Here is a 271,606-nt window from a genome sequence, read left to right on the forward strand (position 1 = left end):
GGAACAGCTCTGCCGCGAAAATTCGATCCCAGGGAAGCACTTATTTATGTATGCGCTTTCTGCAAGAAATGCCAACAAATTAAACGCTCCAATTTCAATGCGCGTGGAAATGCAATAAAAAGAAAGAGGCTCCATTGCCTGTCCCTCGTTTCTTTTTTAATCCGCAGCGAATCTGTTGGTTGGCTCAGACTCGACGCTCTGGTCAGCTCCGGGAGACCCGGGACAGTGAACAACGGCCGTGCATTGACTTTAATGCCACTTCAGCTGGCAGCTGCCTGACAACGTCGAGATACAGACAAGTAGCACGACACGACGACGGCCGTGACGTTGCAAATACCAAGACTTGGGGCTTGGCTTCGCCCTCGCTCTCGTTCCCCATAGCAAGCACAAAAAGAAAAAAAAAAAAAACAACCAGCACTTGACAACCAGTCACCAATAGCAGGGCCCAGGAAAGTACAATAGCCCGACTACATGGCTTTCGCCTATGATGTGGGCCGACTAGCCAGTCACCCGACTGGCAAGCGTATGGTTAAGTAAGCAACACTCGCTGTGCACTAATTGTGGCCAGCATGTTAAAATGAAATGGATTTCCATTCAACAATTGGCTTACGACAAACATACAGCTATGGAATGCGGGAAAATGTAGATACTGACCGACTGCTAACCAGCTGGACAAGCTCTACACTCACAGAATTACTAATATACTAGCTATTTATTAATATCAAGTTAAAGGAGTTGGATATCGCTACAGCGACAACCCATGTAGGAGATTTTACATTGGAACCACTAAGTCGAAACTAAAAACACGGATATCACAACACAAGTCAGACTACAAACTAAGGCATCAAACATTGACACAAAAAACTGCTCTAACAACCCACTGCATAGAGACTGGACACACCCCCAACTTTGAAGAAACGAAAGTACTTCAACAAGAACGACACTACAGTAAGCGATTCACTCTCGAAACGCTACACATTATCAACACACCTAACAAATACAGAATTAACTACAAAGCAGACACCGAAAATTGCGCGCATATTTACAGACACCTGTTAGTTAGTAACTCCAAGTCAAACAGAGCAGACTTGCTTAAATAAGTAATTATATAAAAATTTTTGTGTTATAGTTTTAATATGTTAATTATGTTATATGTTTTGTAGTTGCCCTGAAGACGGTTACCGTGGCGTAACCGAAATATATCGGAAAAAGAAAAGAAAATTAAATAAATTGGTTTTTCTTACTCTGACCTCGAGCCGGCCAAACAATAAAAATACATATTACTCACTGTACAAAAGCAATGCTGTTTTTTTATTAAGAAGCTCATAATTGAAACTATTTTTCGTTCCATGATGAACGAATGCGAATAACCTCAATTCTTTGAATAAAATGAACTAAAATTTAAAAAATATCAATTCTGCGTATTTTTTAAAAACTCCTGAAGTTTTTGGAAATCACCTCGTAAATTATTCTCATCGTGAGAAGCTGTAGCTTAAATTATAATTCATTGCTCACAACAGTAAGACGTTTTGCTGACAATTTTGAATTAGTACATAATTCCATTCCAACCTATTAATTTTTCAGAATATGCTTTTACTAGAATTTATGTGATGTGTACCATAATTTTACACGTCATATTATAGTTTTTAATAAAAAAATTCTAGCCGAACAATTTAAAAAAGTGCCGATGAAACACAGGAGGAGTAAAAGGAATACTTTAGGCAACGTCTTTTAAGTTGCTTAGAGATGTGGCATCATCCAGTATTTGTAATACTATTGAGATGTACCTGCTAGATACTATCTGCAAACTAGATATCTAGATTCATCTAAATTCAAGGAAGCTCCAGCTTCTTTTCTAAATTATCTTCTGATGGGAGAAAATTTAAGATTCTTGAGGGTAAGTTTAAAGCAATCATTGGAATAAGCTGGTCATTTTTGTTTTGTTTTGTCAGTGTATGCTCAACTCTGGGTTGCTTGGTAAACAAAAGCGCAGCAAAGTGCACGCTGCGCTCTGACCAAATGAGCTAGGCTTTTCAACTTATGATGGATTATGGCTATAGCAGTGGCTCGTAGTGGGGCTTGTTATATGTAGTTGTTGTTGGAGCTGTAGTTGTGGTTTTGTTGTAGTTGTGGTTGTGTTGTTATGGCAGTCCTGAGTGCTAGCCATAAGACCATTCTTAATAGTGTGCTTGCCATGAACTGAAAGGCCATAGTCATAATGGCAGCAATGACAAGAGAGCGGACGCAAAGGGGATAGGGAGGAAGGATGGAACCGCCGCAGCAGCACACGCATTAACTCATTGAAGCCTTTTGGGCCAATGGCCCGAACGCTTAAGGGTAAAACATGTTTATATACATACGAGTAAGTACTTACAAACAAGTATAGTACATGGTCCAACATATGTTACCGACATCAATGGGCCAACTGCACGAATGTGTGGTTTATTTTTTCGGCAGCTCAAGTTGCGGCTCAGCGATAACAGGCAACAAGTGACTGGCGGCTGGCAATTTCCTTGCACACGCCCACCCACATGCAACAATTCATAGGTATATATATATGTATGTAGTATGTATAAATTGAAGTATGTTTGTGTGCTTTTGTGTGCGGCAAAGTGGAAAGCAGAGGCCAAACAAGTCAAATGTGAGTGCAGAAATTGAAAAATGGTGTGGGAAATGTTGACATGAAACATGAAAAAACTAAACTAAACGAAAAAGAAAATTATGTAGATTACGTTATTGTACATGAGAGATTCTTGTTGAGCACAAACACATGTACACATGTACTCACAAACATACATACACATACAAACATACGAGTACGACGCGCAACAATGTGCAATGAAATCGAACAATTGACAAGTGGAATGAAAACGAAAGAGGGAGAAGGAGTAGTCCAAAACGACAACTTCGTTGACGCGAACTCCACGGGAATACGACAGGAATATGTACATACATAAAAAAATGGCATGTAAACATATAAAAAATCGGGACAAATGGACAACAGGACAACTGGATAACAGGGCAGCTGAATGTACGAACGAAGGATTGAAGCGAGCGCCCTTACAAGTGGTAGCAGCTTCAATTGTGGACATGCCACAGCTCACAAGGATGCTTACATGTAAAATCACTGAAAAATTCCGCAAAATCAGAACGGTAGAGATGGCGATGGAGGAGCGAAGTGAACGAACGAGCCAGCGAACGAATGAACAGGGAAAACACAATTTAGCAGAAACAAACAAACAAACAAAATGCAGCAGCAATGGCATCAGCAGCGACTGCTACAATGATGGTTGTTTTTATTGAGCAGACATTAAGAAAAAATAACAAAGTCAACAACAACAATAACAACAGCAACTAGAGAGCATAATAGCAACAGCATTGGCGTTAGCGGCAAGGATACTAGGACAACAAAAGAAACCAACAAATCCATGCAAATCGGATTTTGTGATTTGGCTGTTGCCTCGACTCCTTGCTAGTTGTTTGTGCGCTTGCTTTGTATGTTTGTTACGTATGTATACTTGTATATATATATATGTACATATACTTGTAGTACTATGTGTGTGAGTTGGCGACAGAGAGAGTTTTGATCTTTTTATGTTTCTGTGCATTTACTTTAGTTTTCAGAGTGGCCCAACCCAGGCCCTAGCCAGATCCACTCCTAAGCGACTTTGTGTGCCATTTGCTTTGGCACTCAGCATTGGCAACAATTGCAGTTGTTAAGCATCGGCCATGTTCGCTCTCCAAGGCATCAGGTTTAGCTTTAGTTTCAGCATCAGCTTCAACCTCAGCTCGTTAGCGCACACAGCCTGGAAGCCTGAAAGCCTCAATTCGACGCTCAGGCAGTCTCGGGGGTCGCATTAGCTGCTGCACATCAATATGTACGATATGGGCCTTGTCGGTGTGGGCCAGCTAGCTATGTTGTTAGGCGTATTTATAAATGTTATTACGTATACGTACCGTTTACGTCGTGTTGGCTCTAATTTGAAAGGCAAACAGCAGCAGCAAATAGCAGGAAAAAGAAAAAGGAGGAATCAAGAGGCTACTTCAAGGCAATATCTGCTGAAATAGAAATAGCAAAGGCAACGACAACTGCAACAACATCGAAGTTATGAATAATTGACAAGGCTAGGACAACAAATGGTTATCGACAAATGTCACCACACCGATTGGGTGTGTATGAGGGTTTTTATGTGTATATATATATGTGTGTGTGTGTGTGTGTGTGACAGATGACAGGCAGCCTGTCGAAATAAAACGGCAAATGAGAAAATTTAACAAGGCGATGCACCGTGCTCGAGACAATGACAACGCCTCTGCTGACAGTCTGCAGAAAGATGAGCAGGAAAATGCGTAAACCAAGTTGGCATAATTAATCTGGACATATACATACGAGTACGAGCATCTAGAAAATAAAAAGGTAGTGGAACTTGCTTTGATTTAGATGCCTAAATGTGATGGAGAAATTAAGTTGTCTGAAGTAAACAACAAGTGAGTTCAGATAACTTTAAAGTTAGAATTCATGCAGAGTTTTTAATTAGCATGGTGATCATATTTTTCTGAGAAGGGTATTACAATTCCATTTTCCATTTCCCCTAACTTTTATGTGCAGATCAGCCGCTGTATTTAGAGCAAGAGCGCTGCCAAATTAAATGTTAATTAGAATAACATTATGTTATGTTACAGCGATTTTGGATGCGAATGTCAAATAACATAACAATTTATGTTGCAAATTTAAGGCAAATATTTATGCGATTGATAATTTTCCTTGGTGGGTAAGGACTACCATAAGACACAAAATAAATCTCCTCATAACCGCTCATTTGGGTAGTTCAGAAAGGTTGAATAATTCAATAATTGAAATGTGGATTTTTTAAAATAAGCAACAATACATCGAGCCAGCGCTGATTTGTGTTTGATTTAGAAGGCTAAGAGTACAGCTTTCAACTTATGTGTGTAGTTCTATTTGCGAAATACAGTTGATTGGAAATGACGTAGATTAAATTTAGTAGGCTCAGTTAAGAGCACAGCTTTTAACTTGCGTCTGTAGCTCTAATTGCGAGTTACCGTTGATTGGAAATGACGTGGATGGGAGTCTCAACAGTACTGTCCGTCATCAACAGTGTGATAAAATCGACAAAGTTGAACATTTTAATTTGTCTGCCCGTGTGTGCGTCGTACATTGATGCAGTTATAAAAGCAGTAGAGGGAGGGAGCGTAGAGAGGGATATACAATGAGTAGTCAGTAGTCAAATGGTCCACAAAAGGGGTGCCGTTGGGCGTGAAGCAGTCGTATAAAAAGTCAGTTTGAAAAAGATTAAACAAGATTTGGTTTTAAAATGAAATCAATTTTTGCTCTTTATGATGCCAACGGCAGGCACGTCAAAAGGCAACAGTTCAGCGACAGCAGCAGCAGCAGCAACAACAACAACAACGACGACGACAACAGCAACAGCAACAACAGATGTTATCGATGACGTGTGGAACTGTGTCTACTGCTGCTGCTGGAAAGCGACAGTAATGTTAACGGGCACATAAGCACGTACAAGTACATACACACGCATACACATGTACATATTTTTGCATAGCTGCCTACGCTCCGCTCCTCCTCCCACTCTTAATTTCTACACTGCTGTGTAGATTAAGTGCGGGTGTCGGAAAGTTTTTAAGCTTTGCCGTTGGCTTTTAACTTTTAGCGGCCGTCAACGTTGTGGCCTGTGCCTCTGCCCCTGCCTATTTTCAGGCAGTTGTCGCTTGTTGCGCACCTCTGACTACATGCATTATAAATTAAAAATGTTGTCAAGATGTTGACACACACATACACATGCATACGTACATCGACATGCCACGCCATTTTAAATGGCCGCATCGTTGGCGCACTGTGGCAACCTATTAAGGATTTTTTTTGCTTCATTGTTTTCTTTGCTTTCAAGCTGAGCTAAGTGTGCATAGGTTTGCTGGCACTTGAGTGGCACTTGTTAAGCGCACGCACAAACATACATACTATACATACACTTGCTAGCCAGCCGAACACAAAAGACGGAGCCCAGCGGCTTGTGCAACAAACACTAAACTAGTTACCGTGGTGGTTCCTTAATAAACCGGAACTGCTTAATAATGAGTGCAACGAAAATGATGCTCAACTTAACTAATGTTTAGGACCATATATACGCAGAATTTCAGTCTTATTAAGTCCCGTTATAGTGAATTACTTTAATCTGTACATCATTTTTAAATGTGTGTTTTAAACCAAATCCATTTCTAAATCATATTGTTTTTGTATTACGTGTGTACGTTTGAATCATGCTGGTCATATATGCTGATCATAGATACATATGCAACCGTTTTTCTTGCACTTTTCAGTGAAGGTTATTTTTTAATATTTTTTATATACATATATTGATAAATATACATATTTAAGCAAGTAATCGGCTTTCAACTTTGGCTATAACAAACAATTAACTATTACAAAGAAGCCAAACTTAAAAAGTGTACAAAAGAAAAATGCTATCAATTAAAAATCGAATCTTAATAAGTTAGCTGGCTACCTTCTCTTGAAAGGTTTTTCACATTGGCGTGCTCTGGAAAGTTAAGTAAAAATCTTTTCACATCTACACACTTATTGAAACAGCATTCACATTATTATTATTATTTTGTTGTTTTGTGAGATATATTTATGCCTTTAATCAACATTTTCATCCAAATTAATACTTATTGTATAATAAAGCAGCTGCGGAGACAATTTAAGTAATATTTCTAATATTGGTTGATGGACTCGAATAAGATTGTCTTCTTCCGACTTTTTAGAAAGTTATGGTACAATAATACTTTTTCTAGAAATTCCTTATTTCAATGGCTTTGTAATATTTTAAGATGATTTAATGATTAGAATTTATTTGAAACAGCCGAAATATAGGCAAAATATTGGACAATTAGATAACGGAGTTAATATTGAAGTCTTGATCTAGTTCAAAAGGCAAACCTTAAGCTATTCATGAGCTGCAGAGCAGCTGGGTTCATAAGTTATGATGACTACAAGCTAGACGCTTTTATTTCCACCCACTGTGGGCTTAATCGCTCGAAGTCGCGTCTGTTCCAGCACAGGCTGTTGTTGTTTTACTTTTCTTGCTTCTGTTATTGTGCTTGTAAAATGGATTTAGCTGCCTAGTATTTTTATAGGACGTGATTACAGGCCGTTGCGCACTTTGTTTGCCTGGTCTTTATGATTTGGCGCCTAAAAGTATGCAAATGCTTAGCGGCTTAGTCGACGTGCCAACTGGAGGCAAATTAAGCTTTTGATTGCTGAAGCTGCCGGTGACGCCTGCTTAAAATTTAAGTTAATTTTTGTTGGCGCAGCAGAAGAAGGAAAGCAACAGCAAACCCAACAGCGCAGAGTTGAGTTGAGCTTATTTTAAAAAGCGACGCAGCTTTAATTACAGCCTGCTTTTGTCTTGCCGAGAGTCGAGAGTGCGACAAGCTGCCGTTTGCTCGACTGCACTGCACTGCACTGCGCTGCATACGTGACCCACTTCCGGCTGCACAGAAGGGGAGCATTTCCGCTGTAGAATCGCAAAAGGAAAGAGGACGCTGATTATGACGATGGCAGTTGCGGCGTAAATAGGCTTAGGCAGCGGCAAGTGTGAAAGCGATGCCGGGCGGCGTTGAGTGAGTTGTCATGACATTTGTTGCGGTGCGCCTTCATTATGCTGCCCGCATGTACGTACAAGTGTGTGTGTGTGTGTGTGTGCGTGTGCGTGTGTGTGTGTGTGATCGTATGTGGCGTCTGAAAAGTTGGCCCTTTTTGGGGCAGCTTCAATCTTGGCTTATTTTTAGCATAATAAATTTTATACATAAATATTTATGCGTCGACCGTGTGTGCAGGTGAAAACGTGTATGTGTGTGTGTGTGTTTGTGTGTGTGTTGTGTGACTCTGTGATATGGCAGCCTGTGCTGTGTTGTTGTCGTGCCTTTGTTGTTGGCAGCACGGTTTCGGCATGCACACGTACTGCATGCGATAAATACAAGCCGTCGAGTGCTGCAGCTGTTGTTGTTGTTGTAGTTGTTCCTGTGGCTGTGACGTCGACAGAGACGGTGTTGCCATAATGCATTAGAGGCAGCAAAGGACTTTATGCAAACATGTCCCACACACACACTCACACACACACAAACTTTATACACATTCAGAGATGTGTGTGTGTGTGTGTGTGTGTGTGTGTGTCTGCATTGGGACAACAAGTAGCTTACGACGAGCACCACAAAAAAGGAAACGAACAACAACAACTACGAGTACTCGTACTCAGGCAGCGTTGCCCAAAACAATGCCAGGAAATGAGGTGCAGCTAACACATGTGCATGCATGTTCGCATGTGTGTGTGTGTGTGTGTGCACACTGACACGCATATGGTACATGACTTGTGTTGTTTTTCATGTGTGCCCGTACAACTCACAATTTTCACTTTCATTCACATTGCCAGGATGGATTTTCTTTTTTCTTTCTCTACCTGGGCTTTTGCTTTGTGCCTATTTGTGCTCCACTTTTATACCATTTGCACTTTTGCAATTGCCTGCCACAGGAGCCGTTTGGGAAATTCCTGCAGGCTCATAAGTAGCCATTGCGAAAATCGATTCAATTAAACTAAGCTTTAGTGCCACATTTTGTTAATGGATTGCATTGCAGCAGTTTTAAATTCAGCAGCAAAGTAAGCCGAATAAGCGGCCAGCATAAGCTGGAATAAGAAAAGTGTGTATTTTCTTCTGATGTCGATGACAACTTTGCCTTTGTCGGCATATTTTCCTCAAACTGATAATGAATCGAGTTTTGAACAGGCTCCGTTTTCTCCCCTCCTACTACACTCATATAATTCATATTGCTGTTTTATTAGCAATAATATGTTATTCGACTTATCAACCTCGATTATTACATTTTATACATATATATGTATACTAGCAGGTATTGCCCGTCTTAATCCGGCTCAATATAATGATTCCAATTGTATTTATTTTTGTGTGCATAACCTACCCATACGTTTTCACCTTATAGGTAAGTTACCAGTAGGAAGGCATTTAAGGTTCTTGACAAAAAATGGTTCAGTAGTCCGTTACATTTTTGTTCTTGCCAAACTATTTCGTTAAACGAACATGACCACTATAACTAATATTTTTTAAAGCTCGTTTTCCCCCCTTTGGAGCTAACAAAATCCCTTCCTAGTGCGCATCTACACCATGATAGGATACTTGAGCCCAAATTTCAATTTCCTAGCTTTTACCGTTTGGGCTGTGGGGTGTTGATTGTGTTTCAATTTTTCCACGGAAAAGCCCCCCTTTTTCATGCCCCAGGAAAAATGGTGAAAAACCAAGTATGCAGTTTTTCTTGTATTCTTTATGAGAGTACACAAACTAAGTTTGAAGTTAATTGGATGAAAATTGTAGATTTTTCATACAAACGTTGGAGCCCGTTTCCCCCCTTTGGCGTTCGAATTTTCCAAAACCGCTTCTTAGTGCTCACCTACACCACTGAAGACAACATGTGGCCAATTTTCAGCCTCCTAGCTCTTACCGTTTGGGCTGTGCGTTGATTGCACATAGCTTTTCGTTTACCGAATTTTCCACCGGAAAATCATTATTATTCAGACCGCAGGAAAAATATTGAAAATCCAAGTATACAGTTTTTTTTGTGAGAGTATACAAACTAAGTTTGAAGTTAATCGGATCAAAATTGTAGATTTTTTATACAAACGTTGGAGCTCGTTTTCCCCCCTTTGGAGCTCGAATTTTCCGAAACCCCTTCTTAGTGCTCACTTTCACTATAAGAGGGATCTTGTGTCCAAATTTCAACTTCCTAGCTCTTACCGTTTGGGCTGTGCGTTGATTGCCAATCAGTCAGTCAGTCAGTCAATCAGTCAGTCAGTCAGTCAGTCAGTCAGGACAAACTGTTTTATATATATAGAGATTGCTGGATTTTATTTAAATAAAGGCAACGTTCATGCAATGCTCAGACTGTTGTTGCTTCGTTTCATGAGAAATATGTTTATTCAAATAGAATTTTGTTAAGCATTCCCATGTCCTGAAATAGATTCTCACAATTCTCATCGATAACATGAAAGTTGCGTTGTTATAGCGACACGAAGAAACTTAGCCATATGCTTGACGTTATCCATAGAAAGTGGAAGGCAGCCTATCCGCTTGCTCCCCGAAATGTAGCTAATGAAGAGCACAACATATTATTTGGGCTTTAATAACAAGCTACGGCTTGCCTTTTCCTTCCTTTTCCTCTCCTGCCATTCTGAAATTGTGTGATATTTAGGTTTTAGGTCGCATGCATCCTTAAAAGCCTTAACTATTTTATTAGACATGAGTGGATTAAAATTTGTTACCTACTTCAAAACTTTTCAATTTGCTCCTAAAATTTAGTTCTTGACAACACTCACCTTTTGTGTGCGTTATGCAAATCAGGCCGATTCACACCTCTGAACACACCTTATACCTTATCTGTTGGCAGCCAAAATACGAGTTGTATTTTTTTCCATCTGCAGAAAAGTTTTGCTTATAACATTTGTGCCTGCCGTTGTCAACCAATTGTACGAACGTGTATATAGGTTGTAGCCATATTTAAATACCCGTTATGCCGGCTTGTCAAATTTCCATTTAAAGTTTTCGTTGAGTTGCATGCACAACTGGCCCCAATTCCAGCGCCTTTCCTCCGTTGCCTAAAGATAGACGTAAGCAAACTTTTTCATTTTCATCTCGTGAGGGGTGCTCTTCACGCACACACACACATACACACACTCATAGCGTGTAAATACATGTACATATACTATATACAAGTATAAACGAGTACGAATATGTTTCTGTGGTGCTGTCAGCTCGTTTAAATGTCTACGCAGCCTGTATTTTATGGAAGCGAAAGGACGGCGCAAAGAGACAGCCGTGCTGAATAAATAAAATAAGGCGAGTTTACATTTACGCAACTCTTTTGCATCTCTTTGACGCAACGCGTTTGCCGTGCTCCGCTGCTCGACAACTGGCCGTAGGCATAGCGATAGGTCCCGCCATCTTATTACATCAACACATACGGGCCCGTACATGTTTGAATGTTTGCGTTCACGCAGACTGCAGGCAGCAGTCTTGTACCAGACGTTGTTGTGTCTGGCACGTCAGCTACTTGTGTAAATTTTCGATTTCCGATCCCAGCTTAACATGCAGTTCTGCATTTAATTGAAAGGCATGGGCGTAGCCAGGATTTAATCTAGGGGGGGAGGCAAAATCTTTTGACCGTATTTTTTATTGTCAAATTGTTTCCAGTAGCGCAAAAGACATTAAAAATAGGGAACAACTAAATTCAAAATAATATGATAAAATAATGTGTATTTTTTCTTAAAGGTAATAGGAACGATGAACTGAGATACAAATTGGAGAACTTCAAGTTCTACATTTTACTATAATATTTACTTATTATATTTAACTAAAAATTTAAAATAGTAATCGCCTTTTATCAGTCGCAAACCGGTCTAACACGTTTTGATTAAATGTATCCTGATTTTGGAATACCCATTTCCGGTGTACGCTTAACAGACATAAGCCTGGTGGTTAAAAAAATGTTTAAAATGTAATAAAGAAATAATACAAAATGTATTACATACCGTTCAATCGAGCGTTCATAGCGTTCATAGTTGAGCGTAGCCCTGTCTTTACTCTTATTCAAGTACTGAAATATCTTTCTATTGTTGCTGTCGTACAAGGCAGGGACATAGGAATACTCAGAGCGGTTTTAATACTAGGAAAAAACAGTTCAGTTTCTTGTCACACTCCGCAAAGCTCTAGTTCTTTCCACAACTTGTACCATAGCTCGGCCTCTTGGTCAAACTCAACCAAATTATAAAACAGTCTGCTTTCAAATTAAACTCTTCAACATTAAGCTTAATCATATTTTCAGGATGGAGCAAAGGTAATGAGAACGCAGGATTTTTTTCATCACAGATTATATTTTTTAAAGCTGTGCAAAGCGAGTCAACATATTTTCTATTTTTTTTATCAGCATTTTTGCGATGTTCCAAAACAAGATCTGTTATAGTTTTTATATGTTCCGCACACTGCAATAAGTCCAAACTTTTGGCTTGTAACACATTTGCAACCGGCGCCATCAGAGATGAATATTCAGCTATAATCACCAAGCATATTATAACAATCGGCTTCATTGCAGCGGAATGGAGCTGGAATGCAGACTTTTGAGTTACAGAGTTACCTTCTATAGAAAGTTTTCCAAGCCGTTTACGAAACTTATAAAGTTTTCTTTAAAAAGAGCATAGTTTCTTCTTATGCGTGATTCTCGGAAAAAATGTATTATATCTTTAATTGTAGATACAGTGTTGCGTATCTCTGGTATTGCGCTTAAATCATTAATAACTAAAATGAGCCTATGACTGGCGCAATGAAAATAAAAAGCTTTTTTATAAGTTACTTTTAAAAGCGTTTGTACACCTACAATTTTACCTGCCATAGTGGAACATCCATCATAGCCCTAACAAACAAATTTTAACTGTTCCAGTCCTTCTTTTTTTATAAATTCATCAATTACTGATGCTATTGCTTTCGCATCCATCGCATGCAGCTCATAAAACCCGACAAATTCTTCGCGTATAGCTACTTCATTTATATCAAAGAACCGAATCCCAATGGATAGTTGTATCGGTTGTTATCTTACGTTTTTTATTTTTATCACTTCCCGTGTCTATTAAACAAAGTTATGCCAATTAATACCTTTATATATATACCATATACGTATATATATGATATGCTTACCGCTAAAAAGTTTTCCGATGTCCATGACTTGCAATTCTTCAACTTCTTCACAACAACAGCTGATAAAATTTAAGTTTTATTTCGTGATTTTTATAAACACAACACATTTAATTGTTATTTATTTAATGATTGTTTTACAGCTGCAGAAATTAATTTTTAACCAAGCACTTGTGTGTTCTCAATCTAGAATAGCTTAAACCAAACTGCCCGCTTTGCTCCCCCTCGCTACGGCCATGTTGAAAGGGATTGAGAATAAGTCTGAAATCGTTCACAAATGCAGCAGAATAACTTCAGAATTAATACATTTATGATAATTTGTATTTAAGCAAACTTTTATCGCATTTTCAGACCATTCACTAAAATGTGTATACGCGGAGGAAGATCGCCTGCACAATGTACAAGGGTAGAGATCACCAACTCACTTAATTTCTCCTGCAACTCTGGAGAAAGAAATGCGGACTCTTAACAGGCCTCTTTACAGGTCATTGCTTACTAGCTGCCCATGCTATGCTGAATATTAAAACAGACAACAGATGCAGGAAACGCTCTTCCAACTGATCTCCCTCATCCGGCAATACTGAGGACCAACTAGGTCTATGTGGGACTGCCAACGGTGGCCCACCAGCACAATCAAATCTAATCTATAACTGATAATGCCAGATCACTATATCATATAGCTGTCATAGATACGATTTGATTGAAAAATATTTTTTTTATCGAAAACTTATTTATTTCTTGTTTTACATTTTTCTTACCTGATATCTTTGCAACACTGTCGCGAATGGGATCCGTGGATGATCAAATGTCAAATAAGTTAACAACACTTTCAAATTGCGGAAAAAAGTAGGTCCTTTTTTACTGCACATGGAGGAACAAGGGCGTCGGCATGGAGGGGGCGTTGACCCCCCTACAACAATTTTTGCCATATAACGTCGACAACACGTTCATTATTATGACGCAATGCATGCAGCGTTTGTCACACGAAGAAGATGGCAAACGCATAATGCAAAACTAACCACGCATAGTTAGTCTTCAATAAACTTCTCACTGGTACATACGTGTTGCGTTCATTATTATTTGGCCGGGTTTCCGTGACGAACCCCTCTCTCATTTCAATAGAGGAATATAGTAATGTTTTGTTGTAAGAGGTAGTGAAGAGTAGGGAAGCCTACCTCGTTGTTATGTCTTAATTGAAGCTATTTTCAAAACGACAGTTTGTCGATATTAAATAAAATTCCAATTTGAGGAATGTTTTGCAACTCAGTAAAGGTTTTCTTACGTCCATGAACAGATGGACAGTATTTGAATTAAACAACTGACAATGAAAATCTGATATTGTATGTGTATTAAAAGCCATTCTACCTACAAATCTGAACCCGTGGATTCTTATTAGAAGAGAAGAACTATTCACATTTTTATGTTGTCTTGTCGCTGAGAAAGCTGCTGACTAAACCGGTCAAAAATTATATTCATGGGCCACAGCAGAGAAATAAATGCCAAGTTCCTTTTTTTTTGTAGACAAATTGTTATTGACATCGATCTTTCTTTATATTCGCCACCTTTGCAAGTAAGTCCGATTGTGTTAAAAATTACATTTATATTTTAATATATATTTATATATATATATACTTTATTTATAGTTTTCGAAAAATTTTACAAAATAATCAAATATACATACACATACGTTTCTAGTCACATATACATTCAATACATAAAATGTTCATTAGAGATTTTTTTTTGTTTTTTTTCGGCTTAGCTGCTGTTTTAAACTAAATTGGGAATTGTACACAAATTGTATATAAGTTTTTGAGTTTTTTTCGGTTGTTAATATTAACTAAACACATAACTAAATGTTTAATTACACATGTATATCTGCATTTCTACAATATGTTTATATATTGTATTTATATAGTAGATGCTAATTTCGCTAAATTATCGTTAATGGAGCGGGCCCAGCAAGCCCTAACAAGAGGAATCGAAATGATTTTTTGTTGTTGTATTTAAATGTTAAAAGCATAACATTGCTGTCGCTTGTTGTTGATGGTGCTTTTGTTGCTGTTGGCCTTTTGTGCCAATGTCATGTATGTATAATAATTTTTGTAGCAATACACACTTATTACATACAAGTACATATTTATGTTTCACTAATTTAATTTAATTTAATTAAACTCACCCTTTGCTCTGCTGCCCGCCCACCATCCTCTGGCAATAATTACACATATAATCGTAATTATATTCAAATTGTGTTTCTCAATTGGTTGTTTTGTTTTGTTGTTGTCTCTTTTTCATTTCAAACCCCTTTTTAATTAGATCCTCTAAAAGCTATATGCATGTATGTATGTACTTATATTGTGTATTTATTTTGAAATCATTTTGAAAATTGTTCATATATTTTATTCCCATACAGTTATGCTTGCCATGCGAATTTTTCATTTTTTTTTTTCAATTAATTTATTTGAGATTTAATGCGCTTGGATTTGCGCTTAAATTGTTTGTTTGTTTGTTTTAGCTAGTGTTTGTTTATTTAAATGTATTTAAGTTTCGCTTGGCTTCATCAGTTAGCTAAAAACAATAGTACAGGGTGCCTCAAACTGATTTAGATGCGGCTGCTTGCCAAAACGCATTTGTAGAAAACTGTGCTTATGTCTTTAGCGACCCATTAACCGATCTTATTATAGGTAGGCTTAAAAATCTTGAAGTGCAATGTATTTACAAAGGAAACAATCGTGGCCACACCCTGACTAATCATACATTAAAATTAAGTGCCATGTACCATCGTTCGTTCCACCCATTCAGTTGCCGATTGTTTTCAATGCAGGCTGTTGAAAACTGACTAATGGATTCGCACGCCCCTTTCACTTATTTACACTTGCTCCTTAGTTGTAATTCAAAATGCGTATGGAAGTTATTAAATGTGTGTGTCTGTGTGTGAGTGTGTGTTAATTTACATATGCAAATCAAAGCTGGCCGCAATAATTGTATATTCATTTCGCTTTATTTCTATGCTGTTAATTATGCTACTTATAATTCGTACATACAGACACATACATACACGTACATATATGTATATTTATATGTATATGTAAAAAATCGCATAAGCTAGAAAAATGTGGCTTGCTTTAAGCTTCCAAATACTTGTTGTTCTGTTTTTCTTGTTGTTGTTGTTGTTGCCTCTTTTTGAAAATGACACAAATTGGTTTTTGTTTCTGTTCTATGTATGCTTATTTTTCGGTTTGTTTCTGTTTTTGTTTTTGCTCTTAAGTATTGGACTAAAATATTTTGAATAAAACTGTTTGATGTTTCGTTTTCGTTTTTGTTTTAAATGTAAATTATATTAGCTACTGGCATAATACTACAATTAACATATGCACTCGGACATACACGTACACTGAAGCATTTTCCATTATTTATTTATTTAATTATTTATCGATTACTTGGCTAGGTTTCCATTTTCTTTCATTCCTCAAATCTTTTATACTCGTAGTTCGCAAATGTTTTTCTTTGGTGCATTTTATCCTAAAAGTACGAGTACTCGTATGCAGTAAAATCTATTTACACTTGAGTTTGAGTGCTGAAATGTATGTTTGTTCGTACGTACGTATGTATGTTTGTATGTATGTATGTATATAAATGGGTCCTAGTTGAACAATTTAATTTGCTCGTACATTGATTGTTACATAAATGGTTCCGTTTTCTTTATCATTTCTGGGCTCGATAATGTTGGCGTTTAATGTTTGTGGGGGGAATTGGTGGTGGATTTGAATTGGTTTTGGTGTTTTAGAAATTTGAGAATGAAGTTAAATGTATTATTTAATAAGAAAGTCGCTATTTCGTTTTCCTTTTATAATTTACACACACAGTTTACTGTCTTAAGCTAAGTTTACGACTAGAGTTGTCCTTGCTGCGCTCCTCGACGGCATACTTACTTGTTTGAAAAACAAAAGTCTAATAAAAACACGATGCGCTTTTAATGCTATTGGCGGTGATATTCGTAACTTACAGCCGGCAAGTGAGCTTAAATCTTAGGACTTAAGTCATGGTTAGGCTAAGTGCGAGCGTAACGGTACTTAATGCTATGAGGCTCAGTTGCTGCTTGTTCTTGGCGCCCCCGCCATAAAAGGTGACGCTCAAATCACGCATCTCGTTATCTGGGCGGAGAAATATAGAGAAAGAGAGACGAAGAAAGATTAAGATTCGTTTTGATGCAATTCTTTTCTCATAGACCACAAATAGTACGCAATGTTGATAAATTTGAATAAATATGGTATGTGTAGATGCGTTGTGGGTCGTTAGACATATAGTATGTATAGAGTATACGTATTGATGGCATATGGTATATCAATATTCATTTAGCTGGAGCGTCAAACCAGCCATAAAACAAATTGCTTGGTCATGCAAGTTGAACAGATTGAAATCCAGCTGCCGGCTATTAAAACACATACAGATAGAGCCACACAAAGCACACATATAGTACACAATATAAATATAGTGTATGTGTGTCTGTTTGGAGAGGCAGACCGAACGAGCTGCATTCGAATGCAGTGCAGCGGCTAAGCAGACTACGCGTGTTGTCCTTTTAAAACGGTGTTGCTGTTTTTATTGATCGAACAGCAACAGCAACAGCAATAGCAACAGAAACGAAATAAAAATAAATTCGCAAAATGCTATGCAAAACTGTTGGTAAACTCACACACGCACACGCACACACACACACACACACACACACACACACACACATGTGTTGAGACAACACACAACATATCGCAGCAAATTCACATTTATTTTTATTTCTTTTGCGCAAATTGTGAGCTAAGCACAAATATCGAGTTTTATGTAGGTACGAGTACAATGCACGAGTATAAAAAGTAGATGACATGCAAAATGGGAAAGAGAAATAAACATGCAGAGCAGAGAGAAGTGAAGAAGAAAGCTACGGTCAGACAGGCAAATTCTTTGCAACCTTATTCATTTCGTTTACAAAGCAACCATAAACTTTAGCTACAGAAAATATTTGCATATTTGTAGAATTGTAAATATATGCATGCAATTATTCGGCTGTCTGATCTTAGCTTAAGAGAGCAGTAGAGAAAGAGCGGTAGAGAAAGAATAAAAGAGATAAAGAGAGAGAGAGAGAGAGAGAGGGAGAAGCACAAAACTAACCTGACAAACCATGATTTAAATATGTTGACAGATCGACATGTCCATCTGCAATTAACATAGGAGCATTTGTTGGAAATTTTGTTGAAAATATTGTGTGAAAATTTGGGAAAGATAGTTATGCAATAGTTTCTAGGGATATATGTGTATAGTATTTATTCTAGTGGTGCCGGTGACGGTGCCTGTGCTGAGATGTACTGAAAATTTAAAACGCTGCGTGTTGTTTCAAGCTTAAGCCTCGATAGTTGACATTTAAATCAAATTCGTTCGCGTAAATAAATCATTAACGCTTAAACTGCAATGCGCAATCAGAGCAATTTACTTTGGCCGCTTCAATGAATGCTCCCCGCATGCTCACGGTCCAGGGGGCCAGTCAACCGGATGGGAGATCGGTCAAGGCAGGTCAGGCGGCAGGCGGCAGGCAGCATGCAGCTCATTTCATTTAAGCCGCCAATTAAAATGGCAAACGTGCGACATCTGTCAATAATGACAAATGTGCATTTCGCCGTTTCACATTGAATGCGTCATGGCAGGCATCATGGCGAGCATCATGGCGAGCATCAACGTGGAAGGCCGGCCGTCTGTCTGTCTACCCAAGTAAGCCGAGCGTAAGCAAAAGAAATGACAAAGTTGTGTGCGGCCTGCCTGATGAGGGGTGAGTGGTCTGCTCAAATATAGTTAAATGGCCAGGCAGGTGCGCGCTCGATCTTGCAGATAGTCAAGGCAACGTCGTGGGTCTATTTTTCCTTTTTTTTTTTTTTTAATGAAACGCCAAGGTGTCTGACGCTTCAATGGCCATCAAGCTATCCTACTGTCCATCTGCCAATCTGTTCGTGTGCCTGTCCGCCTGCCTGCCTGCCAGTGTGTTTATTGCAAAACTCTTACATACAACATGGCAGCTGTCGATGAAACGTCACTGGCTGCTGTTGCTCTCCAACGTATACATTTTTTATGCCGCCCTGCGCCATCAAACTCACAACCACACAGCCAAACAAACACACTCATTGTGTGTCTAGCGCAAGTTCGACATTATCTAATACACACAAATCTCATGCACGAGCTTGCTGTTGCTGCTCCGCGCTCCAAGCAGCAGAAGTGGAACCTGAAGTGGAAGCCGAAGTAGCAGCAACATCCGCTTCTGCTCGCCTGCAGCGGCAGCTACAGTGGAAACTATTTAAAGAAGAGCGTGACAAAGAATGCGTTTTAAAAGCAAGATAGCTTTTACCAATGTGGGAGTTTTATCTCAATATGTACATATATGTAAATCAAACATCTACTCGATTTTTACAAGAAAGGATAGTTTGGCCTGTAATATTAATTAGAGAATATAATTTTCTTTTGCATTTAATAAGTCAAATTTTACTAGAAATATATCGGAAAGTGGCAACTATATTTGAGAAATCTAAAACTTGTCGGAATAACACTTTTTTGGGCCATCCTCAGTTCTCTTGCTAATGATTGAACATCATTATTTAAACTGATTTAATGTACTTAGATCTGAAAGATATTTTCTCTTTATCCTGTGAGTTAAATGAGGGAACCAAATAAAATAAAAACTAGTATACCCTTTTATCCTTTGGGTACAGGGTATAATGATATAATAAGAGCAACAAAAATGTTGATATTTTTTGTGGGCTGCGGAGTGGGCTTTAGATTAGTCTCAACATGACAGATTGACATTTAAAATGTTGAAAAATTAGCTGATTATTATCAGATTCCAATTGGAGTTACCCTCATTGGTAAATAGTAGAGATAAATATGTATGTAACTCAAATGATAATTTATGTAGCTATCAGTCGCATTTAATCGAACACTTTTCTAAAATTAAAAACAATGTTATAATCGCATCAGAAATATAAAACAAACGCGTTTTTGGTATTATTTAATTAATTTGTGGGCTGATGTGTACACACTAATTGAATGCGTCTTAAGCAGCTGATGCTCAAACATGAATTTACTGTGAATGGCAACATTGTACAACAGAAAAACTGTCAGAGGAGTATGAGGTTTTAGACATTGCAATAGGTTAGCTTGAGTTGGCCTCCATATGTATCTTACATACGCTGACTTTACTTTTATTATTTTCATTGCTTATCAACAATGCTACCATAAAACTATGAAATGAAATGAAACGGAAATAGTTTTAATCATGGAATTGTAATAACTTTCAATTTGAAATCATTGCTATATGTGAATCGCTCTAGTCAGGTGCCACTGCATTGGGAAAGAAAAACGGTCGCCGTGTGCTCGACTACATTTTGGACAGCAGCATCAGGCAATGACATCTTAGTTTGCCGCCACCCGCTGGCACTTGCCGTTCTCATTTTACTTTGCCGCACATGTTCAAGTCATCGCTGACACTTTTAATAGACATGAATGTGAGCGGTCGTCGGACATGTTGCAAGTTGCGTGGGCAGCGGCAGTGGCAGCAGGCAGGGGGCAGGAGGGTGTGGCAACCGCATGTGTGACAGCTTATCTATTGAGGCATCTGTGTTGCTGTTACCAAACATGACAGGTTTAAATTAAAAATTCCGTTACTCAACACTCGATCAACTGCATCTTTCAATTTATTTAAGAGGCCATGTCTAAAGTCGCCGTAGAAAAATGAGCGTCCAAGCATTACCATATAAATTCTCCAACTGTCAACATAAAATAAAAGCAAATTGCCAGTTGCGGCGCCACCGAATGTCCAAACAAAAACACGCTCACGCACACCCGCCTAATGGCAACAACATCGCGACAATGTCAACGATTTTGTAATGAAAATAGACATGCATATAGACAGGCGCATGGATATGGACATGGACATGGACGGGACATGGCGCGACTATGCAGCGGCTAATGTTGCCAATGGTCGTCACCACCACCGCGGTCGCTAACGCATCGGTTGTCGTTGTGTCTTTTATTGCTTGCGGTTTGTGGCACAAAACCAAAACGTCACTTCTGATTTCTCGTTTGCGCCGCTAAATAAGCAAACGGTTGTAGCCGGCAGAGCTGGCACTAAAAACGAGTGTGTGTGTGTGTGTTTGTGTGTGGATAGTGGGTGAGTGGGTGGTTGCAGTGCACGTAGCTTTCAGCACCTGCCTCGCGTTGATGCTAGACAGGCAGCAAAACACGCTTTCACATAATAGCATTGCGGTGCCGTGCGACAAATGCGAATGCGCAAGTAACCAAAGCAAACAATCAAATATACCTGTATACCTACATATAGCCATGCACATACTACATATGTACATACATATACACCGACGATCAACTGAATGTGTGCAACAAATCCTGTTGAGGGGAGAAGCCAATACGTATTTTCTTTTCAAATAGCAGTGGATTTATTCATCTTCGAAATGACCATCGCTAGCTCTCAAAAATATGCAACGATTTTTATTCACTAGTTCGACAAAGCGCCTTTTCTGTATATATTCAGGAAATCTGTGGATTTCAGTCATTTGATTCGGTTTGTCGAAGACCGAAATATAAATCGATGTGATGTCAAGAAATACACAGTCTTACAGAATTTTAAAAATTCAAGGCCCAAAAATTAAACCTATATTACAATAAGTTTTTTTTTGGAATTATCGTATTTGTTGGTCATTCTCTAAAAAGCATATTCCCCAAATGAAGTGTTAATTAGTTTTTGAGATCAGAGATGAGTTATGGAGAATGAACCCTCCTGAAAATACCCTCCTCATGTGCCTGGAAATCGGTGCTAAGCCGTTGAACTTATATTTCGAATATTATATGACCTTGGCGTGTAATGTTTCTACCTTCTTTTAGAAGGAAGCAAGAAATATAATATTTTTATTCTAAAGCACAATGAAGGGTATATAACTTCGACGCAAGCGAAGATATTTTCTTAACGCGTTAAAATTCATTTTATCTTCTTTCTGCATGTATAGTGAGCACTGTTTAGGGAATTGGTCAGAATTGGTATACTATATATACCTATATAAGGAGATTAGTAGCTTTGCCTGTGTGTGTGTGTGTGTGTGTGTGTATGTGTGTATGTGTGTGCGTCTGCCTAGTTGCATCAGCGCAATCCGATTTTTAGCGCAAATTGTTCAAGCATTTTTGTTCTCTTTTATCTTTTCTCCAGTTTGTTATTCCTGGTCGTTACTGCCATTTGCATTCACGGCTTTGGCTTCAACTTTAGCTCCAAACGAGTTGCGACGCGCGGAAAATTTGCGCTTTGCTGCCGGCAAAAGTAGCAACAGCGACAGCAGCAAAAACCAACAACAACAATATTAACAACAAGCACGTCAGAGTCCTGACAGGGAGTAGTTATGTGTTTGTGTGTGTGTGTGTATGTTCACCCTTCGGATGTCCGCATGGATCGACTAACGCGATGGCGGCGGCTCAGCGCGTATTTGAAGTTTTTCGCTACGTTTGGGTAACAAATTTTCAACGGGTCGGCCGTGCGGCGCACGTATCACTCAACTGTCGAAAAATGGACAACGCAACTTCTGGCGTTGTTGTTGTTGTTGTTTCTATTGTGCTGCCACTGAATGTTGAACGCTGCATGCGGCGTAGATTTTTCTATAGTAAATACGGATTTCGCATACATTGTTGCGTATTGTAGGCTCGCTGTTGCCCTTGTTGCATGTGTGCGTGCGTGTGTGTGTGTGTGTGTGTGTGTGCGAATGTTGTTTGTGCATCCTAAACAAACATAAATTTGTTAGCTTGAGGTCGTGGTTTTGGACGCGTTCGGTTAAAGCGGCTTAAAGGGCGCGGTCGTGCTGTAAGCTGACAAATGAAATAATAAAAAAATATATACTAGTAGTAGCTATCCATGTAGGTTTTTGAATGTTTTTTCGAGTAGTTCCAGTTGCCAGTTGTGAGGAGAGGGAGGACAAAGCAGCAGCCAGTCGTCGCTGTGTCAATTGTGGTTCACCCTGGCCCGCACTTTGTACATAAACATAATATTCACGTTGCGAATTCATGTTACAAGTCTGGAGAGTGCGCACCGTGCTATTTTTGCGATTGCTTATTATGCCACAGCCACTAGAAAACTTGAGGAGGTCGGTTCCCATATACTTGTGTATAGTATTGCTGCAACTTTCTTCTTTCCACCACTTCTGCTTCTTCTGCTTCGCTTTTTCTGTGTGCTGGCAAACTTTGCAACTTACATGCACGAGATGGAGCAAAAAAAAAAAAAAAAATTTACAAAAAAATGGAAGATAGGCAACAACAAAGAAAAGCGTCGAGAACGACAACGTAGACGACGACTGCAGTTAGCAGTGGTGGTGGTGGGGCTGGGCCGGGGCAGGGCCTTTGCCAAAGTATTCCCAGCGGCTACACAAAAGCATCAAACGCATGGAGCAGGACACGGAAGGAGCGGGCAATGTGTTGGCCATGCGTGGGGCAAGAGGACACGAGCATGAGTAAATTGAAAGTTTGTTCCAGGCAGACGCTGAATGCTGGCGGCAGTTTCACCAGCGTCGGCAGCGGCGTCGACGTCAGCGTCAACTGCAGTGGCTCTAAGGGGCATTGCAGCAAAGGGTCCACTTTGTCATCGTTTGAATGCGTCGCGTTCATGTTGTTGTTGTTGCTGTTGTTGTGGTCCTCAGTTGGCACTTTCAGCAAGTTTTACGCAAGTTTCAACGAGTCTTTCATTTTCCTGATATTTCTTCGCCATCTCTAGCTGCTTATGGAATTCGTTTGGTTTCTTTTTCCCTCAACTTCTTATTTCTTATTATTTTTTGTTTGTCCTCCTGCTTACGTTTTCTTGGCCACACACTCGTCGCTTCATTTTATGTTGTAATTTTATTTAACTTCTTTTTTTTGCTTTATGTCAAGTATATTTTCGCGTGCACAAAATGCATTATTTTTTATGTCCACGAGTATACTACTTATATATCCGTATGTGTGTACAAGTATGTGTGTTGTCAGAACGTGCGCCTGCCGTCAGCTACGGACATATGTACTACTTGTATATGTATGTATGTATGTATGTATGTAGGACGTGAATAGTAGTTGCATACCTTAGTTGACTCTCTTCCCTGAATGTCCGCTACGCACCAAAATGGCAACGACAATGACAACGATGGCAATAACAACAACAGTAACGACAGTAGCGAGCAGGGAGCGACAAATATACGATATTAAAAAAGTCGTAAAAATAAAATGCACTTAAAGGGCGTGTTGAACGCTAACTACGATGCACGTGGTCTCAACAAATCGAAGCTGAGATGCCCTCAGTGGCGACTCAAACTTTCATTACCGCAATGATTTTCTGTGCCTTGCTTGGCGGTCTTATCACAGGATTGGCCAAATCTTGTAGTGAGTGAGAGGAGAAGTTGGAATCTGATTTGACATGATGTGTAAAACGTTTAGCAGAAAAAATAATTATACTGTTAATTAAGAAGTAAAAAAGGCGAAAATTGTCTCATTCTATTGAGAGTATAAGACACTTACTTATTCTTAATGTCAGCAAGTAGGAGAAGCCCTGATGTTGACCAATTAAAATGAAAAGTTATAGTTCAACATACGAAAAAGAAAATAGTTCACTATAGTGGTGTAAAGTCCGTTGTAATCTAATTGAAAAATAGCAGTCGTCGCTGTATGTGTTTGTAGAAAATAATTGAATAATGAAAACTGTCAAATTTATCATAAAATGTAATAGTTGTCCCTACCTAGGACAGATCTTAAATAAAGATTAAAGAGAAATTGAATAATAATAGAAATATCATAATTATATCAGAGAACATATTATAGTCGCATGGAAGTTATGGAAACCAATTCGCACTTTCTTTTTGTATTAAAACTCATATTAGCTAAAATTTTAATTTCTTTCCCAGGCTAAGAACTTTAATATGAACTTTTTGGCTATAATTTTCGATATGCCCGTCTGATGTAGCGCAAGAGCCGCCATTTATATTCGCACTGCCCATGCATATGTCTGACTGTCTGCCTCTTTGCCTGGCGTTCTCTGCAACCGTCTGCCGGCCAAGGAGTGGTGGCATCTGTGGCCATAACTGCGTCTTTACTGCCGCCGCTGTTGCTTCAGCTGCCACTGCTACTGCTACTGCCACTGGTACTGACTGCCCGCAGCTAGTGTTTCAAGTGCATATGTGAACTGTTGTTTGTTTTTGTCTGCGACGACACTCAATTGGCATTTTCTTTTATTGTCGTGGCCTCTATGTATAAGTATGTACTTGTACATACATACATATGTATATGCACTATATAAGTACAATCTATCCAGATTCCTACTTGCTTGCAATGCACGTTTCGCAGGTAAATGAACTGGTAATATGTGTGAGTGTGTCTCGGTCCGTTTTTCTGCGACACAGTCGTCCTCGCTTTCGGTTTGGTCGAGTGTGCTCCTTGTTGTCCTTTATGGTTACGGTTATTGTGCGACTGCTACTATTCGTACTAGTAGTTGTGACTAGCACAGTTGTTGCTGTTACTGCATCATCCTCGTCTTCCATGTCGACGTCGCGTCGTTGTAGTTATGACACTCTAGGTTCATTAGTTGCCGCTTGGCAGAAAGTGTGCTGTATGCCCCGCGTTGCATACCTGGCCACTAATTGCGTAAATTGTTTACGTTTCGGAAATATAATGAAGTAATTTTCATTAGCACAAAGCACGCAACTCAGTTGGTAGCTGCAACCACTATACAAAGTACAGTAATAACTAAACATAATTGAAATGATTAAAATGTTCAGCTTCTATATATTTTAATAAACTTTTAAGAAATGATTCTTTCAAACTATTGAGCCTATATCGCTGATGGAAGCATTTCTTATAGCAATTGTTAGATCTTACAATCAAGAGCGGTCGAATTTAAAACGGTAAAATATCTAATTTGTGATTGTTGTATGTTTATTTTGATTTAAGAGTATGTAGACCGATTACATATAATGGAATACGGAAGGTAAGGTATGGCAAGCTGTAACCTTTTCTTAGTGGCCTTTTGAAACTAATGAGCCTATGTATATCTCTGATCAAAACATTTCTTTTAACAATTGTCAGTTCTGACAATTAAGGTCAATCATAAGATAGGAAAATTGAAAATATAAATTTGTTTCCAGTTACACGATTCTTTTGATTTATGCAGATAAATTAAGGTGGAATATGGAAGTTTTTTAATGGCCAAGCTGGAAACTTTTCTTAAAGATCTGTTGGAACTATTGAGCCCATGTATTCAAACAATTGTTAGCTCAATTAAGAAAGACCTAATTTTTGGCTCATAAAATGGAAAAAGGAACAATACAAATGCTGTACGTTTCTTTTGATGGTGGAATATGGATGTTTTTATTTTATTTTATTCTACTTGTCTTAATCGAAGTGAAAATAAGGGATAGGGTGTTTATTCTCTCTCTTGCCTTAATTATATTTAAAAATAATTGTCAGTTAATAGTAAGTCTAACTGAAAGATACAGCAAAATGTATATTAATAATGAGCCAAAAAAATTCATCAAGGAATGATAATGAACTCTTGTAGTTTTGCCAGTGACAGCAATTCTAAGATCTAGTTTGTGAAACTATCGTCGCGTTAATTGTCAAAAGAAACATGCTGTAGTTGATTCAATCAGAGCAGTTTATCAATTTAGACAGATTTGACTGTACAACGAGCGCGTCTGCTATGCCTTTCAATGGCGCACATAATGAAGTGGCATGTACACCTGTGCTCCTCAGCAGGCATCGTTTTTGAAGTCGAAACCGGCGCACCAGTGCCTGTGCCTGTGCCTGTCAAAAGCAACGCGTCTTGCATAAAAGTGACATCGATACATTTCGCTATTCTAGGCCAGAGATGCTGCCATTGCCATCGCCACTGACACTGCTCTTTCTTCTGCTGCTGCTGCTGCTCCTTGAAGCTGATGGGGCCTCATTCTTTGAGCGCGTGTGTGGCGTGCACGTTTTGCTTTATTAAATTTTGCTGCAATGCTTTGTCCTGTCTCTCGGTATGTGCTTCTCTTATATACACGCCATATAAGTGTGCATGTACTCTGGGTCTGTGTGCGCGTGTTTATTGCGCATTTCTTACTGCCAGCACTGTTTGCCATTGTTGTGTTGTTCTTGTTGTTGTTGTTATTGTTGCTGTGTATTTATGCGTTTGTTTGCCAGTCGACGGCATTGGCACTGGCACTGGCACCGGCACCGACACCGGCTGCATCGGCTGCAAACGCTCCAACAGACATTGCACATTGAACTGTGGACTATTTGCATTTGCATGCATTTCGCATGGCAGTCAAAAGATGGCGCTGCCGCGCGATTTCCGCTCGCACAGTGCGGCGTGAGCAACAGGGTCGGAGGGGGCGATACCGCACCAGCAAATATGCGTCATTTGCATGGAAAATCGCTTTTCCGCGCGCAACATTTTATGTTGCAGACGCTGGCGACGCTGGTTGCCATCGTTGTTTTTGTTGTTGTTGTTGCTGCTGCTGCCGTTGCCGTTCCCGCTGCCATTGCGGCAGTCGTTTTGTATGCAATGCAACAATAGTTTTGCATATAAATGGTTTTCGTTTGCGCATTTAAATCTACCTACCTAGCCAACTGCATGCAGTCTTGCCCCGACACTACACATTTCCACATTTCCCCATTCCTCCACTTCCCCACTTCCTCCACTTCCCATTCAGTGCACAATCGACGCCTGGCATCTTTGTTTATTTGCGACGGAATGCGTTCTTAAGAAATGAAAGTCGTAGTCGTCGTTCTTGCGGTTGTCCTTGCGGGGCGTGTTGCATTTCACTGTACATCCAATTAGCGCAATGCGTGAGATGTGTGCATTAGTGTGTTGCAGTGTGCATGTGTGTGTGTGCGTGCGTGTATATTTATTTGATTTTCACGCTCATTATATGCGTGTAGCAAAGTCAAGAAAACGCCCCTTAAATGAACATGGGTACTGTGCCAACTCATAATTGATTGCACTTCCCTTTCGGGCAGGTGCTAGGTGTTTCAGTGTGTAAGGAATCAATAGAGAATAAAGGAGTTGAAGCGAATTCAATAGCATTTAAAAACATCAACTACTACGTTTTAATCGACAAACAAAGCTGTCGATGTAAGAAAAAATCCATACATTAGAAAATGTATATAAATTATAAAAATATCTAATAACGAATCCGACTAGGTGGGAGAATTTTATTTGCCAAACGGCCAGCTATGCCGCCATTCACAGCGGAGAGTAGTCAATAGCAATAAAAAAATAAAGAATTAAAATTAGAAGAATATAATAAATTAAAATACCTAAATAATAAAAGATAAAATATAATTAAAAGCAAAAGCGGAGGAAAAGCGAGTCTGGCAACCTATGCCTCAACTGGAAATACTTTTTGGTGGGACAACAGCATTAGAAGACCGAATATTCGTATAGAAATTTAATTAACAGATGTCAAAAGAAAAGCACAAGCTGATGTATAAGAAAATATGTTTTACATTACGAGCCTAACACAAAATAGCGTGCGTTTGTGTTTGTCAAAATAATTGCGCCAACTGTAGACTGTAGAACGCAATTAGTGAAAATCTGCATGGCAGCCTCCGACAAATCAAAGTAATCAGTGTGAGTATTTTATGTGAGTGTGCGTGTGGGTGTGGGTGTGGACATGGGTGTGTTTGTGCGTCTGCATTTGTCACAGCTTTGAGTTTGTCAACTAACAGTCGAAACTACAAGTAACAGACAGCTTTTGTGCAGCATTGCATATAACTTTGGCTTTGTGTGCGAGTGCTTGTATGAAACTGCAGGATAACTGTCATGCATATCGTTTTCCTTGCACATTCGAGTGTTTGTGTGTGTCTGTGTGTGCTTTTGTAAATTTATTGTTGCAATTTTCGCAACGCCAAATAAACGCACGCAGTTGCGATTGCGCATCGCTGGTTACGTAATATTTTAATGCATTTAAATTGTGACATTTTCAGCAGATTTTTCTTCGGGCAGCGTGTAACGCGATTTTTATGCATTCTCTGTCGCTCCGTACGAGTATAGCAGCTGCATTGTGATTTTTGTGGATTATCAGCAAAAGCCGCGCTTAATACCAAATTATTATGCATGCAAGCGGCAGCTGAAAAAAAGTGTAGCATAGCCTCCAGGCGCAAATGTGACTGTTTCCCTGTGTGTACGCATGTGTGTGTGTGTGTGTGTGTGTGCGTGTTTGTGTGATCTTTGAATGAGTGTGTGTATGTGTGTATTGTATTTTTACAAACGCTTTAACATTTCGTGCGTCTCACTGCCTTTTGGCGCGACAAATAATGGCCGTTAAAAGCTTACGCCATATCACATCGCATCACACTCACACATACATACATACTTGCATGCTTGCATACACGCACATGCAGGACACGCTGGTCACATGTCTGGCTTAAAATGTAAAAGCATATTTATGGCATTCGTATACGCACCATTCGATGATGTTGAGAAGACAAAACTGTTGGTCAAATCGCTCCAGCCATAACGATTTCTGTAAATTAAAGGCAAAGTTTAGATTCAGGTTTAGGTGCATGTTGAGGTTATTATTCGATTCATTTAACATTTAACGTGCAGCAGCACAAGGCTCAAAACTAAATTAGCCGATATTAATATGCAAATGCTGGCTAATGAGCTCCGGAGGTGAAAGGCACAGCTGGTGAGCTGCGCCGCAGTTGTATGGTATATGGTATTATCAATAATAATGGCCAAAATGGCCAAGTTGGCTGTTCGGATCACACATACTCGTGCACAATTAAATTTCCCCGCTGCCTTAAAATTAGCATTTCCTAATCAACGCACAGTGGTAAAGAGCCGAATCGAATTTTATCTTAGTTAGTTTTCTGTGTGGACCAAGGACTGCGTTTAGAATCAAAAAAATAAACAATAAAAAAATAACAAAGTAGGGAATTATAAAACATGTTTAATTGCTTTGGAAACTTTAAGTTTAGTTGTGGATTTTTTCTGCTTTCATGCTTGTATTCCATATCTACTTTATGGAGTCTGGCTTTTAATGGAAAAGTGAAAAATAATTTGTGTTTGCAACTTTTTGCAAAATTTCAAATTTTTCCATCTAACAAATAATTACTTTCTATTGGTTTGTTGTTTATAAAACTGAAATAAATCGCTCTAATTTCAACAATTCTTTTGATTGCAGTTGCTAAGCTACGGCCGGAATTATAATGTTTAAGTTATTGTATGCGGTTCCATTTTGTTGTTCTCAAGCAAGCAGACCCTAATCCATACATTAAATTGGATTCTCCTGTAAACTGATTAACAGAGTATGTTTCACAAGTTAATCTGAAATAATACTCTATTATTACATTTAGACGCCTTTAGCTTAACATTTCCAGTCGTGTTATGCAAATTAAAATGACGCGGTTCTTTTTATTCTACTGATGTGGCAAAGAATTACTAAAGATAAAAAAGATTTTGGCACTGCACACTCACCTGGATTGCACGGTGGCCTCGTAATGCTGATCTGGATCCAGACCCCGTATCATGTAGCTCATGCCTTGTGTGTAGTGATGTGAGACTGGCATGGCTGGGAGCACAACGTCTCGCCAATCGTTGCGACCCCAGTGCATGATGTTTCCATACCCGCCATAGTTGACCAAACCGCCGCCGACGCCGTTACTGCCAATGCGATGATTGTGCAAGCCACTGCCGTACATTTGCAGAGATGAGGTCGATGAGGAGGAGGATGAGGACGACAAAGACGACGATTGCGAGTCAATGGCATTGTCAACGACCTCATGTCCTTGCGGCAGCTTGCGGAAGGACAACTTATACTCCTCGATGGGTGAATGCGAGTCCACTGCCCACGATATGTTGTATCTACGCAACAGATTCGGATGAATAGAATGATAGGGGAGGAGACAGAGAGAAAGAGGAGTGCAAGTTAGATGCTTGTTTGCGGTAAACTTTTCGCTTGCGCAACAGTTGGCGTGCGGATTTATTTTAAGACAGACAAATCAATATGTAATTGTTAAATTTTATACAGTATACCACTGTTGCTGGGGGACTGCAGCTGATGTTAGCACGCGAGCAGCGTTGGGACAATGCCAACGACAGCAACAACAAGAACAACAACAACAACAGCAACAGAAACAACATAATCAATGAGGATGTTCGCGCGTACAATGCTGAGGTTAAGATACTGCGTATGAACTCAATGCCTTTATAGAGTTGTTGTTGTTGTTGTTGTTTGAGCTGGAGCTCCTGCTCCTGCTGCTGTTGCTGCTGTTGCACGTTGCTGTCCTTAATATAATGCAAGATTTTGCTTTTGTTATTGGCTTTTTGTTGTGCTTGCTGCTTGCGCACAATGCGTCCATTCAACTGAAAAGCCAATGCAGGGGAAGCTTCAGCTTAAGTGTAAATAAAGCTATATTCTCGGGATATCATGTGTGTGTGTGTGTGCCTGAGTATGCTTGTGTTGATTGTTGGAAAGTGCATTTTCGGCCATTGGCCTCCCTTAGTTGCTGCTTTAAAGTCAACAGCCTTTAAGACTTCGGTTAATGGCATCTCTTTTGGAATTCAAGCTCATTAACATCAAAGCAGATAGCACGAGGAACTTATTTATAGCAGCATTTGGCAAACTATTCCGTTGGGGTGGGTTGTCATCAGGGTGAGGGGGTCGGACCTGACATTCAAGTAAACAACTAATTACAAGGCGTTACTCATACGCCACCGTGCCCACTGCTGGGAATGGGCTGACGCCGAAGTGCCTCCTTCTCTACTTTTTGTTGACTGTACAACTTCATTGCTTTGCGATAAACTCGGCACACAATTTGAATGCTAATCAGTGCTAGCGATGGCCTAAAGAGCGCTGCCTTTGTTGGTGCCTTTGCCTTTGCCTTTACCATAAACAAGCCAACTAATAAGAATGTTTAAGCACTGTTATTGTTATATTTGTATGTACATATTCCTTAATGGCTACTGCTGCGGATTCACAGTACAAATTCGTAGGCAGCAACATAGTGAAGAGGCAAGAATTTTAAGCCGAGTGTTTTAAAGCATTAACTATAGTTATAGTTGTTACAAAAACTATTTCTCTATTAAATTAGCGAAATTTTGATTCAAGTTACTTTGCGTTAAGTTTTCATGGAGTCTACTTTAGTCTTCTTGGAAGTCCTGGCCAGCATTATCTGCCGTCGCCAGTTGGCAACACCAAGGCTGCTTAAGTCCTGCATGGCAAAAGTATATTTTAAACGTAAATGCACTGAAGTCCGTTAGGTATTCTAGGAAATTCTTCACTTTACTGACTGATTTTCCCATTCTGATAAAACTAGTGTTCTGGAAGCAAAATGCGTTCTAAGAAACATATGCGTCGACATGTGTACGCTCGTATGTATTAGGCGCAGTAAGTTTAGCATTAGATATTATTACACAATAGATAGAAATTTTATTATTGGGTTAGACCTGTCAGGTATATCAATATAGTTCGTTAACAAAGCTTGCAATCATTGAGAATGTTTTGCTAGATAGATATAGTATTATATAATATTCATCTCTTACATAGCTTTCAGTAAAAATATCCATACTAATTCGCCCCCATCATTCTTTCTCAGTTCTCTTAAGACTTAGTTAGTTGTAAATTAAACATTTTTTAGTGCTTTTTTCTTTAACCAACTTTAAATATGGCATTGCTAAGGAAAGTTATTTGTTGTATGCGATTTATGGAACATTAACAATTCTTAAAAAGGACAGATTTATCGATTTATCTATTAATTAATCTAGCAGTCACAAAATAATCTTTCAGTTTTTAACCTAGCTTTGAGAAGTCAAGCTTCGTGAACATTGTTATAATAATAACAAAATATAAAAATCTTTAGGCTTGTTCGTCTCGACGTAAGAATTCCTACTGTACTTGCTTATATTTTGTTTGTTTTCTGAGTGTGTATATGTGTTTGTATGATTATTGCGGCCATGCGTACTAATAACTTCGACTTTGAGCTGCGACTTGCGGCCCAGTTACCCACTAAAAACATAAAATACCAATCAAAAAACTTTTCGCATACAGCATAAAAGTAAAGTAAGCTATAAAAATGATTATTGACAATTGAAGAGCAGAGCGTACAGTGTTTGGATTGTGGAGAGAAAATGGCTAACGTCTGGCGCCAGTCGCTTGGCGCTTAATTGCCGGCAGCGGTTTCCGCTCGCACAAATGAAATCGGCGAGCCAAGGCTCCAAGCGACACGCTCGTGATGAAACAAATGGCCAAAAGTTGACAACGTCGTCAGTGTCGGTGTAATTCTAGTAGTGGTTGTTATTGTAGTGGATGTTACTATTGTTGTTGTTGTTGATGATGGGTCTGCTTGTTTCGCTTGGTTAGTTAGTTTTACAGTTGTTAGTTAGACGGGGCGTATGCGCGATGTGGCGTGCCGTTTTAACTCTCCCTCTGAACAAATTATAATGGCTCTTTGTGAGGAATATTTGCTCGACACTGCTTTTGACTTTTCCCATTTTCAATTTTGCACATTTTACAAATGGCAGAAATTTTATTTCATTTTCATGTTCTGCGCACACGCTCGGTTATTGGATTTAATTCAAGTAGAATTATTGAAAGGTGCCAATGCCACTCACTTCCAATTTGCCAAGGCAAAAATGAGTGTAAAGCTATCTCTATATTGAATGCGTCTGTGGGTGTGTTCTATGTCATGTGTGTGCGTGTGTGTGTGTGGTGTGTAAGTGTGTAAGAGTTTGGGTTTGACAAACGTTGATATGTGCGCTTGTTTGTCATTCGGAGTGCGCTTGTGTGTGCGTGCGTCTGATGACAGCTAATCCAATTAAAAGTTTTATTTGTTACATATACGCAGCGCTATGCGGCCTCAGAGAGTGTTCCACTGAATGACTGACTGACTGACTGACTGGTCCCTCAGACTGTGTGTCATTCAATGAAATTAATCTAATAAAGCTGGCTCAAATATACGAACAAATGTACAATATGTTTAGTGTGTACATTTGTAGAGTTGTAAATTCTACTTATATTTCTATTTATACTTTGCTTGATTTTAAAGCAATATCCAGCTGCAATAGCCTCTACAAAGTTTATAGAACTGAGCTGAAAGCTTATAAAAAGCAGCCCTAATTAAGCCCAGATACTTGGCCAAGTCAAGCACACGGCCAATTGTCTCGAGCATGATCGCTGGCCAGCTCAACTTCTGCACGTACACGACAGCAACAACAATAAGAAGAACAACTGCCACTCGATACCCCGCTAACCATCCCACTTACCTGTCCTTGTATTGACTGATTGGCGGTGAATTAAAAACGGCAACATTCGGTTTTCCGCTCAGCTGCAAAGTTTTCCGTGACTTGCCAAGTTGATTCTCGGCCACGCAGGAATAGTTGCCAAAGTCTTGTGGATGCACTTTGCGTATAATCAGCGTGTGTCGTGAGCCGCGATTCTCCATGATGTGGCGCTCGGTGGTATCCAATTGCATGGTGTCTTTGAACCAAATTACCTGTAAATAATTGAAAACTTGGTCAATTCAAGTCGGCAAAAGTACGATCCAACTAACTCTAACAAGTCTGTCAGTGGAGAGTCGAGATGGGAGCTTGATTGTTGGTAACACGGCCAAAGTGAAGACGATTTGTGGTCAGGCGCTTCTGCGCCCCACTTACAACATGTAGCTGTCACTTTCTTGGCAATTAGCCGTAATTTCTGTTCAAATTGAAAACGACGTTCGGAACGAAGGCGCTCTACTCGTATGTGCGTGCGCATTGATTTTAGTTGTCATGTTAACAATAATTGCAGCAATTGAAACGAAAATAGCCTTACACTGGGCGGTATAAGTATTTAGACACTTCCTCTTGCATTTTAAATGCATAAACTATTTTTGTTCTTGATAAGTTCGCGTATATGTATGTACTTGTAGATGTAATTAAAGTAAGAGTTTTATAAAAATATGGTTAATTATGTTTCTAAAATTATAAAATAAAAAGTACCTTCCCAAAGTTAAAGCAATTACTTGTATACATACATATCATGGAAATAGCTCCGTTTCATTAATTCTTAGCCTTAAACTCTTAACTACTATAATGCAATCATTTTATAAACTGTATCTGCAAGGAAAAGGAGTGGCTCCAACTAATCTCTAAAAAATAAAAATAAATATCTGTTCTATTCGTACGGGGCTTTCACATTAATTTTAACACACATTTATTGTTTTTGAGATTTGATTTTGTCAACATACTTGCTCAGTCAGTCTATCGGTAACTTTTCTATATTTAAGTATGTATGTATATAATTTTTCCTCCCATTTTTGTCTCTAGTTCATAACTGGCAAATACTACAATAGCATATTTGGAATGTCAAGTGAGTAAATAGAAGCAACAACTACAACTACAACTAAATAAAACGGGCAACAACAGGCACACGGTTGACTGCCTAACTATGTGCGACGCTGACAGGCGGCTGTGCGTGTTTTGGAAATGAATCGGAGCGTTAGTCACACGCAGACAGCTTTGAAAATGTGCCAACGCTGCAGTCTCCGGGATTCTCATGTGCCCTCTCTGCCACTGCTGCTCATATGGCCGTCGACATTTTGACATTGCGAGAGAGGCAAGCAGAAAACAGAGAGAAAGGGATAGAGAGACAGGCAAACAGACAGGCAGAGTAACGGGAATGAACGCACGAATTAGCAGCCCCGCTCAAATCTACACCAGCAGGTGCACAACGCATGACGCACATACAAATATCTAAGCGAGAACGACAGCAGCAGCAGCACCAGCAACAACAACAACAACAGCAACAATAACAATAGAGGAATAATAACGAATCCAACAACTAACATCAGCAGCAACTACAGACCAAACACATGCAGAAAAAATATTAAAACAAATAAATGAAAAAATTATTCCTCGTTTCGGGAGTGGTCCCGAACATACACATACACTATATATGTTTTCGTATATATATATATATATACAGTCGAACCTCGATAGCTTCCGTTATTTCTTCCCAAACTAAAAAATAATTTCAACTAAAGAGAAATAAACGAGATCCGCTGATCAAGCAACTGAGGTTCCTTAAATACCTGAGTTAGTCAGCAACCCATATGGAGGCAAGAGAATCCTTACTTTTCTATCAAAATGTAGAGTATTCGCTTTATTAAGACAATGCCTTTTAAAGAATTGAATGAGATGTGTCAAATATTTATCAATGGAATGGGACATCGAAATGCAGGCAAGCGTTTTTTCTTGGCTTTTAATTCTATTTAGAAACTTGAAAATTAAAATGAATGCTTAATCAATATTCGAGCGAAGTCTTTAAGCCCTTAACTAAATAAACTATTGATAACTTGAATGATTAGAAATAAAATGGGAGTTTTTGTGATGAATTGGAAACGTGGCCCGTGGCTCCGCTTTTTTTTTTAAAGAAATACCTAAAATAATCAAAAATGTATGAATATTACTAAACCATTTATAAAAACTGCATACGATTATTAATACCAATTCATATTGAGTTTTCTTAGCATCATAATAATAATTTTTGAATAAGTTAAAAGAACTGTATTATAAAGTACGTTTCGAAGAGATTTAAAAAGAAATTACTTTAATCGAATTATGTTCTAACTGCATATGAAAAACTAAAAAAGGTATGTTTTAAGCAAAATTGGAACACAATGGGGCAATCTAGTTTTCATTATATCGTTTTATCTAATTGTTCAAATTCCTAAAAATCTTTCAGCTACGTAAAAAAAATTCAGACATTTCATCATTTAATTAATTAATTTGTACAATTCTAATATAAAACACTTGCTAACATATTTATTGACCTCCAGTGACTTAAGCTTACATCGGACTTATGTCTATGCTTTAGTGTCTAACATAGAGTATATCAATGATGGGAATTGAATAACCTGATTCAAAAATTTGTTTATTTATAGAATTTATTAATTTAAGTACCAAACATTAGTAGTGGGAGAGCGGGAGAGTGAATGTAGGAATTACAAACGTGTTCTTACGCAGACATAGAAGAAGCGGAATTCGGTTATTCAAGCACTTGAACTTTTCGAGATCTACATGTATATCGAATATATCTGACTAAATGCACTTGTCAGTTCCTTCTGATCAAGAATTTGGGGTTTGTCACTCCCCATTCTGTGTGTTGCATAAAAACATTTACAGTCAAGCCAGTTTTATAGTCTTTTACTTATTAGAGAATGAATGGATATTTGAAGAGTGTGTCTGACCTAAAACTGCCTTTAAATGCAAGCAACTAACATTTTAAGTCTTACAATCTTCCACTATTCCATTTAATTTTGGAGAATATGATGATTCCAGTTAACCTAATAAGACTGTACTAAACAAGTATATACAAGTAGGACAGAGACAGAATCATATTCTGGGTGTCCTGTGCTGCCCGTTTTTAGTTGTGCTTTGTTTTTATTTATTTTCTTGTTGCTATTTTGCGCAGAAAGCTTACACATTGCCCATGTTTCATATCTGACGCATGTCAGACTGTCCTGGCCACCCCTTCGACCTAACTGTTTTCTATAGCCGGCGCTCGTTTGCGACGCGTTACGCCTCTTTATTGGGCTGCATGCGAGATTAGGTAAGACTGCCGCTTTGGCACATATTCCATTAAAATGGCTGTCAGCGATGCATATGTGTTGTCATATTTGGCTCGGTCAACAGACATATATACGGGTATATTTAGTATGTACTATATAGTAGTGTGAGCAATGCCAGAGCAGCCATAAATGTTTGTTATTATTTTTCCAAATTGTTGATGTTTGCGTTTTTCATGCTTGCCGTGGAGTTTGTTTTTTCTGCTGTTCCTGTTGTGTTGATTCTTCGGTCCCAGTTCATCAACGTCATTATCAACAGTGGCAACAAAAACTACAAAAACAAGCCCAACAAAAATAATAGAGTAGCCATCATCTGCTCTTTGGCGCCGCTTGGTCGTGCGTAACGAGGCGTAAGTGTTGACGCGGCATAAAAATACGTCCGAAAATTATTTTATTTCATTTCATTTTTTTGCGCTCTTGTTTTCCCCACATTTCCATTTCGCACCCTTGATTATTTTGTTTTTGCACCACATTGCTGCTAACCATATTAATTCCTTGGCAGTGAATTATTGTTAAAATGATGCCATTGATTGCCGCCGCACCGGCAACAACATCAATTGATTGCGTACACTTCCTTAATCTGCCTTCTGCACACGCCTCCTTGCAGTTCATCAAGGCGCGATACGCGCACAAATGTTGCGCCAATCAATCTTTTGCACTTGCGCGTAATTTTCAAATGATTTTGTTGTTGTCGAATTCTGAACAACCAGACAAAGTCTTCAGACAACTTCAGCTACAACAATAACAATGCAAACAATATGTAGAAGAAAGGCAAAAATTAGCATTGATGAGCAACGAGTAAGGCAAAAAAAAAAAACCAATCAACACTAATCAGGCAGGAAGAAAAGAAATGAATTTTCCTCGTGCACATCCTTCTCCAGCTCGTCCTCGTCCTATTCGTAGCTAACTTCGAGTTCCAAAGCGGAAATTGTTTGCGGAAAAGTGTTGTTAGGTATATGTATGTACATATACAAGTATGTGTGTGTGTGTGTGTGTTAGTGGCGCAGCTGCGTGTCATGCTAAAGAGGTGCCTGCCAAAACAAATAATTGCGAATACCATGTGGGAATTACGCATACGCCACGTAGGCACGCACAAACACAACATCACACACAAGCTCCCAGCTGCGTGTCGATGTGTGTGTATATTTATACAAGTGTGTGCGTGCGTGCCTATGTCTGCGTGTGTGCAGCTTGGTGTCGCCACTAATGACCAGCGTTTGACTTAAGTTGCTTTCGTCAGCTCTTCCCTGGCGCTTTAATGACCCCCAGGCACTTCCATGGTAGAGTGCGGCTGGTATGGAAAATGCAAATAGAAAATTGCGTAATAAATAACTTTTTGTAATTAATTACGTCAACAGTTTACAATTCAACGGCAATCAGCGAATCGGACACCTAGCTAGCCAGTCAATATTCAATAGGCAGTCAATAGCCGCATAATTGAAACAATAATCACGACACAGCTCTTCAGCTCTGAGAACGCAGACAAGAGTACACAACAGCAATAGCAACAGAAACAACAACAACAACAACAGCTACGAGTACAACAACACCAATATGACGACAGTCGAGCGAGCTCTAATTAAAAATCAAACAAGCGCAGAGGGTGAAGCAGTCGCTTCATTTAGTTTCAAGAGCACCACTTCGAGTGCGCTCCTTCAACTTCATCATCATCATCATCGTCATCATGATCATTATGTATTCCCTCATTATCATTATCTTCACTGTGTACAATCATCATTAAGCGTTAATTTCATTATCAGCTACACAATTATGCACGACATTTGTGGGCCGCATTCGTTGGCTAAGCAATCGCTGACATATGAAAACGTTTGCTTGTCAAGCTGTCAGGCAGTTAATGGCACCGTAACATTGTATTTGGATTGATTTTGTTGATTTGTTGGAAAATTTCAAATATGCACAGGTGGGTTTTTTGGAAAGAAAAGCATTACATTTTAAATTACTTCATTCTTTGATCCAAGCAATCTCGTTTCGTGTAAAACGTCAATCTGTTTTGCATTCCGATTGAATTTATTTTATTTAAGATCTGCCCTAGGTTGAACTAGGTTGAATTGCTAAATTTTCTGATAACTTAAAAATTTAAATCAAGATTCTGTTATAATGATTGTGGGACATCTGCTAGCTCGTTGAGCTATAGTATAGGCGTGGCATTTCATCAAAATAAAAATTGATAGAGATACTGTTTTTAATTTTATCTACACATTGAAATGTCTACTGTGGTGGGGTTTGCACCACAAGTAAAACACGTCCGCTCTGTTTGCCAATCTGTTTAATACTGTCCTTTGGTATTCCAATCACTCGATATCATATAACATTCGATCATTCGATATCACACATGCTTACATGCCTATACTCATACTTATACTACTACACTACATATTTTTGTTGTTTTCTTTTCATGTTGTCCAAACACATCATGAAAACTAACTGAAACACTACTTGAGCGAACATTCGTAACTTTGTAGCCAACAACTTCAAGTTGGCTGTAAACTTTATAGACGAATTGTCTAAATTTAAAACGTAACGTGGCTCTCATGGGCACAAGTATATATACTTTTTAGGTGTGCGAGCTAGTTACACCCAAAATCATTAAATCATACCACACATAATTGGTTCGTCTATGTACGAAGCATATCTAAATCATGGTGTTCGTTTTGTGGTTCGCTGTAGATTTAACGGACAGTCAAGCGAGATAAGCATAACTTAGTTAACAGTCGGGAGTACCATCAACTTATTATATTCGTAAAATGCTAAACATATAGAATTTGATTGTAAGCAGCAACCACAACAATTGGTTAGGTTGGAACCATTGATGGCCATCTAAATAAACGAGAAGCTGCGGCTAGATTGAGATCTCAGTCTTGCATTAAGTGTTCGAGGTTTTGGCAGTTAGGTTTGGCGGCTAAATATGCGACCACCAATTGGTATTGAGAATAGAAACATATGGCCAAGCTAACTTTTAATTAGTAGCAAAGGAAACAATTTTTAAAACCTCAATCGATTTCAAAATCAAATCAAGTTGCATAATGTGTACGCACAAATATATTCCAAATCCCTATAATGATGTCAAAGATTTCAGAAGTTATAACAGCTAGACTCGCCACCTCACGCTAATCGAGAATTCCTATAGCTGTGCAGTCTGGTAGGGCAGCAAATCTAAAGGAAGTTAGTGCAGCAGCTTTTGCTATATTGCACATAACAGCAAATGCTTAGCATTCCATTCATGGCATTATGGAATTAGCCTTGTGTCATAGATAGCCGTTTAGTGCCGCAAAAGCAAATGGGCCATCTTTTACTCGATTAACGGGCCGCCGATAAAACAGTTGGTAAAAGCCAACTAGTCTGAGTAAATAGGGCCAACAGCGCGTTGAAAATCGCAGTCATGCCAATGGTGGCAATGTTTTGTGAAAACGCGAAGATGATTACCAATTTGAAATTAATTTACAAACTAATTAAAAGCAAAAGCGACAACAGTAGTAGCCTCCTCCGTACGCTTCACTGAGTGATGACAACGCATGCCGTCATCAAAATTGTCAGCGACAGCATCGTCGCCATCCTGAACCTGCCTTGTTGACGTCACTTGTTGTTGGCGGCCATGCAACGCCCATTAATGTTGTTAGTTGTTGATGGCTCTGTCAAATGCTGCTGCATGTTTAATGCGCCTGACATCGATGACGCTGACGACAGCACTGGCTGACAGTGTACCGTACGCTGCCCATGATGCTGCTGATAATATCGATAATGATGTTGTTATTACAAACGCCCCCCACCCAACACCTTTCCCCCACAGATACCATTGATGCTAATGACAATTGCTCTAATGACTATGTCGCTGCCTGCAGCTGATGGTCGGAGTGTTACGCGTAGAGGTGGATGGGGGGCCTTGTGGCTTGTTTATGGTATTCATTATGCAAGAAATCAACAATATCAATGGATTATGAATATGCCAGACTTGTGCCGCAATGCGTAATTAATATGTAAATATGCATATAAGCTCGCAAGAGCTTTCAACGCACACTAAATTATTAATATGTTGCTTTGCTGAAGAGTTTGCGGTTTTCTACAACCTTCCAACAACGTAGCAAGAAACTATTCTCGCTCCCATGCTCTCAACAAACTGGAGGTGTGCGCGTGCATTAAAAATTTGTCTCACTTAATCGCGAATGGTAAGTACAATTGCGTGATTCCGTACATAAATCTTCGCCTGTTTAAAAAGTTGATGAAACAAAATTTAATTTATCAACTCCTGATGCTCCTGACACTGCCAACAATACATACATATGTCATATCTGTAAAATATATCTTTGCATTGCACTTTCTGGAATAACTTAATAGCACAAAAGAACGGAGATTGAGTTCATAAATACTATCATTTTATTTGCGACCCATTTTAGAGTTAAATTTTGAGTTCTACAATATGATTTCAAAATCCAGTTCCAGCGCTTAACATTCTTTCTCCTATACTTAATTCTACTTCATTAATAGATTGAGTGTCAAATATTCTATGGTTCTTAAATGTCATATAAAAAGAGAGTCTTATACCTTGAAGACAGTTTTGATATTTGAAAATCAGCATCACTCGATAAGCAATGTTTTTTTTTTGCAAAAATAACAAGCTCAAAAAAATCATAAATTTTCCATAAAGAATCTCTTCTTTCTATATCTGGAAGCCTTTCGTAACTTGCATATTTGATTCTTAACATCATTTTATATCCTTTGTGCGGCTCTGGAAAATGTACACTGCGTAGAAAGCCGTGGAAAGTGTTAACAAAATACAGTATATGCGTCATTTAAAAATAATAATTTCTTTTACCATTCATAAATTTAAATAGCAGCATAACCGATTTAACCAAAAATTTGCTAATCATTTTTTTCATTAGATTTTTTTTGGGAAAAAAATCACAATTTTTTTATTTGTTTTAATCTTTAATACAAATCTACGCAGTTAGTGAATTCACAGACAGCAAAAAGCGATAATAACAATAAGCGGATGAGAAAGCACCTAAAAATCAATTCACACTATTTCAGGTAAGTCTCAAAATTGTATGGAATTGAGAGCACAGCTGATAATAAATTGATTAATATTTGGAACATATTATCGCCATTTAGCAGGTTTGTTTATAATTGTCTGTCAATTCTATCTTCTCTAAAATGACTCCAATTAGATTATATACTCTAAAAGCTTGGTTTTTATCCATAGCTTCTTTTCAGAAAAACCATATTGAAAATATTTGCTTGGAGGTTAAAGCCTTAAATTTCCTGGATTAGACCAATTATTATTTCGTGACAATTTTTCTGTCACGTGCACATATTTGCACTGAGCTTTTGTCATCAGAAGTGTAATTAAAAATGTGCGAGCAAACAATTGAGCTGCCACAAAATGAATGTCAAAGGCAATACAATGAAATACCGCAGCCGTTGTCACACACATACACACACACACACACACACATACAAATATAACCACACACTAACCGAGCCAACTACACAATACACACACAGTACATGAACGAACCATACACTCAACTATTCTAACAAAACGCTCATCAATGCATTTGTGTTTAAATGTGAGTGCCAAGATCCTTGATACGACATGGTTGCTGTCGCCCTGCCTCTGCGCCAACATTTGTTGCATAGTTTTGATTCAGATACATGCTAAAAGCATGCCACAATTTCGGGACTTGTAAATGGACTAACTGAATGTGACCCTTTGCTGGCTAATCTCTCATCTATTAAATTACAAGTATTGTACATGTGTAGTTAATATGTATTTTATTTGGTATATTAATATGCATAATTTTTTCAATTAAATGGAAATAAGAATAAATAATCAGCATGACGGGACGCATAATACTAGCTATAAATGTATAGAAGACTATCCATGCTATCGAACAGTCTCTATCTACATTATTATGTACATAAGTCTTAAAAATAGAACCTTTTTACAAGCACATTGGATCAGAGCACTATAACAAATACATAATTATCACAGAGAAAATATACTGCACATATACTTAGATATAATATAGTTTATATTTGTTAGTTTTTCAATAATATTTAAGAATGTTAAAAACGTTGCTCTATATTGCTTTATGCGGATTTTTTGATTGAGATAAAAGAATATTTCTCCTCCAAATTTGAAAAGGGAATACATTTTTTTTGTGAATAAATAAATAAATAGTGAAAGTCAAGGAAGAAAGCAATGAATATATACTCGTATGTACATGTATAAATGTATGTATATGAACTCAAACCTAAAAGTAATATATTGGCCTAAGAACTACCAAGCTAGAACTAGATAGATAGATAACAGGGCTTGTGCAAATGCTTCTAACAAGTGGAAGTCAGCATTTTTAAAGTAAATATATTTTGGCACATGGCGGCATGGTATTTCATCCGTCTGTCTGAATGAACGCCTGGTTTTTGGAAATGATGACAAAACTTAATACGTATACGCTTCTAATCCCAAGGCCAAATGATTTTATTTTATAAAATGTAGAAGTTGTCAAGCCTTTAAGTTAATTTTTTTACTTTATAAACTATTATACGCTTTCGCACAACAACACACTATTCGCTAATAGCGATAAGTGATAAGCATGGTGCATTGGAAAAAAACCAACTTCACATTCCTCGAACTAATGAGAATCTACAAGTAAAAACCAAGTTTATTTCAGCTCCTATAGTTCCGTGCGGCTATACAGGCGGAGGGGCAGTTGAATAGACAGACAGACTAACTTGGTTTGTAGCGATATTAATTGGCTTGTTGGTGGCCAAGATTTTTGGGCACCTAATTGTTTTTGATAAATGAAATATGAAAAATTTAAAAAGTTTATAAGGTTGACAAACCAAACAATAACAATTCATAAAATTCATAAATTTTTTGTGAAATGTGCTCTTGGAGCAATTAAAAAATCTTGGAGTAAGCACGAGCCGCAAAATTTCACACCTATTATATTTTTGGAAGCTAATTAAACTGACCTTTGTGGCGCAGAACAGCGCCAGCGAATAAATTCTTTAATTAACATTTAAACGGGCACAAAAACTTGGCGCGCCAGTAACAAAAAAAATGCCAACAACAAACAAAATATGCAAACAAGAAAACTGAAGAAAAAAACCTGCTGGAAATTAAAAGCAATTTAACAAGTGCGAGCCCAAAGGGCAATGGCAGGAGAGGAGGCATCGCAATTCTCTGCTACAATTCAAAATTTTATTCAAGCTTCAGTCGGTCGATGAGGACGAGGGCGAGAATGGTGGTGGGCCCGTACCCTAACTACGAGGCTTGTTAGGGAGCCTAGTGGATAACGACAGGCGTCTGGCAAGCGTTAAATTGTATACATTTAACTAAAGCCATAAAAAAAGCATGCGATGCATAAAATGACGAACTGCAGCAAAAGCAGCAGGAGATGGTGACGGTGACGGTGATGGAGATGGAAATGGAGATGAAGGAGCAGAGAGTGGGACAACAAATGTAAAAATTGCATGCGGAAATGCCATTTTCAAAGACTACAAAGCCGCCCCTGCCCGCTCCCTTGCTCACTCATTGCCCCAACACACACAATGCAAAGTAGTGGAGGGCACTATAATGAAATGTGTCGGACAGAACAAATAAAAAAGTGACGGCCAGTCTGCCAAAAACGCTGGCAGGCAAATAAATAGTTACGTTCACATTTCGTGGGAAAGCCGAGTAGTGCTTTCAACTCTTTTGCTCCGAAAGCAAAGCAAAGCGCCGCGAAATGAAATAGAATGAATGCGAGTGTGAGTGCGAGTTCCAGCGAGAAATGTGAAAAATTAAATAGCATAAAAACTTAATGTGCTGCCGAAATTCGTGGAACTCTGCTGGCTGACTGGCTAGTAGGGAGGTTGCTTGCCACGGTCGTATAATTTTAAGCATTGACATTTGCGGTTGCAAGTCATTATTTGCCGCCAGTAGCAGTACGAGTAGTAGACGCAATAAGTGTGTCTGTTCGTGTTTGTGCGAACTACCCTTTTTTCCTGAACATTCCTCTGCTCTCTTTTTTTTTTTGGCAGAGCTCTGCTTCTCACTTCCGCTTTGGCAACTTCCGCAATTTTACTTTGAATTATAGCCAAGCGTATTAATTTAAATGTCGACAAAGCCGCATAGAAAAATAAATACCGAAAAAATATGGCTTAAAAGAGAATTGTTAAAAAATACCGAATGCATTGTGCAGCGATGATGTCTTTGCTGGCCCAACTACTTCACCCCCTTAATGCCCCTCCCCCTCCCCCACCCAATGCTGCTCTTTATTTTGTTCTGTGTTGTGTTTGATTAAAATTATGCTTTGCGCCTTTAGTTTTCACAGTCGCACTTCTCGCACTACTCATACTCTTCACTCCTTTGTGCGAAAGCCGCCGCCGCACACACTTCAATGTGCCTTTGTGGATTTTTAATTAATGCCCGGATCGTTGCTGTTTCAAGACTTAAGGCCGCATAGCTTATGCCTCTAGCCATATGGACAGCAAACCAAAAAAAAAAGAAAAACGAAACAAGAACAGAAATGAGAAAAAATATAATAAAAATGTTTGCTTGTATTATTGCAATGTGTTTTTTGTATTGGTCGCAAAATCTATTGCCCCATGCGGTTGCCTGTGAATATATTTGTGAGTGCCTGTGTGTGTGTGTGTGTGTGTAGAATATTTCCAAATGAGCAAGCTCAGTAATGAAAATTTATGTACAAAATTTAATTAAAACATACCTCAGGCTGCGTTTCGCCATGCACGATACAAACCAGCATGGCCTCGTGCCCTTCACCCGAGAAGACAACGGGACGCTCCACGGAGATTTCCGGCGGATCTGTATGTGAAAGTGTGTGGGCGTGTATATGCGGAGTAAAAATGTAAAGAAATTAGTTAATAACATGACAGGGTCATGGACGAGAAAGTAGTATTGATGGCGGGGGGTTCTGGGATATAAAAATCAATGTTCTCATAGCCTGCAGGGCTTGTGGGTGGGAAATGAGCCACATAATTACACACCCACACACAAAGCACTTTTAAAGCAACTTTTATCGAAATTACATATAAATTTTAAATAAATGTCAGAATTTCTGATGGCGCATAAAGCACTTCAATAATTGAGCACCAACTTCAGGCATCGGTTGCTAACAATAAATGTCAGTAAATGAAATAAAAGTTGCGCTCTATGATGTGCATGTGCGCGTGGATGTGGATGTGGATGGCGAGGGTGATGGTATGTTGACGGTATGGGCGATATGCCTGCCACGATGTTACAAGAATGTGGCACACACACATACTCGCACACACACACACACACACTCTGACAGTCGATTGCATGCGCCAGCGAACGCGTTAAAAGTCAATACAACATTGAAAGCGAAATGTGGCTGCAGGATTGGACAACCGAAATCAGTTTTGACGTGAAATTGAAATGTCTGACTCGAGCAGCTCCAAAAGTAGTTGATCCAAAATTAATTTGTTTGATACTCGAATTTTGCCGGACAGTGTGACATATCGCCCATACAGGTACATAAAAATGCATACTTATTTTTTCGTCATACAAAATCACATGAATTTATCAAAAAAATAATTTGAAATGTTGTACAATTTGAATTTGCAAATGTGTATGTGTTTTGAATTGTGATTTATTTAAATAAAGCTGACACGAATTTGATTATTGTTTTTTGATTACTTTTGGTGTATACTGTTTTTTAATCGAATATTCATTTCTTTTGGGTGCGTCATACAAGTATGCCAAGCATACATGTTCTGCGTCATTTGAAAACTGTTGTGCCTGCTAGTGATTAGCTTAATGTACTTCGCAACTGTAGAATGATTTATGTCTTAATCAATTAGTAATAGATTTATGAAAATGTTTTACTAAATTTGCAATTGGTTTGTGATTTTTAAAGAACTTTGTGTTTGAAAAATCTGGTTTTTTTTCATTAACTCATAAGTAATTCACCATGAATCAGAGACCATGGGACAATGTTTATTTTGCAATCTATGGGTAGGAATAATGTACGACCCAATTATGAAAACAAAACTAATTTTAGCACACATTATTGCCAATATTGTTTACTGTATGAGTGTTTGAATGCGTGTGTAGGGGTGTGTGTGCGTGTGTGTGAAGAAGTGTTGGGGCTGATACGAGTAGACCGTAGAAGTATACTTACATAGAACGTGCAGGACAACCTGACTGGACGCCGGCTGACCGACGCCATTGTTGGCCGTGCATATGTAGACGCCGCCCTTATGGCGATCAACATTCTCAATTGATAGGACGTGTGAGTGTAGCTTCTCCTCGCCTGTAAGCAGCAAAAGATTGGGGCATGAAAAATGCAAGTTAATAAAAGAAAATAGTGGTTGGCAACCACGGCGCTAAGCGGGCGGGCGGACGGGTGAGCAGACGTCGAAGTGACAGAGCCAATTACGGGTTCTCAACACAGGGTCGCGCGTGGCTTCGATTGCTTCGACTTTGACTTTAGCCTGGGCTGAGGCACACCTACACACTCACACACGCATTTATATATTTGTACTTATAGATGGTCTATGTACGAGTATATATGTGTGTGTGTGGTGTGCTGTTGCCTCACTGCGCATTATATTTAATAATAAAGGAGCGTAAAACGACAAGGGCGCACAAGCGAAAGCAGCAGCAGCAGCAAAAATAATTTCCTTGACTTTTTATTTTTATGGAAATTGCTTAAAGTTTCTTTATATATTCATTTGCTTTTGTGCTTTTTTGCCTTTCAGTTGGTGGGTGGGCGATTGTTTGTGTGTCTGTATGTTTGTATGGTTGTGTCCTGGCTCTTCTTTGTTCTTCTGACTGCTGCTACAGTTCGTGCTGGGATCGCTGCTTGTTTTTCTTTATACTTTTAATTTGCTTCGACCATGGCATGGCCCTTTCGCTTGCTCGCACTTTCGTTTTGCTGGGCAGTGGTCGCTGGTCACTGGTCGCCGGCCGCTGGTCGCCTATTTATGCAAAATCTTACCATTGGGCAAAATATTATTTTTGCGGCTCCAAGTCACATTTGGCGTTGGATTACCAGAGGCCGAGCACTCAATGCGCACTGATGAACCTTTTTTGACTTGCAAATGTCCGCCGGTGCTAATGTGATGAATCCTTGGTGGCACTGGAAAGGGCACATGGCCAAATAAACAGAAAACACATTAGAAAATAGACAACAGCAGCAACAACAATAACAACGTTACAAACATAAGACTACAGCAACACCACCAACTGGAACTGGGCAACAAGACGGCAATCATGACAACAACAAGAACAGTAACAGCAATAACAACAACAACAACAACAACGGTATGTCAAAAATGGCAGCTTTGGTCGACGAGGTAGAGGTCGTGGTCGTTCTGGCGGTCGAGTGTCCGGGCCCTCCACGCCATGTTTAAATAAATGCAAAATTGAGGAACCGGCTCCTTGCCATCACAAGTCAGAGACGGCAACGGATGTGGGGACGAGGACGGCGAGGACGACACCAAACAATTTGAATAAATATGCGCACGAATGCAAATTGAATAAGAGAAAATGGCGTTTACGCGTCTCTTGCGCTATGAGTGTGTCGGTGGTGTGCGTGTGTGTGTGTGTGTGTGTGTTTGCCTTGTTTGCCATGTGCGAGCGGCGTGGCTGCGGCGTCCTGTGTGGTGGGCTATTTGTTGCCTGGTGGCGCGTAGTTTGATTTAATTCCGGCAGCCTCTCACTCGATGTGGGGCTGTGCGGCCTGCTATTTATTTATATTTGCGGCAGCATTATTTTACAGCTGTTAAAAATTATATCTGTGTGCGTGTGCTGGCAAAATCAAGGACAACGCAATGCCTTCATTCTATTTTATTAGCATTTCTTATGCATTATTATATTTTTTTCTGTCATTCCTCGAATCGTAGCTCTTGTTGTTGTTGTTGCTGTTGCTATTTTTGGGGCATAGTAAAATGGCAGTTGTTATTGTGATTGTTGCTGGACGTTAGGCTTAGGCAGGGGCTCGTTCTTGGGTTGTGGCCTGGGATTTGGACTTTGCCTTGGCTTTACTTCTGTGGGTTGTTTTGTTTGTTTGCTTGTCTTTTTTCCCTGCTTTTGTTTTATTTTTGGGCTTTCGGCGATTTCTTGATTTTGTCAAGTCACTCTCGGGAGCGCAGTCGGGGACAAATAAAAAAAAGACGGTAACACAACGCAACGCAACGCAATGTACTTAAATTAAGTGGCCAATCATACAAAAAGAAAACGTGAAACGTCAGAAGCGATTCTGTGCGGTCGAAAGGAATTTAAGTTGTGCAGTTAAAGTAGACAAGAAGGACCAACAAAATATGTGAGCAAGTTGGACCTGTGGAACAAGTAATGATTTCTCAGAGACTCCTGTACAAGAGGGCTAATTTAGAGCTTGCGGGTAGTTGATTTATTGTTTGTTAATGGAAACGAGGGAATGACGTCTGCATATTACAATTTTATTAGTTGGACAATCAATTTGTTAATAAATAAACTTCATTATTAATAAGTTAAATCATTATAATAACTAATAATTATATTAGTTAGTAAATATAAATAGTTTTTCATACGAGTGTGCTTTTCTTAGGAAAACAAGGAAAATGTTGGTAGCTTGTGTCGAACTATTATGCTATTTCTCCGCCTATAAGAAGAGCATTGAGTCCAATTTAGGCTACAAAGCACAACAAGAACAAATTTATTACAATTAAGTGATTAAAGATTATTCAAAGAAAGTGGAAAGTCAAATGACTGAACATTTTTCAAAGGTACCGCAACGCCTCCATTAAATCGTATGTGCTTTTGTTAAATTTCCAACGTTGCGTATGAGCAATATGCTTATAAATCAACCTCACAATATAAAGGAATTCGGATGAATCTGGCTTGCCAATTGTAAATTGGAAAAATAAAAACATTCTCATTCGTCTGGGCATTTAGATATACCCGACGATCTTCATCTGGATTAGACTGCCACCCCCAAGTACGAGTATGCAACAAAAACTCGCATCCAATTACAATTTGGAAGTGCATATCGTAAAGCCGCATTTGTGTTGCCAAATAACAATATTATTGATGCAATTTTTTGTTCAAAACATATCAGATTTCCATCCACAATACACTTGTGTGCATGTCCATATTCTATGCTCTCTGGCCAAAACAAATACGCAAGGGCAACAAGGATAAGCAGCGGTGGCAGAAGATTCCTTTGCCACTGATGGATATTTGCATTTGAAAGAAAATTACAATTGATCACTGAGGGCGCACAAATAACGGTACACAGCGTAGGACGGACGAACATAGAGGGGACAAAGAGACATAAATACAATAAGCGCGCTGAAATACACATACCCGTATATATATACAAGTAGATATGTGTAAGTACAAATACGTACATGGAAATGTCTGTGTTGGCAGCCACGAAATATGCATTAGACTATAATAAATCATGTGGCCCACAGGCAAAAGTAGAGCACACACACACGCATGGAAGCAATACATACACAAATACACACATACGTATGCAGTACACGCGATGAAAGCGAAAAGCCAGTCGGCAACGAACTTGCAATAAAGTTGTATGCAGATACTGAAGGCAGTCCGCAGACGAGAAGGATAGTCAGTCAGGCGTTTGAAGTACTGCCGAAATATTTTCAATAATTTCACGCTTTGGTGCGAGCTTATGCCATCCATTGATGTCGCAGCATATTGAATACAATAAATATCATGGCTATAAAGGCATTTGCTGTAAAGAATTTTTTAATACACTGCGACCACGACGACAACGTTGGCGATGATGATGACAACGCCAACGACGACGACAACGACGACGACTGGCAGTGGAAATTGATTTTGACTTGATGGCTTATGCGGATTGTCTGTGCTTGCGTATTTACGGATGTCTATGTATGTGTGTGTGTGTACGTGTGTGTATCGGCTTATGTGTGTGGTACATGGATCTCGGCATGTAATGTCATGCAGATGACGACTAATGCTCTGGTCATGTCAGCTGTTCGAGGGTGGTGGGCAGGATGTGCCACCAATAGAGTTCTGCTTGCGGCGAGCCAACAAAAATTTTAATAAGAAGCGATTTCGCAGCCGACTTGCCAGCAATAGAGGCTACATAAGTAGCAGTAGCAGTAGTTGTAGTAGCAGCAGTGGCAATAGCAGTAGAAGTTGCTGATTGCCAGCAGGCATCTGTGGCATTGACTGTGCTGCTGCTGTGGTTATGTGGCCGGTGCTGGACAGCGATTGTTACATATTGATTATTCGGCTTCTTTGGCTATATAGCCGATGCGCAAACTTGTAGTTTGGTTGAGATTTTGGTTTGTGGCATTAAAAGTTGCCACACATCACAAACATACATGCGCACATGCCAGAGACGCATTGATATAATGCGGATAGCTGCCACAAAGCCTAAACTTTAAATGCAATATTGTTTGGCAAAACTTTTGCAAGTTGCTGCATTGGCGCATTAAGTCCGCAGATACAAATTGAAATGAAAGAGTAAACGAGAGTTGTTAGATGGCTTTTTTGTTAAAATATTTACCACTTTTTTTGTTGTTAAGTAATTGACTATCAAATTTCAAATTAAATTTGGTATACATTTGCAAAAAATTGTTTTTTCCTTATTACAGTGTTAAATTGCTTTTAATGATAATACATATTCATTTCAAATATGTTTCATATAACAAATATTTATTTATAAACTGTACATATGCCTACAACTGTAAATGAAAAGGATAAAAATTATTATTATTAAATTATTAATTATTATGTTTGTTCAAGTATTAGCCAGAAATCCTTCAATATTGTGCACAACTTCAAAGTTCATTTTCTAAGTATTTTCTGAGAACTTTAATGGACCTAGCTTACTGCTATGAAAGCAATAAGTTATTAAAAATCAATCAACTGCTAAAGTTTGAATTGAATTTGAACTGTTATTGCCAACAAGACAAGAGGTATGCCATCTTTTTAGTTTCACATTATTACTTTTTTCCCAAGAAACATCTTAAAAAATTCTTCGACTTCATCTACTCAGCTTACGATTGCGTAAATCCGTTTAAATGGTACTTAACTGCTTTGAAAGCAATGTAAGCTGCCTTTTAAGTAGATAAAATTGGCTGACAATTAACGAACTTCCCTCGTGCTTGTGTAGACCAAAAGTTTTGTTTTAAAACTCAAACTAAAGTCAAGTGCTTTGGCATTTGCTTGCATTTAATTGTCTGCTCGCTTGCATGCCTGCAATTTATTTCAAAGTGTGCATTTATAGGTGCATGTGTGCGATTTGGTAATTTGTCTCAAGTAACCCAAGAAAGTTACTGGCCTGGTCTGCTGGAGCCTGGCTTGGTCTGACGCTCCATGAGCAGCATTTGTTTATTATACCACATATGCCATATTATTATGCCGCACTGCCTATAGTTTATTTTCCCTTCACCCTTCCCCGTCTCCTTTGCCTACGTTCATGTGCAGCATCTTTTGTTATTGTTCAAATGTTGTTGTGTCTCCATTGTTATTGTTGTTGCTGGCAATACAGTGCCAACTATTGTAATGCTATAGCCCATAATTAAATGCTTCCTCAGTCCAGTCTCGATGTGTGTACATACAAGTATATACGAGTATGCTCTCTGCTTTGGCGTATTCCGGACATAAATCACAACGCATGGGGCTTCGTTTTCTAAACATGCTATACCACAATAATTATGGTTCCCAGCTCAATAATTTCGTATTTGGCCTTTGTTATTGATACTTTAAGCTGCAGCACCTTGTGCTTTCTTACTGACGAGCAACAATATGGGTGGATGATCGTGTTAAAGGCATTTAATACCCACGAGTATCGGAGTAGTTCTCAATACGGCAGCACAAGTCCTGAGCTTTGTAATTAAACTGTTAATTGTGTGGCTTTTGGGTGGTAGCTGAAGCATCTTCACACGGCAGAAGGTAATTTGATAGCCTGTCACTTGGATGCTGGCTTGTGGTTGCTGCGGGCGCACAACGACAAGAGCAAGGTATTTTGCCACACCAATGCTTGATTACCATGAGTGTCTGTCTTTCGGCGTCTAAAAGCCCCCACAATTTAAATTTAAAGTCACGTGTCTGCCAACAGTTTTGGTTTTGCATACGTGCATAGTATTTTCCCAATGCCCGCGTAAAAAGTGCATTTAAAATCAATAAAATTAAAAAATAGTCAATTGTGCAAATGGCCGCAATGCCGCGGCCACTGAACCAACCACATAGCTTAATGCTTTGCGGTCAGATTTCGGTTGCAATCGTCGGCCTAATGGATGCAGGCAATGAATGCAGGGCAGCTGCTGACCATCAAAAGGGGCTTTTACTAACACACCACGCCCTCACTCACCAACACTCTCACATATGTATTTTTGGAATAAATTCAATGGCCATTGGCAGTCATTCGGCCGTTAAATTAATACATAGAAACGCTTTTAAAGTTCTTCGAAAAAAAAAACGACCCCTAATTGACAATTTCAAGTCTTGCATATTGCAGCAGGCCTTGACACACTTAACCATCAGAGCAAGTTTGCCAATAAGGAAAGCGAGGTGTGCAGTGTGCTTCTGAGCTTGGGAGTACCAGTCGTGGTCAACCATCATTAAAATAAACTAAACAGTAGCCTTCAATATTGTGTTGCTCCCTGACATTAAGTGCAGTACAAAATGTAAACGAAAGGAAAAACAGATATGGAATTTTTCCAAATCAAATAAATATAGTATAACTACGTTTTCTCCTGCCCGTTTTAGTTGTTTTCTACCTTTCCATTCCTTTCTTTAATTAAGTTAGTTTAAGTTAACGTCTTTCCAATTAACAAACACTCGAGAGCCTATAAAAATCTATGACAAGCAATATCATTTTATAACTTTAGCTGTTTTTCCCTTTTTTATTTCTTTTTTTCCAAATTATTTTTTTTGAAGAACTTAACAGAAGAATCATAAATTTAAAGGTCTGCTTATAAACAACCAATTCTTTGTGTGAATGCAACAATTTACAAAACACTAAGTATTAAATAAATAAAAATACAAGCTGTTGGCCATTAAATGATTTTTACTGTACCAGAAGCTTGGGCCAAAAAGAATGCCACGAAAAACGTTTATGTCAAGGACGGTGCAGCAAAAGATGGCTGCTTGTTTCTTTTGGTTGTTTGCTCTTTACTTTTTTGATTATTGTAATTATATTACAACAACACACAGCAAACAACAACACACAGCAAACAACAACACCACAATATTAATGTACAACATTAAAAGATTTGTCAACGGCCAAAGTTTTGCACATTGTTTAGCTGCAGGCACATGGCTACATTTTTTGGCCATCAACATCAGTAGGAATAGAGGGCGACTTGGTTTGGCCATGAACATGGACATGGACATGGACATCGGCTAATGTCTTTGCAAGTGCTGGGCGAACGACAAGTGCAAAACTTTCGGACACAGGCGCACATTATTTTTTCATCTTTAGTGAGCCAAACTGAAAGTAATTTACGCTCGTAAAAGCAGCCCGAGCAAAAATGCCAGAACAAAACTTTATGAAATTTATATACACATGCGTCGGTAGATACGATGAGGACAACAAGAACAACAATGACGATGAGGACACCATTGGGGCGTGGAATGGCAGTCGACGCTCCTCGGGTGTCTGCTGTCGAGCCTATAAAAACTTCAGCAGCGCATTATTTTCGCTCGTTCCTCCTTTGACAACAACTCCAACTGGCCCCGGATACAAAAAAAAAAGAGCGAACCAGAGAAATTTACGTGCGCTGCTGAAGTTCAATAAACGAAATATTTTCTGGCCATGATCATTATTTGGCAAACGGAGCGCATAATAAACACATAAAATAAACAAAACTTTTCAATAATCGACTTTTTTCTCGGTTTTTGTTCGCTCTCCATGTTTGTCTCTTATTTGGCAGCCCTGTCTGCCATTTTATGTTTGTTGTTTGCGGTGTTGAAGCAGCTGAACAGCGAGGACCAAGTTTCAATGACAAATGAAAAAAGTTGTTTGCTCCCGAAAATGTTCTTGTCCCTAAAATAAATACGAATTTTTTACTGGCTTAAGCATGTATATACTTGTATGTGTATGCACAAAATAATATAAGAAATTATGGATAGGAAAACCCCTGTAATAATAATTACAATAAGGAATGGAAGGAACTGTAAGAATACATAATATACTCTCAAAACAAAAACAAAAATGGTGGACAAATCAGAAAGTGTTTCCAGCTAGCCGTTGGCCGAAATGAGCTTTTAATAAAAGTTGTTGTAACAAATAATTAATTAGTCATGAAGAACCACAAACTAAAAGCTTTTCTTTTAAATGCATAGTTTTTTATGATAATTTGTAGAGAACTCTGTTATTTATAGAAATTGCGTCTTTAGACTTTAAATTTAGTTTCATTCAGACTCTTAGCACATGTTTAGACTTCAGTAAATCATAAATACTACAGTATTTTCCTACCTCTATAGAAGTTACATATCACTTAAGCACATCTTTTAGAATGACTAATATTACATTATTGATTATGTTAATCGAAAATTACATTTAATTTGATAGTGATATTTAAAAAAAAAATCTAACATTTTTCTTGGTTATTTGTTTATTCAAGAGTATTCTATGTACCAGCTCTATAATATGAACTTATTTTTTCTAAATGCGAAATTTGGTAATTATAGAGATTACTGGGCATGCTTTCTTACCTTGTAGGTTCAAAACTTTAACTTTAGTGTTTAGCATTTTTCTTTTGAGATCTAATTCGTATGAATAGACATAGCCCATTTACAATTTGCAAATTTTATAAAATAATGTAACCATGATTACTCTGCCAATTCAAGCAGTCTGCGCGTGCATTAAAGCCCAACTTCGATATATTTTTCAATTATTCCTCACGAGTATTTCACGCACAGGCGCAGGATGTAGACACATATAGACACAGACGCCGATAAGCGTAGCGCACTTTAGAGATTTTGGGAATTGTATCGCAATTTGCATGCGGCGCACACAAAAGTTGTGAAAAACGAAATATATATATATATATATATATCTAGCAGGGAAACAAGTATAGAAATGCGAAAGAAAAGTGTTACGGCAATGCAGGCGTTGACGCAATGGATTTTGTGAATGGGTTCGAGTTTGACAGGGCAGTGGGGTTTGTCAGTCACTTTGTCTATCAGTGAGTCAGTTAGGCAGTTAGTCAGACAGTCAGTCAGTCAGTTGTATATGCAAATAAAAGGCAACATTGTAATTGGGGAAATATATGTAAATTATTCATCATTGCTGATTAGAAGCCAAAGACGCACGCCGACCGCATGCAAAGCACAGTAAAGCAAAGCGGAGGCAATGGAAATGGGAAAAACAAAAGAAAACCAAACATGTACAAATGGAACAGAGATAGGGATAGAGGCAAAGGCAAAGGCACAAACAAAGCACATGGCGCAACGCTTGTTAGGCAGTCGGAAGTAGTTGAAGGAACTGAAGGCACCGGCAATTTGCATAGCACGCTTTTAGGCGCTGCGCTGTTGTAGTAAAAATTTTCTTTTTGGCAAATGGGAGATTAGTTTTGATTTTTACACTGCTCTGTACAAAGGAGAGAGAGAAAGAAAAATCCAAAAATTTTCCTTTATCTTCTGTTGGCTATTGAATCTATGCGATAACCATAAAAACCCACGAAATTGCAGCGCTTTCAGTTAGTTTGCATATTTGAGTGGCTGGGCGCATAAAGCTGTAAGGATATGTTAATTCCGCATAGCGAACACAAGAACAACAATACTAGAGGCACGCTCGTGCCTTTAGGTAGCAAATTGATGAAGCCACCACAACAACAACAAGAACAGCAGCAACAACAATGGGCGCAAGTGATTTGTGTGGCGCATAAATTTTTGCGGCAGCCCGTAAAAATCTACGACAGGCAGCCGCCCATTGTCAGCGCATGGCTTCATCAACCATGCCAACAACAGCAGCAAGAGCATCAGTAACGACAACAGTCGATATGTGTAGCATAACTGCTGGCATTTTACCCAACTTTTGCATAACAATGCGCTGCCAAAATGTGCTTTTCCTTTTAAACACCAAAATTTACGAAGCCCCAAGTGACGCTGACTTTGATATACACTACAAAAGGTATGGATGAGGTATTTTGAATGAATTCCAAATGTGATGCTGAAGTATTACAGGAAACAAATAATTTTATTTAAACTTTTATTTAATTATTTACATAAAATTCAAATATAACTAATAAGAAATATAAATAAATAATTTAAAACTAAATACTCCATTGGTTGAATTATCTTTATACAATAAAAATGATAACGGAATGAATTCCAAGTGTAATGCTGAAGTATTACTGGAAACAAAAATTTGGCACCATCATTTTGATTAAAGCATTTTATACCGGAGTGGAGAAGGAGAGGGCGGTGTTATGAAAAATGAACTTGACTTGCAGACTGACGAGAAAGCAAACAGCTCTCAGTCTACACATCCAGCAAAGTAAGAATAAATCAATTATATAGAATATGCTGCTAGATCGACTTGATTTGTGTTTTCTGAGTATTGCTAAGCCTCTTGTTGGATGTTACAAAAAACTTCATACTGGAATGATACCCTACCAGTTTTATTGGGGGTGGCAGACTTTTAAAGGTTGAAAAAATGTTTCCCCCACTTAACGACTTACCCAAAATTTCCACAGTGTGTGTGATTTCGCGTGGCTCCATTGTGGCAATTTGGCAAATATAATCGCCGGCATCCTGCGGCACAGCATCACGTATTTGCAGATTAAAACCGTTGACCAGACGCACGCGCGGATCTGGAGTTACTTTGACAGAGCCGGCAGTTAATATGGCAATTCCACGTTTCCAGGCGACGACATAAGGATCTGCAGAGATAAATAGAGAATATGACTAATGGTTTGAGCTCAAAGTTGCGCGTCTAATTGGTAAGCCGTGGCGAGTGCTTCAAAAAAGATTTCATTTGAAATGAAGCGCAACACACACATACACACAACCAGCAATCCAAAACATGCACAGATACATACACACAGATCAAATAATACATAAATTGAAAAGTCAGAATTCAAATGACTCAATTACAAGGCAATTCAAAAGATCTGAAAGAAAGCTGGAATTCAATTTCGCATTGACTTGCAAGGAGCAAGCCTCCAAGCAGACAGGACAGACGAACAAACGGTGGGAATGGCGGTGGGCAGGCATGTAGACAAGCACTCAGTAACACCCACTTGATATCCGCTAATGTGCGGCATTTGCAATCATACGCCATAGACACGCCAAAGGCAACCGTGCACAATTCAACACCCGTACCATCCAACACTCTCAGCATTCAGAATAACTCGAAGTCCCCAGCTCCCGGTTCCCGCTTTGGACTTCTCTGATGGCAAAGGCAGTCGCAACGTGGGCTTTCAACAGTTTGCAGCAGGGCGCCAGGAAGCTAAAAGCCAGACTGGGAAACCCGTAGTGGTGAGAGACTGCCAGACAGAAGCAGCAGCAGCAGCAGCAGTATCCCTCAATGGGAGCATTCATCGAACTCATTAATTGTGATTCCTTTTTCAATTTTCAATTTATGTCGCGGCTGCGGCTGCTCCCGCCAAAGATGTAAATTTCTGCCCTCCTACATATTCGTATGCGGCAAAAAGCATCCTAGCATATGCGAGTTTTTTTTAGCTCTGCGCTCGCATTCAAGCATATCGGATTTGCTACTAATGATGTATGACTTCCGCTTGTCAGCGCCAAAACGCAGGCAACCAGCATGGCTCATTAAAAATTAAACAATTTTTGGCCCACGCATATAGGGTTTTATTTTTAAACGGCTACGCCGCCTCATTAATATCTGTCCCAATTGGCAAATGATGTAAGAATCGCAACGGGTGTTAAGGGGCCTGAGGTAGCGCAGCAATTGATTTCGCCACGCGCGCACACATACTAACAACGTCAGATTTTGGCACGAACATCAAAAGACCGTTTCCAAAACACACATTGTATAGGGTGCTAAAAATAGTGATCGGCATACCAAATTGTACAGTGAATAAATAGGCAACATTTTTGCATCAGTTTTTTCCAAGTAAATAAGTGCTCTTTAAAATCCGAATAATTTACCGAAACTGTTTCGTTTATTACGAGGATCTGAGCTTGTAAAACAAAAAGTGCTTATTTTCAAATTAAATAGACAACAAATTTTATGAATTTTTTCTATATGAGTACTATTCTTTGAAAACCGATAAATTGACCAAACACTCCGGTGTATTACGAGGACTTCTTTAAAATTTTTTTTTTTTTTTTTAATTAAAAAGGCAACATTTTTACATCAGTTTTTTTTATCTTACAAAAATAATTTATAAATATTGTTCATTGCTTGATAAGTTTCTTGAGTTCAACTAAGCTATGCATTTCAAGTTAATAATTACAGATTTTGAAGTTAGCTTTTTGATGATTTTGATTTAAACTTAGCACTAACAGAATCTAATCGAAACGTCCCTAGTAGTAGAGGAATGCATTTCAGAAGAAAGAATACAATTTTGCGCTGCATTTGGCTAAGGAGAATATGAATACCAAGTTGGATTATCTCAACTCATATACAAGTACCTTTCGATCCAAGAGCGCTTGTGCAGACAGAAAGGTTAAATTCTCATCTCACCACACTGATCAAGAATATATGAACATAGTTGAGGTTCTTTATTGGCACTTCTACCCTTCCTTTTCGGGGTATATAAAAAATAGTCTTTCTGGTCGAAACTCTGGTTTAAAATTAATAATAATAAATCAATAATACCAATTTGACTATATTTTAAGATTCCCAAGCAAGTTACTTTATAAAAATTACACAAAATTACAATGATATGTAAGAATGTCTGTGCGGAGTTGTGTTTCAAAGTCGAGATTACTTCGGCAAAAAATTGAACCCAAGGTATTGTTGTAAGTTGTAAGTGTAAGATTATTATGCAGCTTTGTTTTTGCAAACAGCTTGAGCTCACAAAAATATGGTCACCCTATACACACGTACGAGTATATGTGAACTAACAGCTACAGATGGCTTGCAAAACATGGCGAACTAGCTTGCAGGAGGGCGCCTCCGCCATCACCACCGCCGCCATTGGTATCGCCAAACGCCGTAGTCTTCGCCTGCTGCAGCGCCAGTAATAAAATGCTTATGAAGTCATTTACATGCGCATTCAAAAAGCGTATTTATTTGCAATGAGTTCAACAACATCAACAAGCCAGCCAGCCAGCTAGTCAGGCAGTCAGGCAGTGAGGCAACGGAGGAAGGCAAGGCAAGGCAAGGTAAGGCCTGGGCGGTGGCATAGGCGGAGACAGGCGGACGGCATCGAAGGCAACCAGCAACCAGCAACCAGCAGGCGGCACAGCACACGCACACATAGTGCACGAAAACAAATAAATAAACGAGCACCACCTGCTGTCGTTAGCGTGCACTGCAAACATGAAGTTGGCGCTGCCGTTGCAGCCATGCAAGCCGCCCCCAAAGCCCCCAAAAGCCCACAAAGAGCGGAAAGTATAATTCTTGGTCTGGCAGTGTGGGTCGGATGGCAATGGGTTTTGCTGCTGCTGTTCCCATTGGTGGTGTACGTGGTTGAGTTGTGAGCTTAACACTCATGAGTTTTACTTTTTTGCATGCAGCAGTCAGTCAGACACGGCAGACAACGGCAAACTGCGTTTTGGCTCAGCTCCTGAAATTAGGCAGGCCAGTAATATGTAAAGTCTTGCATCAGTGTGGGTGAGCCCTGAGTGTCAATGTGTGTGAGTGTGTGTGGTAGCTAGGGGGATTGGTGTGTTTAGGGGCTTAGTAGCTGCATGGTGTGCATAAAAGTCGTTTTCTATTAGCCGCTTGATTGAGTTATGAACGATGGGCTGGCCTGCCTTGTATAGCCACAAATGTATGTTTTATGGCTTTAACTACACGTAAGTATGCCATTTAAATTTATTGTGCAGTTTTTAAAATGCATTTACATATAATGTAATCTGTTGCTTCTAAAGAAACCATGTTGAAGTTTTACCAAAAATTTATGAATGAAGTAAAAGCCAAACAAGTAATTATAGTGCGCTTGGAAAATAAAATGGCATAACTTGGCGTTTGTAGAAATTGGTGAATGGTTGTACATATATATGTTTTTGCAGAGTTATTTTGTTTTGAAGAACACCTAAGACACCTTCATGGTTCTCTTCGCGTACTAAGAGGCTTTAACACTATTGCTCTTCAAGCGTTATTCTACACCATAACAATTTTGTGTTTTAAATTTTATTCGACGGAAATAGTTTTGAAAGTTTTAATTCATTATAACGCGGGTATACTCACTGGAAAGTGTAAGATATACTCATATTTTATATTGATGTGGAAGTTTGCAACATTATGAAGCCAAATTGGCAACCACGATGGCAGACTATTTGTGTTTATTTTTTAAATCCTTTTAAACAACTCTCAGTCTCAGTGTAATTTAAAATAACTTGTTTCTTTTGTAATTTTATTTTAGACTGATAATATAATTTATTTTTAAAGGTTCTATTATTTTATAAAATTCCCAAATTCGTTTGTATGTACATGAATATATTAAATGTTAAAGATGAAATCATTTTTGGCGAAGTGAAAAACAATTCGCTAGAGAGTAGCGGCAGTTGGGCGAGGTGAGGAAAATTTTTCAACAAACAGACCGATGACCTACAAATAACTTAATTAGTTATCAAATTTCTGAGCACAGCTTACTCTTAGGAGAGCAGCGTCCACAGGAGAATAGAAGGACAGTGAACCTACTTCATTTTAAACAGGTTTACACCATTGGCATTACAGTATTATTTGGAGCATGGCTAACTAAGCTAAGTAGAGACATTCAGCAAATAAATTGCAAAAACTTATTACTTAAAATATACATAAAATATGTGCTGTGCTTTTAAGCTACATGCATTATTTAATACGAATCTTTAAAAAAAATCTCTCTATATTGCCGCAACAAATGAAAGCCACAAATGTTTGTGCGTACAATAAAAAAATATTTACTGAAACTTGATAAATATTTTGCTTAAAATATTAGCAATAGCTGGCAGTTAGATTCTACTTTGTTTGTCGTTGGTTGCTCTTGGCAGTTGCCTGTCTAAACCAACCTGTCAGGCTAAAATATAATATTGCAAATTTTCTAAATGTGTACATGTCGTATCTGCAAAAAGGGTCAACAAAGGCAAATAAATAACAAATTGGCTATCATTTCAATGTATACATAATTGGTTATTAGACTACAAAGCGCTATTGTATTGAGCGGAGCAGGATTGGTGGGAGGATAATAATACGCGACAAAGTTTTGTGGATGAATGAACAACGTCGATAGCTCGACTGCTTTATTTATATATAAATTCTTATCCTAGTTCTTATGCTATCGCCTACATACTATCATCGATTCCTTATCTTCTACCATGTGTGCGTACTTTATCAGGTAGCTCATGTTAGCCAGCCGCAGCATGCTCATCCAGCGCGGTGGCGAGCCTGAGCTAATGATTTGTGTACTTACACATCCTTATCTATTAAGCTGGCGCCTGCCAGCTACGAAAATGTTGGTGTTATGTTCGGCATCTAAGGCCGAACTCATTATTATCTGTATAAGAGAGCATGTCTGTTTATCGAGGTTTTATCTATAACAATATGATAATGTACCATTCGTGGTCTAGACAGAGCAAATCTAGCTTATCAATTAATTTACATTTACTTAGGATCTCGTTAGAATTGAACAGCTATTGTGATACATAGTATTTAGAAGAAGAATAATAAGAAATAGGAAATACAATAGCTAAATGGACTACCGTCTGCCCACATTCCTAGCTTAAAATAATAACAATAGGAAAACGATCTGCTGCTCCTGCTGCTGACAGACTGGGGCTATTTTCCTTGGCAGAGCATTGTAATTATCAAAAATGTGGAAATGTAAGCTGAGACATACATTCAATTTTACCACAAGTTTCCATGAACTACCAGTCCTTGTACTCGTCTTTGAAAAAAAAAAAAAACCACAAGCTGATGCATGTTAAGTCTAGCCCGATATGCGTAGCCGGTTTGCCGGTTGTTGCGTTCATCCTGTGCAGTTTTTCAGCAAAAGGCAGGAAATTAATAACGACGCAGGTACAAGCTAAGCCTGTCCAGACACGTTCTCATGTCTGCAGCCGCTGCATTTCGGCCAATATTAGTTGTATCTTCTGTTCGCCTGCGTCTTCGCTATCATCCTTTTCTACTTCCACTTCTGCATCTTCATCTTGTCTGTTCAGCTGCCATCACAAAGCTATTAGGCTTACAGGCAAAGTGTTGGACGGCACTTGAACAACAAATAATGCACTGGCACGTATAAATTAAACAGCTCCGAATACGTGTATTTGTAGGTATTTGTGTGTGTGTTCGTGAGTACTGCAACTAAATAAATTGTTAACTAAAATAACAACAAACTAACGAAAACAAGCAGAACACGAAACGCCTCAATTTCCGGTATAAGCATTCTAAAACAAAATGGAGAGGCGCACACATACCATACAAGTATAGACCCACACACTTGCAGGCACTTGCTATAACAATACATGCAAACAATTGCGCCGTTAAGCGAGCATGCCAGTCCCTGCCAGGAGGGTAGGGGTAGACTAGGATTGGGTCTGTCCAGCATGAAGCTCGCGTTAAGGCGGAAACACAGTAAAAGCATTTCGCTTTTTGTCGGCAAGTGCACATAAACATCAACACACGGAAAACAGAACAGAGCACAACAGTATAGGAGAGACCAGCCTGGAGAAGGAATGAGCCTCTGGACAAATGGCCGACCGCACATTGTATGTGCGTGTGCCTGCGCTTTGTTTAAAAGCTAAAACTAACTTTCAGTATTCCCCACACACGGACGACTATTTAAATGTACATACTATATAACTAAGTATGGAGCGAACATCTATTGCAATCTATTGTGCTGGCTCTTGTTTACATTAGGCATACAGTGCGTATGCGCAATCAGCCAATGTGTCGGACATTTCTATAGAATTAAAGTGAAACCTCCCCTAAACAAAATGTAATCGAAGGAATTAATTTTCTTTTAAATGTACTGTAAAAATTGTAAAGAAGCACTATCTCGTCGGTTGAAAAATTTTAAATGAAATTCCTGGTAAGCTACTAGGGCCAGACATAATCGCGTTTAAAGGCGAATGATTAAACTTCATGTTGAATTGTTAATCAAATTGTTGAACTTTTTGTGTTAGCAGAACTAGTGAAGGCCTAATCAGTTTCAATCGGTCAATTAAGACGTGTTTTCATAATCGGTGGTATTAATTTAAAAAAAAGGTTTCAAAAATTAAAGTCCATTGTCTTGTTTTTAGGAATATCTTAGTTTTTTCAAAAAACTTTTTTATTTTGACAAAAAGGCTCTACGTCTAAATTTGTCGTAATTCAATACATCATACTTTTGAAATCATAAACGAAATTAGAGGTTAATAAGTGTGACTGAAAGTGTGGCTAATGCTTGGCAAGATTTGCATGTGGAAGAAGTGTATAAAGTGTACGAATATAACCCAGGATGGGGATTCAAAATAAATACCTATACGACTCACCTATTTACTTTCACGTCCTAAAAAAACACATCTATCAGTTAGAACACTCCATGTTCAGCTTCAAAAATACCTCAAATATCCAAAAATTTTAATATCACATTTAAATTATATATTTTTAAAAAGAAAAGAGTTCTAAGAAAAAAAAAGTAATATGATTCTCTTTTATTTTTTAGGTACTATACATATGTAAATCTATATGTTTGCCAATTGAATTGCAAATTCATTTTAAAGAGCCAACACTGTATAATATATAGTATGTGTGGTTCTGTGGAAAGCCTTTCAGCTGCCTGCTGGACTACAATGTACACAGCCGACCAAGCGAGAGGCAGAGCTGCGGACCAAGCGACCAAGAAAACGAGAGACCCGGAGACCGACAGACCCACCGACATGTTGTTTGTCTGAGCGCAATTTATTGCATGTCGGAAAGGCCAATATTATAAGATGATGACCCCCGAAGATAAACGATGTTGCGGCTTAGCCGCCGCATGTTCACACACACACACACACACACACATATACACACGCACGCACACATATGTACAATCGTGGGCTGGCTCGTATTGTGTGCAACTTCTTGCAGAAGTTTTGCAAGTGTGTACCTAAAAAGCGAAATTAGAACTGTAAATGGCGTTAATATTGAAACTTTGTTGCCAGCCTAGCGGGTTAGCTCTCCTCAAACGTTGCCTCTCCACTCCTGTCGACTCGAGCCCATCTGTTTGCACAACTTCAACTTTTGCGGCACGGTTTCATTTCCGCTTTTCCAGCAATAGTTTTAAGCGTCGTGCGCTCCATCAAAGCGTAATGAGCGTTTGTGTAGCCACAGTGACGGGGTTTTTGTGTTTTTCAAATTTTATTGCATACAAGTTGCGAGTTATTGCTGTTGTTGTTATTTTTTATTGTTGTTGCTGTTGCTGCTGGCAACCGCAGTGGAAAATCAGCAAAGCATATAAAATGTTTGAGAGTCGGACAATTTAAGCTTAAGCGCTTGATGCTTGGCATTTGGTTTCAAAAATTCAAGAGCCAATTAATTAAATCGATTTGGGCCAACTCGAGTGCTTAAATATGGAAATGTTTGCAAAAAGAAACAAGCTTAAAACAAATATACTAAACAAACATAATGCCACACAAAGCTCCAGCAAAACAACAACAACAACAAAATAATAAAAATAAAAAAGGAAATGCACAATCAGTGTGTAAATAAAATGCACGATGAATAACTGCTTTATTATACACTCTAGTATGTATTTGTAAAGCATTTGGCACTTGATGGCACTTGACAATTTTGTGAAAATATGTGGCATAAATTATTTAATAATATTTATGTGGCACAAGAAAAACACACATCCAACTACACATAAGTAATGAATGTAATGAATTAAATCGCACGACGGAAGACGAGGCGGGAGGGACCGCTAGACATTTGCCTAGGCAAATGAAAAGTAAGTGTAGCATACGCTCCGACGCTTTTTTGTTTATTTTGCATCTTGGAAACTCAGTTGGATTTATTCAATTTCTTAGATTAAAAATACACACCTACTCGCACATAAATACTTACATATACTCGTACTATATAGTATGTATAAGTGCGTATATATGTATGTATGTATTTTTCTTATGAACATATATCATAACCTCAGGCGCAAATGACGGCAGAGGACCAAGGATTGACAGGCGGTAGAAATGAGGGGAAAGGGCAAGCGACCGTAGTGGGGACATGGGGACAGACGACGCATGTCTGCGACTGGCATTGATATGTAAGGATACCTACTTACTTATACACATATAAATTCAAATAAAATGATAATGACGAAATGTCTCAATGTTTGCTTAGACTCCGCATGCGTGCGTGTGCGTGTGTGTGTGTGAGTGTGTGTATGCATGTGTGCGGGTTTTCTTTGCTGCCACTTGCTAAGACATAAAATTACTTTTTAAAACTGTGAAGCGCCGCAATTGCTGCCACACACACACACACACACACACAAATAAACACACACAGGGTGATACGCACAAACCCTTATAAGCATTTGCAAGGAATTTTCATATGGTATGCAAATATGCACGCATACTCACGCAAACGCACTCATCCTTTTTACTCATTTTCAAGTGATTTTCTTTCAATTTTATGAGCTTTCGTCATAAAATGAAATGAAAATGCGCATAAATTTCTGAAGTGCCAAACCATAGCCATCATCATAATCAACATCCATATTATGCTCACACGTGCGTCCCAGTTTTGCTTTTGTTTTAAGTATTGCTTTTAAAAATTCTATCAATTATTTTTTTACACTTTATGGTTAGGTCCATAAAAATAACGTTCAGCACTTATTTGAGTTGCACCTGCTTTAGCATTCAATGCCTTCAGTTCTGGGACCATAAAAAGTGTATCCATAAAAGAACATACATGCTCTCCCTCACATACACACACCACCTAATCACAGTGCTTCGTGGCACATAAAGCAAGCGTTATTAAAAACACAGAGTCACAAAAATGAAGCAAATGCCTTTTAATTATTGCATTAAATGTTGTGGCAGCAAAAAAAAAAAATCGCGCATATAATGAAATTGTCGCATGCGCTCACTTTATTAAGCCTGAGCTGGAGAACGGCCTCAGCCAAACCCTCCCCCTCCACACCCCATCATCAAAAGCAAAACAAAATGGCTGCCTTACGAATTTATTTGCCTTCGCCTTCATGCCAAGGTTCGTCCACGCTTAATACATTTCTGCATTCATTCTTTTTTCTATCCTGCCTCTTTGCCTTTTTATTATTATCCAAAAGCCCGCAGCTATAATTTTGTTGCAAAAATGTTTCCATGTATCGTCTTCAGCTCTTCCCCCTCTCTTGACCACATGCTTCTCAGCTGCTGTCTACAACGTTGTCTGCGTCTTCGGTTGGGCAATGAAGTGCATGAGAAACGCAAATGAAATTATTTGTTCTGCTTTGCTTGTAGTGATGGCCCATGACCATCGCCAGACACTTACACCCACACACTCTGCTCTAGACATAAAGTATACTCTAACTGTTTGGGCTTGAGTTTTTACGAGTATAGAGCATTCTATGTATGTATGTATGAGTTTCGACCACTGGTCTGCCTTATCTCCGTCTGCCCTTGCTTTCGTCTTCGTCCGATGCTGCTTACGCTAAATCCTTGTTATATACAAATAATCTTGCACACACGACCGCATTTAAATTGAAAAACGTACATGGCACTACTCAAATGCGACGTCCGCCATGTCGACGAGTAGAAGATGAAACCAAAAAAAAAAAAAAAAAAAAACACAGCAAAAATAGAAGAAACCAAAACAAAAACGCCATAACCACTACACATATCTTGGACCTAGTCGCTTGCTGGTGTTGGGGGCGCTTGTTTCAGAGTAGTTTCGTTTCATTTCATTTCAGATTCTTCTTTTTTGCCATCTTCTTGTGGCTTATATAAGCTCTTCGACATCGGTATTGTGCTGAAATGTGGCTGGAACTTTATGCACACATAAATATATAAGCACATTTATGTAGAGTCGTGCATATTTGTGGTCAAGCGTGGGAAGAACGCAGTCACACACTTCGTGTAGGGTTAATTATATGTAAGGGGAGCGCCAGGCAACTTTTGTATGCCAGCACAAGTTGCTTTATTCGCAAAACTAAAATCTGGCTGCGTGGAATTAAATGTTCTCTCTACCCAAAGTATCAGAAACTGAGTTTTTATTTCGGTAGTTTGTATCTTGGCTTATATTTTTTTTATTAACTTGTCAATATTCTCAACATCTATCTATAAAAAAGCTTTTTCAGTTAATTCGTTTAATTTTAATGCGTGTGTCTGCGATGATTATTTTTAAATTTATTCAAATAGGTTAGTCCTCGTTGACAATCATGCTAAAGGAATGACAAATAATGAGACTTATTTATTTTCGTTTCAAGATGCAGTTTTGAAAACAACAGCTCGTAATATATAGTTTACTAACCAACTATATTTAAATGTAAGGCAGGTATAGTATGTAGATTAGAGTTACGAAAACACGCCCCTTTAGTGTTTCTTTTCTTATTTTTTGAGTTTCTAGCCACTTGTTCTAGTTTTTAAATGTTACAAATTATCAAAATAAATTATAGGTCGACAAATAATATTTCATATATTTACAAGTAGTTCTTCTTACTGCTTCTTCTTCTGATTGTTTACTCACCGGTATTGGCCACTTCACAAGGCAGCACTATTGTTTCTCCTGCTATGAATTTGAAAGTCTCCGAGCGCGATATAAACATGGGCTCGCTCTTGCTCATCAGTCCTTGGGCCGAAGCTGTGGCAAAAAGAAGAGAATATGCATGAGAATGTAAAGGCCAATAATATATTACGGCAAGTGGCAGGCATGTGAAATATCAAGCAAATTGCTCAAACTATTATTACGACAAGCGCACGCACACACATCACATTTGGGGTTTATGTCCAGACATAAAACGCAGCGACAACAACTGTCAAGGCATAACGGACTTGAGAGAGAGACAGACAGACACGCAGACAGACCGACAAGCAGGCAGACGGAGAGGCATCATCAAAATCCAAAACATCATCAGGCAATGCCTGGGTGCACACGTAGTATGTGTGCGGCTAATTGGTTTAGTGCATTTAAGAAAATTTGTCAAATGTCACAAAGTTCATAAAGTTCATTTTATTATGCACAACTAATGAAAGTTGTCAAATTTACTTTGGCATCGACACACACACGTACGCACACGAATAATTTAGTTGCAATTGCTGTTGATTTCCTAATCAATTTTAAATGTCTATACGAGTATATATAAATATTTAGTTATGTGCTGGCATGTTCATTCGCTTCGGCATTTGCCATCACTCTCTGACACTCCTCGGCAAGTAAAGTGTTAAAATGCACTAAAATATTAAAGCATACTTTTCGGCTGACGCTTGGTTCGGCTCTTGAGGTTTGATTTAATTCAATTGCACATTTATATGCGCACATGTGTTTGTTTATGGGAGCGAGAATGTGTGCGTCTGTGTCTGTGTGAATGCGAGCTTGTGCTGAATCACATGGCATGCATAATTTAATGAGTCTCAGCGGCAACATCAAAAGACACAAGCTATGCCACGACCCTCGCCCCGCACGCATATAACGAGAGCAGAATTTGAATATTTATTTAGTTTTGTAATTGGAAAATAATAATTACATAACAACTAGTAAATTGCTATATGCCATGACTATGAATAACACACCCCTCATTTGTACTGCCAGTCCACAAGATGCCAAACGGAAATGAGCATATCCGATTACAGCCTGCTTGGCCATGTAATCGATTATTTTTAGTGCGTGTGAGTGTGAATGTGTTTTTGCTCGTGTGCGTGTGCGTGTTCGTGTTAGTGTTAGTGTCGCTCCTCGTCATTTTGTGTGACACTGCAAAACGAGGATACATCGGTCACACTTCCGCACGCAAAAGCAACAACAACAACAACATCCACTCCAGAAGTAAAGGCAACAAAAAATGGCGTATAAATAAAATGCCTGGCCTACTGCTCTTGGCTGGCTTGGCTCGCCAACAGCAAAAAGCGATGGCAAACAATTTAATGCGTTTAAGCGAATGTGTCAACAGGCCAAGCCGCCTTTAGCTTTATACGTTACACTCTCTGTTGCTATTGCTGTTGTTGTTGTTGCCATTTTTTGTTCGCCCAGCTACAGACTGCGGCTTGGCATGGTGGCTTGTTGGCAGGGTGGCAGAGGGAGGCGGTCAAGGACTTTTGACACCATGACAAGACTGTGGTCCTGACGAGCAGCTCTGGAATTGAATTGATTCGATTACGCTGCGGGCACAATAATGAAGTGTCAAATGTTGTATTTATCTGCTACGAAAACATTCGAGAGCAAAGAGGGCAGCAACAACAGCGGGCACAAAATAAAGTAGGAAGTAGGTAAGCAAAAGTCGCACTTGCCTCCGTCTTTCGCACAGACTCAAAGCTCCACAGCCTCAATTCAATGCCATGTTTCCGGCATTTTATTTGATTTTGCTTTCGTTGTCGGAGTCTTGCAAAGAAGTTTCATTCTCCTACGTTCTTGATACATATACGCTTATATATATATACCTTTTTTTGTTGCTGCCGTCTCGCCTATTTGTGTTTTGTTTTGTGCTCTGACTGGGCTGCGTGTAAATATAATTTCTTTTGTATCTTTTGCGCCTCACTGCGGCTGTTGCCTGCGCTTCTCGACTTCAGGCTCAACCGTTGTCTCCCCGTTGTCGTTGTTTGTGACAATATTTTCACAAGGATAAAGGCGTTGGCAGCACGTGCCTGTGCTAGCTGCCGCTGCTGTCAATCGAATCCTTGATGCGGATAATAACGAAATAATGTCAGTTGAGTAAAGTTATTTCTTATGGCGTTTTTGCTTTTGAAGTTAGCCTCCAGAAGGGGTTTCCCATGAAGGGACCAAAGCCATATCTTGACACTCTCGAGTGCTAATAAAGTAAATGACTTTTTGTCACTTGGGTACTGATGCGCATTTAAGTGAAGGCACGCAGTATACACCAGTCATTAGAGAACACATTCGTATTTGTGTCGAGCAGAATAACTGCTGCTGTCTTGAATGTATTACAGGAATTCTTTTTGGCACAAGAAAGCTATAATGATGCATCAGCTTAATTGGCTGGCACCGCATGCGCAGTGCATTCATAAAACTTTCTATCCGAGAATCTAACAACCAGTAGAGAATCTGCAAAGAAGCTACAGTGAGACAAACGAGATCTCTCCAGCAACGCCGACTGGATACAAGAGTGTGGAAATAGTCCCGAGGAATACGTACAAGTCAGAACATTACTAAAAACCTACATTTCCGATAGAAGGGGAAGCGAAGTCTGTGGATTCCTTATCTAGACGTATGCCTGTGGTTCAGAGTCGACAGTCCTCGGGGATTCCGTTCTGCGGGAGTAACCTAATATGCGGTTTGCTAACGCAGGCATCTCCTGTCAGTGTGTGTACGCGCTCTGGTCACTAGGGTATTTGGACAGAGGCCACAGTTGAAATAATTAGTCAGGTTTGAAAATATTACAATTTGTAACATTAACAAGAAACGTAGCATATTTTTGCTTTACGCAGCTTTCACTCGAGGCTGACAATCTACATCGAAAAACACAGAGTCGAACTACGTACGAACTAGTACGTGTCTTACAACAAAACCTGCCTAATTGGAGCAGCCAACCATGTGCTATTTGTTTGATTTGCCGCGCCCAGCATTTCTTATAAGCAAACACATTTAGTAGAAGTAGGCAGTAGTGCAGACTGTGGACTCTGTCCCAAGAGCAAGTGGGTTTGTTTTTCTATGTGCTCTCAATTCAATTTCAATTTTCAGTTTTGGTGCACTCGGTTATTTTGTTTTTGCGGTTTGATATTCAAAGTTTTTCCATTAAAGTTATTCGTGTAGAATAAGAAAAGTTTTCCCCACTCACTTGCACAAACACACACACACAATACAAAACATACACACACACTCATGAACTCACGCCCATTTACACGTATTTGTAAATATTCAATTTGAGTAGAAAATTATCAAATACATTTCTGTTTCTTTTCCACAATTTGCCAGCGCCAAGCAGTTGGCCAGCACTTGTTACGTTTGCTAAATTACTGACCTTCACAGAAATGAGAATGGGAATATGGCCCCAGTGGTGCACAAAAATGTGGGCCACCGAAATTGCAAAAAAAAAAAAAAAAAATTGCAAGCACGCAAAGCACCAAATATGTAAAAATTGCTTTAGTGTTTGTAATTTTGTGAGCTGCACAACTGCACAAAAAACGAGCTAAGAAGTTATTTTCGTCTGCGCCAAAGCTATATACCCTTTATTGTGCCATAAAACAATTTCTTCATAGTTATGGGCCGCAAATTACATACGTGTACTCGTATATGTAAGCCGTACTGTTTCCATACAATTCATTTGGTATTAGAAGAACGTTGTGCCTTTTTTTAAATTTGGTCAGGCCTAAGACAACAATATCTGCATTAAACGTCGTTGTATGCAAGAAGTGGTCTTACAAAATGTTTTCTAAATCAGACCATTTCTATGACACCTACATGATGGTGATCTGGCAGTGTTTGCCTCAAGATTTGTCCATAAAAGAGGAGCTTCGGTGCAAAGTTGCAACAGGCAGCCATTGCAGCAAATATAACGTGAAGCTCACGTGAAGTTCTTCATCTTCTTGAGTGTTACCCACGTTCATTTCAAAAACAATATACTATTACATCTTTTTGTGAAGGGTATAAAAAAGTGAACACAGGTTGCAAGCTTCAAAGCTGCATACCTGCAAACAAATGCACAAAAATGTCGAAAAAGAACGAGCCAGACCAACAACAGCAACTTTAGTCATCAGCGGCAGCTTGCTGAGCATTTGCTTGCTCCTTTCATGGGAATATGGGCACAGAGGCCCCTGCCTCTGAGCTGTGGTGAATTTTGCCATCATTCTGCACAAAAATGGTTCTTCTGGTGGTCCACAGATTCTGGTTTCACTTTATTCATTAGTCACTACATATGATTAATTTTAATATTATACGAGTAAAGGGTAAAACTAAATTAAATTAAAACAAATGGAGAAACCTAGACACAGGTAGTGTATCTTTTCTTTGAAGAAAACTATAGTTTTACGAAGAAAATCAGCTAAGCAAAATATTTTGGTTTGCATTATCAGTTCGTGTTGAAAAATCGTTGGCGATCAACGACATATCATCAAATACCGTAGATTTTACTCTCTTAAAAAATATGTAGAAAACATTAAGAATGTATTTTCACTTTATGCTGTTTCTTTCAATTTTAATTCAAATATCGAAAGTAGAAATATAAGAGCCATCGATTGAACTTGACATCATTTTAGGTGAATTATATTTGAAGAAACATACACAGATGCCAGAAAAATGGTTTGAAGATGTAATGTAGTTTTTATGAAGGAATGAAAGAAGTCAACCAGCTTAAGATACCAGATCTACACGTATATACTTATCCATTTACGCCTGAAGAGAGTAACATAGAGCGTAAGTATTTAGTCAACATAAAACAAATCTGCTGACATTAATATTTTCACTCTAATTCTAAAGATCTTTTCTAAACAAGCTCAAAAATAACCACGTATAGTAGTCTAAAATTGCTCAGAAATTATTTAAAAGCTTCATCACGTTTCTGCTGTTTAAACTAAATTGTTGATCTAAAGTGAAGACAGGAGTGGTTTCAAGTTTTAGCAACGGTCGAGATGTGTTCTTAGATCATCAAAGATTTTCCCGAATCAAGTAATGTGCAAAACATTGATTTATTATATTTCGCCAAATGTGCAATGATCTGAATAGACTTCAGAATGATTTTTGGTCACTTTTAGCATTCCCCTCTGTAATAAAATAATACAACTTTGGAAAATATATATAATGTCAAAGCTATATAAATGATATTTTTGGGTTTTTTATCTGTAAAAACAAAGTAACTACCCACAGTACCAGGCATTGGAGTGCATAAAATTGCCAGCCGGCCATCCAGGCACCGCAGAGCAGTCGAAAAAATTTCATTAAATGCCGTGTTGAGTTGGAAAACTAACTAAAAGCACAGCAAACTTTAATCCACGCACATTTGCGAAGCACAACTATGGGTCAGCGGTGAAAGATTTAAAGAAAAGTGTGCGAAATTGCCAGGAGAGCGAATGCACAACTGCATTTCATGGTGCTGGGAAAACAAACACGTAATTTCCTTTGAGCGGCTACTTATGCTTTCAACCTACATTCGTTATCCTCCTCCTATTTTGTGACTTTCTGGCTAGTCAGACTGCACTTTGGAATAAAGTTCATGCAAACATCATTTTTTCTGCATGAATCTTGCTGAACGCATACTATATTGCCTTTCCCCAAAATTGTGCAAGGACTTGAAAAAAGGCGAGAAGTGCTTTAAGGCTGTGCAGTTGTAAATGGCGCATAAAAGTGGCAGCAGATTCCAAAGCTACCGCGCCAAACGACAGGAAAATGAGCCACAAAGTGCAGTGCGCTGAAATCAAGGATTACTCCGACAAATATAGATATGCGGGCTGCGCACACCTTACACACAGGCACATACATACTTGTATGTATATTCACATACATATGTTCATGAGCTACGAAACTGCTTTTCCGGCGTGGTGGCAGCCATTGCCTAAAAATTTAACGAAAACCAAAGTTTGTTGCAACTTTACGTGCATCGACCACCGGCGCGCAAGCTCAGGCATGTCGGGAGCCACCCGAACAGCCACCCGCCGACACATGAGGCGCCCGGCTCCGGCCACATGTTAAAACAATCTTAAAAGTTGGCGGGCAACACAATGTGATTGCAAGTGAAATATTCATGAAGTGCACTTTTGACATGCAACTTGAAAGTGGCACGTGAAGAGCCCCTAAAGCTAGAGCATGAACAGTGCGGCGTAGACAAGAAAGACAAGCCATTTATTGTTGTTGCCCTGCTGCTTACTTTGGAGTTGCCAGACCGAACCACTAATTTCACAACAGAACAACAACATCAACTGCCAATGCTTACAGTTAAGCTACCTGCAATAAAATTAATAATTTTCGGTTAAAATCGTATTGGAGTAAATGTTTTTCGCTAAGAACTTTTCTTTGATTTGGTTGATCAGTCCATTCGTCTGTCCGCCTGCTTGTCTGTCAGTTCGGGTGAATGAATTTCGAAATCGGCTGAGCACAAAACTTCTCTTCTTTAAGTCACAATACGAATTTATTTAATTTCTACTTTTTTGCCCCCCTTCTCTCTAAACAGAATTGCGGCAATACTTTCGATGCTACATAAATTTAACTTTGCATATCTTCATTTTAAACTTGAGCTAAAGAACCAATGTCCTTTAAACATTAGAGCATTTCGCATTTTGAAAATTTTCTCAAAGAAAGAAAAGAGTGGACTAAGTGGACTCAAATCCCCAAAATCGCTTTCATATTGGAACATGTCGGTTTGCTGCATAATATCATAAATAAATCAAATTAAATATTGAATATCGTAAATAGTACGTTTATAACGGTAAATGGCTCTTTAATGTTCCGCATATATTTGTAATTTAAGTTGCAGTTCTATCGAGCTCAGCATAAATGAAACACTATAGGAACGTACATGTATTATATTTCCAAACTTGAAACTATAAGAACTTGTGGGAATGTTGTAAATTATATTGCGGACTTGCACAATTACAAATGCAGATGGCAAGTGGTTTGTTTGCTGCGGATTCTAATTAATATGCCAGTGGCAACACGAGCTCTGCCGTCTGGATAGTTCGTTGCACATCTGAAAATTGTACTTTAAGAGCTGTATCAGGTTAAATTTGCGGTATTAAACGCCATTTGCATTCCACAGGGAAAACCGAAACGAGGCCATTATGATGCTTTTTTCGATACAAGCAATTGTAATAGCATATTTTGGTTTCACATGAAATCCTGCGTTGTGGTTTGCACAAACATTAAAAAAACAATAGTATTATTGCTTTAAGGGCAATGAGCGATACTTTCAATTCGATTACGAATTTTTATTTCTGATCTTCGAACGCTGGTGAAGATATGTCAAGGGTAATGCTTGCGAAAACTAATGATGGTGGATTCTTGTCAATTGTTTATGCAGATCTTGAGTTCTTTAGACAGACCGCAGAGGCGCAGATTTTTTTCGGAGTCGTTAAGATTTCGGCGGGTGTCACTGTAGGTGCCGTTAAACTTTTGAACTGATATGTACAGTAATTTTTGTTTGCTTCTTAAATGTATTTGGTAACTACACGATGGTCTCGGTTGGGATCTGGGTATTCTAGATTTTGCCCTTCCTGAGATCCTTAGCACCGTAGAGGAAAACGAACGCTTTTCCCCACTTTGTAAGAGAGATATCTCAGTAGTCGTTAATGCTGATTGAAGCGAACGTTCAATTATCACTCAAATCGAACCTGAACATGTCAGTCATTTCATTATGTATTCCTTATTTCCGGAACATTCGTTTTCAAACTCATAAACCTTTCGTTTCGACTGAATTCTAAATTTTTAGTAATAAAATTCTAAAAATATTTTTGCTCGAAAATTAACAAAAAAAAGTGAGTAAAGCAGTATTATACTTAAGTAATCGAGCTCCATTTATCATATCCTATTCTCTTGCACCTTCACGGTATAAATTATTACTGAAGTTCGCAATGTGTTCTCCGTGCGGACCTTGCAGCCCTTGTGATCCTTGTTGTGCGCCCTTCGAGGTAAGTGATATTGACATTCAAATAAATTTCGTCAATACAAACATAGAACCCGTTTAAAAACTCTAATGCATCTCAATTTGAACTCTCCTTAGTGCTCTCCAAAATGTTACAATGCTGCTCAGTTGGAGGCGCTGCCGCAGTGCGCACCACGTATACCGCCCCCCTTTCCAAAATGCATAACCGTGCAACAGCCGCCACGTATTATTTGCAAAAAACGTGTGGTTTTTACCGAGAAAATTGTGCCTGAGCCCATGGTTGTAAACCGTTGTCGCCAGATCACAATTCCCAAAGTGGTCGACACAACGCGTGTGATCAAGGTGCCGAAATTAATCTGGATTTCGCAGATGGTGCGGGAACCGCGTGTGATCTACTATCCCTCAATGATACCAGATCCTTATGTAGTCTGCTACCCAAAGCGCATCTGCGAACCGCGTGAAGTGTGCCAATCGATACTTTGCCAACCCAAACCACAGACAATAGATATACCTCCGCCCCGGGAGTATTGTTGCTATCCAAACGGACCCATAAACTATAAACCAAGTGCAGCTTGCCCGCCATGCCCAATCGGACCCTGTGCACCAGGCGGTGGATGTTGCCCGTTGCCTTGCTTCTCGACAAATCAATATCCATTGTGTGAACAACGTTGCGGACCATGTGGTCCTGGACCCTGTGGACCCTGTGGACCGTGTGGACCCTGTGGACCGTGTGGACCCTGTGGACCGTGTAGCCCCGGTGGACCGTGTGGACCCTGTGGACCGTGTGGACCCTGTGGACCGTGTGGGCCCTGTGGACCGTGTGGACCGTGTGGACCCTGCGGACCGTGTGGGCCCTGTTAAAGAGAGAATCTGGACTTCCAGCTTAAAATTAAAAAAGCGAGCTTGTTGCCCTCCTTGGTTTTGTAAAGGTAAGGCTCTTCTTTCAAATGATTATTTCATTTCCATATAAGTATTTACAGGGTCGCGTGTTGAGAAAATTGTAATCACTCATTATTGGGGGCTATACTTTCAACTGAAAAACAAAATGGTAAGTTATTGCTGTTGTTGCTGCTTTGACTCAACTCTGTACTGCACACATACACGAACACATAGTGAAGCAGTGTACGTTTTTTTTTAATTATAAAATTGTTAACAGATGATTTCAATGTCGAGACCGATGTATCTTTCATTTATGCGTTAAGCATTCATTTTTATTTATTTTTAATCGAACATAATTTAAACTTCAGTGATTTTCTGCAATTAAGCAGACCACAGTGGAGTACAAATTCTGGCAACTAGACAAGCAACACTATTCCAAGCTTACCTCTGATCACCTAACTCTGCAGCCACTTATGACTCTGCTTCCGGTATCAAGGTACAGAACGGACGGCTATTGCCATATGGTGCAGAAAGCAATATTCCGGCGGGAATTATAGGAAACCCTGTGTCTGACATTGGAAAATTCGCACGAAGACACACAAAGATGCGCACGCGATCTTTTTGATGAAAGTTCATGTAGCTGTCATCAGCGCTGTTCCCGCTCAGGACTCTGAATTGACGATAATGGATATCGATAGAATATAAATATATCTGCACAAGCAGAAGCAAAATAACCGTCTATTTTCAAGTGCTTTCCCTGATATAAACAAGAATATCGAATCCAAGAACGTGGCGGATCCTGGGGCAGATCCCCAAGAGCTGAGTTCTGAAGTGCTGCAAAAGGGAGGTTCGATAGTGAGGACGCCAAAGTCACATCCGATCGACCTTGCAGTCAGATTATATATATAAATAATACTAAATAGAATAAGACTCTAGCTCCCAGTTTGTTATAATTGTGATATAGTATAAATTTAATATAAGTTGTTCTAAATAATAACATTATATAATTCAATAAAAACCACAACAAAGGAATGCTGAGGCGAGTGAGGCAAAAACAAAAATCAAAAGGTTTTTTTTTATATTCTAAACCTGAAAGGCACAAGAGTAGGAAGTGAACAAGAAAGGAATGCTAAAGTCGAGCAGGCTGAACTTTTAAATACCCTATACCACCCCACCAAAAAAAAAAAAAAAATTATTAAAATAATTTAATTATTTAATTAAATTAAATATAAAATTTTCCATACACGCATACATACATTTACATCAGGATCGTGTCTATGCGTATTTGTGTATTTGTACATATGTATGTATATGTGCGGGCTCAGGGGAATCTGTATACCAAGTTTGGTTATTCTAGCTCTTATACTTTCGGAGATCATTGCGTTCATACAGACAGACAGACAGACAGACGGACAGACGGCCATGGCTATATCGACTCGGCTTGTCATGCTGATCAAGAATATATATACTTTGTGGTGTCTACCAAGCCTCCTTCTGTGTGTTCCATGTGCACTGGCACAAAACTAATATACCCTTGTACCCTTTGGGTCCATAAAACCATGTCCGTCTATTGCTTTTATAATAAGAGTCTCAGTTTTGAAGTCATTGATAAGTTTTATGTAATATTGCGGATTCTTTGATTATAAAAAACATATGTGTATTAAAATTTTGGTTTATGAGCGACTCGTATGTACTTGGTTTTTAGCTTAAGATCTAACTTTATATATTTAGGTAGGTTTTCTATATTTGAAACGATTAAAATATTTAGAGAGTGAGCATTTGTATATTTTTATATAATTGAAAGTATGTTATTAACTTTAATTACAAATAAACGCTATATTTATTACAATTTTGGTTTAAGAGCAAAAAGTACAATTTCACCGCAGCGCTGTGGGGCTAACGTAGTATATACTTGTTTTTATTTTAGCTTAGATGTAAGGGCGTGTTCTACGAAAATCAATGGAATGTAGGGTTGCTTTTTGTGGGATGGCTTGCTGTAAATAAATTTTAAAGTTTTTCACATGTACATGAGCACACTTGACTGGAATTTGGCTTTTTGCTAAATGGGTCTGCAGTTGTTGTGAGGTAGATGCGTGATTTTTGGGTAGCCAGGTAACAGATTACGCATATGCCATGATAAAGTGGCAATGGGCAGGATGTGGATGTGAATGGGAGGAAGAAGAAAATAGGAGGGGAGGGGAGGGGGGCGGCAGCTCACTTACATGCATACGGCTGGCTCACTTACAAAGACAAACAAACGAGCGGGAAACAGACTAAACGAGGGATAGCCGGAACACAAATGCAATGTGTCACCTTTATGGCGACAGGAAAATGAAATCACGTTGCCCCTCACGTGACAAATGTAATGATATATGTATGTTTGTTTGTGTGTGTGTGAGTCTCTCTGTCTATGTTGGGCACGTTCGTGACGGAGGATGACGACTTGGCCTATTGTTGCTGGTGTTGTTGCTGTTGCTGACGACAACGAACGACACCGACTGCGACACGTAGCAAAATGCGCATTAAATTGTGAAAAATGGAATTTGGGCAAATCAAAAGCGTATTACAAACCCAAATAAGTAAGACGCAATGGCGCAAAGTTTTTGTCGGCCAGAAACGTGCAACACGAAAGACCAGAAGTAGCAATAACAGTGGCAGTCGCAGTAGAAGTAGAAGTAGAAGTAGAAGCAGAAGCAACAGCAAACAAATCAATGTCAGGCGCAATGTTATGCCCAGGTCGAGATCTTAGCACAAGGCCTGACAATACACAAAGAGGCGCGTTACTGCTGACATTTTGGCCACGTGATCGACTTACACATTTGGCTCCGATTCGGGCAACTCCCATATGGCAGCTGGCACACGCTCACAAACGCATGTCGCCAATGTCAACGCACATGAATATCTCAGAGCATATTTATTGACTTGTCGCCGCCGGTGGTAGCGACATTGCCAACCTCTTGGACCGACCTCATAAGCTGTCACGACAACTTTCGCCTCATCATCAGCTGCTGGAGCAACAGCGGATGGCGCCACGGCATTTGGCTGCCTACTCGTGCACTACAACCATATGCGAGGTTTGATTCGAAATCAGTTCTAAGAATTATGTTCAGTAACTCATTGCCTAGATTTGAGACAGCAGCAGATAGTGGTGTAGTGGGTGTTCGATATATATTATCGATCTTTATTCATTTGAGCATTTGTTTGTGTATTTCATTTTCTGAGTCCGAGTCGTAATCTAATAAATAAATAACTTTTAACTATATTTAAAAAGACAGAGACTTACATGGTGTACTTTATTTTTTAGGTAAATATATAACTTGACCTTCTTTACTATCAGTTTTTATATACTGGAATATATATAAAAATAAATGTGTACAAAGGACTATAGTAAGAATACCACACCAGAGAATTATAATTGATTATAATATGGAACTTACATTTGAATTGTAGTACCAAACTCTTTTTGAAGTGAATTTAATTTTAAATATTGATTTTATTCACAACAATTGCTTAAAAATCTTTGTTTTGCCTATGATTTGAAAAGACCACCTTGAAACATGGTAACAGGTCTGAAAATTTGAAGCTTTTTGGTTGAAACCTCGCGCCTTGAATTAGCTGCTTGGCGTACCTTTAGGCGCGGCAGCAGGCGGCAAAAGTTACGTGGTGACATTGCCACCGACTAACCCGACGAAGCGCTACCGCACGTCCCTCACACCTACAACATTTTTCACACTCAATTGCTTTGGAACCTTTTCACGGGATCACGCGCGCACTGCTCCTGGCAGGCTCTCGACTGGTTCCCAGCTACTTAGCTTATGTGTTGCATGCAACACGGCGGCCGGGGTGGCGACGATGGCAACGATGATTGCTCGTGTGAGCGCCCTTTTGTGTGCGACTGCGGCACAAAACAAACAGGCAGGACACAAACATTGTCGCCAGCTTCGAGTGCTTTTTAGTTTCCTCTCCCTTTTCCGTTGACGGCTCCTTTTGCCACCGTCAGTCTTTTCGAAGTCACTTTCTTCATTTTTATTCTTTCTTTTTGTATATAAATTGTGTTTTTTGATTGTTGTTGCCGTTTTTGGTGACATTTTTATTCACTCGTTATATTCGCATGCACACACATCTATACATATACATATATATGTATGTGTTCGATTGTGAGTGTTGCTGGGCGGCGTCTGCATATCAGATTAGCGCATATATCATACGTAATGGTTTTCAAATGACGGCAATGATTTCAATTTCATGATAAAAACTGCGGAAATTCATGAGTGGGAGGAGAAAAAGGGAGCGAGGCGGCTGTGAGGGCGTAATGTTTGTAAAAGCGAAAGTCAAATTATGTTCCATTTGGCTGGGCAACGAAACGTTTGAGTGAGACAACGACAATGTAGGATAACAATGGCTTTAAGATATTATGTGAACGAATTTCATTAAAGAAACTTTAAGATTTTTATTTGTAGAGCCAGAGCCTTCACTGAAAGTGTAAGGATTGCAATTAGAAATAAGAATGATAGAACATATGATATTATTTCTAATAACGATGTCCCCTTCTCTGTCCACTCACAGTCTGTTTCAATCAATGCTTCACATAAAGTTTTTTTCTCTTTTTTTGGGTTACAATCGTTTACATCGATGCTTGGTTTTGTCAAGACGCACAATGTCCGATTACTATTTGACATTATACGGATGTCATAGAATCGATATGAATGGGGAACAGTTTCGTGAGAAAAACCATTCCGTATAAGAACTATTACCAAATTGCATATTGTATGAATTGTTGTCATACCTGATTATATTGCATCGCTCGCGTGCCATGAAAAGTGACAATGGCTGACGAAAAATAAATAAAGAAAAACTATTCCAAATAAAAGACTGCATAGTACGAATATAGTAAGGTATATACATACTTCACAGTGATTGATATATGAATAGCTTCGACCCAGTCTTAGATAACTTCTTAGCTTGTTAATTCCACATTTTGGAGTACGATAAAGAAGAGTCGTGTGTTAAGTAAACTTATAAATTTTGGCAGACATTTGAAAGCAAACTTAATGTTTCTTTTGGTTAAGTCATGCACAAATTTAAGGGAATACTCGTATGCCGGCCACGGTCTCGCCCGCTGTTTGACAGAGCTGCCTACTTAGTTAGTGTATTACAAACAGATTCGTTTTTTATATTTTTTTTCGGCCACTGTGCGTATGAGTAATCTGCGTACTCTTTTATTTGTCAGGGCTTTACTTCACTATATATATTTACGTATTTATTTTCCTATATCGTAGTCGTAGCCGTGGAAACTCGCAAGTCAGCAGTGCGGCAAAAAAAGAAAGGCAGAGCAGTGCTTGCTTTTGGCTAGTGATTGACGATAATTGACTGTCGCCAGCATGCGACATCAATCATGGTGTCCAGCATGACGAGCAGCGGCACTGGCAACAACAAAAGCAGCAACAGCATGAGAGAAACATGTAAATTGCACACGATAAAAACGAAATTGAAATCGGTAAACAAAATGATAAAAATCTTGATTATTTATGCGGCAGCAAACAGGGACTGTGGGAGATGGTGGATAACTTTATCCTGGCATGGGGTGCTGGCCCGCAAAATGCTGCAAATTCATGCTATTTGTTTGCGTTTAGTGCGAAATGGAATGAAGTTGAATATGAAATGACATTCAGACAAGGACGTTTGTCAGCAAAGCAGCTCCAGAAATTGAAGTTTGTGTGTTATTTGGATGTACGTATTTATTTTTCTGCATTCCACCAGAAAGGAGTCTAGAAACTTCTGCAATATAACGAATTCATATAAAATATTATAATATTGCTGAAGCAGTGAATATTCTTCTCTATTGCTCTCATATTCTTCTATTTACATATATCCGATTTGTATTATTAGCATGAATTATTGATTTCCGTTTCAAAATAAAATTGAACTCAAAAACTAGGTTACAATAATATCAATGTTTTCTTTTAAAGAATTATTGTCTTTGTTTTATTTTGTTATATTTTCTATTTGAATCCAGTTGGGAAATTAAACCACACTAATATTATTTAGAAAGTTTTAATATTTCAAAGATACCGTGTACATGAATTTGTCTCTCATTTATCTGAACATTTCTTACTCACACATGTACACCACTCCTCCATTGTTGTTATTAAATACTTCTGCGTGTCAAATTGAATTTTTCTTATTTACACGTCGCAGCACCAAATGGAATTTATACAATTCCTGCAATATAATGCCATAAAGAGAGCAACAGCAACCGAAGCTCTGAGACCGTCAGACTCGAGGTTGACTCTGCCAGCCAAATCCACTTTAACTTTTATTTAATACACAAATGTGCTCCGAATGTTCGTACGTATGTATGCAGAGAGAAAGCGACGGCGAAATGCCACAAAAATTCGCACGTACAACAAGCTAAATGGAAAGAGGGAAAAACAAAAATATGAAGACTTTTTTATACAAACTAATTTTCAACGTCGCTGAGCCGTTGAGGCAATTGCACAACTTCAGTTTCGCTTGCTCCCATCTCTGTCCCCCCTTTCTTTCCCACTCTTTTCTCTTCCTAGCTCTCGCTGACTGCCATTGCATTGTTTGAGTCATAGCTCGGGGGCTTGGAGCATAAGCGCATTCAACGTTGTGCTGCAAAATAAATTGTGCAAAAAAATTGCACAACAAAAGCAAACCACGCATATAGAAACAGAATAAAAAAGGAAAGTTTGCCGCCGGACATGTAGCGAGAAGTCGCTATAAAAGAGGGGCGGTGGGGCCACGCCCATCGCTTGAAAAATGCGTGTATGTAAATTTTGCCACAGTCAAGTTTAAAAAATTGTTATGTTGTGTTTTTACAAACGTGCCAAAAGGGTAACTATAGAAATGTTGCATACTTTGTGGGGCTATTATAAAAAGCAGACGATTGAAAAATTGTGTGGCTGCGAGCGTGTATTTGCGTGTTGGTGTGTTTGTGTGTTTGTGTGCTTGTGTGTGTGGCTGAGCAGCTTAGCAAGCAATGCAGAACAAATGAGCGCTATATCACATGCAAATGCAATGACAGAGGGAGAGAGAGTTGTTTTGTGATGGGATGGGGAACTGTAAAGCCAAATGCCCGACGCACGGCTTTATGTCAACTTAATTAGAGGGCTTTTGTGCAAGGCAGCAGCAGGTAAATACGATTTGCGTTCACCTGTGTCCATGCAGATAGTGGTACATGCATGTGGCGGCAGTGTGTAAGTTTAATGTGCGTCGCTCACTCAAGCGCTCGCTTGCTGCGGCTGTTGGTTGCATTATTCTTTGCCGCAGTTGCTGTTTTCGCTTTTGCTGTTCCGTTGGTTTCGTTTATTTGGCCATCAACGGAATGAAGTAAACTACATGTGCACATTGTGGTAAATAGAATGCATAAAGTGTGAAAAAACAGCAACAACCCAAACAGCAACAATTGCATTTGCCAGCAGCGAGCAGCAACACAAACAAATCGGATTACGCCAGCGGAATTACGGACGAAATGTGTTACGTGTTGCATGGCACTGCAATTTTGCATAGTAACGTACAACAAATACACAATCGCACACACACACACACACACCCACACACATACAAAGGTATGTATGTTTAGATGTGAAGCAGGGTTGGCAACTGGCTGAGAAGCAGCACACTATAATTTTCATTAAAACTTTTAAGCTTATTAAAAAATCATAAAGAAAAAAATTTACTGTTTTGTAAATAAGGACAAAGCAAAATTTTGTTTAAGCCTGATTTTTTGTAGAATACAAAAAATATAGAAGCAAAAGAATAAAACGACGACTTATGACCAAAAAAACGGAGAAGGGTACATAGTTTCGACACAGCCGAAGATAATTTTCATTTAATTTATGTTTTTGTTGAGATCGATGTAAGACTCTAAGTCCAAAACCTTTTCATTTCAGTAACCTAAATAATTATCTATACGGATTAGCTTAACCCTAAATATTCATACTTATTTTCCAGCCCTGCAACAAAACGCATAACTCTTGAAACACCCGCAATGTTAGCGGTAGTGGTAGAATCCTGTCCAGACTCACGGTGTGCTCTCATCATTGTTATCTCTCGCCTGTGAATATACCTGTGGTGCGGTAAGGGAGTGTCAATTACGTGTTTTCTTGTGTAAATATGCATTAAACGTATTTGCACGTCGATCTCAATCGTTAGCCGGCCAGATTGTGCCCACAAAATAACAACAACAACAATATATGTGAGAGGCAAGCCATTTAGCACGCAGCTCAATTTTCTAAAAGTTATTTAATATAATGCCAATGTCAAGTTGCACTCCCACCACACACACACACACAAACACACACACACACACACACACACACATACATACACACAAAAAGGATGCGGATGATGGCTGTTTTCTTTTGTCTGCGACATGCGGGTACCAGACAGCAAGACAGATACGTACAAAAATAGAGGAGAAACTATGCGAAAAACCTCCATTTGTATGGCATGTCTGCGCTAAGCTCGCTTGTCTCTGTATGTTTGTGAACAATTTTAAAGCATAAGCATACAGACACCTCATGATGAAGGACGAGAGCAAAAGTTTAGCTTTTAATACTCACTTTTTTCAGTTGGCTTTTTTTGTGATGGGACAGCATTTAAATGCTTGTGCATAGCGTTAACAAAACTGCCAGGACACCCAAAACGAAAATTTATGAAAAATGTGCTGGACAGACAGAGAGGCTGCGCGGGGAGGGGGAAGCAGAATGTGCGTCAAGATTTTAAGTGCCCACATAACTCAGTCGCATCATGGCATTAAGCCGAAATTAACCTTGTAATGTGCACGCTCACATGCTTACTGCATTTCTGTATGTGTGCGTGCGTGTGCGTGGGTGGCTAAGTGTGTGACTAAAGAATGAAAAATCATAAAATTTGCATGTGGGAAAGAAAGCGCAAAAAGAGAGCCCCACTAGCTACGACAAACTTGTGGCGTGACTTGACGCTTCAAATTAATTACGTAGCGTTGTCGTAATAGTTGGCAAACTACATAGTTTTACGGCATACTCGTACTGAGCGCAAAGCGAAAACAAATACAACACACATACATATATAAATAGGCTCCCAGCCAGACACAAATATGCACGCTGCTGCTGCGATGAAATGTGATGAGTTGAGAAGAGAAGAGCTGAGAGTCAAAGGCAGATGAACACACAACCAAGCAAACAAACAGCATGGGTGTTAAGTTTTAAGTGTTGCCGAGACAACAAACAGAAATTTCAGACACTTTGTATACGCACATATGTATATAATTATGCAAATACATATGCACTGTTCGATGGAACTATTCCCAATTCGGGTAATTATTAGAGCAGCAATACAACCTGTTTTTATTTTAAGTTTAAGGTGATTGTAAGCACATTGTGATTATAATGAAAACCCAAAGATATATAATAATGTAATATATTAATAAATGTATGAAGATTAAATATTTGCGAATTAAACATTGTTGAGCATATTTTTACAACAAGTAATATATTTTCTCAAAATACGGTTTGTTGCGATTTGATTAAATATGTAGCTCATTCATTTTCATTAAATAATACATGAAAACCATTTTATTATAAAATTAAAATATATTTAAAACAAGTATTTTGTACTCTAGCATGCTCCAATGGACCACAAATTCAAAAATATTTGTATTCTAATATCATAAAAATTTTAGGCTATATTAATAGCAGAAATATAAAGTAAGATATTGTCACAACAAGTGGGACAATAAATAATTATGAATTATAGAAAATTGTTTACTTATTTCAATTTAATTGTTCCATTGAAATCATTCCTGGGTCATATCTTTGGTATAGCAGCGATGTGTACGCGTATGAAGTAATGATCCGACATACAAGTATAATCTAAGTAACATAAACATTTTTAAGGCGTTTTAAGGCTGTAGAAGGGTTATTGATTAAAACAGGCAGGCGATATCGCTAATTGTTCTTTTCACTTTTTACTCTGTCAGTGTTTCATTCGTAAATAAATAAAATTGTAAAATCGAAAATGCGTGAATAACCTTTGCACGATCTTTGCAAAAGGGCATCTACGTATGGAGCCATAGAAACGGAACAAGAATGGGAGTTGCGACTTTGGCAAATACACGAAAGGGCATCCACATCGGACCCAAGAAACACCAAAACGGTGTACATACAACGAAAGGTGGACCACAGTGGGTACACAATCAAGGACATAATCGAAGCCATAAAAAGCTAAGAACATATTGGGAAAGATTAAAAAGCACTACAATTCAGTGGCGCAGCAACGCAAACGATAGTATATTTAAAAAATGTAAAAAGTTAACTAAAACAGAACAGAAAGACGTTCTTCTTATATCGTAAATTATGAATATGTTTCCAATCATAATATTGGATTATTTCTCGAGTATATACGTGAGTGCTACGGCACATATCCGCTTGTCTAATGATAAGTGCCAGCGCGTTTACGTCAAGTGGGTCTTTATACATAGTTCTAGGCATGCAAAATAATTGCTTGCTGTTAAATTTACTGTTACCACAGCAGCAGTAGCGACAACAACAGTCAACGGCACTTGACTTTGTTTCTGTGGTTCAATGTCTGTCCTCCAGTCTGTCTGTCTATCAAGTCTGTCGCTGTTGCTGATGAGGTCGCTGCTTGCTTGTCGGCTTGTCAATGCTTGCCTTTGACGCTAATACCTCGAACATCGAGACATAAACATTCACCATGTAGAAGCGGTTGCCAAGCCACATACACACACACACACGCACATACTACTCATACACATGAACCATTCTTACACCTGTGCTTCTCTCTGCCTCATTATGGGGCGCCATGGCAGGGCGCCAAGTAGTTGTTAGACTCATGCTGCTGCTGTTGTTGCCACTGACACGTCGATGTCAAAGCTCAATAATACACACACAAACATACACATACTTGTACATATGTACGCAGTATATGACATGTAATTTTATTCATTTCATTTACGTTCGTGTATATTTGGCAGTCGCTACAGCAAACCTAGTGTTCAGCATCTACTCCATTTCACCCGCAGGACGCGCGTAATTTAGTAAGCGGCTTATGATGCACAATTAAACGGTTGCCGTACGCATGCCTATGCTCTAGGTTATGGCCATAAAGTTCTATCAATCATTTGCTTGGAACCAATGGCGCATTAAAGTTGGAAGACCTCGCAGTAGGCCTCCGTCATACCAACACGTATACGCCGCGTGTGCCGCACATTAACATAAAGGCGAGAGCAACAACAACAGCAATGAAAGCAGCAGCCTGAGTCATAAACAACTTGCAACAGCCGCTGTTTACATATTTAATTTAGCGCAGCTCAGCTCGACTCATCTCACCTCGCCAGGCCGAACCCTAATTCCAGCCCGTTCCACAGCTCCTTGCCACATTTGACTTTACATGCGTGTCGCATCAGATGCCAACCCAAAAAAAAAAAACGAAGAATAAAAAAAGGAAAGAAAAAGGGTCAACATTGTCAGGGCCAACGCCTTGGCACTGATTTCTTTCTATTAAAATTTTAGCTCACGACATGCTTATGCGTGCAGAGCAGCCATCGCTCCTTACGCACCCCGTATACACAAACTGATAAAAATGTCAACACACAATTGATTCTCGCACTTTCCCAGCAACCATTTCTAAGTGGGTGCGTAGACTGTATCCGTGTCTGTGTGTGTGTGTGTGTGTGTGTGTGTGTGTGTGTGTGTGTGTGTGTGTGTGTGTGTGTGTGTGTGTGTGTGTGTGTGTGTGTGTATGGGTGTAGAGGGGCTACTTCATAGTAGACATCACGTTTGTTGTTTGATTTTATTGAGCCGCATTGCTTCTTCCTTTTTCATGCTTATGGGCCTAGCAGTTTTTATTCCTTTACGCTTTGCATTTCACTTTCGCTTTCTCGTATTTTTTCCACTTCCTGCTCTTGTGGCCTATTGGGCATTGTTTAGACCCGATCCAGGCAATTGTTTACAGTGCTTGGGTTTCACAGCCTCCTCCATACTCCTTCTTTCGAGCAGAGACATAGTCGTACACACATTTGTGCACTTTGCTACATGCTTTGCATAAAATCACGTCGTCATCAAGTTGACATTATGTCCTGGGATTAAAGTATCGGAATGACACTTTGAATTTATAGCTCAAGTCGCAAAGTGTGATTTTTATTGATACTCAATGCTATTGGCATTCGACTCTGATCTCGACTGGCAGCCTTTGTCTGTTCCCGCATCGTTCCGTTGGTCATTTTCAGCTACTTTTTAATACTTTCTATCAATTCGAAAATTAAGCATTGCCTCTGCTAGTTTCATTTCTCTTCTTTGGTTCAACAACAAAGTTGAGCCCCATAATAAGTATGCAAATACAACATTATAAGCAAACGTTGCCTGCAACTTTCATTATCTCTACTGCAACAGCAATGGCAACTGGAACAGCAGCTGCAGTTGAGGCAACAATCAGACCAGCAAGCTCGACAGCTGCCCAGCAGCACACTTAAAACTTTATTTACATAATCCTTGAAATAAATATAAAATATTTTGCATTTAATTATCGCAGCATAACTGACAGCGGGCGCCTTTCTAACGCTTCCCACAAATGCTCGAGCTACAAAAGCAAAATAAGCTACAGTGGAAGCTGCCTAAGACAAATAACCCCTAGCCAGCATATAACTGAAACAAACAGTCAACATAAATTATCAATGGTATACAACAAAAACACTCTGCTCTTGATCTGATAATCTAAACAGATCTTAAAGAAATATTGAACTTATGAAAAGTGCCTTTTTTGTGCAATAATAAAGTAATAAGTCCCATCGCTTTTAAAAAAATGTGATCATTTCGAAAATGCGCAAAATTGATTCACATTAGGCGATAAGAAAAATAATAGAGAACGCTACAGTCGAGCAAGCCCGACAGTGTAATACCCTGTACCCAGGTTAGCTTCCGTCACTGAGTTATATGCGCCCATAGCAGCAGCAAAAAGAGGAAGAAGAGCGAACTTGTTGCTGCAGCTTGGAGGGGGGGGGGGGGGGGGGGGGGGGGGGGGGTTGTTGTACTGGAGAGAATTTGTTTCAGTAATAACTTTTCTTAGAATTTACCGAATTTAAACAACAGTAGATAATTTTATATTAATTATGTGTGTAGTTTATGTGTGTAGTTTATGTAGCATTTGAAATGTGGACAGTATTGACGAAATTCTGTGGCAGGGGAAGGGGGGAGAAATTAAAAAAAATAAATAAACTCCTTTCTCGGACCTAGAAGAATCTGGATACCAACTTTGGTTATTCTAGCTTTTATAGTTTCTGAGATCCTTGCGTTCATCCAGACGGACGGACAGACGGACAGACGGACAGACGGACAGACAGACGGATCTAGATCGATTTCTCTCGTCATGCTGATTCAGAATATATATACTTTGTGGGGTCGGAGATGCGTCCTTCTGCATGTTACATACTTTGCACACACCTAATATACCCTTTTTACCCTACGGGTACAGGATATAAAAACTGAACAAACCTTTTAAATAATATTCACTGGAAGGGAGAGATGTAGTAAACATTTCTCCTAGACACTAACATTGAAAGGCACCCACAAAAGGAGTTGGATGGAAATAGTGCCGATCCTTTTGTAACTCTTTGTGATGGCTACTGTGATGGAAATGCGCTTAAAAATTTTAAATTCATAGAAAAGTAAAAGTTTATCCATGGCATGGATCGCACTCTGACTTCGACTCTGACTGAACTGAAACAAAGGTGCACTGACGATTACGAGCTCTGCCTTTTTTGTGGCTTATTTAACAACTGTAGTAGTAGTTATAGAAGAAGAAGAAGCAACAGAAACAACAACACGCTACGTGCGCTTGCGGCAGTTGGGGGATAACTATCACCTACAACGCCTCCACCATGCTTAATTGCAACGTAATACGTGCGTAAGTTTGTGACCATGTATGTGAGCGTGCGCGTGTGTGCGTGTGTGTGTGTGTGCATGGAGGTGTGTCTATATGGTACGTGTGTTGGTGTACATTTCTGCACGTCAATTAAGTTTCAACTCTGAGATACTCTTCTATTAACGTGTTGTATGCGCGCTGCCCTCTGCCTCTAAATGTTGTTGTTGCTGTTGCTAGTCTTCTTTTTGCTGTTATTGTTGCTGTTGGCCTTGCTTTTGCTGATGCTGTTGTTGTTGTGTTGTTGCTGTTTTTGCCTGGCTGTCGCAAGTTTTTAAAGCAGATTCTCATTACGCGATTGTAAAAGTTTTAATGTTGTTCTTTTGTAAGTTGCTGCTGCAGACGCTCACGCCGATGCTGGCCTTGTTCATTTTAGTTGTTGCTTTTGTTGTTGTTGCTGTTGTTGTTGCCGTTGTTGTTGCTGTTGTTGTTGCTGTTGTTGTTGCTGTTGATGTTGTTGCTGGCGAACAGTGCTCAGGCGGCCTTCGTATTCCTGCTGATTTATGTGATAATTTCAGCCGCATATGAGAACTTATATGCGTTTGCAACGGATGTGCGCAGGATATGAGCAACTTTTACTGTAACAATTGTTTATTTTTGCGAGCGTCTTCTGGCCGTCAACGTTGCTGAAACTTTTTGTTTTCTTCCTTTTTTTTATGCTTTCGCTACATGGCAGGAAGTAATCAAGTTGATGGCTGTTGAAATTTATAGTGTATTTTGTCGCTCTGTCTGCTGCCGCCACTGCTGCTACTATACTCTGTCTTGGTAATGAACTACATGATTTTGGCATTAAAGTAGCGCGCTTGCAACAAAAGTCGAACAGCTACAAAGGCAACAATTGATAAACAAATTCACGACAAGGACGTGCACGAGCAGGATGGCAGGCAGGCAGGTACTTGTATGTAGGCAACATGGCCTGCGGGCAGAGACAAAGCGCATGGGGGCGTGACTGCCAGTCAAATCGCATATACCGCATATGTGTGGGCGCCCACTCGAAGTATATATACACACACACACATGCATACCTGTACACTGTCATATAAATGTGTGTGTATGTGTGTGTGTGTTGGTGAGTTGCTTGCTTGTGTGTGCGCTGGCGTGTAACCGACAGCTTAACACGGCCCTAATACCGTTAAACTCAACTGTCGCTTACGCTTTTAACCTGAGGTTAAATTTTCAATTTGCCTTTACGCTCATGCATATGTATGTATGTATGAATGTATGCATGTATGTGTGTGTGTGTGTAGGTATATATATGTATATATGTATGCCAGCATGCAGGCAAGCGAACGAACAGACGACACTTTTATCTAGAACGTCTGCTATGTACTTGTATGTACGAGTATATGACCGTATTATCTATGTCTATGTATGTGCATGTATGTATGTACTCGTGTGTGAGTCGTAATGCCTACAGCTTTTTGTCGAGCTCGCAAGCCTGTGCCGGCACACAATTAAGTTGCTTTTTGTTTCATGTTTAGCAACGACATTTTAAAGCGCCATAGAGCACAAAAAATACAAAAACAAAAAATATATATGTATGTATAGAAATAGGATCGTAACAAAAAGCACGCAGGCACGTACTGAGAGCCTTGAACGAACGGCCACACTGCACTTGACTTTGTCCAGGCACAAGCGGAAATTAAATTAATTGTATTGAATTTTATTAGATTTTCGTCACAGACAGCACAGCACAGCACATGGGCAGCAGCAGCAAATTTCAAGCACTTCGAGCATTCTCACTTGCCCTCAAAAAGGCGCTCAACAAATTCTTGCAAATATCACAATTTTTGTCCAACGAAATTCATTCCAATTCCTCGGTTACCTATATTGTGTGTTTGTGTGTGTCTGTGTAAGAGTATACTTATAATTCAATTTATTTGTCGTTGTCCTAGTCAACAAATTGTTGAAGTAGCATATTTTATGTATTAATTTTGTAACGTCCTGCAACTTAAGCAATTAATTAAATCTCACTGAGCGGCAAACAACAATTATACCCGAAAGCAATAAAAATAAATGAAACGAAATTAAATTACTCAGCAACTACTGAGCAAAGCAATTTAAATAATAGTAACCAGGAATAAGAAAATATTTGTTGAGTCTTTGTGTTTGTAGGTCATAAAAGTATACACTAGGGCGCATAAGTATTGGCATTTGCTGTAAAGCCAAACACTGAAATAGAAGTGCATGGACCAATAGAGAGCTGCATGCCCGAGTTGTTCTTCTTTTCCACAGAATGTTGTCTACAAGACAATATCCGTCTACAGGAACGCTCATATTTCAATCCGTTTCTGTTAAGAGAATTCCCTATGTACATTTTTATTTTTGTTCAAGGAATTCCCTGTGTACAGTATCATGGCTTGCAGTTAGGAAGTGATTTATCAAGTACGACTTTTCATTAGAAAAATAACAATTGATCACGTATTTCAATCGTATTGAAGTAAATATAATTTAAGTTAAAAAACTAAACAGACTTAACTCTGTTATCTGCCAAATAAACCACAAAAATTCTTCTTTTAGGGAAGTTTCCTGGTTTCTTTTTTCGTACTATTCTGTTATACTACCAATATTTAATTTTAAAAATTTCTCAAGGAGCTTATAGCCCAAATTAATAGAATTTTGTACTTATCTCAAGATAAGAATAAGTAAATAATATTTTAATTTAAATATTAAAATACCTTCTGAATTCCTGGAATTTTCTTAACTGTTCACAAAATAAATCTGTCATTCCCTAAGCAATATTTTGCGTAGCTATATTGAAGCTTTTGAAAGGGTTTTAAAAAAAAAGTGTCTTCCCAGCAAAAGAACCTATTTGTTCACTTTGTGCAGGTTTTTTTTGGCGAGCATGTTTCTTCTCTTCGTATTATATATTTTATAGAGAAATGTAGAATTTATTTCGCTTAAATTGAAACTGTTAAGATAAGACCTGATTTTGAAACACTCACAGTTTAACACACACGCCAGAAAGGTTGATCTATCGATCAATCGGTGCCAACAATTGAAGGTCCAAATTTTACAAAAGACACTCTCAACACAAAAATAATATGCTTAATGCCTTCAGAATCGCCACGTAATATTTTATAAGCAACACAATGTGTCAACACCATAAAAATTGATTTAAAAGTGTAAAACTGATACCTGACGGTGATATAAACATTTTTATCGCTTCGCCCCAATAAAACGGGGACGAGTACTGCAATATTTCATCTAATTATACCCCGAAACGCCACTAAGCCATTACTCGCATGTATGCTGGAATGTCTGCTCGCTTGATTTACGAGTGTATGTTTGTATGCACCTTGAAATACACTGACGTCACTTGTTCGACTTGCTTTTGGCAGTTTTCTTGGGGCATATACGAGTGGGTAGAAAAGACAGTCAGTGCGAGTGGATGGCTAAGCGAGTGGGAAAAGGGACATTCGACTTGCTTGCCACTCTCCAGCTCGCTCGCCTAATGCTGCAAATGACACGAAGTCACGTGTTACACTTTGCGACATTGGCGCTTGTTAGCTGTAGGTAATGGCTAAAACGAATTCTATGTATGTCGTGGCCAACACCATATGCCCGCCTACCCGCCTACCCGCAACATCGCCAACCTCACTCCAACCTCACCCCAGTGGCCCCACACTCCAGTGGCCGCACTCGCCACTCTAAAACGGCATTCAATTCCAAAATTTAATAAAACTGAATACAACATATGTAGTATGGGAGGAAATACTCGCAACTGCTGACTGTGACGACACATTTACAACGACCGACCAATACGAAAGTCACTAAATCTCTAAAAGGAAAACCAATTACGGCTATTACCACATGTGGCAATTACAAGTGGAGCAGTTACCGCACTTTCCGCCCCCGATCAAGCAGCACGGTGAAACAGCAAAGTCTCATTAGTTACGCGGCAGCCCACAAAACAGCGCGGCACATGTTGCGAAATGGACGTGCAACGGGGCCTGCAGAATGTGAAACAAGAAGCGAGAATCGACAGACTGCATACGTCACTTATGAAGCTGCCAATGGTGCTAAGAACGGCGGCAAAGATTGCCGTAGCGCGTCATTAGGGCATCAAATTGTTGTTGTTGCCACTGCCACTTCCGTTGCCATTGTTGCATTCCAACTAAGAGATTCAATTATGTTAAGATGAAATATAAATACATGCATTCAAGTAAATACAAATAGCTTTTACCTGTATATAAAGAACACAATTGGCAATATATTAGGAACTTACTTAGATCCTAAACCGTATTTAGTCTTCCATTTAAACAAACCAAAAATGCCCTTAAAGGCCACAGAAAACAAATATTTCATTTTGAATTTAACATAAAAAGTCCAACAGACCAATAGTCTCAGCGTTTTATTTAAAACTCAATCATAAAACCAATAGTGTCTAAATTGTAAGCATATATAAGTACGCCAGTACAAGAATAATAATATAGAAAAGCTAATCGGGATCATTGAATTTACTTGTCATAATGAAATTTCTCCGGTACTATTCGGTAAATTATTCGAAAGTATGCCTAATCGACAGCAGAGCGTTTTGAAGGCAAGGGGCGGCCACACCCACTATTAAACAAAATAATAATTTTTATATTTAATAAAATCTAAAATAGAATGAAAGACAAATTATAATTAAAATTTGAAAAACCGTTGTTTCCCCATAAAAATGCTTTTTACGATCATATTTTATCATACCAAAATATAGTTTTGGTAGAATATATAGTACTGACTCATATTATTATAATATTAATGTGAATATTTGCAGAACTGAAAAACGTCTTAAGTCACTTTAATAATATTGTTATATTAAGATTTGAGTGCATTTTTTTAATCATATTATTATATTTTTTGCACTGCAAAATAAAATTGGGATTTTTCATGAGCGCGAGTGTATATATTTGTATATTTAGTTTAAAACACTGTTATGCATTGAAATACATGTATTGTTGCTATTCTTTTGCTTGACCCGTTTACTCGCATCTTAAATGTTAACGTTTCTCTCATATTTGTATTGTAAGCCTTTGAATTGTGTTAACATACTAAAATGGCATTAAAAATGTGTAATTTTGAATTCTAAAGTTTTCAATTGAGAATATTTTTCAATCAATTTTTCATGCATGTGGCATAATGCTTAACTCAATTTGTATGCTTGTGTATGTATATGGTTATATACGAGTATAGTACGCTCATATGAATATGTATGTGCAGCATTTAAATGCAATACAAATATTAAATGTGATATATTTTTATTGACCTTTCATGAATACTATACATTTGATATGCGACAAAGCAAAATCATTTTTCCGAATTCGATCAAAAATTTGTTGATTCTCTCGTAGCCAGAATATTTTTTAAAAAATACCCACAAACAGGCATATGTATTCGTACTATATGCATATATTACGATAACAGCTGGCAGTTCTTTTTGTCCGTTTGTGTCACAGAATGTTTTCTCTGGGTATTTTTTTTTTAGAATTTCATTTAACGAATTGTTTGCTTTCTGCCATAAATACGCGGTGGTAAAAAGTTTAGTTGCACACATAAAACTCAACGCGCGCAATACAAATTGAATTTCATGCATGTGTACGCGACATCAGATCTATATAGTATACTATACTATATACGATATGAATGTATGTGAGTGGCGAAAAGCAATAACAAGAGCAAGAACAGCATGTGATTTTCATGATGTTTCCTGTTTTGAGCTCACAAAAAAAATGATAAATTATGAATATGTACACACATGTACATACATACATACGAACAACGGGGGGAGGCTTCTTTGGTGCGCCTGGTCGACTGCCTGGTCGCCAAGGGCCACATAATGTCTCATTAGCATATTGCGTGGCAAGCGTCTATTGAAAATATCGATAAAGTTCGTTAAAAAGATTGAAATGTGCGATTCGAGCCGATTTATACAATGTGGCGAAAAGAGCCAACAGCAACAAAAACAACTCAGGGAGGCAATCGAGAAACAGGGGTTGCTGTTGTTGTTGCTTAGGGGCGTCTGTTGTTGTCTGGGCGCTGTTTTGACACTTGTCACCCATTAAGTTAACAGCAGCAGCACCAAGCACAGGCACTCATGTTTATACTATGTGTGTGTGTGTGTTTGCGTGCTTGAAAGGGAACAGCACTGGCTGGATGGCTGATTGAAGCTACAACAACAAGTCGCAGCAGCTGCCAGTTAGGTTGGCTGTTGACTGCTGCCGCCTGACTTGACTCGACTTTGCCGGGCTTTAAATTTCAGTCCAAGCCGTTTGACATGCCAGCCACTCGCTTGGCTCGTTTTTATGCTTTTTAAGTCACTTTAAGATTTACGTAGCCAACTAACAGGCAACGACAACGACAGTAGCAGCCACAGTAACAGCAACAGGCACAACATTGGACCAATGGCACATGTAATGCACGTCTTCCCTTACCGCGCGTTCGTTCACTGTCATCATCAAACTTGTTGCTTTTTTCGTTATTACTTGTTGTTCCAGTATTGCTCTAGGTACAACAAATCGAAATTTGTTATCCTTTCAAGATTTAGCTTAACAAGAAAATTGTTCATTTTCGTTAGCAATCTAAGCAATGCGCTCATGAAATATTGACATCTTTAATGCCCTAATTATAAGTAAGCAAATACTTATTAAGAATGCACATCGGCGCTCTCTTAATCTTAATCTACCATAGAGGAAAAGTTATAGCCAGAAGCAGTTCTAGAGAATTCCCATCCCCTGTTACGGGATGGAAAATGGGAGGAGCTGGCCTTGGTCTTGGAAATATGCAGCACATTTTTAGTTACAGCAAATATATAGAAACTATCTAACTAATCTTTTGATAACCAAGTAGAGATGAACCAATTAAACGGCATAGGCTGTCGCAGGCCTCAATTGTCGAGTCCTGTTTTTTATTACTGACCTCTCCCTAAAGATGATTTATCTTTATCAAACAGTTTAGCCGTTTGATTTGATCGAAAACAACTGAAAAGCACCAATTGGAACAAGAGACATTTTTGCCAGAGCATAAAATATTCTTCAGACTGTAGATAGTATTTTGATTCTTTCCTCCTCTCTTCTTGTCTTTTCTTTTTCATTTTTGTTACCCATTTGCCTTGCTCGGCCCCGGATTACGTTTTTATCCTTTGCTGCAGCAACACTTTCGCAGCCAATTTTATTATACGCGCGTTTCGTTTCGTTTCACTCGTTCATTTGGCTTTTACACGAACCATGTTGTTGTTATTGTTGTAGTTGCTGTTACTGTGTTCTTTTGCATTTTTATGCCGCATATAAATAAATCTGTTAGTTGTGCATGTTTACGACTTTTTAAGCCGTTGCCCGCGCGCTTGGTTTTTTTCCTTTTCCCTTCTCTGTCCTGTAAAGAGCGTGTAGTCGACTTTCAGGCGCTGCCGCTGGCACTGTCAACTTGTTCATAAGCGTCACTTTTATACACACTTCGCTGTGTAAACAGCGTAAAATTTTGTTAAAAAGTTTCGCCGAATGCAAAAGGGCTCGACACATGTACACACAAAAAAAAAAAACAAAAAAAAAATGGGTTCGACAAAAATGAAAAAAACTATTGCCTTGAGCTTATTTTATGCTAATTTGAGAGGCTTGAACTATTGAAATATTGATGTATCAAGCTACCAATGCTGTGTGAGGCATGATGTGCGAATAACAGAGGCAGTATCTGCAATTGTTATAACAACAACAACAAGATATAGAGCAGGTCACTTCAACGGCCTCGTCCGTGTATTTTATGCCCTGCACTTGAGTGCGTAATTTTATGAGCCCTTTTCACTTTTATTAGCAGCGCAGACAATAAACTGTTTATGTTTATTATTTGCTGATGACCTACGTGCAACAAAGCATGCCAGCATCAGCTCCCATTTGGCCCAGGGTCTTGGCCAAAGCGATTCAGTAGTTCTCAGGACGAAAACGTGTAGTATAAGCGTCACAACAAGCATGAATCACTTACGGTCATTTGGCAGAGAGATGCAAAGAAAATGAGTGAGAATGGGAGCGAGGCGAGCAACAAAAAGAAACGCAAAATTTATAAAGCAAAGTAGGGAACGTTTTAGTAGTAAAGCAGCAAAAAGCGCCCGTGGGTAGACTGCGTAAATTACAAATTAGCAATCACACTAAAACCGGAGTAATAAATCCACAAAGCACCCACACACACACACACGCACACCCACATACAATCCTGAACAGGAACAGAAACAGCAGCAACAACAAAACAGGCAGTGAAAGGAAGAAAACTTTTCATATTCAAAGCGTCAACTCATTAAACTGCCGGCGAAACTACGCAACTCAGCTCAACTCAAATCAAATGAAGCACGAAAAACAAATCAAAGTTTCGACACACCAATACATCAGCACTTCAATATATATATACACACACACACTGGCACATAGACGTGGCCAAATCGGAAGCGGATGCGTGTGCTGTGAGCAATTTGAAAACGGAAATCAAAAATTGACCTTAAGCCATGATGATGGCAAGCAGCAAGTTGAGGCAAGCATGAAGCAGAGCGAAGCGAATGGAACGACCAAATGTCTGGGGCCATTAAATCGACACCTAGAATACGGGCGTCATAACGAAGCAGCTGCAGCAGCAACAGTACAGTAGCAGCATAGGCCAGAGGGTGAGGGCATTTGGGGGCAACAACAGCAGGCGGCCAACCGAACTGCCTCAGATCAAGACCAAAATCGAGTTCGTGCCCCACTGCAAATGAAGTATAAAAGTAGCAAAATAATAAAAATTTATTGAGAAATAAAAAACAATTTAATTTATTAGTATTTAGTGTAAAAGGAAATAATCGATGTTATAAATTTTTTATGCCAACAGCAGAAGCTAAAGCAGCCGCAGCTCCAGAAAAGGCAAACGCAACAGCCCAGGGAGCAACGATTTTTGTTTTATATGCCAAGTGGCTGCTTGAATGGTTCTTTGGTTCTTCGTGTGAGTGTGTGTGTGTATGTGTGTGTGTGTATGTGTGTGTGTGTATGAGTGTGTGTGGCTTTGTGAGGGGGTGTGGGTGCTTGTAGCAGTTAAAAGACGCATAGAAAACAAATGAATTGGAATACGTTCTTGTGTGGCAAGTGGCTAAACCGTGAAGCAATAGCATCGCAAATAAAAACGGAAATATTGGCGGATATACTTCTACATGCATACATATACGAGTAAGTATGTATGTATGTTAGTATACTACACGAGTGTATGTGTACTCGTTCTTCCCTATGGCCATTGCCACGTACATGTGTATGCTACTATTTGCCGATGTATTGGTATGCTGGCGAGTTGGTGTGCTTGAGTGCTTGCCAAGCACGTGTCTATTTGTGTGAGTTAGTGCTTTTAGAAAACCGTTCTTATCAAGTGTGTACGCATCTTACTTATGAGTTTGGGGCAGCCAAGAATTTGTAGTCGAGCTAACGCCGACCAAATTTAATTTATTGTTTTCTTATATTTAATGATGCTCAAGAGCATCATTTGTGCAAGGAAACAAGCAACTAATATGCGCACAAATCGAGCGCAGTAACCAAATGGTTCTGGCAATCCTTCGAAAATGATCTGCCATCAAAAGATTATTATTTTTTTATACTAAACGCAAAGATGCAGCACATGAGAATCTGTAGTGAATCAAAGACATTAACAACAGCGGTAGCAAGGCAGATAATGTAAAAACAAGTAAAAGTCGGGTGTCTGGACTTTGAAATACTCTGTACATATGTTTACAATAATTATAGAAAATAAAAAAAATTAAGAAAATTAAAAAAACAATTTTTGATCGATTTTACCTCTTTTGGTATTCGAACTCACGTAAAGGGTTTATAATTGCACATTTACATAGCAATTGCGTCTGTGTGAGTGTATGTATGCCTATGCGCATCTATTCGTGTCTGTGTAAGCATGTTAGCAGTCAACCAAAGCACCAGGATCAACAACAGCCGCGGGCAGCGCTTGGGCAGTGCTTGAGCAGCGCTGCAGCAGCAAATATATTTATGGCTATAACTTCTTGTTAAATCGGTCTGTCATAGTGAAACTTGGCATACGGACACATAATAACAAACTGGGGGTATTTGCAAATTTTAGTTGGAAATTCCAAGAATTATGGGAGTTACGATTTGCGGAGGATTAGCGTACACACATAAGGCATCTTTGTGCAAAATTTGGTGTCTCTATCTCTTATAGTCTCTGAGATCCAGATGTTCATACGGACGGACAGACGGACATACAGACAGGACTAGATCGACTCGTCTTGTCACGCTGATCAAGAATATATATACTTTGTGGGGTCTGCCACGCCTCCTTCTGCCTGTTACATTTTTCAGCTCCCGCAAACCTAACATACTCTTGTACATTTCATGTACAGAGTATAATAAAAGGGAATTTTAAGTAATAGCTGCAGTTTTATTATACCCTGTACCCGTAGGGTAGAAAGGGTATATTAGGTTTGTGCAAAGTATGTAACATACAGAGGGAAGCATCTCCGACCCCATAAAGTATATATATTCTTGATTAGCATGACGAGAGAAATCGATCTAGACATGTCCGTCCGTCTGTCCGTCCGTCCGTCTGTCCGTCTGTCCGTCCGTCTGGATGAACACGAGGATCTCAGAAACTAGAAAAGCTAGAATAACCAAAGTTGGCATCCAGATTCTCCTAGGTCCGAGTAAGGACGAGTTTATTTTATTTTTTGGAATTTTCCCCCCCTTCCCCCGCTACAGAATTTCGTCAATAGCGTCCACATTTCAAAAGCTACCTAAACCAAACTTTGCACACATCATTTATTATTTATTATTAATTATCTACTGTTGTTTACAATTTTATTCAATTCGGTCAATTCTAAGAAAAGTTATTAGCGAAACAAATTCTCGTCAGTACAACCCCCCTAAACTGCAGCAACAAGTTCGCTCTTCTTCTTCCTCTTTTTGCTGCTGCTTTGGGCGCATATAACTCAGTGACGGAAGTTTACCTGGGTACAGGGTATTACACTGTCGGGCTTGCTCGACTGTAGCGTTCTCTCTTGTTTTTAAACTAGCGTACTCAGCTTGCGTTTCCTCGCCTTTAAAAATATTAGTTGAGGGCGCCTTTCGTTCTCAACACAAATTTTATTAATCGGTTTTGCATGCAATTTTGTATTTTATATACAAGTATACTTGATTGTTTTTATGACCTAATATATTGCCTTTATTAAACTTTTTTGTCCATTTGTCATCGCTCTCCCAACTCTATGTCGATAACAATAAGACAGAAGATGGAACGCTTTGACAGTTTCTAAATATTCGAAAAGATCGAGATCGAGATGATTAATGAACAAATGCGTGGCTTTAAATGGATACGTTCAATTTATTAAATTAAACTATACAACAGCGAACCTGCAGTGTTTCCTTCAACATGTTCCGCATGCTGCTGCCTTTGCCGGGTGTTGCTATCCGATAGCTGACCCTTTAAAAAAGACGATAGGTCGGAGACAGTGCAGTCTATAGCTTAATCGGTGCATAGCTTTTCGAATGCCTCATGACGGACAAACGAACACAAAATTTGGGTCTATTTAATTATATGGGAAAAGATTTATAACAATTTAAGAGAAAGGTAACAAAGACACAAATTATCCACAAATTTAAATCCGATTTTTGTTATGTGAATAAATGTCAGCATTATTACATATAACAATTTTTATTTCCTATCCAGTTTATCCATTCGTCACGGAACTTCTCAGGTGTAGCCACGGGATAATTTTGAATATTGCCACAATGTTGGATCAGAAATGATTGAGTGGCTTAGTCTACATAAATAATTTCATTTTTTGCAGATAAGTGATATCATAGTTGCTTTCATTGTAGTTGAAGGCTAAAAGACTGCCTAACAAGTTTCAAACAACACGAAACAATATATTGGTATTGAATTCTAAGTCTTATACTGTCTAAGAGTGTTGCGATCACAAAGAGGGACAGACAGATGGACAAAGAAACATGGATATATCGATTCCTCTCATCATACTGATACACAACCTTCTAAGCCCCTATCTGTGGGTCACATACAAGCTTATATGCCCTTTTTGCCCTTCGGGTATAGGGTATAAAAATACATATCACACTGTGAATGCCAAACAGAATGTTCACACGTTATCAGTTCAGCTCTGGCTGTTGAGTCAATTGTTCAATTGTTGTTTGCTCGGTGATTGAATAGATATTTGGTATTCACAATCATAGTTATCGCTGTCGCATCCAAGCAGACCAGAATCGTGCATCTCAGGCATAAGTTGCTTGGCCTTCTCTGTTTCTGTCATTGTCTCTGCCGGAAATGCGCATAAAAACTGTAAAACAGGCGACATCATGCAGCGTTTGCTGCAACGTCTTGCAACTAGTTTGCACTTTATTTTATATTTATATTTCGTTTCAACGGCGCTCAAACACTTTGCATACGCACCGGGGAGGGAAGGGGGTTGAGACTGAGAAAAGGATGCACAAGCACACGCCCCATAAAGTGCTCAATGTTAAGGCAGTGAAGTGTTGGCTTTAAAAATGCTGCACCAGCTACAAGCTGCGCGATATGCAAATGCCTTTTTGAAACACTGTTAGCTTGACTGTGTGCTCAAAACAAAGAACATTTTAATTTTAGCCCAGTTTGTGTTGCTGGCAAACACGGCAAATGCTCGGCAGCCAGCATCAAAAGTACACGTCTCCCTGCCCTCCCCAGCTCCGGCCAGCTGCCGTGACTGTGGCTGTGACTGAGCGACAGAGGATATGTGCCAATAAAAAGTTTGGCAAACAAAGTTGGCGTCAGAAATGTGTAACACAGAGTGCGGCATTGGCAGCTCTGGCGGTCAAAAATTAGTGGCACTGCCTCTGAAGGCCTGCCAAAAAACCGCCAAAGTTCCTGCCACTCTGTTGAAGATGCATTTCCGTAACCCGATTTAAGTTTTAAGCATCAGCGTACGCGAAAAGTTAATTAACCTTAATTTTTATGGAACACTGCACAAACACCAGCAGCCGCAGCAGCAGCTCTTCCAGAGGAGCTAGGAGGAAGTTGGGAGCATGGCTGGCAGCTTACTTTAACTTAAATACTGTGGCAATGCACACTTCACCTGTCACAGACAGTCGCGCCAACCAGCCAGCCGTCAGCAAACTAGGGGCCACGGGGCCACGTAACAACGAGGCAGGCTGCGAGCCAACAAAGCAGCCCGCCAGCTCTTTTTGTTGCTGCATAAATGTTGTATAATTTATGCATTTTATGTAAACCGCAAAAAGAAATGTGCATAGCACTGCTGCGGCAGACACTAAGATACGTGTATTATGTGTGTGTTTTTTTCTCAGTGAAGCATGCGGCGTAGTTTCGAGTGTGTGCCAAGCTTTGCTTTTTTTAGGACCACATACATACACATTTTAGGGAAGTACTATAAGAGGTGATACTTACACTCGCTAAGGCGCTTTGGGGGGCACAAAGTTTCAGTGAAAAAGCGCAACATAAATCTGCGAAAAAATCTGTGCATCGCCCACAAAACTATGCTATCAAAAATTTAAAACGAAAATATGCGCTACTTCAATGGACACATTGTGGTGGAGTTTGCACCACAAGTAAAACACGTCTGCTCTGTTTGCCAATCTGTTTAATACTGTTCTTTGGTATTCACAATCACTCGATATCATATAACATTCGATCATTCGATATCACACATGCTTACATGCCTATACTCATACTTATACTACTACAACTCGGCCATCCTGACCGATAAAGATCTCCCGATCTTTTGAATTTCTTATTTTTTTTTTCTTTAGATATACTGTATACAGTATTTACAATATTTTACATTATTTTACAATTAATTACAATCATTAGCTAAATCAATTTGAAAAATTTCATTGAATGAATTTGTTTTCATTAAAACTATTGTTGCTTTTAGATAAGTCTTTCCAGTAACTTTTGGAAATTACATTTGTCATTTTTTCTATTCCTATATGCGTCATCTCATCGTTGTACTTATATAGTACATGATCTTCCATATCCTTAGGCACACAAAATACTATCGATTTGTCACTTCTCTTTCTATAAATCACACCATTGCGCATTTCATAGTGTTTATGCTCCATCGTTTTTAGCTCTTCCATCAATTTATTTAGTGTTTCGTTGTGATCGGTGGCACGCTCTGTTGGGTAGTCAAAAATGTTTCCAGTAGTTGGCGCAAGAGGGCGCTGTACGGTACTAACTTCCTGACGTGTTGGTGATCTGCTTGTTTGGCGAACTGCTTGCTTTTTCAATGCTTCATTTTCTTTTCCTAGAAGGTCAATCTTTTTGTACAGAGCTGCAACGGTTGTTATGTTGTCAGCTTGGCCGTTGGCGTCTGTCGTAGAATTTTCGCGATCATTATTGTTGTTGTTGCTCTCGAACTGTACCTTCTGTGACACATACACACCAACGTCAGCGGCATCATCGTTATCTCTTTCGCACTCGTTTGGGTTTTCGCGCGAATCGTTTACTGTTGGCGACGATTCGGCGGCATTCCTTAGTTGTGCATTGGAAATCATTTAAAGGCACCGCTTTTGGACGAACTTAAACGACTGGACGCAATTGCTTTGCGCTGAAGTCGCCATTTAATATGTGACTCTTGTCGTTTAAAATGTACTTTTATATGCATTAAGCAAATTCTCACACATTGGTCTGAAAAATTTTAGGCCTTGTTGAGTATTATCCCACTTCTGAAATTGTGGTGGAGTTTGCACCACAAGTAAAACACGTCCGCTCTGTTTGCCAATCTGTTTAATACTGTCCTTTGGTATTCACAATCACTCGATATCATATAACATTCGATCATTCGATATCACACATGCTTACATGCCTATACTCATACTTATACTACTACAACATACATCTTAACACAAGTATAGACTTATAGCTCTGAGCGCATTATACCATGCAGTCGACTTATCTACGGCATTACAATGCCAGTCTGTAATAAATGAATGGAATAATGGATTATATCCGTAAAGATCTGTTCAATTGCCATGCGGGTTTTTATATACAAATCAAAAAGCGTAAATACTTTCCTGGAATGAAAGTAAAAATCATTTTATTTTCAATTGCCAGGAGTGCCTATCGTGTTGCTATTTTAAGCCAGATTGCATTTATTTGTTTTGGCCAATGTCGATGGCCGATAAAATACGTGCACGTGGCAAGCTTATCTTACACACAACGAAAACAAATCAATTACATGCTGGGTGTTTTGCCCAATTAGCTGTCATGACAAAGCATTTAACGGCACTTGGCTTTCCCCCCTCTCCCCACCCAACCTTGAAGTGAAAGGTGGGCCAGAACAGCCGCGGAAAAACAACTTGCCAGCCATCCGGCCACCTACTCCTTTACCCTTTTCTGAATAAAAACGCTTACAGCAGCAGTGGCATTCAAGTTGTGAGGCGTCAAATTGCCAGCAGGTATTGAAAACATAACACTTGTATCTTATTATTCTAGCTATGTATTGTGCGTGTACTATATATACACAAGTATATACAAGTATATGTATCTACTACAAGATGTGGCATTAAAATGGAAATATTTTTAGCTGTAATTTGTGCGTTTTACTTCTTTATGATAAAGGTCTTTCCATCCCATTGGTGTGCTCTACTTCTGGGACTTGTATTTTTTATGCCTGCGCGCTGGCAATGCGCGACATGCTCACGCATTTTAATTAAGAAATTAAATTAAATACCAGCTGATGCGTAACAGATTCCTTGTTACTAATTAAAATTCAATTTCTTGCCATTAAAATGAGCAGCGGGTGCGTTGCCAACAATTACAAGGCAACCATTCGTGGACCCACCGACTCAGGAAAAAGACAACAGACAACAGTGAGTCAACACAGACACAGACGTAGACGACGAGCGGACCGCTGGGTGGGACTGGACAGACGTAAAGGACGCGCCCATGCGTCGCAATGCCGGCAAATTAAGCACGCAAAATTAATACGCAATAAAAAAGCAATAATGAAAGCCAAGCCGAGTAGAGACTTGGCGGGACGAGTCAAGTACTATAGAGACAAGCCGAAACGGACCATATCGAGATGAATCGGAGCAGGGACTGAACTGAGCAGGGAAGTCCGGCTTTAAGCACTGCAGCAGCAGACATTACGCGTTGTTAACTGTTAACAATTTGTAGTCTTGCTATTGTTTTGCACTTCACTTCAGTATGAATTGTTTACTTGTGAGCTCATAGCACAAGGCCAAACAAAAAAGAACAAAAACCAAATCAAATAATTTCTTAATGAGCGCAAAATTGGAAATGTGGAATATAGAAACCTTGAAAAAGGCAAAAGTTTCGGCATGAAATTTTCTAATTAAAATTTGATATTAAAACCGACATTTGATTGATTCACTGGAGCTAGCGTAAGAGAAAATGAAAAAAGAAATTCATCTGCAACGCTGCGGTCATGTAGAGCACAAGGAGAGCAGTTGCCAGACAAAGGCGGTAAAATACTTCGAGCAACTATGTTCAGCTTTATCAGCATTGTTGCTCATTTTTTTGACTAAATGGGTGGAACGCCGACGACGTCTGCTGCCCAAAAGGGTTAACAAATTACTTAAGGAAACTGTACAGTACAGAACAGAACCGAACAGAACAGGCGAAGCGACAAGAAACTGTTTTAGATCTTTCAGCGCGCAATTACCAGCGGCTGTTTTATAATTTCCACAAGTTTACGGCAGTTCCTTAAGGTGCTGAATGGTGACTGAAGAGCGTGATAGAGATGTTGGGGGCCTAAGCATATTTGCACTGAAGAATTTCCGGGAAAGTTTCTGTCTACGACCGCGTACTTCTGCCCTCTATCGTAGGCCATTGTTAAAAATTGCCCTTTTTATTGAGCGGCTATAGCCCAAGCCACTGTGCTTACCCCTGAGGCCTGTTGGGCGTTTTGTTACACAATTTTGTTGAAATTTATTTACAGAGTTTAGACCACACAAAATAAACATTGAACTTGGCACAATGGCACAACAAATAGCGCAAACACAAGCAACAGAATCAAAAAACAAGAAAAAAAAGCAAAGACCAAATAACGAATACAAAATACCAATAGTCGCTGCCATTGCCGCCTCTCTGCGGCTCTGTGGCACAAGTTGTAGACAAAACGCTCGATAAGTTATGGTTCAAATTTCTATCCCCTGTGCATATGCGTTGTCCGCTTCATGTTTTGCATGATAAGCAGCACAAGAACAAGAACAACAACAACACCAGGCATAAGAACAAAGCATAGGTCAGCGGTTGCAGGAGGAGTACATAAGCACATTTATAGATAGATTGAGGGGCGTGGCCAGAGGGTGGTAAGCTCGCCACAACACAAACAAGATAATAAGTTCTTAAACTAAATGTAGTATACTCGTAGTATAGTATGTACGTAATCTTTTCGATGTGATTTAACAAATTTTGTTAAGCAAACTTTAAGGCATGTCAAAGTTTTATGATCTTGCAAATATTGGAAAATGAAGCTTAAGTTAGCATCAAATAAAATGCTTAGCTTTTGATAAGATTGAGCGGAGGAAAAATGACATTGCAAGGTATTAGTTCTGTTCGGCCAAATAATTCAGCAGCTTTGTTCGAGCGCATTCTAAAGCATTAAAAGTTTCCGCCCAGATTGCCAATCAATATTAGATTAGCCATCAGCGTCAATATTTGCGAAATGGCTAGCGAGAGCGTAACAAATCAGTTCCCGCTGCGTGGATATATTTGGCATAAACATCTTCCGCTCAATTTGTGTTAAAATATATAAAGCAGGTTTTAAAGTAAATAGTTAAATTTTGTGTAAAAAAAGTGTATATACTTAGGTGTATTTATCAATTTCTACCGTAACGCAAGGATATTTATTTATTCATTTATTTATGACAAAGAATTGTCAATTTGAAAACATGGAAATAGACAAAAATAATAATAATAAATATTCATTCAAATACAAAAATGTAAATTTTAAAATAATCAAAAATTAAGATAGAGATTTTAAAGTTTTTATTTGTTTGTATTATGCTGCGGAATTGGACTGCAGATTTGGCCATATCACATTTGTAGAGACTTTTAGACCACTCTTACAGAATTTTCAAAACTGCGCGTAATTTTCCAACATACTTTCTGAGATGATGGTGGGATATAAAACGAAGCTCGTTGAGCTATGCCAGGCCCCGAGATTTTAAAGTGCAACTGTTTAAATATTTTAAATACTTGTATATATTAAAATATTTAAACTATTTTATTCTGACCTAGAGAAATTCAGCTCTCAGGGCCAAAGAGATGCTTATATTGAATATAATTGTTACAAAGAACCCGAAACGAATTTTTCAAAGCAAAATTAGTGGCGAAGTGATTAAAACTTAATGGTGTAGCAGATCTTGTAGATCTTTGAGGAACAGCAAAGAATAAATCTGACTAACAAGCACTGAAGAATTTTCAAATTTCACCAATAATTAAATTATTATAAAAAGAAGGCCTAATACAATTAGCAAGTGATGGAATATCACTGTTGTAGGTTCTACTCCAACCAAGCCCATTTAAAGCAAACAAAAGAAATTGTTTTTAAACAGAATCAATGTGATCTTTATGTGTTGCATATTGCAGGCACCAGAGATTGTAAATATATTCTAAGGTATGCCGCACAAGAGCCATATACACAGTTGTGGCCAACGTTTAATAAAGCCAAGAGTGCCCTTTGCTGTATTAACATTAGTGGAGATGTGTTCCTTAAAACAAAGTCCATCATCATACATTGCAATTCATTAACTGTGTAAGTTCGTTGCAAAGCTTAGAGGTATTCAGTTAAAAGGCAAACTTCCTCAAGACACTTCGCTCTAAAAGCATGGACTTTTTAAGCAAGAGTTTGTCAACCAGACTTCAAAAGAGCTATCCAACTCCTAAAGTTAAAAGGGATGGGGGTATCCCTGGTATTGGGGCTGTTTGTGTGGAGCATCTCATCTCGCTACCATTTAGATTTATTGCTGTAGGGCTTAGCGATCTGACGAAGGCATCAAATAACAAGTTCTAAATTCCTTAAACGTTCAGGATGGCTTAGGGTGGACCCTCAAATAAAAAGATTATATGGCATTACAATGGGCCTCCATGGGCTAAGTGGGTGGGTAAGTCATAGCCATAGCCCCAGCCATTTCAAACCTAAACCTTGTTCTAATCTCTTTATTTTATAATTTTATTTATAAGAGATGGTTGTTCTTACAACTATTGGTGACATTGAATGACCAAACACAATACAAATAAAGAATTCTAAATTCTAAGCTCGTTCGAATAATCAATTAGTGGGTAAATAATTAAGGGAACCTAATCTCATAAAAACAACGTTTCATGAAACGGATTTTTGAAAGCATAACTCTGTTTGAAAAGAGTTGCTTTTGAATTATTTCCACCCACACATGTTGCCCCTTTTGCAGCAGCTGTCGTGGCCAATGTGCTCCCTATTACTTGTAGTTAGTCAGGCACTCAATTTTGCGCTGGAGTTGCAAATTTGTCAAGCAGCGTACTAATTAATGACGGCGTTGGCGTCGCCGTTGTCGTTGTCGTTGCCGTTGCCATTGCTGGCGTCATCGCCCAACACCATCTCGCATAAGTAAACAGATTGCGCAACTCTTGCTAACAACATTTAGCCAAGTATGCTTTAACTAACACTTGCAACTTGCGGCCCTCAAACTTTGGCTTTGACTGCGTCGTCTTCAGCTAACTGCAATTTATGAGTGCAGACGGCAAGTGAAGCAACGCAAAGGAAAGCAACTGGGCAGAATTTGTTTACAACTTAGGCGTTAATTGAGACAGCAACAGCAAAAGCAACACCAATGGCAGTTGCAACTATATCAACAGTAGTTACAGTAACAAACGAAGCCAAACCAACTGGGTTTCACAATTGGTTGGCACACAATGCTATACAGACGGCAACATAGCTCAGTCAGGAGTCGAGCTCTGGAGCCTGAGTCCTGGTTGGCAATACGATATTTTTGCAACTGTGTTGTGTTTTGTTGTGTTGCATTACTACAAGCCGACAACTTTTCAAATAAAATTTTACACCTTTTGTACTGCTCTTTGGTTTTTTGAACATTTATAACTTTTTAAACACTTTTCACAAGCCACAAGGCTCTGGACCAGTGCGGTTTAAAGTTTGGCCAAAACTTGTTGTTGTTAGTGTTGCTACATCAGCAGGTTCTAAAGGAATAGATCCTTGATGCTGATGTTCTTGTTGTTGCTGCTGTTGCTCCAGTCCTAACTTACTGCTGCTTCAGCGCGAATGTGAGACGACAATTAGAAAGGGGAACAATTTATAAAAAAATGATGACATATGCTTACAAATCCCTTGCAGCAACTTAATGCGCCATAAAATGAGTTGAGGAGACAGGCACTCAACGCATGCATAAAAAATAAATAAATGAAACACAACAATGCCTTTCAGCCCGAAAAAAAAAAAAACAGCAACAAGAACAAAGGCAATAGCGTAGTAAATCAATGTCGCAATAAGCCGCACATAAGGCACTTTATCAATCAATGCAGAAAGGATTTAGTCTGATTTTTATTTTTGTCATCATGTTCCGGGGCAGCAGGCGGCATGACAAGGCAACAAAAAACATTCACGTGTGATTGTATGTGTGTGAGTGTTTGTGGATGAGTGCATGTGAGAGATTGTAGTGAGCGCAAAAGTAATAATCGGTAAAACAAAGTAAGACTAAATAATACAGTAAATCACAGGCTAATGCCGCAGACACAAAATCCAATACCCTATACCCACACACACACACACACTCACTCACAATCACATTCAATATCATTCACACACCCATGCACACTCATACACACACACACACACACACACACACAGACGAGCATACTTGGCAGGCATTGAAGCAATCAAATTAAATCCCAATCGCACACTTAGACACTAGACAGTGCGCCATGTGCCCCATAAGCGACGACAAACGACGATAAAGCGTTATGGTTCATTAGGCGCATGGCAACACTGACAGCCGTATGTGCAAGGGGGTGGAGTAGGGGTGGAGTGGAATCTACGGAATGGGCTGTGCTAGAGTACTGAGTACTGGGTAGCGGAGCGAAGCGGTTAGATGACAATGGCGTTGAGCCGAGTTTACAATTGATCCGTATTTCATTTTATGGGGTTTTTGTCACATCAACACAACTGCGAGAGACAACGCACCTCCTACTCGTACATACGACTATGGAGAGCACCGCCTCGAGAACTAAGCTCTGCTAGCAAGCTGAAGAATCGGAGGGTGAGATGTGCTAGATGCTAGGCAGAAAAAAAATCTAAGGGCTGTCACATAAGCCGTCGCGCAAATACTGCACTTAATGTCAATATCATTAAGTGTGCAGCCATATGGCTTCAGCTGCAAAGCAGCAGGGATGAACGAGGTCGGTTCATAAAAATCCTTCCGCCATCATGATCAATGTGAAATATAATATTAACATTTTAAGAATTCCAATTCCGATTGTGAAAGGAGTGCTAAACAGTTTTAAAACCGCTTGTGAAAAATAGTTTTTAATTCATTTTTATATATAAGATTTAATTTAAAAATAAATAAATATTAGTTCACTCATTTCTTAAAGATTATAATATAAACAACAAAAATAAATCCATACACAAATCCATTCAGTGCAATTTTAAGGGGGGAAAAAAAATAAACTCGTCCTTTCCCTAGGAGAATCTGGATGCCAACTTTGGTTATTCTAGCTTTTATAGTTTCCGAGATCCTTGCGTTCATCCAGACGGACGGACAGACGGACGGACAGACGGACGGACAGACGGACGGACAGACGGACGGACAGACGGACGGACATGGCTAGATCGATTTCTCTCGTCATGCTGATTCAGAATATATATACTTTATGGGGTCGGAGATGCTTCCTTCTGCATGTTACATACTTTGCACAAACCTAATATACCCTTTTTACCCTACGGGTACAGGGTATAAAAATGTTGCTTGTTATTTGCAAAAATTGCATAAAAAGCATGTTCGAAAAATATCATACAAGCGAGGAAGTATGGAATTTTTGTTTGTGCACGACCTTTTACCTGCGGAACAACCCTCGTATGTAGCAACCACCCCTGACCCCTGACCCTTGAAATGCTGGCATGCATTGCATTGTAGACGAGGAACAACAGTGGCAATTGTCACCCAATTGCATTGAGCTGGCGTGGCATTTGGCAAATATTTGCAACAGTAAATTAGTAAACTAAACAGGCTGTGGACGTGAAGGTACACGTTGGGATGTGGCCGAGGATGTGGCTGTCGATGTGGATGAGGATGTGGATGAGGATGTAGACAGGCTGTAACTGCCAAAGGGCAAAATCGTTTGACAAGCAGCAAATAAATAAAACATGCGGCGTATTTGTCAAATCTGTTGCGATTGTTTTCTGCTTTTCAGAAGACAAAACCGGAGGGACAAAGGGTATGTGGCCAGGACAACACTGTCATCCTATCTTCGTACCTTCTGTCCTTGAATGCGTATTGTCTCACGACTCATTACACATGCAGTGTCTGTTCTCTGTCTGTGTTGGCTGAACTATTTGATTTATTTGACGTTTGGTGCGTTGTGGCCCCGGCTGGGCACAAAGTTGACACCTGCGCTCAAATTAATGAAACGAAATGAAACTTCTTTCAACTTTTATGAACGAGTTAAACCTGGCATAAGAACAGCCCGGGCCCAAAACCAACAGATGATGATGAAGAAGTAGAACAAGTGGCACAGAAAAAATCACATAATGAGTTTTCAATGTTAATAAGCCGAGAAAGTTATTCAACGACAGCTGCAGTTGGCGCCAAGTCAGCCAAGCAGCAAAATCCCTTTATAATTTTATTTTAAACGCACGCCCCCAGCCAGATAGACAGCAAGCCACTTTCGAAAATAATTTAAAAACTTTTCTTAGGCATTTTAAAGTCATTTATGGCAGTTGCTTGGGCTACGGCTAAAGCACACAAAAATGAGATATATGTATGTACTAAACGTATATATATATAGACGTATAGTATACTGGGAAAAAATGCGAAACGACAACGCAGAGTGAAAAATTTTAGACGCGGCCGCTGCTGCTGCACTCTTGTTGATGAGCTGCTGATGAGGCGCGCGTATGGCACTCAGTTGCTCCGAATTTGTCAGTTCATCAGTTTGTCATTTCATCATTTCGTCCGCGAGATCGTCAGCCTGCCGAAACTTTGGCCGCCCTTTGTTTTTGCCACAAGCCACAACTTTGTGCACATAAAGAAAATGAAAATAACGCGCCGAGGCATACAAAGAAAAAGAGATGAAAAAACAAAACAACAAAAATCTACCCAATATTCTGTAAGCATCGAATTTTGTATACCCTAGAGAGGTATCTAAGCTCCTCTTGTGTAAAAGCAAAAGGCAACTACTTTTAAACTGGCTGATTAAAAATATGTATATATGTTTTCTTTCTTTCTTAAAAACAGGACTAGGAAGATGGAATATACGAAAATTCTACAAAATTTCAATTGTTTTCTATAAACGCTATCAATAGACCACAAAACCCACTCTGCTGTGATATTTGTCATTAATAATTAAAGCTCTAATTAACATAAATATTTCAAACATGGAAATAGAGCACCTGTTAATAATGCACGATGATTCGATTGCAAGTATCAAGAGTTTAATGGTTCAAATGGTATTAAATATAAGTTGATAGTAGGATTGCCCATATTTGGTTCAGATCAGTTGCAGAAGCTTAATCAATAGTACAGGCCACAATCAATGCCAATGAATTTTGTATACAAATTAAGTGAGTTTCTATAAGAAAAGCGTAAGAAATGCGAACATTTTCAGAGCTGAATTTTTGGAAAAGGAAAGTGGAGTGTCCCTTTGGTATTGTCTCCCACACTGTATTGTCACCTATCTATATGTTACAAATCACTTCACATAGCCTTTATACCCTTTATGAACTGCAGTGGAAAAATGTTGTACGAGAGTTGAGCCAAAGTGCGCACTTTTGTGATTTCTTGCTTTTTCATGCTGCGCACAAAAATTGTAATGATGAAAAAAGTATCTCTTGAATATGAAATGAAGCAGCTGGACAAATGTCGCTGCTAGCTGGATGTAGATGGCTATCCGACAGCCTGCAACTCTGGCCGTGCTTCATTGCCACTTTGCGTCGGCATAATAATAATAAAGACGCTTGTGGTGGACTCGACGGTGGCAGCGAAGGCGACGATGGCGGCTGTGGCAGCAACAGCTGCGTCGTCGTCTTCGCTGGCCACGATTTCTCCAACTTCCTCCCATCTACTTTGCATTGTGCGGCAGCTGCCGTCGAACTTAAATTAGCTTGTACATACAATCCGCTTTTGCATACAGCCAAAGTTCTTATCCGTGAATTTATCTTTCATATGGCAACCAACGACGATGTCAAACTTTTGCCGCGCTTTTAAACATGAGGAGAAACGATGGCTGGGCGCTCGTTGAGTGTTTTTGCATTTGGAATTTATTGCAACCACTCCGCCTACGAGGGTAACACAATAACGACCCAGACCGAGACCCAGCCAGCGGCCAAGTGTTGGCCTAAACTGTTGCTTAAGTGTTTTGATATTGTCGCCAAAAGTAAACATTTTATCATAAAGAGATTAAACGCTGATAAGCGGGGCGTGCAAACAATACTCTTATGAGGGTGCTCTGGCAGCCTTTCAAATGCAGGCAACACTCCCTTTGTCAATTGATGAATGCTCGATCTGAAAGTGGAACACAAGTAAGCTGCGTTTTACATACAACAGCAGCAATGGCAGCAATGGCAGCAGTAGCAGCAACAACAATGCAAATGGAGGGGGCTGCCAGCAATTTTCAAATGCTGCGAAATTAATTTGAAACATTTTCACGTTTCTGCTTTTACGTATTTTTCTTCTTCAATGTTGAGTGCTGCTTGTCTATGCAGTAGTCTGTCTTGCTGCTTTAAGAGCAAACTATGCACCAGCAACAGCAGCAAGAGCAAAAGCAGCCGTAAAATGGCAATGTCTCAGGGGCTTACAGCAACAGCAGCAACAACAATGCAACGGCAGCCATGCAACAACAGCAATGGCATAAGCTAAAATAGAGGTAATCTGTTTGCCTGCCCGGCAATGCAGAACAGGGGCGGGGCTTTGGTTGAGTCTCTGCACTTGCACTCAATGTCAGTTAAATCCCGACGCTGCATTAGGACAGGCTGCCCACATAGCCCCCACAATGGCCACAACACACACACACATACACACACAGCTCAGCTGGGCGACTGCTGCCTCACCTCGACAAATGTCTAAAGATAAAGCTGCAAAAATATTTTAACATCCTTTGGCAACATGCCCTTGCCCCACACACAAACACGCACACACACACAAAGGCAGACATAGACGACCCATATAAAGTCTCGCTCGCACAGCCAGCAGGTCTGTGGTATGTGGCGGGTTAGCAGTTAGGCCACATAGCTTCACTGTTTCTGTTTCTAAATATGCCACTGTTCCTGCAACTTTCAATCAGTGCAAACATTTTGGCCTTTTCCCGGTTAAACCTGACCCTAGCATATTAAGACATTTTAATAAAAATAAATAAAATAGTACTAAGCCATTTTTTTACACAGATTAAAATATATTTCAGACCAGTTGGCTTTTTTTTCCCCCAACAGCCACATCAACTCCAAAAACACACAAATCCAGCTTATTCAGTTCTAACTTTGAGGTATACAAGTTATTTACTCTTATATTTAAACGCAATTCCAATTGTTAAGAAATTGGTTGGAAAAACCTCACCATGGAATAATAGAGTGATGCTTACATTTAAGAAGCAACAATAACAAACGCAGCTAACGGAGTGTGGGTTAGAGGGGGAAAAAAATAGTTGCTTTAATTTCATATAGACTTCGCCCGGCAGAAAACTTGACATTGTCTCAAAACTATATACTTTTTCCTTTGAATATTTACCCAAAGGGGTTTACAATACACTATTTGGGTACATAATTAAAGAGAAAGCCCAAAACTATCTAATCTTCGGTAAGAAATCTTAAATCTAAACGTAAATTTTAAGGAGTAATTTGATTCGGAGTTGAAATAAAATAAAATATGGATACCATTCCCATGATTTCTAAAATGTATTCCTATTGAATATATTTATTTCATGTTATTTTATAATGTTTTATAAAATAATTTTTGTATATGAATCGACAGCACTATTTGTTGATTAAATAAAATAAAATAAAAAATACTTGTAGTAACGGGAATTATGTAAAATAATAATTAAAGCTTTCTAAGCGTTATAACTTTAAAGTAACTTCTATTGTCGCATATTATTTTAATTATACTTTAGATATATATTTATTTTAGTTGGGTCTGTCGTTTTTTGTGGTATTTTGGTTGCATTGTTGTTCTTGTTCGAGCGGTAAGTGCAACTAGGCCCTAAACGAAGTCTTTGTGTGTAACTTTTTCATATTTTATGTACGAGTGGTTGTGTGTGTCTGTGTGTGTGTCCAGCTGTGGGCACAGATTGCCCAGTGCACATGAAATTAGCTCATTGTGGAATTTGAGTTGCAATTTCTGTGCTCTGTTGGGGCTGCTGTCATTTTGTTGCATGCCTTCTTCTCCTCAAGCTGACAAAGGCAATACCAATTCGCTGCAAATTAAAATTACTGCCACAGTGTAGACGGGTAATGGCCTGGAATTAGATGCACATTTTCAAAAGTGGAATGGTTTAAGGCCAAGAATACAAACGAAATGGAAGGAAAGTACTGCGCAACGCAAAGCAATTCTAATGAAGTTGTATTGAAGTACCAACAGACAGGCAGATAACAAGAGGGATAGTCCTACAGAAAGCTAGATAAAGAGACAGAGGGACAGCCAAACAGTACTTCATTTTATTTCCAACTTGTTTGCCAAGTATTTACACACAAATTAAATATAGTTACATCGTCCAAAGTGCCATTAAGTTAAAGCCAAGTTAAAATTCAATCACCATCACCAACAACAACATTCGTTGACATGGCGTTAAACTTTTCAGACATTACTAGACACATTAATTGAGTTGTTCGAAACACTCAAAAAACACAATTTCTTCATTTGCCGCACTACAGTATGCAATCAATTTTTCGTGCGTCGAGAGTCAAAGCCAAAAGTTGGCCAGCAAAGGAAAAGAGGAAGAGTTCGATAGCGCAAAGGGCTGATGTATATGATCTCTACGATGATGATGGCGTTGACATATGGCAAAAATGTGCGCCTTGATATTCTTGTCACAGCTGCGATGAAAAATGGCAGGCAACAGGCAAAGCGGCAATTGACAACAACAGGATGCGAGCGGGTATGTAGCTAGCCAGAGGATGAAAAAAACAAGGTTGAAAGAAAGAGCCGCAAAAATCTGTGGTCTGACCAACGACTTACTACGTGGCCTGGCAGCCTTAAAGCGACTTTTCTGCTAATGTTTGTCATTGTTTGTCATTGTTGCTGTGGTTACTACATGGCAGATTTCACATTCCCTTTAAGTGATAGGGTATTCGGCTCTAGCCATGAAAGGCAGCATGGTAGACTTCATATTTATTATGTATATGAATGATTCAAATGTGAAATTCTACAAATGTTCATATCCTGCAAGAAGTCTACTTTGGGGATAATGTCCAAGCGAAGTGAAATCTCTAAATCCATAACATGTAGAATTGAAGCCCCGCAATAGGAAAAATCTTAATTGAATCCAAAATTCCTTTTATTAAATTTTCTTTTAAAGCATCCATCTTATTTTCTCTTGTAATAAGTGACAATTTATTGTGAATATCTAGCACATACTCGTATACTGTCAACTCCAGCCCAAGCAAACAATATGAATTCTACTTAATAATATCCAATGGACCAACATTTCAATAGGTGCTGATATAAGATTAAAAAAGTAGACAACAAAAAAAGAAGAAAAATAACGATAAATGAACGGTCACACGACCATTTGGGGAGCGATTTACAAGCATTTCCAAAAAGCCATACCCTGTTTTAGAAAAACAGTGAAGGGTATACGACTCCACCGTCGCTGTAAATAATCTGTCTTTCTCTGGGTTTGCTACATACTCGTACATGCAAAGGAGGAGAAGGGCGAGGACCACTAAGCAGTACATTGGCTGCAGGCGTTTGTCTGCACTTGTTTGTAAGCTCGTCTCCTGATCTCCTCCTGTTCTCATCTCATAGTATTCTGTCTCTGCTTTGGATTCTATTTCAGTCTCTTTGTGGCTGCCGTACGCATTAAATGCGGCAATAAACTTGAATCGTTTACACAGACAGCGACACTTGCACAGCCACACCCCCACACACACACCATACATACTCGCACACAAACACACACACATACATGCCCGCACACACATGCGACTAATGTCAACTCTTGACATTCATGGCAATAAAATTTTACTCTTTACACAGTGTCGCAATCGTTGTTCTATTCCTGCCGCTGCTGCTGTCGCCTCAGTCTTTGGTAGATTTGTGTGTGGCTTCATTTTATGCTCATGCTTTAATTGTCAATAAAATAATCATTTGCAAACATTTTGTTGGTGCAACCGCAGCGCGTGCCAAAATACCAGAAATGTAAAGCGGCAAATTTTTATCAATAAATGCGGCTCTAGGCAACCACAAGCCGGAAGTGAAACTTGTGAGCAGCTAGGAAAATCAACAAAAAGTAAAGTTGTGTGGGTGGTTCTGCTGCTGCTTCTGCAGCTGCCGATGACGATGATGATGTTGATGATGATGTTGAAGATGATGTTAATGGTGGTGGTGGTGGTAGTGGCAGTGTGGGAGGCCACCGCAACATACCAAGTTATTGACGAGATAAAGTTGAAGTTGAAGAAGATTTTGGTGTGTACGTCTGCACTTGGCTCAAGTGGCAACCGGGCGGGAGATAATGATGAGCCAACAGACTAGGGGACGTTGCTGTTAGAGTGTCAGTCTCCAAAGCCGGAGATGATGACGTTCGCGTTGGCGTTGGCGTTCAAGTTGTCGACGACATCAACAGTTTTTATAGCAAGCCCAAGCACACGTTGCTTGCCCGATGAAGCAATACACATACGGGCATATACATAAGTACGTGTGTGTGTGTTAGTTTGTGTGCTTGGATGATGGCAGGTCTAGTTTGTTTGCCCAAATGCTGCCGCTCGTTTGCTCATGACACAAAAAAGCAGCAAAGCGCAAGCAAAAACCAATAAAAAGCCATACGAAGCGGAAAAAGAAAACATTGTGGCTATGCAACAATGCCAGCACACACACCATACACCATAAACCACATACAATCACACATTCGCACTCACACCAACAAATCGATTTTCACTCGACGGTGGCAACATCAATAGCAACAACAACAACTACAACAACAACAATAGCGTTGACTGCCATTTCTCTGGAGTCCTCGTACAAACAAATGCGCGTAAATTTTGCTTAGCCCGCGATTCGAGTGCAAATACTTGACACTGCCGCACCTACAACAACCACAACTACAACAACAACAACAAAAAAAAGATGAAAATGGCGCGCAACCACCCCCTCAGTTGAGCACGCGCCCACTCAATGCCAGCAACTTGTAGGCGCGTTGACTTAAGTGCGCCATCGTTGTTGTTATTGCTGGCGTCGGCATCATGCGTCAATATCCTTTTTGCGGTTCTTTCCACTTCTGGGTAAGCACAACTTTAACGCTCAACTAGGCAGCAGTCTGAGAAGTGAAGGCACTTACTCCACTAGTCTCTCCATCCCCAGACACTTCAAACACTACTCTCCAGCCTACTGTTGGGCTTATCACTTTCTACGGAAATGCGGTATTGAGGCATTTGCGGCTTGCCGCTGCTTTGTTTCCCATGCAATCAGCCGAACAGTCAAAACTTTTTAGTTTTTTGTTGCGTGATTTATTTGCATTTTTAAGGTATGCAGTTAATAAATTTTAGCCATTCGAAGCATTGGCAGATAAGCCAAAAGAGTCGCCAGAATAAAAGCAGCAAAGTAAGTTTGTCTAGTTTCGGAAGTTTTTGGGCCAAACTTTTTACCTATGTCAAGTTGATTAGTTACGGCTGACATTTTTCCGGAATGTTTTGGTAAAATCTAAACATTATTTAGACTGCCCGCAAGCACTGCGATAATGTTTACTTTTATTCGACTACTTTCTTCGTTTTTTATTTGGGCAACTGCTGATAATTTATGTCATTTAGATTAGACATTAGCCCAAATTAGTCGAAAATAAACCCATGCCCAAGCCACGTTCGTTTTGGCATTTCATTCAACAATAGTTGAGTGTAAAGGAATTTCCTTCTTTCACATGATGGACGTTTTTATCAGTTAAACCGCTTACTTGGCACTGAACTGGACTGGACACTCTTCCGCTGCCACTCTCTGATGTTGGCCATGAAACTTGAAGGGCTCGAAAGCAGCTGGACAGCCAATATTTTCAAATATTTAAGACACAAATCTTGTGGTCTGCATGAAAATTGCAAATGGTTTTTTAAGGAAAAATATGGTAACTAACAGAATAAAAATGAGTATGTTGATGATTTGGATGATATCGGCTTTTTAAAAACAAATGCTGGTTTCTATCAATTAATAACAATAGCTGAATTTTGAAAACGAGCTATAGTATTGTATATTAAGTGCTTATTTATATTTTTTTGTGTTATGGATAGTACTGATGATGAAGTCCTTGTGTTGCCTACACTCAGAAAAAAATGCAATTGCCTTAAACTGAAAATAATATTAATTTTGTGGAACGTTCGCATTTTAGTCTTAAGGTTATAAAAAAATGTTCTTAAAACCAGAAAGTATTTGTGGAAAATCGAGTCGCATTTTATTAAAACTATGGGAATTTTACAAAATATTAAAATATTTGTTTGGATGTGGGTTCGATTCACAATGCATTTTTTTAAACAACGCGACGTCGCCATCCATGTCTATTTCGTACAGTTCGGTACACCCCGAAATTTTTTCGGGTTTTATTCCGTTCAAAAGTTTCTGCCTATCGTAGGTATTTGAAATGACGCCAATAGATTCTGGTGATATATGTCATTATATATGTCTTACTGTATTTCCGTGGCAAAGAGCAGCAGTTTCTGGTTTTCAGGGCGAAATGATCACATTTGGAGAAGAAGCGTTTCTAAATTCAGCGCGAGATTTTACCCTAATAACTAGAAAAATCCTTTCATGTAATTTCCTTTAAACTTAATAGTAAAGCTGCTTGTTCAGTCAATATGGGCTCAGCTGGCATTTTGAGATGGAATTGTCTCATCATGCTTTTTATACTTTATGGGGTCGGAGATGCTTCATTAAATACTTAAGGTGCAGGGCAAGAACTTTAAAAAATGGATCAAGCTATATAATCACAAATTACATCAAATATATGTAAATAACTGAAAAAAAAAGTTAGAGGAAAGTCCAAAATAAAAAAGTTTGTGATACTTTTTGATGATCTTTGAATGGCAAGCTGAAATGTAAATGTATTTATTTAAAGTCCCCCTTATGAATGATGAACAAACCATCTAATCCTAGCTGTAATCCAATTCAACGGCAGCTGTCCGTCTTTTCGCCCGTCTAATAGCCACAAAGGCAAATATTGCAAACATTAGCACAAAAAATAACGTGAAAAGTAAGCTTAGCCCAACTCAACTCAACTCGATTGCAAACCGAAATAATTGTTACTGACACTCGCAGTTAGTCCAGATGCGCTGCACTGCGCTATCCGGTCGGTTCTGGCTGTCCTGTCAGTCGCGTTGACTGCCGTAATGGCGTAGACAAACGTCCTGCAGCAATTGAAACAATAGCTCGATGGTCGAGGATGGCTGTGGAGGGCGGAGCCCAACTCAGCAGCACAAAGTAAACTTATTTGCGGTTCATTATTCACTTTTTGGATTTGAGTTTTTTTTCTCGAGTACTGCGAAACCAGAATCGAAGTCCCTTGATGGACAGAAGATTGAAGTTGGACGAAACACGTCGCCCGTCACTCGCTACATTTTTGGGTTACTTGCCAATGTCGAAACTACATGCAAAAAGGAATCTCTCGACGGTTAAATAGAAAATTTGCGGGCAGAAAAAAGAAGAGAGGAAAACTAAGAACTGTAGTGCGGGAAGGAGTGGGGCGAAGGCAGGCCAAGAAAATTTTGCTCTTTGCTTATTCATCTCGCAAGCTCAAAAATAAATTAATAATGCGTTCTTGCCACTGACAGCAGCTGCAACCGCACACACTCACACTAACAGCCCAAAGCTAGCGGGCGATAAGGCTAGATCTAGGGGGAGGGGGGTAGGGGGAAGGAGAGATGAACTGAACGCCGCTTAGTGCTCTGGCACGCTTGAAGCTTTTCGTCCTTTTTATTTTTGCTCTTACTTCTGCATACCATCTTCTACATGCCATCTTCTGCATACCATCAACTGCATGCTCTTCCTTCTCCTCCTTACCCAAAAATTTAATTGCATCTTTTTCAACAATTCTAGCTCGAAATGAAAATTCATGCAAACGTTGGCAGATAAAGAAGGAGAGGGGGAAAAAATGAGGCGAGCCATTCCATACGCGGACCCCCAATGCAAGTCGCTGCTAGCCGTACACAGCAATTTAAGCTTTCAGTTTAGTTCAGCCAAGATATGAATACTAATAGCCACTGGAATGTTTGAGCAGCCATAGCAGGACATTGCACTCGCTGGATCCGCACTGACATTCCATGCCGCACCCCGACCATGCCAACGGATAGGATGCGTTGGTCCAAGACGTTTGCGCTGTTGCTCCCTTGCGTCGCCTTTGGGCAATGTCATTACTCTTATTTGATTCCGTGGACATTCGCATAAATGTCAGATTGAGTTTTATGCCCAGTCAAAGTTAAGTCCTTGAAAATAGTATGTATGTGTGTGCGTGTCTGTGTGGCACTTGCAAGCGACCAAAAGCATTTAAATGCAAAACGATGGCGGCACAAGGCTGACGGCACAGCAAATGAGAAAGGGGAAGGAAGGGGAGGAACTGAAAGAAAATGAAGATGCCTCGCCGCCCTGAAACAAAAACGCAGTGAAGAAAAGCAATTAGCGAAATTAATTGCTTAAGTTTCGCTTTGAAATATTCATCTGTGAGATTAATTCGCCAGTCGACGATGACGATGACGTCGATGACGACAACTCGACGACTTTGGCGTGCGGAATTTGTGGGTTTGTCAATTCAATGGCTTGATTGTCGGTACCCTCACCCCTCTCCTTTTTCCATCCACCCACACCCCACCACCGCACCAATAAGACTTGCTGATGACTTTGAGTGGTCGTGGTCAGTACATGGGCTCCCAATTGCATTTTCCACTTACCGTTATCCAAGTGCTGCGTCAGCATAAAGGCGATCAGCAGCATCAGTGAGCGGCCAAGGCCTGAAAATTGATGATTTCTTTTGCGCTGGATATGTGTGTTGTTGTTGTTGCTGTTGTTGTTCTTCTTGTTGGTTTCATCTTCACTGTTACGCGCTTTGGCAATATATTGGCTAATTGTCCAAGCTATGCTGACCGCTGTTGCCACTATTGTTGGTGTAGTTTTTGTTGTCGATGCACTGCAACGTTCAGTTGAGCTAATACTTTTCGCTGCCATTTTGTCTATATTTTCTTGCTTTTACAATTACTTTTGTTTTTTATTTGTTTTTTTTTTTATGCGGTTGTTTGTGTCCAATAGTTTTGAACAAGTTGCTTGTCTGTGTAAGCCGTTTCACTCACTTACTGCTCGACTCTCAGCTGAGCTTGAAAATTGCGTATTCGAGTGCATTGAATTAATTATTTCATTGTTGGAGGACCCGACGCGCCTTGCCACAGAAATGTTGCAAAAGTTGTGCAGAAACTTTTTTATCGCTTCTGCTACCTGGTGGCGCGTCTTCTTTCGTTGCCGCTACCCCTGCTACCGATGTTGTAGTTGTGCTGCACTTACGGAATTTTAATTATTTAAAATAGGTTTTTAGCACAGCTTGCAGGCAGACAGGCTCGAAGGATACCAGGCAAGCAGACAGAGTGGCGGGGGAATCCGGGCTAGGCGTTTGTGTTGCAAGAGGACCCACTGTTGTTGCTGTTGTTGATGTTGCTGTTGCTACAGTTCCTCTTTCTCTCCTTTAATTGCTTGTTTTGCTGCACTGCATTTTCCGGGGCGGGAACACAATTTATAGCTGCAAAATATAAGCAAAGAACGACATGCGTTTTAAATTTGTGCATAACCACAGAGCGACGCCTATGCAGCATAGGAGTTACGAGGACTGCATAATAAATAAACACATTTGTTAAATGTACTTAAAGTTAGGTTAGGCTTGAGCACGACAACAATATATTTTACGCTTATGATCTAACTATGAATTCTAATTCAAAATATTGGCCAGTTAGTACAATTAATATTACTAACCTTTTCTAATCGATTGTAAGTAACCTTAAACTGAAGATAGGCAAATTCAAGGTATTGAGTTAAAACGATCCTAGTCTTCCGAATTTAATTAATAAATAATTAATAATTAATATACCCTTTCAATACAAGTAATAAACTCTACCCTTTCATGCTTATTTTATACCACAACGAAAATTTTGAACTCTTCTCTTTTAATTTTTGTTAAGATTCCGGCAGTTGTTAGAAAATCTTATTTTGTCATTCTAATACATCTTTGTTTTATAAATGGAAACCCCAGAGAGGAAGTCAGTATGGTTCGCAATTCCAACATCACAATTTGTTACTATTTATTGAAATTTAACAATTTATTCACTTCTGCATGAAAATCTGTATTTTGTCTACAAATTGCGCTGGTTGTGATATTTATCGAAAATCAGTCAAGGGGAGGAACAATAATACATTGAAAATGATAATAACAATTGAAAAAATGAGAACTTTGGACTTTGAAACGCATTAGAGTATTACTATCTGCCTAGTTTTGTTTCATTTAATTATTAATCCTAAGCTGTGTTATGTACTCAGGATTATTTTGTTATGTAATTAATTTGGAGTACCCAGGACGCGACTAAACATTCACCCCTCGCATCTGGCTGTGCGTATTTGTGTATTTGGATAGTGAAGCGGGCTGTGCAGCTATCCCCTCCCCACCCCACTGCCCAAATACATAATTCCTATGCAAATAGGAGTTCTGCTTTGGCAATTTATGTGCGCGTAGCGTTTTGCATATCAGAGCGAAAGCGACACGGGTGAGCGGGTAACAATTTTTTGGCAAAAAACAGAAAAATAAAAATACTGCACAAATAAAGCTCAAGCAAAGCGTAAAAAATATAAACGGCATAAGGCAGGCAGGACAGCACACAAACAAACCAACAATACCAACAAGGAAAATAGCATGACAACGAGTACAGCAACAATAATAACAGCAAAAAGGGTAAGCTTGCTGCCAAATTAACAGAAATTTGGAACGAAGAGTAAAATTTGTGTCTCCATTTTACTGGCACACACACTTAAATGTGTGTGTATATGTGTGCGTAGCCAACGACAAGCCAACTGAAATAATCCTGAAAAATATTGTGCGCGTATTTGGATTCGTTGGCTTTGATTTGGCACACGGCTTGTAACATTGCGATTTCATTTCTCTCGAAATTTAGAAGCATTTCTATTTCATTTCTTTTTTGTATGTTCTTGCCACTGTGCTCGAATTCATTTTTCAACTTTTGCATTTAACATGTTTTGGCAGTTGCACACATGGGAGCTCTCTGTTCACGTTTAGACATGCACTGGGAAACAACAAGAACAAGTCAACTGCGATAAACTGGTGCATAACAATAATCAAATGTGCATAAATTGCGCCCCAAGCCCAAATATACGATTATAAAGCAGAGCTTGCCAGGAGCATGGCAGCGACTCATAAACAATTCTATTAAAATTAATGTAGCATATTGTCTTGGGAATTCCAACAACGAACACAAACACAAAGCAACAACAACAATATTTTAAATACCTTACAAATCGCTTCAAATTTGTTTCTACTTTGCCACTTTACGCTCGCTTTCTCGCCACAAAACTCAAACGGAAAATTTATGGAAAACATTTAAAGATGCATGTAAGTAAGTCGGCAGGTTTGCGAAAGACGACCTAAACCGCAAAGCCTAACCACACTCACGGACACAGACACAGACACACACATGCGCTTGAAGCGAACCAACAAATTTAGGTATAAGTAAACAACAACCGATGGAGGCAAAAGGCAAAAAAATGGGGAAGGGAAGGCACGTAAAACGTAGCAAATACTCGTATGATTGATTTTATGGTTGTGTGTGGATGCCGATGCAATGAAGCACGAGCAGAGAAATCGCTCGTGTCATCCTGGGCCTGACAAGCGATGACGGATCTAAACGAAGAAGGAGACAGAGCTGACCGCTTTGCTTTAGAGCAGACATAAAGCATACATACATATAACCGGAAATACACAATAATGCACAAGGACGGTGGTCTTGGTGGTCGAAGATATGAACAATTTTGGGGATGGTAAGGATAAATTTATCAAGCAACCACCAGACCAAAAAATTACAGCAACAAAAACAACAAAATATGAGACTAATGCCAACAACACCAGCCTCATCACAAAGCGTGTGCGTATAAAAAATGTGTGTATTTTCTATCAAATAATTTATCAATTGGACCAATTTTATACACCGCTTCTATACACAAGAGTCCAAATATGAATTGAACAATAATTCAGTCGTAATCCAAAAACCGAAATGATAATGCTCTATTAGAGCAAACACTCCCATTAATAAGGCGCACGATTTCATTTATGTGTCTGCCTCGACTAGCTTCACGTTAACCCAGTTTTCAAGATCTTGGTGGCGATTTCTGACTCTATCCCATAAGACAGACTCTATCTCCGTAAGGGCCACAATCTTAAATGGATTGATATAAAAAACTCCAACTGCGTTAATTGCTCCGAATTGGGCAATTGCTGAGAACCGCACGCAAAAGATTTATTGTGGCTATATCTGTCATCATATGTTATTTATATGATTTAAATATATATATTATATGGAAAATCCTAGATGATCAGCAAACTAAACCACTTGTTACTTTAAATATATAGTATGTACATATATAAGCCACAATTCTCTCGTTTTAAAAACTATATATCACAAATAGTGCCTATTAGAAATGGTACCCAAAAGTACACAAAAGCCAATACCTTAATATGAGGTCTGCATTAAGCAGAGGACTAGAATGGGAAGAGTCTTCTTAGCAGTAGAGTATATGCTTGGTAAGAAAGTATTTTGCACACACAAATTCACGTACAAGGTTTTGCGAGCAGGCACATCTATCCAAGACTCATGCATGTGTGCGTGTACGTGTATGTGTATTTGAGGGTAAAATTATGACAGCAGGAAATAAAAAAGCATAAATTTATTACTTGGTAGACGATGACTACTAAAACTTGGCCACAGGCCCATGGGACCGGTGCATGCGCCATAAATAACCGAAAGGGCGACAATATTGGCGCAGGACAATTGAGGACAGGAGTAAGTGGTATGACATTTTGTGGTTAGCCCCGCTTGATTCTCCCAGCAGCCCCAAAGAGCGCATATAAATAAAATTCGACAATTGAGCGTGAGACAGCAAGTGGGGATGTGAGGGAGACGGCGAGAGACCATGGCGCCACTTGCCAGCGAATACGGCAACGAGAACGCCAGCAAAATAATTGTACAACAATTTGCTGCTACTGCTGCTATAGCAAGCATATCAAATTTTGCGCACAGCCAGCGACAACAACAACAACAACAACAGAAAGGCCGCAAAATAAAAAGGATAACGAGCATAATAAAAGAAATGAAATCGTAACCCAAACTGTTACTAATTGGACAAAGCACCCAAAAAAAAGAACATGTTGAAGGCGAAAACGGCGCAGCGAACGTGAAAAGAAGACGAAAATAACAACAACAGCAACACTTACAGCAACAATATCAGCAACAGCGAAAAAGTTTCAAAGGACAACGCATCCTGCGCTCGCGTGTGTTACGCTATTCAAATTCGAGGCAAGCTGACTGCCTGAATGCCCATTGACTTTTTCCAACAACAACAACAAAAAAAACGAATATAAAAAAGTAGGAGAAGAAAGCAAAAAGAAAAAAAAAATTGGCTTAGTTAGGTTCAATTTCGTTGGCAGACAAAATGCTTAAAAAATAATTACGCGCTTAACTCGCTTAGCAATCAAGAAATGTTCGCCGCAATGTCGCGTCCTGTGCTTTGGGCAACGGCATCGTGCGCCGGAAACCGGAAACGATGTACACGCGACGTCTGCATCCGTTGGGCGTGCGCATTTCAACACACATTCGCACACACTCACTCACACACATACATAGCGAGAGGCGACAAGCTCTCGTTAACAATTGACCATTGCTGCTGGAGCACTGGCTGACGTCAAATTCAATTTAGTTGCCGTCGTCGCCAACACGCCGCAGATTCGCCAACTTACAAGTAATTAGGCAACTCAACTGCAGCTCGCTGCACATACACGTGCAGACGCGTAGATATACGCTCACTTACGCCCACACAAAAGGGACAGCACACAGGACAAAAGCTCTGCGTGTCCTTCACATCGTCATCTGCTTCGTTTTGCTGATTGCCGGTACAGAAAACGCACAAAAGCTAGAGCTACTTACTTCATCTACCTATTGGCTTCACATTTTTCTCCAGCACTTTCTATATGTTACAAAATTTTAGATTTTATGAATTTATTGCCATATTTTATCTAATTCTAGAGATTTGTTTGTTGAAAGTCGATAGAAAATTTGGCAGAAACTTCAGAAACTTGCACCGCTAATATACTAATAATATTAAATGATTTTACATCGAAAACTAAGCCATATTCCCAAAACCTAGCTGGGATTTCAATTTTCATTTCCGTGCTATGAATGTAGGATATGAAGGATATCTAAGATATGCTTCAACGTTTCAGAATTAAACTAAGACTCAGGAAAACCAAAATAGGATACAGCCGCTTTAAGGTTCCAAAAGGAATAACTATCTAATACTTGGAAAAACCAAAATGAAAATTGAATATTGTAATCAAAGCAAAAAATAGATTTGTAGAGTTCCATGTAAAATTCTTGCCAGGATCGTTCATCTTGGAGCGCATTTACTGTAGCCGGCGCTATTTGCATTTGTGTGTGTGTGTGTGTGTGTGCGTATATGTGATTGTATCTATGTGTGTCCATGGGCTAATTGCACAATGGCTGGCCCATGTGCAGTTGCGTTGATTGTTGACAGCGCACGACGTTTGCCATTTCTAGTTTTTTTTTTTTCTTTTTTTCTCTTTTTTTTTGGTGAGTTTCGTTTCTTTTCTTGTCTGCATAACCACTTTCTTTGCAACGCTTTGTTGCTACACACTGTTTGACATGCACTACAGTCTGGGTAATTACCAATTTGTGGCGCCAATTTGGCTGCCCATATTCATCCGGCGCGCAAAATTTAATTAGTTTGGCATGCCAAATGTAAGAGTGTCTCTGGGAAATCGTCACTGTGAGCGTGTCTGTGTGTGTATGTGTGTGTGTGTGGGTTTGTGTCTGCGTCTGTGTGTGTGTCTTTCATCTTTGTTTGTGCAAGAAATGCTGACACTCAAATAACAACGCTGCTAACCATCTCTGTTCGCACTGTTCGGTCGTGCTGGAGGCGTGTCCTTCTTGCTGATTTTGCCAACCACGACGCAATTATGAGCAATCGCGGCTAACCCTTTGACCCTTTGTAATCTGTTTTATGGGAATGCGAAGCTCGCAGCGCAACGCGACACAAAATGAAAGCGTTTTGGGCAATTTTAATTTACTTCAAGTGGCCGTCAATTAATTTAATTTAAGCCCTTTACACAAAAGCATGATTACTTTGACACTTCTGACAGAAAGCCAAGCAACAAGCCAACAAAAAAGTGTCGAATAAAGCTCAGGAGTGATAACAGACAAGCAAAAGGAAACCACGGACTCATTGAGTGGGTCAAAGCGTTGTCCTGGCAATCGATTTAATTACTTAAAGTGCAAGTTTTTTCTGTTGTTTCGTTTTTTGGGGCATGATGACATTAGCTTCAACTAAAACAGCAACTGCTTTAATTAAATTCTATTCAATTAAGCCGACATTCCGGGCTGCTACAGAGGGGGCTGGTCGATTTCATTATGCGCATAAATGTCGATACACTTGCTTTGCACATTATGCACATTTTTGCAGAAAGGATAAACTGTTCGGGCTGGCGCAGCTGAAGCAGAGTAGAAGTGCCAGCAGCAGTGGCAGTAGAAGTAGCATCACCAGTAGCCGTAGTCAATTTCAAGTGCACTCGATGGTAGTCCGCTTCGGCTGCATCGCTGCATGCCCAAGTGCACTCCACAGTTTATAGCAGTAAGTGGTAGTTGGTAAGTGGAAAATTCTTGAGCGCTCTTTACTTCAACTGATTACGGTTTGTTTTCTATGCAAGCACTTGCCCACATACTCTTGGAAATAGAGGTTTCCCTTACACCAATGGCCATAAGTAGTTTGACAAAGTACATTCTTAGAGAGCAATAATTTAAAATACATAAGTTTTATATTAGAAGGATTGATTTGAAATATTCATTACTCTTAAAAAAAAGGTTAAAGATTTTATGTTACAGACTATCCGTATCATATATGTATAAGTTTAGGTATACTTTAGACTGATTAGCAGCTAAGTAATCTCATCAGCCAATAACTATAAGTACGAGTATACCATACTAAATGATAGTAGCTCGAAAGTATAAGTATAAGTATATACTTGTAGTATAGTAGCATAAAAATGTAACAGCTTAATGAAGAAACTAAACCTGAAGAAATCTTCTGTCTGTTAAATACATATGGTGTATAGACTTTCTAGTATAAAAATATATGAGCAATATTAAAGCAACTTAACAGAGTTTGATAAAGCTGTAAAATTCTTGAAACAATCTTGAATTTGATTAAATGAAAAAATAATCATTGTCAATCAATTACAATTATCAATCAGTGAATAAAACATTTTAGACCTAATGATTGGCACTTACTTTGCTTTGGTAATTAGTAGATATGTATGTAACTAATTGGCATAAAAGGTTGGTTAAGCACAGATGCATCAAAATTAAGTAGTTGGTTATGCAAAAGTGCAGTTGATTTTGACTTTACATTACTCAGAGTGGACGGCATTTTTAATTTGATTAAAGTCGAGCGGCAAATATTTAACGCTAATTAAACGCGACAACTAACAGAATCCCATCAATGTACATCGCCGAGCACTAATTAAGATTTCGCCAATTACTTATGGCAAGTGGCACACCCAAATTACTTTTACACACACACACACACAGTTCTATAGAGTTGTCGCTTCAATGACGCAGCGGAAAATGCAAGCGGCTTTTAGTCTATATGTCTGTCTGTGTGTATGCAATCATTAAAATTAATTTATTGGTTTCATTAACTCCGGTCGAGTCTTTAGCCGCAGCACATTAGCCAAGCAGCCCAGTGGACGCCCGCGTGCTGCTGACCAAAGAACGCTGATGAGCTAAGCTGCAATTTTTTTTCGTATATCTCCACCCCTTCCCCATTTATCCACCTCTTTTCTCCCTACTGTCCCGGCTCAATTTCGTCTTTTTGTCTGTTTGTATGTCGAAGCCAAATGACATCGTGACGACATTTAGTTTCATTTTGTGTAGCAGCCAAGCCAAAATCCGTTAAAAGCATAAGCCAGAAAACACAGCGTGTTAAAGATAGAAGGAAGGTAGATACATAGATACGAGTATATAGCCACAAAGCTAGCAATACTATAAATAAAAGAAAAAAGTCGACGACAAGAGACTCAAAGCCGTTGCGCTTGGCTGCCCAACAATGAAAATATAATGTCGTGACTGTTGGACACAACAATGGGGACGGCAACTACAAAGAATGGCGCTAAATGAAAATGGAGTAGAAATAATCATCATTAGCGAGAGACGTCGAACTTAAGCAACAAGTACACTCCCCTCTCTCTCTCTCTCTCTCTCTCTCTCTCTCTCTCTCTCTCTCTCTCTCTCTCTCTCTATCTGACTTATACATATGCACTTATACTTGTACGATATGTGATAAAGTAAGACGATATTCGAACAGACAGAGCCACAAACCAAAGTGCAATAATACCTAATGTACCAAAAAGTTAAAAGAAATGAAACATATACTCGTATTGTGCAAGGTATCTGGACGTGGGCACTAGACGAGGTAAACATTTCGATATTATATCCAAGAAAGTAATTGTGTTAAATGTAAGTCTTTCAAGGTTTATAAGTCATATGAATTGAAGAACACTTCAAAAAACTTATCTGTGTGTATGAGACAGCTTTATCATACACGGCAAGTCAACTTCAAGTTGACTACTGGAAAGTGAATTTTTGTTTAAGATGATATTTTATTACCATACAAGTTATTAGATTCTTGGCGATGGATAATAATTGTATTTTATTTATTTTTTTATTAAACAAGCATTGAATACGTAGCACCTTAATAATACAAGTGGGCAAATACAAAGGAACCCAACCCAATGCGGAAGCTTATGGTCATCTAAGCGCCTTGGCAAACCCAAATCGTTTTAGCCTTGTCTCAATCTGCTCTTTCTATGGTGAACAGGCTTAGGTCCTCGGGCAGTTAGTTATTTGCCGTAATGCTCGGTTTTGCAGTACCTAAGTACGCTTATAACTAGATTTTGCGGCGACCCCCCAAATCTGTATAGCGTAAAGCCATATTGGCGCAAAAGCTGTTTACTAATTTATTTGTTTGTTATTTGTTCACAACGCATTTAGAAGGTTGTTCTAAGAAAGGATTGGCAAAGCTTGGTTATACTTTGTGGTTTCTTCCTCCAGAAAAGTTTATATGTGATTTTCTCTGACTAAACTTCATTTGATTGTCAAAAAATTCCTTTACCCTGCATTGCTTCCGGCAAAAGTTACAGAGCCTAATTTAAAGCTCAAATATATATATATTAAGAAGTGTAGGCTTGTGTAGGCGTGTGTGCGCGCGTTTAAAAGTATGCAATGCACACATATTTATATTTATTTTACTCACAAAGTTTTTGTGCAAGGCACTTCCAAACATACATACAAGTAGGTACACGTATGCATGTACGAGCACACAACATAAATATACACAAACTGTGTGCAAACAAACTTGCATAATCAACTTGAATTTCGAAAAAGCTCGAGACTGTGCCAAAAAGTATTAAATTTCAAGCCTAAATTGAATTATTTTAGGTAGCATCCAAATTTTGATGTGCAAGTAAAGGGAACAAATAAATCATTTCTTTCGAGACCACGTGCGTGGGAGCTACTTCAAGACTTGTTTTTAGCAATTGTTATTATTGTTGTTGTTGTTTTTGGTGGTGTTTGTTATTGCTTTCAGTTGTTCGTTTTGTGCCTCGGTGTGGAAATAGGGTTTTGTTTGACAAGCGACAGTAAAAGCACTCGTTGATTAGTTACAATCGAAACGTGTTATGACATCAGCTAGCATAAAAAAAGGTACATGTAGATGAAGGTTTGTATGTGTGTGTGTGTGTGTATGCATGGTATAGTGGGCGGGACCGACTACCACCTGAATGATGCATTGCATTGCACTTTGGCGTGTTGGCAGCGTCCGCAGTGCATTTGCCAAATAAGAAAAAAAATGCATAAATTTCATTAAACTGGAAATGTCAAGCAACTGTCGTGCAGCTGCATATATATTATATAGTATGTGTATATATATTTTTTTATGTTTATATTTATGTAGATGTGTGAATGTACATCAACAAACGAATGACGATGAGCATGATGTGGACTGCCCTCTTGACTGCCGCCTGCCTGCCTTCTGGCCGCCTGCCTTCCTGCCTGCGAGCAATATTAAAAATTGTGCACCAAAATCCCCAAAGTAATTTATTAAGATGCTTCATGACTTTTTTACGCGCCGTTGACTTCACGCCATTAAGGCCCCAAGCAACCTACATAGAAATACGGCTTACATGCAAGTGCTGCATAAATTTACAAACACACACACACACTCACACCAAAGAAGAAGAAGAAGAAGAAGCAGAGCAACAGCAAGAACAACAGCGTGACTCTCTTGTTGGTTGGGTCATTGAAACTGGGTTGGCATTAGGCATTGCAGTCCTGTTTCCCTTCGTCGTTTCTAGTGCAGTACAACTGCAATTGCTGTTGCTGAAGGAACTGCTATTGTCTAGGACTCTGACATTTATATGAAAATGGTTTTTCGTTGCGGCTCAATCTTGCGCTTTGATTGCCAAGCTTTGCCTCAGCGACAGTTTTTGCGACTGGCATTGTCATAAATTACTTGGACGTTTCTTTAGCTCCAGACGCAGATACGCTTCTACATTCGTACATAGTATACGAGTATAGGTATGTGTGTGTGTGTGTGTGTATTTATGCATGTGTTTGTATAAATCGTAAATCAACTTGCATACGCACACCTAACACACACATACACACAGCCCAGAATGTTGTTGCCTTTTGAATTTGGCTTTGCACACAGTGCGTATGTGTGATATTTCATAATCGTGTCATGAATTCTAATTAGATTTTAAAGGCATTTACGCTTGCGTTGCCTTTTTATGTGCATACTCATAAATTTCAGTTGAATTTTTTCATTTATTGTTTGGAAATTGCTTTTCATGCACTGTTTGTATTTGCATTAAATTCTTTACTCTTTAACCGCAACATTTTAAATTGGCCGCCAAATACACGCATACTAGACACAAAAAATACAGTAAATGAAAATTGAAATCATATGCACAAACGATATTATTTGGCATATTAACATTAGTTGCTACTATTAAAAATTCAATTAATTTAAATATAAATAAATAAAATTGTGATATTCAACATTTATGCTCTGCTCTACTCTGCTGTAAAAAAAGCTAATAATACAAATAACTACAACATTTAAAATATACTTAAAGCAAATATTATGAATCTGACTGCAATAATAGCATTACATTTTTTTCCCTCATATTTACATTACATTTTTACCTATATCTTTAGTATTTTTTATTATACGTTCATTTTATTTTTTCAGTTCGCTTTTTCATTTAGTAGTTAGTACTTTATTTAATATTTAATTTTACTAGCAACACAAAAATTCAGCTCTACTAAGCCTAACTAAAGTAAGCTTGTATATGTTTTTATTTTATTTTCGTTGCAAAAGGGCAATATTTTCAAATAATATGGTAACATACTAGTAAAGCAGCACAGATCAACGGATAGCATAATATGACAACCAGGCTACTCAAGAGATAGAACTTCAAGCAATTGGTTTCAAATACATACACACACAAGTACGTAGATATGGAACGCAAGCCACATAATATATAGTAACCACTTAAACGAATATATAGTATGTATAATAGAGTTAAATAAAGCTCATGTTAAATTGGGTTAAGCATAAGTTGAATAGATTAAAATGGAGCATCTAGCGCATTTGGAAAAACAAAATCTAAATTAGAGAGAGTCTTTATTAAATTTTTATTTTCTAGCAATAACTTCAAATGAAAGTTCCTATAACAACATCACATTTGAATAAAACATTTTTTTGACCATCGATTTGTATACTTAAATACTACACTTTAAACTAATCCTTTTAATGCAATGAATTCATTTTATTTGGCAAGTGTGTTGCATTGTCCACGAAAAACCTCACAAATATTATTGCTAATCCCTAAATTGCGCTTTAATTCATGCTTTTAAATTTAATGAAATTCATAATAAACCTTTTTTGCTTTACTCCATACGTTTTGCATGCCTGTCTGTACTCGTACTATTAAAAAGTGCCTTTGTTGTGCATTGTATTTCCTTTTTGCGTTTTCCGCAATATTTTTTCTTAATATCATTTTCATTTATACATTCCAAAAGCCCGAATGGAAACGGAGCAGTGACCGACCATTCATGTAAATGCAATAATCAGCGCTATGTAGCTTAGCGTATCAATTACGACGCATTGCAGTGGGAAAGAAAAAACTGCTGGTAAATAAAATATGATTGCAAATATAAAATTTAAGCTCACGTTGCATGTTTAAGGGGGGGTGGCCAATGTAGCAAGGCAAACAAAAAAAAACTGAAAATTGCTGGAAAATAAATTTCACAGCTTTTGCAAATTGTTACACATATAGATATTCGCGCTATAAGTGAAAAAAATGTAAATCTGCCAAATCAAAAATTGATTTGAATTGCAATGCGGTAAGTAAAGTTGAGTAGTGAATAATTTAAGCGCCGGCCATTGCAACGGCTGACGATGACATGAAAAATTCATTAAAAGCGCGACTCCACAAAAAGCGTCTATGGTTTCAGTGCAAATGAGTGTGCATATGTTTGCATGTGTGTGTGTGTATTACCATTTTTAAACAAGCAAATGAGACGTGCACCAATTGCCGTATTCTAGTGGCCGACCATTGCCGCTGATTTGTGTGGTTATAGCAACCAGAGCCATGAAGGTGGACTCGCTCTCTTATCTTCTGTCCCCCTCCCTCTCTCCATGGCGAATATTTACATCTATATGGGTGCGTGTATATATAGTTGTATATATGGTGTGTATATGGTTAAGGTCGTAGGCAGGTAGGGTTGTGGGGGGGGGGGGGGGGGGGGCGTTGCCCCTAAAATAATGTTGTCATATAAAATCGACCACACGTTCATTATTATGACGCACTATTTCGCCTTAAAATGGAACTGAGTTGGATTTGTTGAAGTTCTTTAATTGATCATACGCATAAATTATTTTTTAAATGCATCGTGCATTATTTAATCAAAATTGGAATTTTTTGGGCCCACCTTTGGTAAAAGCTGTCTACGCACTTGTATATGGTTGAAAGCATTGTTTAGCTTAGTTAATAAATTAGTAAAATGTGTGACGTGATGCTGAGCAACAACAATAATAACAATAGCTATGTTTGATAATAAAATTTTTGGTAATTTCATTTGTAGGCGTGCAATGTGCTCAGCGTGTGACAGCAGCTGCAACAACACACACAACACACACACCACTAAAAACAAATTTACAATATGGCGCCGCACAGCATGAGTAACGAAACTACTCGTATGAGGGGTGCTACAATTAGAAAAGTGTTTTTGCAAAATATGCCAAAAACTTCATTTTCCTTGTCCAGCACTAACCATTATTAATGCTCTCGTAGTCATGGTATACACTTGAAAAATTCCCACTGCTCTTTTAATATTCATACATATAAGCAAACATATGTTAAGATTTTCTGTTTTGATAAAATCAGGTAGTTCATGAATTCTTTTAAATGAAAACATGAAGCCAAAAAGAAATCAGGCGTTTTGTTTTTATGTAAATTATATTTTATAACAAATGTAACCCCACCACTCTTAGAAAAATGTCACAGTTTTCACAGTTTCCAAATCAGTATTTGAAACAAGAGGGAATATTACAGTCAATGAAATACCCTGAACCCAAACATTACCACCATCAGCAGATGGTGCCATCGACAAATGTGTCCAGTAATAACAGCGGTGTGTTGCTTCGTCAAAAAATACAATAAACAAATGAGAAGGTTCATGTGGAACATCCAAACCAACAATGTACATTTTTCGATCAATTTATCTCGTTATTCTGAATATACCTCCTTAATGGGTCGTAGATTGTTCCTTCTGCCTCTTATATAGTTAATGCGCCATTGCATGCACAAACCTCATACACCCTTTTTCCCCAACGTGTACACGTAGGATACCTATTCGACAGAAATGTTCCCTTTTGTTCTACTCGTATATTGTGTTTCTCTGAGTGCAGCTGTTGCCCGCATATGTCTATGTGTATGGTGCTTTCTAAAATACAGGCACACACAAGCGCCAATTAGCGGCACGACCGCCATTGTTGGTCATCAGCGAAGGGCCGTTCGCATCCGTTTTGGCAAAATTTGTTCCACGCTTTTGACGTGGCAATAAATTTCAACGTTTATTTATTATTTCACCGCACGTCATTGATAATTAAAAATAAATCAAATTATTAATAGGATTTTTTGGTCAGCTCAGTAAGTCCAACTATTATAGTTGGCCCATCCATGGCATTGGCTTAAGGCAATTAGCGGACAAAAATTGTTGTTTGCACATCAAATGAAATTTATGCACCGCATACATACAATATTTATTGCAGAAAACCAAAACAAAAAAACTGGGTGTATTTTAATTTCAATAAGCACAACCGAAAGCTTTTGAAAATCAATGACTATCGGCCCGTAATTTTCACTTGCATGCCAAACACGTTTCAAATACTACGTGGAAATCACATGCAGACAAGGCCGCGACGCTTTTAAGCAAATAAGTTTACGATTCATAAACAATACTTCATCAAGTTGCCATCACCGTCACGCACACACACACACACACGCACACTGATACTCGTATACACAGACACTTATGTGTGTGTGTCTGTTTGCTATGGCTCATAAAAAGCAAACGGGCAAAATAACAAACACTTCACAACAACTGGAACACATTGAACGCACAAAGAAAAAGGAGAAGCGCAGAAATATTGCGCTAAACAGAAAAATGTTCCTGCGTCACGTTGTTGCAATCATTAGGCATACATAGACCCACAGAGCACATAGCCACATGCATGGATACTAAGAATGGCGCTCATGTGTTTGGAATCAGCAAATACTTCACACAACGCAATCACACAAGCGTACGAGCAATTGACAGACAAGCGCTGCCACATAAAACAAAGCCAGCAAATTGAGGCAGCTTGCAATTGTCTGTGTGCTCTGATGTCTGTGACATTTGCCGTTAGGTAGGCAGCTGCCACTAAGTGACCAATGCGCGTCAATAATGAAGCAGCCTGTCTTGTTGCAATACTCTATGTGGAATACGGAATCAAGGCGACTTAACTCGGCTTGACTTTTGCAGCAGCCGCACATGTAAAAAGACGGCATGATTCACGATGGGTATATGGAGTGGAGAATACTAATGAAGCCTACTAATGGAGATTTCTTATGGAGAATACTAAAATAGACTACTAATGCAGACTAATAATTGAGACTACTAATTTAGAATACAAATGCAGACAAGTAATTAAGACTATTTATAAAGATTAGTAATGAAGACTACTTATGGAATTTACTAATGGAGAATGGCAATGGAGACTAATAATGGAGACCACTTGCAAATATTAGTAATGGAGACTAGTTATCGAGATTACTAATGGAGAACAGAAATAGAGACTACTTATGGAGACTTCTAACGGAGACAATTAAAGGAGACTACTTATGTAGATTAGTAATGGAGATAAGCAGAGGAGACTACTCATAGAGGTTAGTAATGGAAAATGGTAATAGTGACTAATAATGGAGACTAGTTATGGAGAATCAGAGATTACTTATGGAGATTACTAATGGAGACTACTAATGGAGATTACTAATGGAGATTACTAATGCAGACTACTAATGGAGATTACTAATGGAGATTACTAATGGAGATTACTAATGGAGATTACTAATGGAGATTACTAATGGAGATAACTAATGCAGACTACTAATGGAGGTTACTTATGAAGATTATTATTAGTGAAGAACAGTAATGGAGACTACTTATGGAGACTTCTAATGAAGACTACTAATGGAGGCTACTTATGCAGACTATTAATGGAGACAAGTAAAGGAGACCACTTACTACTGATGGAGACTCCTATTGGGGACTAAGGAAAATTAATATTTAAGACTACAAATGGAAACAAGTAAAGGAGGCTAATTGTGGAGAATTCGCCCTAAAACAATGGCATTTCCATTTGGATCACATAAGAAAAGCATTTTCTACAAATTTTCAATAAGAAGTATGAGCTGTAAAATGGAATCATACTTTTTACTTGTTTTATGAGAAGATCAATACATATTAATTTAATTTAACCACTAACTCCTCTACTATACGCAGACGAGACGAATCATATTGGTTTACTATATTGATGCATAATTTCACAAAATTTGCAGCCAAATAACATAGAGGTGTTTAACCTCATTATTAGTATAATAAGAATTCACATCCCTACCATAGATCCCACAATTTATTGCCAACATACACCTAATATATTAAAGAATATTCTTAAATAAAATTCTTGTGTATTTCTTCAGATGCAAAATGATGCAAAATATTTTTCTCATTTGACCAAAAATAAATAAATAAACAATATTGATTTGAATATTATATTATTATATAGAGTATGCTAGATTTGTTGTACAAAACTTGCTGTTTTCTTGCTATTTTAATTTAGCTTGCGGCTCATTTCGAATGCTTTTGAGCGTGTGCGATTATTTTCTGGTTTGTGCTTGTCATCCCACTGGACAGTCGACTCTTTGCACAGTAATTTAAATATTTTGGCACATGTATGCATTTTTATAGAGTACGCGCGCCGCAAGTTGTAAATCTAATAACATAACCCCTGTATAAATATTTATATACATATATACATATGAGTATATATACTCTCACACCCGCTGCCTCGTTATTTATACGCACGCATAAATATCAACAGCAAACTTGATATGGTAACACACAACATCGCATCGAGCCATGGTTCTGACCACAGTTCTCTTGGAAACCGCAGCAAATGGCATAAAAGTCAACATGTTGTACCAGAAGAGGAAGAGAAAAGCATGCCAAAGATATAACATACGCGTATGTGTTTGAATATCTCTATGCATGTGTGTATACGTATGTAGATGGGAGCTGCTGTATGCGTGCTGGCTGGTGTATTGCACGACTTTTCATATCTGCCAAGGCTATAAAGTATAAATTACGGCAAATGTGTTACACAGCAGCGACTTCTCCAGCAACAAACCCAACAATAACAGCAGCAGCAGAAGCGCCAACTGAGGGGCCAAAAAGGCCGCCGAAGTCGAAGCCAATGCCGCTGCCGCTATTGTTGCTGTTGCCGCACGCACAACTAACTAACAACTATTAAGCCTCTATGCATGAATATGTGTATTGTGGGTGTGTGATGTGTGCGTGGTTGTGTGCGTGAGTAATATACAACACTCGCCCAGCCAAAGACAGTACAAGTAATCAACGCGCGTAGCACAACTGTGTGCATTTTACACATGCGTTGCGCCATTTTTCCGGTGATTAAGTGTTGATAAGTCTATAAATTACGGGGCACGCGCACACACAAAGGACACAAGACCAAACAGGATGGCATTATGATAGGTTTAGGATGCATAATAAATAACGCACGGTCAAGGCATTTACATAAAGTGTGCCAAACAAAAGTGTTGCCTACTTTTTGGGGCAGCTTCATATCTCATTATTTCATGCACGAATCTAATTAAAATTCGCACGAACTCATTACTAATACTAATCAATCCAATATGCAATATGTTAAAACAGAAATTGCAATTTCTGGTAAAAACTTACTAACAACAACAACATCCATGGACCTACTTTTGTGTTTCCTATCATTCTGCTCCGTTTTAAGCAATAAAACGAAGTGGATTAAAAATTTACTGAGGGAAAACGCATATCTGCTAAGTAATTAAGTGGGAAAGTAATGGCTTAGCATAAAAGAAACATAAGAAGACGACAACATTAAAGCCTAGCTGGGCTGTATATCTTTTAGTGGAGCAGACCCAAAGCTAAGCTGGGCATATATTTAATTAAAATTTAACAAAAATAATTGCTTAAATCAATTCAATTGATTTACAAATTTGTTAAAGAGCGCCCAATTGCCTAAAGCTGTCTGCGAGGAAATCTGTTTTAATTGTGGCTTTATCCAACAATAGCAATAACAACAAGAGCAGCATCCAGAAAAGTAAAGACGCAACTCGAGCGCATAGCAAAGACAAGTTCAAAGTATGTCCGCAGGGCAAAAACGTTTTTGCCTTTGATGTGCAACAACGGTGACAGCGGCAACAGCATCAGGAACTAGTCCGACTCAAGTTGAGAGAGTCGAGCCAGAATAGCTTAGTGGCGGTGGATGCGGTAACGGTTACGGCAAAACCACAGCCAGGATGTTGGCAAAACCTGTAAAGCGAGAACAACATTAGCATAAAATGGGGCTAGGGCAATAGAGTAAGGCTCTTTCTTTCTTTCATTTTGTGTGGCAGCTAACAGCAGGCTGCTGCGCTTGGCCATTGAGCAAAACAGCAGTCGCACAAACTGGAAAAACACTCGTATTTAATGTAATCGCTGAAAAGCCCTGCGGAAAATTAATTCGCATTTTTTCTTGCGCTCTTGCAAAACCAAATAATAAGGCCAACTACGACCGGCAAGGTACAACAACAGTAGTAACGACTAGTCGCAGTGGAAAACATTTTCAATTTAGTTTTGTATTGTTCAGCTTGTTTTGTTGTAGTTTTGCACATAAGTATTCATTTGGCCAAGCAATTGGAGAATTGTGTGATTGCGGCCTTATTGGTGTTGAAATTTTAATGCCCACATTTTGGTGCGAAATTTTAAATTTGCGTAGCATACCCTGAAATTGCAAAAACAACATGCAAAACAAACATTTACGAGTAGCACTTACACGTACAAACCTCCCAACATATATTTGTGAATGCGCGTGTATGTGTGAGGCTCTGGTTCGTTGGCACGCATAGACGCATTAAATCAAATTAAAAGCGCTCGAAAAGAAGTGACAAAACCCCAGGTAAATCTCATTTTAAATACAAATAGCTGAATGCGTGGGGACGCTGTGGAAACTGAGGGGCTGACTCTGTTTTGCCTTGTGTCTTGGTTGCTACAGTTTTTTCTTCATTTTTTTCAGAGCTTAGCGGTGCGGCACATGTAATCTTAGTTTAAGTTGATTGTAGAACACAACCACAGACAAACGCACAGACAGCCACACTTACACACACACACGAAAAGCAAGAAGACGAGCCACCAACAACCAATAATGCGCGAGGTTGTAAAACGTTTTATACAATTTAAAAAATGTGTGTGTGCGCCTGATGTAAATACGATTACACACACACACATGTGGAGACATATGTTTATACCAGCATTACTTTTCAGAAATATCATCACATTGTAAAATGCCAAAGAGCTTAAAACTGTTCAATTTCACATCAATATACATACACAGATGCATATATGAGCTTTGTAAATTTGAGAAGCGGAAAAAATGAGTCCAATGCTATGCAGAATGCCAACTTATATATATGCCCTTACCCTTAAAATTGTATATATTTTTTATGGGTGTTAGTAAGCGGCAACTATAAAAACAAGAGCTTTGTTCACAGTTTGCCTTATAACAAAATGTCACAAGAGGGAAAGTGGGAATAAAAATGTATTTCTTTCTTGAACAACTCATATTCTGAAATAAGATTATACAAAAAGTGTTAAGTGAGCGTTTTGAAGAGCTATCTCTTGACTTCACGTAATAGCAGCACGCATAAACATAGATGAATACGAGTGCTCGTATGTACACACACACACACCTACCGAGATGTGTAGCTTATCTTATGGCTTGTGTGAGTGCGATTCATTTAGTTGGAAACTCTTTTGTGTGTATGTGCGTGTAGGTCTGTTTCTACCACAATGAAGACGCCGTTTCACTGTCTACGCTTTTTTTTAGATTTTATATTTGAGAACCCGCTCGTTTTTTTGAAAATTGCTTTTAACGTAATTGCAACAATTCCCACATGTTAGCCAAACACTGGGGGCTCACTTGCGGCGCGCTCCATTGTGTGCAAACATGCGCATGCTTCGAGCACCGCTGCCACCCTTGTGGCCACCAGCTATGCGCTTTGTAGGCCTAACCGAAAAATGGTTAAGAAATATTTGCTGTAGGCGGTCAAGCGCCTGCCTATTTCAATTAGCTTTTCGGCCCCAGCGCAACTCAGCGCATTTTTATTAGTTTTTAACATTGAGCCAACTCTAATGCACACACACAATACACCCAATAGCACTTCAACTCAATCAATCAATCAAAAAATTCAATCAGCATCAATTGCAGGAATCTGGGGTCCAACAAACAGTAAAATAGCACAAAAAATAAAAACCAAATAAAGAAACAAAATAGAACCAGCAGGCGGCACAAACGGCTTCAACTCATTCATTAACTCAAACGTTTTCCAAGCTGTAAATTGCAAATCTCAAAAACAAGCAGAGTGAGCCAAAAAAGAAATACAGCAGCAGCAACAAATATGCAAGGCGTCAAAGGTGCTGCCATTCAGGTGACCCCAACCCCTGCGTATTAAGGGTGTTGTATGTGTGTGCAAACGTACCGACGGCCTGTAAGTGAGACTCAAATGAAATAAACGCATCCATAAAACTGTACAGTCAAAACTCCTTAATGCTTCATCGGAATATTCATGTTCAAAATTCATATATTATTTTCAACTCACGAGACTTTCAATAATACTATACTTAGTAAATTGTAGTAATTACAGTAATTACGAAGGATATGAAATAGCTTTATACCCTTCACTGATAAGTTTAAAGATATATTTCGATCTGAAAGTTTGAAATAATAAGGTGGCCATGCGACCATATCTGCATTATCCGTATGATGAGGCAAACCCACAACATTGACGTTGAAACTTTGTACCAGGACTAATTTTTAACGTACAAAGGTAATATGATCAGTAGTGGCCATGGCTTAGCAAATGCAAAATAAATATATAAAAAATTCATTCTAATTTGCAGTCCAATTACCTCCCTCGTTTTTAATATACCTTAGATAAGAGCAAGTCTACAACCGATCGTCCAGTTAACGCATCTTTCGAGAGCAAAAGTATCATTTGTCCTTAATTTAGAGCAGATTATTATCATCTTTCTCCTCTCTATAAGAAGAAGGCGTTAATTAGAAATGTTTGTAATTTGACTAGATTTCTCCTTCTTAGGCTTTTCTAGCTTATAATTTTTATGTACTATTTCCTATGTCGACAGTCAATGTTTGTTGGCATAAATAAATAAATAAATAAATAAATAAATAAATAAATTAACTTATAGAGACGCCGACTTATTTCAAACTATTGACCGAATCAAATGCGATTGACAAGTTTAATATTTTTGAAATTAATTTTTCGAATTTTTCGAATGTGTTCAAATAATTATGTACAAGTAGAAGAAAGGTATTTCATTATATGAGTTCTTGTTATTGAAAATAATAAATCATAGGTACTAATTAATACAATTTTGTAATATCTTATATATTTGTGTCAATGTTTAGCGCCTCTTTTCCGTCTGTTCGTCTGTTAATAAAGACTTTTACAGCTTTCACGATGAAATTTTGCATCTTTGCTTGTTTTTGAAGAACACAGGTAATACAGCTGTGATTGAAACGATATAATTTCCAAATATTTTCTAATTGAAGAACCTAATTTCCTATGGGAAATTGTGTAGTTATATTTGAAGGGGTTGCAGATCTCGTGGGTCGCGAATAGTGACCATGGATGACCAAATGCAAATTCAATAAAAAATTATTTCTAAAGAGATATAGTTTATTCCTAGAACTGTGCTGGGGAAGAGCTCGCGCACATGACAAAGACAACTGCTCACTTAAGTTAGCCTTCCCTGTACTTGGGTGTGTGTTTGGTGCGCTTCGTAAAATCACTTTTTAAAGCATGCTTGCAGCACGACAGTTTGAGGCAAGTTAAGTTGAGTTGAGTTGAGTTAAGTTACACACGCGCTGGCAACCATTGAAGCGTAGGCACTTTTGCGTTTGCCAAACGCGCTGTCAAACATAAGAGGGGCGGGAGAGCAGTCAACACGGTTAAGAGGGAGCCAGTCATCCCATCAGCTCAGCTGCCAACATATTTATTTTATTTTATTTCAGTTCGTTCGACGCAGTGCATAAAACAGTTTTTCACAGGTTCGTTGATTTCCTTTTTGTGCGCCCCTTTTTATGCGAAAAGTAACGGATCTGTGCATGCTCACACAAATACACGCTCAGATGTTAAACACGCACGCAAACACATACAAACGCAGATACATCTATACACACACATACAGCGATGGATGGCAGCTTTGGATGATGGCGCCTGCGGGCAATGCGCCGCATTCGGACAAGCAGATTTAACCCGTTTCGGTTTACCTGGCAGCATTTGGTGTTGGCCAAGACATACAGACACTTCTATAAATATATGTACATATATATATTTAAATAAAACGTTTTTGCGTCCGGACGACGCCGTTGAGGCAGCCACAGACGCCGCTGTCGTTGCTGTTGCCGCCACCGCTCACTTTGCACAATCACAGACGGGACAGCTCACATTGATTTCAGAGCGGAAACAACAAAAAATGAGAAAAGAACACATAAAAGCCGCTGCTGCTGCTGCTGCTGCTGCTGCTGCTGCTGCTGCTCCTGTTGATGCTAAAGTGAAAAGCTTAAAATTATAAAACGTAAGCGAGTCTTCCTGTTGCAGGTTCGGTTTCAGATTCAGCTTCAGCTTCAAAAGCCTGAAATGAATTACGTAAAATGTTTGCCTTTCACAGGAAATGGCTGCACACTGCATTTCATTTACATCTAACGCAAAATGACAAGAGGCCAGCCACACAGAGACGTTGGCACATGAACGCGGGCGGGACAGAGCATTAAGATATTGCACAGCAATTGAAATTGTGCTGACTGGGAGATAGACAGTCTGACAAACTGACAGGCAGGACAGAACAGACTCTCGAGCTCATAGCACATCATGCATTTGATTAAAAAGCTGTGCAGCTTTGAAGTGAGCTGCCTGGTCAAAAATGAATGTCACTCTACAGCGACTAAAGCGACAGTAATCAGGACGTACTTAAAGAGCGATATGGATCTTCCTAAGCTGGAAGCCATCTCAGATGCAATTCATTCCATACCAAAAGTCGACATGAGTGCCAAGTGGCTTATGCAACAGAGTTATTAGCGTTATTGCGTTCACAAAAATATAAGTAGTTTCGTTTCGAAACAAATAAAAACTGTAGATTAAAGCAATTGAATTTTGGCCCTCTTGCTAAACTGTTCTTATATTGTTGCCACCTAATGAAATAAATAGAGGCCCTTTTTGTCGATTTCCACACATCGTAACAAATTTACTCTGTATTCAAGCCATACTAAAATGATAAAGCAAATTTATTCTTTTTTTTGAAATGTTGTTTCATTTCCAGTTTTGTGCTTTGAGTGGCATTACACAAAACAAGATTGAATTAATTTTCCAAATTTAGCATAAGACTAAGAATAAATTTATAAATAGTATAATGTTTTTACAAAGTTTACTGCTCTACAATTTTGAACACAATTTCTTCGAAAAATTACTGAGCTTTAAAAGTAAAAGAAAACCTACAATAATGAACCAAGAGGCATAATAAAGGAACAAGACAGAACGCTAGAGTCGAGCAAGCCCGATAGTAAAATACACTGTACTCTCCACGAAAAGAGAAAATTTAAGAAAAAGAAGAAAGGAATGCTAAAGTCGAGCAGGCTCAACTCTTAAATACCCTGTACCATTCAAACAAAAAAAAAATTGTTTTTAAATTTAGTTAATTAATTAAATTAAGTATAAAATATTCCATACATGCATACATACATTTAATTAATTAATTAAATGAAATATAAAATATTCAACACATGCATGCATACATAAGTCTTTATGTACAATTTCAATACAACAAATGTACATCAGAATCGTGTCTCTGGGTGATTATATGCGTGTACATATGCAGCACAAAGTTGAACCAAAGCAGCAACAACAACAGCTGCGAGCAGAGCTGCAGGCAGAGCTTGGGCAGCGATTTTATTTATGGCTACAATATTTACCAATCATGTTGAAACTTGGAATACGGACACACAATCACTAATTCGGTGTGACTACGAAATTTAAGCTTAAAATTCCAAGAATAACGGGAGTTATAGAAAATCTCGAATAGCACGGAAGTGGGGGGTAATATAAATGAACAAACTTGCCCTTTCTCTGGCGTAGGGGAATCTGGACACCAAGTTTGGTTATTCTAGCTCTTATACTTTCGGAGATCCTTGCGTTCATACAGACAGACGGACGGACGGACAGACGGACATGGCTACCCTGATCAAGAATATATATACATTGTGGGGTCTGCCATGCCTACTTCTGCCTGTTACATACGTTCGCACAAAACTAGTATACCCTTTAACCCTTTGGGCACATGGTATAAAAATGTTGTGCCAAAGGGCAGTGACCTACTCGTATTGCCCACGTTTCACTGTACATCGAGCATTTTGTTTGTATATGCACTTAAGTTGACATTGATTTATGCGCCAGACATAATGAAAAGGCCATTGCGGGCATGAATGGCGGCCGGATCAGTATCAGCATCAAACAAACTGGCGGCCATTAGTGGCAAAGGTGTGTAGATAGTGACCGTTAAGTTCGATTAAGCATAAGCTAAAATAAATTACATGATATAACAGATAAATGGGTATGCTGTGGAGGCACAAAAGTGAGACCAAAAATTTGGCATGGTGCAAGAAACGGCAATTTGTTGCTGCCTGAGCCTTTACCATGTAAAAATACAGTCTACAGCGCACACGCGTGTACACGTAAGTATGTACAAGTATGTATGAATGAGTATGTGTGTGTGTGTGTGTGCGTTAGTCCTCAGAGACTAGGCTAAATTTGCACGAGGCTGTGCGCACGCCAACACTTGCGAACAGTAATCAATCATCAATTACCATTAAATCCATCAGGAATTATGCGTTAAATTGATTGAAAGTCAGTTCGCACATTTGAGCAGTCGCCGAGGCGTTGCTGTTGATGCCGCCGATACCGCCATTGCCGCCCCGGCTGTTGCTCTGAATTATGGCATAAAATCAATTTCAAGTGGAAAATCAATAAAACTGTTGCTACATATTGGCTGGCTGGATAGGGAGCTAGGCAGACGACCAGCCAGACGGCATTAGTTACCGTCAGTCAAAGTCAGCTCAATCGCGCACTAGCTCCTGCCATGCTAATGGCAACCTGTGCGCCCAGCTAAATCGACCGACTGCCACGCTCAAGTGACGGCGCAAAAACTTTCCGCAAAGCCAATAAAGCGCAACCAAGTCCATGCGACGATCCGACAGCTAGACTCACTGACTGACGGACTGACTAGTTCCTACGGCAGCTGGAGAAAAATGAAAATATTTTCTTGCATTGCGCGCTCGGAAAATGAGAAAAAAAGAAAGAATACTGCAAATAGCATCACTGCGTCTTCCGAGGCGCTTCAATTGACTGCAATAATTCTGAGAGAAAAAGTGCAAAGTGCAAGTGCGAAGGCAGAACGGTCAGCATGGCTCGCTGCTCGTCTATCTGCCTGGCAAGTAATTTATTTATCAAGTTTCAAGCTGCAGCTTGAAAACTTAACACGCCGCCAAATTGAATGCAGCGCTACTTCTGGTTTAAGATAGCGCCGCCATCGAAAGAGGAAAAAGTAATAATAGCAGCACAGTGTGAAATGACATGTCCCAGCTATGTTCTAGTACTTCTCGTACAACCGACACATAATCAATGGACAATGTCCAATGCCAGCAAGGAGAATTGAGCTCAAAAGTTCCAAGCAGTAGCCCACCAGTTTACTTTTTCGTTCATTCATTTGTTGTGCACATTCCGGATTGTAAGTAGCACTACAAAAGTGAATTTGAGAAATTGGATGAGTAAGCAAGGAAACGAAAGTGCTTTTTATATGCAATATTTTAAACAACTTTGAACCAAAATTACTTTCCAAGTATGAGTCAAGGAGACTGCATCAGAATGCATCAATATAATATTTAGAGTAATATAAATATTTATTCCCAATTTTCCTTTTTAACAAACATCTAGAAATTCTCGTATGTATATAAAAATAGGTTGAAATTGTTTTTATTTGCAATATTTTAAACAACTTTGAACCAAAATTACTTTCCAAGTATGAGTCAAGGAGACTTTTTTAATGCATCAATGTAATATATAGAGAAATATAAATATTTATTCTCTATTTTCATTTTAAGCTAACATTACCTAGACATTCTCGTATGTATATAAAAATAGGCTTGAAAATAGCACGATTAAAGCTAAAAATCATTAGGTACCAGTACCTTTTTTTTACTAAATAATAATTTATAGTTAATTTTAGCTTAGAGTTTGTTTATATAATAAGTATACATAAACGAAAAACATTATTCATTATCTGACAATATTTCTCTGGATTTTACGACTTAAAACACATTTAGAGAATTCAATTGAATTTCGATTTCTTTACATTTTACTTAAAGAAAAAAAAGCTGCCCATTCATCGAAATCAAGGGGAATGTTTTTGTAAAATTTGTCAACAAAAATCTTCACTTCAACAATCATGTTGCTTGTAATATCCAGGTCTATTGTAATCGCTTCTATGAGAAAAGCTAAAACGAAAAATCAAATTGCAAGTAGCATTGCTTGGGCACATGTGGCAAGGACACGTGGCATGCCTTGCAACACACCCTTACACAAACACACACACGCATTTAACCACTCCAAAAACTCAAATAAAGCCCACAAGCAACGTCACACACACACACTCACACACAACCAAACAAAAAATGGCTTTGTGAAAAGTATCGAAATGACATTTATGCAAAAAGACACATGAAGTAGCAACTCAACGGCTTCCCTTTGCCAAACCTCACACACTTCGCCAGTTTCCTTCGCCACAGCGACTGCAACGATGTAAAGCACAAATATTTGTAAAACGCAACTTGAAGTGCCATTCAAGTGCAGCGTACAAAAGCGAAAGTGTGGCAGCTGTTTGTTTGTTTGTTTGATGTGTTATTTATATTTGTTGTTGCTGCTGCTACTGTTATTCTCGTTGTTGGCTGCAAAGTCGGTTATTCATTTACTCGCAACGCACGACAGTAGGCGTCGCCCCCATTTTGTCAAGTTTTGCCTTGAATGGCGGCGCCTATGACTGTAGTCGAAGCCCAAATATTGAATGGGAATAATTGATGCGTATATTGATTTGTTTTATTTCTTTTATTTAACAACTGAGCCAACAATAACAAAAGACCTTACAACGGCAGCAACAAAACCAATTATAACAACTTTAATGTTGGCGTCGACAATGGTTATGGCAGTTGCTGCAGCTTTATCAACACATGTATGTATATTAGCATGTGTATGTGTGATCACGCCCCCCAGAACATGCAACACGCCCATGTACTGATTGATGTGCCTTTTCGTTCTAGTTGCTGTTGCTGTTGCTGCTACTCGTATTGCTGTTACCACAGAAATTGGTTTCTATTGAGTTTTGCTTTTTATGCCCACACACAGCTGGCACATACCTTTGTACATACTCGTATATGCATTTTCAAGGTTGCCGCTGCACTAATTGTCCACAGCACACAAATAGAAGCAGTAGAAGAGGCAGAGCGAGAGAGAAAGAGAGATTGGAAAAGGAGGTGGAAAATAACATGAAATAAAAACATCATAGCATACTTATGAGGAGGCCAGCATGTAAGGCTCAATTAAAATTTTACGCCTGGTTTCGTTCTGAGTGCCATCCGAAGCCTTTGTGCAGGTGTTTGTGTATGTACGAGTATGCGTATGTATGTATACGTCTGTGTATGAGTGTATTACTTATGGGCCACCTAGCACTTGCCTGCTAGCTATTGGTAGTTGCTGTCGTCGTTGCTAGTGCAACTAGCTGGCCGGCGGCAGCTGCTAGGCACAACTTTGCTGCAATTTTGTTGTGCAACTTTTGTTCAGCAGTAAAAGCGGCAGTGGCAGCAGCTGCTGCAGCATACGATTAAGTGCCATAGCTCAAGGACATATGCGCACACACTAAACACGCACATGCACACACATACACAAAACACACACACACACTACTCACCCACAAAGCTGCTTTCATCAGCAGTGTGCAGTATTGTAGGGCAAGTGTTTAAAGCGCATTTAATGAAGCGGAAGTTAATGCATAATTGAATAAATGGAGTCATGTTACTTTACACATGCCGTGAGGGCACTCTGCCAGAAGTTTTGGGCGAACGGAAGCTGTGACAAATGCTTGGGCATTTCAGAGGCTTAGGACCATGTGCAAACTTATTTTAGTCGCTCAGTTGTTGCTGCTGTTGTTGTTGTTGCTCGATTCCATTGCTGCAGGTATTAATACAAGTGCATAGAAATGCATGTGTCTGCTTAAAGATTTAAATGAACAGGTATTTTCCATGAGAACGATTTCTAGAAATAACAAACTTTGTACTAGAAGTCTGCATGGCTGCATTCGTTCAATTCGACCAAAAGGGGGCCAATTTTATGTTTTCATATATAATAGATCAAAGGTAATGGAATTGGTTGACAGAACTAAGTCTGCTTAGCTTTATGGTAATGTGATTTAATGCCTAATCAAATCTGAGCGTTGAAAATACATTTTTTTTTAATTTTTTTTTTGTAAGACTAGGCATAACCCATCTCTGACTAACATAGCATTAAGCGACAAGTAAGGTAATAATGGTTTTTCAGTGCTAGAAAAAAACACAAAGAGTAAAAAGCCTTTGGGAGCCTTCGGAAGTTTGGGACCATATAGTTACAAAATTGTAAAATTATTTGTAGTGAAGATATATTCAATCTCAATGCGCTCGATCTAATATACTTTCAATAACTGAAACACATTTTCCTTTATTCTCTAAATAGAGCATATATTTATATTGGTATCTGTTATTTATATTTACTTTAAAAGCAAAGCACTTGCGCGTTTAAAACATTGTCAAAAACGATTATTTCAAGTGCCAGTTTTTTAGCCCATTTTTATTTTATTCTCACCCGCATGTGCAATTTATTTTTTTATTAACACTTTTTCAGACACAATGGACCGCAGCCGCTTTCAAAACCCAACGTCGCGCTTCATCCACTCCGACCCGCTCTCTCCCGCTCTGCCACAGCGGCAAAAAGCAACAAAATAAACATGCAAAATATGTTACATATTTCACAACGCCAACGCGCACTTACACAACAACAGCAGCAACAAAAACAAACAAAATAGCAACAACAGCAACACAAAGGACGTGAAGGACAATCACAAATAAGACTATAAAGCATGAAGAAAAAAACGAACACTCTAAATGAAATATGCAACAAAGGAGCGTAAAACATGAAAATAAATTGAAAAACAACAAAACTACAATTGCAACTCGGTTAACAAATTGCAGCAAATATTAGAAGCGATGTCCAAAGCAGCAATACAACAATGATGGCCCAAAACTCATGCCATACATATACTATGAGTATATATTCGAGCAATGAATTAAACAACAAACAACTTTCTCTTTATACCAATATCCATATATTCCCTACATTTATATACAAATATTTATGTCGACGCGCAAACAAACCAAACCACAACAAATCCAATGAACTGCAAGACAACTAGCAACACACAAAAAATGCACAAAAGTGCGCGATTTAGTCGGACTTTCTCGACTATAAAATACTCAATTCTTTCGTGCTTAGCTTTGCTCGTGAAGCACAGGAAAACAATTCCATTTTCTAATTTCTATTTTCACAAAACTCTGTTGTTAATCAAACTCTAATTCATCAGAACAAATTTTAAAAATTAAAAAAAATAAAAATTTTTTTAATCAAAAATAAAAACTGATAACAATTTTTTAATAAGACCTCAAGGGCCTGGCACAGCTCAACGGGCTAGCAAGAATCCCACGCTGTGAGTTCGTTCCTGCGTAGGCTCTCAGAAACCTTATTCTTCTTCACACCATGTTGTATTTTCATTAGGCAATATAAGATATTTATATTAAAACATCAGAACAAATTTTAAAAAACGGTTTGAATCTTATTAAAAAATTTTTGATAGCATTTTTAATAAGACCTCAGGGGCCTGGCATACATACTTGTAGATCAAGGGACTAGCAAGAATCCCCCAATGTGGGTTCGTTCCTGAGTAGGCACTCAGTTCCCATTATTGCATAAGCATGATGTACTATAAAATTCTTAAAATTCTGTAAGAGTGTTCACTTACTATATATATGAATTCCCAATTGTTGTGTAATGGCGTAAGCTGCAGGCCGATTCGCAACTAAATATTAAATAATATTTCATAAAAAAAAGGTTAGGTTTCTCTAGAGATTTGAAAAAAAGAAATCCTCTAACAATAAATGAAAAAAAAAAAAAACTTTCTTCTATTTGTTGCGTTCTTTTGGAGTCGTCGAGCATACTCCTCAAGCTTTAAGCAAAAGGGTATAAAAGTAGTAAAAGCAAGCATCGATTTTACACAGTGCCGAATAGAAGATGTTGATGATGTGCAGCAAGCGATTGAGCACTCATATGTATGGACGAGTGTGAGTGTGTGTGTAAACGAGGCCAAGTGGAGTGAAGTGGAATGTAGTGTAGTGTGCAGTACAGGACATGGCCCTGACGCAAGGAGTTTAGCGGTAGAGAGGAGTGGCGCTTGTCATATTTCCGGCTGCATCTTTTCCCGGTTTATGTTGCCGTTCCATCCTTGCCTCCCTCGTTATCTTACTCTCTGTTTCATTGCTTGCTTGCTTGCCAGGACAATTTTTAAAAATTCAATTTTCCTGTACATCTAAGCGGTTTGCTTTTATTTTGCCAAGTGCACACATATGTGTATGTGTATGTGTGTGAGTGTGTGTGTGTATGGCATAAAAGATTCTGCTACGAAATTGCCTTTGCAGGTCTTGTTGTTGTCCTTCTCGCTTAAGTTTTCGTACTCGTAGTCGTCCTCGTCATCATCATCATCAGCCTGTAGCTAGAAATGCAGCAAATTTTCAAACCAAATTGTAAAGGGGCGTGCTGCAGAGCATGCGGCGCAAGTAATAACATAAAACAAAAATAAAGATGTGAAAAACTAAACAAAATATTTTTCAGAAAATATATGGCAAAACAATGGCCTATCAGGCACAAGCCTCTAATTTGGCCCATGGCGTGAAAAAGCTATAAGTAGACAGAAACATTTTCAAATAAAATGTATTTCTTGCTTAATGATTGAACGAGAGCAGATGTATATAAATATTTGATTGGACTGGTATTAGGTGCCACAAATGCCCCATTATGGTGCCTCATTTATTTATCTAGGTACCTTGATGCCAAACTTATTATCAACAGAATAAATCAAGATTATAATTAGTAGTTAGCTGTCATACTGAAGCTAACACCACCACTCTATAAATTTAAATGTGTATAACATTTTAAAAGGAAGTAGCTAAGAAGTTTTCTACTCTTGATTCATCTTTATCTTTGGTGACTTACCACAGAGTATCACAACAATATTCTCAAAATGTAATTGGATTCCGAGATCCGCAGTTTTTATACCCTGTACCCAAAGGGTAAAAGGGTATATTAGTTTTGTGCGAGTGTACATGGAACACACAGAAGGATGCGTGGCAGACCCCACAAAGTATATATATTCTTGATCAGCATGACAAGCCGAGTCGATATAGCCCTCTGTCCGTCTGTCTGTCTGGATGAACGCAAGGAGCTCAGAAAGTATAAGAGCTAGAATAACCAAACTTGGTATACAGATTCTCCTGAGCCCGAGAAAGGACGAGTTTATTAATTTTTTCTAATGTACCCCCCACTCCCCCCTTATTCAAGATTTTCTATAACTCCCGTAATTCTTGAAATTTTAAACTAAAATTTGGTAGTCACATTAAGTTAGTGATTATATATCCGTATACCAAGTTATTTAATTTAATTTAATTAAATTTATTCATTAATTAAATTGATTTAATTTATTTTCTGTGGGGTGGTACAGGGTATTTAAGAGTTGAGCCTGCTCGACTTTAGCATTCCTTTCTTGTCCATACAAAAATCTTTCGAATCAAATCGTTTGCTATATAATATAGTGATCCAACATGATTGATCTAAATAATAAATAGCACTAGACAAAAAATTTTAGCATGTTAGCTCTAAGACTTTTGGCTAATTAGGCATTGTGGATCTAACATATGATCTGCCATTCATCTACTTACATACTACACCCTTACACTTTTCAGTGAAGAGTAAAAGAAGTTTGTAATCATTTGTTCCTTGCAGAATATATTTCGATGAGGGACTTCTACTTAAAATAAACCAGAGTGCCCTACATACATATATAGACAGGTTCAATTGCAAATGCAATTCGCTGGCAGTTCAATTTAAGTGGAAACAAAAACTATTTTTTTTTAGATTATTACGTGTGAGAGTCCTATTACGATTACTCTGCACAAATAGCTGCTTTTTTTCGTTTGAGGTAAAAAGCATTAGGCATAGAGCGTAAATAATACAATTTATATTTAATTAAAAATAATTATCAGCGCCAATCAATAGTCAAATTACAATACGCATTGAATTAATTTGTTGGTTAGCTCTCTATGAATCATACGAATGGATGCACTTGTTTTATTTTCTAGTGAAGAGTAAGCATAAAATATACTCTAAAGTTAAATACAAATAACCAGCTGTAGATTAGAAGTTTGCATTCTATTAAAACAATGGGTGAAATATTTGTAGGAGATGAAAATAGAAATTCACAAAATACGCAAGCAGTTTCAAAAGCAATAAGAATCTACTTTTAAGAATCTATTACGTTACAAAGAATACTTTTTTCCAATATTTGTAATCTATCCATATGGGTATAGGCCCACAGAATGCAAAATGCATGAAAATGAAAATGCATTCTACATAATCCCCATGAGGCACCAAACGTAGCGTAAGCAAGGAAAGAGGCGTTTGTGCCTCCCATGTTTGATGATGCGCAGAAGCTTTATGACGCCTAATCCCTAATATTAAATCTATACAATCAATTTACTGGCTCTATGGGGAGAGGGAAGACAAATTCGTGACAGCGCATTATTATTGAGCAGAATGTCAAATGACAAAGGCGATAGAAGGCAGACATTAGCGGTACAGACGAGTACAGTGACGAAGACACATATCAGGAATTCAATTTTCTGCATAGATAAGTCCCATACAGCATATGTGCGAGGCATATGCATAGACTGCCAAAGTGGCGAGGTCCTGACTAGAGGGAGTTGGGCCACGCGCGCGCTCACGCATATGAAAAATGCAGAGGAATAATGAAAGTCACCTTTGGCATAATAATTCATCATTGTGCGGATGTGTGTGTGTGCATAGTTTGCATGTGTGTACGTGTATGTGTGTCGGCCCGCCGTCATTTCAAATGAAATGCATAGTCATGCAATGCCGCCGCCAGCCTTGGAAAGCCGTACCAAACAAATAACGCAATATTTTTGACATCAGCACCATGTCCTGGTGCAATCTGCACACACACACACACACACACATACAACACGTCCGTCTGTTCGTCTATGCTCGGCTGATGTATGAGACTAACGTGCAGGTCAACAGCATGGAATTGTTAGAAAAATGAGCATACAAAACGTCGGCCATATGTCAGCGCATAAAATAAATAACATAAATTGCAGGAAAAATAACAAGCAATGTCAGCGTCGCCATTTCGTTTCGGTCCGTGAAGAGTTGCCTTGAAGGGGGCGGTCATGGTGACGGTGATGGTGGTGTTAGTGCTGTTGTTGGTCGACTTTGAATATGCGTGTGTTCATTCTAGTGTCAAGTGAGTGGCCAGACCATTGCTGAGCTGATTTGCAAGCCATACTCAATTGTTGTTACTCCACTCATTGCATTGTCGTTGTTGTTATTGCTACCCATTGTGCGCCGGATGATCTATGAGGCTGTGTTGGTTGGCGTGACTCCTGATGGCCATTGCTTGGCAGTTACTTGGGAATAGCATTTACATTGCCCAGGCTCCGACTGTGAGGCTAATGGGGATGGTGGGTAAGAGCCACAAGCCACAATTGTCTCAGAATAAAGTGAGCTCCAGTTCAAATGCTCAAAGTTTACCAACTCCCCAATTAGTTGAACATCATCTTGTGACATATTCCTCACTTCTTTATTTTCATTTAAACTTTGTTAAGCTTTAAGAATTCTCAACTTACAGCACATACGAGTATACAAAGCCAAGACTAAAGCCAATCGCAAGCACAGCTGCACACTCCCCAGATTTAGGTGCTCGTACAAGCGCTAAAAAGGATTTGCGCGCTTGCTTCGCAATGACAGCGTGCCAAAAAGGAAACGAGAGCGGGTGCGAGAAAAAACGACAGATAATGTCAATATTAGTCGCTTGCATAATGTACAATAAATGGCGAAATAATACAAAAGCTGGCGAAATGAAAAGGCAGCAGAAAACGCAGGTACGGGGAAAAGGAAAAGAAAAGGAAAAGAAAAAGAAAAGGAACTGATGCGACAAAGGAGTATGAAAAATCAATAGCTTAAAGCAAAAGGCAACAGCACAATGAAAAGGACAATCACACAGTCAGTTTATTTCTGTGTGTGTGTGTGTCACACACAAAGGCGAAATATTTTTACGCTAAGCCGGATGTCAAATAAAATATAAATTTGTCAGTTATGGTTTATGGGATCGGGAATGTGGGGGCAACTCGTGCGCATTGTGCGAAAACATTTAAAAATATACATAAAGCCCACATTTTTGACAAATTAAACATTTTGATAATGTGCACTTTTATGTGTATTCTTATTTGTTAGCCTCAGTGCCGAGTGGTAGCTGGCACAGCTATTGAGCACTCTGAGTGCATGACGATATAAAAACCCCAGCATTTATTGTGTGTTGTATTATACTTATGTATATATGTATATTATGTATTATATTTGCTTGCGGCACTCCACGCGCGCTTGTTTTTATGAAAATGCGAAACAGTTTTTGAAAAATGAATCAAAACATGCGCACGTCATAAATTTGCTAAAAAGCATAATAAATAAAATGAAATAATAACATTTTTATTACATTGAAGCGGCCAAGCGTAAGCCAGAGAGAGTCCCTGTCGCTCTGAATTGAAGCCCAATCAAGCAGCGCCAAATGCTTCCAGCTTGTAAATCGATTTTACCGCGAATAGGACGCACCTTTACTTCTCTCTCTTAGCTACTTGTAAGCTTCACAACACTGGCCAACACAAATTTTACACCAAAGCAATAGCCTACAAAACGCTGGAATAGCATTTTTTCAAAGTCGGCCTAATCTCTAAAATAATCACTTGTCTTTTAACTAGAAATTTCAAGCTTCGTTATTGCTTTTTGCTTCTAAAGGCCTTAAAGCGATATATCTTAATTCTAGACATAAACTGTTGGTGTAGTTAAAAATGCTAAAATTAAAAATAACATTTTCCAAATATCCATTTTTTAATGGGAAATCAGGATATTGAAACAATCGATCAAATCAATTAGGAGGCAACGATAATATCGTTCCATTCTTCGTATATTGCACCATATTGCACTTCTCTTACCTTTTTGACGATTTATTGATATTTTAAATCGATTTTTTTTAGCATCCAAATTAATCAAAAGAGGAAAGTTTTTCTGCAAAAAGAAAAAAGAAAGATATTAATAAAAGAAAATATTTCTTTATGCATTTATTTTGGCGATTGAGCCGTCTCTGACTATAACATTTTTTCGTCTTAAATAAAATTACATCCGGTTTTGGCTATTTACAAGGCTATTTAGGTGGCCCATATTTACAAGAGCTACCCGCTCTTGATTAGGAAGCACCTTCTCTAGGGTGTAAGTAAATTTTGTTTCCTTTTTTCTTCAAACGTGTTATTTGACATATAGGTGCTCGAATATTTATGTTGATCTGTGTAATTCAATGTTGCCCTTGGCCTCCCCTTCACTTCACTTTCAATACACTTTCTCGCTAATACCTTGGCAAGGCAAAAGTTTGCTCGCTGCTTTGCCTTTGCTGTGCCAACTGGCAACAAAGCATCGCCTTTTGTTTTTGCACTTGGATCGCTGTTATAATGATGCCATCATAAATTATTACATTGCTATTTCATTTTATTGTTTCACCCGCTATTGAGCAGAACCCGCAACAGCAGTCACAAGCAGCGAGGCTCAGGCCGAGACCGAGTCAGAGGCCGAGTCCAAGGCGGAAATATGGGCTCTGAGTATGGGGCAATTATTATTACTTTTAAAGCATTTTTATGCTTTTTTATTTCCTGCCAGCCCGTCTAATGGTTAGATGCCTTGCCACGATTTTGCTATTAACAGGCAAAAGCGCGCGCCTGCATATATAACAATCTTTTGTCGAAAAATTTACTGAGTGCCAGAGTTTATTATGATTTTTATGGACGCCTACAGTGTACGGCTGTACAAGTATATGGGCAGCGCACAACGACAAGAACAACAACGATGACGATAAGGGCAACGACACTGCGCACGTGCAGTTACATTGGGTTGCTCCGCTTCCTGCTACTGCTGCGTCAAGTCCTGCTGCGGCCTGATTGTTGCCACCTGTAAGATTCACTGGCTGGCCAATGCCATTTGCCATGCTCAGCATATTTTATGTACCAAACGTAATGAAAACCAGCCTGTGCTTGCTGTGGCACTGGTTGTGGCCATGTTGATGGTGGGTGGGTGGTTGGTTGGCTGCTTGGATTGAGAGGCGGACAGACGGGCGGAAATTGTTAAAACTGTAATTGCTAAACGAATTTTAATGAGCTCATTAATTTGATAAAGGGATTTACACCGTGTTGCGGTCTGGGTGCGCGCCTGCCTCTGACCAAATGTTGTTGCTGCTCCAGCGATTCGGGCGCCACATTGTGGTCGCCATTACTGTCAGTTGTTGGTCTCCCATCCAATTCGTTACACCCCCTCCCCATCCCCTGTGTTTATATCGCCCTCTCTGGCTCTATCTATCGCTTCATGCATATCTATCGTGTTGGTCACTGTGTGACGCATTAATTAAAATTGTCCCTTAAATTATTTTGCAGCTTGCCCAGCTGTTGGCACATAAAATTTTTTGACTTGCTAATGTCAATTTCAAGTTGCCAGTACAGTTTTGTAGTACTTCACACCACTCTTTAAAGAACTCTGACGCTGGCAGGGAGAGTTTCAGTCTTGCTGATTGCGTGCCACAAAAAATAGAAATGCAACCAACTCGCGTTGCTGCAGTGCTGAAACAAAAAAAAAGCAAGAATAACAATATACATGCGTATGCACAACAAAAAGCATATCGAAGCAAAAACTCTATATAAACATTGTCTGACAGTTTTTCAGCGTTGGCAACACATCAACAAAAAATGTGCGCAAAATTAAATAAACGAAGCGTAAGAGATATGAGAAACAAGTGTAACGGCAGCAACAGGATGCGATGGCACAGTTACAACTACAGATCCACACAGATACATATACACACAGATACATACATCTGCAGATATGTCCGCAGTGATAGGCAGAACATAAACAAACACATAAACACGCAGACCCTCTCAGACACACTTCATGCTTCTAGCGACATTTGCCTGTAAAATGAGAATCATGGCGAGTTTTTTCTCATATTTTTTCTCGTCTCGCCTCGACTTTCCATTTTTTTTTGTTTTGGCTAGCTAGCACCTCAACATTGGAGGGTCGGTCAGTGTCTACCTGCCAGCTTATATTTTTTCTGAACACTTGCCAAGTTCATCACGTGTCAGTTGGAGTCGGCCAGACCAGACCAGACCACATCAGACCAGGCCCAACCAAGCCGGGACAATCAAATGTCAGCAGAATCAGCGGCTATTTTGGTCGCCCCCCTGACGCGTAACTGAAAACGTGTTGATAAGCACGCAAAAAGCTAATTGGATTTCATTGAATTAAGAAGCAGAATACAGTATATCGTTTATATATACGTATATATAGCTTGTGCATGAACTGTCAAGAAGTTTCAAGTGAATGGCATTGAATGGGCGAGTGCTATTTGATACCGCCAGCATAAGTGCGTTTAAAACAATTCGCTTAAATATTTATATCTGCAACTGAGGAAAACTACAAATGGAACCCATTTCAATGATTTTATAGAAAGGTATTTCACGAATATCTATCACTCTTGCATAGCCTTGTTTCAATTAATACATAAAATATTAAAAACTATTCACTTAACTAGCCTTTGTCCTTTTTTTCAGCCAATGAACCATAACCAACTTTTAAGGCATCAGCAACCCAAATCATCGAGCCCCTTTTTGAAATTTATAGATTACGAAAAAAAAACAAGTTTAGATTTAAATAGAATAGAAGCTGAAATGAAAAAGTATCTCCATTCAGGGAAGGTATTTTTTGAAATAGAATTCTTTTTCGACAGACGTTGTACAGGAGACAATTTTTTTCGCTAATAACTTTTCTTAGAATTAAAATTAAAAATAATTAATTAAAATTAATTAGATAACATTTTAAACAACAGTAGATAATTATATATGAATTATATGTGCAAAGTTTGGTTTAGGTAGCATTTGAAATGTGGACAGTATTGGGTGGGGCGGTGAAATCAAAAAAATAAAATAAACTCGTCCTTTCTCGGGCCTAGGAGAATCTGAATACCAACTTTGGTTATTCTAGCTTTTATAGTTTCTGAGATCCTTGCGTCCATCCAGACACACGGACGGATTTCTCTTGTCATGCTGATTCAGAATATACATACTTTATGGGGTCGGAGATGCCTTCTTCTGAATGTTACATACTTTGCACAAACCTAATATACCCTTTTTACCCTACGGGTACAGGGTATAAAAATTTAATAAAATACAACGTACATAAAACATTGTTTGGATATTTAAAATAAATTAGAAATCACAGATGACCTCGCCTATGAGTGATTGTCATATTCATTATATCTAAGCACCATGTGCGATTTGACACTTGAAAACTTTTTATATTTGTTATACATTGTACATTTGGCTTAAAACCGTAGTAAGTCTACTTAGCATATCATACAAGTTACCAACTTTTTGTTTATATTTTGAATTACATAAGAAAAGGTAATACAAAATAATCCAACAAAATAGCAGAGCACATAAAACCATTTAAGCTCATAACATCCAAAGAAATGCGAGACACAAATAGAGACATACCCCCCTATGGTTTTATTAAGTAAGAGCAACCCACGATGTTCCGCCGACAATAGTGTGTAAATTGTTGACACTGTTTAAGCAAATGTTGCCAGAGAAAATACTACAAAATAAGGAAAAACTTGCACAGGCAGCGACAATTGTAAACTTTTGCCAGACACACACAGGTGTGCCATCAACAGACGCAGGACAAACAAACAAAAAAACAAAAAAAAACAACAGAAAAAGCAACACAAGCTATAAAAATAAAAAATAATAATAAAGATAATATTTTCGCGGGCTGTTTTTCATTTTCGCGGCTCTTGCGCTTGTTGCTGTTAATACAGAAAATTTGCACTTGCATAAATATTTTCATATTATGCGGCATAAAAAATAAAAATAAAGAAAACGAAAGCATAAAAATATTCGAAAATTGTCATTTCATGTTATTGTGTGTGCCAAGCATTTAATGAGACATAAATTGCGAACAAATGATCAAAATCGAATACCCCCCTCTCCTGGTCAAGCTGAGGTAATGAAGACAAACGATGCGACCGCTCGGCATTTTGGGATTCGCGTATAAGCCTGTTAGAACAAACGAGAAAAAAGGATTTAAGCCGAAATGATGTCACCAAATGTTGCCAGTGCCGATAAAATATTCAACAAGCGCCCAGCAATAGCAACAACAACAACAACAACAGGAACCTTAGTAGGGAGCGGTAAAGAAACGGGTAAACAGCGAACATGGCGTACAACAATGAAAACATTAGTAACATTTGTTTGCATTAAAATGAAAACGTTGACAATCTTTGTGACTTTGAATGCCAAGCGCAACACATGCGCAACAGCAACAGCAACGGCAACAGCAAAAACAATGGCAACAATCATAAAAACAGAGGTGTGTCTGTATATAGTTTCAATAGAATTAACATTCGTCTTTTTAGCAGCAGCTACAGCAGCAACCATGAAACCCTCCAGCTAGCTGTCCCGACTTTATGCTTGTTACGCAATCCGAGCCCGAGACCCAACCTTTTGCATACAACAAAAACAAGCAACAGCAGCAGCAACAGTAAGGACGACAGTAACAGCAACAGCAGCAGATTTGCTAGCGAACTCATTCATTTTGTGAAGCGGTGGCAGCCTGTCAGAGTGCTTAGCAACATTCCTCCACCCGTCGTCATCTGCCCATTTACCGCCCCAACCCCAACCTTGCAATGCTTCCCCCATTTCATTCGTATTCGAACATTGTGTCCTGTTGAACATTCTTAATTAGGTTAAATCTACTGTGTCGCACACTGCTGTGCCAAAGGATATATTTTGAATGACGTACCACTGTAGACGTTGGCGAGGCGAAGAGAAAATGCTGTCGGGGCTCCATTCCATTCCATTCGACTCGACTCAATTGGGTTCTTCGTGCGCGTATACAGTAATGAAGTGTTGTGGCTGCGTCTGCATGTGTATATGTTTGTTTGTGTGTGTGTGTGGGAGGTCGTGCCTATTCAGCATAATTTACTAGCACCCTGTGTCCGCACTAAGACGAAGTCATATTTGCAATTTAAATTCCGGAAATGAAACAATTACAAAAGTTTATCGGCAGCAATCATCCACACAAGCTAAATGCTCCCATATTGCGGACAACTTTTAAAACAAACATGCGCCTCACTGCAAAAACATGGAATTTATATTCTGCTTTATGCGTAACATAAAATCGTACGAGCTAACAAGTCAGAGCAAGTTGTTGCGCTAAATTTCGAGTACTATTTAATTAAGAAAATAAGGATAGATGAGTTGTTTCTATGCATAGATTGTCTTTAATTAGGGATGTTAATCAGAAGGAGAGAGAGAGCGAACAACAAGATCAAAAAGAGTTCTTTCATATTGCAAAACTATTTTCAAAAACAATTTTCATATAGACATCAAATATTTCAAATAAAGGGTGTTTGTTTGCAATAAATTTAAAAAATCACTCAATTATAGTTGAGTCGTAAGAGGCTTACTATGAGAATGCCATTCAGCTAATAATTGTATTTTCTTTGAGTTTTTCGGCGTCCATCAACCTCAGACATCAGTACAGCTAAGCTATATAGCCAGCTATACTTGTATATCGCCGTCAATCCAACGCAATCTGCCATCCTCAAAAGCTTGTTCAATTTGCAGCGTCCGTCAACTTCGTTATGCCTAATTTTAATGGCATTTGCTTGCTTGCTTGCTCTGGCGTTTATTATAAATGAACTCAAATTTAATTAAGAGCTCTTCATATTTCATTTCAGCGATGGCGCAACAACAAGCACGCGCCAACGCACAACGCGCTTTTCGACTGCCCCACGTCTCAGACTCATCCGCATCCTCGCTATCCTCATCGCCGTCATCTTTGGCTTCATCACGAACAACATTAACGTCATTGTGCGGCTTGGCACGGATCGCAAGGAGTCTGGGACAGGTTCAGATTCAGGTTCGGCCCATTTTGTTAACTAAACTTTTTTGAAAAACAACCTGCACGAACCATCATCTCTACATGGACAGTTTTTAGACACCATTCTGTTAGAGCTCGGTCCCATGTCGACATAAACTCAAAATTCGTTGAAATGACGTTCGAGGGCGGCGCGTTGCCGGTAAGCCACAGTAAGTGGCACTTTTGGCATAAACAAGCCTCACCCACACACACACGCACCACACTTCAGGCGCTGCCAAAAATCTTGCGCCAGGCCGCCGAACTACGCGTGACCGAGCGACAAACTCATTTGGCTTGACGTCCTTTTTTGTGGAACAATTCCTCTTGTTGCCCTTTTGCTAAATTGAATTTCGCTACAACTAGAACAACAGCAGAGACAGACAGACAGACAGAGAGAGAGAGAGAGAGAGAGAGAGAAAGAGCAACAACAAATGTCGCAGTTTTGGAAGCGTTGACAGCGCGTATGGCGTTTCCTTTCTGCTTTTGGCCTTTAGTGGTACTTGTGTGCAGGATAGACTTTTGCTGATAAGCTGGCAGCAGCTGGAAATATGCTTATGAGGCCACTTGTCTGGCAAAAATATAATTTTTTATCTGCTTCTAATATTTAAGTACGTGCCTCCAGCCTTTTGGTTACTTCATAAATTCCAGCTGGAAATTCATCTTAACATATTTTTCAAGCGTAAACGGGCCTATTGGTCGTTCGATCACACGTGCTCCATCTCTTTATCTTGTGTTTCCCTTCATTCCTCCGCTATTTCATCGAGCACTCTCGAATCGAATTAAAAGCCCATATTGGCTCAATTTGTTTCATGTTATTAAGCCAGTTCTTTGCTTTATTGTTTTACTAGCAGAAAATCTGTTTTATTTCTACATTTTATTGTCCGGACCATGAGTAATTTAATGAATATTGCATTTAAGCTAATATTTAAGTTGTTCTTGGTACTGGCGTTTTAATGCTGTTTTCGTACTGTTTTTACTGCCTTTTTATGGCATTTTTATGCTCCGACAAGCGGCCCACCACTTTGCTGTCCAAAATGTTTAAGTATTTCGGTTTTGTGTACAAATTTGTCGTCCTACATTTTTGTTTGTTGTATGTTGCTCTTTCTTATTCTGTTTTTATTATTAAACCTCATTGCACTAATTTTAACTCATTTGGGAGTGACGGGCAGGGCATTTACGCATTTTAATTATTTTTGAAGTATAGTCCGAATTGTCTTGCACTCCCTTCACAAGAAGGACACAGGAAAGGCATTCTCTCTCATACACACACGCACGTGTGCCTACATGCTTTCAGGAAAAATCTCATTTATTAACCCTTTGACGTCTATTTGTGCATTAGCCACACTTGGCTGCCTTCTTTGTGGCTCTTATTTATATATATATATATTCTTGAAGCTATCGGCTCAATGATTTTCTTAATCACAGCACTCCTTACTACACTTCAAAGCAAATTACTTGAAGGGTTCATAAGAAAAAGAAATGCCCACCCACAGACCCACATACATACTTTATAAAAAATTCCCACACACTATACCACTTTTCAATATCTCAGTTGGTAAACTTTCCATTTGGCTTTCATTGTTGTAACTGCTGCTTGTGCTGCTGCTCTTATTCTTTTTATTTTCCGGCCTCAAAAAGTATGCCAGCTAAGATATTTGCAGCTTTAATCAAGCATTCCAGTGCGTAACTTTTGCCCGCCACTCAGCTTTGTGCGTCGGTGAAGCAATCAAAGCAAATTGCTAAGCGACTGCTCTGATAAGTCCCTCGGACATCACACAACTAATGCCAATGTCTGCCGTAATTTGACACTGACAATGACTAGAAGCGACTAGAAAGGACGAAAATGCTCCAGCGTCTGCATAATGCTTATTACCGCAATAATTTACAGAGCTCTGACTCACTGACGGGCTCACTAGCTAGCTGCTCCTTCATTTGCCGATGGCTTCAAACTGCATGCAGGCAAAGAACAAGAACAACAATAGCCAGCCTGTATTTCCAACACCAAGAAACGCATATTGCACCCACACATTAGAGCAAGTGATGTTTTTGCTACACTCCAGCATTTCTACACTTATTGTATATATAAGTTTGTGTGTGTGTATGTGTGGGACATGGAAGTGAAAATAAACAACATGACAACGCTTTTGAACTTTGTGAGTGACAACGGCAGCTACAGCAATGGCAACAACAGTAACAGCTACTCGTACATAGCTGATGTCAGACATAAAGGCCAACAGAATTGAATAAGCAAAGGATCAAATTTCGAGTGTCGAGATATTAATACTCTAACAAAGCTTTTGCCTCGTTAAAGAGTAATTCAGATTAAATATGAAATTAGTATTTCTTTTACACTCATCGTGACTAACTCCATATTAAATAACATAAATAAATAACATAAATATTACATTTTTCTTGTATACACATTGAAGAATTTTTTACAAAAGCCAAAAACTTTAACAAATACATTTTTCTATATATTTATTAGATTAATAATTTCCTTTTTATAGACATTCTTTGTAGTATAATGCAAGATAATATAAATATGGATAATATTTACATTCTTTAATTTCAGAGCACATATATACAAGCCAAGTAATTGATTTTGTACAATAATAAAATTATTTTATTTTATTTTACAACCATAAAATTAGTAAAACTGATTAACATTACATTACATATTGAATCCAAATAAGGCAAAATTGAGGCAATTATTAATTTAGTTGGCTCGAACCTCATTAGCCATTTTTGCTAAAGATTCGCTTCGCGTTCTAACTGAACTGATTAAGTATTTTTTAGGTTTAGAGCAATTTTTCAAATTTAAGAAGGAAACAACTTTGCACCAACCTTGCAAATCCAACTAAGTAATTATATATATAATATATAACTACCCAAACAAATTAAATAAAAAAGTCCGTCTTTATTTTATATTGTTTTCGATAAATTTGTATTTTTATGACAACTCATTATATGTATGATCAACACCTAAATCACGATGCTCCTCCCTCCTTCCAAAACTTTAATTAGATCACCACATCTTATACATACATAGATGTACAAATTATATGAATTAGAACTAAAGAAGATAACTTCTAAGCTCCTTATTATTTACAGAAACATTTAAATTATATTAAAACAATTGTGATTGACTAGAAGAAAAGTATTTTAACCATTCGGAGTGTAAATAAAAAAATAATAAAATTAAACCAAGAGTTTTGGAATGAACTCTCATTTTTAGAGAACTCAACGACTTTTAAGCATTTCAACTTTTTATATAATTTAAAAACTGATTTCTTAAAAGATCTCACATCGGACTAAAAAGTGATTCAAATCCGCATTAATATTTTTACAATTAGTATTTTAATGTTGAGGGAAGACTTCATATTTTTTATTGCAACTCTCCTTCTACGTGTTGCGAGATATCCAAAGAAAATAGTTATGTCCTTTCTAAGTGTATTCTTAATTGCGAGACCCTGCTATTGTAATACGCAAAGAATGCAACAGTTTTTGTTTGCAACTTGATGCCATTTAATAGCGGCGCAATACTTTCACACTCGCACTCATATAATCATCACTAAATAGTAAGCACACTCCGTAGGAATGTGTACTTTCTGTAAGTGTGTGAGCGTTTGCCAGTGTCATGTTGCCTATTATGAATTGTGCAATTGTCATCAACGCCAACGCAACGCTCAGGCCTTTCTCTTATCTAAATGACTGACTGCCTGACTACCCAACTGACTGACGGAATGAGGGATGTGGACTGACAGACAGAAAGACAGACAAGCAGACAGGCAAAAGTAGAAACAGTCAGCGCGTTTGCTCCAGAGTTGTTTGAACATTCGTCGAAACTCTGGGTCGGTACTTCTCCTTATACTCATATCCTTTGCCCATCAACATGCGCTTTGTTTGGCCCCCAGAGACGACACGCGATGTCTACTTGTTTGCTTACATCATCCGTTAGAGCTTGACTTGGAATCATTTCTGGTAGTACTATTGCAGTTATTGTTTCTGATGCAGTTTCGCACTTCGAGCAAATGACTCTTCAGCACTAAGAGTGTCAGAAAATTGTACAAATTTTTTGATGTTCATATTGTTGGGTTTGTGGTGGCTCTTGACCTGCATTTCGTTTTGGCAAATGACACATGTGTTGTTATTTCGTTTCTGCCAAAATAGCCTGCTAGCCTGCCAAACAAAAAATGGCTTACATTTATGCCTTCAATTTATGGCAGCAGGCACTCCCATTAACCCAAGGCAAAACACATTAACTGCGAGTTTATCAAATGGTTCGTTCAAGTATTTCATTAAGCTAAACTCATGCATAACAAGTCGCTTATTACGTACACAACCAGGACATCATTCCCATCATGTGACGCAGCAATGAGACTCAAAGCAAAAATCTTGGTTGATTTTAGCAACATCAAATCGCAGTATTTGCACATCCTCTTGTGGGATCATCGGGTGCACTTTAACATTTATGCGCTTTTATGGCACATACATCAGAGTCAGCAAATTAAGAAACGCAAAACCCATAACACGACCAAACCATCCAGATAACATCCGCCCGCTCACGAGCTACAAACCGAACCGCCAGAGTTTCAAAAGCAAGCGTATGAATTCGATAGCAGTTAAAGCGCGCAACGTCATTTGCTATTGTGTGTGAAAGTAGTGTGTGTGTATATGGATATACTGTTATTAAAACACTGAAGCTTATTTGAATAGATGCAACTATATTTATTTTGGAGTACTTATATTAAAAAGCAGTTTAAAAATTGTTTTCAGCCTTGCAACTGAAGACTTAAGTCTGAAAACTGATTATATATACAGTATTTATAGCAAATAATAATATTTGAATTAAAAATTCCTTATTAATGGAAGGATGGTTAATCTTTAATTATATTGGATCTGTGCATGAAATGCTTTTTATTATATTTGTACTAAAGCTTCACGCCCATTTCAAAATAAGCGAGGTATTGGCATTCTAAAGAATAGGCCACTAAAAAATTATCTTATACTATACTGATTCATGTGCCGGCTTTTATTTATCTCTAAAAAATTTTAATTTATATTTTTCGGCATATTTGCACTAAAGCGGCACTCCAAGAGAAACAAATACGAATAACAAATACAGTAATTATCTTAAAACAGTACATTTTGTAATGGCAACATTAAATATATTCTAGGCATGTTCAACAAGTGGACAATCGGGACCAAAAGTCGCAACACTCTTACACTCAAAATAAACAATTGACTAGCTATCTCCAGACGTTTCAGGCAGAGAACTACACATTAAGTTTAATAAAAACTTTTGAGGCATTGCCAATATTTTTTTGAGAGTTATGCTGAAGCTATTCATGTGCTCTGCGCTGTGTGTCTGACTGTGTTAGCTTGTTTGCATTCATCATCAGCAACGGCAATTGAGTGACAGCATCATCAACATCGGCAGCAATAGGAGAAGTGCTTGTGTGTGTGTGTGGAGGGGGAGTGGAGATGAGATGAGGGCGACTGAGCTTCGTCACAGATTTACATGTTGCAGTTCAGTTTTGCTCTCGTTGCCATTCATAGGATTCGTGTGCAGCTGATTGCATGTATTAGTGACTGTGTCTGTACTCGTACGTAGAGCTGTCTCCATGTCCGCCAGTCTGTGTGTCTATTTGATTGCCGGCAGCATGTAGCGGCAGCACGGAAATCTTTTATGCTTATGAATATGCGCGCTGCACAAATATCACATGCTTGTCACTCTCATTGATTGAAGTGATTGAAGTCTTTTTGGTCTTTTTGGACTTTTGGACAGACTCACAATCACATTCGCTATGCCACTTTTATTTATCTCGTAGCAACAGCAACAGCAATAATTCGAACAATACCAAAAACATGTGAAAACTGCAAGTTTCATTCAAATTCCACACAATTATGGCTTGTCCCTAGCACCTGAAGATGACTTCATAAGAAGCTTACGTATTCCAGGTACGAATATGTAACACTTTATGTCGCTAGTGATTACCTTCAATGGCTACTAGACATTATTGATTTCAGTGCGAGCCAAATGAAAAGCATTCTCGTATAATATTTAGGGTCGTTAATAGTTATTGTTATAATTATGGTATTTAATCTACACTAACACGCAAAGGTCGGCAATTGTTATTGATTAATATTGCTAAAGAGCCAGACGAGCCAAGACGAGCAATTTAGCGACAACAACAACAAGTGCAGCTTGAACTCAACAACTAACTAATAATGAGAACGCAATAAAGTAGGAATCTATAATCAAGAATGTACAGCATTGCTTACAATTTAGTTTAATTAAGTTAATTAGAGCTTTAGCTGTGAATATAAATATATCCACCTACTTGTATTTAATTAGCATTTTTATTAAGGCGTTCATAACTGAGCTTAATGGCAAAAGTGCACATTCTTATCTATTTTGTTGCACTTAATTAACGTCAACATGCAGTAAATATTAGATTAGATCTCAACCTGGGAAGTCATCGCTTTGTCGACGTGAATTTATTAAACAATATACAAGTATTTCTTAGCTGAAATGCCTCACGAATAAACACAATGCAGACCTCTCAAGGACCCCCTCAATTACGTTTGGGTGGCCAACTGGTAATAAGATAGCTTTTATTTGTGTATATTAATTAAATCATAATTTGAATCTGAAAGCATTGAATGCAATGCTAAAATTTTGTTTATTCGAAAAGTGTTCAAACTGTTTATCCTACACTAACATGTCACAAAGTATAATTTACACAATACCTAAAGCTGCAGCCCTTGTTTTATGATATCTCGAGGTCTTTGATGGTTTTAAATGATACCTAAAGAATACATAGGATACAAGACTTTAAGTCCAGCAATTTAATTGCAGTAAGTTGTAATACATACTCCTCGCCGCGAGGCATATATATGTTGCACACTATAGCGTTTATCAAGTGCAGAACTCCTGCTATCAGTCCACAAATACCGGTTGTGTAAAACCTATAAGCTTTATCGTTTCCACAATGACCGATCATCGCTATAAGCAGCATAATAGAGGTGATTGTGCAAATTATGCCGCTGGACAAATTGAATATAACAGCCTGGGTAAAATATGTCTTAATTTGAATAATCAGATAAGGAGAAAACCTGTGATACTACCTACAATTGGATCAAGGCCGACGGTTCCACAGCAAACACGAAAAAGTGCTAAAATCAGCGACTGAAAGAAAATAGCTGGTAGCAGATACAATTGAAGAAAAACCGATGCGCCATATTCACCGCCCAGAACACAATGTGTGTATATTACCTCAAAGCACAAAAAGTCGAGGGCAATGAATTCTAAAATCTGGAAAGAACAATTTATCACTAGGTAGCCCAGATAGTATGTATATACCAGCCAGATCTTACAGTGATGATTAGTTGAAGGGCACAATTTACGCCACGAAAAGGGAAAGCCATACTGAGAATTTAGTTTTATTAAAAAAATAAATATATATTTTGTTTGACGTTGACACTTCAAACAAATTTTCGGCAACTTATCTGACGGGGACGAACTCTGCACAAAGTCTATGGGTCCTGTTGAGTTTGTTTGCACAAAGCGAGCGTGCGTACGGTTAACAAAGGCAAATGCCAGTTAACAGGCCAGTTGCCTGAAAAGGTTCACTTGAGGGCAAATGGGGGCCTAATTTATATGTGAGAGGTGGACATCCTTTTGCCTGCCGCGGCATTTTATAGCTTTTTGCGCCTTCCACAATTATTGAGGGCGCAACACAACTACATAGGAACACACACACCTACACAAACACAGTCACACGCATTTCCTTTGCTTATATTTCAGCTAATTTCATTACTTGCGGAATGTTGCGATGATTTCATGCAATTTAAAGCCACATTTTTCAGTCGTTAGCATTTAGCATAGTCGCGCACTCGTCGCCGTTGCTTTTGCTATTGGTATAGCATACCTTTTGGGGCACACAAATAAACACACACACTTATACAGCCGTCAGCTGCCACTCGAGAACAGTGGCAGCAGTGAAAGCGAAGCACAAGTGCTTGTATAGAGGGCCCCCCCCCCTCGTCCCTCCACACTCCTGGCTTTTATAATAATTGCCTGTTGACACGGGATAGCGAGCAACTGTAGCGAGCTTGGAGCCTCGTTCTACAACTCGTCCTGGTTCTAAGCAATTGGAATCTACGCGTAGCAAAGTGGGGCCGAAAGTGGGTATGTAAAATGGTAACGTTTTATGGCGCTGATAAATGAAATTTCAAAACGAACAGGCATACACATACACACACAAGCACACAAATACAATCAACGTAAGGCGAAGGAAGGAAAACACAAGCGAAAAAAGCAAAAACATATTTTCACTGTAGTACACCCTTTTTTGGGGGCAACACGGCCTTTCCCTTTGTCTCTGTGTGCATAAGTGTGTGTCACTAAATAAGGCACTTTGATGACCGAGGCAGTGGGACGCGACGCGACGCGACTTGCCGCGACCAAAACACCAACAAGAACAGTATGACCATTAACAACAACAGCCAACGACTTACTTCATTAAGGCTGGTATTTTTATTAGACTTTTCTTGACATTCTCTAATAATATGATCGATTTTTATGTTATGCCCACACACCAAGCCCCTCGCAACTTTTGGCAATTGTGATAGATGAGGCCACGTATTTTTGTTGTTCTTTTCTTGACTTTCCTTCGAAGGAAAAGTTCTTAAAGCCATTTGCCATAAATTTAAAGCCAGGACAATTGCGCTGCAGCTTGCATATTAAGCCAACTGACAGCCTGTTGTAATGTGGGGCCTTGACTCGAAATTTATGTTCAATTTTGTGGGTAAAACTTTAAGCAGCAGCATGAACACAGCACCAGCAGCTCATTCTACATTCTAAACAGACTTGGGCAAGAAGAGCAAACAGGAGCAATGACGGCACTTATACTCTCGCTCTCTCTGTGTCTTACCCTCATTTGGGCGCAACAGTCATATGAGAAGCGACAAGGAAGGTACGTTGTTTGCTCGCTACCACTCCGACTAAGAAAAGAGGCAGTCCGTTAATTAAATCTCTGTACCCAGTCAGCACAAAAACTTGACGACCGTACGAAAATGTGTACCCGAGTGGGCATTATAGCTGAATAAGTACAGCCGATCTACTATACTTTCTTTAACCTTCATATACATGTACATACTTGTATTTATTAAATTTTTAGAGAAACTCATGTACTCATGTTTTTACTTTTTCATTACTAAAGTATTACTAGAATAAATTTAAAATCATCTTACTTATACCGAAGAACTGTAGGGAATTAATAAATAAGGTAACTATGAGCTCGTACAGCCAAGGAAAGAAACAAGCTGTCGAACAGTGGGATACGAATAACTTATTAAGCAATTTATGGGAGCTGGCACGCCTTCGACTGGCCCACTCACGTTGCCCTTCCGGTGAAGGGTATAGAAAGGGCCAGAGTGCTGAAGCGCTTTTATTTCAACAACGGAAATGTAGGCTATGATTTGCTTACTTTCCAGTGCATTCCCCAATGTGTGTATGGGTGTGGTGTAGGTCCAGGTCCCAGCAAACTTTGCGGCGTTGAGTTGCTCGAGTTCTTAGCAACATAAATCAAATGCATGTAAAATTTTGCACTTTCCGCACACATATCCTGTGCAAGTGCATTGAGACAAGCACACACGCACACATGCAAGTGTACTTGTCACATGCAATAATAACAACAAATACACGCTGCCGTGCATTGGTGTGTGCAATGTTTTGTGCACATCCGTTAACTTTGTCATTTTTGCTCATTTCCTTCCGGTATGTGCAAGAAAAGTGGAATCAAGCAACAAGAACAAGAGTAAACTACAAACGAAATAATTCCCAGCAGAGAACACTGACAAGTAGAGTCGGAGCCCAGCACAAAACAAAACACAGCGGAAAGCGGCAATAAGTTGAAGGCACAACTTTTTCTATCATCAAGCACACACACACATATACACACATACATACACACACATGCAGAAACACAACAAACACTTTTGCATGAAATTAGTAAAGACTCTCGAGCACAGACTTGAGCTGCACTGCTTCACATTTGCTCCTTCTATATAGAATGCCTGCTCTTCACTGACATAAACTTTGCGAAGGAATTTAATTATTTGGAGTTGAGACTTGGCCACGCAGGCATTATTTTTTGCACATTACACATTGTACATATACATATGCATTTATATACTAAGCTGTTTACGAGTATACGAGTAAGTAGTACGTTTGCAACAGTAAGCCGGCTTTGGCCAAAATGCATGCAATTTTCATTGCATTTATTGTGTCAGCAACGAGTTGCGTACATTTGATATAGACGCAACAATTTATTATTTAAGCAACAGCAGCCAAGCAAACAAACAAACCAAACTTCTGACTTCCCCATCACACCCGCCACATTTCAAACGACAAAGTTTGTTTGTTTATTTTTTTCTGTGGCATGTTGAGTTTTTATGCGACATACGAACCACAAAATATTTACACTTCCTTACTTTTGCTTCTTCGACTCTTGTTATTGTTTGAGTGTTTGTGTACTGGGCACAAACTCTCATTCGTTAACGTAACTTCACTTATGTTTATATTTTGTTAGGCACATTATGTTTGAATTTTTATTTGATTAACAAGTACTCGTATGTATTCATTTATTTAAGCTTACATTCTACGCTTATTTTACTGCTTGCTATTGCCATGCGCATAATTCTGTCCAATAATGGTTTATAAGCACATCAAAAAAAATTGCGCACACAACACAAGCAAAGGCAAAGTCAAAGCCAAAGCGAAGTAATTAGCATGGCTTGTTAAACTTTTTCAAAACCAATTAAATTGCAAAGGCAACATACACGCACACACACGCGAAAAAAAAAAAACAAATATATACACAGCAGCACAAAGCTAACTTGATAATGAAATATAAGCGAATACCCTTTGAGCAGGAAAGTTTTCTCTACTAAAAAAAAAGCGACTCTACATACGGTGTAAAAAAACAAAAATCAAATAATTACGACTAAAACAAAAAATGAAAAAAGCCAAATCCACGTACTTTAAGGTATGCATGTGTGTGAGAGCGGACAACTTTGTCACGCATGCGAACATATCAAAATGTCTAAAAAATAAAACAAACAACATTATTAACGTTAAATTAAACTTCCTAAAATTGTTTACCTATGCGACGATGTTGTCAAACATGCGGCTGGCCGAGGCAGACATAGCACAAAAACTTTTCCTGCATACACACTTATCACACATGCACACACATATCCTTCACGCGACAAAAATTTAAAACCACCAGCAATATGCAAAAGCTTGTTTAGGTTTCATGAAATTTGTGGTACTTGGAAAACAAACTGCAAACCGAGGCAGCGACCACAAAAATGAGGGGGAGAACAAAAGGCAGCTTATTAGATGTAATTGAACCTACAAAGAGCAGCTGGGAAAGCGGATGTAACCGAAAACGCTTAAAGAAGTCAATGCAATGAAAAACTACCGAGAAAATTAACAAGAGCCTTATGGCAGGCAGAATTGATACACGGCAATGAAAAGGTAAAATGGTTCATGAAGTTCTTTGCAATTAATCCAATCAATCAATGACCATGAGAACCAGCATCATTGCCTACTTTAGCTGTCATGGTAAACTTATTAAGTGCCTTTAGGTATTTCTTCAGGTACGCAACGAAATTTCAATGAGAATTCTGAACTTTGGACTTGCTAAGAAGCAAAGAAATATTATGGGAAATCATTTTAGAACACGACTTACGAAGGACAGAAAAATTAAAAAAGTTATTAGGTAAAAGTAATTAAGCAATTAAAAGAGTACTCAGTGTTATAAATAATAATTCGAAATGATTTTAGTAGTTTTTCATTTCTGAATATTACTAGTTTTACAATCTCTGTCTCAGAAAAAAACATCTCAGGTATTGTAATTTAAATCTATCGCCAGAAAACATATTTCATTTATTTTAGTGAAACAATAAGAGGGCCTCATTGCAAAGGAAGCAGTAGCGAGAGAAAATCTTGCTTGGCATATAACATTGTAATCATGAATCCGAATAATACAAATTCCAGATCTTTAATTTTTAAATTACCATATGCAAAGGAAATTTTAAAAAATGTTAATATTAATGAAATCTATTCCTACAAACAGCAGCAAGACAGTCGGATGGAATGATATGTTGACATAAAAATATCTTGCTTGACCTAAAATCATGTAAACAAAAAAAAAGGAAACATTTTCAGGCATTGATTTTTAAATTCTTCCATGCAAAAAAAAAAATTTAAAAATTTAAATTTACATACATGATTATGGCAGCACCCTGTTCGCAGTTGTACAACTTTTATAGCAATCTTAGTTGGCCGAGTTGAATGGTGTGAGGAATTGGCAGTTAACTTTGAGCCACGGCACAAGGCATGAGGGAAGGCAAAACAGCCACTCAGGCAGTCAGTCAGCTAGCCGGCCTGTGTAACTTTTGTGCTATGCAAGTTTTTTGTATTTGTCAAGTGCAAAAATGCAAACGTATGCGTGACACGTACTAAATTAAATGTGTAGTCTAGCAGTAGTTGCTTCAAAGACACACACGCACACACAAACACACACACATCAAACACGGATATGATCGCACACTCTAACGCATATTACCCAGAACATGTTTTGGAGTGTGTCGTAGTAGCTCAAAAGCTCTGCTACGCCCCAGCTATAAATCATCAAAGTTCAACGTTTGCCATTTTGTCTGCTCGAAGTTGTTACTTTTTCCTACAAATGCTGCATGGGTATGTGTGTGATGTATGTGTGTGTGTGTGCGTGTGTGTGTGTGTACTCAAATGTGTTTGCTTTGCAATTTCCTTTTATTTATTTTAAGTTCTTTAGCAAACATTGCGTTAAATATTTGAAGCACAGAATACCCTGACACCCGTAGCGTCCTCAGCAGCACCCATTGCCTTATGTTGACATTAAGTTTCAGTTCCGAAACTTTTCAGAAGTAATCTTTTAATTAAGTGCCAGGCCAACGGACACAACACCAAAAGCATCAGCAAATTATGAGCGCAACAGGAGAACAGCAGTAGACCCGGCCCGCTAATGCCGGCAGACCGCAAACGAATGCAAAAACAAAACAACACACAGACACACACACACATACACAGACAGAAAAGAACCAAAAAGTAATTTGATTAATGGAAAAACGTTGTGCTTAATTAGCACAAAGCAACAAAAATGAAGCACAAACGAACGTTGGCAGTAGCTAACAAGAGAAGAAACACATTAAATAAATAAAAATAACAACTAATTGCGCCACAAATGCCAAAAGAAAATTGCCAATGAAACGAAAGTAAGCGATCCAAATACCGACATTTACACACACACACACATACATACATACACATAAATGAATAGGACGATGCAAATATGTAGCTGTAATAAAAACATTGCAGCACACTAAATCAAGCATAAAACTACAATACGAAAGGACCAGCTGAAAGCACTACCTGAGAGAATTGGAACACGGCAAGACCAGAACTTGCCGTGCTGGTATACTCGTAAATGGCGGTACGGGTCAGACAGTGGCGCCAGATCAAATTGTGCGCCACGAAGCGAGCAACTTTAATAATTGTACTTGACACTTGACATTGGTAACTGAACTAGAGGGGCATTTTACTTGGCAAGCATCTGCTTTCAAGGTGTGATGCTAATGAATTGTAAAAGGTCCCAAAACTCCGCGGAAAACAAGAGCTGCAATAAAATAATAAAGAGTTGGATCTTTACATGTTTATGGATTATATAGTTGTATATATATACTATGCATATCAAGTTTTGGGGTCGCGACATTTTAATCCGTAAAAGTTTTCCACCCTATGTACTGATAAGCTTAAATTTGACAACAATAATAGGCTATATATGTATACTTATACATAAGTATAAATATAATGAACATGATTTAAATGCATAATTTGGACGTGCCAGGCCATCGACTAATTACTCAGCTGAGTTGAACATAATCCAGAAAGGCAGTTCCGACATGAAACCATAAATTTTAGAGCATTATTCAACTGTTTTAATATGCAGAAATTGGTTTTCTGACTAATAAGCTAGAGTATAAGTAAGGAAGGTAGCGCGGTTACAGCCGAAGTTTTGATTTATCACATTATTACATTAAATAGATATATAAAATGAAAATATGTATAACAACAAATTAAATAAAAAGTATGATATACTTATACTCTTAAGTGAGAACGTTGTAGATATGCAGTTTATTCCATCTATCTGTCTGTCAGTCTGTCCGTATGAACACCTGGATCTCAGAGACTATAAGAGGTAGAGACAAAGATGCGTTATGAGTGTACGCTGTGCAAGTTTGTTTTATTTTTTGTTTCCCCCCCCACTACCCCCCTACGGGCGTTTTCCCGATTTTCCATTCGTATTATCGCCTACTCGTAGACTATAAGACCTAGGGACACCAAATTTTAGTCCCAGATGCCTTACGTGAATACGCAGAAAATGTGTATTTTGGAATTTCCCTCTCTCCCCCCTCTCCCCCGCAAATCGGAACTCCCGTAATTCTTGGAATTTCGAACTCAACTTGGCAAATACCTCCATTTAGTTATTACAAGTCCAAATGCCAAGTTTCATCACGATAGGTTGATTTAACAGGAAGTTATAGCCATATATGTACATAAGACCAAGTAGTGCCCGCAGCTGTTGTTGTTGTTACAGCTTTGCTCAGACACACGAAACATAGACAGACACATACAAATACACAAATACACGCATAATTATTCTACACATATGTACAGAGTATTTCAAAGTCGGGATACCCGACTTTAGCTTCTCCACTTGTTTTAAATATGAAAGCACTTAGATTTTAATTGACACAAACACAATCGTAATTAATGAATACTCCAAAATATTTTTAAACAATTTTCCTCAAAGTCTGCACAACGCAATGTGTTTGTTTAACAAAAATTGCTTTAGCTGCTCTGATTGATTAGTAGTTGAATTGCTGAACACAAGTGTTATTGTAAAAATATTTGCTAAGATTAAACTAATTGCTAGACAAATGAGTGCACAGCCTCTCAAGTTTCAAATATTTGATGGATGCACTGAAGGTTTTTATATTATTTAAGCTACTTGCTTTCGAGAATGCAATATCTGTCTTGTTTGCACAAAAATGTTGAGCTCTAAAGCAAACATAGAAACGTGACAATATGCCGAAAATTAAGGAAAGGACACAATTTTAACAATTTCTTAAGCACCATCACATCATATTCAAGTAGAAAAAGGCACTGACCAGACCGGACAATCATAATTAAGTTTTACAATAAAAGTTTTCAATTAGCCACAGCAACAAGGGACAAAGTAATGTTGAGGGTATGGACCAAGGGAATGCTGGACACGCAACCTGGCAGTCCTTGTTCAAAAACTTGGTCAAAGTTCAACGAAAGCAACAACAACGCTGACTCCAACACATACAGAAACAGGCACCCAGATACATACATAGATAAAGACAAAAGCTTCGTTCCAGCAGTTGCGGCTAATTAAAGCTAAAAATCTTGCAGCATGAACACACTCTTGGTCGCCAAAACCCATCCACTCTCCCACCCTTACCCGACACTGCGCCAGTGGCAAGATAAACGACACTTTTACTAATTTATATGTGCCCAGCATAACCCGAGCTCAATGTAGTTTTTCAACGGACTAGGCAAAGATGGAGATATAGATATGTCTACAGATATGTTTACTCTGCAATAGGTAGTAGACGACACGGCCACTTACAGCGCATTCTTGTGGATTGTTGTTCATACCATTTTGTCTCCCACGCTGTCAACGTAGCTTACAACCGCTTAGTATGTATGTACAAGTATGTATGAATTTATTTAGGTAACATTTCAATTTCTGACCATGAATAATGGGAAAAGCCCAAAGATGTTGTATGCCTGTTGGCCGCACCAATTGGGCGAATCTAAGGTTTCTGCAGCGTTTCATCAACCCAGGCTTTGTGGCCGACTAATTGAGTTAATTGCGAAGAGATTAGGGCTAAACTGATGGTCTATGAAAATTATTATTACTATTTAAGAGGTTGGCTAAATAGTACAAGAAAACGGATGCTTTTAGTGCCGTAAATATATAAATAAATTCGTTGTTTATTTTAATTTTAATAAAGTTAAATTAAATATTTTAATATTGTCATATCCGATCTCAACAACAAATTATGTTTGGTGCAAATCGATAGCCGACAATTTGCTGGCAATATAACTTATTTTCATATACAAACTACACCTCTCTGGTGCTAAGTCCATTTTGTTGGATTTGAAATGCCTTTCAATAGCATACTCGTGCCATTTTTACAACTCATCTCTATTAAACAAAAATTTTAGCTTATAATTCCATAATTATAATGCCGCTATCACATTTAAACGAACATCAACTTTAACATTTCTCATATTTCCTTTAATTAAATAGACAGCGAAACGGCTTCTTTGTTTGTTGTTAGCCATCTGGCAAATTTATGCAAAATCCGACAAGTCTACTTACCGAGAAGCCCTTAACCTTCGTCAAAACGCATATCACCATGAACGGAAGTCCATGTAGTGACGAAAGCATCAGCACACTACACTAATTTAGAGCTATTGCTGAGCTACACCGATCCAGATTATTGACATTTCAATTGAAAGGTATTGGAACAGAATTAGTATCCGGTTTAATTCACGCTCGTTTTTTTTTTAGAATATCTTTTGTAAATCAATAGTAGACTTTAAATAAACACCATTTCTTCATAAAACGTTTGAAAACTGAACAAATAATTTTCCCACCTGACTGCCAAATTTCTAGTAAAATGAAACACAGACACACATAATTTATATTCGAAATTTTCTTTTAACTTTCGGATCAAATTGATACAAGCAATAAGGCAAGACGGCGCCCAAAAAATTGTTTATCGATTTATCAGTTAAGTAATGAGAAGCAATTATTTGAAATTCGATGAAAATTACCTAAAGTCAAAAGGGTCCATTAGGTGACTGCAATAAGTATGCTAAATAGTCAATTTATTCATCTATATATACTCGTATATATATGTACATATGTCACGGCATAAGTCAATCAGTTTTTGACAACAATCATCTGTTATTTCAATTTGCGCGCTGGCATTCATTGGCATTAAATGATATTTTCTTGTAAGCTGACTGTCATTTAATGACAAATGTGACATGAATTTTCACTTTTCCGCACGCATACACAAGCATTTAGTTTTCGTGTATGTGCTCTACAATTTTCATCTCAGCTTCATTAAAAATTAATTTCAGTCCCATCCCAATGCCGCTAACATGATTTCCTCGCTCGCCCACTCCTATTCGCAAGCGTTATCATTCGTGAATTTTAACCAAATGTATTTAATGAATACAACAGCATTTAATTTTTATGCATGTTTGCGTCATTCTTCATTTGAATACTTTAATAAAATGCCCCAAATATGTAATTACCTTTTATTTTATTAGGCCGCAACAAATTTTTGAACTGGCACGCCTTTTAATTGAGCTCGCATCGAGTTTGGGCCTATAAATAAAAGAGTGAGTGATATTATTAATAATTGTCACATAATGTGTCACATTATACATGCAATATATATTTAATAATAATGAAATCGATGGCACCAAGCCGGCTGTTGCTGATGGGTCCGCCCTCCCTTTGAATATATAAATAACAATTTAACAATATTGTACAGCAAACAACAACTGAGCAAGAAAATTTACAATTCAATTGCGGCAAACGAAATGCAGTGTCAAACCACCGCTGAAAATGTGTGCCAGAGCTCTGATGGCAACAACAACGGAGCGGTGGTGGTGGCAGACAACCGAAAAAGCCCAGAGAATTATGCACTGGTAAACGGGTGTGGTGGACAAGCCCAGAACCGCATCCGCAATCACTAAAAATTAATTTCAATTTCATAGCGCAAAAAAGCGAGCTGAAGCTACAACCAGTACCAGGCGGGTAGCGAAGGCGGCCACAGAGAAGGGCAGAAAATTCGCAGCACCACAATATTATAAAAGCGTCAAAAATAGAACACAAACCACCAGTATTAACTGGAAACTGGACACCCTTCGTCCATCCAGACAAAACAGTCTGCCTGCAAGTCAGTTTCGGTCAGAAATGTGTAAAACAAAACTCAAGCTACATGAAGCGCTAAAATATGCAGCCATTATAGCCAGGATTGAGGGACGTGGGCAATGGGAAGTGGAACTGCAGAATGTGAATGTGGCAGAGCAAGAGAACAAGCATACAAACGGTTTTGCCAAAGCCAAAAAATTTATGAAAATGCAAAAGAGTTTTTAAGGTTTACCCCAGCAGGTAAGCTGCAACAGCAGCAACCGCAACAACAACATCTGTTGGCATTGCACTGTGGTACTTGGTAACCGAAACTACACTTAATCACAACTGTGATGTATTATGTAGAGCTATGTAGCTATGTTTATTATGAAATACAATAGATGTCCTTGCTCTTATAAAATTCAAGCAGATTTATTTCGGCAAATATTTTAAATTCTTGTAGGCAGCATTTTCCATTTTAGACAAACATATAGTAATTACATTGTGTTCCTTAAATTTCTCTACATCTTTAAGAACAGAATATATCTACTTTGAAATGTAATTTCTCAGTTTTGATGCCAGACTTGCACACCAATAAAATACAAATTTGTGCATCCCTGACTATCACTGAATTTATAAAAAAAAAGGCGTACAATCTATTATTTTATAATAGTTTATAGATAACTTTAAAACTGAAATTCCTTGAATTCGATTTTTGCCGATTTAATTTGAATTCTTAATTAATTCTTCTCCATATAAAATGTACGTTTGGGACCATGGTGCGGTGTAATATTAATATGAATAGCAGCAAACAAAAAGCTAAAATGGCAAAAACAAGTACTTGTGCAGGAAGGCCAACATGAATTGCGGTTTAAGCATTGAATTATGAATATACATATATTTCCTTACAAACGCCCGCTGTTGAGCTTCGGGCCAGCTGCCAAACCATTTACCATCATTGTGCAGGGAGTCTGATTAAAAGTGCGCAATGTTTCGTTAAAACGCTCTACATATATATGTATCGTCGAAAGCGCGGTGAAAATGTGCGTCCAATTACAACCACGCTTTATTCTCTGCATAATACAAAATGGCGACCCCAAAAACTATGCTATGATATTTGCGATATGCACTTTTTGTAAATGAAAACAAAATGCAATACGAATTTACAGACACACAAGCATCAATGGCAAGCAAGCAAATTAAATTGCAGGCTATAAAGCAGCAAAGAGATGTTTAGACAAAACGCTTCACTAAATAGCAATATATATAGGCAAAGACTTTATTTAGAAGCACTAACATTATGAATAGTATGAGTCAGACTGACCTAATGGCAATTAGCACGCCTAATTGATGCAACGGACAAAATGCTGAAGTGCGCATATTCACATTTTTATATTTCTATACACACCTTCAAGATATTCAAAAGAAGGCCTGACATAATAAAAACGCCCGTCACGTTTCTAAGCTGATGAGCCCTGCCTTAATGTTACTGTCAAAGCTGACAGTAAGATTTCCACTGTCTTAAATAAAAAGGAAATAAACAAGCGAGACAGAAAATATTATACATAACTAATTTTGTGTGAGCATGTTTTTTGTAGTAAACAGATTGTTGTATTCTTTATCTGGTTCTCTATTTATTAAAATACTTGTAGCATTCTGTTTTCATTTATGTTCAAATCAAATATTTACAGAAATTTTAATAAATCTATGTCATTACAAATTGATTTATTAAATATAAGTTCATATGTGTCGATACTTAGACAGCAAACATAAAATATTTTCGAAGTTAAATGCTTGCCAGTATAGATACAGCTTGTCATTAATACGAGGCTAGTACAAACCAAATATTTGAAAGACTTAACAGTTGAACTAGCATCTTTTTAAACTCTTATAAGCTTGCATTACTAGAGCAATTGAGCTTAGGTAACCAAACTAAAATTCATACTTTTATTTGAGATTGTATTTAAAGCAAAAATTATTACACTAAAATCTACATCAACTTCATGTACAACTGTGTACTGTGTGTGTGTAGGCTTTAAACCAGAACCAGAACCAGAATTTTTATTTCATGAAGTCATGAAGGTCAGCTGATTTAGGATATATGCTTGAGATTATAAATCGATTGATTTTATATTAAGGAAGGAAACCATTGATGTTCAATTATAAGGTAGCATTTCATTTCGGTAGTTAAAAAGCATAGATGAGTCGTCAAATACCACTGTTGGCGACAACTAGAATGGTTTGCTTAAGCGCTTTGGAATGGACAGCCTTTCCCAGTTAGGAGTTGTCAATATTTTCAAAACAAAAAAGGTACTATTGCCTCAATCTTAATTTGAAAGAATTCCCCCGCTTAAATATTCACATTAAATAGTGTTCCGAAATCAACTCATTTGAAGTACGCCTCAATATCCCCGACTGTATACGGCGCTGCGGCACCAATTTTCATATTGACATTCAATTTGGTTTATCGGAAACAATTTTGCATATTATGCAGCTCTCTTCCTTCTCTCGCATGCATAATACAGTGCACAAATCACAATTCAAATGCCTTTTAATATATAATGCATAATCATAATGTTTTCTGATAAAAGCACAAACAAAACGCATGCACGCTTCGCTGACTGCTTGCCACAAGCTATGAGCCATGGAGATGATCCGAACTCATCAATTATGTGCGGCAACTCCATCAAAATTCAAAATGTGCATTGAAATGCCAGACGAGAATGAGAGCCAAAAAAACAAATACAAAAATGTAGTAGTGAAGGGCAAAAATAATATAGAACAATAGCAAATGAATTAGACGTGCTATCTAAGCATAAATAAGGATATATACATAAGTACTATATGTATCTATGATCGCATTTGTGCATGAGTGTGTTTGTGTGTGTGCGTGTGTGTGAGTGAGCGACGGCGTGATAACGCGTTATTACACTATAAAATCATTAATATGACGCTCTAATGGCTCAAATATGTAAATGCAGGCAAGCGACTGTGACAACTTTATGCACATTAGGCTTATTATGACTCTATATAGACGGCGACTACGACATGCCTGTCTTTGTATACATATTCATATATTCACGTATGTACAAGTCTGTATAGCCTAATGTGTGAATGTTTGTCACGCAAACCGCGTATAAAGCGCGAAATTGTGGCATTACTCCAGCTGTGGCAGTCAAGACGCGACTACCAATGCCAACGCCAACGCCTACAATTTAAAGACATTACCAAACACTTTCTACTACACATTTCCCCGAATCGACTGAAGACGAAGCGCACTCATACACGTACACACAAACACGCACACAAATGAGAAAATCTATTAGTTTGTCAAGGCTTGCCAAAAATGCTCGCCACTCACACAGCTCAGAGACAATTCCGTAAATTTGATATGCGCAATTTGTTAACAAACGACGTCAAGCACGCTGCCTACGCCGCTGTTAACGCGATGTCATGATGTCAACGCTGCCGCACTGTGGTTCGATTCAATTTTGTTGACTATAAATAATCTTGATGTCGTTAAAGGCAGACGAAATATATTTAATTTCAGGCCTTTGTTCTTGGCAACTATCTCTGCAAAAGCACAACAAAGGCAATCATCTTAGCAACAGATATGTCTTAGGATTCACTGAGAAAAATGAAAAACAAGCTACCTAAATTAACCAACAGAAATATAAAAATTATATTTTACGACTTATTAATATACAGTGGTATTTTATTGCAAATTTAATTAGATGTTCAAAATTGCCTCGGTTGTTATCATCTTAACATAATCTAATATCTTATTTCAACCATCAAGCAACTAGTTCAGTTTTAATTGCAGTCTCGTAATTAAATAATTATTTAAGTAAATAGTTTTGCTGATGGAATGAATAAGTTAATGAATAAAAAGCTTCGAATCCTGTACAGCTGAAGTACTGCAAGGTTATATTTATAAAAGTCTTACTGAATGTACTATTATACGGTTAAAGACTGAGTTGAGCATAATAAAATTTACAATTTAAATATTGCGAGTTACAAGTTTTATTTCTCGATATAGTCATATTTTTCTACCAGTTTTTAGAGGTTAAATCTTTCAACTCACAATAAACAGTCTTTGTCCGAATTAAATGTCAATTGAAAATATTTAATTTCAAGTAATTAGAATTTAAATAAATTTATAAAAATATATGGTAAACATTCCCTTCGATTTAAAACTATCTGAACAAGTTTATTATGAGATTAAAGCTTGGAATTCTCCCACTTTTTCTCATAAAATTAGGAAACTATACAACAGTGTGACGCTCAGTTTCGCGTGTAACTACTCTAAGGTAAGGGGGTCGGGTTATAAGTAGATATGTATATGGAGGGCAGGCAAGTCAACCTGTTGCTCGGCTACGCACTTTTATGATGGGGCGTCACCGCGTGTTTGTTCCGCCTCCTCCAACAAATGAGCGACGCGTCATGGCAACGTCATAAAAGGTAATGAAAGTGTATGTTGGCATTTATGTGTGTGTGTGTGTATGTGTGTGGCTGCGAGTTAAGAAACTCGCTTGTCGCTTATATAACATAATCAAAATTGATGCATGGCGTGGGCAGGTAAAAAGGTACCAGCATAGATACATAGGTAATAGGCGTATAAAGTATACGCCGTGTGGTGCGCTCATAATAATACTCATATTTCCACACAGTCTGAGAGGATGAGTGTATGCCTGTCTACAAATTGATATAGACATTGTACTATATATAAGAGTATATAAGTGATTTGAGGGCAAAATACATTTACAGTCAACGAATTCTTTTGCATACCGCAACCGCAGCGATAAGGCAAGTACATCTGTGAACAAGGATATGCAAGGACAACTTTATTTTCTAAAAGATCTCGGGGCAATCGCAGAGCTTGTAACTACTTTTCGTTTACAGTTTTCAGTGATTGAGAATGGTAAAAAACGAAAATTGTATAATAGGAAAGTTTTATTATGAAAACTTCATAACTATTATATAGGGCTTTTTGTTCTTAAACTGATTATTAAATAACTATTTTACGGAGTTTCAAAATATCGCAAATTGCAAAACTAAGTGAATAGATCTCCGCTTACCACACATTCAAGTTAAACTTCTATCGACGGATTTTTCTTCGTCCTCTTCAACGACCATTCTCTATGCTGATTCCTTTAACTGCAATCAGAGCAACAAGAGCCCAGCAGGAGTAGCAATTGAATTTTATAACAAACAATTTTACGGTTTAAGCACACTAGACTTTTCTTGTTGTTTTTCTTGTTGTTAATTCTGCGGTGAAGTACCTTAAAGGCAGTTGATCCCGACATCCGGCCAGCAGTGGCGTTGCAATTCAAACGTCCAGTGTGTAAACGTCATTGACTTTGCTTTTGCCCGCAATTTTCTACTTTTTCTATTTATCGTTATTTACTATTAGTCTCGACTGCCTCCACCTTCAGTTTAGCTAACTGGCAAGCAAACAATAAACGTTTTGCCCGCATTCCGCATGATCCCGCTACTCTCTTTTCTTTCTGTTTCTGCTTTTGAAAGTTAAGCGCTGTAGTTGAGTTGGCGAGTGCTAGCGATAGCCCCAAAGTATTGTTCGGATATAACAGGAGCAGAAAAAGAACAAAATCAATTTGCCTACAATTACCGTTCAGTGACTCTTCCCTGTGACTGTGGAGGTGGGAGGCAGTTGCCTAAAACCAAGTACATTTTTGGGCGAGACGCTTAATTAAGTTACATTTAATTTTCTATATATTCATATGTATATCAGAAATGAAACAAAAACATGAGCATTGAGGCCTCCTATCTCTAGCAGATGTGCATAAGTTACCTCAATCACCCACACACACACTAGTGTGCTGTGTATACATATATGTACATAGAACATGCATATATTCATATGCAAGCGCTCTTCTGTTTGCTTCATTAGCAACTTTGTGCGTATTCATTGCGCAGCTGGCAGACTGAGCCGGCTGCCACTTCTGAGTTGGCTTGGCTTGGTTTGGCTTTGGCTCAACAAGATTTATACTACCAGCGCTGCCTGATAAACCAAACAAACGCCCACATGTCCAAACCGACACACACACACGCGCACATCCACGCATAAATACAGCAATACTTTTATACAAGAACACTTAGAGAATTACGAATAAATACTTTAATGTTTGCTGAGTTATAGGAAAACAAGTAAAAAAGCTAAAGTCGGGTGTCCCGACTTTGAAATACTGTGTACATATGTTTAGAATAATTATAGAAATTAAAAAATTAGGAGAATTCAAAAAAATTAAACAAACTCGTATAGCGTACACACATAAGGCATCTTTGTGCAAAATTTGGTGTCTCTATCTCTTATAGTCTCTGAGACCCAGGTGTTCATACGGACGGACAGACGGACAGATATACAGACAGGGCTAGATAGACTCGTCTTGTCATGCTAATCAAGAATATATATACTTTGTGGGGCCTGCCACGCCTCTTTCTGCCTGTTACATTTTCAGCTCCCGCAAACTTAATATACTCTTGTACATTTTATGCACAGGGTATAAATAGGACCAATAATTTGCGGATTTTAGGAAACTTATTTTATACGTGGAAAGTTTTCCAAGTGTATGCATACATTTTCGTGTAATGCGAAATCAACGAAGTGCTTTGAGGAAAAGGCACGTCAAGTCTGGCTGTCTATCTGTCTGCTTGCAAAAAATTAAAGCACAACAAAAAACGCGTGCAAAATAAAAGCGCCGCTTGATTTGCCATTCAAAATAAAAACGACTGTGGCCTTCTCTACCCGATTTTCGGCATAGCATCCAACCAACAGCTGTGGCTCCTACGAAACATACCAAAGCTTTGGCATAAAAACATCCAAAAAAACAAGTATGAAATGCCGACTGTAGCCAAACCGACTCTCAGAAACTCTACATGCACTTCAAAAAAATTCAAATTTTTACTTCGATGATTGAGTACAAGTTGCTTCCAATTTCATGAACTGTCATCGGGTTTGTGACTATGCTCTTCTATGCAGTAATGAGTTGAAAAAATCAGGTGCAATGAAAAAACACTAATAACGAGGCGGTTTATGGAACAACAGTTGGCTTGCTTAGACTTAAAAGAATAGGAGTCCAAGCTTGGAGACTCTAGTTCTTATAGTACTTTCCAGAAGGAGAGACACATATGGGCATTATCGACTTCTCTCATCATAGTGATCAAGAATACAACTACTCTAAGTTGGACTTAGGCATTAAGCTAATATGCCCTTTGAGGTACAGGGTATAAAAATACAGCAAAAAACAACACTCCACGGAAACTTGTTACAGGAAATGTTTGGCAAAATGTTTGGCAACTCGACGGCGCCTCTGCCACATGTTCATAAATTAAAATGCCGCAAATCAAATTCGCATAAGGCTTCAAACAAACATACACACATGCATGCAGACAAGTGGACGGGTAGACAGACAGGCAGTCAGAGAGACAGAGACACAGCAGACAGGTGGACTGTCAGACAAACGATGTAGGGCGAGACCAAGAGGCACACCAACACTTACACATTGTCCAACTTTGAGCCAGGCTGAACAGCTTCAACTACATTTGGCTAACACAGACGGACGTTTTTTAGCCCAAAAACCAAAAGGTGGCGAGCGCGGCTGCATGGTAAATTATGTTCACACTTTGGCCAGACGATGGGTGCCTACAAGTTGCAACTAAGGTGTATGCTACCTGCGAGTATGTGTAGGTGTGTCTCTGATGTGGGCGGATATTTTACTGACTGCCATGTGCGAGGGCTGCTCAATAGGGAAGCGGGAGTGTACAGTATTTTTATGCATATTGTTTTCCCAAAGTTAAGCATGCTTTTAATTCTGATATTATTGAAAATATTAGAAAATAATTAACGTAATATATGGAAGATATCGCCTAAGCACAAAATTCTTGTCTCATTTGAAAAGAAAACTGGCTTTATATACGAGTACTCTGTACCAGGGTCCTGGCAACATAGTATACTTTGGAGCTAACATATTCCCATGGAACTTAAAATTACGGCAAATTAGCTCTAAAAGTTACATTTTAGCGTAAGTTTTCAGTAGGTACGAGAGGTATAGAAAATCACTAAAGGTGGGGCAGTGGGGTAACCTGGATACCAAGGTTTATTGTTCTATACAGACTTACGAACATTTTACTGGTCAGGAATCTAGCTATATATGGTGCAGCAGACCCACGCCTACTTCTGTTCTGGTATTGGTAAGTTAGTATATTCCTTGCATAAAAAGTAAAATAATGTTTAAATCTACTTCTATATGCTTATATTAATTTTGTTTTCATATTTTCAGTCAGTATTTAAATCACAGCATGTGCTGGCAGATCCTGGACATATATTACATTTCCCACTATAACTTGCTCTCAAGTTGTGCCATTATGATAAAAGCTGATACATGGCTAAATGCGATTGCACAATTTTAAATGGGAAGACGGGTTGAATCGAAAGGGATGGATTTATTTGTATGTAATTGTATATGCCAACAACATTATAAAGTTGTCCTTTCCCAGCTTTTATACATACAAATATCTATAACGACTCATCTTCTCATGCTAATCAAGTCCAGAAAACTTTACAAATAGTTACAAACAGAAAGATGCATTCTGATAAAGTACATATCTTCTTGATCAGAACAAAAGAATCAATGCAGCCAATTTATGCGCGTCCTACATTTCTGAGTCCTTATTGCCCAAACTCCTAATCTCTAAAGAAACACGAGTATATTTTTAGTCTCCTTCAGCCGCTGTAGTGTTTCGTTTATTCTGGCCACAATTCCAATGCTGATTATAATGTATTAAAAAGTTATTAACGAAATAATTAAACACAAATTCGATGCCGCCAAATTGCGACAGTTGTTTTGTTATTCATCTCTTCTTATTTACGAAACAACTATAAATTTGAATTTATAAATTCATTTAAATTTTTTATATTTTGACAATAATGAAGTCTAGAACAATCAAACGAACATAAATTTCCAAATTTTTGTCAGATTTGACAGCTTAAGAAGCCGGTTATCGGGGAAGATTAGAAGCGACCACCTGTCGTTTTGGGGGATTACTTGAAAAACCACCCTCGTTTAGGCCTGCTTTGGCACTGGCCATACATGTGCGGTTTTATGCTGGGCAACCACTTAATCTCTTTTGGTTGCCTGCCACTTTTGGCTGACTTCGTTTTCGGGTGTACGTTCTTGCCAGTAAAATTTATTATATTTTAATCACTCCCCGTTGGGTTGTTAAAGCGTTAAAGCATATTTTTAAGCATCGTCATGCGCGCAAAAAAATATCTTTTGTGTGTTTGCTTCTCGCTCTTTTTCTTCGTAAATTGCCACAGCCTGCCCATGCTCAAGAATCTTCTGCATCTGTTTTGTATACACTTTAAATTGCTTTAAGCGACGCAATATATATTTCCCCACATATTTATTGCGCGATTGTCGACCGACGTTACGTATACGCAATGTGGTTGCTTCAGTTTTGTGGCAACGTTTTGTTTTTGTTTATTTTTTTGTCTCCACCATGGGCGCACTTAATCATTTTGACTGTTGCAAATGGCGCATTTTAGTTATGCCGCTTTGCCGCCTTGCCGTCTTGTGGAGTTTTTGTGGTCAAAAACTAAGAACTGCTTGAGCTCATTAGCTATTTATTTCGGCATTACACAAGTTATTATTATATAATTAAGTCAAGTGTTGAGCTCATTTATAATTTATACTTAGTCCAGACACACATATTATTATTACTTATACATACAAGTATATAGAAAGACAACTTCGTTTCAGCTTAATGTACATACTAGTAGTTTGCTTAACAAGCAGATAGGGCGCGACTGACATTTGCATCGATCTTTGAGCTACAACAACAACACAGAAAGCAAACGAACGTGTGGCATTATCAAGGTCCATTGCGTCTTGTCCAATGGCAAGCGTGCAAATGTCAAGTGTTTGAACATCGATTGACTTGGACATCTATTAGACATAATCATGACGTTTTTTCGTTCCAGTTTTTTCGTTTTCTGTGTGTGTGAAAGCAGCCCATTTACAGCACTTGTCGTGCTCCGGTAGTGCCTTGCCTCGTTGCATGCCTAAGCAAAGAGGCGACAGTGAAACTTTCCTCCGACCTTTGCTCCATCGGTTTGAGTTGGGGCTTGTCGACGTGGCTTAGTATTCACTCGACTTAGAAAAAAGTGCTCGAAGAATACCACAAGAAAGGCGCAAAAAAAGTATAGCCAGAGATATATTGATTTCGCTTTTGGCTACAGCGACAAAATCAAAGTCGCATGCAAAACTTTGCAGGCAGCCGCCGGCCCTAGTTGGCCAAATGCTTTTTGCCTTGCTAACGAGCGCATATATTGGTAAAAAAAAAAAAGAATTTCAGTTGCCTGCCTGCCACCCTGCACTTTTTAGCCTGATTTCGTTGCTCATAAATTGTTAGCATTGCAGCGTCGTCTTTGACTTTAACTTGGACTTCAACATTGAAAGAGGCGAAGAAAAAGTGGAAGGAAGCGAATGAGTGGTTGGGGCTGCCATTTAAATTATTGCCCAAATATATTTTACAGCTGCGCCAATTTTGGCAGCTGACGCCCCTTGGTGCATATATCAACGGCACTTGTTGGCCTACAAAAAGCTAACGTGGATTTTTTTCGCTTGCCTGGTCTCGCCCATTCTATTCCCTTTTCGTCACCCACTACGCGGAGTTACAACTGAGCCATGTAAACGAGTACTTGTGCGCGCGAGTGTGTTTTTGTGTGTGTGTGTGTGTGTGTAGGACTATGTGTGTGTGCAACGGCATGCAAAACATGTCGCTCACACCCACAGCACAAAAAAATAACATTGCAGCACTTTAGGCGTGTCCTTCTACCCTACCCCTACCACTACCCTTTCCCATTCACGCACGATGCAGGTTGACTTTGACAGGCCCTGAAAACAGCATCGGCGGCTACAGAGGCCGCCCTGGACCGCATTGCAATGGCAATAACGTGCAGTGCTTTGGCGCCATGTTGCTGGCCCAAATCGACAACAAAAAGAGAAGAGCAAAAACGAACACAAAATAAAAAGAAACCACACAATTCTATTGATTGACAGTTTGGGCAAACGCACGAAACAAAACAAAAGCAAGAACGATAAAGCAAAAGAGTTGGTAGAACGATAAAACGTGTAACGCTGCAAGCGTTACCGCTGCGGATGTGCGCTTAAAAACGCAAAAATCGTGGGCCACCAGAAAAAAAAAAAATAAAGGAGAAGCAAAAAAGCAGAAAGAAATGAAAAACGATGGGATACTGAAAAGGTTGGCTGCCCACCCTAAGCGCGAAAAAAACTGCGCAATGTTGTTGATTTGTAATGCAAAAAGGTGCACACGCCCGCCTGTGGCGTTGATGGCAGCGGTTGGCTGCGCTGCCCATAACAGGAATAACGGCAGTGGGAGGCAAAACGAGTGGAGAATGTCAGGTGAGAGCAGCACCGCAAAGTATGCCATTGTTGTGGGCAAACTAATTGACTTGATCGTTGGAGCGTGATTTTACAAGCATGTCTGAATTGTCAGTTGCTTGCCATAGCTTCTATCTGCTGATTGTATTAACATCAAATACAAATTACAAAATACTAGCCCCATCAATAAATGGTAATCAATATTTCCAGTGCCATACCGTTTCCAAATAGTGTTCTATGAGGCCCATGTATTGGCTGCAATAAAAATGAATCATTTCATTAAATTTCACAATGGACTTGCAGAGAAAATTTAGTATTGAATTGATTGTACATCCAAAAAATCACAATCATCATAGTTATAAATAATAAAATGGACTGATGGACTAAGGTTTTATGGTATGGATCAACGATTCACAAATTCTATGAAGCAAGTAATGCAGACAATAATGAGACAATGAGTTTGCAGCAATTTTTCAGTTTATTTAAAATAATGTATCTTAGCTAAACATTGATTTTAAGAAGTTCCTTAAATGAAATACCACTATATTTGTTGGATTCCAATTCTAAACTGTTTTCATTTCGTGAATCACTGCTCTATACTCGTATACGAACAGTCGCATCTTATTCCTAGTACTATCTATTGGTGTTATTTGCTTTTTATTTCTAGAATACTAGTTTTATTAGCGAGTTATTTTTTAAAATCTAGCTTTCCAACTTGTGTTTCACATATGCTTAAATATTACGCGAGGAGCGAGTAAAGGTTATCTTCAGCAGGTTAAATATTTTTTTGCTTACACATTCGTACAATAACATAAATAATATAACAATAACTTAAAACTTATTTTAAAAAATTGTTATTAATCAAATAATTCAACTATAAATATTTTGGACTTGGTAATGTTTTGTATTAAAAACTTAGGCATGTAGTCTATTCCAAAGGAATGTTCAACAATAAGCTCACTTTTAAATTCTAATACCGCAGCGAGACAACGCAAGAGTTAATCTTTCTTTTGTACTTCAGTCGCAGTAATAAAGTTTCTTTAACTTAAACACAAAAAGTATAACAAATGCTCAATCATTTTGCACCCCGGCCCCTCTCTCTTACTCTCTCTCTCTCTCTCTCTGTCTTTCTCATTCTAGCCATCCAGCCCTTTTAGCTGCCTTTTTAACTTGGCTTAACTTGTTGTGCAATGAAAGACGTTCAGCTGTCAGCTGACGTGTTGCTCGCAATTAATCACAATTAATCATAGGCGGCAAACAATTTATGAACAGACATGATAGAGGAGGGCAGAGTTCGCACTCCCACTCCTCCAATAATAAGAGCAACAACGGCATAATCACACGCACGCTTCCAAAAGTTGGCTTAATTCATTTTTTATTATGTAAATTTGTTTTAATTGCTGGACACAAGTTGAACAGCAGCAGCAACAACAACGGCAAACCCTTAATTAGCACTCAAGCGTTGAGCAAATACCTCCAGAAGGAGTAGAGTGCGTGTCACCCATACACTCACATGCATAGCCAGCCACCCACTCTAACTAGTCTTATTATCGCCAACGTCCAGTTGTGCGCTCACAATTATATGGCAGGGGAAGCCGCTCAAACAATAACTTATGTCAGCCAAGCGCAAATTGCTTTATTAAATAAAGCCAAGCCAAAATAAGCAAATAAAATGCCCATAAGGACGCATAGAACCCACACAAACACACAAACACACATATATGTAGACAAGACAAGTCCCCAAGGGCGTAGTAAAGACCGAACGGAAAAGAATCACAGTAAATTTTCAGCAGGCAGCTAAACAACTTGATGTCCAACAGTCTAATCACATAGACACACACTCCAAAAAGGCCACTGAACGCACAAACACAATGCACACACACACACGCATACACACCCAGAGGGATAGTTATAGAATTTATAGATATGTATAAGTAGGACTAAAAGTATTTTTAGCTAATATCAATTTTTCATAGTTCAAAGATTTTTGTGCAAAAACAAACACAAAGGCCAGGACCATACCATATTCGGGGCAGCCATCGCATTCGAGGACAAACCAACATGAAATTTTCTGCTTTTCTGATTATAAACGATTGCCTGCAATGCCATACACACACATACACTCATACTGGCTCACAATGTGCAGTTAGGCGACACACAAAGAAAAATTTATGTTAGCATTTAAAATGTGGCCACATATAGTGCCTGTCTGCCTGACTGCCTTGCTACGCAGTCTTGAATGTACATACACATACTATATATGCATGTATATTTTTGTATACATATGTATATGTATTTATGTATCTGCGTACATTGCAGCTTCTTCTACGAGTTGTACTGTGCTTTGACTTTTTTACTATTCTGTTTTATTTTATTTTATTTTATTTTATTTTATTTTATTTTATTTTATTTATATATTTCTTATACACAACGGCCAGGCATGCGGCACTGCATTGACACTGCCAAGTGAAAATTTATAGTCAATAGTGGCATACAAGTTTCAATTCCGAGCTTTTTTCTTCATCTTTTATTTTTTCATTTTTGGTCTTTCTTAACTGAGGAGCGAGGCCAAGGCTGGCTGAGATTTGTGCTGCGATTGCGGCTGAGCCATTTTACAGGTGCAGTCCATGTCGTCGTCTCAATGTGGCAATTTCAATGTGCGCCCATCGTAAATTCTCGATACCTATCGACAGAATGTCTGCCTGGCTGCCAGGCCTGGCCGTGTCTTCTAACTCTCTTTCCATTGTGTCGCTCTTAAGTCCTCGGATCTCGGTGTATATTGAACTAACTGTACAGCTGCATTGTTTATGGGCACAAACCTCGACGGCATGTATACTACCAGTATTTCTAATGGCAAATTTATTTGGTTCGTAAACATTTTTTAGCTTGCAGACTGTGACGAGACTAACTCAATCCCGTCTCTCCCACCGACAGCTCTCACCAACTTCGGCACTTTTTTCGGCAGCTTTAGTACACATGTCAGACAAGTCTTGTCAGTTTTTGGTTTTGTTAAAATCTGTTCAATACTATACGACAGAGTTCCTTACTGCCTCACTGACTCTTTCCTGAACTTTTGTTTGCCTGCTGTATTGCATTGTCTATACCATTGATTGTTCTATATATGTTTGTAATATCTCTTATTTTTGCTTCTGCTGTTGTTGTTGCTGTTCTACTAGCAGTTGCAACAGCAGCAGCAGCAGCCGAAGTTGGGTCGAGTCAACAACTCAAGTCGCAGCCGCTTGTAATGTCTGTCAAGCCATTTTTGGTGCTGTCTAAAGTTTACCCAACACAAAATTGAATTCGACTTGCCAGTGCACACTGGAAAACTATCTGACAAAATTGGCCTAATTCCAAATGCTATGGCTGTATATTCTATAAGAGATTGAGCTGCGAAAATTGGCAAATATTCATTTCAAAATGCAGAATATTCATTATGCAAAGCAACAGAAAGTCGAAATAATGACTTCAATGTTTGATATGTATGTCAGCCGACGAGCTTGAAAGCTATAGCTGTGGAGGGATGATAAAACCCTAGATAAAACAATAGCTGAAATTTGCTAGACCTTATCCAGATGATGAAGTAAAACATTTTGAAATAACACGGTTATCCCATAAGACATATCAGAGACCTTTTACAACAGCTTATCGATGAAATACAAGAAGAGTACAAGAACTCTGTAAATAATAGTATTACTATTTTCATTGTAAAGGAAAAATGTCGTACTTCTTCAATCCATTCTTATTAAGTAATTGTATTTATAAATTCTATTCCACCGTGCAACATATATAATGAACAAGGACAATGTACACGACATGCTAATAATACAGACAGCGAGTACACAATCAAATACAAGTACAGGTTAAGCCTACAGTCTAACTGTCTAAATTGTTAAACTGTTTACAATTGCACGATTTTGGTTTATTAAATTTGTGTGCTCTTGCCTTTTCCCTCTTTGTTTTCGATTTAATTGCGCATACGCACTGTTAGGTAAATTAGTTTAGCAGCAATACAGAGCAAATGCATTGCGGGGGGCGAAATCGAAAATTGGCATGCCAAAACAGCAGCAATAACAACAAGAACAGCAACAACAACAACTTTAACAGCAATATCTACACGAACGTTGGCTATATATGAAGAAGCAACAACAGCCACAACAACAAAATTAATTTTTCTCAGCCACAAAATTGAAAGCAACGAGCATTGTCAATGGCGCAGGAACAGCAGCGTGTGCCAGCAAATTTACACACCATTAAGTAGTTTACAAACACAGACATATACACACTCACGAATAAAGATAGGCAGGTGGCAGTCTGGCCGGATGGGAGGATGAGCGGGCGGGAATCAGACAGACAGGCAAGGTGCGGCAGCGCGTAATGCGCAAGTGAAGCAATAAAAGTGGGTAGCTCTGGCCTCTAACTGTTTGTGTACAGTAGTGAGTGCTGAAAAGAAATATAGTTGCATATTTTTAAAATACTTTTAATATGCATTTACATCATTTAAATTCTATAATTTACTTATAATTTATTTTCAAATGCAGCTTCTTGAAAGTGCTTTCCAAATGAATATCTAATTGGGAAAAGTGACGCTGTAATAGAAAGAATGCTTCGAAAATTCTTATCAAAAATTAAATATTGACAGGATTTTCGCAAAGTCTTAATTGGCTAGTCAACAGTCCAGAAACAGACTGTTACTCCCTAAAAATGCATTCCAAATTAATATCTAATTGGGTAAAAATTACAATGTTAAAAAAAGAAAGCTTTAATAAGTCTTATCAACAAAAAATTAAATATTGATATTTATTCAACAATTTACAAACAGACATAAACGAATATCGTATTTTTATGCTCGAAATATTGTTGTCCACTTGGAGTAATTTTATTCTCTAATGGAGCACCACTTAAGACAAATTAAGCTGTGCGTCAATGCGTCATTTAATAATTAATTGAGAAATTGAATTATTATATTTGTAAATGAAAACAGGAGCTACAAGTAGTAATTGTTAAAAATCTGCTAGAACCCTATTATATTTTGTCCAGAAATACTCTTCAGCACCTTCTACTGTATCAGTTGTATGGGTGGCATGGTTGTGGGTAATTTGATATTATGCTGCGACAATATCGTCGAGCAGAAAGCTATTGAAATGGCGGCATGTGTTGCCTGGATGACTGCCTGTCTGCCCTACTTGAATCTGCCTGCCTAGTTGCACATAACAATACCGAAAAAGAAAAATAATAAAATAAAACTCAATATCTAGTGAAAGACTCTCTCTTTCATTCTCAATGTGATTATGTGTGTTTGTGTGAGTGTGTATTTGTGTATGTAGGGGGGTTAGCTGAAGTGTGTGTGTGTGCTTTGAATATGCAAAAGCAAACTATTCAATGCGTTCATTTCATTAAGTTTGCCAGGAGCAAGAGATGTTTGAGAAAGATGACAACGTCGAACACTTGACTGCTGTCTGAGCTTCAATAGCCTTAGTTGCCATCCTTCCTCTCTCTCTCTCCCTCATCCTCGCCCTTGCCTTCCTCTTACCCGATTCTCATTGCGAACGAGTCGTATGCGCAATCAAGTGCCAACTGCTCGCACATGTGCATATGGAAGTGTACGTGTGTGAGTGTGTGTGTGTATGTATACAGGGTACTCGTTGTGCTATGGTAATGTGGTAGTTGATATTGCGGCGTCTATGTTTATCAAACCACATAACGATGTGTCACTTTGGCCATTATTGCCAACAATGATGAGGAAAAATGCTAACAAATGCGCGCAAGTGCGTGAGTGTGTCAAAGTGTGTGTATGTGTGTGTGTGTGTGGTGTTTGTGAAGCATATTGATATGCTAATCGAGTAACGTGTTGTCCATACGCCATGCAAAGTCGCACACGTTCAATGTCCAGTTTTTGGTACGTGTGCTGCCTTTTGTTTTAATATCAAAAGACAAATCCATGAGCAAATGGCCGAATGCGCCAAGCCAAATCCATTTTGTTGCTGCTGTTGTTGTTATTGTTGCTGCTCCTGCTGCTGTTGCGCGCTATTAAGCACATTATTTAGCTCTGTATATGTGTGAGAGCGAGAGTGGAACACGATCGACAGCCGCACAAAGGCACAAAACTGTGCAGATAAGCACTTTTGATGCCTTAATGGGCCAAAGACTACGCTGGACATTGAACGCCTGGCGCTGTCCACTTGTCCGCTTGTCTGCCTGTTCAATGTACATATGTCTATAGCTCTGCATCACATATGTTTGCATGCTGGTGCCTCGCTGTGTTTAGCACACGTCTAAAGTGCCCTTAAGTGCCTTAGGGATCTGTGCGGCATTACATGCAGCGGCATTGACAAAAGCCACATAAATGGCAACACCTACGAAACACGCAAGCAGCACCAGCAACAACAATAATAGTCAAGCAAAGAGTGGACAGTAAACAGGGTGCCTCATAACAGGTATTCCTACGAGTATAAACAGTTCACATGTACTTGCGAATAATTGGTATATTAAAATATTTACCTTTCTATTCTTTTTCGAAAAAGAACGTGCAAAAGGAGATGGGCTAATATTTATCGATTCATATAATTAAAATTCCCAAGAGTTTATCGTGCTGTATCCATTTAATGCGTTTACCCGCTGTAGGCTGCAATTGTACTGGGCTTTATAAAGGTATTTAATATAAATTGTGGATATGCATGTGTTCGTAAGTAATTCATTGTACATATATATAGAAAAGTTGTCATAAATGCAAAATAAATAAAAATGCCTTTTGGGTGCAGAAGCAATAGGGCATACAATAGGGAATACAATTTTGTAATTTTGTCATAGTAGGTCTATAAGCTATTTAATTAATTAACTTAATTATCACGTTTTAAATCACATCTTTTCTACGAAAGTTATATGATTTAGTAATTTGTCACATTGGCTCTGTATTTATTTTCTGTCTCAAAAAGAAGCCTAGCTTCAACACAATAGCTCTAATATTGTGGGGGAAAGACTGATTGCAACGGACAGGCGGACATTTGCGACGGCGATTTGAATTCATCACATCATACTTGTATATTTACCTACATACATAAATTCTACCTTAGCATTCGACATACTCTTCTATAAGCTCAACTCATTAAGCGATTGATTCTAACAAATTTCTGGAAAACATTCACAAAGTTCTGCAATCATAAAAATTAAGATACAATAGAGATTAGAGATTACTAGAAATTACTTGTAGTTGTTGGTTTTGGAAAATCACCACACTAACTTTATAAGAAGCTTATTGCGGTGATTTTTGGTTGTGGCCCTGTATAGAAAACGCCACATGGTTTTCATACAAAATTACACGCATACACACACACAGACATACTTCTATACCCTCGCATAAAGGCCTAATGTGTTTAACTTCAATTGCAGCTGCGCTGACCAGCATTATTCACATTAGCGTGCGCTTTAATTCAATCGATTTAAAAGACAACACCAAATAAGCCACAAATTGCAGGCAACAACCAACTAACTAATCGTTACATCCACGCTCCCTCTGCCCTCCTTTTAGATATTTAGTACATCCCTTTCCTGGGCTCCTCCATTTTGTGGACAGTGCGTTAATTTGCCAGCGACCTTTCCTCTAAGTGTTTAACTTCACATTTATTCGCATGCTCGATTAACAAATGTCCTGCTGTTTATCCAACTCCCCTTCTGCACCATCGCCAGATACCTCTGCTGCTGCGCGCCTTGGCCAACTGTGCACAGCGGTCACTTGTTTTGTCAATGTTGCGGCCAAAAGTTTTCCGGTGCCCATTACACAGGTAAGCCAGCTTTGTGCTTTGCTTGCCTCTTTTGTGTGTGTAATTAATTTTTGTGTTATTTTACCTAAAAGTAGGCAGCCGTGCTGCGTTAGCAATTTTGAAGCCTAGAGTACCCACCGACTTGCTGCCGGACGCTTTTAATAAACGCAGACTAAGCTCGCATTACTTGAGCCCTCAAAGGAGGAGGATACATAAAAATAAAACCAAAGTGGGCAACTAAGCAAAGCCAACGGCATTCACACAAAATCACACACACACACATATATATATATATATATATATATATATGTATATACCGTAACGACACAGAGAAAATGCAATTTTCTTGTCTATTGAAAGGACACGCGTATTACTCAAAAAGGAATTAAGTGCGTGCGGCTGCCGCAGCTCAACGCCAACACAAAAGCCAACAAACGAGCGAGGAGGAAGTGAAGGAGCGCAAACGAGCGAAAAGGAGCGAAGCAAATGAAAAAGTAGCCAAGACTTATGGCATTTGTTGGTGTTGTTATTGGTGTTATTGTTGTTGTGTTGTTCCCGTTGGTCCTTGTTGGCACAGCGCAGATGAGCGCACGTTAATCCTTAAATCTGCCCAAGTGCTAGCTGGCAACTAAAAACAGATTGTGTACACACTCACAAACTTACACACACACACACACACGAACATGCACACGCACGCACACATACATGTGGGAGGGAGCGTAACTTACGCACATTTACACAGACAATGCGCATACGCCACGTTGTACGCAATATGGCTCCACTTTCGTTTTAATATGAATGCTAATAGGCTAAGTCTGGATTTTTGCTAGCTACAATTTTTGTGTTGCTTGGGCTGCGGCAGAAAATGTTTTAGCTATGTATCTATATCTGGGTGTGTGTGTGTGTGTGTCTGTATCTGTGTGTGTGTATTTGAGCGTACCTCGAAATGTAATTTCCTACAATTTTTCTTCACTTTACGCATCGCACACCCAATGACACACACACACACACAGACAATAAGAGTCTTAGCAATATGGCACTGTATGTATATGTTACATCGCACAATGGCAGGCCATTTTTATCGCTTTTCATGAATGCCGGGCAGCAAAAATACAGCCAGCTTATGCCTGGTAGTTAACTGAGGACAACAGCAAGAGCAGCAATAACAACACCAACAACAACAACAACAGAAAGAGGAGCAGCAACAACAAAACCAGCATGACTGCCTAGCATAAAGTCCGCATACACTTAAAAAACTTTTCTCTGCTGTAATTAACTCATCAGAATATGGAATACCAAAATCTAAAAATAAGAATAAGATCCTTAGTTATTTATCTAGGAAAAAACTATTGTTGTACGCAATAATGTATTTTTTAAGAAGTGGATAAGCATCTAAGTCTAGGTAGACTTCATATTTTTGATAAGCTCTTAAAAAAACAGCAATTTCGAATTAAAGCATTGTTTTTATCTTTTCTGCTTCGAAGCTTTTAATTGAATATATATTCGAAAGTTCTTTAAGTTTTAAATGTGCCTCATTACTCTACATGTTGTGGCCGCATTTGACCAATTTAGCATTTTTTCACCACTTCCGGTGTATTCCAAAAATGTGTTAAGCTACCATGAACATATTACTTGTACTAAAATGCTGCTTAGAAACTTGCTGTCATGATGTCTTTACAGTAACGAAAGGGACAAGTTTCTAGACTTTAAGAAGCTGAAGCTTTTTTAAATTATATACCTAAGGTTTTATTATTAAATGAAAAATATTCTACATTCTAAATACGATTCGTGTAAAGTTAAGTAAGAAGTGCGGAACTCTGTTTAAGGCTTTCAGCACCTAAAGCCCTTTCGACTATTAACGGATATATATTTCAGCCGAAAACGAAATGCTCTATATAAATTCAATGAAAACAATTTATTACAATTATTCTTTGTTAAAAATAAAAAAAAAAATGCTTATCAAATAAAAATAAAATTTTGCAAGTGTATGCGTCTTACACTAACAATGGCACACTCACATGCAAGCCTGCATACATATTTTGGTGAATATATTGTATATATTTTCGGCTATTACTTGTCGTTGTTGTTGTGACTCTGTCTATGCCTCTGCCTCAACCTCTGCTGCAGTTGTCCATTTTATATGGCTTTACTTAGCGCCCTGGCTAACAATTTACAAAGGCTAACATAGACCAGGCTCTTATTTTTTGCTGCTTTATTTTATTTTACTTTTTTTGGCTGCTACATTATGCAACTGACCAGGCAAACACACAACACAACCATACAAAATTTGCACAAAAATGCCTGCTAGTCTTTTTTCCATTCCTTTGATATGTCCGGGAAATCTGCGTCTCACGTTTTCATCGTTAACAAGCTTGCACTCTAATTTAGCAGATTATTGTTGTTTCTATTGTTGCCCTAGTTGCAGCGTCTGTGATTGTTGCGATTTTTATCAAGGAATTTACGCCACTTTATGTGCAAAAAGCATGCAAACGCATTCATTTGGCCACACTGCGTATGCGCAATTTTCCTCACTCTGACATTTATCTGGCGCTGTCTTGCTATAATTGGTTGTTTATATATGCCGGTATGTGTTTGTCTTTCTGTTCCTGTTTCTTGTTTGATTGCGCTTCAATTTCAGATAAGTGACATTTCGTTGCATTTTAATGAGCTTCATTTCATTAATGGGGCCCAAAACAACATTCAACTGGCTTATCAATGCCCAATCAACGTGGGGGCTGTAGTCTCAAGTAATTGTGTGTTAAATTTTGCGCTGCGTCTGCTAAATCGACATAAAGACAAAAGCCATCAATGGCAAATGCGTCTAAGCAGTCTCTATTTTATGAATTCATGGAATATTTTGTGAGTGCTATAACAGAAGCCAGAGCTAATAAGAAAGTCAAAAAATCAAAGCCATTGTTAATGCCAGCGACTAAGTACGAAGTGATATGACAGTGATTTGAAGGTAAAAGTAAGTGTAGGGGAATCAAACCAGGAAGACAGGAACATTAAAATGAGGACTTAAAGTAAAAGCCATTAAAATATGTCACATTCTGTGCTCATGGGACTTTAAATGTTTGTAGAAACTAATACTTTCTAAAACTAATTTTATTGAAATATTAAAAAAAAGGGAATAAAATATTTTTTAAAGAAAATTAAAACATAACCAAAAAATAAAAATGAAACTCTTCCCTCAGTAATAATTCCCTCAAAGGAGTACCTACTAAGTACGAATTATTGCTTATTGCTTCATATAATCCTCACCAGCTGACGGTAAAAATATATAAATAAATTTCAAAAGTATAAATACTAGTGTTGATAAGAACTTTTGAATAATATTTTTGCTTTTTCGTTTAGATATTGTCCTAATTCGTGCTCCAGACGCGTCCAAAGTACGAAACAAAGTACGCTTCAAATCGCAGTACAATTGGCACACGCTTAAATGATTTAGGTGTTTAAATAACCGAATTTGCACAAACAGCATCAGCAACAAAGTTGAACTAAGAATTAGCAACAGCACCACCAGCAGCAGCTCGCAAAAAAGACGTCACATTTGCTGCCAAAGGGCGCAAAACTTTCAACATTAAACCCAGCCGCAGCAGCAGAAATAACATCACCAGCAGCAACTACAACAGCAGAAGGAACAACAACAACAACAGCAGTTGCAACAACTTAGTAAAAGACCACATAAATGCTACAAAGCATTTTTTTTTTGAGAACAAGTTTAAATAAAAATCTCTTTTCAAGGTAATGAAACTGTAAAAGGCAGGCAGGTAGGCAGCAGGCAGGCCGTAGGGAGAGAAGGCAGGGAGGCAGGCAGGCATTTCAAGTCAGCCAAGGCCACATGCATACAAAATATCCATACAACCACCCGCATTTGTAGCCCCTCCCCCCCCCTTCCCGCTACCTAGTCCTCAACAAACGCTAGCTACACCTGCTGACAAAGACATTTACTCAAAAAGTTTGCCGGCACAAAATAAAAGGCAACACGGCATGTGGCAATGTGGCAACAACAGCTACAGAAACAGCAACAGTACGAGTACCATAACAGCGATGGTGGCAGCAACTGGAGCGACCAAGAGCAAGAACAACGGACACATTTCTGGCAAAACGCCCGCGCCCATTAAGGGAGCCCACAAAAGGCGCGTTTTTCATTACCAACATTGCTGTTTATTCTCTTTATTGTTGTTGCTGCTGCTGCTCCTGTTGCTGTTGTTGTTGTTGTTATTGCTGCTGCTTCAGTTTGTCGTTTGTCGGTTAGAGTTCAAGTCTTAAAAAGCGGCAAGTAAAAGTAACAAAAGTCAAGGATACTGTCAAAAACTGCTGGCAGGCATTTCCTCACTTTCGCTTTCATTTTTTGTTATTATTGTTGTTGTAGCTGGAAAATTATTTCCATTTTTTCGTTCCTTTCTTTTTTACCTCGCACCAACACCAACAACATCAAAAAAAGTGTTGTCACTTTTATTTGTATTTCTATTTGTGTTTGGCTTTCGGGCCGCCAAAAAGCCAAACACAATGCTGACTATGCAGCCCTTTGGCGCTCCTGGGCCAGCGTTCCTGTTCATCGTTTGGCCTATGTAATGAATATATTCCTGCGTCTGGGTTAGTGAGTGTTTGTATGTGTGTGTTGCCATTTATTTGCATACACAAATATAACAATAAACGCACAGGCATACATACTATATACAGATGAGAAAGCCAGACAACGACTTTATCAAAATTAATAAACTCGTTTTGTTGCCCATTTTGTAATGTTATGATATATTTTGGTTTAGTTACAAAACAAATTATGAAATCGTCCTGCTTGTTTCTGTCCAACATACAGGGTGCCCTTGCAGCATTATTCTCTGCACAAAAGCTAAGATTTATTTATTACAATTATCAGCAAACATTGACTGTCGATAAAAGAAAACAATAAAAAAGTTATAAATAGCCTGGGTAGGAGAAATCTAATCAAATTACAATAATATGTAATTAACGCCTCCAACTTGGTGGGGGAATATTATTTGCCTTTCGGCTAGCAATGCCCCGACTCTCAACCAAGTGTAGTCAGAGGGGTCAATAGATTTTTAAAATAAGAAGAAACAACTTGACAGAGAAAGAAAGCATAGAACTAGTTAAAAGATAATATAAGAAAGTATTTAAACGAAAAAAGGAATCTCTTAGATTTATTAGCCAGTCCGACAAGCATAGCCTGTCTCATAGTCGTTCCTGGTCAGAGATATCGAAGATGGCTGAAGGGAGACGCTTTTATCAAGGGAAGAGATAGTTTGGTTGAGAGCAGGTGATAATGTTCATTGTGAATTAAGCATAAAACCCGAGAACCCAGCTGTACTACACATCTGCCAAGGAGAATGTGAAGATAATTTCGACTGAATGGGACTTGAGTTTGAAAACTGTTTTAATTAGTAGCTGTTTACCTACGAAGTAGCTTCATACTGAAAATATAAGTGCTACAAAAATCTTTAAAAGAAAGTATTATATATTACATTTTTTTCTTCAGCTTGGTTTCTCCATTTCTTTTTAATTCATTTTTAATATTCTCGACCCCTCTTGCTAGTAACCAGTACTAACGAATAAATTTGAAGAACTTGAGTATAAGATAAATAGCTCGCTTGCTTGTTCGTTTTTATTTTTCCCCCAAAGACCCCTCATGAGTAGTCGCCTTTTTTTCCTCCACAAACGCACAACGTTTCTGAACGTATTCTTCCGAATTTTTTCATAGTTCTTTCTTGTAATTTTTTATTAATGTTTAATAATAATATTTTTATTACTAATTAAGGCAACATACACATGTAATTAGATATTTTATACATAGTTTTTAGGTATAAATTCTAAGTTACAATTACAATTCAGGTACCGGCCTAGCAAGCGAAGGGGACACATATAACTTAATCTATTAATTAAGAATTAACACCTTTCTGGGTGCTGCTTAATTATGAAACTTGTATAAAAGGGAAAGTAAAACAGAAAAGCTATTTTATATAAATTATGGTGAGATTGAATTATTTAATACAAATTTGTGACTCAACCTTTGCACAATTGCATATGCATAAATAGAAAATAAATAATAATTTTGACAAATTTTGTATCAAATGTTGCGTGATTCAATTTGTACTTTCTAGCGACGGGCAACACCCTATGCACATAAATTTAAATGTTCAGTCTTGATATCAAATCAGCACACACAAAGTCCAATTGTAAATTTAAAACATTCACGAATGTAAAAATGATATGTATGCAAATATTTAATATTCATGTAATAGCGCGCCATAGATTATGATGTAAATAAAACTATAAATATATTTAGCTCTTGTCAAAACAAAAATGCAAATTGGTCAACTGTTGTTGCTTATTTGCTATCTACACTATTATTTCTAGCACCCATCTACAATCTATATCTGCGGGCCTGCCAAACATTTAGAGTACAAATGTGTAAATAAAAATTGTTGAATCAACAATTTGACACGCACACTTCCAAACTTAAACTAAGCCAATCGCAATGTTAAATTTTAGTTGCCATTTCATGCTCATTTAATGTGGTTCAATAAAAAAAACACCTCACACAAGTGCAAATAAATCAACACGTGACGCGAATAGCACACACACATACACACACGCGAACATACATATACACGTACACTCGTATATATGCAGTTTTACATTTCACATAAATGAGCCAAACAATTCTACAACAGTGGCTTACAATTTAAGCTAATTACGTGGTGCACGTGAGGCTATGATTTAGCATTTAGCACTGCAATTAAGGTGGGCTGGCAGTGTGGCTCAGGTGAGCTCCGGTGGGGCTCGGTGGTGGCTCGGTGGTGGCTGCTTATCATATCAGCAGCTGCACGCAAGGGCGCAGCACCAAAAGTGGAGTGTGTCAAATTATAATGGAAATAATGCGACGGTAAAAAAATAAAATGTTAAGAGGGGAGCAAAAAAAATAACACAGAAGGTTAAGTAGATTGTGTAAGTAACTCGAGGGACATTTCCAATTCAACAGTACGGCTTCGATAAAACCGAAAATAATATAGTTCTCCACAAGAATGTGAAATTACATTCCATTACATTATATAAAAAGGCACAAGATTTTTATTTTTTAGCATCAAGAGCAACTTCAATTTATAAGAGCGACAGTTTATTTTCAGTTTAAACAGAAACAGGACTCTTCAAGTATGCTTCTTTTTAAATGAACTTAATTGGATATACTTGGTGAAAACAGAAACTTAATATAAAATTTATATTCCTATTGAGGAGGTAAGTTTAATAGTGCACCATTTTGTCCAAGTATCTTAGCAATTATAAGAGCTAACTTCGTATTCATATTCTCCCAAGCTCTAAGCCCCACTTTCACGATAGAAGTGTTTTCTGAACCTTCTTGGAATTTTTGTACACAATCAATCACATCATATTTGTGCCTATCTGTTCTCATGTCTAGTTCCTGCATTATAAATCAATGTTCTTATATATGTTGACTCTACATGGACACGATAATGTAAGATTATGCGTATAATTATATTAGATGTATAAATTTAATATTTATTGTTTATATATGTATATATTTTATTTATATTTATATTTTATTGAACTAACCAACTATAAGTATTTTTAATATTAAAAATTTTAATAAATTTTTGCCCCTTTATTGTTTAAATTGTTGTCTTGTCTAAGAAAAGTTACTCTTCTGTAGCGAAAAAAAGGAGTTTCAATTAGGATATTCCTCAGGAACTTGGCAAACCTGGCTATACATCTACTAGACAACAGTACCACAGACTTCACCTACCCCTCAGAATATCAAATTATTTATTTATCCTCCCTTCTATCTATCAATATCAAGTCATTGCATCGTCGAAAACCTTTGGTATATAATATGTACAAATTAGTTTCAAAATCGAAATTTCTTAACTCCACTTTTAAAACAAAAATATTGGAACAGTCAGGGTATTATTATAAAAGTAAAATCATTTTATATGGCCTTAGGAAAGATTTAAAAAAAAATCACAAAGAAACAAAATTATTGAGATTTATTATAATTTATTTATTAATTACATTTTTTAAAGCTATAGGCTTTTGAATTTTCTTTTAATGGTATTTTTCAATAACTTTTCAACTACTCACAAATCTGTTTGTTCCACTTAACTATAAAAAGTTGTACAAGTACCTTTGACTTCCATTAGGCTTAGCAAAATATAGTATTTGTTTTCTTTTTTAATCTGCAAGGCACAACTAAGCCGCTTATTGTGTAGTTTCTTTTGAAACAAAAATTACCTTCCGCTTGCCTGACTTTCAAGAGCATTTACTGTATTTATACAACACATACAAGAGTATGTTTTTGTAAGGATATGTGTGTGTGTGTGTGCGTGCATGGCTGGCGTTAGTGGGTTAAGTTATGACGCCGCAAGTCAGCCGAATGACCGCAACGTAACAACGCCAGCTCGCGTGGGGCAATGTCTAAAAGTGCAACAATTAAATTTAATTACCAGTGTCATAAATATGCCGGCACATGCACTCGCACTCGCACAGATGAGCATGCAGGGGCAGACGAACAGACAGACAGATAGAAATTGCATGCAGGCCCACACACACCGACGTGGTTGTGTTCAGTTACTTCTGGGCTCCTTATTTGCATAGCTGCAGCTGCAACTACAACTGGTGCAAAATAATCAAATAACATGTTTCCACAGCCCAAAATACCAACCAAAAAGCCAGTCAACTAACGTGTAAATTAGCAGCGCACAAATTAATTATTCAAATGTGTGTTGGAGTGTGTGTGTGTGTGTGAGTGTGTGTGCGCGCACATATGCAGTGCACACGCACTTGAATGGCTAAACAGAGAGCTAGAGCCGGTGCCCATATGCGTGCCTGGGCATTAGCAACATAGCTAATTATTCCTAATTAGGCGCCTAAGTATAGATTTTAGCTTTTGGGTCAAAGCTGCTACACCAGCTCAAAGGCTGTGACAAAATTCTGAACAAGCAGCAACCTATGTATGTATGTGTATACTATATGTATGCATGGTCCTGCTCTTCGCCCCTGGCTCCAGGTTGACCTCGTGGAACCGCTTGTAATTACCTGACGCGCTGTACTAGTTCATTTTTATTATTTTTATGCTTTAGCTACGTTTGGAACAACATTTATTTTACTTACCCGCCACTATTTCTTCTTCAACTACTCGTACCTGCCAGCACAAGTGGCGAGCGGGGAGCTTCCTTTGCAATTTCAGCTGCTCGGTAAGCAACGAAATTCTTACGCTTCGCCACAAGCAAAATGAGCGTGGCTTGGCGTCATAATGAGCGCAAATTTATTGGGTCATTTGTGAGAATATAAGACGTATACGAAAAATCTACTTTTGCTACTATTTTTCCTTTGCTTTCCTTTCCTTATTTTTTACAAACAGTTGGGCAGCGAGTAAATAGCGTCAGCAGTTGCTTATTATGCCATCGCCTTGCTACTGTTTTTAATTAGTCAATGGGCATTGGGCAATGGGCAATGGGCATTGGGCGATGGAAACGAAGAAATTGCCGAGTAGTCTTCAAATGAGTGTATGTGTGTTTGTACAACATTATGGCGCGCTGAAATTAAAATGAGCTGTGAAATGAAAAGTGCACAGAACATACACACAGACTCGCACAATCGCGCACTAAGCAAACATATCGAAACGAATGGCAATAGGAAAATTGCGTATAATAATGCCTGAAAGGAAAATGGCCAGAATGGCAGCTGCTTATGAGCGCACATTTCGCCCATTTTGCTTTTATATGTATAATTTTTTGATTAATTATTTACGCCATGTTAAATTACTATAAACGTTAGAGCTCTCATTGTTATGCTTGTCGTTTATTAATTGCCAAACAGCATAAGCAACAGCACAACTATTTTGAGCGTTTGTGTGTGTGTGTGTGTGGCTAACAACAATTGGTTGTGTTTTGCATTGGAAATTGAATTAATGCCAATTGCATTTTGTGTGCTTTGTGCTGCGGCCCATTTTATTGTTATTACTGTCGACTGCATTCGCCATATGAAAACAGATTGCTTGGTATAGGATGCATGTACATTGGTGGTTATTAGGTGGCCAATTGCTCGTTGTTGGTTGTTGCTTGTTGCTGGCCTCTTCTTCATTGCCTTTAGTTGGCTGCCTTTATTGCCCATTATTTACATTTTGGACTCGCCATACCACATTATTACGCAATATTTTCGTATAGTAGTCATTTTGTGGCCATGTTTAATTAGCAAAATTTATGTTTGACTGCTTTAAAACAATTACCGCAGTTAGTTGCTGGCTGCCTCGACCACGCTTCTATAGAGATGGAAGCGAAACACAACTGCGAGGCTGACGTGTAAAAATATTTTTAGTAGCCGAGCTTGCTCCGATTTTTTTAAACGATTATTATATGACCCTATTAATTAATTATTACTTAAATATTAATTTATTATTATGACAGATGGTTTTTATGCTAAGAAATATCGAAATCAATCTTGTAGGTTAAACTTTATCAGCTTCTTTTCCTCATACGGTTCTGTGTCCGCAAATTGTATTGACTCTGATATCCAGATATGTATATAATGTCGACTGAAAGCCATTATGATTGTTCAAAAATTTGTCACAAAATAAGTTATTTTTTCTAAGCCAACGTATTATACATATAGAGGCAATAAATCTTCTAAGCCTTTTTTCTCAATGTTTCACAGACATTATAAGACAGTATTGATGACTTCTCCACTCTTAGTCTTAAAATTTATCTATCAACACAACCCAATTGATATAGAAATCGGATCAACAAAATGCAAATAACTCTTACTGTCCAAATGAATAAAACACACCGAAGTTAATCCAAATTATGTTTGGCCATGAAAATTAAAATTACTTTATTTAGACCACAGCTTATGTAGAAAACTTTTTAAATAAAACAATATGTTTAACCCATGGTTACTTTTGCAGTTTTTCCAATATTAAGCAATTCAGGCCAATGCAACAAACTTGGTCTGCATGGAGGCCAGGCGAAATCTCAGATGGAATTTTGTCTCTTTGGAAAGATCAACAAATTTCGCAAAAATTTCAGACAACTAAAATAAATTCGATTGATTGCTATTACTACTACATATACCTATGCGACTGGATTTGAACTATATGTTATTTACATTTTGACATTTTCCATACAACTCCATAAAAGTACGGAAAGTGGAAGCGAAATTTATCTACCAAATACAACAAATTTGTTTAAGGGACTTTTTCAATTAATTATAGAACATTTTAATATCGGGAATATTACACAATATCAGGCGATTCAATTAGTTAAGTTTAAGGTTGTTTAAGGAATTTTTCAATTGATTATAGAATATTTTATCCTCGCAATTTCATGCGATTCCTTTAGTTAAGTCGTAAAAGTTTAGGATCATCAAAAGGTTGCTTTTTACAACATATTCATAAATTAGAATGCACGCCCATCTCTAGAACGGGCTCAAACTCAATTGAAACTTATATTCTATCCAGCATGGAATTCATATTGTATTTGTGCCTGGAGGCAATAACATTTGCCATGGCTTTTATGATTGCTATTGACTTTGTCGTCGACGTCGACGTCGTCATCGTCATCATCTAATGGGCGGCTCTGCTCAACTGTGAACCACATTCGATTCAATAAGTGACTTCGGCCAGAGCTCATTTATAAATTTGTTGGCCCATATACGAGTACATCTGTATATACTATATATACATATATATGTATGAGTATGTTTGTGGCATCCGTGCATCTTTAATTATTTAACCATCGTCTGCACAAGTTTATGTATTTATTTGGCTTAATTTAAATTTTTTTACGCCAACGAAGAGCCTGTGCTTATTTATTTATGTGTCTTTCATTAAAAGCGCGGTCACACACAGCTTTTAAGCGGAAATTAAAGGATGCAAGCGCATAAACATGTACGTGTATATAGTATGTGCAAAATGTGTGGCATGCAGCAACCGTAAATTGCACATGCGAGTACATACACGCACACACACACACACAAACTATAAACTGGTTGTGTGCAATTTCATGTGCCTATGCACTTGATTTCCGCATTACGGGCCGCAAGTACATGAAATCTGTAATGCATAATTCGTACAGTGCGGTTCATATTTATAAGAAATCTAGTTGTTAATTAATTTTAAATTAGAAAATGGCCGTTGCTCATCTCACTTCATTATACAAGTATATGTATTAGGAAGAGTATCATCGCCGACTTACTTTTATGGTGGCTGTTGTAGTTTTCTAATAACAAGACACTAGTCGAACTATTATAGCTTAAATTAATTCTTGAATTTCTTGATGCGAGGAACTGAATTATTAAATGAAGATAAAAAGGTAAAATTTGGGCACACAGAGATAGCGGCTTAAAACTAAAACCTAAAAAAAAAGTGAAATTTGAAAAAAAAAATACCACTCAAGCAGAAATGTTAAAGTGGCTTACAAATTATCTGATGTTGCGAAAAGGCTTCAAATTAGATGTCAAATAAAGTTCTTTATGACAAAAATGTTCAACAAAATAAAAATGTCTTATACATATGAAACGCACTGTAGTCTTTAATGCACTGCAGCATTTACCGGATGCAATTGCCTCAACAAAAGGAATATGCATGCATTTATGTAACAAATTTATTATTTAAGTAGCATAATATTAGTATAAGGACAGCTGTTCTGAAAATCTGTCTTGATGTGCTTATACTTTGAATCTCCCTTAATAATAAACCGTCAAATTCACGTCGAGATCTTGTTCGTATCTAGACAAATACATAGAGCACTTGTATAGGATTTAAGTGATAAAAATTCTTAGAAATTTAGACTTGCATAAGAAAGTAGTGCTAAAAATTCTCAGAATTCTTGAGCAACATTCAAACTACACATGAAATATTTGATATAATAGATTAAACATATTATTAAAGAAGAAAATATTTCGTGATCCACCAATAAAACGGCTCAAGAGAAGGCAGCCAGCTAACTCACTATGAAAATATTGTAATTGTTAGCAATTATATTTTTCTGTACACTTGTTAAGTCTTTTGTTGAGGCAGATTTGTTGCATAAATAACTTAAAAATTTAAAAAAAAAAAAAACGTGGTTAGATAAACATGTTGAATATTGGATTCGGATTTATCAAAAATCGGGGAAATAAACTTGCATGAAATTAATTGAAGTCGAATTAAATATTTCGAAATTAACGATTCACCGCATTTTAAGTGAGCATTTGCGTCTGGTTCTTGCTGATAATCAACAATTTTTCATGTTTTTCACCAAATATGGCATTCCAATCATCAACCATATTCCTTATATTTGCTTTTGCTTTTGAACATACAAAAAAGCGTTATAATAGCACATAAAAGGCCTGTACCTAATGGTCATCTGGCCAAAGAGCTAACAAATTTTAATTAGTGTATGGACTCCTACATACGTATAATTTGAATATAATATATTGATTTTGTCAAATTTGTTGTTTGTTTTTCATATTTAGAATATGTTCTTTTCATAGCATAAAGCTCGTATTTTATTTCATTTAAATGATAATCATATCGAATGTATGATGGTGCTCCTAATTAATGTTTTGCTTTAGAAAGTTAGAAATGCTAGTAATACAATTTTCGGTTTTGTGAATCTGAGTCTTCTATGTATAAGCAATATCTAATAATGTTAATAAAAAAAATATATTTTCATGAAAATATGTTGAATATAAGTACTAGATATAACGTCCGACAATAGAGTACCCTATGCCCAAGGTACACTCCCACCTTTCTATACGCACGTTATTCGCACAAAGAAAAAGGAAACCGTTTTGGGGGCATCGTACTAGCGAAAATTGTTTCGCTTAATACAGTACCCTTTTACCATTAACCGATTTAAATTTTAAATCGATAATGTTAGAAGGTATAAGTAAAGTGAAAACAACATGAACAAAATTCTAGGAACTAAATTGTATATATATATTCGTAACATTATAATATCCATTTATTGCCCACGTAATTTTCTTAAAACCAGCAATTGTTGGTCAATGCAATGCCCCGACCAATTATAGAATACATAAAAGCAAAATTTGCGTGCTTTTAACGAATGCTTTTCTGAATAGGTTATGGCTCCTATCATATATTTTTGCAATACTCATTAAGTCACTTGGTTTAATTTATTTGTTGTACATACATATATGTTTGTAGATGCATCATTTTTTAATACATATACGAGTATGAATGTGCCGTAATAAAATGAAATTCATGCCAAATACCAATTTGTTGGCAACAAAAAAAGTGAAACAATTCCCATCGTACATATTTTTAATTAATTGTTTTTGGGGGAAAAAAGAAATAAAAGTGATTGTGAGAATCGCACAGCTTTATTTTATATTAATTATGCAGTTGAATGATTGCAATTCAAGCATTTAAAATGCAGCTTATAAATTGGAATGAAAATAACTCGAAATTGTTTTTGCATATTTTAAATATCTGTGGCATCTCAACAGGTGACTGACACTTACCGATATATGTACGAGCATATAATATTTTATCACGAACAGTTATAGTCGATCATTAGTTTGTTTCGGCTTCATTGGCAAAAAATGAATGCATATATTTTTTATTTGATTTTAAATTATTTTTTCTTTCACTTTCTACGCCGCACTACAAGTTGCAAATCTTTGTACGCACCAAAACCCATATACTAACTATATGTACATATGCAGATTTATATATATATGTATATAGACACTAATGGGAGCACGCACGAACACACGCTTAGCTCTCCTTGTATCCGTTCTAATTTAAAATGCAAGTGGCACCATGAAAACTTGAAACTTTCTCCTATGCTTTTCGCGTTGCTTTGCTGTGCTTTGTTTTGTTTTGTTTTATTTTGTTTGGTTTTGTTTTGTTTACTTTTGCATGGCCACTTATTGTTGAACTTCTGCTTTGCCCAATTTGTGCAGTGCACGGTGTTTATTAATTCAATTGATTTTAATTAAATTTTCACCCACATTTACAATGTGTATCTACGTCTACATCGACGACTACGAGATGTCCTTAGACTTGGGGAACGCGAACGCGCGCCTCTATTTGCATTCGATGCGCCCACAATCGGCGTGTAAGCGCAAAGCTGCGACTTGAATGAGCGACTGACGCCAACGTCGAACGTCAACGCCGACGCCAACTGGTGGGCAAGTGTTCGTGCAGTGCTAGCAGCAACAGCAGCAGCAGCAGGATTTTCACGATTTTCACAATTTTCACGATTTTCTATGCTGAGCCAACTGAGCTGAGAGAGCGAGCGCCTTGCCTCGTCGTATCAAATTTTAAGAGCGAGCGCGCGAGCGAGGCATATTGAATCAGCAGGCACCGATAGAAAAACTAACGAAGCACGCTTACGATACGAAGAATGTACTACAGGGGCACCCAACCCACACACAGACACGCACACACCAATGCAACGCAAATCCGTATAATAGCGTTAGTGAAATGTGTTAATCTCTCGGAAGGAGCTCGTCGCAAAAAGCACTTCTTGAATTCGTTTGCCAAGCATTCAAAATTTTCGGTATTGTTCCACACTGCTTCAGCAGACGTTGCTGAAGAGTTTTGTAAAAATTTGTTCGAAAAGTTTTTGAAAATATTAGGTTCTAATATTCGTTATTTTTTTCGTTTTGTTTTTGAACACAACTTGACACTTTAGATTTGCGGCAAGTGGCTTGTGGCATGCGGCAACACAACCGTTCTGTAACGCGGTCACGTAAAGACTGGCGGCGACAACCTCGTTTCGGATGAAGTCGGATATGGTCGCTGGCATCGACAACCACTCGTTGATTCAACAGTTTGCACGAAGCAACAACATCTACGTACGAACCGCCACCACCCTTAAACAACAACAAAACCAACAACAACAACGACATTCAGCACCTGACCCGCTTGGCAAATCGTGGCTATGTGGCAATGGGCCAGGGGGGTTGACAAATACGAGCCACGCGGCACATGGACGACTGCGACTAACCCAATATAATTGGTATTACTGCCCTTTGCGGCGGTATTGCTGTTGTTGTTGTTGTTGTTGTCCTCGTTGGCACTGTTTAATGTTGCTCTTTTTTGTACAAATTCCTTAAGGATAGCGGGACACCGCATTGCATGCGTACCATAAAAGAGAAAATTTACCTCTTCAGGCTGAAAAGAGAGCGTGAAAGAGATTTCGTAAGAGAGAACTACGACGAAACAAAAGAGAGAGAAAGTACCACAAATTAAATCATTTGTAATAAAGTGTTAAATGTGGTCCACATTATTCGGCGCTGAATAAATTTATCTGTTGAAGATGGCAGGAAATGTTAAACCTGAAACCAATAGTGGAATACTGTCTGCCAACCAACACGCTAAAATCAAAGATAAAAATATATTTCAATTAAACGAGTTACTACAATAAGCCCCATTTCCCCCCTAAGTAAAATGTTCAATTGCTTATCAAATTTTTGAATGATAGTAATATTTACCACATATTTACCAAAAAAATATTTATGTATATACTTATATACTCGTATTATGCTGATAATTTAAATCTTAAATCTTTTATTTTATCCTTATAAGCAAATATGCATTTACTATTCTTCTTACATTTCTTGTAAATAATGTATTTAAATTTATCATCCATTCTTCTACTTTCATTTAAACCGCGATTATACAAACTTCACAACCTTGCTCATAATCATTCACTCATACTTCTGTCCAATATAATATTATAAAATAAATTTAATTTTATTTAGTTATATATCTTTGCTTAAGGCCACCGTGCTATAGCTTCTTTCCACTGCTCGTACGAAGGTTTTACATCGCATAGGAGTCATTTGTAAATAAATAAACGAATTAAATAAATATAATAATATACGCGCTTCTTTGTTGGACACAAGGACACCGCAGTTTCATGACGCTAAAGTATTAATTATCACTTGGGATACGTAATCAGCGTTCGATTTCATTGTTCGCACAATTAAATAATTTAGTCGAGTAAACACAGCGATAGCGATATTATCCAACGTGTATAAATTGCATACAAAACAATTATACGTAATGTTATGTTAATAAACAAACATTTTACAAAGAAATAATATTTCTGGTACCTAAAAAAAGTGCTGATGACAAATAAAAACTACAAGAATTACATTTCAATTTTAGATACCTTGTTTCGCAAAAAAACTCTATTTACGGCCTTACCTCAAAATTGTGAGCAATTGCGAATTTAGAAACTTGCTTAGTTGTGAATGGATATTACAACCAAACTCAAAAAAAAGATCGAAAAGGTAATAAGTATCCTTAAAAAACACAACAAAAATTACAATTTTACAATTTTATTGGATTGTAATTAAATCCTAGGTTCCGTAACGAAATATAATTTCCCGCCATACCTCAAAAAAGTGAGCATTTGCGAACTTGGAAACTCGCTTTTTTGTGAAAGAACACAAATTGCAATATCGCTTTTAAGCTATATATATGATTTAGCAAAGACCCGAACAGGCTAGCTAAACAAATTCACAACATAGACCGAATTAAATCCCACCCCTTCAGCGTGGATGAGACAAAATCGGGAATTACATAAGAATCCAGCATTCTCAATTCTACCATACCATAATGGATTTAAATATTGTACCGGATGTATTGGATGATGGATGTTTGTATCGTTAAGCTAATTAACAAAATTAAATTGTTTAACTTAATTTTAAGTCAGACCCAGCAAAATGTCTCAGGAGGTGTAGCAGCTACTCTAAGATATATAAGTATTATATTAAATAATATATGTCAAATGAAATGCTTTCCATGCGTTAGCGTTAACACTTATAGACAGAAATAGTCGAGCATGGCTATATTTTTATAGCCTGTACCCAAAGGGTGAAAGGCTATACTAGTTTTGTGCGCATGTATGTAACACACAGAAGGAGGCGTGGCAGACCCCACAAAGTATATATATTCTTGATCAGGATGAGAAGCCGAGTCGATATAGCCTTGTCCGTCCGTCCGTCTGTCCGTCTGTCTGTCCGTCTGTCCGTATGAACGCAAGGATCTCAGAAAGTATAAGAGCTAGAATAACCAAACTTGGTTTCCATATTCTCCTAAGACCGAGAAAGTACGAGTTTGAGTTTTTTTTCGATGCACCCCCCCACTCCCCCGCAATTCGTGTTTTTTCTTATAACTTCCGTAATTCTCGGAATTTTGAAATCAATTTTGGTAGGTACATCCAGTTAGTACTAATGTGTCCGTGTGCCAAATTTCATCATGATAGGTCAATTCTGAAGAAAGTTATAGCCATAAGTAAAATCGCTGCTCATGCGCTGCCTCTGTCGGCAGCGCTGCCCGCAGCTGTTGTTGTTGTTGCTGCTTTGGTTCAACTTTGTGCTGCATACATACACGCATATAAACACGCATAGGAACGTGATGTAAATGTATGCTGTTAAAACTAAACATAAACATATATTCTAATTTAATTTAATTAATTAATTCATTAATTTTTTTTAATAATTTAATTTTTTTTAAATTTTTTTTTTTTTAATTTTTCTTTTTTTGTGGAGAGTACAGGCTATTTTACTGTCGGGCTTGCTCGACTGTAGCGTTCTATCTTGTTTCTTCTTCTTCAAATATTGAAATATGTTTTTAAAGGCTATTTATTCAATGTGTTAACTGTTCTTGTTGTTTTTTTTTATGATTTAGGTGCGTACTAATTGTAGGCATACATATTGAAATTATGCGCAACTCTAGCATTCTACTACTTGATTTAAAATGTTAATAAGACAGAAATATTTAACGCTTTCGAGCTCCTTCTCTATTCCTCCATCCCTACAGTAGCTAACATTTTTGTTATAAAAGTTAATTATTTGTACCTTAGAATTGGTTAATTTTAATTTACAATACTTAACTTTTAACAATTTACCACTTGTAGTTTCCCATTTGCAAGCTCACACGCCTTTGTGGACAGCTTTTTCAGTTTGAAACTTAAGAGTTGCACTTTTTAACGGCCAGTCAGGTGGAGGGCTTTCTCGTTTCGTCAAGTTGTGGGGTATTTTTCTCTTAAATGCTACGGTACCTTATTGTGGATGCTAGTCGCGGCTTACGGTCCACCAGTTAGATCATGGGCCAACTGCCAACTGACGTTCGACTGCTGCCAATCTCGTCAAGGCCGTCGAGACACACTTGAGGCAAAACTGCCGCCCATTCAAAAGAACGCCCCAATTGTTTTGTTTTGCTTGTGCTTTTTTTATGCGCCACTTTATTATTATTTTGTTGTTTCACTGCTGCCACTTATACTATATATCTCTTTGCCGCCCTGTCCCGTTGCAGCTGCTTCTGGTTCAGCTTCTGCTGCTGGCGCTGGTTCTTGTGCTGATGGCCAACAGCAGCTTCATGCATAGCCATCTGCAAATTAAGTTTAGCGCCCACGCACCAGCAACTGACCAAAGCATGCGAGTGTGGGTGCAGAAGCCCAAAACTATTTGCCATGGTTCCCTCATAATGAATATTTATGAAGATTTAAAAAGCATTTTCTTCGCGTCTGTTGTTTTATGATTTGCAAGTGTGCCTTTTTCCAACGCCATCGCCATCGCCATCGTACTCGCAACTCAATGGCGTGCAAAGTTTTATGCTTTCACTTGAACGATGGACGGACGGGCGGTCTGTTATCCGCACTGGACCGGACAATGTGCGTTCCCTGCAGCAACGGAAAAAGGAAAACATTTTAAATACGTGTGTCTGTCTGTCTGTCTATCTGCCTGCCTCCCTGCCTGCTTCTATGTGTGTCCAAGTGGCTCGACGACTGAATGTTTGTCGCCGCTTGGCGCTGCTGTTGTTTTCATTTTGTAAATGATTTCATTATGTGCTCCAAACGCCCCTTTACTGGATTGAGAATGGGGCAGAAAAGTGGCCAGGCGGGTGGCGTATACTTGATATTGTTTGTTCCGTAGTTGAATTTGCGTCCGAGCTCGTGTCCGTGCCCGTGTCCACTTCTTGATGGTTTCTCCTGCCTTGTGACGCCATTGGGTGTGAATTTATTGATAATTTAATTTGACATTTGCGGTTTCTGATTGTCATGATTGTTTTCATTTTAATCTTGTTGTTTTTTGTTTTTCATTCGTTTCTCTTTCCATTTTTTATGCATTGTGTATTTTCTTCTGCGAGTTGCGCGGCCACTGACTATGGCTGTGGCTATTTGCATTTACATTTTATGTTCTTGTTTTTTCAACAACACCACTACCCAGCATCATCATCGTCTTGGCCATTGGACCTTACTTCGTTATCATGGGGCGTGTTATTCAAATTTGCATGTTTTATGTGCAAGTATAGATGGACTTGTGTCTGTTATGGCCTTTTAAAGGCAAACACTGACACTCTTTAACATTTGTTTTGCCACTTTTATGGCCCTTGTCCTTATTGGAATGCCCACACCGCTCAATCCTTTGGCAATTGTGTGTATTTTGCATATGCCACATGGCTAAATACCTTGACACACGCCGCCCGCCACATGCCTCAAGCGTCCCATGCAAAATGTGTTTAATGACTTTCCTGGCATTTTAATTAAACAATTTCCCGACCAAGGGCCAATGTTCAGCGTCCAGCCGGCGGGCAACTTTATGATTAAATAGGCGTGTCCTGGGCCTAAGCAGCCTCCAAATTGTGCACAAATATATTCAAATATTTATTATAGTGCAAACATAAGCAAATTTACACATGCACGCACATTCGCATAAATATTTCAAATTACCATCAAATTACAACTTTCAAAATTGTTTAACTGTTACAACATAAACATAATATTCCAGCAAACTTTCTATATTTACAAATCCAAAAGAAATACCCACAAAAAGAAAAAAAAATTAAATAAATATAAAACAAGAAACTCTGAATACCAATTTTTGGTTATACTAACTCTTATACTTTCTAAGATCATTACATTCATACGGACGGACAGACAGACTGACAGACGGACGTACGCACATGGCCATATCAACTCGTCTTGTGATCCTGATCAACAATATATACATATACACGTTATTCTATTTTTACACGGTAGATTGTTTCCTGAAAAAGTCGTGTTGAAAAATAACCGTGTTTTTACACATTGATACACAAATTTTTAAATTTTCAAACCGTGTTAAATCAAACAGACTTGGATGTACTTTGTGGCGTCTGGCACGCCTCCTTCTTACATACATTCGCACTTATCTAATATACCCTTCCACCCTTTGGGTACAGGGTATAAAAATAACATAAAATGCCAACATGCTAAAAGTTCAACTAATATACGCTTTTACTCATGGGGACCCACAAGATGAGAGAACATCCAGCTGTTCTATTAAGGTTCACATAGTTATTTCTTCAAATGATTTAAAACTCCCAATTTATCGAATAACCCATGACCATCGAAATACTAGTGTGTGCTACCAGGTAATGTTATTTTAATTATTACCGACATGGCAGGGAGCATTTTCAGGCAGCTGCTTGCAGTTCAGGGTAGAGAGTCGACCCCTTTTGAGCACAGCCTTCGTTTTGTTTTGACATTTCCGCTTGCTACGCCATCATTTCCGCTGTTCATTTTTGTTGTTTTTGTTTTTGTGACTGACTGCTGACAAATTTGCATAGATTTGCTTTATGTCGCTGCTTGTTTTGCTGTCTTCGTTTTATTTGTTGTATATTTTATTTGCCCTTGTCTGCCTGGTTGTTTATTTTTTTATTTCATTGTAAAATATTTCAATGCGCCGTGTTGTCAATTGTCTGCGATTGTTTGACCCTATTTCAAGCCGTTGTGCTCATCATCGACTTCCTCAATCCACAATCCCCAGAATCCGCAGCCCCATGCATCTCTCGCCGCCAATTTCTGATGTTCACTTTGTAGTTTTACTTTGCCAATCATACATAAAATCAGTTCAACGGAAATTCAACAGAATTTGCTTAGCTGCCAGCGTTGATTGGCCAAATGCACCTTAAAGCCAAATTTTTTATCTCTCTCCATCTCGCACCCTCTCTTTCTGTCTCAGTCCAACCGACTACACCTACCGCTTACATATTTATGCGCAATGACTATTAAAATTTGTGTGCGACAAGAAAATGTACCCCGTCCTATGCTCGTATGTAGGGAGCACTATTTGCTTGCCAGGAGGCAGGAGCTTCATAAATTGTGCGAACACGCGCGCCAAGTTTGCAAGTACTTGCTGCGAAAACTTTGAATCAATATGCATCGCGGTTCCATGCCCGACCAACTTCCGCCCACTCCCACCTACGCTGTTGGGGCAAAGCCGCACGCAGTTTTGAAGATGCAGCCATAAGGAAATTTCATTATTATCGTGCTTACACGCTAATGAAGCATGTAAAATGTCAATGTAGTTGTATATACAGATACACACACACACACACACACTCACATGCACATCTCTGCATACGGCTGAATGTACAGCTAGTTTTATTGCAAATGTGTGTAATGAATGTAAATTAGTAAAAAGTTTGTGCGCATGTGAAAAGGAAGTGCTCAGAACCCGCGGCAAGCAAGGCTAAGCATATGAATGGCGGCCGAATTAGGATGTTGCAAGACACACACATAGTACTGACTACTATCAGCAGGTAGAATTATAAATGTGTGTGAGTGCGGTTTAATTATGAGCCGGATTGTAGCAATTGAATTGTGGCAAATTTATCTTTTGTTGATACAACCATCATTTAACAGCAGCCATGATGCAACATGCCAGTGAGCTACAAGACGCTCGCGCCCTCTTTCAAATTCAATTTTACTTGCACCTCGATTAATTTTCTAAAAACTGTATACTTTTTGCGGTTTGTGGGAGGTGAAAAAGGTAACAGGCAGAAGGAGGCGTGGCAGACCCCACAAAGTGTATATATTCATGACCAGCATGACAAGACGAGTCGATCTAGCCCTGTCTGTCTGTCTGTCTGTCCGTCTGTCCGTCCGTATGAACACCTGGATCTCAGAGACTATAAGATATAGAGACACCAAATTTTGCACAAAGATGCCTTTTGTGTGTACGCTATACGAGTTTGTTTTACTTTTTTGATTTTCCCCCCATTTTCCCGATTTTCCATTCGTATAATCGTCTCTATCTCGGAGACTATAAGACCTACCAAATTTTAGTCGAAGATGCCTTTTGTGAATACGCAGAAAATGTGTATTTTGGAATTTCCCTCCCTCCCCCCTCTCCCCCCTTTTTACTTGTTTTAACATAAGACTATAAAGAACGGGAAAATCAATTGATATTTGCAGTGGAAAAAAACAAGTTTTTGAAAAGTATTTAAATAAACAAAAAGATAAGAGTGAATATTTCCTTGAAGATACACTTTTTCACTCGTTGGATTCAATTTCCAATTCATTTTTCCCGCGGTAGCTTAAAGAAGGAGCTTTCGTATAGGTTTAAGCTCTTTTTAGGCGTCGAACAACGATCGATGAAATATTTTTGTAACATATGGGAATATTATTGATGCCAATGCTTTCAATGCTCAAAGTGTCGGATTTTTGTATTGATATTCTTGATTTATTATTATTATCTTAACACGACAGTTTGATGTTGTTTTTTTTTTCGCATTATTGTGCTGGATAATCTCCAATTTTCCGAAAACTGCTGTCAAACAAATAGCGGTACACCATTTATAATTAACTGTCCCACCTGTTTTAAATGGTTAATTCGCGATGTGACAAATTTTTCTAAAGAGCAGACAGACGCACTTGCTGACAGACTAATAATGTCCAACCGAATCAATCGGTGATATTTAATATCTAGTCGAAAAAATTTGAGAGATTTGAGGAAACTGTAATAGCTGTTCCGTCTTTTCTATTGAACGACCGCGAAACCAAACTACTTGTAGTTAAGCAAATCCTACACACGAATAATTCAACAACAAAGTGAAAAGCTAAAATATAAATGTAATCAAAAAGATATCTATTGTTAATCAGATTGCTCCATAAATATAAAAATAAATGCGATCATCATTAAGTCGAATCAATAGGGACAGAAAGTCTTTTGTCTTAAGATGGCGATTGAAAGCCATGGACCATAAGCATAAACCTAAGCTGACTCGTAATCCAGCCTGTGCTTTTTGTATTAATGGCTCTTAAAGTAATAACTGACTAAGCCAATTAGTAATATGCAAATATGTTGAGGCATTTTGCAAGTTTTCCAACAGTGAATTGTGCTTTAACTAATAACATTTAATGGCCAACACAATTTTGCACTTTGAGGCATTAGACGAGATGGTCTTTTTGTATGGCCGAGACGAAGAGGCAGGCAGTGCGATAGCGAGAGTAAAACTTTAAGCAAAACTTAGAGAAGAAACAATAACAACAAGAAGCAACCTTACAGTTCAACAGCTGCAACTTATTAGATGCGTCCATCTACTTTATGCAAAACCAAAAACAACAAAGTCCTGCTCTACATGGCCGTGACCCAAGTCCAAGCCTCAAGCCAAAACGTGTGCTCCAGTCTGGTCCTGCAGCTCCTGCAGGGGCCGTATTAAAATAAGCAAAGCAAACTAACAAAATTCGTTTATCAACGCCATGCTGTCTGCAACCCAAGGAAAGTTCAGCCAAGGTGCAAAATAATTTGTTGCAATCAGCTTAGCAGCAGGCGAAGCAACAGTGATAGAGCGGGAGGATGTGGCGAAGAGGGAGAGGTTGCTGGCTGGCAACCGGGCAAGTTTTCAATTTAAGTTGAATTATTATGACCTTAATTAACACGTCGTTTCATCATCAAATGCGCTACATCTTATGCTTTTGTTGTAGATTTTTGGCATAGAAAATCTGCACGTTGTCGTGCGAGGTGGCATGGCAGGGCCAAATAGCAGGTGGCATAGGGGTTTGTTGCTAAGCTGCTGATTCGATTTTCTGCAGACATGCACTTTTCCAGCAGGGACTGACACTGAGGCTGTGAGCAAGCTCACAACTAACTGCCTGGCAAAATTTCTAATCCCTATGCCAAGTAACTGTTGCTGATGCTGTTTCTCTTCCTGGCAGCGCTTTACTAATTTTGGTTTTAATTAAATTCTAACTATGTTGACGTTACTGCTGACGATGACGATGACGATGAAGAGGACAAAACAACGAGCGATATGGAGTCTCGAAATGCCAACATTATTACTTATGTTGCTCAATTTTATGCACCTCTTAATTGAGTGCCAAAATACAAATTGAAAACGGCACAAATTGCTTTGAAATTTCAGGCTATGACGTCCTGACATGAAGGCTTAAAGCGTCGGCAGTGGGCGTGTCACGAAGCAACAGACGGCATCAAGAGATGGTGGACTCGAGGCGATGCCTGGTGCCTGGCATATATTTGTTTTACGATTTCTTTTTAATTTCCCAAAGGTATTTATTTATGAAAAAAAAACGAACCCAGAAACATAAAATAATTTCAAATGTGACGAGGACAACGACGATGGCGACAACAAGTGGAGCAGGCGTACATGTAATTTCATATTTGTAAGCAAACACGCTGACCAGCAATGCGCGTAGAAGTTACAAGGACCTAGAAGGACCAACCAAGGAGCGCAATTGTTGACGCTACAAAACAATGTGATATCTGTGTGTACTCGTACGTATGTAGGCGCTATATGTATGTATGTACGCAGATGTATAGTATGTTTGTATTTCTACTTCCGCTTGGCTAAATTTGTTTACATTTTTGCGCGTTCAGTATTCTCTGTTTTATTCCTACAGTCAAACACCTCCATCAAGGGCCACAAGCGCCATAAAACAGCTGAATGAAGGTTTTTAAAACAAAATCATAAGCCGCACAAATATCATGTCTAACAGGAAAGAGAATTGAGTAACCACATTGAGAGCAAAACTTTACCCACCGAGTTTGGTGTCCCTAGAGACTTAAAAAAAACTTATAAATACCAATTTTGGCTGCGATTCATTCGAGGATAATTTATACAGAAACTATATGATATAGTGCACCGATTTCAATGAAACTTCAGATTATGTTGGGACATTACAAAGAAATCATAGGCAAATTTGGTTGATATCGACGTATATTTTGGGTACAGGGTATAAAAAATAAAAGATAAGTAATAAATATCGCGATGAGAAAAGGTTGAAAAATCTTTGGACTTTGCTAAGTATACTTTTATTATTATTAACTATTCCATGATCATGAATTGCTTTTTGGATGTTGAATGCTTTATGAGTTCAGTCGATATAACAATATTTTTTGCTTATCTGTCTTAAAAATACAAACATATTCGGAGCCGATTCTCCGATTAAATTCAATAAAACGAAAATTTTTTTTTACCTATGAACTGCAAATGCACAGAATTAATTTTTAAAAGGGGGTTGGGCTAAGCGTGGCTTGACTGTACTACATAGTTGATAGATTCATGAAAATGGAAAAGTTTTTAGGCTTCAAAAACAACAAAAGCTAATATAGTTAGAGAGTGCTTTCCGAATTTATTCAAAACCCAAGAGTTGTCATTGAGTAAACGAGCTTCAAAATTGATATATTGCCTTAAATACCAATTAAAATGTTTTTGCACCCCGTATTACAACTATAGTTTGGAGGCTCCACTGTATCCGTACATACTATATATGGGTTTTCTCACTTTGCTAGCGACTCATAATTTCATTTCGAAATGTTTTTGACAGTTTCCGTCGTTGACAAATGACAAACATACATACATAGATTTGAAATAAAGTCGTCTAAGGAATTCTTATTAGAATACAATACAGCTTAAAGAACAACAACCAGTATAGCAACAACAAAGCCAAAACTGCTCGCCCCATTTAACAGGAAAACCCTTCACACAACGCGCACGTGTTTTGAATACACTGACACCCCAATCCACAAAAATTTTGGTAAAGGAACACGACTTAATTACATGGCAAATGAGTCGGCGACTACGACTTTGTGGTTCATTCAAAAAAGTTTTTAAAAGGCAAAAATTAAATGGGCGTAAAATTGCCGTTAAGCATGGACTGCATTTTAATTTGTATATACATATACTTACATATGTATGTATATATGCACATACTATACATATATATAGAACCAACTTTTTTCGATGCTTACCCAACGGTTACGATTAATTAATTAATAGCCAATGTGTCCAATTTGCAATTTGTACACTGCTCTTATTTTTAAACACCACATCAAGTTATTCAGTTCGGTTATAATTAACTAACATACTTTTTTACTAACTTGCTCGAGTACGCTTTAACTTGCATTTTTTGCCAGGATGTAATTGAAGCTTTTTGCTAACATATGTATGTATGTACATGCACCTAGCTATGCTAATAGAAGTTTGCATTAAGATCTGAAATTTGATGAGAGGTTTCTTAATGCCTTGCGAAGCATAACAAACTCAAATGTTTGCTGCTTTTATTTCAGAAATATCTAAAAAATAAAATGTATAAGAAGTTGGTTCACTTTGTACTTACATTGGTCTGCATTCAAATAGAATGCGCCAATTGTTTATTCATGTCATCCCCCAATGATTTGAACACAATAATATATAGCCGCGGAAAGATTCTAAAACAGATTATTGGCAACAAACGAACTGGCAACACCACATTCAACGCTTCTGTAAATTGCATTTGATGAGGGCTGCCACATCAAAAGAAAAGAATAAAACATTCAAATGATATCACTTGATACTTGCAAAAATGTGTACCAAAATAATAAGTTCCCAAAACATCCGTTAAACCTGCTTTATATTAAAAGAACAAACAAACCAAAGTGCATATACACATTCAATTAAAAGAAAATTCCTATCAAACATCTCCAACACATTTTAGTCTTTTAGCAAATTAAATAAGACGGGTCTTGCCGTACAACATTAAAATAGTCAGCGTCGGCGTTTTCGATAACGATTTCTTCGGTGCTACCCTGGCACTCAAAACTAACGGCGCGAATATTGTGGCGTCGCTTGTTTATTGTCACACGCGTATTATACGTGCAGAGTTTATCAGGCAACTGAATTCGAAAAAGAAAAGTACACAAATATTAAATATAAAAATATATCAATTTGTAATGGAGTCACGTTTGCCAAAGCCGTCAGGCATTAAACGCCCCGGGATGGTATCTAAAATAGTAGTTCCAATGGATCGAATAAAAGCCTTTGGTACGGTGGGTGGAGGCGCCGGATCAGGATTTAACGCAAACCACAGCTTTTTGAGTGCTGCAAGGCCACTCACCAGAGATTTGAACAACTTCCCAAACGAGTTAGCACAGCGAAGAGGTAAGTAAAATATTGCGAGTTCCTTCAAAAAAACACCACAAAAACAATTTCCTTAAAAGGACGGGCCGCCTCGCCGGAGCCTTCAAAGACCTTCAATTTGCCAAATCGCGCAAAATTGCGTAGAAGTCGCTCAGCCTGTGACATAAACGAAATGCGTCAAAATACGTTCAAACGCGCAGCCGCACCTACTTTGCCTACCATACCGGCCAAGATAACACGACCCGCCACGGCCACAACGAGCACAACCGGCACAAGATCGACTGCGCCATCACAGCGTTTTCAGCGTGCCGGGTCAGCAGCGCCTTCCACAACCACATCCTTCGCGTCCAGACGTGCAGCTGCGACTGCAACAACAACAACAGCGTCGCGTGCCCCAGCACGAGGCGCTGCAACAGCTTCAAGCACTATCAACAAATCTAAGGCTATTAGCGGTGGTGCAGCTGGTGGTACAGGGGCAACTGCAGCACCGGCGCCGAAACGAATAGCGCCATATGATTTCAAAGCGCGATTTCACGACTTGCTGGAAAAGCACAAAGTGTTGAAAGCCAAGTATGAAAAGCAAGTGGAGGATATGGGCGAACTGGAGTCGCTGCCTACACAACTGGAAGAGACCCAAACCAAACTAATAGACACAGAGTCGACACTGAAGAATGTTCAAACAGACAATGAGTGCCTACAGCGGCAAGTTAAGATGCAATCTGAGAAAATCGACATTGTTACTAGCTCGCTAGTCCGCACCAAAGATGAACTTTCGCAACTACAGGCGGAGCATCAGGTAAAGTAATTACAAGTTATGTTAATGGACATTATTCTAAACTATGTTTTCTCAATACACAGAGCATTAAAAGCGAGCATGCAACACTCTCGATAGAAGTCGAAGAATTGCGCCTTCGTAATGAGGAGCTCATTTCTAGCAATGAGCAGTTATCGCATGATTTGGCCGCCTGCAAGGAACAACTCTTTCAATCAAACATAGAGCGCAAGGAGTTGCACAATACTGTGATGGACTTGCGTGGCAATATACGCGTCTTCTGCCGTGTTCGGCCGCCTTTAGACTGCGAAGAAAATCGACAGCTGTGCAGCTGGTCGTATATGGACGAGGCTACCGTTGAGATACAGAGCCTCGATGGTCAAGCTAAGAATAAAATGGGACAACTCACCTTCAGCTTCGATCAAGTGTTCAATCCGTTGTCAACGCAAACGGACATTTTCGAAATGGTCTCGCCTCTTATTCAGTCCGCTCTGGATGGCTTTAACATCTGTATATTCGCCTATGGCCAAACGGGCAGCGGCAAGACCTACACCATGGATGGCGTTCCCGAAAGCGTGGGTGTTATTCCCCGCACTGTAGATCTCCTCTTTGATTCCATCAAGGGCTATCGCAATCTGGGATGGGTATATGAGATCAAGGCGACATTTCTTGAAATTTATAACGAAGTGCTATATGATTTGCTAAGCAATGAACCCAAGGATTTGGAAATACGAATGGTCAAGAATAGCAAGAACGACATCTATGTGTCCAACATAACCGAAGAGACGGTCAACAATCCGAACCATCTGCGCCAGCTTATGCACACCGCTAAAATGAATCGGGCGACGGCAGCAACAGCGGGAAATGAACGGTCTTCACGTTCGCATGCCGTTACCAAGTTGGAACTGATTGGACGACATGCGGAGAAGCAAGAAATATCTATCGGATCCATTAATCTCGTTGATCTCGCTGGCTCGGAGTCGCCTAAAACGAGCGTGCGCATGACGGAGACCAAGAATATTAATCGTTCACTTTCCGAACTCACAAATGTAATCTTAGCGCTGCTTCAGAAACAAGATCACATACCTTATCGTAATTCCAAGCTGACGCATTTACTGATGCCGGCGCTTGGCGGCAATTCAAAAACGCTTATGTTCATCAATGTGTCACCATTCCAGGATTGCTTCCAGGAGTCTGTTAAGTCGCTTCGGTTTGCCGCCTCCGTCAACTCCTGCAAAATGGCTAAGGCAAAGCGCAATCGTTATATGAACACCTCGTTGGCCACTAACACCAGCAGCAGTTCTCTGGACAAGACATAATCATCGTAATTATTTTTTGTATTTTGCAATTGAAGCTACAGTTTTTATTTAAACGCACTTATCTTGCTTCGCGTTATTTCTTTGTAAATTTTAGTTCTATTAACGTTTCTAACCGTTTTCAATTCTTCAAAAGTTCTCTTCCTATTTTATCGTGTCATATCTGTTATCGCTTAATTTATATGTTTACTTAAGTGCAAGGGAAATAAACGAATAAAATGCGAACAAAATGCGTCACAATCTATTCAGTTTGTTTTAGTCGCCTTAGCGGACACTGCCTGCCTCACGTCCGCAGGTATTTTCTCAACAAGCTGCGTGTGATTTTGCCCAAGACTGGCTAGTACGCCTGTACGATTCACGTGTTCCACATCCGCGTGATAGGAATAATGTGTACCATTAATGTCCGTTAACGTGCCGCCCAACGCCTCGAGCACTGCCTCCGGCGCACATGTGTCCCACTTCTTGCAACCAGGCGTTGCAAAAACATACGCATGAGCTTTGCCCTCGAGTAACTGCAGTACTTTGAACCCGGCACCACCAACTTTAAGAATTTCAGTGGCACTGAAGGCGTCCAGCGCCTGCTGATGCAATGCATTGGAATGTGAGCGTGTGGTCGTTATTATGAACTGGCCTTCTGGTGCTGCCTTGGACGTAAAGCCGCCTGTTCCGAGGCCTTTCAGACCCCAAATAGTGCGTCCAAGCTCACCACTGGGCTGTTTGTAGTAGGGCTGATGTATGATGCCACCCACAGCCGAGTCTTTTACAGCGATGCCAATGAGAACAGTCACGTGCTCCACGAAACCTAAGCAGATTAGATTAGCCATAGCCTCTAATGCTAAGTATATCTCTCACCCTGCGTGTATTCGGCAGTGCCGTCTAGCGGATCCACCCAAATCACAAAGTCCTCGTCTTCTGCATCACGCCATTTCGATGGACATGCTTGCTGCAGGAAATCCTGATCTGGTTCTTCAACCAGCCAGTCAGCACACACATTCAAATCGGAGCAGCCCTCCTCACCAATAATTTTGATGCGCGGAAATTGCTTAGTCAACGACGCAATTATACTTCGCTGTGCGGAACGATCAGCCTCGGTTTGTGGATCATTCTTCCCTTTGTCCACAATACCTAGGTCACCCTACAAAAAAAAATAAATAAATAAATAAAACGCAATCGATTAAACAAAAACATTAGTTTACACATTGGATGTAACCAACCTGTTGCATGACATCGCGTATGATGCACCCGGCACGTTTGGCCGTGTTTATGGACAGCGCCATGATGCGCATAATTAGTGGAGATGTCGTCGCCATCGAAATAAATGCCCGCGAAATAATGCAACTAATTTCATAAGTGGCCGCTGCACCTTCACTTGCCTTTGCAGCGTATATAGTAATCAGATGTTGCGGCTGCTGAAGAAATGGTAGCACTCTTTCCCAAATGGCATTGCCACACTTGTAAGAGATGGCAGTGTCTTTCATTTGTGGCACTTATCCCTGAGCACTACAGTTTTCAATGCAACTTCAATAGATTTTTGATTTTAATTTTTAAGGAATGGATTTAAATTAATAATTATTTGATTATAGTTTTAATTTAGGTCATGAAAGTTTCGTGAATTATCACTTCCAAACATAAATATTGCTTATTTTATTGAAAACCTAGCGTTCAAATTTGATTTCTGTTACCATCTGCTCAGCTTGGCAAAAAGCTGTTTATGATTTTGCAAAACGTGGACAAAGAAATGCTTATTATTCTTATATGTATTTAACCGTATTCTTGAAAATGTGTTAAGTCAAGCACGAATACCGTTATGTACGTAAATACATATGTATCCCTGATTTTAAAAATACTCCAAACAATATTTTCTTTTACATACACATTTGTACCGAGATAACCACCATGTACTTAATTATATGAAAAAAAAAGATACATACATACATACATAAATATAATTAGCCGGCATAATAAATATCACATAGTGAAATTTCGAAAGCAAATTACACGATCACAACAAAGCATTGCTCATCTCTAGGCCGGAATGGACGTTGGCAATGCCGCCAGCTAGACCTTTGGACCACCCCCTCGCAGTTAGTTTTTGGAGCTCGAGCTCGAAGAATTGAAAGGTACGCACGTAGTGTCAGCATTATGGAAATTAATAAGGATCTGTTCTCAATTAATATTAATTTTCATTTTATTGCAGATAATGGCGCGTGTTCTGGTTGGAGTGAAGCGTGTGATCGACTATGCTGTTAAGGTAAGCGGGACTACCGAGTATCGCCTGTTGCTCTAGTCTTCTTCTTATCACTTGTTGCGCTTGTTTTTGCGTAATCGTTTTGATAGCCCCGCGAGCCCCTTCGGCAAGAAACTAATGTTTACTTCTTGGACAGGTGCGCGTCAAGCCCGACAAAAAGGGCGTTGTTACTCAGGGCGTTAAGCACTCCATGAATCCCTTCGATGAGATTGCTGTTGAGGAGGCTGTTAAGCTAAAGGAGAAAAAGTTGGCCAGCGAGATTATTGCCGTCTCGGTGGGACCCGCTCAGTCGCAGGAAGTAATTCGCACAGCCCTCGCCATGGGTGCCGATCGTGGTGTACATGTGGAGGTCTCTGGTGACGAATACGAGCTGCTGCAGCCGGTGCATGTGTCAAAAATCCTTGCCAAGTTGGCACTGGATGAGAAGGCGGATTTGGTTATCCTGGGCAAACAAGCCATTGATGATGATGCTAATCAAACGGCTCAGATGACGGCTGCCGTGCTCGACTGGCCACAAGGCACCTTCTGTAACAAGGTCGAGAAGACCGACGCTGGTCTGACCATATCCCGTGAGATCGATGGCGGCCTTGAGACAATCAAGACCAAAATTCCTGCTGTGCTGAGTGCCGATTTGCGCCTGAATACGCCTCGCTATGCGACGTTGCCGAACATCATGAAGGCCAAGAAGAAGCCTCTGAAGAAGGTCACAGCCAAAGATCTAGGCGTTGATACTACGCCACGCATTGAGATTATTTCTGTCGAGGATCCGCCAGTGCGTCAAGCAGGCGCCCTTGTTGCCGATGTGGATGCTCTGGTTGCGAAGCTGAAGGAAGGTGGACATATCTAATCTATGGACTCCCATCGCTTCACGCCATCATCAAATATGTGCAAAATTCCACATTTTATTTTTTTCTTTACAATTTGGAATCATCATAAACGTGCATTTATCTAGCTGCTAAAAATTATACGTCCATTCTATGGAGAATTCTATTTTATCCCCCACCCTTCCAACTCCCCTCCCAGCGTAGTGCATTAAGTAAAAAGTAATTGTTTTGTAGAACACAAACCGTTTTAAGAATAAAGTGATGTAAGCACAAAATCATCGGCAGGGTCAATCAGTGAGTTGTTCATATCCGTATATTCCTTTTCAGGTATCGTCGCTTGGCTTCAATGCCCAATTTCAACTCCCGATTAGATTCAATGTCAGTTCGAATGCTCCCCCAAAATGGCGTGAGGCGAAGGTCACACCCAAGGCCAATGTCACAAATTGATTTTTAAATGCATTTTATTTGTCAAAGAGCTCAAAACTATACTTTGCTCTAAATATATATAAAAAATTTATATAATATACATATGAATATATATATGCGTATTATGTATATAAATATGTATGTATAATTGATAAACTGACCAATGGGGAATAAGTATAAAAATATGATTTGCTTTCTGCTTAAAATGGCCGCCGAATTTTCGGGTATTAATTTAGTTTAAAAGTTTATATTAATAGATAGATCGTAATTAAATGGACAGACAGGCAGGAGTTGTGGCAATACTTGCGCTAATAAATGCTAATATACACATATAGAGTGCGTATTCGGTATAGTTAACAAATCGAACCAAACATGTATGTATGTATTCGACTATTGAAAATGACATAAGTTGGTTCTGGTCTGCGAAATTGATGAAAAACAATTCAAATAAAGTGTATATAATTTCGTATGTAAAGATATGTATGTATGTATTTAACATACAGTTCTTGAGATCTGTCATTTTTTAAACTAACGTCCAAAATGATTATTTTAGCAAGGTATGGGGTAAAAACTCTAAATACCATTTACATGCATTTTACTAGATTTACTAATATGTTGGGTAAAATTCTTAAAATATTCACTATACCGATCGCGCACTGTACAGTTACACACAAACACAAGACTTTTTTACTTACGACATACAGATACAGTTTAGAGGTATAATAGTTTGAGAGTCATAGCAGTTTAGAAGTTATTGTGACAGATAAAGTTATCAAAATGCCCGCAGATCCAATTTTGAGTCACCTAATAATAATGGCTAATTATTTGATAAGATAAGCAGCATTTACCTAGAAAAACGGTACATCACCCCATTTTATATCACACTACCTGCTTAGGACCCTATGTACGTCCTGCGGGTGAAATTTGCTTATCGCTGAAGCGCAAAATGCGCGTCAACATGGTGGTAATGCACGGTATCTGCTTCTGCTGATGCATTTCCGGTGTATCCGGAGTGCAGGACTCGAAGTCAACGGCTACGCGCTGGTTCACAAACGTAAGCAAAGTGAGGATGTCTAGGCGTTTGCCATTGGCGGCAAGTTCGGCGCAGAGGGACTGCATAAACCAACTTCCTCTGGTGGTGTTGCGCCACGAATAGAAGCCCGGAATGGTCGAGTAGGCAATGAGAAAGTCGGCGTGTATAGGTATTTTGTAGCTCATGGAGGAGTCGCCATCCGTTTCAGTTTTGGCCATTGTGACACCTGTATCCAGACGATCGCCCTGGCAAGCCTGGATGAAGAAGAGCTTTGGCTTTCCGGCAAGAGAGGGGCAGTGATTAGCTGTGAAGCAACTCCAAATGTTGTCCAGCTTGTACTGTGTGTCCTTGGAGTAGATGTAGCCGAGCTCGCCGTGTGAGAGAACAGCCACCAGGATGCAATCGTTGTCGCTGTGATCCTGCGATGCAGCCCAATCAATCAGTCGCTTTATCTCCTTGAAGCGACAATCCTTATGCACAGTCACGTCGAAATCCAGCTGCTTGAGCACGCGTACCAGATTCTCACAATCAACATTCGTGCCTGCTCGCGATTTCAGCGTCGGCACCTCAAAGTGTTCGTGATTGAAGATCAGGGCCATGCCTCGATGCTTGTGACGCATATTGTATTCGGCTGCATGCCGCTCCGTCACCATTCTGGCCACATATCTCTGATAGACCGACGATGAAGATGGATTATTGCAACCATTGGCTAGCTGGCCAATGGCACCGCTACCGTAGCTGTAATTATTAGCAGTATGGGCGTTGCTGCTGCTGCTGTTAGAGCCGAAGGCATCGGTCGAGTCCGAGACGTTGCCTTGTGGTCCTACCTGATCAAGAGATTCGTTGGGGCTGTCGGCCATTATGAAAACGGGACGATGACTCACACGAACTGGTTTTGTGCACACTCTATTTCAAAGAAAATTTCCCTCAACACTCGCTTATTATCCTCAATGCAATGCAAACGCGCGATCTGCTTGTTGTTGTAACAAAGAATGCGAAAATGTAGCTGAAGCGCAATTGTATACGCCAGTGAAGCGCAGCCAGCGGGTCTTTTGTTTTTGATAGTATGAACTGGTTCAAGTGAGCGGGTCATGAAACGGAGCTAGCGCCGCTCATTTGCTTCTAGTTCAGCTCGGCTAATTGAGCTGGTTCTATCGGCTTCATAGTACAAATAGTGGCAACCCTCAACTGACATGTCAGTTCTATTTGTTGACGAAGTCTGTACAACACAAAATCATAAATAATTGAACGAAATGAGTGCGCTGTTCAACTTTCAAAGCTTGCTTTCGGTTATATTGTTGCTGGTTTGCACCTGCGCCTACCTGAGGACCCTTTTTCCCAGCATCATTGACCGCAATAAAACCGGTGTCCTAGGCACATTCTGGAAGCTGGCACGTATCGGCGAAAGGAAGTCCCCATGGGTCGGGGCCGCTTGCCTAATTATGGCTTGTACGGTACTATTCTGGACGTAACCATTATATGGAATTTGGAGTACAATTTAATTCGATGTACGCATGGATAAAAAGACTAACTGGCAATACTACGGAAATACGATAAGTACAATAAGCATGTTGTTGATCAAGAAATGGAATTAACAGTTTTTAATGGTTAATATAAATGCAATGTATGTGCGAAATAAATCAATTTTTTACTCATAATCAAAGATCAATCCACTGCCACGAGTATGTTCCACAGTCCAGGCATCAAATCGTTCTGACATCTCCGCGTCCATATGATTGCGCCAATCACCGATTTTGCCGTTGCGTATGAATTTTGTATCATTTTGTTTGATAACAGCTTCCAGATTAACGGCTTTGTTGCCTTGCATATTGTCGAATTTCAGGTGCTCGCAAATGCGTTCCATACTCGCTTCGGTCAGCAAATGGGAAACATTTAAAAATTTGGCACAACGTCGGACTACGGCAGGCAAGTCACGACTCATGTCCTCATATTTAATGAAAAGCACATTGTCATCGAGACTGCGCTTCCAGAAGGGCAGCACATGCTTCATGTAGGAGCCCATGGGGGTATGCCCGGCCAGGAAGAGTTCCACAAATTCTTTGAAACTTCCATTTAGACCATGTAACAGTTTGCAATAGTGATAGTAGGACACACACAGATCCTTGGGATTGCGCGCGGTGTAGACGATTTTCGGTTTGATGGTCTCGAATTGTTCGGGCAGCAGCTGCCAGGAGAGATGGGAACGTGCGTAGCGTGGCCGTGACAAGTTCCGCACCACGTCGACAGTGTTGCCAAAGGCTTCACTAGAAGCGACCCAAGTTGAATCATAAATGTAAATAAGTATGTAAATGAATTCAAGGCAATTTAATGACTTACGCAACCCATTCATGATGATCTGTGCTAAAAAGCGCCGACAGCTCGATCATTGGTGATCGCAGCGCCAACTGCTGCTTGGCTGTCTCGAAGTCCAGTTGATGACCCAAGAGCCAGACCATTTCCTGCGCCCATGTGGAGCCAGTGCGTGGATACGACACCATCCACACATCGTCCTCATAAACGGTCAGCTGGCGTATGGTCTCGCCCAATTCTATATATTTTCGTGGTATAATCAACTTATCGGGCAGCACCTCAACGAAACAATTCTTTGTCGGAAACATGGCATTAGTGCGTTGCAGCACCTCCTCATTCAGTTCGCGATAAATGAGCTGCATTATTATGTCTTGCGTTCGCCAAATGCAGGCCTAGACTGGCCATGGCATCCATTTGCCAAGTGGGCCCAAGCATGTGCGGTGAAAGTGGCGTCGCGGTCGTGGCTACTGCACAAAGTCTTTCAACAAAACTTGAACTTGTCTATTGTCGGTTCATTGCACCACAACAACAACAAAACTATGGGGCAAACCAGATGCATGCAGCAGTCGAAAAAAATGGAAATGTATTGCATTGGCAAACTAAAAATCCATTGATACTTGTTTTAGTGGATCTCTTAGATTGCCATTTCTCTTGCCTACAATTTTTATTTACACTTGTCGTTTATTATCATTTTAACATCCAAGCCCCCTTCCCTACATACTTATGTTTGTATTTTTGTATTTGTAAATGATCGCATCGTTTCGCTGGTAGCCAAATACATATGTATCTGCAGTATTTATTTAAGGAGTTTTTAAATAACCATTTTTTTTATGGAAATATAAATGCCGGCCGTAATACATGTTTCTTTAAATTATTTTGTTTGTTCTTGGTTTTTTTCACTAAGCAAATTCCAAATGCAAATGCAAATTCCATATTATTATAACAACTGGCTTTGCGGTAAATAAAACATGTAGAAGTTAAATTTTGGCCAGCTCGACTCTTAAATACGTTCTACCCCCCAACTAAAGGAAACTTGATTGTAACAATCATTCTTATGACAACTATAGTATATGATTTAGTGCACCGATTTAGATACAACTTCAGACTATGATCGGTAACTGATCAAAACTTGATAAGTTCAAGCTATCAAAAAATCGGCCCTATTGCTATTGGATAAAAATTCCTTTTCAAGTATATGGGCTTGTTCATTATTTTGAGCTGTAGTTCAATACGATAACTTATGCCAAATATTGCTGAGTGTTGTCGTGAAAATGAATTACATTAAACATTCTCTGAGGTAAGATTGGAAGCCTTACCGAAGTACCTCAATATGAAATAATGTGTATATACATAACTAGTACTCAATTATTAGACAGCTGATGGGGTCCTCGATTATTACTTCTATTGTCCCCTACCACATTAATTACATTTGAAAAGTTTTGTCTTAGGCTAATGGCTGAAATTGACAATTTTTTAAGCTGAATTGAATTTTTAAACTTCATTAATAATATTTAAAAGTCTATCATGAAAGAAACAAATTTAAATGTTATAAATTATAATTTTTGATCTATTAAATCTCAGGTGCACGAAACGGTTGCCTAAATTAGGGATTGAATCGACAAAGTCGAACTTTTGGTTCCTTCAGGAATTCATCATAATAGTTCAAATTATTGTTTGAATTATTATAGTATTATTATATACTCTACAATCTTGATTGTGAATAATCAGGAATTCATCATAATAGTTCAAATTATATATTTGCTTGAATTATATTATATATTATATTATTATATAAAACTCTACAATCTTGATTGAGAAGAATCAGGAATTCATCATAATAGTTCAACTTACTGATTGAATTAATATATTATTACTCTACAACAAAATATACCTTGCAATGGGTAACTCCCCTAGGTCTTACCTGACACATCATTTTACTGCTCTATATTTAGAAATTAAATGAAGGTCCCCATTAGGGGTTTAAAACTTAATATTAACCACTTTTCATAGGCGCCTATATACAAGTACGTATATCGGACAGCTCTTGTAAAGTTAGTAGCTAACAAGTTGTCTTAAATAAATCAATTACTTCGTTACCAATTAGATTAAGTTTATTTCAATGCGTTAATGCTACATACATGGTATATACAAATAAATCGTTTTCAGTTATCGTACAATTAATTAGCTTTAGTCGAAGAAAAACTAACGAACGGGAACACTGGCTTCTGGATGCTGAGAACACTTATAACTCATTGTGTATATATTCTGTGGTGACCTTAGCCTCGCCCTCGTGGAAACCATTGCAGTCAACTGGGTATTTGGCCTGTTATGGTGATGGTATAGTTGGACGGAGCATCGAGATTAGTTGGACGATCACACGGAACACTGGCTTTATACAGACTACTTACCTCACAATTATATGGCGCATTGATTACACCGAATAGCGTCCAGAATGGTGTACCGGTTTCTGTGCTGATGAAGATCGCTGCACCCATGCTGCCGATCTTAACGATTTTCGGACTAACGCCAGAAATAAGACCGCCAGACGCAACCGCTGGCGATGTCTGTGCCTTTGCCTGCTGCTCCAATGCAGCTGCATTCAATTGGCACAGCACATAGCGATCACATTGCGGCGTCTTGGAGATGTATCTGTAGGCGCGATGTACTTTTAGCACCGGTTCGATAACCTGTTTCCACGTACGATTCGTGTGTGGATTCGTATGGCATGGAACAAAAGAGAAAATTGTAGCGTAATTAATTTAATTTGTGTGCTGGTGTCAGTTGTTTGTATATTGAGCTTTTGTTTTTGTTTTATTTTTCTTTCTTCTAATCGAATTGCATTTCCTAGAAGCAGTGCTTGTGTTAATTGCTCGCCAACCCAATTCCCAAACATTCTGGTGCCCCACACTTACCTCCAGATTTAGCGTATCCGTTAATTTATCACTTATTTCAGTGGCATTGAACTGGAGCAGACCGCGTGCTTGGCCCAGTTTAAGCAATTCCTTGGCATAGCCGACTGCCGGTTTCACATACTGGCGCGAATCGATTTTCACATTCAAATGGTGTTTGGCCACGTGATCCAGCAGATTAGAGATGGTCTCGCTGGCGCGTGTGGGCTCAAAGAAGGTGCTCTTTGGATAACCTTGAGACTTCAAGAAGCCGTTGAACATCAATTGCGCCGTCTGGAAGTATCTGTGGAAAGGTGGAAAGTGGCCGGGCGAGAAAACAGGGAAAATAATGAGCTTGTATTGACGTGCTGGTCGAGCAAAGCGACAAAGTGAAAGGGCTGCTGTCTCGACTTCAATGTTTCTCTATTGGCGTATCTGCGTGTTGATAGAAAGTGGAAGTTATTTGTCGTCCAACAATGACTGGCGTATTTTACAAGCGAAACAAAATAAAACGGGTTTTGTGTAAGTGCCCAGATTTTCCTTTTGGCCATTTTTTTCTATTGTGTACGGGGCTCAAAGTCCATGCCAAAAAAAAAGCGGGCTGACCTAAATTCCCAGGCGGCTATTTACATGCCATGCAAAAATAATGAAAAAAGAACAAAATAATGAAATACCAACGTACTCGTATTGTACTTTGCTTTTGGCCCAGTTCGTGAGCAGCAACCGGTTCTTGGAATGAACCGTTGTCTCTTCTACTCACGCAGTCGCCGCTTCTCGTTTTGTTTATTTGTTTATTTTAATGATGCCGCCGACTTTATAACTGTAACACGCAGTCAGAACGAATGAACGAGAGCGGTGCAGAGAGAGAAAGAGATCGAGAGGGGGCACACCCAATAAAGCTGGCCATGGACTTGGATGTTGACCACGCAGATTAACATGGCACTTCTAAATGCCACAGTCAACAACAACAACAGTATATGTAAGAAAGAACTGCGGCAAAAAGTGTGTCAAAAGGTAAGTGCACGAATGCGACCGCGACTGCGATCGAAACTGCGGCTGCGCATACGCCGAACAGTCAGTCGAACATGTTCGATACAAACAGGTAATGCTGCAACCAGATGCGCCGCATAACGGTAAGCAGTCAACAGCTGTTACTTCATTGCTACAAATAAATGGTTTGATTTGCGCGCTACCTAGAATCGAACCAATTTACAAACGAACGCACACACACACACACGCACTCATCTGTTGCTAGCCATCATCGAGGTGCTAACTGAACACCGTTAATCGGGCAGGGAATACGTGACATTCAATTACTAGTATCACACAAACTGGTCGTTAAAAATAATTACACACTTGGATTTTTATATATTGTAGTTGCCGATCAACCCAACCCTTTTTACTCACTTCAGGTAGACCTCGGGATTGGCAAGGTAGCTGGCCCAGTCGGCCAAATATAACGTGGCCGATTTGATCCAGCGACGACGGAAAGATTGATTGTTGAGCGACTCGAATAGTCTGTCGTAGTCCAATTTTCCATCTCGACCCTTAAAGCCCTGCAAAAATATATATATAAATTATAAAGTATTATTAAACTTGTTGATGATAATTCCTATAATTTAAAGACTATCCATAATAGCAACAACACTTTCCATTAAACAATTTGTTTAATGACTTCGACTTACAAAATCAATCTTTCGTTCTTACCTTTAGAATCTTGTTGATGCCCGACTTCTCGTAAAGTGCATCGGCCAACTCCGAGTGGGAAAAATGATCCCACAGCACGTGCACGTGTTCCAAGAACGGTGGCAGCACCCAGGCGTGATCCTTGTGGCGTTCCTGTGTGCTCTGACCCTCGGGACCAGCAAACGAACCGATTGCCTGCATGACAAGTGGCAGCAAACTCATGAAGCCACCATTGTCGGATTCCGGTTCCACATCACGTTTCTGTTGATGGTGTTGATGTTGGGTTTTGGCCGCCGCTTTTCCACTGTCAGCTTGGGTGTTAATGAATGCGGATGCCACTTGCAGTATGGTTTCTAGACCGATGCCTGATTCACCGCCACTGCGTTTTTGTGCAGCGCCAGTGGTCTTGCCGCTAGATTCTTCATCATCGCTTTGCGTAAACATCTCAATGACGTTGCCAATGATGGCGGGATCGAAGCCACCCCGGCCATTATTATTGCCTCCGGCGCTGGCAAGCAGACTGCCCAGGCCGGAGAGTATTTGCATAGCACCACTACCGGCGCCACCTCCACTGCCACCGGCGGACTTGCCACCCGCATTGGCCTGCATAAAGCTGCCGACCAGCGAGGCAATGCTTGCCAGGCCTGCGCCCGCATTTGCGCCACCTGCACCACCGCCTGCAGCACCACCATTTTGATTATTCAACGCCTCCTGTATGAACATGGAGGCCATGTCGAGCAATGGATTTGATTCATCCTCACTGGCCAATTGACCATAGGGCTGAGCGCAGAACAGCGCCAGAAAAAGTAGCGCACGTTTTATGTACATTTTATGTTTTTTGTTTTTGTACAGGAACTTTCACAATCACACACTTGAGATACTTTTTTTACTGTAATATTGTTGGGCAATTAAGCGACTCAACGACTTCGACGAAGATGACGACGCGGCTGACGACGCTTCACTGCGCACACAGCACGCTTGAAAATCGCAACTAAGGAGCCAAAATCTTGAACAATTGTTGTTGTTGCGGCTGCTACTTATTTTAAGTTCTCCACAAAGCGACGAAACAGACACGCGACTCAGTCTCAGACACAGCCAGCACAGCCGGAAACTTTCTTTCTTCTGAAGCACAGTCTACGTTTGTAACACTTCTTAAGCCAACTCAGGCGCTCGGTCGTCAATTCTTACAATCCAACATGTTGCAATGCAGGTGCGCTTACAAACACACTCGTACTCTCTCTCTCTCTCTCTCTCTCCCTACTCACCCAGCTAAGACCTGACTCTCTGCGCGGCTTTATTCACGCCTGCGCTTTGTACACGTCAGTTTTCCTGCTCCCCATACCAAACCGATGAACAAAATTATTTTGTGCTGTTCTGTGGCGCTGGATTAAGCTTTGTTTATGTTTCTACCTACTTTCTTTTTGGATACACTCTTGACTCGTGAGTGTGGATCGCACTTATTACCGCCACCGTTCCGATCCACCCTGCTGCCCGCTGCTTTTGAAAGTTTCAACGCTTTGCCAATGACGCCCGTCGCCACTGCTCAATCGGTTTATGTAAATTCTTAGATTCGAATTTTTACTTTTTAATGCAAATAGGAGAACACGAACCCGCAAACGAATTCGTGACACATTTATCAGCGAGAAGAAGATATTTGTCACGCAGACACACACCCCCTCCCCCGCATATCGTACGTTTCGTTTGGTTTGGTTTCGCTTTGATTTTATTAAACGAGAATGGATTGCATTGTGCTCATTACATAAATTTACGACGCTTTTTAGTTACGTGTCTGGCTCTCTGGGTCTCTTCAAGTTTTGGCTTTCGTAGCTATGTATAAGAATTTGCTGTTTATTTGTATTTAGGTTTCCATGGTCTGATATATCCACTCCATTGCTTGCTGCGGTAAAAAGAACGTTTTTATTTTCAAGTTATCAAAAAAAAAAAAAAAAATGTAAAAGATAGCTATTTCATCCAATTCCCAAAAAAAAGAGGTGCGCTTAATGAGTACAATATCAGATTTATACGTATAAAAACCGGATGAGAAAAACAAAAGTCAGTATCAAGATGAACGAGATTGCAATTTTTTGGGAATACGGTTTTGTTCTTTTCAAAATTAACTCCCAGCAGTTTCAGAAAGCTTTTACTCACCTCTAAGCCATTGCCTGTTACTGCCGAACAGTCCTGTATAATCCAGTTGCGCTTTTCGAGACGGGTTAGACCCAATAGCTCGGCCACATCGGCTGTGGGCAGAGCACCAACCTGATCCTGTTTATTTGCCAGTATCAGTAGCGGCACGTCATCCAGACGCTTGTCCAGCAACATTTCACATAACTCGCTACGAGCCTCGCCCAGACGCTGTGCATCGGTGCTATCTATAACATAAATCTAAGGTTTCTCGAGCTTAATGGCGGCTCGTACTATTCATTTATAGAGACCTACCAATGCATTTGTGCTGCTGTAATAATTGCACCAGATCTGGCGATTCCCCCACTGACCGCTGAGATCCCAAAGACGCAACTTGACGCCCTTTATTTTAAATTCTTGCAGTGCTCCGCCGAAGGAGGATGTTATTTCCTATAGGTTGAATATACTATTATTTGAAATTTGCAACTAGCAGTATAAACTTACAGCTCCTTCTGCCTCTTCGCCCAGGCGGGAAACTAGAGTTGTCTTGCCTGCATTGTCGAGTCCTAGAACGAGCATGCGCAGCTCCTTCGGCTTCGACTGCGGGAACAGTTTCCGGGCAAAGAAGTTGCAAACCTTCAGTATGTAGCAAAGACACATTGTGTTTCAAGTGTAAGTTGTGTAATAGAATATACGAATATGAATAAATGACTGGATGTATGAGTGTTTGGCCAAAGTATACTATTTTATTTGAAAAATCAAAAGACTAAAATGGATTACTATCTTCCCAATACTTGAATTTACGACGCTTCTTGCTAACGCGCCAGATTCGCTTGCTCTCGACACTAGTTGGTTCTCTTTCAACTTTTATCGTTCGATATATCCAGTCCATTGCTTGCTGCAATTTCAAAATTAAGAAAAATTACTACTAAATACCTAATCAGCTTTGTAGACACCATAAAGATATAGCACAACTGGAGTGTGCTAAAATAATATTTAATTTAATTATAGAGCGTCTTTTCGGCCATTCGACGATAGTAGCTTCACATTAAATTATGTAATCCCCTTTCTATCTAAATTGATTCAATCTATTCAATCGACACTACATTTTTTTTCCCATTATTTCTAGAATTAAACAAGAGAGAACGCTACAGTCGAGCAAGCCCGACAGTGTAATACCCTGTACCCAGGTAAACTTCCGTCACTGAGTTATATGCGCCCATAGCAGCAGCAAAAAGAGGAAGAAGAAGAGCGAACTCGTTGCTGCAGTTTGTGGGGGTTGTACTGTAGAGAATTTGTTTCGCTAATAACTTTTCTCAGAATTGACCGAATTGAATAAAATTTTGAACAAAAGTAGACAATTATATATAAATTATGTGTGCAAAGTTTGGTTTAGGTAGCATTTGAAATGTGGACGCTATTGACGAAATTCTGTAGCGGGGGAAGGGGGGAAAATTCCAAAAAATAAAATAAACTCGTCCTTTCTCGGACCTAGGAGAATCTGGATGCCAACTTTGGTTATTCTAGCTTTTATAGTTTCTGAGATCCTCGCGTTCATCCAGACGGACGGACAGACGGACAGACAGACGGACGGACATGTCTAGATCGATTTCTTTCGTCATGCTGATCAAGAATATATATACTTTGTGGGGTCGGAGATGCTTCCTTCTGCATGTTACATACTTTGCACAAACCTAATATACCCTTTTTACCCTACGGGTACAGGGTATAAAAAATGTTTTTTCCAGAAATGGCTTAGCTTTTCGCCTTTAAATGTGACTCAAACGACAACCAGTTGCGTAACAATTGTACCCACCTCTACACCATTGCCCGTTAAGGCAGAGCAGTCCTGTATAAGCCAATTGCGCCTTTCAAAGCGGGTTAGACCCAATGAATTCGTCACATCTGAAGTGGGCATTGCACCAACCTGATCTTGTTTATTCGACATAATTAATAGAGGTGTATTTTCCAAGCGTTTGTCCAACAATATATCAAATAGTTCGCTGCGAGCCTCGCCCAGACGCTGTGCATCGGTGCTATCAATAACATAAATCTAAGACCCTCTAAGATTAGTGGCAGTTAGGTTAGACCTTTGTTTAAACACACACATACCAAGGCATTTGCGGAGCCGTAATAATTGCGCCAGATCTGACGCCTTCCCCACTGACCGCTCAAGTCCAAGAAGCGCAATTTTTTCCGGTTGATTACAATTTCTTTCGATGAGCCGCCCACAACAGATCTGATGCGCTACAGGGCGAGTGTTATTCCCTAAAATACTGAAAGAGGTCGATGTGAACTTACAACTCCCTCTGCCTTTGGACCTAGACGTGCTACTAAAGTGGTCTTGCCCGCATTATCGAGCCCCAAGACCAATAGACGCAGCTCTTTCGCGGACCTGGAGAGCAGAGTGCGAGCTAGATAGCCAAGGCTTTTAAATACGTAGCATAGGCACATTATGCGTGTATAATATAATAAACGAGTTTGACTGATTAACCAAAGCTTACAAATGTAACTAGAGAATCGAGCTTTATTTGCTTCGAGGCGCTTGTGGTGCAATACATAGCTACATACTTATAACAAAACACATATTAGCTAACTTTTTGAAAAGGGCACACTCTATTTTTTCATATTCTTGCACACCCAATCCATCCCCTCCTTTAGCCCAGTGCCGTCAACTGCGGTGCAGGCCTTAATCTCCCAGGAACGCTCCTCCAATCGCACCAGACCCATCGCTTCGGCCACCTCGGAGGCGCTCATAGCCTCGGGCAGGTCCTGTTTGTTCGCAAAAACTAGCAAAGGCACCTGCTTCAAGCGATTGTCCAACAACATTTCAAAGAGTTCGCTGCCTGCTTCGGAAAGCCGGGTTCGATCTGTGCAGTCAATTACATAGATCTGTAAAAGCAGAACTTGCCATTTAGAATCATAAATAAAGCCAACTAAAACAACTTACTAATACATCTGTATTGGCAAAATAGTTCTTCCAATATGGTCGTATCTTCCACTGACCGCCAATGTCCCAGACATTCAATTTGAAGCCATCGGCAGCCACGGATTTGATGTTGAAGCCTGCCGTGGGTGTCACCTTGAGTAGAGAGTCGAGTTAATACTAAAATAATTGAAATGTGAAATTTCTTGTATACTGTTGTAATATCCTCTGATGCCAATTGTTTGAGTATGGTGGTCTTGCCCGCATTGTCCAAGCCGAGCAGCAGTATGCGCGCCTCTTTATCGGGATTAGGACGTAACTTTCGGAGCAATGACAGTAAACCCTGCAACAGACAGAAGCAAGTCAGTTAAGCATTTGATTATAATGGCAAGAAGTCGAGCTTTAAGTCCAGTTGAAAAATATTAAGGATCTCAAAATGACTTTAAAATGGATAAAATAGCTAAAATAATATCGTTTTATCAAATATTTATTGATGGAATTAATATTTTTGACAGTATTCAAATAAATCAAGAAATCAAATGGTATTCTACAAAAATTATTGTTAAAAAAGAATAGGTGCTAGCAACGAGCGAAAACGGAGCTGTCATTCAAATAATTTTATTACAATCAAAAATATTTTGGATAGATTTTTCATAACGTTGTCAGGCAGGACATTGACGGAATATAAGACAAACTCTGAACTTTATTGTGAAGCTTAAGACCAAGAATTTGTGCTTATGCTACCCATATAAAAAAAATCATAAAAGAATTTCGTTCTACTAAATCCAAACACTAATTGCATATCATTTAGAAATGAAAAATAATTAATCAGCTAATTTAGCTGACTAATTAAACATTTAGGTATTTAATAGATTGTTGTATGTAGTATAATAAATCCAAATAGATACATAATTTTTTTTAATAAATGGAGCAATTGCGGGCAGATTAAATTTCTGTTCTTAAATGATGATTTTGATTAAATTTTTGTAAGCAAATTTTTATAATTAATTATGTGAATATAATGTATTCAAATAGATTAATTGATTAAAAGTATTCATTTTATTTGACTGATAAATTTAAATACATTTAAACGAATACGATTGACTTTGTAGTGTATTTCCAAGCAGTCTTTTCAGTTGGCGCGCTTTTCGTAACAGTGCTGTATAATGAGCTCGGAACACTAGTTCACTTGCGCCTGGCTAGTTCCGGCGCCTGAAGCGGAACGAACTGGCAATTCAGTTCTATTCGCAGCGGTTTCCATGGCAATTGACAATTTGAAAACAAACACTTTGGGTTAAACAATGAATTTGTTGAAAACTCACTGATAAAACAAATCAGAAAAGTTGAAAGACGACACGAGCATATGCAACACGATACTTTACCATATTCAAGGCAGAGCAGATCGTGCAGATCGGGTAAGTTGGACGAAAGCACACGCGCACGATAAACGGTTACAAAAACGAAAGCACTGAGAACGACAACATTACAGGCGCAAGGCTGCTCACAAACTAAACAACCCGCCAACTCGACAACAAGCTCAAAAAACAAGCGTCTATATAGTATAGTACACATATATGTAGGCATCTCCACGGCGACGACTCGTAAATAGAGCAACAGAGTCCGAGTCAGCGACGCGTGTAAAGAGACGGCAAAGCGTTCGCGGAAGCGGTATAGCAGCGGCAGCGGCAGCGGTGGAAGCGTTGAAAGCGTTGAAAGATGCGACAGTGGCTATTTACGGGCTTCAATGCTTTCGGACAGCATGCTTACAAATGTGCGGACAGCGAGGAGAGGCACCCGCTCGGCTTTCGGGGTATGTCGATTAATTGAGACAAAGCGCTTCTCTATCACAGATATGCTTACATGCATGTATACTAAGTAAATCCTGTTTTAGAAATAACACCACCACCAACAGCATTGAGCGGGAATTTTTTAATTGCGCTCAGCTGGAGGTATACGGCCTACGCTTTGGGAAGTACAATTTGGTTGCAGGGCCTGTTGGAGGAGAAGGTGGGAGAATGTCTGCAGGTGCAGGCGCCCGCATCTATTAAAGCGCTAGCAGCTGGCGAAACATTTTGTTTAGTGCTGCTGGACGATGGCAGTCTTCACAAGCTGCCCGCAAAATTGCAGGCAACGTTGCAGGAGCTGAGATTGGAGGCAGTGCCTGCGACGCGCCCACAGAAGCGAAATATATTTGGGCAAGTCAAAACCGAAGCTTCCGGCGATGCACCCATCATTAGCCACATAGCCTGCGGCACACACATCAATGTGGCCATCAGCGAGCGCAATGGCGTGTGGAGCATACCCAGCTATCTGCATCAGTTCCCCGAACCTCGTGCGTGGCGTGTGCAACAGTTGGTCTGCGGCCATGAGCATGCGCTCCTCCTCAATGCCAATGGCGATGTCTACGGCTGGGGAAATGGGCTGTAGGTGGCATCTGCTAAGCAAACTTGACATGCCTATTGACACACTCTCGTTAAAATTCGCAGACGAGGCCAATTGGGACAGGCAACGTTGCGGGTGGAGGAGACGCCCCAGTTGCTCGAATCGTTGGCAGGCGTTAAGGTAGAGTAGCCGTGATTCTTACTTCTTATCATTGTGCAAATAACGGCACCATACATTTCGTCTATGGCCTCTAGATAACACACATCGCAGCCGGTGGTTGGCATAGTGCGGCCATATCGGCTTTTGGTGACCTCTACACGTGGGGCTTCAACTGCAATGGCCAGCTGGGTCTGCGAGTCTTGAAGCGCGATTCAGTGCTAAAGGAGCCCACTGTCTACCCACTGCCCCAGTTGCATGATTTGCCCCTCTGCTGCTCCTCTGGCGATAAAAGCAGTGACCAGGATTCTGTCGACGATAACTGCCCACCCGTTCGGGTCTTTGCCGGCTCGCGTCACACGTGGCTGCTGCGGCGTTGTGGTCGTCTGTGGGCCAGCGGCTGGTGCGCCTACGGACAGTTGAGTCTAGATTGCAAGCAGTCCTATTTGGACAGCTTCCACAATTTGTATTCCGTTCTGGGGCTAGAAGGCGATGATGTCGACATCTTATGTGGGCCCTGGTCAACCCTGCTTATCTGTTCAAAATAAATATTGTGATAGATTTTCAACTGAAGACTATTTTATACTCAACATTTTCTCTAAGGCTTAGACGTATTCAATGTTTATGTTATGATGGGTGGTTACACACAATAAATACTTATACACTGAAAACTCTCTTGGCAGGCCAATTTTTGTCCGCCCAAGGGGAGTGTCGTGTGTCCGCTTAAGGGGATACTTAAATACTTTATACAGCTATCGAATGTTTTAGAAAAAGTTTCCGGATAAAAGAGGCGTCCATCAAGGGAGTTTTCACTGTAAATACATACATACATACATAATACATACAACTAGAAAGTTTCACAAAATTTAAAGTAGACCCAGGGTTATTGGTGGCTAACCAATTCGGAAGTACACACAAAACATATGTAGCTCAACGAGCTACAAGAAAATCCCTGATGTGAGTTCCCTTTTCTTTTTGAGTATGACTCGGTTCGAATCACGGCTCTACCATTCGCTGTATTCACTGTAAATGCATACATACATATATGCAAGGCCTTTCATAGCTCATCGAGCTACAAGAAATCCCCTAATGTGAGTTCCCTTTTCTTTCTGAGTATGACTCGGTTCGAATCACGGCTCTACCATTCGCAAAAGGCATGATTTCAAAATTACTTGCAGTTTTTATAAGTTCTGTGAAAGTGGGCTCATATCTAATAAGTGTCAATCTGTCGCGCAGCCACGATCCCGCAGCAAAAACAATAAATAAATAAATAAATAAACACTTTAATTAAAGCCCTAGAATTTACTAAATTGTCGTCAACCTACGATGTAAAAAGTGACTTAATATTGTCTGCAAAGTGGGAAACGCATTCCATTACAATTGTGAACATCATTCTAAAGTTTAAAATATTTGGTTTCTCTGTGTTGATTGAACCTACAATTTTGTTTACATCGACAGATTTTGGAATCAGGACAGCGATTTCTAAATTAATACAAATATTTCCCAAAAGTAGTTTAAAAATCTAAAATTAACGGCATTTTAAGTTTAAGGCGATCCTTAACATGTATTTTTCTGAGTGTAGAATGTAGGGGTCTGTTCCACTACGTTGGTCGCATTCAAATAAAAGCTGCCTGCTATATTAGTGGCCTGGTGGGTTAACGTCTCCACTAAATTAGACCGCTGAACGCAGTCAAGTCTCGAACCTTGCAGTCGTTAGCTGAGAAAAAAGTAAAAAATTACACTGTCCAACATTAAAGAGTGTTTTTAATCTAGTAAATTATTTTCTTTATATATAACTGCAGTTGTAAATAATGTTTTAGTGAACAAATCATGTGCAGTGGAGTATTGTTCATTATATCATGCAGGCTCAACACTGCACAAAATAAGTTATACAAACGTTTTTTACCTTTTGTATTTATTAATATAAATACATATTTATACCCTGTACCCAAAGGGTACAAGGGTGTATTAGTTTTGTGCGAGTGCACATGGAACACACAGAAGGAGGCTTGGTAGACCCCACAAAGTATATATATTCTTGATCAGCATGACAAGCCGAGTCGATATAGCCATGTCCGTCTGTCCGTCTGTCTGTCTGTCTGTCTGTATGAACGCAAGGATCTCCGAAAGTATAAGAGCTAGAATAACCAAACTTGGTATACAGATTCTCCTGAGACCGAGAAAGGACGAGTTTGTTAATTTTTTCTGATCCGCCCCCCCCCACTCCCCCCCTATTACTGATTTTCTATAACTCCCGTAATTCTTGGAATTTTGAGCTAAAATTTGGTAGTCACATTATACCAAGAATACCAAGTTTCATTATGATAAAATGATCGGAAAGAAAGTTATAGCCATATAACCAGGCCCAATGCACACATACATACATATGTACAAGTACACAAACACGCATAAGGCACGATTCTGATGTAAATGTAAATGTATGTATGCATGCATGGAATATTTTATATTTAATTAGTTAATATTTAGTTAATTAATTAAATTTATTTAGTTAATTAATTTAATTTAATGAATTAATTAATTAAATTACTTTTTTGTGGGGTGGTACAGGGTATTTAAGAGTTGAGCCTGCTCGACTTTAGCATTCCTTTCTTGTTTTAAAATAACAAACTTCAATAACAAATTCCAAGTTCAAAAAAATGTGTAGGATTGTACATTTTTGGTGAAATATGTGTATGAATTCTTCTATAAATACCACTGGAAGTATGTTTTTAAAATTATTTCAATAGGCATGAGAGATAGTAAAATACAACAATGTGCTATATATTTATTTGGACAAGTTGCTCATCACGTTTCAAATAAAATTTGTACAATTAAAAGCACAAAGAAAGAGTCGGAAATTGTTTTGTTGATATTGTACAGCTTTATTGTTCTATTATTTAAAGCATAGTTGTTATCAACTTATCACTTGTGAAGGCTTTCAAAGTTCATTTGGGATTTACTATTAATATTTACGGCAAGTATAGACTGATCCCAAAAGTGACAGACTTTGTTGAATATTCTAAAATCAGTCCCAATATTATATACAAGTATATGTAAATATTCAAAGTTTGCTGGGCGGTAATTGAGAATTGTTTGAAAAAATATTCGTAATGGGTAGAACATCAAAAGCGCAAATAAAACCCGGTTATATGCCATTTTATCCGATACAGATATCCCTGATACAATTTTAGAAGTTTTGGTAAGCTATAAAAAATAAATGAAAATGAAAAAAAATTACGCAAAGCGGTACTTCTGCGTAAACTTCTTATAGATTCTTTTACGATAAATCGAGTTGCCTTAAATTTGATGACAAAGAAAAGGAAGAGAGCGTTACTGTCCAGCTCTCGGCAGTCTTAGCATATTGCTGCCTACGGGCCCTACCCTTTCTGGCCGATCACAAAACGTTGTTAACACCTGTGCCATATCTGGCTAGCTTAACCTAATCTAACCCAAAAAGTAAGTAGAGAGCTATGAACAGATAACGGGTGCAAAATTTGATTGTGCTTTGAGGAATTTTGCAGCAATAGTGGCGTAATATCGCGGTTAAGGCTTTTGAAAAAAACAAAAAATAACTCAATTAGTTTTGAGATAATTGTCGAACGGTTCTATAACTTTTCCTCCCCATTTTGTGCAATCAGCACTGACTTTATGGCAACAATAACAACATATTTTACAGATTTGGTCGCGATGGACGTAAGCCGAGTGTTAAGGGGAAAAAATTTGAGGAAAAGAGTGTATAGTTTGGGGGTAAAAAGTTCTTCTTCTTCTGGTGGTGTTTAGATGGGCAATTAAATATAGGTCGTTGGCACACTATATCCTAGACATGGGCTGGGAATGTATTACATGGAAATCAGGATCATTACGTTTGCTTAGAAAGCAGTAGGCTTATTTGAAAAATCATTAACAAAAAAATTGAAAGTTTAACGTCTTTACAAGGCAGTAAGAGGATGCCGTAAGTTCGATGTCTATTTAAGTTTTTGCAGCAAAAGATCTGCTGATTCCCTGTTCCAACTCTTCCAGCAGTCCGAGCATATTTTTTATACTTTTCTGGCGTATTGCTGTGAGCGTGCTATATCCTTATGGCTACACTGATTGCTTTATACAGGACGTGCTCGCTGACTCGATGCAGCCGAACAAGAGGGAGCTGTTGCATCGCCGATGGTTTCTAAATATCCGGGACTCCTTCCAGACAACTCTAATGCTGGTCATGATGATGGAGGTAATGCATCTGATCGACAGAGGACTCATTCCAATTGCGCAGCTGTAGGAAAATTAATTTTGTTTCTCTTTGTATGCTTTTCCCTTTTTTCTCTTTTTCTCTCTCTCTCTCTCTCTCTGGCTATCAAAAGTAAACAGGCACAGTCGCGTCAAGTGCTTCGTTCTCTGCAAGCAAGCACAAATTATTTTGTCTTGGGGTAGGGCCGAGGCGACGTATGCGCCATTGTTGACAACTTGGGGGCATTGTCGTTGCGGCGAGCGTTGTTTTTGCCACTGCCGCTGCTTTTCTGCGTGTAATCAGTAAATTTTATTTTTAAAAATGTTATTAAACAATATTTGCTTTAGCAAAAGTCAGACATCACGCACAGTGCAATAAACTTTTCAGCACTTCTACTTTGTGTCGCACTTAATGTCTGTCGATTGGCCTCTGGTGCGTTCATTACTTCGTCCCCCACTGCCGCCCAGAGGCGGGGAATTTCGAAGAAACTTGCGATAACTACACACACAGATATGTATTTACTTCTTCTGTGGTCGGGTATGACCTGTTCGGACAATTATTGCGTTGCACACTCAATGTTCAGATCGCTGTGAATTTTTGTACTTTCAGCTTATATGTAAATGTGTTTTTGTAAAATTAAGTTAGGTTGTCTTATTTCTTGCGGAAATGCTAAGGTGTTCTTTCTGAGAATCGTAAGTCAATAGTTTTTGAATGTATTCAAGAAGCAGAGAGCCGGGAATGCTTCACAAACATGTGCAGAAACAGAGTTCTTATAGCCAACCAAAATTCATTGTGGAAAGACACTTTTCAAGTAAAAATGTAACTCTTTTCTAAGAGATCTTCCATAATTCTTGTGTGGCGTAGAGAGATTAATGATCGTTTCAACCCAACTGTCTGCTAAGCACATTCGAGCTCAACGCATTTTTATTTTATTTGCCAAATGAAAAAATAAAAAATAAAAATTTATCTTAAGACTTAAGCACGAGTCGCCGGAATGTTGTTGGTGTGCGTAAATAAACATTGCTTTCGGGATTTGCCCGCCTTATACGAGTAGTATGGGCACAATTTTTGAGCAAACTTTGTTATCGAATTTATGGAGGACTTTGCGTGGTTTTTGCGATTTTGCTCACTCGTGTTGTTGTCACTTTTAGGCCGGCTGTGCGCAAAAGACAATAAGAGAAGAACTGCCTGCTACTCGTACCAGGAATTAGCGCTTGCCAAGGGTGCTCGGGTGGAGAAGGGAGCAGAGCAGTGACTGCGAGTTCAAGCTCCTACCTCAAGGCAGACGTTTCTTTTTTTCAGCTTATCAGCTAAACACTTGAAATGCCGACGGACCGACCGACCATTTGCAAAATAAAGAACACGAACGTAGTAAGAAAACAAAAATATGCTGCACTTATTTTGAAAAAGTGCTAATTGCGTGAGTGTGCGTGTGTGTGTGTGTGCGTGTGTGTGTGTGTTAACATATGATGATATGTGGCTGTGTGCTGTTTTCGTTACTGCCACGAAAATTGTAATTCATGCGTGGCAGCAGACGCCAAAGTTTCAACAGAAATCAGTCAGTCATAACCGAAAAAGTGTAGAAGAAGAGCTTCAGCAGGCATAGGAGGTGGGGAAGGGGGGGTTCGTGAAATAGGGGGAGCAGGGGCAGTAGGCGAATGTTTGTTTGCTCAGTGGCTCAAAGTGCGTGCAGCGCTACATGCAAGCCACTGGGCATACATATATACTCGTAGGTACCGATGTGGTAGTAGCATTCCTTACAGTGGAATGAATCTGAAAAAGAAACGGCAGATTTTCGAACATACGCCGCAACTGTGGAGTGCCAAGAGTGAAAGCCGAAGCTGCAAAAGTTTGGCAAATTAAAGATAATAATGCGAGTATGCTGCCAGAATACATAAGAAGTTATCTGAAGGTATGCCCTTTACTCTCCTCTGTGACAAAATCTTTATTCCAGTTATGACAACAATATAGTATTCTGTTTATTCCATTTGAAAAACCAAAAGTTTTTCGTACAAAATCTCTTATTAAGTCATAGCGTTTGTAAGGCAGCTGTATACCATAGAGATCTGACAAGCTAGATTTAAAACCGAATTGATTATAACCTATCATAGATACATACAATGTAGTGTTCTGTTTATTCCATTTGCTTACAAAAAAATCCAAAAGTTTTTCGTACAAAATCTCTTTTTAAGTCATGTTGTTTGTAAGACAGATATTTAGAGATAGAGGGATCTGACATACAAGATTCAAATCCTAATTGATTGAATCAGGTTGAAATATCTTATCATGGTCACCATATAAGTATAGTACATACAATATAGTGTTCTGTTTATTCCATTTGATTCTAATATCTTCATAACCCAAAGCTTTTTGTACAAAATCTTTTTTTAAAGTCATATCGTTTCTAGGCATCTATGTATATACTACAGTGCTGCTAGATTTAAGACCGTAATAATTGAAATATCTTATCACCATATGCATACTGTTATGTGAGGTGTACAATAAGTCCTTCTAAAGAAAATAAAGATGTAAATATGTTTGTCATAATACACTATACTTCAAAAAATACAATATTGATACATATATAGTATATATATAAATGGAAGTACGTATGTACATATGTCATTGGATAAACCGAATTTCTTTTCCGATTTTTCTCATTTTTTCCAAATAAATTATTATATTTATAAATTACTCCTTAATGGACTTTTTCGATTTTCATTCCATTTTAGTTTTTTGTTTCAATATGAAAATAATGAATTCAGCTCACAGCGGACCAATAGACCAATACGAATATCTAATAGGGCGGCATATAAACAATCAAGTATATATATAAAATGCAATAATGCATGCAAAACTGAAAGATCCAAGTTCTGTTAAGAATGGAAGGCGCCCTAAAGCTAACGTTTTTAGACGGGTAGCAACTCAAGTACGATTTAATATTTTCTTTACAAAAAAGACAAATTCAAAGAACATTTTTGGATACATTGGAGTTAAATAAAAAGAAAAAAAATGTCTTTTGAAGAAGAGTTCATCAACAACATACCGCACTAACTGGAGATATCAACATTAATCCACATCGTTATCTTTGGGGCAGCTTGGTAACCATTTTCTGGGAATGATAGCGATAGCCGAGTTCTGTGAAAGAATATTTAGTTGCTGGGCACTATGAGAAACTTTTCCTAGTAGCCATAGCTTCAAATAGCGGTTCTCTTCTATAGTTTTGGCTTCTTCCACTGTGCGCCTGCGTGACCAACATCAAAATGCGAATAGAGTTAGGGGGCTTGACGCTCTGGCAACCCACCTCTCATCACCCCAACACCCTGACCTACCTTGACGCATTGGTGTGCACCGCGGCGTAGTCGGTGGCAGTTGCTGAAATGATTGCCTATTTACTTTTGGGCGTACATTGAACCACATACGAGTATGTACATACATACATACATACATACATACATACATACATACATACACACATACATACATGTGTGAGAGTACAATCCAGCCCCTAATCACATGTCATCGCAGTCGTTGTTGCTGTTGCTTTTGTTTTTCACTAATGACTTGCCTTAAAGTTGTCTCCTTCTCTCCCTTTCTCTCTCCCACTCTCTATATGGGTAGTGGCTTATTGTGCATTCTGCTCCCGCCCGTCACCTTTTCATTAACATTTGCAGTGCATTTTCTTTATTTTTCATTTTTTCTCCTCACACAAGGATTATGAAAATGTTCCCAAAACGCTTTGGCATCCCAAATGTATAAAAAGCCGCCCTGCTGTTTGGGCATAAAAATTATGCATGCATGTATTTGCATCGTTTGCCACCCACACACACACACACACTGACACACACACACACACATGCCAACATGCATCACATGCTCATTCACATTCATGTCCAAATAAAAAGTTGCCCTCGACTAGCCCGAAAAAAAAGTGGAGAGCGAAAAATGAGAAATAAAAATACAAAAACGCAGCGTCGCATTTTTACGGCTCCATTCATGTGACGAGGACGACGGAAGTGTCAAGTGGCTGTTGGCAAGTCGTCGTCGTCGTCCTCGTCCTCGTCGACAACCAATTCTCATCCTCATCGTCCTTTTCGTCAACGTCGCCGTCGTCGCTGCCATCGAAAATGCCGTTATTGTTGCCAGTTGTCTACCCGCAGCCCACTGTCGAGCTCCAACTCCACCCACTGCTCTGCGGAACCATCAGACATCGTCTACGTGTGTAAAGTTCCATTTGGCTTTGTGCTGAGTTCTGGTTCTGGCTCTGGCTCTCTACGTCTGCCTCTGCCGCTGGCTCTGCCCCTGCCTCTGCCGCTGGAGTGGCAAACTTTTCTTCATATGCTTTGTGCGGCGCGTCATTCTTATGCCCTTCATTTAGGCTGCTTTGTTGTTTTGGTACAGTTTACAGTTGTTCGGCATAAGTAGCATATGAACCATATACGTACATACATACATACATATGTATGTATATAGTATAAGTACATATGTATGTATGTAGTAAGTAAGCATAAAGCAGGTGCCTTTAGCTAGGAACAGTCAAGTTTGTCATTTGAGCTGAGCTTTTGACTAGCGTGTCACTCAGATGGCTCCTTTGATAGACAAGCTCCATTGGATGTCAAGCGAATGTTCGTCGATTCATATCGGAAGGCTTCAAAACTCAGTTTTAGTGAACTTTATGATTAAAAGGGACAGTTGAAAGAAACATCATACATTAAGCAGCCAAAGCAAAAACCAACTACAAGCATTTTCCCATTATTCAAAATTCTAAAAATTAACCATTTAAACAAAAATGTTTCTTTTTTTTAATTACTTTTCCATAAAATATTTTAATAAGAAGTCCTTAATCCACATAAATTAAGCAGCCAAAGCAAATAATGACTACAAACATTCTTCCATTATACAAAATTCTAAAAATTACGCATTTCAACAAAAATGTTTCTTTTTCAAAATTTGTATTCACCAAAGGAGTATGTTGTTTTCATTATACTTTTCCATAAAATATGTTAATAAAAAGCCTTTAAGCCACATAAATTAAGCAGCCAAAGCAAATAACGACTACAAGCAATTCTCCCATATTTGGAATGCTAAAAATTATAGTTTTAAACCAAAATATTTTTTCTATTTTGACATTTGTTTACTTTTGCTGAAAAAACATATTTTAATTATACTTTTTAATCAAATATTTTAATAATAAATCTTTAAGCTTTATAAATTAAACAGCCAATGCAAACACGACTACAAATGTTATCGTCCATTATTTGAAATTCTAAAATGCATTTTATCCAAAGTCTCATTTCTTTTTTCACATTTGTTTACTAAATAACTATATTTTGATCGTACCTTTGCATATAATTAGCTTTTTGATATAAACTAGAGCCGACAGTTAAATCGATTTGTTTGATTCTCGATTAATTTTAATTTATTTCAATATTGGTATCATAATATTTCTTCACTGATAAAAGTATTTATATATATGAAGTATTCATGTAAAAAAGCAACAAAAAGTGGTTGGAATATCATTCATATATTTATTTATCAATTTACATTATTGTACATTCTTGGAATAATTTCAATGTTAATTTAAAATCAAAGATTTCATTTTGTGGGAGTTTTCTAAAAGAAAAACGAGAAAAACATTAAAGACGTCCGAATCTAACTCTTGAATACCCATTATCCCCGTTATATCATGTATTTATTATGACGATTTTGATAAGACTATGTAAATGTTGTGGCGTTGTTTGAAACAGTTAACCAATTTGCTTATTTATTTATTAAAAATTCTTGGTAATACGCTGGATTTCTGCACCGATCGTTTCTATAGCAGAAACCTCAGGATACAAATTAATTGCATACAAAAAAAAAAAAAAATAATAAATACAATAAATTGTAGTAGGAGAAAATTTGTCTAAAGCTAAGCTAAGATTCTTTCTTTTATTGGAATACCTCATAATAGTTTTAATGAGTCTTAATTGTATTTCAATTTGTGGCTTTACCTTCAAAAGCCTTCAAAAATCTCTGCATGTATAAACGACACTCTGTTTTATTTGTATTGATATCTTTATTATAGCGCGACTTTGAACGCGCCCTTTACAAAGCACAATCTGATTAATTGCAGTTGGCCAATTGCATAGCCAACTGCCGACCAACCATGGACAACTACTATAGACACGATTACATGATAACGAGGCAATGGACATGCAGCATGCCCAGAAACACAAGAACACGAACCCAAACCCGAACGTGCCGACGTGCCCCCCAACTTTCTCTTTCAGGCCATGAAAACTTGGCTACAACTACTGCTTGACACATTTGCATCCGTGTCCGCATTTGGCTGCCTAATGCAATTTTGTTGCCAGCTGCTCACTTTGTCTCTCGTGGTGTCGTCTGGCGGGCGACCTTCGCTGCGGGTAGTTGTAGTTTTTGGTCAAACACCAGGCAACACCCAAAGTTGCCACAACGTGCTGGCTGCTGGGTCTGCCAGCCTCTGCCAGCCTCTGCCAGCCTCTATGGTCGGTTGTTATTTTTGGCGCAACATCGAAACGTGCCCAGGCTTGTGTATCTATGGCATTGGGGCGTCACGGAACGCATTACTGCTCAAATACACTTTGAAAAAAATTGTTTCCCATCTAAGTGTATTTTGTATAAAATAAAGCCGAGAAAAAGATATTTTTGATATATTTTAATATTGGAATAATTTGATTGTAGAAGAAGTAGAAGCAGCTCTCATTGTTATTTTTAGGTATTACCTATTTTGAATGCCTTATACATATATTCGAGTATTGAAACTAATACAAGACTGAAGAATGAATCCCAACGGCTCCACTGCGATGACGATGTGCGGATGGGGCTAGACTGGAGGAGCCCCCCAGGTAGCAGATGGGTCGGCAGACCTGGACCACCCTTCAAGAATTATCCCAGAACAATATCACATGGGACACAGCTAGAGATACGGCTACAAATAGAGTTAGATGGAATAGTTCTTGTAGAAGCCCTAAGCTCCCAAGTGGAGAAAAAAGTAATAATAAAAATAAAATATGTTATATTTACACTGGAATGAAACTACATACATATTTATGCTTTTGTATGCATGTATATGTAAATATGATTTGAATATGTTCACCAAAATATTGTAAGAAAAGTAAAAAGCGATTTGAGTTATACTCGTACGTCATTCAAATAAATGACTTTTGACTTCAATTAAGATTTTAAAATGTTAGCTGAAATAACTATTTCTGCATTTTGGCATAGTTTGCAGGACGTTCAAATAAAATAATAGAAATAAGTAAACGCCACAACTAATTCAAATTGTTATTTTATTGCCATTTGTCGACTTAATATTCAAGATCCCATATACTGGTAGCTATTTGTACACATCAACAAGAAAGATGTGGACAATTTTCAACCTATCTATAAACAGATAAACAGTCATAAGTCGTCCAATATCATTTCCTTAGCTAAATGGGGTCAATATAAGAAAACGGCTAACATAGAATTGTCACCATACTCTATAGCTACAAGGTGCATTCCAAAGTAAACAGGATTTTTTGCCATCTATATGTCGACTGGTGCGTTAGAATCTGTTATCTTTATCGATTGTCAAGTGAGAATATCATGACATTTCATCGATAAAGTTATTGCGTTTTAAGTGTCAGTATGTTTGTTATCGGTGTTATCGGTGCGAAAATGAGCTTCGAACAAAGAGCCAACATTAAATTTAGTTTTAAAATTAGTAAAACTTGTACCGAAACGTTTCAATTGATTGAACAAGTTTATGGCGATGATTGCCTATCCCGTAGCAGAGTGCACGAGTGGTTTCAACGTTTTCAAAGTGGTCGTGAGGACATAAATGACGATCAACATGTGGGCCAATCAAAATTCGTGATCACCGAAATTGCCATCGAAACTGTGCGTAAATTCATCAAAAATCAGCCGAAATCATCAGGGACATTGATGGAAATGGAATGGAACATGGATGGAACATCTCCAAAACATCGATTTATCGCATTTTTACCGAACATTTGGGCTTACGAAAGGTGTGTGCACGGTTTGTTCCGCACAAATTGACTGACGACCAAAAATTGCTCAGAATCGATGGACGCTTGTGACCGAAAATCACATTTAACCATTAACGACCCGTCGTATTCACCTGATATGGCACCGTGCGACTTCTACCTTTTCGAAAAAATGCATTTGCCCATGAAGGGAAAGCGTTATGCAGACGTAGAGGCCATTCAAAACGCTTGCACCGGCATACTGGCGGCCATATCGGCCAACGAGCTAAAACACTCGTTCGACATGCTTTTGGATCGTGCAAAAAGCTGTATTGAAGCAGAAGGAGACTATTTTGAATAAAATAAATTGATTTTGCCGAAAAACCATTTGTTCTGTTTTTTTTTAAAAAGTCCTGTTCACTTTGGAACACACCTTGTATATACATATGTTTTTTTCCACATTTTTCTAAAGGGGCTATAAAAATAAATTGGAACAAAAAATGCAGCCATATTTTTTTCTGAATGTATAAAGTGGTGTTGCATCGTCCGGGCATTTGTGCCTCACACTCCAAACTGTGGCATTGACATTGGAAAAGTGTGGCAGGCAGCCAGGCTGCCAGCCAGCCTGGCCTGTGGGGATTTTTCTTTACTACTTGTACTTATTTTGGTGTGCTGCCGCTTGTTGCATGCTGAGGGACAGTCGGCGTATACGTAACATCCGCTCTATTTTTGTTTGTTCAATTGGATGAATCATGTGATGGGATGTATTGGGCCTACGTGACCTGAAAAGGCGGCAAGTAATACGCTTAAGCTCTTATGTATGTGGTCCGCCGGCCATTTTAATCAGTTCTAGGAAATTGGCTGTAATCTCGCATTCAGTATTCACAAGTTGGTGTTTGACTCAGACGGAATTATCAAAATACGAGGGAAACGTATAATGAACTTTTTTTTTAAGAAAAGCTCGGCATTCTCTGTTTGATTTGGATAACCCTTTAGATCCCATACTTAGTCGTTACTTGTGGATGGCCAAGCAGTACTCTCTCGATGTATTTGTATAAGGGATAACCAAAATATTAGCATTTTAAAATGTATGTTTTTATTTTTTTTACATACATCTTTCATTATTAGGTGTTCTTAGAGAATTTGTCAACATTTTGTGACACAATACTTTGGTTTGAAAGGACTTAGTCCAAGGCGACCCAATAAAATATGTGACACATTGGATCGCAGAAACGAGCTGCCAAGGCAATTATTGCAGTTGCCGACTAAATGAGATGACAGCGCCATAAATGGAGAGGCAAGTCCACAAAATGGAACTGCATTACCACGGCCTGAAAATATGCGAGGTAGTAGAATTGGTAGGAATTTCAAAAGGTGCTGTATATTGACGGATAAGATGAATCCACACACTGGAACAGAAAGAGCGTCGTGAAGATATTTGAATCAAGTATTTGGCGCTTTTCCTCAACAATAAGGCCGAGTTTTTGCTCAACATTTCTCACTATAAACAAAGATATCAAAGCTATTGAACATTGCTGCGAAAAGTGTATGAAGCTAAAATGATATTTTGAAGAGAAATAAAGATATTTTGCCCAAAAAAAAAATAGTGTTTGTGTAACATATCATACAAGTAAGTTAACGAAATAAGAAAGACGGTCCATGCGGAATTTCGTCTCATTTACTTGGCAAAAACCTACAGATAAATGAAAACAAGAAAGGAATGCTAAAGTCGAGCAGGCTCAACTCTTAAATACCCTGTACCACCCCACCAAAAAAAAAAAAATATATATATGTATATTAAAAAAATTTAATTAATTAATAAAATTAAATAGAAAATATTCCATACATGCATACATACATTTACATCAGAATCGTGTCTATTCGTGTTGGTGTACTTGTACATATGTTTGTGTACATTGGGCCTGGTTATATGGCTATACCTTTCTTTCTGATCAACCTATCATAATGAAACTTGGTATACGGATATATAATCACTAACTGAATGTGACTACCAAATTAGTTCAAAATTCCAAGAATTACGGGAGTTATAGAAAATCGTGAAAAGGGGGGAGTGGAAGGTGCATCGGGAAAAATGAACAAACTCGTCTTTTCTCGGGCTCAGGAGAATCTGTATACCAAGTTTGGTTATTCTACCTCTTATACTTTCAGTGATCCTTGCGTTCATACAGACAGACGGATAGACGGACATGGCTATATCGACTCGGCTTGTTATGCTGATCAAGAATATATATACTTTGTGGGGTCTGTCACGCCTCCTTCTGTGTGTTCTTTTTCATCTATACTTTCAAATAAAATGTATGCCATGAAGGAGTACATGAAGGATGTATTACTGGGTGTAAAACTGAAAAATCTATTAAAAATATGCTCATCATTTTCATATTTTAAGAATCAAAACGGCTCGACATTCTTTATATAAATACAGTGAATGCAACTAACTACTATCGCTTTAAGCTTTGGTTCTCTTTTAAATATTTGTTGCTTATAGAAGTATGCTTTCTTTTTGTACTATCTGCCAAAAATATTTGTATGCTCTTCGGTCCGAAACCCCAAATCCATTCTGCCAACTCCTGTCTGTCTGGCCGTTTCAGACATGTGCAATCGGTGTTCGTAATATGCGTTTATCTGTTAGGCGAAGGCGCCTCTTACACTGCCCCCCGCCTCTCTCAACCATGACCACCCCTAAACCATTGGGTTTATATGCTTCAATACTCTTTTTTTTCCTTGCCCTCTGCGTTTCCTCGTTTGCATATTAAAATTTCATATGCATTTTTTGCTTTATTAATATTTTGCAGTTATTTTCGTTGGCTTTTGCGATGCTTTGGCTGTGTTGCCTGGTCGCTGGGTCTTCTTCTGGCTGCCAGTCGGTCGTTTGGTCGGTCGCTCGGTTACTTGGTTTCTTTGCCATGCGGCAAAACATTTGCCCCATCAACTACATATCGAAATTAAATTGTATTTGTGTGCTCGTATGTATGTGTATATATGTGTGTGGTTGAGTGTGTGTGTGTGAATTGATATGAGCTAAGCAGACAGCTTGGGTTAGTATGCGAGATTTATTGAATTATTTAGCGAGCAGCTGCTAAATTCGATTTGAGCGGAGCATCCCATACATGAATATATGATTTCCATGCCCATTAAGTTTTTGGTTATACAGTGATAGATCGAAAGATGAACCACCCGATCAAGAGAGCAAGAATTCGAAAACAAAATGCAAAATGTGGGAGAAATAGGAACTAAATCTCAAATACCATACTTTTTTGAAACGTGATAGTTGGCACTCAGAAAGATCTCTCAAAACTTTCAGAAACATTGTTTAGAATGAAAAACCTTGATAACCTTTTAAGCGCAAGAGCAAGTTATACCCGAAGGTAGCAGGCGAATGGACCCCAAGATATGACAGACCACCGATCTGGGCGTTCATCTGAGCACCGAAAACTTTTGAAGTATAACCGACAGAGACAAGTTAATTACAAAACATTACAAAACACCTCATTATTTTATATCGGCAAAAACATATACATACAGCTGTGTTCAATGAAATAGTAGTGCCGTACCTCACCTCTTTCAAAACTAATTTCGAGACACTTCCAGTCATCCACTACTATTTCATTGAACACAACTGTACATAACAAAAACTTGTTTGTTACGTTATCGAACAAAAATTGTTAACAAAAAGTTCAATATTCCCTGTCGTAATTTGAGGTTTCATCAATTTGTTCAGAATAGTATCTATCTGCCATTGAATCGATTGGTGACATACAGTTCTTTTAAGTTACGGAATTATGGCGAAAATAGAGACGGGTTCTGTGTACGCACCAACCCGATTGGTGCGACTGTATCTCTCTATTCGTTGTGTGCAATAAGTTGTAAATAATAAATAATGTTCCTTTAGAATGTAAAATATATTGTAATAGCGATGTTGAGATAGAATTGGAATCAGATGAGCTTCATCGAGACACAATTAAATTAAACATGAACTAACAGCTGTTCTATATAATTTCCGTCAAATCATACGTATGTGTATATTCAACTGCGCTCTAAATATTGGTTTCAACAGACTTCCAACTGGAATATAACTTTATAAATTAAAATTGATTATTTTTGTTCTTGGATGCCAAATGACAATTCCTATTTTTGATTTTAAAATTATTTTAAAATTACCACTGAACCGTTTGCTTCTTTGGCAACGCAGACAAGAAACAAAGGAAATGTATACAGGACTAAAAAGCTAATCCTTTTATTTACCCTCCGGTCAGCTATGCCACTATAAACGCCAAATTAGGTCAGAGACGCTAATAAACTGAAAGAAAAATAATTACATAAAACGAGAGAAACGGAAAACTTAATTATAGTTAATAGTTATTAGGAATACTTTAGAAAAAACATATTCCTCTCCAACCAGGTGGTGGAAAATTTAATTGGCAGTCCGGCGAGCTGTGCCTTAGTGTGTAGAAAAGCTTAAGCGCTATTTAAAGAGCTTAACTCGAAAATTAATTTGTGAAATCTCTCTTACAATAGGCTCAAAACAGTTCTGTTGAGCAAGGAGGCAGTAGACGGCGTAAGCGATGAGAAAATTATGCACGGTATTCTTAGCGACCATGCAACAAGAAAGCGGACGCTCTCACTAAGAACGGAACAGGGCTTCCTCAGACAAGCACGAACAACATACACATGTCACAGAAGCTGGAAACATAACGAGCAGCAATTTCCAAGGGACCAAGGGACCAAAAACATACTCAATTTCTCCAGCAATTCGAGAGTAAGGAATGCAGACTCATAACAGAACTATTCACAGGTGATTGCATTGTTGTAGCCCATGCCAAGAAGCTGGGAAAAACAATAGTCGGCAGAGGCAGGAAATGCAAACAACCGGAAGTTATCGAAATGCTGTAACACCTTCTATACCTTTGGCACTCAACGCGCATGCCTCACTGAAGAATACGATCTTACAACGCACTGCTGGCATTTTTAAATCACGGTAAGTTGCTAACGGACCACTCTCACCACTGATGTCCAGCATCCGGAAATACAAAGGATTTGTTTATGTGGGGTCTAGCCTATACAAGTATTTTTAAAATGTGTTTCGCTTTAAGAAATAAATATTTCAAATGTCCTCCTTAAACAGATCTTAGGGTTAAATCAAATCACACCCATTTTTGCGAGCAGGACAAATTCAATAAATAGTACTGTAAAGATCTAAATACCAATTTATACTAATGTTATCGAGGAATTTATATGTAATGGAAAATAGTTATAATCGAATTGGTCGTCGACAAAACACGAAATTAAAACTCGCAGAAGCTCGCGGAAACTTACTGAACTTTACCTGCATTTTAATTTAAAAAGGTCATTTAATCGCATATTCGCAATACAAGTAATTACTTATCCTAAATATCATTATTATTAAAATTCAAACAAACCCATAGCAAGTGTCTTTTCATTAAACTTAAGGACCCAGCGTTAATGCTGGTCATTACAAGTACTAATTTTTTTTAATTTGTTGCATTGTTGCATTGAGAGCTTATGGTTTAATAAGTTTTTTCTATAGAGAGTACACTGTATGATTTTTGTGAGACATGTCGAGTTCAACTAATTTGTTTTTACTTCATTGCCTCGGCGACGACGTCATTGAAAATTAGACAAATTGAAGAGTCAAAATGGCAAAGCGACGAAAAAAAAGAACCAGATGCGTGTGGCAAGAGAAATGACGGAAAGGCGCGCTGACAAACGAAGCG

General features: G+C 38.7%; 15 protein-coding genes across 18 annotated transcripts; 6 read left to right on the plus strand and 9 right to left on the minus strand.

The window, feature by feature from the left end:
* Positions 1 to 14,624: 14,624 nt before the first annotated feature.
* LOC115620379 (hemicentin-1) lies at positions 14,625 to 184,636 on the minus strand. Its single transcript, XM_030513586.1, has 13 exons — positions 184,592 to 184,636; positions 161,094 to 161,166; positions 125,255 to 126,090; positions 69,168 to 69,281; positions 58,087 to 58,287; positions 48,414 to 48,554; positions 47,595 to 47,726; positions 46,158 to 46,255; positions 34,085 to 34,314; positions 30,299 to 30,685; positions 29,284 to 29,342; positions 17,956 to 18,000; positions 14,625 to 16,943 (listed from the first exon to the last, which is right to left on the minus strand). The coding sequence occupies exons 3-13, from the start codon at positions 125,526 to 125,528 to the stop codon at positions 16,825 to 16,827; spliced, it is 1,800 nt and encodes a 599-aa protein (XP_030369446.1). The 5' UTR covers positions 125,529 to 126,090; positions 161,094 to 161,166; positions 184,592 to 184,636; the 3' UTR covers positions 14,625 to 16,824.
* LOC115620380 (DBF4-type zinc finger-containing protein 2 homolog) lies at positions 76,976 to 79,089 on the plus strand. Of its 3 annotated transcripts, none has more exons than XM_030513589.1 (5): positions 76,976 to 77,050; positions 77,141 to 77,203; positions 77,296 to 78,107; positions 78,159 to 78,226; positions 78,426 to 79,089. In XM_030513589.1, exons 2-3 carry the CDS (start codon positions 77,147 to 77,149, stop codon positions 78,037 to 78,039), a joined length of 801 nt encoding a protein of 266 aa, XP_030369449.1. In that variant the 5' UTR covers positions 76,976 to 77,050; positions 77,141 to 77,146; the 3' UTR covers positions 78,040 to 78,107; positions 78,159 to 78,226; positions 78,426 to 79,089. The 3 variants fall into 3 exon arrangements, with proteins under 3 accessions (XP_030369449.1, XP_030369447.1, XP_030369448.1); XM_030513587.1 differs by having other exon boundaries at positions 78,525 to 79,089; XM_030513588.1 differs by having other exon boundaries at positions 78,554 to 79,089.
* Positions 173,762 to 174,555, minus strand: LOC115620382. The gene is made up of 4 exons (XM_030513590.1): positions 174,496 to 174,555; positions 174,251 to 174,433; positions 173,995 to 174,188; positions 173,762 to 173,927 (listed from the first exon to the last, which is right to left on the minus strand). Exons 1-4 carry the CDS (start codon positions 174,544 to 174,546, stop codon positions 173,858 to 173,860), a joined length of 498 nt encoding a protein of 165 aa, XP_030369450.1. The 5' UTR covers positions 174,547 to 174,555; the 3' UTR covers positions 173,762 to 173,857.
* Positions 184,637 to 232,330: 47,694 nt separating the features above from the next.
* On the plus strand, positions 232,331 to 234,675 carry LOC115621332 (protein claret segregational). Its single transcript, XM_030514953.1, has 3 exons — positions 232,331 to 232,576; positions 232,636 to 233,351; positions 233,414 to 234,675. Exons 1-3 carry the CDS (start codon positions 232,369 to 232,371, stop codon positions 234,644 to 234,646), a joined length of 2,157 nt encoding a protein of 718 aa, XP_030370813.1. The 5' UTR covers positions 232,331 to 232,368; the 3' UTR covers positions 234,647 to 234,675.
* Positions 234,656 to 236,025, minus strand: LOC115621333 (3'(2'),5'-bisphosphate nucleotidase 1). The gene is made up of 3 exons (XM_030514954.1): positions 235,858 to 236,025; positions 235,496 to 235,778; positions 234,656 to 235,445 (listed from the first exon to the last, which is right to left on the minus strand). Exons 1-3 carry the CDS (start codon positions 235,951 to 235,953, stop codon positions 234,889 to 234,891), a joined length of 936 nt encoding a protein of 311 aa, XP_030370814.1. The 5' UTR covers positions 235,954 to 236,025; the 3' UTR covers positions 234,656 to 234,888.
* A 669-nt stretch (positions 236,026 to 236,694) lies between these two features.
* LOC115620471 (electron transfer flavoprotein subunit beta) lies at positions 236,695 to 238,006 on the plus strand. Its single transcript, XM_030513702.1, has 3 exons — positions 236,695 to 236,763; positions 236,841 to 236,894; positions 237,028 to 238,006. Exons 2-3 carry the CDS (start codon positions 236,844 to 236,846, stop codon positions 237,736 to 237,738), a joined length of 762 nt encoding a protein of 253 aa, XP_030369562.1. The 5' UTR covers positions 236,695 to 236,763; positions 236,841 to 236,843; the 3' UTR covers positions 237,739 to 238,006.
* On the minus strand, positions 237,854 to 241,846 carry LOC115620339. The gene is made up of 4 exons (XM_030513538.1): positions 241,512 to 241,846; positions 240,827 to 241,438; positions 239,070 to 240,023; positions 237,854 to 238,056 (listed from the first exon to the last, which is right to left on the minus strand). The coding sequence occupies exons 1-4, from the start codon at positions 241,844 to 241,846 to the stop codon at positions 237,963 to 237,965; spliced, it is 1,995 nt and encodes a 664-aa protein (XP_030369398.1). The 3' UTR covers positions 237,854 to 237,962.
* On the minus strand, positions 238,247 to 240,216 carry LOC115620470 (caspase). Its single transcript, XM_030513701.1, has one exon. It carries the CDS (start codon positions 240,032 to 240,034, stop codon positions 239,042 to 239,044), a length of 993 nt encoding a protein of 330 aa, XP_030369561.1. The 5' UTR covers positions 240,035 to 240,216; the 3' UTR covers positions 238,247 to 239,041.
* LOC115620472 (protein kish-like) lies at positions 240,368 to 240,832 on the plus strand. The gene has a single exon (XM_030513703.1). It carries the CDS (start codon positions 240,428 to 240,430, stop codon positions 240,644 to 240,646), a length of 219 nt encoding a protein of 72 aa, XP_030369563.1. The 5' UTR covers positions 240,368 to 240,427; the 3' UTR covers positions 240,647 to 240,832.
* A 1,727-nt stretch (positions 241,847 to 243,573) lies between the features above and the next one.
* LOC115620823 lies at positions 243,574 to 247,537 on the minus strand. The gene is made up of 6 exons (XM_030514253.1): positions 247,473 to 247,537; positions 246,080 to 247,387; positions 245,780 to 245,928; positions 244,397 to 244,676; positions 243,893 to 244,171; positions 243,574 to 243,807 (listed from the first exon to the last, which is right to left on the minus strand). Exons 2-6 carry the CDS (start codon positions 246,884 to 246,886, stop codon positions 243,727 to 243,729), a joined length of 1,596 nt encoding a protein of 531 aa, XP_030370113.1. The 5' UTR covers positions 246,887 to 247,387; positions 247,473 to 247,537; the 3' UTR covers positions 243,574 to 243,726.
* A 221-nt stretch (positions 247,538 to 247,758) lies between these two features.
* LOC115621538 (ADP-ribosylation factor-like protein 3) lies at positions 247,759 to 248,862 on the minus strand. Its single transcript, XM_030515204.1, has 4 exons — positions 248,687 to 248,862; positions 248,498 to 248,632; positions 248,207 to 248,443; positions 247,759 to 247,955 (listed from the first exon to the last, which is right to left on the minus strand). Exons 1-4 carry the CDS (start codon positions 248,840 to 248,842, stop codon positions 247,917 to 247,919), a joined length of 567 nt encoding a protein of 188 aa, XP_030371064.1. The 5' UTR covers positions 248,843 to 248,862; the 3' UTR covers positions 247,759 to 247,916.
* Positions 248,863 to 248,906: 44 nt separating this feature from the next.
* Positions 248,907 to 250,636, minus strand: LOC115620343 (ADP-ribosylation factor-like protein 3). Its single transcript, XM_030513544.1, has 4 exons — positions 250,484 to 250,636; positions 250,295 to 250,429; positions 249,999 to 250,235; positions 248,907 to 249,080 (listed from the first exon to the last, which is right to left on the minus strand). The coding sequence occupies exons 1-4, from the start codon at positions 250,634 to 250,636 to the stop codon at positions 248,949 to 248,951; spliced, it is 657 nt and encodes a 218-aa protein (XP_030369404.1). The 3' UTR covers positions 248,907 to 248,948.
* Positions 250,637 to 250,671: 35 nt separating this feature from the next.
* Positions 250,672 to 252,611, minus strand: LOC115621141 (ADP-ribosylation factor-like protein 3). The gene is made up of 4 exons (XM_030514698.1): positions 252,491 to 252,611; positions 251,323 to 251,451; positions 251,133 to 251,264; positions 250,672 to 251,074 (listed from the first exon to the last, which is right to left on the minus strand). Exons 1-4 carry the CDS (start codon positions 252,491 to 252,493, stop codon positions 250,799 to 250,801), a joined length of 540 nt encoding a protein of 179 aa, XP_030370558.1. The 5' UTR covers positions 252,494 to 252,611; the 3' UTR covers positions 250,672 to 250,798.
* Positions 252,383 to 254,224, plus strand: LOC115621140 (RCC1 domain-containing protein 1). Its single transcript, XM_030514697.1, has 5 exons — positions 252,383 to 252,523; positions 252,598 to 252,918; positions 253,000 to 253,531; positions 253,595 to 253,670; positions 253,745 to 254,224. Exons 2-5 carry the CDS (start codon positions 252,825 to 252,827, stop codon positions 254,192 to 254,194), a joined length of 1,152 nt encoding a protein of 383 aa, XP_030370557.1. The 5' UTR covers positions 252,383 to 252,523; positions 252,598 to 252,824; the 3' UTR covers positions 254,195 to 254,224.
* Positions 254,225 to 257,573: 3,349 nt separating this feature from the next.
* Positions 257,574 to 259,124, plus strand: LOC115621647. 2 transcript variants are annotated; one of them, XM_030515347.1, is made up of 3 exons: positions 257,574 to 257,598; positions 257,667 to 257,865; positions 259,014 to 259,124. In XM_030515347.1, the coding sequence occupies exons 1-3, from the start codon at positions 257,594 to 257,596 to the stop codon at positions 259,071 to 259,073; spliced, it is 264 nt and encodes an 87-aa protein (XP_030371207.1). In that variant the 5' UTR covers positions 257,574 to 257,593; the 3' UTR covers positions 259,074 to 259,124. The 2 variants fall into 2 exon arrangements, with proteins under 2 accessions (XP_030371207.1, XP_030371208.1); XM_030515348.1 differs by having other exon boundaries at positions 257,578 to 257,598; positions 257,670 to 257,865.
* Positions 259,125 to 271,606: the final 12,482 nt, after the last annotated feature.

This window comes from Scaptodrosophila lebanonensis, unplaced genomic scaffold, assembly GCF_003285725.1.
Source record: "Scaptodrosophila lebanonensis strain 11010-0011.00,11010-0021.00 unplaced genomic scaffold, SlebRS2 tig00000024-arrow-pilon, whole genome shotgun sequence".
In the NCBI taxonomy this organism is placed as follows: domain Eukaryota; kingdom Metazoa; phylum Arthropoda; class Insecta; order Diptera; family Drosophilidae; genus Scaptodrosophila; species Scaptodrosophila lebanonensis.

What these genes read in the sequence shown, in the direction of transcription:
- LOC115620380 (XM_030513589.1), top strand. Translation starts at nt 77,147, where the DNA reads ATGTGTTCTCCGTGCGGACCTTGCAGCCCTTGTGATCCTTGTTGTGCG. An exon ending in CTTGTTGTGCGCCCTTCGAG is followed by an intron (nt 77,204 to 77,295) that starts GTAAGTGATATT and finishes AACTCTCCTTAG; the next exon opens with TGCTCTCCAAAATGTTACAA.
- LOC115620379 (XM_030513586.1), bottom strand. Translation starts at nt 125,528, where the DNA reads ATGGCAGCGAAAAGTATTAGCTCAACTGAACGTTGCAGTGCATCGACA. An exon ending in ATCAGTCAATACAAGGACAG is followed by an intron (nt 30,686 to 34,084) that starts GTAAGTGGGATG and finishes TCTGTTGCGTAG; the next exon opens with ATACAACATATCGTGGGCAG. An exon ending in TTTAAATCATGGTTTGTCAG is followed by an intron (nt 16,944 to 17,955) that starts GTTAGTTTTGTG and finishes TTCTCCGCCCAG; the next exon opens with ATAACGAGATGCGTGATTTG.
- LOC115620382 (XM_030513590.1), bottom strand. Translation starts at nt 174,546, where the DNA reads ATGGCTTTCCCTTTTCGTGGCGTAAATTGTGCCCTTCAACTAATCATC. An exon ending in CCCTTCAACTAATCATCACT is followed by an intron (nt 174,434 to 174,495) that starts GTAAGATCTGGC and finishes TGTTCTTTCCAG; the next exon opens with ATTTTAGAATTCATTGCCCT. An exon ending in TATATGCCTCGCGGCGAGGA is followed by an intron (nt 173,928 to 173,994) that starts GTATGTATTACA and finishes TGTATTCTTTAG; the next exon opens with GTATCATTTAAAACCATCAA.
- LOC115621332 (XM_030514953.1), top strand. Translation starts at nt 232,369, where the DNA reads ATGGAGTCACGTTTGCCAAAGCCGTCAGGCATTAAACGCCCCGGGATG. An exon ending in CGAGTTAGCACAGCGAAGAG is followed by an intron (nt 232,577 to 232,635) that starts GTAAGTAAAATA and finishes TTTCCTTAAAAG; the next exon opens with GACGGGCCGCCTCGCCGGAG. An exon ending in AACTACAGGCGGAGCATCAG is followed by an intron (nt 233,352 to 233,413) that starts GTAAAGTAATTA and finishes CTCAATACACAG; the next exon opens with AGCATTAAAAGCGAGCATGC.
- LOC115621333 (XM_030514954.1), bottom strand. Translation starts at nt 235,953, where the DNA reads ATGGCGACGACATCTCCACTAATTATGCGCATCATGGCGCTGTCCATA. An exon ending in TACGCGATGTCATGCAACAG is followed by an intron (nt 235,779 to 235,857) that starts GTTGGTTACATC and finishes TTTTTTTTGTAG; the next exon opens with GGTGACCTAGGTATTGTGGA. An exon ending in CACTGCCGAATACACGCAGG is followed by an intron (nt 235,446 to 235,495) that starts GTGAGAGATATA and finishes TAATCTGCTTAG; the next exon opens with GTTTCGTGGAGCACGTGACT.
- LOC115620471 (XM_030513702.1), top strand. Translation starts at nt 236,844, where the DNA reads ATGGCGCGTGTTCTGGTTGGAGTGAAGCGTGTGATCGACTATGCTGTT. An exon ending in TGATCGACTATGCTGTTAAG is followed by an intron (nt 236,895 to 237,027) that starts GTAAGCGGGACT and finishes CTTCTTGGACAG; the next exon opens with GTGCGCGTCAAGCCCGACAA.
- LOC115620470 (XM_030513701.1), bottom strand. Translation starts at nt 240,034, where the DNA reads ATGGCCGACAGCCCCAACGAATCTCTTGATCAGGTAGGACCACAAGGC.
- LOC115620472 (XM_030513703.1), top strand. Translation starts at nt 240,428, where the DNA reads ATGAGTGCGCTGTTCAACTTTCAAAGCTTGCTTTCGGTTATATTGTTG.
- LOC115620339 (XM_030513538.1), bottom strand. Translation starts at nt 241,846, where the DNA reads ATGCAGCTCATTTATCGCGAACTGAATGAGGAGGTGCTGCAACGCACT. An exon ending in GATCATCATGAATGGGTTGC is followed by an intron (nt 241,439 to 241,511) that starts GTAAGTCATTAA and finishes GGTCGCTTCTAG; the next exon opens with TGAAGCCTTTGGCAACACTG. An exon ending in ATTTTGCGCTTCAGCGATAA is followed by an intron (nt 238,057 to 239,069) that starts GCAAATTTCACC and finishes TGGGCATTGAAG; the next exon opens with CCAAGCGACGATACCTGAAA.
- LOC115620823 (XM_030514253.1), bottom strand. Translation starts at nt 246,886, where the DNA reads ATGTACATAAAACGTGCGCTACTTTTTCTGGCGCTGTTCTGCGCTCAG. An exon ending in AATCCCGAGGTCTACCTGAA is followed by an intron (nt 244,677 to 245,779) that starts GTGAGTAAAAAG and finishes ACCTTTCCACAG; the next exon opens with ATACTTCCAGACGGCGCAAT. An exon ending in ATGCGCCATATAATTGTGAG is followed by an intron (nt 243,808 to 243,892) that starts GTAAGTAGTCTG and finishes TCACCATAACAG; the next exon opens with GCCAAATACCCAGTTGACTG.
- LOC115621538 (XM_030515204.1), bottom strand. Translation starts at nt 248,842, where the DNA reads ATGTGTCTTTGCTACATACTGAAGGTTTGCAACTTCTTTGCCCGGAAA. An exon ending in GCGAAGAGGCAGAAGGAGCT is followed by an intron (nt 248,633 to 248,686) that starts GTAAGTTTATAC and finishes TTCAACCTATAG; the next exon opens with GAAATAACATCCTCCTTCGG. An exon ending in TAACAGGCAATGGCTTAGAG is followed by an intron (nt 247,956 to 248,206) that starts GTGAGTAAAAGC and finishes TTTTTACCGCAG; the next exon opens with CAAGCAATGGAGTGGATATA.
- LOC115620343 (XM_030513544.1), bottom strand. Translation starts at nt 250,636, where the DNA reads ATGTGCCTATGCTACGTATTTAAAAGCCTTGGCTATCTAGCTCGCACT. An exon ending in GTCCAAAGGCAGAGGGAGTT is followed by an intron (nt 250,430 to 250,483) that starts GTAAGTTCACAT and finishes CTCGCCCTGTAG; the next exon opens with CGCATCAGATCTGTTGTGGG. An exon ending in TAACGGGCAATGGTGTAGAG is followed by an intron (nt 249,081 to 249,998) that starts GTGGGTACAATT and finishes TTGAAATTGCAG; the next exon opens with CAAGCAATGGACTGGATATA.
- LOC115621141 (XM_030514698.1), bottom strand. An exon ending in CATCAGAGGATATTACAACA is followed by an intron (nt 251,265 to 251,322) that starts GTATACAAGAAA and finishes TCTCTACTCAAG; the next exon opens with GTGACACCCACGGCAGGCTT. An exon ending in TTGCCAATACAGATGTATTA is followed by an intron (nt 251,075 to 251,132) that starts GTAAGTTGTTTT and finishes CTGCTTTTACAG; the next exon opens with ATCTATGTAATTGACTGCAC.
- LOC115621140 (XM_030514697.1), top strand. Translation starts at nt 252,825, where the DNA reads ATGCGACAGTGGCTATTTACGGGCTTCAATGCTTTCGGACAGCATGCT. An exon ending in GCACCCGCTCGGCTTTCGGG is followed by an intron (nt 252,919 to 252,999) that starts GTATGTCGATTA and finishes ATCCTGTTTTAG; the next exon opens with AAATAACACCACCACCAACA. An exon ending in AATCGTTGGCAGGCGTTAAG is followed by an intron (nt 253,671 to 253,744) that starts GTAGAGTAGCCG and finishes TATGGCCTCTAG; the next exon opens with ATAACACACATCGCAGCCGG.
- LOC115621647 (XM_030515347.1), top strand. An exon ending in TGCTGGTCATGATGATGGAG is followed by an intron (nt 257,866 to 259,013) that starts GTAATGCATCTG and finishes TGTCACTTTTAG; the next exon opens with GCCGGCTGTGCGCAAAAGAC.